At 44.2% G+C, this 288,358-nt stretch overlaps 5 protein-coding genes, 1 long non-coding RNA gene and 1 pseudogene across 16 annotated transcripts in view; 4 read left to right on the top strand and 3 right to left on the bottom strand.

Annotated features, from left to right (window-relative positions):
- The window catches only part of TLL2 (tolloid like 2), a 97,567-nt gene extending 9,592 nt beyond the window's left edge, over positions 1-87,975 (top strand). Inside the window, exons 3-21 of the mRNA XM_029920168.1 lie at positions 20,584-20,661; positions 33,757-33,912; positions 36,778-36,895; positions 41,311-41,489; positions 42,453-42,558; positions 50,246-50,370; positions 53,131-53,246; positions 58,548-58,650; positions 65,366-65,482; positions 66,466-66,611; positions 66,893-67,088; positions 74,432-74,557; positions 75,364-75,524; positions 76,108-76,288; positions 77,983-78,108; positions 80,330-80,457; positions 83,418-83,631; positions 85,881-86,131; positions 87,650-87,975. Of these exons, the coding sequence (XP_029776028.1) occupies positions 20,584-20,661; positions 33,757-33,912; positions 36,778-36,895; positions 41,311-41,489; positions 42,453-42,558; positions 50,246-50,370; positions 53,131-53,246; positions 58,548-58,650; positions 65,366-65,482; positions 66,466-66,611; positions 66,893-67,088; positions 74,432-74,557; positions 75,364-75,524; positions 76,108-76,288; positions 77,983-78,108; positions 80,330-80,457; positions 83,418-83,631; positions 85,881-86,131; positions 87,650-87,784 (2,762 nt within the window). The 3' untranslated portion in view covers positions 87,785-87,975. The remainder of the gene's footprint in view (positions 1-20,583; positions 20,662-33,756; positions 33,913-36,777; positions 36,896-41,310; positions 41,490-42,452; positions 42,559-50,245; positions 50,371-53,130; positions 53,247-58,547; positions 58,651-65,365; positions 65,483-66,465; positions 66,612-66,892; positions 67,089-74,431; positions 74,558-75,363; positions 75,525-76,107; positions 76,289-77,982; positions 78,109-80,329; positions 80,458-83,417; positions 83,632-85,880; positions 86,132-87,649) is intronic.
- Positions 87,976-93,422: 5,447 nt separating this feature from the next.
- Positions 93,423-105,657, top strand: OPALIN (oligodendrocytic myelin paranodal and inner loop protein). Its single transcript, XM_029932311.1, has 6 exons — positions 93,423-93,548; positions 96,146-96,181; positions 100,140-100,175; positions 100,911-101,030; positions 102,388-102,444; positions 105,028-105,657. Exons 1-6 carry the CDS (start codon positions 93,546-93,548, stop codon positions 105,202-105,204), a joined length of 429 nt encoding a protein of 142 aa, XP_029788171.1. The 5' UTR covers positions 93,423-93,545; the 3' UTR covers positions 105,205-105,657.
- A 3,685-nt stretch (positions 105,658-109,342) lies between these two features.
- Positions 109,343-136,428, bottom strand: DNTT (DNA nucleotidylexotransferase). The gene is made up of 11 exons (XM_029932310.1): positions 136,226-136,428; positions 125,804-125,975; positions 124,767-124,892; positions 123,380-123,550; positions 122,993-123,064; positions 121,777-121,900; positions 119,318-119,450; positions 118,153-118,261; positions 113,935-114,180; positions 109,516-109,599; positions 109,343-109,408 (listed from the first exon to the last, which is right to left on the bottom strand). Exons 1-11 carry the CDS (start codon positions 136,426-136,428, stop codon positions 109,343-109,345), a joined length of 1,506 nt encoding a protein of 501 aa, XP_029788170.1.
- A 27,983-nt stretch (positions 136,429-164,411) lies between these two features.
- On the top strand, positions 164,412-237,200 carry BLNK (B cell linker). 4 transcript variants are annotated; one of them, XM_029932308.1, is made up of 19 exons: positions 189,375-189,402; positions 193,801-193,850; positions 199,000-199,059; positions 200,571-200,611; positions 202,148-202,275; positions 204,229-204,294; positions 204,490-204,646; positions 207,322-207,482; positions 211,419-211,500; positions 212,613-212,684; positions 219,387-219,456; positions 221,272-221,299; positions 222,122-222,164; positions 224,429-224,513; positions 224,942-224,973; positions 228,460-228,527; positions 229,372-229,455; positions 231,960-232,115; positions 236,810-237,200. In XM_029932308.1, the coding sequence occupies exons 5-19, from the start codon at positions 202,180-202,182 to the stop codon at positions 236,927-236,929; spliced, it is 1,320 nt and encodes a 439-aa protein (XP_029788168.1). In that variant the 5' UTR covers positions 189,375-189,402; positions 193,801-193,850; positions 199,000-199,059; positions 200,571-200,611; positions 202,148-202,179; the 3' UTR covers positions 236,930-237,200. The 4 variants fall into 4 exon arrangements, with proteins under 4 accessions (XP_029788166.1, XP_029788167.1, XP_029788168.1 ...); XM_029932306.1 differs by lacking the exons at positions 199,000-199,059; positions 202,148-202,275 and adding an exon at positions 164,412-164,608 and having other exon boundaries at positions 189,337-189,402; XM_029932307.1 differs by lacking the exons at positions 199,000-199,059; positions 202,148-202,275; positions 204,229-204,294 and adding an exon at positions 164,412-164,608 and having other exon boundaries at positions 189,337-189,402.
- Positions 189,304-193,536, bottom strand: LOC115285736. The gene is made up of 2 exons (XR_003905672.1): positions 193,492-193,536; positions 189,304-189,688 (listed from the first exon to the last, which is right to left on the bottom strand). It is a non-coding gene; the product is annotated as an uncharacterized LOC115285736 (long non-coding RNA).
- A 9,042-nt stretch (positions 237,201-246,242) lies between the features above and the next one.
- Positions 246,243-282,762, bottom strand: ZNF518A (zinc finger protein 518A). 8 transcript variants are annotated; one of them, XR_003905671.1, is made up of 7 exons: positions 282,416-282,531; positions 279,864-279,949; positions 264,952-265,102; positions 263,517-263,566; positions 262,875-262,998; positions 247,297-247,399; positions 246,243-246,310 (listed from the first exon to the last, which is right to left on the bottom strand). XR_003905671.1 is itself a non-coding variant. In XM_029932302.1 (6 exons), the coding sequence occupies exon 6, from the start codon at positions 262,604-262,606 to the stop codon at positions 258,152-258,154; it is 4,455 nt and encodes a 1,484-aa protein (XP_029788162.1). In that variant the 5' UTR covers positions 262,607-262,728; positions 262,875-262,998; positions 263,517-263,566; positions 264,952-265,102; positions 279,864-279,949; positions 282,741-282,762; the 3' UTR covers positions 256,156-258,151. The 8 variants fall into 8 exon arrangements, 7 of the variants coding, with proteins under 7 accessions (XP_029788162.1, XP_029788163.1, XP_029788165.1 ...); XM_029932302.1 differs by lacking the exons at positions 246,243-246,310; positions 247,297-247,399; positions 282,416-282,531 and adding exons at positions 256,156-262,728; positions 282,741-282,762; XM_029932303.1 differs by lacking the exons at positions 246,243-246,310; positions 247,297-247,399; positions 282,416-282,531 and adding exons at positions 256,156-262,728; positions 282,545-282,678.
- A 507-nt stretch (positions 282,763-283,269) lies between these two features.
- Positions 283,270-283,472, top strand: LOC115286068 (annotated as a pseudogene).
- Positions 283,473-288,358: the final 4,886 nt, after the last annotated feature.

The raw sequence follows: 288,358 nt of genomic DNA, 5'->3' as shown, positions 1-288,358 counted from the left end.
AGAAGAGAGCTGATGAAGGCCCTCGCTCAAAGGGATCAGTCTCCCTGCCTCTAGTCCTTCCTTCCACAACCTGCTTTCATGTGACCTTCCTGGTTCTGGCCTTGCAACCACCGTAGCGGGTTCCATAATGGTCCCCCAAACTCATGACTACGTCGAATCTCAGAATGTGACCTTGTTTGGAAATAGAGGATTTGCAGATATAATTAGTCGAGGGTCTTGGGATGAGACCTAAGTGCAGTGACTGGTGCCTTTAAAAGTAGGGGGAGCACGCAGACACACAGAGGAGGCCGTGAGAAGAGGACCGCGGAGACCGGACGGAAGCATCTGCAACCCAGGGAGCACGACAGAGCCAGCACCCGATAGAAGGAGGCGAGGCAGGGTTCCTCCCTAGAGCTGGCGGAGGGAGCATGGCTCTGCCAGCACCTTGACTTCAGACTTCTAGCCTCCAGAGCTGGGAGCGAATGGATTTCTGCTCTTAAGCTGCACACTCTGTGGCCGTCTGTTACAGTGGTCCTAGGAAATTGACACAACTACACTCCTGAAGGCCCTTCGGTGGTTCCCTATCACTCAGCAGAAGTGTCCCTTAGTCTGACCTTCGTCTGGGCCCTCCACACCCTGTCTACCACCTGCGTATCTGGCCCCCTTCCCTCTCCTTGTCCTCCAGCCGAACATAATGACGTTGTGTCTGTACCAGTCCTGGGTTCCCTCCTTTCAGCCTTCTGTCCCAGCTACACTCTCTGCCCCAAGTCCTCATTCTGTGGAGAAAGAAACGAAAGCCCAGAGAAAGCCAGTGACTCCTACAGGACCCTCCAATGGGTGCGCTTTCACGACCCCACTTACTCAGCATGGCTGCCAGCTGGGGAGGCCACCTGGGTTGACAGTGCTGTTAAAATTAGCCTCATGTTGTGCTTGGGATGGAGAGCACTCTATTTTCTCGACATTTTCGGATGGGCCCCAGCCTCTGCCCTGGGAGCTCCGCCAGAGGAAGTGACAGCAGCATCTTGGATGTGCGTGGGGCAAGGAGGCAAGAGCGCATTCTGCAGGGAGAGAAAGTCCTTCTGTGTGCATTTTATTTGCAGAAAGAAGAATGGGAGCTCTGAGCAGGCATGGGCCAAGCTGTCCCATGAATGGGACTCTTGAATTAACATTGCAGAGTTTCCTAAAGCTGCTAATCGGATTAGCTGTGTACTGAAGGAAGTACTTAGCGGGACACACACACTCTCCAGCCCTCCTGCATCTTCTGCCAGTGATGGTGCAAGCCTGAGAGCCCCGTTTCGGAGTCCCGAGGCAACTCTTCTGCTAGCCACACAGGGTGGAGGGTGGCGTGGTTGGTGTTTTGGACTCTTATTTGTTTGTATCTTCCCAGGAAGCCAGTGTTGCATATTCTCATCTTCACAAATACCCGAGAACCTGGAGAGGAAGTCTCGCCTTGCATTATCCTCATCTGGATAATGGATCTGATTTCTTGGTCTCTGTAAGGAAGACTCAGAAAGAGGAAATGGTTGTAATGACTATTCTGAGCCACTGGGCCATGTCCAGCTCTACTTAAGAAACCATCCTTCCTCTAAATCCTTTCCTAAACCCTTGCCATCTGGGTGAGTGTCTGCATGAGCCCAGCTGTTTGAGCTCCTGACTTCAAAAAAATCAAATAGCAGGGCTGAAACACAGGTTTGGGTAACTTGCCTGCCCTCTCTGGGCCTCCTCTCTGAACCCCAAGGGCCCGCCCTCCTGGCAGAGCCTTTAGTGCCTAGACTTAGTGGTACATGTTACCATCGCCTGGTCTCAGTGTTCTCGTCTGAGTATCCAGATCCTCATTGTTTTCAAGCCAATTTGAACTGTTGATTTGAACTCTGGTGTTTCAGGTCAGAGAAAAGAGGGGGTACAAAGGCCATTGGGCATCAAGGGGCAAAATTTAGGAAGGCTAATGCATACCCATGAGATACCCACATGTAATATGATGGTTTCTGGGCTCCTAGGGTTTCTTTCTCTCCTTGCCTTCCAAGGTTTGAAGCTCTAAAAGGAGACCCAACATGTCTCTGCTCCCAACGTATTTTTAGTTTCGAGGATCTTGAGAGAGCTTGTGGGTGGGCTTGTTGTAAGCAGCCCCACCAACAGGCTGTGATTTTTCAGCCTCTATTCCTGTGGAGACATTCCCTAAACTTTGTACACGTGGCTTCACCATCTCATTAATTTTCTTTATTGGGAGTGGGAGTGTCTAGGTAAGATGTGGGGCAGTGGGTGCCTCCCTGTGACATCTTGTAGAGGAGATGATGTCCTGAGGTATGGATGAACTCTTGCTGGGGCAGGCTGTTGGATTCAAGTCTGTGTTCTAGCATCACGCAACGACAAATGCCATCTTAGCAAGATCTGGTGGCCTCTGCTGCTGGCGCTACTGATTTAGAATGCTGGAGAGGGACAAGAGGCTGTCCGGGAGCAATCTTAGTCATTGTCTCCGCCATCTGCTCCAGAACTTTGGAGGAGGGAGTGCTTGGAGAATAAGGTCTTGATGACCTCTTTCCTCTGAGTATATTGTACTTGACATTTTAGGATTCATAGACCCCTTTGAGAGTCTGATGAATATTATGAGCAGTTCTCTGAGAAAAAAGACACACACACACACACAATTTTGCTTGGAATTTCAAGAGATTTAACAACTCCATGGATCCCAAGTTATGAAACTCTTGTCCACGGTCTCCCTTTTCTGAGTGCTTCCCCACTGTTGGAAATGTTCTCCTTACGTGGACATCTGGGACCTGGCAAAACTACAGTGTAGAAAGGCTTGGATGGTGGAATCAGGCAGGCTTGGGTTTGCCTCTCTGGCTCCATATTAATTAGCTGGGGAACTTAGGGTGATTTGTTCCCTATATGTAAAATGGGATATCAATGCTTGTGTTGCAGGGTGGGGGGTGTTGAGAAGTGGGATAGGTAAAGCACTTATGCCAGGGCCTGACACCTGGTAAGCACCCAATAAATAATAGCTGCTGTGGCCACACCAGTGCTGGCTCCTCTGTCTTCTCCTCTCTCTGGACCACCTCTTTGTCTGACTCCATACCGCCAAATGCCCTAGAACTCTTTTTCATTGCTGTGTATATTCTGCAGCACCTCCCTGGGGTCTCTAGAGCTGAGCCAGTACCTCTGTGCTCTGTGATCTGAGCAGGTCCTTGGGTTTAGACCCTACCCACCCAATTCCCCAGCCTTCCCTGTTCCATCTGAGTCAAACTCTAGGATCACGAAATCCTAGATGTGAAAATGGATTAGATGCCAATTCTTCTCTAAGAACAACAGTAAAAATAATAATACTAGCTAGCATTTGCTGTTTGCTGAGTATGTCTTACATACTTTAAATACATGATCTCGGGGTGCCTGTGTGGCTCAGTCGGTTGAGCGACCGGCTTTGGCTCAGGTCATGATCTCATGGTTCATGTGTTTGAGCCCCACATCAGGCTCTGTGCTGACAGGTAGCTTAGAGCCTGGAGCCTGTCTTTGGATTCTGTGTCTCCCTTTCTCTCTGACCCTCCCCTGCTCATGCTCGCTCGCTCGCTCGCTCTCTCTCTCTCTCTCTCAAAAATAAATAAAACATTAAAAATACATACATACATACATACATGATCTCATTTAACCTTCACACAGTGCTTCTATATGGTAGGTATTGTTGCCAAAGACAAGATTAGGACTTAACTCTGATGTCAAAGGTCCTACTTTTAGCCTCTATGCTCCATTGCTTCTAGAAATAGCTGCTGGCATCAGCATTACTGCTGACACTGTCCTCTTGAGCTAGGGAGACTTGGAAGGATGTGGAAGAGTTCCATGTGCTTGTGGGGCCACACCTGTTGTCTCAGGTCACATTCAGTGTGTGCCTTGCAACATCCCCCAGCCTATCCCAGCCATGACTTGTCTTTGGTCTTGGCTCATCCACCCTCTTTCGTTGCAGCTTCAGGCTAGGCACATGAAAGATGCCGGACAAACACTTATGGTCTGTGGATGGGGCTATGAACCTCAGGAGTGCTGGGGGGCCTCTGTGCTTTCCTGCTCCTCTGCTTCCCCCAGAGGCCAGTTGGGGTTAGGACTGTTTGCTTGAATACAGGATGCTTCAGACCACAGCTGGGAGTGGGTGCTAGCAATGAAAGAAATGCTTAGAAGGTGGTAGCCTTAGGCTGGGCAAGCCGTGATCACCTTGCAGGAAGTCTCTGAAAAGGACATCCTTTAGCCAAGTGGTCAATAGCTTATCTTTACTGGGCTCTTCACATAGATTCCCAGGCGGAAAACACAGTCCTTAGGTCTTTTCCATGCCAGAGCAGGAGTGCCAGCATTCCTGCTCACTCCTCCAGAGCTCCTTTCATCCCTTCTCCCCCTAGACCTGTAGGCCCCACCCCGGCTGACTGCTCCAATCATCTCTGCCTTCTTATGAAAATTTTTCTTGGCTCCCATGGTGTAGACCTTGATCTTCACTTGCTTGAACTCCTGTTCTGGCATGTGTCTGCTCCACAGCTCTACTGACCCTCTGAAATGAACTTTCCCTCCCTCTTTCCTTCCTTCAATAACAGATGCTAATCGGGTCCTCTTCTGTGGTCAACACCAAGGCTACAGCAGCACCCACTTTCTGTCTTGCCGTTCAAGAGATGGCATTTTAATGATGGACGTGGTTATGGTCATGTTTTAGAGTGTGGGAGGAATGGGGCAGCCTGAAGGGCAGGACATGGGATCTAAAGCCCCTGCTGGTGTGGGGCGGCCATGAACCTCCCAGAGGATGTGTGGTCCAGTAGGCAGAACCCACACCTAGAGGGCAGGCCTCAGGTGACAGCTGTCATCCAGGCAGGAGTTGGTGTTAGAGGTCCAGCCTGGGGCACAGGGCCTGCTAGGAGGCAGAGCAGGGCCACTGGGTGGGTGAGGGCAGAGACCAAGCCAAATAACCTCAGAGAGACCTTTCGTAGAACTCATGGGAAGTTCTAGTTTTATGCTGTGAGCTCAAGAGAACAAGACAAGGATCCCTGATCCTTCCGGGGTGTGGGTACTAGTGAGGACCTATAAGCTGGAGACTCGGCATGAAGACTGGGGTCAGAAATTAGGCGGGAGCACACAGATCCAAACTGGGTCAAAGGTGAAGTGCTGTGGAGACCCTCCCGCATTGAGCCTAAACTCCCTCTATCCTCCCAACCTAGGACAGGGCCGGCTACAGCGTCGGGGTGGGCTCAGCCCACAGACCACGGCTGGAGCCGGGAGGGGAGGAGGACAGTGGGGCAGGAACTGGCAGTTTTTCTGCCCATAAACTCTCCAATTTAGTAAGATGATTTGAGATGATAAAGAGTCATCTTATAAAATGCACATCTGTTCTTTGGGAAGGAAAAACCAATGCAACATAAGGATTCTATCATCTCATTCCCTGGGGCCTCCTTCAGAGGTTGACTTATACCTTGGATTGAAGCCAGAATCTACTATGAACTTGAAGTGTTAGGAAAAGTAAATTCACTTTTAGGTTGACTTTTGTTGTGACTGCATTTCTCAGAATTTGGGCAAACTGGGCGGGAGTCCACTTGGAGCCACAATGGGGTGCAGAGCTGGGTGAGTGAAGGGCAGTGAGCACCCTCAGGCATTCATCCAGGGAGCTGCAATCCTGGGCCACTCATGGACCTGAAATCCGGGAGCCTGAGTCAAAATTGGGAGATTAGCTTGAGAAGCCAGAACAGACAGGACTTAGTACCTGGCGTTGTGGGCAAAGTTCTCTCTGTTTCAACATACAGAATCCTGCTGAAGATAGCTCAAGTAAAGAATTTACTTAAGAATGTATTCCCTGGGCCACCTACACACAGAAGCTAAGGAGAGCTGGCCTCTTGGGGACTGGACTAGGGATTGGAGAGAGAGGAGAAAAGCTGGCCTCTCTTCTCAGGGGCCATAAAATGCGTCATTTTTGCTTTTGCCTCTTCTTGCACCTGACCCTTCATGGCATGGCCATTGTGCTCAAGTTCCCATCATGATCCTCAACTCTAGTGTCCCCCCTGGATGCCTGCGGTACATCCCCTGCAGTAGGGGTATTGTGGAAGTCCTAAGAGTGGAAGGATTCTCCCAGGAAGAGATGATAACGTGAGCTGACACAGAACCGACACAGAGCCCCAGGGAGATAGGAGGAGGAGACATAGTTATGGTGGAGGCAGGTGGCAGGTCTGTGTCTGTGGCCCCAGAGAGCAATGGATGATGGAGAGACTTCTGGCTTGAGGAGCTGATGGGTGAGTGAGGACCGTAGGAGTGGAGGTGCTAAGGCAGTCCCTTTCGGGTTAACTTGGTCCTGGGGCCAAGCCTGGGAACCTCATACCTACTTTGCCATTTCTGTTATTTCCATGGGAAAATACTCAATGAGGTCCCATCAGCCATCTTAATACATGGAATTTGGGAACACAGTCCCATGGGAGCCAGGGACTCATGTGTCAGATGAGGACCAGTCTTGCCTCTCAGTTGTGGCCGACAGAATGATTGTGCTTTCCTCCCCAGTTCACAGTCTGATTCCACTTTCACTGCCCTTAACTGTGTATGTTTTTGTTTGTATTTATTAAGTGGAATTCTCTGTTTCCTGTTTTTAACTTAAATCGTAGTTGATCTCTAGAGCAGAATGAAATGAAATAAACCATACTGAAAGCAATCTTATCAATGCTGCCCTCCAATCAATTGTTCTAGTATCAGTGGCCTAGATATAAAAAATACTCCCCACCCTGACATAAGAGAACCCTGTGGTGAATTCTTTTTGACAAATTAAAGGATGCTTTTATCCAGTAAGTAATCACTGTCTAAATAGTTTTCTTAAAGCTATGCACCTTTGCTTTTGTATCTTTTGGTCTCTTCGAGACTTGTGCATTTTGGTACAGCTGGAGACAGACCTTTGCCACAAATTTATTTACTACTCAAGTGTTTTCTTTCTGAGTGTGATAATGAGCTCATTTGTTTTGGACAAAACCAGTGCCTCACCCCTTCAGAGTTACCCACTGCACAACAGGCAGACGTTGGCCATGTCACTTCACCTCATGGAACATCATTTTTCTTATCTGTAAAAGCTCTTTTCGTATCTATAAAAGCTCTAAGCTTCTTGAGGGCCCAGAATGAGTCTCTTGGTTCTTTTGCCAAAGATAGTCCATAAATGTGTGGAGACTACATGCACAGCTAACTAGAGAGCCACCATATCTTTGGCTTCTCCTTCGCTTGATGCCTCATGAAACTTCAGAATGTTTTGCTCAAATTGCATCTAACTTGGACCTTCCAGAGGCCCTCCAGTGGGCTCCCATACATGTTGGCAGAAATCTGGCGGTGGCCCCCTTTGCCCTATCTTAGAAAATGATGGCAAACAGCCATGGGCAGGAGAGAGAAGGTAAGGAAAACTGAGGCTGCCTCACACAGCAGAGCCACCAAGTAAGAGTGACAAGTGGGCAGCACCCTGCGAGCTGGAGATGCAGCTTGAGGGGCAGTAGGGGGTCCTGCCAGGCCAGTGTGAGTCTGGGACGACACTCCCTCCCCCCTCCCCCTTGCTAACCTGTGGCTGATGTGTGGGATGGCCGGAGCAAAGTCACTTTCTTCTGGGGCTGTTTACATCGAGGTCTGCAGGTCATTATTTCTGTGGCTTCCAAGGAGGTCCAGAGAGAGGAGGTGATGATAGTGGTGGTGTTGCCAGTGGATTCTCACCCTGCATTCTTCTGGTCATCATCTTTCTCTTTGATGTCCTTCAATGAGCTGTTTGCCCGCAAACAGTGAGAGAAAAGCGCAACTGGCCATGGCACTGAGCCTCTAACTCACTCCCACTAGTCCTTGCTTTCTGCTTCCCAGGTTCTCTGTGACCCTCCTGCACCCTGAGCCCAGGGCAGCTGTTGCCCAAGGAAGGAGACCCTGTTTTCCCTAACACTGGCACCCCCTAGAGGCGTGGCTTTCCCATCCACTCTGCAGCCCAGAGGCCCTAAGCGGTCAGCCCACCAGCCAAATCTGGTCTGCAGATGTGTTTTGTTTGTTTTGTAGTGCTCACAGTTTTAAATTTACTGCCAACATTAAAAAAAAAAATCAGATTTCTCATAAAAATCCAGAACTCTGACTTCTCTTGAAAATTTGGGAGCTCTGGCCATGCTGGTCCAGCATTTCCACATGGCAACAATCAATGACGGGTTGAACTCTGGGGGAACACATTGGCCACAAACCCCACTACCCCTATTCATCTCTCATACCCAGCCTCTTTCACTCTGATGTGTTACTTCCTGGCCCCTCAGCTCCAGGCACCTGAATTTACATATCAGGCCAATGGGGAAAGTACACCATCTTTGGGCCCTAAATCAGGTCCCGGGGCACTGACCATGCCACTTCCCTCTTCTCCATCAAGGGAGGAGAGTCAGAGCGTCAACTACTGTGGTCACCTAAAAGAAGATCCTTCTTCTGGAGGCTCTCATCTTCTCTTCCTTGAGCTTTTAGTCTCTGGCACCTCTTTGTAATAGAGCATGTCGTGTCCTGGGCTCTGCATGGCACTGGGGAAAAACACAAAAAAGGCAAACAGGTGTTCAGTGTGTTGTGGGGGTGGGGGAGGGTTTACGGCCCAGCAAACACATTGGCATCGGAACAGATTCTTTCTGGCCTAGTGATCAGTGGGGCAGGACCATTCATAGATATTAACCTCTCTGAAACAAAGGGGCCATCACACTTCACTGACGTATGCCATCACCCAGAAAAACCTTAGTCACTTTAACCTCTGTCCACCTATGTTATCTCTCCAAGGTGGAGCCCTTGCTCTGCGGTTCTCCTTGAACTGAGCTGACTTCTACCCAGAAAGGTCAAAGACAGGGCATGGAACTCCGTGACCCTCTTTGTGCTTCTCTCCTCCAGTTCCCTGGAGAGGGTTTGGGTTGATCTTCCTTTCTGTGATTTCCTGAGTTCCTTGCTACTCTTTCTGAGACCCAATTCATGGGGCTTGCCCTTGGAGATTACTGTTACAGATTACCTTCTGTAAATCTTGATTGGTCATTTGGTCACCTGTGCAAAGGCTATGTGATAAAACCCTCCTGAGATTTTCTATGAGGACACATGTGTGCCTCTTCTGAAGAACTTTTTACCATGTAGTGAGAATCCTAACCTCTGAGTCCAGGTAATCCTTCATTATCTGGGGGCTTCCCTTCAACCTCTGCTCCTGTCACACAAGGGACAGAGCCATGAGGTAAAGGCCAAGGGCTCAGGGTTAGGTCCTCCCAGCTCTGTTGCATACCAGCTGATGACCACAAATCAAGGGCTTTACCTCATCATGACTCAGTTTCCTCATCTGTAAAATGGGGACAACAATAGTACCTTGCCCCAGACAGGTGCAGTAAATATTGGCCAGGATAGTATATGCAGACATTAGCCAACCCAATTCAGTCCAACTGAGATGCACATATTTGTTAAGCATCTGTTATGAACACCACATTGTGGAAATACACAGGATATTGTCTCTGTCCTCAGGGAGTTAAGTGTCTTATTAGGAACAATAGACTTGGCTCACAAATACTATGGGCATGGTATGATCAGGCCCAGGAGCTTCTTGAAAGGAAGGACTGAATCTGGTCTGTTTTTTCTGTCTCTGGCCCCTGGTACAATGCCTGGCACAGAGAGGTTACCCATAAGAGTTTGTTGAATGAGGGAACAGATGAACGAATGAATGAGTAAAAGGCCACAAGGGAGCTATAAATGAAGCACAGAGAAGGGGGATGCCTTTGTGAAAGAAGCAGAGTTGGGCCTTGAAGGATTTTGGCTAAGGTTGTAGTTGGAAGGGCTCCACCACCCCTTCTCTGGGTCACCCCCAAATACCTAGATCTTTTCCTTTTCTCCCAGGCTGCGCTGTGAGCTCCTTCACTGAGCTACCCAGGCACCCCTCTCTCTCCCCCTAATTACTGAATAATAATATCAACACCGTCTACTTCATATTCTTTCCTGGTGGTTTGGCGATGTTTCCTCTATCACATAGTGTGTTTTTACAAGTAGTGTTAGTATTTGTGCCTTGTTCATCTATGTGTCTTCTTATGTTAGTTTCTTTATATATTTTAACATTTGGTGAGTTGCATCCTACCCCATTGCCCTTGCTCTTCATTTTTTAGCAATGTCTTGGATAACCTCACTTGTTTATTCTTCTAGGTGAATTTAAGGATCACTTTCCTACAAAAATCTAAGAGGATCCCAACAAAATCTTCTTAGAATTTGGGTCATGATTGCATTAAATTCATAACTTCCTTCAGAGAAACTGACACATTTATAATATTTACTCAATCCATCCAGGAACATGGAATGTCTCTCTTTCATTTCCTATTATTTTTATAAATGGCAATAAAATGTATAATTCTCCTATTGCAGTTATCACATTTCCTGTTAGAGTTACCCCAGATCTCTTATGTTGACTGCTCTAATGTGTTGTCTATGACGCTCCTTTCCACTGGCATATTTCAGGATGATGACTGCGAAAGGGAGTGCCTTGATCACATCTCAGAGCAGATGAAGGCTTCCTCCCAGCCCCTCCTCATACCCGGCTCCAGCCTGAACGGGAGCTGTGCAATCACCCAAACAGCTCACCGAGGCACCTCCTCTCCATCGCTGTGGTCTGTCCACTTCAGGATGCCATCACTTCTTGCTGGGAGACCAACCGCAGTGTCCAATGTGCCCTTTCCTCCCTTCTTCCCTGTCTATGAGGCCCATCCCAGGCCTGAGCTTACTTCATTGAAAAAGTTGGAGCTTGTGTTTTAGAGAGTGTCATGGATGCAGGCAGTTAACATGCAAGCACAGAAACGAGATCATTGCTTGTTCAGTGAGCCCTGAAGGGAATAAATGGGGACTGGAGAAGGTTCTTCCAGAAACTTCCTTTTATGCATTCAGTTTATAAGCCCAGATTTTGGTCCAAATTTTGGCCCTCAGCATCTTGAAGAAGGATTTAACTGGTATCCCATCATTCTCCTTGGTTTGTGCTGCTTCTCCATCATCCCTGAACACTGTGGCTCTGAATTTCTACCCCTGTGCCTCTCTAGTGTCCCACCACTGCCACACCTGACCACTCCCTGCTTTAGAAGCACACCTCTTCAGAAGCTTCTAGAAATCTACGTGTAGGAGAAGCCGTAAGTAGCCCTTTATTATAAAGGCCATCAGTGGAGGCACACCGGCCTGGGATTGCATCTGGGTTTGGCCTCTTACTATCTGGGTTTTGTGCACGAGGGTGAGTTGTTTAGAGTCAGTAGTAATAGTAACAGCAGTAATAGCTGACTCAGGGAGTGCTGATGTGGGGCCAGGCATCATTCTATGCCTCCCATGTATTACGCCTCTTCATCTTCATAACAGCCCTAAGAGGTGAATCCTTCTTCTTTTTTTTTTAATTTTTTTATTTTTATTTATTTATTTATTTATTTATTTTTTGGTGAATCCTTCTTCTATGGGTGAGGTAGCTGAAGGAGAAAGAGGTTCAGTGACGTGTTTGAAGCCCCACAGCTAGTCAGTGGCGAAGCAAAGGCTTTACCAGTAAGCACTCTGACTCTGGAGCGGGCACTGTAGGGTCCATCCTGCAAACCACCTGATTTTCCTGAACTTCAGATACTCAGGGATCAGGTAGGTGGTAGGGGGGCTGTTACATTCATGCTCCCTTGACAAACCTCACCTGGCACAGTCGGTTCGCTGGTACTACCCTCTCCCTCAGTGACTCTGGGCTCAGCCCAAAGTGACTTGCTTTGGCCAGTGGGAAACTAGAAAGCATGATGTAAGCAGAGGCTTTTACACACCACTGGCACGTTGGGACTCACTGTTTAAGAAGGCTGCCTCTTGGAAGCCTTCTGCAGTTAGGAAGCCCAACGGAGCCATGCTGTTAGGAAGCCCAAGAGGGCTGTGTGCAGAGGCCACAGGGAAGAGAGCCACGGCCCCAGACTATGGCGCCACGTGAGCCACTGCAGCCATCCCTCAGCCAGTTGAGCTGTCCCAGCTAAGACCCCAGACAATGGAGCAGGCAAGCCAGTGCCATTTGTTCTTTGCCGCCATTTCTGGGCCGCAGAATCAGAAGCAAACATAAAATAGTTTAAGCTACTCTGTTGAGAGGGATAGTTTGTCATGCAGCAATAAATGATGGAAACAGCCTTCGATGAAGCCAAGGCCAGTCTGGGTATGAAAGATGTGGGCCAAGTGACAAGAGTGCTTGGAGTCCAGGGCTCAGGCGAGCACTGGAGGTTTGAAGCTGGGTGAGCAACAGGTACTACTGCATTGAGAACACACCTAAGGAAGAGATCTGGCATAGCTGTAACAACAAGCATGGACCAGGAGAAATGCAGGTCCAGGCGTTCAGGTTAGGTGGACGGTCCAATGCCAAGCAAAATGGATGTCTGGCTGGAGGTTCTGGGAAGACAGCGCTCAAATTTGCATGAGTAAGAAGCCTCCGGTGAGTTTCTGCCTTGGGGCAGGAGCAAATTCTGAGGCTTCATCAGGCAGTGCTTGGAGGCAGGTGGCGGCCAGGTAACTGGCTGGAGAAGGGAGGGCCAGACCTCAGAATTGCCCACCCAGCACTATCTGAGGGAAGGTTCTGGTAGGCCCTCTCACCTTCTCAGCCATGAGGTTTCCTGTCTTCCATCTTGCCAAGGTGTGGACTCGTTACTTTTTCTTTCCACGGTCAGAACAGAAGAAAATGATGGGGCCACAACTTTTCCATCTGCATAAACACAGCTATGTTTCGTGCATTCCCAGTGGAGAACAATTTTCCTGGAAGCAGCCTGTGTGTGTGCGTGTGCATTACAAAGTGTGGAGCACGTGTTCATAGGCAAGTATGTGTTGTAATGGTTGTTTTTTTTTTAATCCTTTATTTCTTGATTGTAAAAGTAATCTGTTGAACACAATTTGGAAATTACCAAAAAGTATGCAAGAAAATAAAATTCACCCCAAAATTGCCAACAAGAGATCATCACAACGGGTATTGTGGGAATTTCCACCCAGCAGTTCTGCCCCCTCCCCCCTTTCCCGGCATCGTTTTTGGATCTGCTCTTTCAAAAAAGATGGGATCATATTTTGTTTTTTTTGACTTTCGATATGACCGTTTTTCCCAGTTGGTAAACTCTCTTCTAAAACAGTTTATAAGGTTACATAGTGTTGCATTTATATAATATTTTATTTTGCCACTCCCCTATTGGGGGAATGTGGTTATTACAGTCTTTATTATAAAAATGTTGAGATGAATAGTCTTTGTCTTTACGGCCAATCAGTTCCTTAGTGCCAATATCTAGAAGTCATATTATTGGGTCAAAGTCATCTTACTGCCTATTTTCATACATCTTGCTAAATTACCTCATAAAATGTTGCCAGTTTTTATTCCTCCTCCACCAGCAGTATATAAGAATTCCCTTTTTATTATACACTTGCTGATATTAAATCATTTCATTAACAAATGCTGGCAGTGATCTTTTAACTCATTTTCCCTTTCCCTTCTGTGGCATTTGAAGTTTGGCATAGATAGAAGATTTCCTTGGCACTGAGTTGCTTAGGATTACACATTGATTACCATAGTGGTTGACTAGTTCATTCCTAAATCAGCCTGTTAAGGGAGTTTGGCCTCCTTTTTTTTTCTTCTAATGAATAATTAAAATCTCAGCCGAGCAGGTGTTTCTTGCAGTGATGGAGTCGAGGTGTTCAGATATTTCATCTGCCGGCCTGGCCTGAGATGCTTGCTGATACCACACTGGCACAGGTGTGGGGTAGAGGGCAGGGTTTAGAAACATGGATTCTGCACTCAGACGGGCCAGACTTGGAATGCATATTCAGTCACTTACCAGCTGGGTGACCTCAAACAACTTACTCATGACCCTCCATTTTCTCTTCTGTAAAAGAGGAATAATATTACTTATTCATGGGATTGCTGTGCATATTACATATGACCAAAGGGCACGGCAAATTAAGACTGTGTAAGACATGGTTGTGAGGATGAGACCCCCAAGCCCTGCACAAGCTGGCTGTGCATTCCTCAGACGCTGGTGCCCACCATGTGCCCTCAGCCCTGGCTGCGGCTGCACGGATTCCCTTTCCTTCCCCAGGACATTTTCACTTACAGTGTGTTTGTTGCTTTTTTTGTTTTGCCTTTTTTTTTTTTTTTTTTTTTTTTTGCTAGAACACTGTTCCCAGATGAATGTCCCCTTTTCATCATTTAGGGTCTCAGGCCAAATGCCATTTGCTCAGAGAGGCCTCCCCTGGCCTCCCATCATCCACTCTTCTTTCATAAACCTGTTGTAATGACTCCAAAGTGCTTAATCCCGCCGTGCAATGATCTCATTGTTTATTGTTGATTTTTATCCTCGGCACCAGAGCCATGACGGAACCCTGAAGGTGGGTCCTGTGTGCCCTGTCTTCAGGAACCCGGCACAATGCTGCCCAAAGCAGGCACTCAACCAGTGTTTATTGAATAAATGGACTAGTAATGAAGTGATTTTTAGGATCTTGTGCTGGAGATTTTTTTTTTATTAGAATAAAGCAATGCAGATGCGTGATAGGTTTACCTCTGGAGGGTCAGAGCTGTCAAGTACAGGTGTATTCGAAGTGAGTCAAGGCAGAGCGGCAGAGGTATTCCAGGCCAGGTTACTGTAGTGTGCCATGTGAACTAAAGGATTTGACACCGGATCATCTGGAAACAATCTCAGTCTCTCTTCTCAATGGCTGTGTGTCTCCAGTGATATCTTACCTGCTCTAAGCCGCAGTCACCCTGTGTGGAAGAGGGGAATGGTGGCCACCTAGAGGGTTGGCTTGAGGATTAAATAGGTTAATGTATGTGTGTACCTGCAAATAATCAACACTTTGAAAATGGTAGTTATTCTTGTGTTTAAGAAAACCAAGGACTAAAACATATTAGGCTCTAGGAATGATGGATTGAAGGAATAATTAATATAAAGTTTTGTTTATAATTTGTATATTAATGAATATTCACAGTTACTATGCATAAGCATATATCCAATAGAGCAATATTGATCTATGAAACAAGACTGTCCTCTTGGGCTTTGGAAAAGCCCATTCCTTTCTGCCTAGATGTCTTTGGATGTATATAGTTAATATTTCATTAATTATGGTGGAGGAGTGTTGTGTATACATCAATGTCTCATATGATGCATATAATTAAGCTACTTTTTGTTGGGAGCGGAAGAAAATTGGGCTTTTCCAAAGAAAAGCAGCTTGCTCCCAAAGTTGCTAACAGATTGCTTCTTAATTGAACTTGGGAGGTGAATTATATGGTGAATTAGAAAAAAGAACAACTCTGAATTTAGTGAATTGTTCCATAAAGGAAACTGTGGGATTGAATTGCAAATGCTGGATAGAAACATTTCAGCCTGGCCCCATGCATCATGGGCCGTTGACCTCAGCTGTGTTTCAGCGAGAGCCTGAACGGGCCTGTAGCTCTCTTTTCAAGGCCTGGAGGGCATTCTTTCCCAGAGACCAGCTGTAAGCCTGGGTTTCTTATGCAAAGGAGACGTTTGAATAAGCCCCTGTGACTAATGAAATCTACAAGGTCTTTGCATATCCTCTCACTAAAGAGGTAATTAACCAAAGATCAAATATGGGCATTTATACGTATTTTTTTTCAAATATTTTTTTGTCTTGCAGTTACACCCAAGGAAGAATATATCCCCACACCCCGAGTGCTCCCTCCCCCATTGTCCGAAATCTTTGTCTGTGTCAGGCTCTATTTCTATTCCTTGTTCTGTGATGCCCATGGCTGCAATTCCAACCACAGTCACACCTGTCTTACTCATTTGCTAGCTTTTACTGAAAGAGAGCAACATTTCTCAGTGATTTAGATGTGAGACATGACTTTTTTAGTGTTTGATGTCTGTTTCCAGCCCCGCATCTTTCATTGCCGGTAAGCTTGGGAAGTAAGAGTTTGGTTGTAAGAAAATATCATGAGATAAGACTGCCCCTTACTTCTCTGAGTAGGGACTCTCCACTTTGGCTGTATCATCTGAGGAGCTTTTGAAAATCCCAAGGCCCAGCCCACGGCTGAGCTGATTAAATAAGAAAACCTCTGGGGGATGAGACCCAGGCATCAGTATTTTTCTACAGAGTTTCCCAGGTGATCCGAAATTGCACTGAAGGTTGAGAACCATTGTTCCGAGAGTATCTGCTTTCCTCTCCCTGTTAAAGCAGATGAAGACAGATTTTCCCTTAAGTTAGGCTGAGTTAGAAATGATGGAGTTCTCTTTTTAAACACTGCCACCATCCATCTCATATTTTATTGAGTGTCTGCTATGTGCCAGGCACAGTGCTGGGTGTACATTGTTGGACAAGACAAGATCCCTTTCATCGAGATGCTTGCTAAAAACTAGAAAGAAACCAAACTGAGGAATCAGCTGAATGGACAGGAGTTGCTGATACCTTGTGGTAAGGGATGTGAAGCTGCCCAGGCACTGTGATTGCAGAGCCGAGTGCCTGAAACTTGGGAGAAGCAGTGGGGCAGTGTCCCTGCTGACACTTGAAGCACAACTGTATTTGGCCAGGTGAAGAGGTGGGTGTGGCTGAAGAAAATAGAAATCGAGGTGCTGTAGGAGCTTGGGGTGTCTGGGAGGGTGTGGGGGAAGTAGCCTCAATGCACCAGGGGGAGAAAGTGCATCGCCTTGTCACAGGGGCCAGGCAGTCCTTTCAGGAGATTGAATTCATCCCCAAGGGCATTGGGGAGCCTCAGGGTGGGTTTCATCAGGGGGAGTGGCCAAACCACATCCACTCCAGGTGGATCCCAGGCTCAGCTGCACTTGGAAGCATGAGATTTGCTGCCCTTATGAGAAAAAAAGACAGTCTCTAGTCTCCTGCTGGTAAGGATGAGAGAGGGGGGATTTGTGTTCTTAACTGCTCAGGGCTTCAAGCTCTCATAGGCCTCCTGGGAAAATGCCCTGGGTCCCTTGGACCCTCCCCAGCCTCTCCCAGGCACTCACTTTTTTTTTCCTGGTCCTGAGGCTGAGGAGAAGCACAGTTGGGGCTCAGAGAGGGCCTACCTCCAGCTATCACCATTGCTAACTATCTCTGTACCCTCAAGATGGGCAAGTCACTTCACTTCTCGGAGCCTTGTTTCCATGTCCATAAAATGGGGATGTTTATGGCTCTTTTGTCATTGTGTCTTTTTGCGGCTAGAATTACAAAACACAGTACAAGAAATGCATTTAGCACCGCCTTTAGCGCATGGTCCGCTTCATAGCTGGCACTTAGGAAACACTGATTCTTTTCCCCTTCTGTCTACTGGGGGGGGGCACCCTCTCTCCCCTCCACTCCAGAGCTTTGGCTCCTATTATAGCTCCAGGCCCCAGGGAGCCAACAGGTCAGAAGTCCTTGACCCCCACCCTCCTCTGCCAGCTGAGAGCTGAGTAACAGTCTCTCCTGGCCTTTGTTCCCTCAAATACAGCCTACAGCTAAACTTGAACCCGGACTCTGCTCAGGTATCCTTACAGGTTATTTATTTATTTATTTTTGGCCTCCCTCCACCCTTTTCACAACAGCCAAGCACGTCTAAACCTACCATCCTCTTCATGCTGGGGAAATGCTATGTGGAATCTCCTTTCAAATGCCAGTCCCTGTGTGCCCCTCCTGACCGCTACTAATAACTCCAGTCATATTCAGAGTTGGTGCAGTTACAAAGCCCTTTCATGTCCCCTGGCTGTCCTCCCTTAGAATAAAAACCAGATCTTAAAATGCTCCCAAATGAGTTAACCCTCCAGACCCTCCACTGCCCGCTGGCCTCATTGCCTACTACTCTATCCCTCACTAATTATCCTGCCTCCCTGCCGCCAAGCACACTTCCACCCCAGGGCCTTTGCACCTATTGATTTTTCACATTGGAATGTTCTTCCCCAGATTATCTGTAGACTCTCTCCTTCACTTTCTTCTGGCTTTTGCTTTTCGACCTCACGTGAAACAGCAACCTCTTATCCCTACTGCTCACTCTTCCCCTCACCCTCATTTATTTTCTTTGTAGTGCTTATTGGCAACTGACTTAAATATTAAGTTGCCTATTTGTTTATTGTTTTCTCCTCTACTTTCCATCAGAATATAATTTCCATGAGGTCAGGGTAGAGTTTGTTCCGTGTTGTATCCTGAGCAGCAGAAACAGCATCTGGTGTGTAGCAGGTGTCGGGTAAATATTTGTTGAATGAGTTAGTGCCTAAACAAACCCATTACTTCATTTGGTCTTCAAAACAAACAACCCATTTGACAGATGAAAAATACAAACGCCCAAGGTCTTATCCTGGTTACATAGTAAAGTCTAAGCTAGTCCTAGACCTTTGGCTTCAAGCTCTTCTTCACTCCACACATGCCACATTCCTGTGCTGGCCAGCGATTTTCATACCATCAGGATTTCCCCTGACCTTTAGCCCGAGAGGAAATGATATCGCAACTGGAAGAATACCCAGAGGGCTGGGAGCTGGCAGTGAACACACCGGCAGCTGCAGGGAGTGTGTGAGTGGATTCCGAGTTGGCCAGAAAGGCTGCAGAATGAACAGGATGAAGGCACACAAAAATGTCAGCGCGCGTCTGGTCCACTGCCGGTGTCATGGTCAGGAGAGGGAAAGAGGTGGTCTGCGTGGTGGAGGTTGGGATGCGGGACCACAGGGTTGTGTCCTTTGCTTGTCCAGGGCCAGGTCATTGCTTGTATGTTTGAGACCCTCCCTTGAGCATTGTTGGAAGCCTGTGAGCTGTGGGGCACAGCAAAGATAATCAGGCTTCCGACCAGGAGATGGGTCTTGAGCCCCCAGCTTCCCTGATGGGCTGGCATTTTTCCCTGGGCTAATCATTTTGTGTCTCCGTTTTCTCCTCTGGAAAATGGGATCCCACTCTGCCACAGACTGTTCTAATCAGGGTCAAAGGAGAGATGGAGAAACTGCTTTGTAAGCTGCAAATTTCTAAACAAATGCAAGAAACAATTTTGCACAAATAGATTGTCCTGTAGTTGCTTTGATGTGGTTTCATATATATAATAGTCTCTCCTGGACATAGGCTTTGCCCTCAGATCTGCTCCCTGGTGTCATAGCACACCCAGTTGCTCAACTTCCAAACATAGGAGTCACTGGGAGCCCCTCTCAGTCCCTCGGATCTAGTCCATCAGCCGCCCTGTTTCTCTAGCTGCAACCATATCCCTGTGGATCTGGTGTCCCTCTCCGCCATGTTCCCCCTTGCCCACCATCAGACCCTTCACATGGCAAGCTCATTCCCCATCTAGATTCTTCCCTGATCCTGGCCCAGACCTCTGAGTCAGTTTCTTTGACTGCAGTGGTCAGACAAGGCCCTTTTTGAGCAGCTGCCCCAATCATCCTATGCCACATACTTGCATCTGATCTTCAGATTTTCTGAACCTGCAATGATTTTGTCCCTTTGTTTTCTTACCTTATGTTTATGGACCAGCCACCCATTTCACCTGTCTGTCTTGTTCACTGCTGGATCCTTTGGTGCCTGAACTGCACACAATTTTGGCTTACTGTGGGTCTAATAATATTTGCTGATTGACCACATTCCTGGTGGGGACAGATGTGAACCAGGTGTATATCCAGTGGCTACTAGCAAACAAGCATCACTGTCCTTGACCAAGGCAGTGTCTAATACATAATGTCAACAAAGAGATTTCTTTTTCTTATGTTTATTTTTTTGTTTTGAGAGAGAGAGCGCACACATGTGAGTGCAGAGTGAGGGGTGGAGAGAAAGAGAGGGAGAGAGAGAAAATCCTAAACAGGCTCCATGCTGTCAGCAAGAGCCCAGCTCAGGGCTCAATCTCAGGAACCACAAGATCATGACCTGAGCTGAAATTAAGAGTCAGATGCTTAACCCACTAAGCCACCAGGCTCCCTGAAAGTCAACAGAGCAATTTCTTTTCAATTAATTAATTAATTAATTAATTATTTTTGAAAGAGACAGAGCACATACATACACACATGCACATACATGTGTGTATGCATGTGTAAGCAGGGAAGGGGCAGAGAAAAAAGGGGACAGAGGACCTGAAGCGGGCTCTGTGCTGACAGCAGAGAGCCTGATATGGAGCTCAAACCCACGAACTGTGAGATCATGACCTGAGCTGAAGTCCCAACGCTTAACTGACTGAGCCACCCGGGTGTCCCAATAGAGCAATTTCTAAATGAGATTCACCCCAAAGAGAAAACCAAAATGCTTATTTAAGCCAAGGTCGTAACTGACCATCTAAAAGCAGCACTGAGGATTCCTCCCTGCAGTCCACACCAGGGGCCTCCAGAGGGCTGTGTCCTGTTTACATTTGGGCTTCCTAAAGGAGATGAGAGCAAGGAAGCTGACTTCGAGGTTGACTCTGGGATTTGCCTGTGAACTTTGTATATCTCACTCCAAGTACCCTCGAACGGGTCAAGGAGAGAAATACATTTACAATTGGAGAATTATGTGCGTGGTTATGAAAAAGCAGGTTCTTTTTTGCCTCAGCATCTAGAACAGTGCCCAGCATGTGATAGGAGTCCAATCAACCTTTGTTATCAAATCTTTCCTGATCTGCCAGGGAGTCTGGTCATTCCGCAGGTGGCCAGGTTTGCTCCCTCATTTCTTGGTGCTCCTACAAAGAAGGCTAGTGTGTCCTCACGCTTCCTTTCTTTCTCTTTCTTTTAGGTGGCCTCGAGGAGCAGCCATTTGAGAGCTGGCGGAATGCGACAGCCGTGAATACCAGCAGCGAGGAAGCCAGAAAGGGTAATCTGAGGCCCCACCAGGCCTCTGCGTCCTTGATTTTTCTGGCTGTGGTAAATTTCACATAATATAAAACTCCCACTTTAACCATTTTAATGTGTACAACCGAGTGGCATTAAGCACATTCACCATGTTGGGCAGCCATCCCTCTATCCTGTTCCAGAACAGTTTTATCATCCCAAAGGAGACTGCACACCTACGAAGCACTCACTCCTCATTCGCCCCTTCCCCCCTGCCCTTACTCCACGATTTACTTTCTGTCTTAGTGGACTAGAAGCACCGACATCTGTGGGCATGAGGGAGTGTGTCCTTCTGCTGAGGATGGACTGGCTGCCAGAGAAAGCCGTAGAAGGGTGAGGTCTGGCTGCTCAGGGACCGTATGGTCTTCAGTTAAACTCTGCCTTCTGGGCTTGACGCTTCTCACTGAACCTGGCTTGTAAGTTGCAGCCCCCAAGGGCTGACAGGCGGGACCATGAGGCTTTGGGAACTGGGTGTCTGAGGGAACAAGTGGGCATGGGAGGCACGGTGGGAAGATCAAGCTGGGGTGGGGGCTGGGGAGGAGGGTGTAGACTAGAGACCTCCTGGGTGCGCTGCTGGGGGAAGGGGAGGGTGGGGTTGTCTGTCTTGGGCAGGGCCGCCTGCCAGGTGCCTGCCTGTGTAACGCTGCTCCCGCCTGTCTGCGCACTAACGTGCACACGAGTGTGCTTTCTCGGTGCTAAGAGAGTCTGGCCTGGAGATGGTGGGTGGGGGCATCTTACTGGAAGCCGCTCCATTGGGGGAGTTTTCCCAGTTGGGAAGCCGTGCTGGAGGAGAGAGGCTGCTGGGCTTGGGTCTGGCCTGCACCCTCCAGGAGTGAGGGCTCACTGCTGGCAACGGTGTTTCTTCTGCATAGAATGAATGCCGAGCAAAAAGAATAAATTTTTTTATTGAAGTTATAGTTGACACACAGTATCAAAAGGAATGGTTTTTAGAATCTTCTGATCCGTAGTCAGATGCGTTACCCAGGGCACCCCTAGACAGCCAAAAAGAATAAATTTTTTGTTTATTTATTTATTGAGAGAGAGACAGAGAAAGCATGAGCAGGGGAAGAGCACAGAAAGGGAGAATCCCAAGCAGGCTCCACTGGCTGTCAGTGCAGAGCCCAGTGTGGGGGTTGATCCCACAAAACTGTGAAATCAGGACTTGAGCCAAAATCAAGCGTTGGAGGCTTAACCAACTAAACCACCCAGGTGCCTTCATCATACCATTTTTTAAATGTTTTTTAAAATTCTTTTCCTTTTGGGGTGCCTAGGTGGCTCAGTCAGCTCAGTGTCCGACTTTGGCTCAGGTCATGATCTCACGGTTTGTGGGTCCAAGCCCTGCGTGGAGCTCTGTGCTGACAGCTCAGAGCCTGGAGCCTGCTTTGGATTCTGTCTCCCTCTCTCTTTGCCCCTCCCATGCTCATGTTCTGTGTCTCTCTGTCTCAAAAATAAACGTTAAAAAAAATGAAAAAAGAAAAAATTATTTTCCTTTTAATTTGTCTACCTCCTTCCCTTCTTTTTTCCACATATGACCCCTCTACCCTTTCCCAAGTAATGCAAGCTGATGACTTTGTACGCATCCTTCCATACTTTTCTCCATGCACATGTATTTACATATACACTTAGGGAAAGATATAAACATATATTCAAATATAAGCTTCATCACTTTAAAAAATGGGATCATATTTGATACATGCTTTTTATGAATCAAACATTTCTGAGCAATACCTCATGAGAAACTCCTCCAATGCATTTGTGATAACTTTAATTTATTCTTTTGAATATTTTGCAAATATTCCTGATATGGATGGACTGTAATTGATCCAATCATTCCCTTATCAATTAACGTTCACTTTATTTGAAGTGTTTGCCCTCATGAGCAATGCTGCAGCAGACATTCCTGAACACAGATCCTCACACCCTTGGTATGTTTTTAACAGGTGTTGCTAGAGTGCATTTCAAAAGGTAAAACCACTCACATTTCCATAGCCACTAAGGAGTGTGCCCTTTTCACCGTATCCTCGCTAGCACTAGTATTAGCTGTGTTTTTAGTAAGGTAAACAGTAGTTTATTATTACTTAATTTTTATTTCCTTGACTGCTGGTGACTTGGAACATCTTTTCCTGCCTTTGGCAGTGATTTGGGAGCATGCTTCCATGATTTGCCTCTTCCTGTCTTTTGCTCATTTTGCTATTGGGTTGCCAATCCCCCTCTTTTCAGTTTGGCCTCTTAGAGCAAGGCAGATTCAGTAGCTCCCACACCCCCTGACCATATGGCAGATGTGCATTTGTTTCTGTCTCTCATGGTATATTTCTGGGACCATGTGCAGGGCTCCCTTTATTTATTTTTTTTAATTTTTAAAGATTATTTATTTTTGAGAGAGAGACACACAAAGGGTGAGCTGGGGATGATCAGAGAGAAAGGGAGACACAAAATCAGAAACAGGCTCTAGGCTCTGAGCAAACGGTCAGTACAGAGCCTCATCCAGGGCTCGAACCCATAAACCTTGAGATGATGACCTGAGCTGAAGTCAGACACTCAACTGACTGAGCCACCCAGGTGCCCCTCAGGGCTCCCTTTAAAATCTGTGGTTTCCTGCTTTGCTTTTTCTAAGTATTTTGACTTGTGCTTTCTTAGCCTCCGCAGACATCTAGTCATCTCAGTGGTGCTTCCGGAGTGCAGGGTGTGAGGATGAGACCAGCGGAGTTTGCTATCGCTGCAGTAATGTGGATGCCACACCTAATTTTCCTTCCTTAGTGATTTATTGTTGCATGAAACCACTCTCAAACATAGTGACTTCAAACAGTGATTTGTTATCTTTCGTGATTCTGTGGGTTGGCTGGCCTCAGTGGGCTGTTTCTTTGGCTCTCATCAGCTGGGTCATTCGACTGCATTTATCTAGCAGCTGGGCTGGGCTGGGCGGTCCAAGAAAAAGCCACAGTCACATGTGCCTCCACGTGGCTTTTCTCTACACGTGGACTTTTATTCAGTCTAACCTGATATTTATTTTTTTATAGTATGGTGGCTGGCTTCCCAGAGGGAAGAAGCAAAAGCCACTAGTCCACCTAAGGCCTGAACTCAGAATACCCAGAATACTACTTCTGGCACATTGTATTGGTCAAAACTAGCCAAAGGCCTGCCCAGCTTCAAGGAGAAGAAAAAAGATTCCACGCCTTAATGTGAAAAGTGGCATGAACGCACAGAAATGAGAGCCGTGGCCATATTTAAGAGACCAGCTCCTGCCTTCTCTCACTGCATCCTACCTGCCCACCGCAACACACATCGTCAGGGGGTTCTTAGTATTTACTATTTTGTTGGTGTAAAATGACACAGCCAAATAAACCTTGACAGTCAGACGCACTTGGGTTTGCATCCCAGCTTAGCCACTTAGTAGCTAGGACCTCAGATACATGTTCTAACTCCACATATGAGGTTTGGAGAGAATTAGAAGTCACATTTATGCAAAGTGCATAGCCAGGTGCCTGGAATTTAAGAGGTGCTCACTGAATGCAGCTCGTCTACTTTTTCCTCCCTACCTCCACCTCCAAGAATAATATTATCCAGCATTAAAGTACATCATCCACCTCTGGACTGGGATTCCACAGCTGCTCAACAGCTGCACAGAAACACAAAGGAGACCGGAAAGAATAAGGCTGCTGCAGCTCATTAAAATTCTGTTTCTAGTAGGTTGGCTTGTGGATGGTACCCACACTGCACAAGAAATCTTCTTGGGGGTTTTTAAGGCAGACGGTGACAATACTTACCCAGCCTCCGTGCAGACCCCGAAAATGGGCTAAATCCATAGTCTGCAAACCTTCCAATGACCCTGGTTTTTTTGGAAGTGGATGATGTCAAGGCTAAGCTAGTTTCTCCACTCTGTATTGCAGCAGCAGATGGGCAGGTGTTTAAACATCCAGGCAGGGCAAGCCTGATGAGGAAAGACACCCTTGTCACCCTCAAAGGTGAGCTGAAGGCAGGCTGTTCTAGCCTGTCCCTCCAGCCTTCCCTCCCCTCCGTCAGCTCCGTCCCTCCAGGGCACTGTCAGGCGCCAGCCCCGGTGCCTCTTGTTTTTGTTTGAATTAAAGATAAGTTGTGTCAATCTCAGATTCCCCTTTAATCACAACCTACTCCCCTCCCACCACCCCCAGAAAAAGAGACCGCCCAAGCAGGAGAAAGGATCTGAGGAAGCCCCCCAGTCCAGCCCCCCTGGCTGCAGCAGCAGGTTTATTTCCTGGCTTTATGTGGCTCCCCTCAGCCCTGACGACAGGGATTTGTGCTCCCAGCTCTGGGGAGGGCTGGGGGGCTCAGAGAATTGCTCACTCAGCATCCCCCTGGCAGACCATTTGGTCGGAGGAGTCTCCCTCCCCTGGCGGTGAGAGCTCAGCATGTATTTCAGAGCTGCTAATAGGATTAATGAAATGGAGTGTGTAACCGTGCCTCCAATGAAGCTGTGACTGTTTTGATAGAACCTGATTTCCAGAACCATATTCATAAAAGAGAATGGACCTTCCACTTTCAGTAATGGTTCCAAAGGGCTTTGTGTTGCAGGAAATAATAATGGAATCTTGTTTGCACTGGAGACCACAAACTTGGGTGCAAAGTACCACTCAGCGCCTGGACCCCTGAATGTCACTAATGTCAGCATATTGGGGTGTAACCACTGGACCTAACTTTAGACATTCTTTCTAGCCCGTCCCCAAATGCAGACCTTGATAGTGATTACTGAAGCTCGCACTGAGCCTTCACCGCTGCAGGCATTTGACATTCATTACCTGGTTCAATGCCCACAGCACCGCCATGTAGCAGGAAGCAAGAGTGGCTTTTCCAAGGCCACACAAGTAGCAAATGGCAGCGTTTACCTTGAGCCTATGTCTTCCGACTTTAACCCCCCTGCTCTCAACCTTCGGGCTCTATCAGTGGTTCTCAAACGTCCCTGTGCTTTTGCACTACCTGAGAGCTTTAAAAACCCACATGCCTGGACCCCCCTCTGGTGTGACTGACTTGCCATCTCAGGGCAGGGAGTGGACACCAGAAGTTTTCAAAAGCTCCCCAGTTGATTCACACGTGCAGCCAGGTTTGAAAATCATCATGCAGAATAATCCAGTCTCTGCTTTCACCGAGCGGCTACTCTTTAGTCTTCCAAGGTTCACAGGCAAGGCAAGGTATGAATTTGCCCATCACCCTGGGGTGGGGGTTATATAGATGGCTGGGCTGTCGGGATGTTTGCTTCCAGTGTGGGGGTGACCAGCTGAATGATTGAAAATACCTAGTTCCTCTCTTGAGAAGGCCGAGCCAGGCCTGGACTGGTTATGGCACCCCTGTGCCTTCTTCCGCAGATGGAACATTGAATGGCTGTGGCCGCTCTGCTTTTTCACTCCCAGAGCCAGATAATTTAAATGGATGTTATCCCCCAGCTCCCCCGCCCCCACAAGTGTGTTAAATCCTTTCAGATGCCCCTGAGCTTCTCTTCAAATGTAGGACTCTTGGCCATAATAAATAATTACATCCTTCTATGTGGGCTCCAATTCCAGATAGTAGTAATCCAAGAAAATCCAATAATGACAGTTGCATTAAGATCCTTCTTCCAGGCTGAGCAGAACATCTGTTTAGACATATTTTTAATCGGCAAATGCTTCCTGTGTTGAGTCCTCGGCAAATTAAATTTCTCACTGGACCGAGGGGGAAGCTGTCATTCAATAACCCATCTCTGGAAATTATACCCCAGCCTCTTTCCAGGTGCACTTAAGATTTTCCCAGGCTGCAGACCAGCACTCACAGTCCCAGGTCACGTGTATCGATAGCGCAGCTTGTCCGAGAAACATGGGATATCTTAGTGCTGGTCCCTCGAATAAAGAGCTATTTCTGCTCATTCTGCAAAGGAGACTTGGCGGCAGAAGAAAATTAAGAGACTTGTTGAAAACCCTATGGGAAATGAATAACAAACTTCCACTTGCTACGTCGCTGCCTGTGATTACTTAAGATGCGATGATTCTCAGGATTTAAACACTAAAGGCGTTAGGGCTGCCAACATTTTGGAGGGGTTTCCGCCGCAGAATTGTTTGGACTGTTGGGCTGTTTATTTTTAGAATAATTCATCCATTCTTTAATTAATTCATTCAAAATACAAAAGCAACGGAATGTTTACCACCAACCAGGCGCTGTGCTGGGTGGGAATAGAGGGGCGGGGGAGCCAGCCACAGTTCCTGCACCCTTGGAGCTTCCCCGCCTGGGAGCGGGGAGGGACTCACATTTGAATGCAATTGGCTGCAATTTGTAGTCTAGGGTTGGGATAGCCGATTAGAATATCTCCGGAGGTCTAGCAGGTAATGTCAGTGGGGGAAGTGGGGTAGATGCGACAAGAGGAAGTTGGGGAGAGAGTTCCACAACCAGGAAAGCAAGGGCCCTGGCTATGACGGGCGGGTACTATGGAACTCTAATGGGCTGTAAATGAGCGAACATGGACTCCGTGTTGCCACAGCCTTCTGTTTTTAATGAAAAACTAGGAAATCTGTATTCTTGTGTGAAATCCCTTGATTTTTTAAAAGTTGGCTTCTGAAGTGATATTAAAAAAAAAGGGGGGGGGCGCCTGGGTGGCTCAGTCGGTTAAGCCTCCGGCTTCGGCTCAGGTCAGATCTCACGTTCATGGGTTCGAGCCCCGCGTCAGGCTCTGTGCTGACGGCTAGCTCAGAGCCTGGAGCCTGCTTCTGGTTCTGTGTCTCCTTCTCTCTCTGCCCCTCCCCCTCTCATGCTCTGTCTCTCTCTGTATCAAAAATAAATAAAACATTTAAAAAAAAACAAACAAAAAACAGTGTCGGCCAAAAGTGTCCAAGCCAAGCAAAGCACATCTGTGGGATGGGTTTATCCCAAGAGTTGCAAGTGTATTACTGCAGATCTAGAATTCTACCAGTAGAACAATTATTTTTAGATTTAAAAATGTATTATATGTCAACCTTCTTGTTTATATGAGTAACTGAATTAGTAGGAACCCCTATACAAATAGTATGAAAATAGTATGTAACCTTTCCACCGTCCCAAATAAAAGATACACAGTTAAGATCAAAGGATCAAAAGGGAAGTTTCCATGACCAGAAGAGAATAGGGAATACGAACGCATAAAACTAAGCTTCAGATGGTGGTAAGACTGCAAAGGACAGTAAAACTGGGCTAGGATTTGGGCAACAAGAGGCTGGAGTCTTCATACCTATAAATAAAGGAGATGTGGCTTGGTCCCATGTGAAGGAGAAAGTTAATAGTGAGATCTTGCATAAAAGGAGGATCAAAGGGCTTCATACTCATTAAAAAAGAAAGAGAGAGTAGAAAAGCTCTGCCCAGTGGCTAAGAGTGGCAAGAAATCTTGCTATCTTTCCTAGGCTCTAAGTGTGGCTAAAAAAAAAAAAAAAATAGGAGAAACTGAATCTGAAAGCCTGTTCCCTATACATAAGTATAAGTTCTCAAATTACATTTCCTAAATATGGAAACCCTAAACTTAGAAATTAACTAAAAACTGTTCTAGGACCCTAGAATCCCAACAGCTCTGAAAAAAATGAAAAATAGGGTCACACTCATAATTGATGGCATAGGAGGCTCCTTCAGACAGAGTTTATCTCCCCTAAATATGAACTTGAGGTAAAAACATTAGGTACACAAAGAGGTAATCCATGAAGGAGAATCAGCAGAGACAATAAATTGATGAATTAGTACCCAATGCTAGAAATAATGGAACAATCTGAAGATTAAATAAGCATATGTAACATGTCTAAAGAACCAATGGAAGCATTTGAAACTATAGTTGAGAGAGGGGAAAAACAGGCAGATTTAGAACCTACTAGATAGGGATGTCTTAGTGTCGGTCCCAAATAGAGTATTATTTCTGCCCATTCTCCAAAGGAGAGTTGGCAGCAGAAGAAAATTAAGAGACTTGTTGAAAACCCTCTGGGAAATGAGTAACAAACTCCCACTTGCTACAGCGCTGCCTGTGATTACTTACGGCACAATGAGAGGTGACTGAATGACTGTTAAACTCTAAGGATTCCTTCTGTTGGTAACAATGAAGACCAATAGACATTGGAATACTATCTTTGAAGTGCTAAAAGCAAAATACCTGTCAACTTAGAATTCTGCACATTCCCAGCTAAACTTAGTTTCCAGAGTGCGGATAAAATAAACTGCGTGAAGATGAAATAAGCTGAGAGAGTTTATTATCATCTTGAAAAAATAATAAAAGATGCATTTCCAGGAGGAAGATTTTGAGATTAAAGAAGTATCGGTAAGCAAGGAAATGGTAAATATGAAGGCAGATATAAATCTGTATTGCAAACAAACAAATCATTGGTAATACTGACTAATTTGGGGTCTTAAAAGCAAGTAAACAATAACATGAGAAATTGGAAGGTCTCTTTCTAAATTAAAATACTTTAAGATCCTTGTATTCTCAGAATGAGAATGGAGATTCTGATTTCTTCAGATCTATCTTATAGTTCACTAATTCTTTGTACACTATGAATGTTAAAAATTAAAGTCAATACTAAAGAATAGAAAGAAGATAATAGAAATCAAAAGAAAATGTAAAAAATATCTCAATCCTATAGAAAGCAATAAAGAAAAAATGAAAAGAAACTAAGAAAAATAGCAAATAGTACACACACACACACACACACACACACACACACACACACACTCACACAGAAGGAAATAAGCCCAGGTATACCAGTTATAAAATAAATCTAAGTCACCTGTTAAAAGAGAGATTCTTAGACTGAACAATAAGAAAAATGTAGCTATTGGTTGTTTGTAACAAATAAAACTAAAATCTAATTACAGTTATATGCAAAAATCCTCAACAAAACATTAGCAAATCAAGACCATCAATGTGTAAAAAATAATTATACACCATAATCAAATGAAATTTATTCCAGGTATACAAGGTTCAATATTTGAAAATCAACCAATGTAACCTTACCATATCAAAAAGCTAAGAAAGAAAAATCCCATGATCATATCAACTAATGAGAAAAAGTATTTAACGAAATCTAACAGTTATAATAAAAACACAGCAAATTAGGAATAGAGAGAAATTACCTTAACTTGATAAAGAGCATCTGCCAAAAACCTACAGCTTATATTTTACTTAAAGTAAAAGACTAAATACTTCCCCTAAAACCAGAAACAAGGCAAGGATTCCTACTTTCACTCTCTTAGTCAACATAGTTCTGAAAGTCAGAGACACTGCAATGAGGCAAGAAAAATAATTAAAGGCATGAAAATTGGAAAGGAAGAAATAAAACTGTTTCTATTTCCAAATGACTTGTTTGTCTATATAGAAAAGCCAAAGGAATCTAAAAAAACAAATAAATCCTAAAGCTAATAACCAAATTTAGCAAGATGGCAGGTACAGGGCCAAACCCCCCAAATTGCTTACATTTCTTTTTTTTTTAATGTTTATTTTTGAGAGAGAGACAGAGTGCGAGTGGGGCAGTGGCAGAGAGAGACAGAGACACAGAATCTGAAGCAGGCTCTAGGCTCTGAGCTGTCAGCACAGAGCTCAATGTGGGGCATGAACTCACAAGTGGTGAGATCATGACCTGAGCGGAAGTTGGGTGACTAACCAACTAAGCCACTCAGGTGACCCTACATTTCTATATATTAAGAGTAATCATGCAGAAATAAAAAATTTGAAACACAATACCATTTGTAAGCACTCAAAGAAAATGAAATATGTAGATATACACTTTTTTAAAGTTTTATTTATTTATTTTGAGAGAGACAGAGACAATGCAAGTGGGGGAGGGGCAGAGAGAGGAGGGAGACATAGAATCCCAAGCAAACTTTGTGCTACCAGCACAGAGTCTGACATGGGGCTCAAGCTCATGAAACCATGAGACCATGACCTGAGCCGAAATCAAGAGTCAGATGCTCAACCAACTGAGCCACCCAGGCACCCCATCCTAGATATACACTTTCAAAAAACACGTACATTTGTATACTAAAATTACACAAGGCCAATGAAAGAAATCAAGAAAGACCTACATAAATGGAAAGACATACTATGTCCATGGATTGGAAGACTGAATATGGTAAAGATGCCAATTATCTCCAAATTGATCTATAGGTTTAATGTAATTCCTATCAAATTACATAGAGATAGACAAACTTTTTCTAAAATCTGTATGGACAGACATGAAAGTTATATGAAAACATAACTAAAACAATCATAGATTGTTCATAGAGATAGACAAACTTTTTCTAAAATCTATATGGACAGACATGAAAGTTATATGAAAACATAACTAAAACAATCATAGATTGTTCATAGAGATAGACAAACTTTTTCTAAAATCTATATGGACAGACATGAAAGTTATATAAAAACATAACTAAAACAATCATAGAAAAGCCTAAAATGAGAGTAATCATTCTACCAGATACTAAGTCTTGCTGTATAACTACACTAATCAGGACAATATATTAGCAGAGGGATAAACACATAGATCAGTGGAACAACAAAGAGAACCTAGAAATCAACTCACATCCATATAACCCCGCAATTTCACTCTTAGGTATTTATCTCAGAGAAATAAAAGCTTATCTTCACACAAACACTTGTATATGAATGTTCATAACAGCTTTATATGTAATGTCAGGAAACCACTTAGATGCCTTTTACCAGGTGCATGGGTAAACAAATGGGTACATGCATTCCATGGACTACTACTCAGCAATCAAAGGAAACTATTGATACATACCTCAGATGAATCTCCAAAGAATTGTGCTGAGTGAGAAAAGCCAATTCCCAAAGTTATATACTGTAAAATTCTATTTATATAATATTCTGAAAATGACAAAATTTTCTAAATGGAGAACAGATTCGCAGTTGAGAGTTTAGGGATGGATGATAGGAGAGGGGCAGGGAAGTGGATATGATTATACAACGTCGACATGAGGGATCCTGATGGTAATGCAGCTGTTTAATATCTTGAATGTGGTGGTGGATACACAAACCTATACATGTGATAAACTCTATAGAACTACACACACACACACACACACACACACACACAAGTGTATGTGATGCTAGAGAAATCAGAATGAGATCAGTGGATTACATTCATGTCCATATTACACTTGTGATATTGTACGATAGTTTCATAGAATGTCACTACTGGGGGAGATAGAGTGTACACAGAGTACACAAAATTTATCTGTATTATTTCTTATAACTGCATGTGAATCTACAAGTATCTCAATAAAAGTTAAATATATAGAAACTATTTCATATACAATTTAAAAAATTGAACCTCAACATTATGACTATTGCAAAATTTCTTTTATTGTTTGTTGTGGGAAGTGCAGTTTACTCACAGAATAACACCTGTTGAATGACTCAATTTTAAAAAAGCATAATTACACACATCAAAAATAAATGAGTGCAAAAAAGCTATATGAGGCAAACACTAATCAAAATAAAACTGATATAGTAATATCAATATCAGCCAAAATAATCTTTATTACGGATGAACAGTATTGCAGATAAAGAGGGTCATTAATGATGAAAGAAATAATTCACTAGGAGCCTTGAACAATCTTTTGCTTGTATTAAAAAGCATAGCCTTAGGGTGCCTGGGTGGCTCAGTCCGTTAGGCGTCCGGCTTCAGCTCAGGTCATGATCTCATGGTCCAGTCCGTGAGGTCTGTGCTGACAGCTCAGAGCCTGGAGCCTGCTTCAGATTCTGTGTCTCCCTCTCTCTCTGACCCTCCCCTGCTCGCACTGTCTCTCTCTGTCTCTCAAAAATAAATTTAAAAAAATTAAAAAAAATTTTTTTAAAGCATAGCCTTGAACAACATAAAGCAGAAGTTAAGAATAAAGGAGAAAATGACAGTTTACAATCTTAGTTGTCAGGGATGTTTAAAGCACTTTTCTCAGTAACTGATACTCCAAGGAGCCAAAATATTTGCAGATAGAATATGAGAACAACATATGTAGCACCCTTTAACTATCAATTATGGAAATTGATGCACATTATCCCAAGGACATATGGAACATTTATAAAAACCAATCACATACTGGGCTCCAAAGGAGGATTCAAAATGCCAAAGAATTGATACCTCGGAGCATGGACTCGTCATCTATGTCCAGGAGGCCACATCCAGCCTGCCATCTGTTTTTGCAAATAAACTGTTATTGGAACACAGCCATTGTCCTTCATTTACATATTGTCCATGGCTGCTCTCACACTACAGTGGCAGAACTGGATAGTTGCAACAGAGAATATATTAACCACAAAACTCAAAATATTTTCTACTATTGGCCTTTTACAGAAAATAGTTTGCTGACCTCAAGGCTTTGAAAACAAAACCTTACATTGTCTGAATGTCAGAGAAAATAAGTTAAGAATAAAGGAGAAAATGACATGTGGATTAGGTTCTTTGGTTGCCATCGGTTTGAGCGATTTTACCCCACCTGTCTATCTCTGCTCTTTCCGGGAGCCACACCTTGGACTCAGAACTTTAACAGAGCCTCCATTTCTTTTGCACATTCCTCTCTGAAAGGTCCAGCTGTGCCCAGAGACGAGGAGGAGTTGGGGGATTTTACGAGGCTCGGCTTTTCCAGGGGGTGGTCTTGCACAGAGTTTATTTTCTCAGCATCACAGCCTGGTTCACACTATTTGTCAGACTGGCCAAATCGTTTTCAAAATTTACGACATTGATGGGTATTTCATCAGGGCAGGGGACTGGCTCAATAATTTCCTTCAGATGTGCCCAGTGCTAAGAAGAAAGCACACCCCTAACTCGGCTCCTTCCCAAAGGGAGCCTTTTCCGGGCCCACTTGAGTCTGAGGATCTCAGGCTGCCCTTGAGCCCTACTGGGCCTTGTTCAAGGCTTCCAACAAGCCAAACCTGCTTCCCTCAGAAGCCTGGCACCTTTACTAACACCCAGGAGTTCAAAGTCCTAAACAGACCAAATACCCCTGCAGAACACATGTTCTTCACACCCCTTTTTGCGGATTCATGAGTAATATAGTCTTAACCATAATGTACAGAAGAATTCAAGGTGAAGTAAACGGCAGCATGCCTCTCTTGCAGATGGCCAGGAGAGTGCTATGCTTCTGCAGAGGCCCAGGACCTCGGAAGCCAGAGCTGAGACTTTCTCTCCGCGTGTCCGAAGAGCCACAACCTCGAGGCCAGAGAGGATATGGCCTGGAGGGGTCATCCCGTACGTCATCGGAGGGAACTTCACTGGTCAGTGGCCCCAGTGAGGGCCTCCTGTGAGGCTGGGTGCTTTGTGTCCCTAGGCTGACAGTGTCCTCCCAGGAAGGATTCAGGTGGGATAGGGTGACACTGGGGCCACAGCAGTCCTACCTACTAATGTTCCAGTGTGCCCTATACCTGGGGAAGCTGCAGTCTCTGTTAAGGCTGTGTCTTCAAAGGTGGTCACTTAGTCCCCAAGGCTTAGTTCAGGGGGGTGACATAGGGCCCTGGTCTTGAAATATAGGCAGGGTTTGCACAAAGGGTGTGTGAGCAAAGCCCTCCAGGCAGAAGGAAGCCGTGAGCAGCTGCACAGGGCAGCTTACCTACCTTCTGCCTGGACGGGCGCCCTGGACCACCCCCACCCCCGCAGTACTCCACCCAGTAACCAGAGTGGCCAGCTCTGGCTGGGCTGTGGGCTTGCCAGCAGTACACCCGGGGCAATTACTTAACCCCTCATGCCTCAGTCCCCTCTTCTGCAAATGGGGATGAAAACATTTTCTAATCCATAGTGTTGTTTTGAGAATTAAATGAGTTAATTTAGATAAAACACTCAGAATAGGGCCTGGCACATAGTGATATTTGCTATTGGTATTATTTTCTTTACTTATTTTTTTTAAATTTTTTATTGTTTATTTATTGTTGAGAGAGAGAGAGACAGTGTGAGCAAAGGAGGGGCGGAGAGAGAGGGAGACACAGAAGCAAACAGGCTCCAGGCTCTGAGCTGTCAGCACAGACCCCAATGGCTGGCTCGAACTCACAAGCTGTGAGATCATGACCTGAGCTAAAGTCAGACGCTTAACCGACTGAGCCACCAGGCGCCCAGGATTATTGTCTTTAAAATATGTATGTCAGCCAGTGGCTCCCCATCACTAGAAATGAAGCTGAAACTCTTGACCATGGCCTCCAAGGCACCTTTCCTTTCTGGAACATGCCCGTCTCACAGCTGCCCTAGCACACCTGCATTTGCCCTCTGTTCATCTAGAACATTCTTTCCCCAGACCTTCTTGTGGTTTCTTCTTATCACTGGCATCTCAGGTCAGATGGCATGTTCCCAAAAAGGCCTTTTTTGCCTCCTCAGTGTGCCCACTACCCCACGAGCCACTCACTCTCAACACCCCACTTTCTGGTCTTCGTAGTACTTCCCATTACCTGAAATGGTTTGACTTTTATTTTTGTTTTGCCTATTTTTTGTCTCTGCCCAATCGCTATGGGAGCAGGGATCTTTTTTTTTTTTTTCCTGTCTTGCTTTCATTCCTCTATCTGCAATACCTAGAACAGAACAGTAGCGTATGTTCAACATTTATGCCCATAGGAAGCCTGTGGCCAGTGTTAGTCAGATGCCTGAGTGGAAAGCCACACGGACTGCCTCTTCCAGGCTCTCAATTCTGGCAGCACCTACGAGGTGGCCTCCTCTCTGCGGTTCTGTGGCATCTGTGGGAGGCTGTTGATGAGACAGATGTCCCAGAGTCCCTGAAAACCACTGATGAGTAAAGGCACCAAAAAGACGTGGATGACAGGGACCTGGGAGCTGGCGGAGAGCACAGGGTGCCTCCGGGCCCCCTCCCTCCTGGCAGCACCTCTCATGCGGCAGCAACCCAGGATGCTTGCTGGATACTTAAGTAGGTGCTGGTGATAAAAAGGCCACCAAGACTTCACTTTGAGGAGCCCCCAGTGCCACTGGGAGAAAAAGAGCATGCCGAAAGGATTGAAATGTTGGCATTTTGACCCGCTACTCACTTTTGTCCTCTGGTGCTTACCTGTGTTCTTTCAGAGCCGGTGTGCTTTTCTGACTAAAGATGTATACAACCTTCATCAAAATTAATTTTATAGAGAGAAATTTTCTTTACATCATGGTTTTTGTTTTTCTGTAATTAATGGGGTTGTTATTTTGGTGAGTGATTGAGCTAGATAAACAATTTGAACTAAAAGTGTCAAGATGTAAAAAAAAAAAATGGACAGCTAGGTGACTCTTTATTCTATATGTGTGTTTTGGGGACAACAATTTGACCCCACACCCATGTCTTCCGGACTATGATGGGAGCCTCCCCAGTGCCTTGTTTGTTTGCTCTTGGCAACAAGGTGACTCTAGAACTCAGAACCCACCCCTAATCATCATTAGTACTTCCCAAACCACTATTTCTTTTTCTCGATCCTTCTCATTGTTTCTAGCAAAATCAAAATAGTCTTCTTTATCCCAGATTGATAGATTTTTTAAAAAGAGTCCTTACTGACTGTAAGTAACTATCAGCCAGCGTTTACAACCACTTTATTGTTGCTCTCAGTTTACTTCTTGTTCTATTTTTCAACACATCTCCATTCAAGGAAATATGAGGCCGTGTTCAGAGAAAGTATGAAATTCGCCTGTTTTCAAAGGCTTTGTACAAAATGAGGCTCAAGGATCCACCAGAAAACACCACATACCCGTGCAAAAGTAGCTTGAATGTACATGAAAATAACTTTTTAAAGCATATGGACATACCCTCCTGTAGATGTAAAATAAAATGAGGCTGCTCCTTCAAAAGCCTAAAATTTCCAAATCGAATAATCTGGGAAGATTTTTTTAAAGTTTAGGTTAAGTACTTTCCATTCACAGGACGAGTTGGGGAGCTTGGGGTATTCTGAGCATCTATTTTTACCTTCTTTTCCAATCCACAAGCCCTTACTGAGTTCTGGTAATTCAAGAAAGTTATATCCCTGGCAAGGGCAATCCCTATACCTAGTGCATTTCTACTCTGGGTCACCCAGACAAGCTTTTTTTGATCATTGGAAGGCGTGTTGTAAGTCAGCATGCCTTACAGCATTGAGGGAAGTCATGAACCTATCAGTGGGGTGATGAGTCTTGCCCTCTCATTTCAGGAAGCCAGAGGGCCATTTTTAAGCAGGCTATGAGACACTGGGAGAAGCACACCTGTGTGACCTTCGTAGAAAGGACTGATGAAGAGAGCTTTATTGTGTTCAGTTACAGAACGTGTGGGTAAGTAAGCAAAAGCAAGGCCGTCTCAGCGGAATCAGAGGCAGACAGATCTGATGACTTGTGAGTCTTGAATTTTCTCTGTAAAACCAGATAATTCCAAGGAGCTGTGTTAAATAGCAACCTAGGGTTTGTCAGAAACTCCCCTTGCCTTCAGTGAACTCACAACCTGGTGACAAAGTAGGTGGGTTAAGAAGAAGACTCTAGGAAGATGAGGAGTCTGCATCTCCTGTGATAGGATCAACTGAAGGAATTGGGGGTGTTTCATATGGAGAAGTGGTTCTGAACCAATCTGAGGTCAGCGACCTACTGAGAATCTGATGAAGCTCCGTGGGCTTATAGACTTCCCCCAGAAAACACAGCGCACAATAAGATGCCTGGATTTTAGTTAAACGTATCTGTTATGCCAATAAATGTAAGTGTGATATACTCTCTCACTGAAAGAAAACGTTTCCTGTACTGGTTCAAATACTTAAACCCAACTACATGGTGTATACATGCAATGCTTACTGGAAAAAATGACCCAGAAAGGATTACGGGTAAAAGAAAAGAAGGCATACAGGCAAATGCTAACAAAAAGAACACTGGGATCATAATTTTAGTTATAGACAAGGTCTTTTTTGTTTCATTCCTGTTTTGTTTTTAAAGTCAGAAAGTGATTTAAAAAAAGAGGTGAGGCACTTTATAATGAGAAAGAGTACAAGCTACAGTGAGAATATAACTATCATAAATCTTTATGCACCAAATAGCATAGCATTAAGAGTCATAAAACAAGCCCCAGGGAATTCGAGGGGAAATTGACAGAAACACCAGCAGCAGGCAACTTTATTTCATTTTTGCCAACCCAAGTAGATCAATGTCAAGTTGACCAAAAAATAAGCAGAGATCTGTTGAGGATTGGAAAAATGTAATTAAGAGTTGATCCTATGGGTCTATCAGATTCAGCAATCTGATAATACATCTTTTCTTTGTTAAGTGCATGTCGAACATTTTTAGACATTGTCCATATATTAAGCATTAAGAACACCTCAATGAATTCTCAAAGGCAGAAATAGCATTAAAAGGCTCTGATTACAAAGCAATGAAACTAGACATAATGACAAAAAGTAGAATAAACACCCCTGCATTACCTAGTAAATGAAAAGCTCCATTTTTTTCTTTGTTTACAACTCTTAGGTCATAAAGAAATCAGGATTGATATTACAAGATGTCTAGATAATAAAAGCCCTACAATTCTAAATTAAAGAGCTATGACTTAAATGTGTGTGTGTGTGTGTGTGTATGTGTCCGTGTCCCAAGAGCCCACACTTGATTAAACAATGATAATTCTAGAAGCATTTCTGTTAGAATCAGGAACATGTCAAAGGTGTTCATGATCACCACAATTATTTTACATGTTTTGGGAAATACTAGCTAATATAGTTGAAATATACATGATAAGTATTGACAGGAACAAGGCAATGTTTGCATTGTTTAAGTTAATATGACCTGTGTCTAAAAACCCAGAAAAGCAATTGAGAAACTATTAGAAACAAAAGGAGACCCTATTAAGGTGACTGATTACAAAAGTAATAAACAAAAAATTAATTACTTTTCCTTATAATGAAACAGTCCGAAACACTTCTATAATGGGAAAATATCACTTTAATAGAAACATAATAATATCTCTAAGAATAAACTTAATAAAAATTCAAGAATGTGCCAGACCTATAAGAAGAAAACGCTAAAACTCTAAGGACACTTAAAAAAAAAAAAAGTAAAAATGGAAATGCATACCACTTCCTGGTATGGGAATATTCAACATTGTAAAGATGCAGGACTCCCTAAAATAACCTCTAAAAGCATGCCTTTTGGATTCAAACATCTATATTTATGTATATGTGGGCATATGTGTATACATATTTTGACAATTTAAATAAATGACACTAGAGTTTATCTGGAAGAACGACCATGTAGAAATAAGCAGCAGAGAAGGAGAGAGACAGAGACAAAGAGAGGGAGAAAGAGGCTGAGATCAGAGAGAGAGAGGGAAAAGAGAGAGTGCAAAAGAGAAAAATGGAGAGATAGAGAGGCGTAGAAAGAGAAAGAAACACAAGGACAAAGGGACGGAGGTAGAGGGGCTTATGGGAGGTGGCCTGATGGTCTGTTCAAACACCTCGGATTTAAAATGCAAATGAAGATCGTAATAATTAAAACCATTTGGAATTGAATAGAAGAGTTTAAAATGAATATGCCTATACACGAATTTAGGTAGCATTTTAAATGAGTGAGAGAAAGCTGGATTAGTCATTTGGGATATTTTAATACTGAGATAGGTAGCTTGTTGTGAAAAAAATAAAGCTGGATTCCTACCTCACTTCTTACATCAAAATGATTCTAGCTGGATCTTTAAAGGAAACATAAAGAAATGAAAAGAAAAGGAAAGAAAGGAGATTTCAAAATTATTTTTAAATTTTTATTATTTTGTTATGAGAGAAGCAAGAGTGGATTTTACTTATAAACTTGGCAGGTAGATGGCCTTTCCCAGCAGGCTGTAAGAAACTGAAGACATTCCATACAGTGAAATTTAAAAATTATATATGGTGTAAACAAACCAAAACAATACATAAAACAAAAAAGCAAACTGAGAAACTAAGTGAGAAAAATATTTGCAATACATTTGACAATCAAAAGACTTGTTTCCTTAATTCACAAAGAGTTCTTACATATCAATCATAGAAAGTTGGACAGCCCGAAAGAACATGGGGGGAAAATGTGATCACGTAGCTCACAGGGAAAAAAAAAAATACAAATGTCCTAGAAAACATGGAAAACTACCCAATCTCAATACAGTGAAATACCATTTTTCACCTATCCAACTGACAAAAAGAATTTGGTAAAGCCAGTGTTGGCCAGGTTGTATGGAAATAGGGCTTTTAAATATACTATTAGTGGGCATTTAAGTAGACCCAACATTTGGGGATTGCACTTTGATAGTGTCTATCAAATCTCAAATGCGTGTACCCTTTTATCTCTCAATCCTAATGCTACAAACAAGATTCCAACCATTTATTTGTCTTGCTTGCTGTTGTTTGTTTTGTATTCCTCTCCCATAAGCCATTGTTTAAATAGTAAAGATTGGAATCAGCCCAAATGTACACTAATGGGAGTCTGATTAAAGAAAATTTAGTACTACGTTGCTTTGAAAAGAATGAAGGAGGTCTGTATGCGAGTTATAAAAAGATCTCTACACTAAGGAGGAAAAAAGGTACAAATTAAAGATGATGTACATAGTGCATTTTATAATAAAAAATATGTATATCTAATTTTTCTGAAGGGTATCTAAGAAACTGTTAACAATGGTTGTCTTTGGGTGAAGAGATTAGAGGTGGGGTGAGAGACTTAATACTTGAATCTTTTGAACACACACTTTTTAAAAATGTTTATTTTTTTTTTTTTAGAGAGAGCGTACACAAGCAAGGTAGGGACAGAGAGAGAGCGAGAGAGAGAATCCCAAGCAGGCCCCTTGCTGTTAGCCTAAAGACTGACGTGGGGCTCGAATCCTGAGCCTAAATCAATAGTCAGACACTTAACTGACTGAGACCCCAGGTGCCCCAGAACATGTATTTTTAAAAAATGTCTGGGGCGCCTGGGTGGCTCCGTCGGTTAAGCCTCCGGCTTCGGCTCAGGTCAGATCTCACGTTCGTGGGTTCGAGCCCCGCGTCGGGCTCTGTGCTGACCGCTAGCTCGGAGCCTGGAGCCTGCTTCCGGTTCTGTGTCTCCCTCTCTCTCTGCCCCTCCCCCTCTCATGCTCTGTCTCTCTCTCTGTACCAAACATAAATAAAACATTAAAAAAAATTTTTTTTTTAAATGTTTGACAGAGGTTAGCTGGATGATAGACGTGGTGGGGTTGTGGGCCATTTTTATTTCTTTTCTTACACCTTTCTGTATTAGGAATAATATATAATAATATGTTAGGAATAAATGTTACTTGAAAAAGCAATTTTGCCCAGAAGGGGAGTCATTTCTAAGGCTTTTCTGACAAGGGTACTGTGTTTTACAGAAACTCAGCTAACTCCTTTCCTCGTCAGCAGAGATGATTCCGGAGAGACTAGCGGGGGCAAGGCTAGCAGGGTACGGGCTTTATTCCAGGAAGAGAAGCCTTATCTTCTTTGGGTTCTCAAGTGGATCTGTGACCACCAAAAAGGAGAACAGTTTTTGGAGGGAATTTCTGTATTGGGAGGTAACTTGGACCAGGAGTGTGCTTTCAGCTCTGAAAGTCTGTTTCTTTTAGATGAGCCTGTGTGCGCGCGTGCCTGCATGCGTGCGCACACACACACACACACACACACACAATCACACAATCACACGCATGGGAGAGGGCATTTGACTCTTCCTATCCTCTGAGTGGCTGACCTGGTATTTCTGCAACTGTGCAGCTGCTGTTCCTATGTTGGACGCCGAGGAGGAGGCCCGCAGGCTATATCCATTGGGAAAAACTGTGACAAGTTTGGCATTGTGGCACACGAGTTGGGCCATGTGGTTGGGTTCTGGCATGAACACACCCGGCCCGACAGAGACCAGCATGTCACCATCATCAGAGAAAACATCCAGCCAGGTAAGGAGCCAGTGTCGAGTCTGGAAGCCACCGGCCAGGAAGGTGCCGTCCACTGGGTCAGGCAGGAGTAAAGGAGAGGGCTTTCAGGGACCCGACCAATGCTCACTTGTTAAGTAAGGAGGCAGCAACCCTACTGTGCAGACATTTGTCACCAGCACTGCCACTGTCATTTGTGGTCCTTCCTGGGAGGTCGTCTGCCATAGCTTGTAGGTTACAGCAGAAATGAAATGACTTCCCATGTTGTAAAAGGACAATGAAATCCAACCCCATTTCCTAAAGGAATGGAATGGACCAGAGTAACTTGCAGCATCAAGGCTGATGAGCCCCCCGCCTCCCAAAAAAAGTTCTCTCCTCGTTGCGTTTATGAGAGTCACTTTTGCTGACTTCAGCAGCCCATCCTTTTGAAACTCAGATACATGTAAAAGTAGTATTTTGGCCTGGAAATATTCTGCCCCTAGGCAGACAGTGTTTAGACCAAAAAAAAAAAAAAGCAAAAACAAAAACCACTTCTTATATTAAATAATTTTATATAGAAGTCTATGTTGAACATGAAACTAGCTGGTTGAATAATATGGTTGCCTTAAAATGCTTTCAAGGGTCTGAATTGTGAACTATTTGGAATTGAGCTCAACTCTTTGATTTTTTGTTTGTTCTTTAGTAGCAAGATCAGAGATTTTTTTCTAAGTTTTTAGAACAATCAGATTAACATTGAACCTGCCTACAAACTTAGTATAAGAGTTTCGAGGGGCACTTGGGGAGGGGCTGGGTGGTGGGGTTGGGAGAACAGGGCTGTTCGAAGTTTTAAATTTCCAGTCTGTTAAAAACAATGAGAACGACCACAGCCCTGTTGTTTGGGCTACCAGAGCTCTCCCAAGTTGCTATGGGCCCTCCTTCTCCCCCCTCTGCCTCCTTTCAGGTACCTGCCTTGGTTTTCAAAGGCCTTAACAGAGTGTTGTGTCACAGGTCAGGAGTATAATTTCTTAAAAATGGAAGCTGGGGAAGTGAGCTCTCTGGGGGAGACCTACGACTTTGACAGCATCATGCACTACGCCCGGAACACTTTCTCAAGGTCGGAATCTATGCTTATGCCTCATCTGTGTTTTACTGTGCCTGCCGCAGGCTTGGGTCGGATTCCTGGAGGTCTGCGGAGAGTGGGTCTCTGCATGCTCTTAGCACAGTTGGCCTGTCTGTCCTTGAAATACAGTGGCCTCTGGGCTGCAGTGAAATATAATCTAATCAGGTTCCCGCTAATAAGATTGAATCCCATTGTGAAGCTGGTGTTCCATCATGCCCTAATGTCACAGGCAGCAAACTGGAAAGGGGAAATTATCGAGAGGTTGGCCGGGATAATAACTTAGGGGCTCTGTGTAAAATTTCCAGTGGGTGGGGGAGTCTTCTAAAGCACGTCCTTGATGTAAGCCTGGTTGGTGGTGCTTACCAGGTCTCTTAAAGAGGTGTGGTTTATTGGAAGCTAGACCATATGAGAGCTGGGAGGGTTGTAAATCAGGGATTCATTTTAGAAGTGAGGAAAATGAGGCTCCAGCCAGCTCGAGGGCACAGAATGAGAACTGGGGTCAGAATGAGAACAAAGATTCAGGTTTCCTGCCTGCTTGCCACACTCAATGGTAGCTGGCATACCCAGGTATGGCCGGGCGGTGCTTTACAGCCGGCATCGGCAGGATCTGTTTTGATGAGTTATTGCTGTGGTCGACTGGGTGTTAAGTATTTCCAATATTGCCCTTGCTTCTAGACCATGTGACTGTTTTGTATATAGAAGTGTCCCCCCACGAATCCCAGTTTTGTGGGTGTTTCCACTCCTGAGTTAAAGGAGATACAAGGCAAATGTTCTCTCTTTCCACTTTTTTCCTGTTTCCTCTTAAAACCCACTTGTCTGCTTTCTACTTATCTATTTAATTTCTCAAAAAACAAAAGATTTGATGGGGTTTCCAGTATATACAGAGGACATCAAGAAACAAGTAAATGAGGAAACGAGGATGGGGGAGGGGAAAACAGCTGCCCTGAAGCTTGGAACCAACTGTCTGTTCAGAATATATGCCAGAAATTCATGCCCACTTTGGTCAGACTGGCAGCAAATCCTGCCCTGTGCCTCTTAGCAGTTATAGCAAAGAAGGAAACAATCCATTTCATAATTTGCCATGTCCATAAAGATCAAAGGAAACGATTCTTTCAGGAGACACACAGCTCTTGGGTAGGTCTGCTTGAAAGCATGCTGTTGATGAGGTCCTGGAGCTGTGGGAGAGAGCCTCCGAACCTCAACATCTCAGGTTCCCAGTTGTGGGGGGAGGGTGGTGCTGTCCTTCTGGCCACACAGCTGATTTAGTTATGATCTCCATCCTGCACCCTTGGGGCATCTCTCCAGAGCTCTAACGGGTGGAGTTTTGTCAACATCAGAATCTTTGAACAACTGACATCGGAGTGGCCCAACCTGTTTTCATTACTCTTCTCCTGGCTCCTTATCAGAGGATACGAGGTGCCCCATGTAACAAAGAGACCACTGGATTGAGAGTCAAAGACTGGATTCCAGTCCTCGGAATGTGCTCATGCAGTGTGCTATTGAGGGAGGTATAGACAGTAGTTATGGATAGCTTTGTGCTGGGTTAAATCTCCACTTCCTTGGTCATCAATTTCCTCATGGGATGGATGGTTGGACTAGATGTTCTTTGAGCCCCTTCCAGCTCGAACATTTCCTGTTGTAATTTCGTAATCTGGTGCAGAGGGCGAGGCACTAACAGATACCCTTCATTCGTTGTCATATGGACATTCGAAGCTTCCTCTTCCCACGTTGGGAAGGGAGACTTTGAAGGACCTACCCTGGGGGTTTGTTGGGGTATCTAAAAAACAATAGGGTGGGCAGGATGAGAGCCCACCATGCAAAGGTCAGAGCGGGGATGCTTGGGTGTGGGGGCTGGGTTGCCTTGAAGGTTCGGGAAATGGTGTAGGAAAATCTGACCACAGTACATCAGCCCCAGGGGTGGCAGGCCAAGTAGAGACAAAGTATTAATTTTGTAGAGAATCACTGTCAAGTTGGCCCAAGTGAGAAGGTTGTACTTTGTTTGGGTCTTGTTTTCCATAGCTGTAGTGACTCTTCATATTGCTTTATAATTTGCCTATTAATTTTTATTACAAATTCATCTAATCTTAGGTACCTGTTATATCCCCCCTCACTCACTAGACTGAGATCTTTGAGGGCATCCTCTCCTCTAGTCTCCAGCACCTACCACGGTGACTGGCACAGAGTAGGTGTTCAATATATTTCTTTTTTTTAATTTTTATTGTTCTTATTTGTTTTTGAGAGATAGAAAGACAGCATGAGCAGGAGAGGGTCAGAGAGAGAGGGAGACACAGAATCTGAAGACAGGCTCCAGGCTCTGAGCTAGCCGTCAGCACAGAGCCTGACATGGGGCTCGAACCCATGAACCGAACCCTTGAACTGTGATATCATGACCTGAGCTGAAGTTGGACGCTTACCCAACTGAGCCACCCAGGCGCCCCATCAATAAATAGTTCTTAAATGAAAAAGCTAATGGGTGAATCAAAGAAGACAGGGAGATCTGCAGTGCTAGGGAGGAGGTGAAGGAAGAAATTTCCATTATTGTCATTGTGTTTCTGTCCACATACCCACAGATGTGGTGGTCACTTCATAAGAAGAATCTACAGGCATCTCCTGTGCAGGGGGGTTGGGCTAAATTACTTCCAATGGGCCATAGGAACTGCACTGCCTCATTGGTGCCTGTATGCCGTATGCCAGTTACTAGGAAAAGCTCTGAAACCAGATGCCACAGCAAGAATGCAGAGTGTCTTCTGGGACCAGCATTTCTTTTCTTGTTTTTCTTTTAAGAAAAATAAATCTCCTTTTTTTTTTTCCTGTGATCTCTAGCTCATAGTGCCATCCCTTTCGCCCCTCAAAGTGATAACCATTAATGACACTGTTGACAATGTGGAGCAGTTTATCAGACTGAGCAGTGGAAGCCCATGGACCAAACCCATGAAATGATAGTTCCCCATCAAGAGTACCCAGAAGCCCTCAGAGGGAGATTGGCAAGGGGCAGCACACGGGTGGGTTAGGCAGCCAGGTAGGAGCTCAGCAGCTCCCATGAAGTCTTGGAAGGAAGGCAAACTTCTCCTTCTACTACCATGATGAGTCTACCCCCATGCGTAATGGCTTACAACAGCAACTTATTTTTTGTGAGTTTGTGGGTTATTCTGACTCATTCTTACCTGGTTTTGCGTGGGATCATTCCCACAGCAGTAGTCATTTGACAAAGTGACTAGGCTGGGAAGTCCAGGATGGCCAGTGCCATGTCTGGCCATTGTGTTGCCTATCCCCTGGGACCTCTGGGTTCTCCTCTCTGTGGTCTTTTCAACTTCTGACAGGCTGGACCGGGCTCCTCACCACATTGGAACTCAGGGCTCCTAAAGGACAAGCTGGGAGGCTGCAAGACTCCTAAGACCCAGGCTCTAGAACTTTCAGCACAGCACTTCTGTCACATTCCATTGGCCAGAGCCAGGTGCAAGGCGAAGGCTATGGGCATTAGGAGGGTGCTTCATCATTTTAACCTTCTACCACAGCTACCTTCTCACCCCTGCCCCAGGGATCAGGATGACTTTGGCAAAGTGGTTTTGTGGCAAGTGGATCCCTTCATCATCTTTCCTGCCAATTTTCTGCTTGGATTTTCAGGAAACAACTTTGTTCAGTGGGACATTTATCAGTGACATCCTTACTAATGGTCTTTCCTGGTCCACCTTTTGTCAAGTTTCCCAATCCTTAACTCCATGTCCTTGCTCCCGGCTGCATATCCCCGGGAGCCAGCCTGTGCTTCATCTCTGAGTCTATAAAAGAGCCGACAATGGCCTATCGAGCATTTGCTCATCCAGAGACAACTACTCTTCCTGCCGATGGGAAACCTAGACTTCGTGCGTCTTTACAATTGATCTGACTCCTTCCGACTTTATTTTCTGGTTTGTTGCAGTCCTTCCCTCTCCCCCTTGGTTGGACCTGGGCTGTGGAGAGTGATGTGTTTGGAGGTTTCGTCGGGCAAGGGTCCAGGAGCTGAGGAGTCAGATCTGTGATACAGGGGCGTCTTTGGATAGCTCAGAGCCGACAGCTTTTTTTCCCTAAAGCATCTGCCAAACCCCTTCTTAGTTTAGCAGAATGTCAGTGCTAAGAGTGGTCCTACATAAAAGGGGGATGTCACTGCTGTGGATCATTCGGGGGACGCCTCTTGTAGTAAATATCTTCCAGAGCCTGTCATCATGCTGGCAGATCAGGGACACCTCAAGGAGGGAGTCCCAGCCCCAAAGAGCTGTCCGAGTATGAGCTGATATTGCTCCTGCTGTTTCAGTTTTTAAAGTCTCCCACGTTCTGAGCTCTTTCATTTTTCTAGCACCCATTAAAGCCTATTGTTTCTTGAGCAGCCGGCACACTGGCTGGAAGGAGGAGGATGCTGGGAAATGGGCTCCAGGCCTGCCTGGGGTCCAGGGCTGGCTCTCCGTTACTAGCCCTGTGCTCTGGGAGAGTCACTTACGCTCTGCAGGCTTTTTCTCACCTGTGGGGAGGAAGCCCTAATAAGAATGGAAGTGGCCTAGGGTGTTGGGAGGATTAAATGGGATGGTGCAGGTAAGGTGCTCAGGCCTGGGCCTGGCACAGCAGGTCCGAATGCTCAGTGGGAGCTCACGTTCTCCACACAGCATCCCACTGGCGGAGTCACCTATGTGCTGTGGTCTTCAGCAGGGCTGGTTGGCCTGGGTTGCTAAGGGATGGTGGTGAGCTCTGCATTTTGGGCAGCAAAATTTCTTTCCTCAGGGGAATCAAGAAAATTATTACAAATGGGCCCATTTTATGTTAGGGTAGAAGTGCCCCCTTTTAGATTTAGTAGGTGACTGGATTTAGAATTTTATGTAGAGTCATTACTTGTGGTTAAAAATTTGGCGAAGTCAGTGAGGGAAAACAAGTGTTCCCCTAAAGTTTCTCTAGAAGGCACTGGACCCAGAGATAAGGGGATGGGAAATCAAGAAGGACAGGCCAGGTGGTTAAAGGTTGGGGATAGGGATGCTTAAAAGGGAATCGGCAGATGATCTAGGTTCTTGCTTGCTTATGTTGGAAAGAAAGTGAGATTGAAGTCTGATTTAGAAAACGTATATGCAAAACCAGAAAAATAATAAAACATGTAACCAGCAAGAAATAGGAATCATATATATTTTCCAAGGCAGTGCAGGATTTAGGGGAAAGGAAATATTTTAGAGAGAGAGGGAGAGAGGGAGGAGAAGGGACAGTGGAGCTAATAACTAGGTAATGTGCATTTTCGCATGTCCTTTAGGTATAAATTATTTCACAAAATTTTTTGAAGACACTGCCCTACCTTGGTTACATAATTTAATTCAACAAGTATTTCTTGACCTGTCGTGCTCCAGTCCCTGAGGGCATAAAGATGAAGGTCTCAGCCTCTTTGCTTGAGGAACTTACTATTTAGCAGAGACGACAAATATCCTTCACAAAAGACAATACAGTATGATAAGAAGAGACTAGACAAATAAGGCCAGAGGAAGCCCAGAGGAGGGAATGAGTAACTCAGGATAGCAGGGGTAAAAGGGGTTCCAGAAGACTTTTAGGAGGGAAAGCCATCTGATGGGGTTTTGGTGCATGAACGGGAGTTTGCTAGTGGACGAGAAGGGCAGGGGGCAGCCTCAGCAGAGGACAGCCTTCATAAGGGCATGTTTGGGGCCAACAGAAATTAGGTGTTGCCTAAGCTACCAAGTGGGGTGGAGGTGTCAGGAGAAGTAGCCGAAGAGGAAGGCAAAGGCCAGTGAGCCAAGGGCCTGGGGATCAGGTGGTGATCAGATGTCAGGGGACGCTTCTAAGTGGAGAGGACACAAGCCTGCCCTTGCATTTCTGGACAATCACGTTGCACTATTGTAGGCACATGTGGAGGTGACTGAGTCTACAGGGAGGGCGGCCGGTTAAGAAGCTACATGGAAGAATTCAGAAAGGGGGTGCTGTTTGCCTGAGCTAAGGCCATGGTCAGGAACGGGGAGGAGGGCATGGATTCAAGGCACAATAGACGGTGGCATGGCATCTTCAGATTCACTCTTGGGAGACAAGATTCATGGAATGAGCATGGATATGAGACCCATAGGACAGTGTAGTGAAGGGGTCACCAGGCATCTGGGGCTTGGTTGACGGTTCTGGGGTCAGAATCAGAGAACTCTCTGTGAATCTATTGGCAACAGGTAAAACCCAGAGTTGCAGGTGGAGCAGGAGAGGGGAGGGAGAGAGAGAGGGCAGACACCCAAAGGAAAGCATGAAGTGGGGAGCAGAAGTGGATGCTAATTGCTGCGTAGAGACAGCAGTGCCCTGGACACCAGGGTAAGAGAGTCTGAGGAAGGAAGGAGCAGAAAATTGTCAGTGCCGTAAGAGAGGGCAGGTGGGGGTCAACAGGTGTCCATCCAAGTTGTTGACCAGACAGCATCTGTCTCTAGACAGAGAATGGGATCTGTTCTTTCCAGAAGCCTGGTTGAGAAGGGAGGGAAGAAACTGGTAACTGGAGAAGGATCTGATTTGAAGGGAGGCCTTTACCTTCCAGGATGGGTCTCCCACTGGGGGTCTGGAAGCAGAGAAGGAGGCTCAGGTAGCGATCAACCACGCCCACATCATGGAGGTGTGAACAGGGCCAGTACTCAGCGAGGCATCCTGGTGTCTGCTCGTCTGTTTTTGGTCATTTTAGATTTCATTCATGTGGGAGTAGAATAGGATGTTAGAGCCGTAAGGGGCTGCTGTGTCTGTCTAGGCCACTCTCTTACTGTTAGAGAAGTCAGCTGAGGCTCAGAGAGGGGAAGGGGCTTGTCCAAGCTCACCCAGGTGGCAGAGCCAGGCCTTTCATAGAAAATTCTAGACTAGGACTCTCTCAACTTGGTTCTCTACATTCATCTCACTTTCCATCTGATTATCCCCTTTGCCAGAAAGACACCCCCAAACTCTGATTCCCATTACTCACCAACCCATCAAGGAGCACTTAAAAATTTTTTTTTAATGTTTTTAATTTATTTTTGAGAGAGAGAGAGAGACAGCACGAGCAGGGGAGGGTCAGAGAGAGAGGGAGATACAGAATCTGAAACAGGCTCCAGGCTCTGAGCTAGCTGTCAGCACAGAGCCCGATGTAGGGCTCAAACCCACAAACCATGAGATCATGACCTGAGCCGAAGCCAGAAGCTTAACCGACTGAGCCACCCCAAGCAGCACTTATTGACCAGCTCCTGAGAGCCTCACTCTGTGCTGGATCCTAGGCTCCCTCTGGAGCCTCTCTAAGACTGATCCATGCTCAGTAGTGGCTGTTGCACAACTCCGGGGGGCACCACTCACACCTCAGTCTCTCTGCATGTTGTTCCCTGAAGTCGTAGGATGTGGCAGTCCAGGGCCTGGACCTGCCAGGGGCTTTGTGGAAACACACGGTACATGTCAGTAAGGAAGCCCTTAAGCCAGTGGACTAGGGCAAACTGGCACACTTGGCAGAGTCATCTTCCCATTGGAAAGTGAGTAAGCAGCTCATGAAATGGAACACCCAAATGCCAGGATGAGTAAAGCAAGCGTTTCAGTCATACCAGCCTACGGAGAAGCTGTCGAAGGGCTGGGCATGTCGATGGGCTTATGGGCAAGGAAATGAACACTGTGAGTTCCGGAATGGCCAGCCAGACAGCCTTGACTTTTCTTTCTCATTTCTCTCTCTCTTCTCTTCCTATAGAGGAGTTTTCTTAGACACCATCCTCCCCCGTCGAGACGACAATGGCGTCAGGCCAACCATTGGTCAGCGCGTGCGGCTCAGTCAGGGAGACATAGCCCAAGCCAGGAAGCTGTACAAATGCCCAGGTAACAATCCTGGGGCGTCCCGGGGGCCTCTGTAGCACCCATGGAGCATGACTCGGCCACCCTTTGCCAACATTGCCCCTTGCTGGGAAAAACAGTGTGGGGAACGCGGAGACGTTGCTCTACTTTCTGGTATGCTGCTGTATGGAGGTTTTCAACAATGTAGAAGCCCACATGGGGAGGGGGTTGCCAGCAGTGGCACAAATGATAGGTCTTGGAGCTCACGGTTTAATTTGTGGGAATCTCTGGAATTCTTTGGCAAAGGCCTGATATTCCGAAGAGGAAAAAAGCATAGTGCGACAACAGTGAAGGGGCCCAATGCAGTGTGTACCCTGTAACTGTGAAATCTCCTCTCCTTCCTATGGGAACAGGAGGTATGGATTTGACAAAATAAAGACCAAGGGTTTTGCAGAAAGACAGTGAATGAAGGAGAGTGTTTTTAGAAGGGTGGGAGTCAGCTTCCCAAATACTCAGTGCTGGAAATGAGGTTATGTCTTAGGTCGTGGGGTTTTCCTAGCCATCTAGGGTGCTGACCATTGGCTAGAAATCTGCCATCGAAGACTGGACAGTACACTGGGGTCTGAGAAGGTGTCTGTTTCTCTGTCTATCCACAAGTGTTCCTCCTCTTGAAATTTGCCCTCTTTGCCTTCTATTCCCTTGGTTCAGTATCACCACCACCGCCACCCCACCCTGCTGCCCTAGAAGTGAGCTCACATTGACCCCTTTAAATTATTGAGCTTCGGGGCAAAGCATTAGTTATAGCAGCTAGGTTTTTGCCACTGATGGGAGAGAATTCAATTCAGCACTTTGGAAAGGAAGAAGGAAATTCATTACTAACAGGTCCAATAACATTTTCCAGCTCCCCAGACCAGACACAGTTTGATCATGGTGCAGAATGTTTGACATAGGGCCATCTTAGACAATCTAGGCTATCACATTGCCCTACTAGGCGGGATCACAGGACACACAAAGGTCTGGGTGGGGTTTGGCCCATCACAAAACACTAAGAAATATGTCCATCCAGCCATTAGTCATCTGGGGGTGTGTTAGGACTGAAATGCAGGACACACGTATCATATAACTTTGCTGAACTGAACGAGAAACCTTAAAGCATTCCCTGGGAAATGCCATAGTATTTATTTAGTTATAACATATATGCTTCTTACTTCCCAAAAGGATTGGAGGCAGCTGGTAAATACCATGGAGCCTTATAGTAAGGTATCTATTCTTGCAGAATGTTGATGATTATTCTAAAATGATTTCCATAGAACCCTTGGGGGTGTTGACTGCCGGGCATAATCCTCATGATGCCTGGCAGTTGTTCAGTAACACGATATGGAAGCCCCAACATCCAGGATTTCCTGAGGCTGACAGGCCACTCTCCGCTATTCCTTCCTGCGGCTCCAAAACTGCAGCTTCCAGTACTTTCAAGTAGTAACTGAAAGCGGGGGTAGTTGCCCAATGAAGGTTGAATTGCATGTAGGAGAAGATGCATAAGGATGCTTGTTTCCCACACTTTGGGGATGACCCCATAGGAGGAGGGGTTTGGGTTCAGAACCAAGAGGGGGAAGGAGGTAAGGAAGCCGCAGGTACTTTTTTTTTTTTAAGGACAGAGGAAATATTTTTCACATACGTAAGAACTAGGTTCTAGACTTATGACCAGACAGCCCTCCAATATTCAAGGGCAGAATGGCCTACTGTAGAGTAGCCCAGCTTCCCATACCTCTCATCATTTTTCTGTTTTCTTGACTATTTATTTGGTAGCTCATTCAGAAATAGGTAGCAGAAAAAGAAGAGGCAAGATTCAAACTAATAGCTGAAATGTGTTTCAAAGTGTTTTCTTTTTCTTGTTGCTTCACCTATTTGTACTTTAAAAATTATTTTTAATGTTTATTATTTGTTTTTGAGAGAGAGAGAGAGAGAGAGAGAGAGAGAGAGAGAGCGGGCAGGAGCAAGAGAGGGGCAGAGAGAAAGGGAGACACAGAATCAGAAGCAGGCTCCAGGCCCTGAGCTGTCAGCCTGGGGCTGATGCGGGGCTCGAACTCATAGATCATGAGATCATGACCTGAGCTGAAGTCGGATGCTTCACTGACTGAACCACCCAGATGCCCCTTCTACTTGTACTTTTATATGATCTCTGCCACAGATATTATTAGTCATAATTATTATTTTTTAATGTTAATTTTTTGAGAGAGAAAGAGAGAGAGAGAGCATGAGTGGGGTAGGGACAGAGAGAGGGAAACTGAGACTCTAAAGCAGGCTCCAGGCTCTGAGCTGTCAGCGCAGAGCCTGAGATGGGGCTTGACCTCACAAACTGTGAGATCATGACCTGAGCGGAAGTCAGATCCTTACCCGACTGAGCCACCCAGGCGCCTTTACTAGTCATAATATAATGACGCCTGCTATGTGTGGAGCACTCACTCTGTGCCAAGCACTGAGCTGATCCATTTCATTAACCTCCTGGCAGGGCCTGCCCATTTTACAGATAAGAAAACTAAGGCCCAGCAAGGCTGGGAAACTTGCCCACCATATCCTGGGAGCCTTAGGAGAAAGGCCTGGGTATTACATTTTCATGCCCAGACCCTATTTTCACTTTACTAGCCAGAAAAAAAATTGTCAATCTGCCTGACCAGTTTCTGGCCAGTGCGTTCCGAGGGCTTTGGCTGGTCAAGGGCTGTGTGTGCGCAGCGGCCTGGCGCAGGGAGCTGCTGAGGTGGGGCGGGGGGCGTGTGCTGGAATCACATTGTTGTTTTGCTTGCGCAGCGTGTGGGGAGACCCTGCAGGACTCAACAGGGAACTTTTCTGCACCTGGTTTCCCAAACGGCTACCCTTCTTATTCCCACTGTGTCTGGCGGATATCGGTCACTCCAGGGGAAAAGGTAGGTGTGAAACCTCCTCAGGAAATGACATCACTTTCTTTGAGTTGTGTGAGGTGTGGGGGATTGTACTGTTATTAATCGTAGTGACAGCAGCTGTTGTGAGCACCCACTGTGTGCCAGGTGCTGTGCTAGCTTGCTTAGCATCCTTTAGTTCTTTATTCTTAATTATTTATTTCTTGATTATTTTTTGCTTTCAACCAGGATGACCCATACAAATGGATGCCTATAACTAAATGTCCACATGCATTATAAATCAAGCTCACAGTTTGTAAAACAAAGTATACTGTATCCTTCTGGCCTGATACATACACCATCAGAACGCCTCAGAAGGCAAGGATCCAGTGTAGGATTCTTGTCACCTCAGAATGTTCCTCTGGGAGGTAGCAGTATGGGGCGAGCTAGCCCTCAACCCACAGCCGGCCCCTCCTTCTCTTCTCAGCCCCCTGTTCCATCTCAGGAGCAGCCGAGGTGCCGCTTCAGCCCACGCTCCCGAACACACTGTATTCCTACCTTGCAAACAGCTATTCCTTGGCTGCCCCCCAGTAGAAGTGGACTGGTTAGGGGTGCTGTCTACCCTCAGGAGAGTGGATTCAGGGCAGAGATGTCTGCGTGCTCTGGAAGTAGGCTCAGGGCGATTTGGGCAGAGGCCTCCAGGATCTGGGCACCTGGAGTGAGGTCTAGGGGCTATGCAAGCTCTGAGTGAGCACAAGCCTTTGGGTCCGAAGATTCCACATTCCCTCTAGATTCCCTCTAGAGCTGAGTCAGGGCAGGGGCTTCTTTCGTCCTGGTCCAAGGGTGGTATGTTCTCAACTCTACCGCAGACGCGTTTCCTGATATCCATTGTATGGATAGGGAATTTGAGGCTCAGACATTTTTCTTGTTTAAAGAAAGAGAGCATGAATGGGGGAGGGACAGAGAGAGAGAGAGAGGGAGAGAGATAGAATCTTAAGCAGGCTCCATGCCCAGCATGGAACTTGATCTCAGGACCATGAGATCGTGACCTGAGCTGAAATCAAGGGTTGGACGCTCAACTGACTGAGCCACTAAGCTGCCCCAAGGCTCAGACATTTTAAAAAATTGCCCAAATTCACAGTAAAATAGACCCGGATACTGGGATTCTGCATTCCTGAAACATGTGTTTGTATGTATGTGTGTGTGTGTTTCACTACACCTCCCTACAAATCTGAAGGTCTTTCAGATTGTCTGAGACTAAATGCAGCTGTCTTTGAGATGCCCCCTCTAGCCTTTGTTTCCAGCTCCCTACAGTCATACCTGCCATAGCTTATTTCACAATATCATGACTGCTGGCTTATTGGGCTGTCTGCCTTCTAGATCCTAAACTCATTGAGGATAGTGACTGTTCACCCCTAGATCTCCAGCCACCCAACACAGCCCCTGGCACATAGTCACACAAAAATATTTGTTGAATGGACACATGAATGGATGGGTGGCCAAGTGAGAAACCTGCAACTGTGCTGTGGGGTGATGCATTTTCAGGTGCTGGTAGCCAATCTTGAGGTATTCCTAATTCATAACTTTTAAAAATGTCCATTTAAATGTTTTCTATGGACTGGGTTCTATTATCAGCATATTATGTGGATTGTCTTTTAATCCTCACAACTTCATGTGATAGGTTCTATTTCCACATTAATTTTTCAGGTAAGGAAATGGACTTGCCTAAAGCTACTCAGTTTGTGGCAAAGTTGGAATTTGAACCCGGGTGAGAAGCTGGATGCTTGGCCATCATCCTATACTATTCCACAAAGGGGTCAGGCTAATAGGTATTTGAATGCATTCACACACATGCTCATGTGCATATGTGTTCACAGACAGGACCCCCATGTATGACTCTTTCTCTGGCTCTAAGCATTCATGCCAGTGTGGTTGTCATCTTGAGCCTGAGAGACTGCAGACTCGTCTTCCTCAGGTGCAGGCTCTGTTCCTGTGCCTGCTGGAGGCATTAACGAGAGGGAGGGGAAGGAAGGAGGAGGAGGAGGAGGAAGTGATCCAGAAAGCCCCAAACTGTTGAATTTCCCTAAATAGCAGAGGCTATGTGATATGTTTGAACAACATAAGACTCATCAAGCCTTAATTATTACTGCTAACTGGGGGGCATAGAGAATATATCTCATTGAAAATCCTGTACCAATTATTTCCATTTCTGCTTCACTCAGCCTTTCCCAAAGCTGCTAGTAATTAGCGAACTTGATCGATTCAAGTATCACCTCTTGTTTGTCACCTCTTCCCCTATGGTCTTTATGGTTCCCTGATGTATTGAAAGTAATTAACCCGAATAATTATCCCATTCATTTTGATCATGAATGTGTTACCAAGGAAGTTGTAATAACATTTTCTTTCTGAAAAATTTAAAAGGCTAAAAGAATTATATTGCAACCAGCTAGTAAATATTACTGAGTCCTCTGCCTGAATGTGAACTCTGTGGGAGATACAAAAGAATCTAATTTACAGTGCCTGTCTTGAAGAGATGTAGAATTTCGTTAAGGTCCCTCCTTACCTTGAGGGAGTCTGATTTAATTGAAGAAGGGGCATTTTCTCAGCCAGTATTGTTTTTAAACTTCTGAGGTGGTATGAATCCATAAGCAGGGTTAAGAACCAGTGGTCTAGTTTGAAAGAGCAGTGACATTGCACGTACTTATGCACGCACGCGTGGGTGTGCGTGCGCACGCACACGCACACACACACGGTACAACACAGGAGGTTAGCTGGCCTGTTATTTTCTGGTACTGCCTCCTCATTTCATAAGAGATCAGAGAGCTTTCTGAAAGAAGGTACTACTTGTCCTGAGGCCCAAACATTGGACTGGATTGGCTCAAAGGAAGAGGGGAGGGGACTTGCAAGGCTTTTTGAGACAGGCAGCCTGTGAAGGGCACTTAGTGTGTCTGGTGTGTGGCGCACTATGTGTACACTCAGTGAGGCTTGATTTTTTTTTTAAAAGCGCTTTTATGGAATGCCTATTATGTGTCAAACCTAGCATTATCCACTCCTTATAGCTTCTCATGCAGTCCCCTCAATAACCCTAGGGTGTGCATGTTGTTTTGCAGATAAGGAAACTAAAGATCAAAGTGTGCAAGGATTTTCCCAAGATCCCAGAGCCACTGAGTGGCTCTAAAAACCCGCCTGACTCTAAAAACATCTGCTGTGCAGTCCCAATGAAAGAGAGAGGAGGGAGTCCCAAGGAGGGAAAGGCCATGTCCATTCAGGCAGTCAGAGAGGGACCCAGGGAGGAGGCAGAGGGCCCTTGACCTGGACCTGGGGAAGGGTCCATGAGCATGGGTACGTCAAGGCACCCTGGGAAATAAGGTCACATAGGATGGACCCTGGGGCCTCTGGAAGGTAAGCAGAGAGTTTAATTTATGAGATGGGGGCATGGGGAGCTACAGAAGTTTTCTGGGCAAGGAGAGGCTCGATAAACATGAGATGCAAGTGCAGGACTGATGGAGAAGCCCTAGTGGGAAGAATGGCCCAGGGCACGGCAGGGAGGAGTTCAGGAATCCTCTCCGCAGGTACAAGGCAGGCCGGGTTGTTGAAGGGGCGGGGAGACTGGCTTGCAGCAGGGACACAGACAAGCTAAGGGGGAAAGTCTGTCAGCATAGGGGTAAACAATAGGGCAAAGGAGAGATAAGAGCAAAGGGTTGCACCCGGCTGACTGGCATCACTGGTGGACGGGGAGGCTGGAAAGGAGATGCTGTTTTGAGGTGCCCTCACAGTCCCTGGGGCGCGGGGACGACAGGAGCCAGCTGAGGCCAGAAAGCAGTGGGGAGAGGACAGGTGTGAAACCCAGAGAGACGAGGTTCAAAGCAGAGGGGCCATGGAGAACCTTGGCCATGGAGTCCTTTCAGTTTGACTGGGAGGACACTGGGACCTTTGACCTGCAGCCCTCTGGCCTAGGAGGTTTGCTTAGAGACAGAGGAACCAGGGGCTGTCTGCATGTAAAAGAAACTGGCCAGTGGACAGGGGAGGAGATGAAGTGGCTAAGGATGAGGGCCCCAAATGGGATAAGGCCCAGGGTCAGGGCTGCAGCGGCCAGGGAAAGGGCCCTGGTGAACAAAAAGCTGGGAAATGATGGGGCGGGGACACGATGAGCACAGCAGACATGGTGCGGGCACCCTACATGGTGGGCTTGATGGGGGTAAAGGGAGGCACGGCTGAGCTCTGCTCTGGGCCATCTGCCAGGGATGCCTCAAGCTGGAGGAGTGGCAGGTTTGTGGGAACGGCACCTGTGTGCCGAGTCCACAGGGCCACCCAGCCCCTTCCACTGTTTGTGGACAGGGGCATCCACTGAGTGGGCTCGGCATGTCCAAGAAGAGCTGTACCCTCTTTCCTAGTCCATCTGCAGCTCCAGCCCCCCAGCCTTCACTCCTCCTCACCCGCTGCCTCTTCATTCCTAACACACACCACAACCCTCCCTGACGTAAGTACCTTTCCCCAGACATCTCCTTGCCTTTATTCATGTCCGTCCCTCTCGCCAAAACGCCCTCTTGTCCTGTCTCTGTTCGCTGGACCCCTACTCCACTTAGGTTAAATGCCACCTTTTCTGAGAAGCCTTCTCTAGCATTACCGGGCCGCATTTATGTCTCCCTCCTGGGGCTACAGAATTCCCTTTCTGTCCATCCGTCTCTTTTCAGCATTTTTTCAAGAGTGTTCTAATTGGCCTGATACATCTGCACTCTCTGAGCTCCCTAAAGGCAAGAACCCTGTCTTGATGGTCTTTCTATTTCAATTGTCCAACACAGACGGGCACATAGTAGGTGGTCAGCTAACAATAGTGAGATGAATGAATGAATGAATGAATGAAGAGACTATAGGAAGGCTATTGGAAAGTGAGGTCATGGCCGAGGGGACATTGCTCACAGTGGTGCTCAGATGCACTCAGGCTAACCCCAGACCCTTTGGAATGATTGATGATGTTATAAGATCTTTCCGTATCTCTGAACTTCACTGACCCCTTACCGCCTTCTAAATCCCCAGTCTCAAGGCATCCTGGCCCATCTTTTTAATGCATCCTGTTTTCTATAAACCACCTAGTGACTTCAAAAGCTCAAGTTATTCCCCAGACAGAACCAGAGGACCCATCTCCTCAGTTTACTCCCCATCCTGCTTAAGGTTTATTATTTAATGTCACAAGGTTTCCTGTGAGCGTGTCTTTGCGAGGACACTCCTATTGTGGTCTCAGAGCTCTGTATGCTAACAGGTAATGTGAGAACACTGGCATGCAGGATGTATCTTCAAAACTCCTCAGGCTCCACGGCCAGAACTCACTTTTCCGGTAACTCTTTACAGATCGTCCTAACCTTCACCTCCATGGATTTGTTTAAAAGCCGCCTGTGCTGGTATGACTATGTGGAGGTCCGAGATGGTTACTGGAGAAAAGCGCCCCTGTTGGGTGAGTTGACTTTAGAAAGCCTTGGGAGAGGGGTGATGGGCTGCCCTGTGTGACGCTATTAATGTGTGGAGGGCCCGTCCTGACGGCAGTCACAGGAAGCTCTCAAGAGTCCGTGTCGTTGTAAAACTCCGAACATTCCATTTGGCAGCACGTGTTAAAAGCTTTTAAGACTGAGACTGTCTTTCCACCCGCAATTCTACTTCTTGGAATTTATCCTAAAGAACCAATTAAGGAAGGGTGCAAAGTTCTAGCAACAGGCGTGTTCACTGGAGCAGAAACAATGGAAAACAGTTTAAGTGTTCACCAGTAGGGGTTAGCTGAAGAAATGGGGACACATCTTTCCAGTGGAAAACTATCCAGCCGCTAAAAATAAGTCGGAGGTGACTACTTACTGATACAGAAAGGCGTTTGCTCTGCGATGTTTCACAGAAAGGTGTTCCCAACTAGAACATGCCATTGGACCCCATCTTCATAAAAAATACATTCATATGTATATTTTGCAGGCATTATAAACTCAGAGGCCCTCGGAAATCAGGCACACCTGAGTTTGATGGGGTTGGTATAATAAAATAGGGGGTGGTGGGGAGTGTGGCAAAGTGAACAGTGAATATCCTGACCCAGGTATTCAAACAAATTTACTTAAAACATGGGCAGGTTGTATTCAACTGGAAGAAGCCATTTTGTGATCTACAGTATATATATCCAGTAGAATTATAGGTATAAATAAGTAACACAGTGGTTATTTCAGGGTGATGGAGTATATTTTTAAACACGTATTTTGTCTTCCTGGTTTAGCTATATTTTCTAATTTTTCTACAACAAGCATGTATCCTTGCCGGAAACTCATACGTGGAAAGGCAGCTTAGACTTTTCAGTGGGAGGCAGCGGGCAGGTGGCATAAGAAGAAAGGTCAGTTCATTCAGAAGAGCCATGTCCCACCGGTGACCCAAAAAGATGAATGTATAGAGCGCCTATAATATCAGTGTCCTGGGAATGGACACAGGGACTCATCTTGCTCAGGAATGACTGCCGTGGTGGAGCTAAGAGAGAAGCAGATTTACAAGGAGCCAGATGGAAGGGTTTTGGCTGACAGTGGGCTGTTCTCATTTTTAGAGCAGTAGTAGGGTGGGCTTCCGGGTTGCCAAGGCTAAGCCTCCGTGAGATCTGTGTGCCTGGCATATCCTCACGCGGGCGGAGCAGCCACCCTGGTTATGCAGTGAATGGCTGGCCTGGGAGTGAGGCACTTTGGGGACAGCAGACTAGGGGTGGAAACAGGAAGAAAGGGGGAGAGCTAAGCTGGGGAGTTAAACGGCCATACAGAGCCCCACTTCCCATCAGATTCCGGGTAGGTCAGAAAAGCTGGGGCCAGAGGGTCTGGCTGGACCCAAGGGGGCCTGGCAGATATTAGGCTTTGTATGGCCACAGGGTCTCGGTCAGGTCAGCTTTCACCGGGAATAGCACACGCGCCACTTCTATCCAGAGGACCATGAGTTTAAATTTCTAGAGGTACAGACAGTAATTTGTGTCCACATGTGCTGAAGAAAGCAGACTCTGAGTAGGCGGGCCGGTTACCCCCATTAGGAGGGATCAGTCGGGTAGTGTGCAGTCTAGGGAGGCAAGCCAAGCACGGACAGGAGCGTGTACACTGTAGGACAAATGGGTCTTGTCACCCGATGGCAGGTGGAGGCTGCCTGCCCTGCATTCTTGCTTCCTCTCTAATGTGAGCAGACGTGAGGCGCCAGCAACTGGAAGGAGGCGTGGCTTTGCAGGTAGCTATGATGGGGGGGTGGGGCTGAAAGACAGAGCAGGGCATTCTGGGTAGCAGAGGTTCCGAACCTGGCGGAACACCAGTCTCTGCTGGGCAGATGTCTATGAATACAGGTCCCTTGGAGACTACTGAGTCAGAATCCCCATGTGTTGGGTCAGGAAATGCTCCTGCTTCCCTGGAAATGCACGTGCAAGCGTATGTGCTTGTGCGCATGTTTAGTACCACATACACAGGGGATCGCAAGGGGGAGGGTGGTTACCTCTGAGAAGGGAAGCGTGGAAATGGTTTGGTTTGTATACTTCTGGATTGTTCCGCATTTTTTACAAGAATGCATCCCGGTAGAATTTTATAAATAAGATAATTAAAGGGGCTGTCTGGGAGGATTTTCAATGACAGCATTCAATCACAGACCTCTCAACCTGGCAGGGATCTTGGAGCCCCTTATCCCACACCCTCACCAGGAAAGCACGTGCTTCGTGAGTGTGGACCAACTCACCAAGTCCACACAGCCGGCTAGGGGCTGAGATCAGACCAGAGCTCAGATGCCTTGGTCATGGGGAGTAGGGATGGCTGAATCTGAGAAGGGTATCCCCAGAGGATTGTCAGATAAAATGCATGATTCATTGTTTATCTGAAATTCAAATTTAACTGGCCTTCCTGTATTTTTGTTTGTGAAATCTGGCAACCCTAAACCCCACCAGGAATGCAGTAGACTCAGAGGGCTCAGGAGAAGGAAGCTCTCGGTTACTGAAGTTGCCTAGAGAGGCCTGCAGCCCCCTCCTGAGAGTGGGCACTCACAGACGCCTTTCCAGTGATTCCTTTTTTTTGAACTTGAAACAAGTTCAAAGAACAAATTTTCTCACTACAGATCCTGGCTACACTTTCGTTGATTAGATGGAGCTTTTGCCATTCTTTGTTGTCGGTGATGATTTGTTTTGTTTGGGTTTGGGGCGGGGCTCATATTTTACACACTTTTGCAGTGTGTGTGGGGGCGGGGGGGGGGGGGTGTGCGCGCGCGCGCCCGCGAGCACTCGCGCCAGAGCCAAGGCATGGCCCGGTGCCTGTAACCATCATTCTTCGTCTGCGGGAATTCTCCTTTGCCAACTATTTGGCCTGCTCTGATGTTTCCCAATGCAGCTGTTAGTGCACTTTTGTGTTTGGAACAAGTGCATTGTGTGGGCCGAGCTGGTCCCTGGGAGGGGTCAGTGCCATGAAATCTGCTGGGAGGAGGCAGGTCAATGCCCCTTTGGCAGGAGGGAGAGCGGATTAGGGTGGATTGTGAAAGTATGCATCTTGCTCTGAAAAACTGTGCCTTGCATATTTTCCCAGGGCAGTGTGTGAAAACCGGGGCATAATGGATGCATAACTTTTTATGAATGAACCCTTTATGACTCCCCGTGGAGCCCACTTGTAGTGTCCTCATCTGCATTTCCTCTTCTTGATATCCTTATTAAACTCCTCCTCCAAGGCCGGGAACCAGATTCTGTTCAGGAATTTGACACCTTTTCTGGGTCCAGTTTCTCCTCAGCCTGTTAGTTTTCTTGGACGGGCTTTGCTTGGGTCCCACTTTTTCACAAAGCCATTAAAGAGAGATGTAAGTAGAATGAGAGCATGTCACGGCCGGTTAAAGCTATCAAATTGAGTTTTCAGTTTCAGGGGTTACTTATGAGATTGCACCTCAAGTGGGGAGGAATGTGGCTGCAGAGAGAATTTACCCAGTAATTTTAAACACGGTCCTGCTAATTGGATCCCCCTGCCTGATTCCTGCTGGAGGAAGTACTCTGACAATGCACTTTTGTATGCAGAACTGTCTTCGAGCATTCTGTACCACCGCAATGCACATAGAAGTTCTTTTCTCCCTTTCCCTGAAGTGAGGAGGGAAGTTCAGAAGGGCCAGGCTGGCCAATCAGTGTCGCAAGGCCCCACCACTGGGGCTCCCTGGGCAGGGGCGGCCTCTCAAGTGAGCAGAAATGATAGCGTGAGTCCAACAGCCAAGCCTGGCATCACCACAGACTTGCTTTATGGTTGGAGGCTTTGATCTTCAGTTCTACGTGTCCATGTCCAAACTGGGAATGACGTTTGCATTCCCAGAGAGCAGACTTCATGTCTGTTTATCCAACAGTGTACAGTGTTCAGAATCACACCTTAACAGAGAAGTTCCTCTTGATGTGGTGGCAGGGGTGATAAAGAAGGTGCAATTGATGATGAAGGTCAAGGGCCAGACTGCCAAGGTTCAAATCCTGCTTCACTTACAATTTTGAGTATAACTCCAGTCGAATGTAACCCACCTCCAATTCTTCAATCCTCAGTTTGCTCATATATGCTTAATAATAGTACCTAATTCAGAGGGTAGGGGAAGCAGTTAGCTAATCCGTGTGAAGGGCTAAAGAAAGTGTCATGCTCAGTAAAAAGGGGCTTTCATTAGAACCTTTATGGCAAAGATAAGACTATTAATGAAACAATCAGGGGACAAAGTAGGTTCTAGGTAAGAATTACAAGGTGATTTGGGGAGAGAAGTTCCTTAGGAGTAATTTGTAATCTCTCCCATCAGGCCTGGCTTCACCCAACCAGTGATCCCTACCTCCTCCAGAGCAGTGAGTGAGTGGACTGGGTTCCAGCCGTGGCTGGTTCATCTCCTCCACTTGGGTTCTTAGGCAGCAAGGCAGACATGGGAAGTTCTTTTTTGGAAACAGTCCCCAGTGGCTGTGACAGCTGGGGTTTTAAAAGGAGGAACTTGGACTTGAAACTCAGTTTGGCTAAAAAGGAATTCCTTTTGTGATCTCATATTGTTCAACTGCTGGTCAGCAGCTCTGTCTCCTCACTGAGAAGCACTACTTGCCCATGCTTATGTGTTGTTTTCCAAGAATTAATTGACACTAATTGGCCATGCCAGAGTAGCCATTACTGAACATTTATAGGCTTCTGGTGGAGTTTTCCTTGCCAAATTCTTGGCAGCTCATCTCACTTAATATTAAGCTCATCAGATCCCAAAAGCTGCAGGTGGCCAGAATAGGAAGGAAGCAGAGGAGATGAGAAGTTTCTACCCCGTGTCTCCCCAAAGGATGTGTCCACAGTTGGACATCAGGAAATGTCTGTCGTAGCCTTTATTCCTCCCCCAGCGTCACTCCCCCAGTTCTCAGAGGGGCAAAGCAGAATTATAACTTCAAGTGGTTGATACAGGGCTTAATACAGTGCTGGCAAGAAGGGAGCACCCACTAAATATTTGCTGAATAGACATAAAAAATATTGAGATATAAATCACATACTATACGACTCACCATTTGAAGTGTACAAGTCAATGATTTTTAGTATGCTCCCAGAATTGTGCACCCAACCATCACCATAATCGAGTGTAGAACATCTTTATCACCCAAAAGAAAACTCATACTCATTAACAGGCATGACCTCCCATTTCCCCAATCTCAAATGATTTTTGAGTGACTCACTCAGTCAGTGCTTGAGAAAATCATGACTTCCAGTCCAAATAGACCTTGCCTGGTCTGTATTGTGAGCTGAGCAGTACAACCCAGCCCATGTCACATCCTATTCCCATCCCTAACCTTGCTGTGGCTGCCATCTTTACACGGCGTGGGGAATTATAGGGTTAAAGGCTGCCATACATTGGGAAGTCACGGCCTTCAGCCTCTTTCTCCTCTTCCTCCATAAAGGATCCATGTATCAGATTCATACCCACGTGTCAGAGAAACACACATGTCTTTGTATTTTTCAATAGCAGAATTTCAACAGCAATTATGAGCCCCTTTCTATCGGGTAGGGGTAATTAATTTCAGTCAGTTTGTATTTTCTTCCCCAGGGGTGGGGGTGCTAGTCAGGGGTGTACTTTGTGCCAAGGCGTGGTGGCGGAGGAGGCAATGTTGCCATCCCAGCTGGCGTTGCTGGGTGTCCTCATGCCTGCCTGGTCTCTAGCCCTCCATCTGAGCAAAGAATCCTAAGTGGCTGCTGTGCTTCCCTCTCATCTCAACTCCAGGCCAGTTCAGATTGGTGCTAGGTCCATATCTCCCTGAAAGACATTCAGTGGGTGATGTCCTCTGGCTCCCCACAGTCTCTGGACTATGGGAAGGTCACTTCCATATCCCTTTGCCTGAAGAACGCTGCATGCCTGTCTCCTGGCCTAATGTCTGGATGAGCCATGCACACACTCCTGTGCTGACCCGAGTGGGACATGGGGATCAAAGGTCTTGTCACCCTACCAGGCTCTGCCCAGGGACTGGGGGCACAGTCCCATCCTTCTCTCAGACCCTTAAACCCACCTGGGGTCTCTATCATCCTTTTCCGTCAAGGGTCTTAGCTCAGGGTGAGATGCGGCACAGGGTCCTTCTAGAGCATCCTCTCCAATCCTCTCTGCCCCTGGTTCCCTCACTCATCACTCCAGGAATCTTTCTAAGACTATGAGGATGGAAATACGGGCTCTTACACATTGTGTGTTCTTCCAAGTCTTTGTAATTGTGACCAGGCTTGGGAAAGCTCAAAAGCCAAGAGGATGGGAATTTTTTTGTCATACGTTTTCTGGCGTCCGTTCTCTGAGGCAATGAAAGCAGACTGTCTTGCCGAAGTCATGCTGCCCCCAAGAAGGGCGGATGCGTAGTGGGAGACGTCTGGGAAGAGAGGCTTGGACCCCTACCCGCCACACCTCCAGCTCCTGGGCACGCCCCGTTCGGCAGAGGCGGGGTGCTGGAGCTACACTCCGGCTACTTGGGTTGATCAGGGTCTGGCATCCCCTCGACGTCACCCTGAAGGACACACACAGGCCGGTGACACGCAGCTTCCTTCCAGCTGTTATTCCTGTATGTGCTTCAGGCTGAATCGACACAGCCAAGGTTACTGCTCACCTTGAGCCACATTTGGAGAAACGTGGCTTCCCCTCAGTCTGTGAGGAGCTTCTTCTTGCCGTGTGCTCAGGGCCTGACCGTCTCCTCCACTTCCCAGGCAGGTTTTGTGGTGACAAAGTCCCGGAGCCCCTCACGTCCTCGGACAGCCGGCTCTGGGTGGAGTTCCGGAGCAGCAGCAGCATCTTGGGCAAGGGCTTCTTCGCAGTTTACGAAGGTTTGTGCAGGAGGACAAGCGCCCCCTGGGTGGCTCTCATACGCCTCTGACCCTCCCATGCAGCCCGCTGTCCCTCTTGCACCCAGGCACGGGCCGCAGCTGCCAGAGCCGGGAGGGTAGGGACAACCACCCCAGGGGCTGGGCCGAGCATTCCCCATGGCTCCCTTCCCCCACACTCTGGAAGCTGAGACCAGCTGTGCTCACTTCAGGACAGGTGTCATCCACCTGTCATCACCCGCTGCAGTCCATTCCAGTGCAGCTGGGGGGCGTGTCCCGGGTGCGAGGGGGGGGCCTGAGGAAAGGAAAGCAGCCTCCAGCTAGCTGTGTGAGCCCAAGCAGAGAACCTGACCTCTCTGCGCCTCTTTTTGTTTCATTCATGAAAAGAAGACTTTGTACAATATCAGGATATTTACAACTACATTTCTTGAAAGGGCTTCTGAGACCACCCTGGTGGCTGAGTTGGGGAACACATTGATCTGGGCTCTAGCCAGCTGCCACCAGGGCCTTTCTGCTTCAGTTTGTCCCACATATTGGGTAAATTGTAATTTCGCAGATGCTCCAATTTTGTTTTTATAAAAGAAATAATGTGTGTGTGTACACATGTGTGCATATGCGGGTCCCTCTGCACCAGCAGTCCCCTCCGCCTTATGTTAGAATCCCTTGGAGAATCCAAACATCACACCCCCAATATACTTGTATCAGAACTTCTGAGAATATGGCTCCTGCTTGCGTAGCTCAAAAAATGTCCTAGTTGATTTTGATGCACAGAAAAAGGTGGAGAGCCTCTGCCTTGCATGGTTATTTTCTTTATATGAAAAAAATTCAGAGTTGCAAACAAATGAAATTGTGCCTTCCTGGAGGCACAGTCTTGGCTGGATGAAAATGAAAATGCTGCTAAGTGGAGCCACCTAGCGGTGATAAGTGGCCATGAATTTCCTTCTAAAGGTCTGACCTAGGACCCCATTCCATTTCTCTTCCGTAAGCTACGTGCGGGGGAGACATTAACAAAGATGCTGGTCAGATTCAATCGCCCAACTACCCAGATGACTACAGACCTTCCAAGGAATGTGTTTGGAGGATTACGGTTTCGGAAGGGTTTCACGTGGGGCTTACCTTCCAAGCTTTTGAGGTGAGTACTGCTCAGGTTTTCTTCCCCAAGATGAAGTAAATCCAGGCAGCGTTCAGAAGGGACGTGGAGACAATTTCAAAGCCTGGGTAGATGGAGGGGAGTAAAAGTCTAAGGAGGGGATCCCAGTACGCTTTGTAGGATCGCTCTTCCCTGTTCATCATCTCTTGGTTCACCTTGGACTAGATAGATTGTTGGGAGTGTTATTTCGGTTCCCTTCTTACATAAAAAAGCCTTAAAGCCAGACCGTCCGTCACCATCCACATCACCTCTGTTCTGTTTAGATCGAAAGGCACGACAGCTGTGCATATGACTACCTGGAAATCCGCGACGGCCCTACGGAAGAGAGTGCCCTGATTGGCCATTTTTGTGGCTACGAGAAGCCAGAAGACGTGAAATCGAGCTCCAACAGAATGTGGATGAAGTTTGTGTCCGATGGCTCTATCAATAAAGCGGGCTTTGCAGCCAATTTTTTCAAGGGTATGAATTAGCAGTTTGTTTCCATTTTTAGTCACAGGAAGAGGTATTGCCCCCTGGCTTAGGAATCACAAAACCCATATGGAATCTTAGCATCAAACAGGGCTCCCTGCAGGGAGAAGGCAGTGACCCATATTGGAGCTGCCTCTAACCAAGTCCGCCATGGACTCAGGAGCAGGCGCAGCCTTGGTGTGGAAATTAGATTTAGTATGTTTACAAGGTCATCTTAGTGAACCTTGGAGAAACTGAGCATTGATAAGAGTACATATTTGTGTAGTCACTCTCATTAACTGAGCACCTACTGTGTGTCAGGAACTGTGCAAGGCACTTGGCTTACATGATGTCATTGAACAACCCTTTGGGTTGGGTTTGGATCACATTCAGTTAGAGTCAAGAAGGGCTGCTCGGGGTCACTCAGATGGTTAAGTGGCAGATCACGAGTCCAAGTGCAGTCTGACCCCTAAGCCCAAACCCTTTCTACAGCGTTGTTTTTACATTCCCTGGTGTGGGCCAGAGAGGCAGCCGGAGGCCACCCCCAGCCTACACGTCTACCCTCCAGTGGAGGGGGTGGGGAGGAGAGTGAGGGAACAAACAAATGTCCATGTCATCTTAGGGATCTGCTGCGTTGCGGCGTCTTCATGAAAGCAGACCCGGAATGGCATGGCCAGACCAGCACTCCTGGCCCCAGCAGAAGGGGCTTCTCGGGACTCCTCTGTGTGGGCAGGCCTTCCTTCTCTGCTCTCAGGGCCCTGGAAGCCCCTCAGACCACACTCTCAAAGGGAAGCATGGGTTCTCGCCAGCACATTGTGATGGGCGCCCAGTAGCAGCACACCAGCAGCCCCTGACCGGTGTCATCTAAACCACACCTGCGGTCCCTTGACTAGTGGCACCATGCACGTCCAGGAGGAAGCTGCTTCCCTCTCTTGCCCTCTCCAAGCACTCCTCCTGGCTGAACCCATCCAGAAATGCTGCCTCCTCTCTTACGCCCCCTCGCCCCATCCGTCCCCTCTTTAACCCTTTCTCCCTGATTCTGTGTAAGTGGATGGGTGTCAGAAGAAGCCATTTCAAGCTGTGCACCCCTGGGCAGGCAGCTCTTTGTCCTTTACTGAGAGTTTAGTTTTGTTCTCTGTAAAACAAGGGGAAGAAATCTGCCCCTTTTACCAGAAGCCCCAACAAAACCATGGCTGCCGAGCCCCTCCATGTGCTGGAAAGTGCCACACAGATTTGTGGGATTTTTCTCCTTTTGTCTTGAGGCATCTGCAGGAGCAAAACCCCAAGAGGAAACAGAACGAGAACCGTAATGCTTTGAATAATTGGAGGGAAAATTTAATCAGTTCTTTCCCAAGCAAAAAACCCAGGCCACAGCAAGTGTCATTCAAATGCAGGTCAAGCTTGTGGTTGAGATGCATGGAAATTCACAGTCAGTGACCAACCTGGCCCAGACTGCCTGAGGCTTAGCAGCAGCGGCCCTCGCTGGGTGGCCTTAAACAAGTTACACCACCTCTCTGAACCCCAGACCTTTCTTGCAGAGCTGACAGGAGAAAATGAAACAGTGTAGGCAAATGCACATGGTGTAATGTTTAGTTCCATGAACTGTCTTTGCTAAAGAAGGAATTTTCAAGGTGGTTATTTTTGTCTCTGGCATAAATGACCTGACAGTGTCTTCTTGCTGTGGTCAGGTATCATTCATTCTCCTGTTGCTGTAACAAATTACCGCACCTGGTGTCCTAAAACAAAACAAATTTGTCATCTTGTAGCTCTGGAGGTTAGATTTCTTTGCCTTTTCCAGATTCTAGAGGAGGCCCCTGCATTTCTTGGTCCAGGTGCCCCTCCTTTGAGCCAGCACTGGCCAGTTGGGTCTTTCTCCTGCTGTCAGACCTCTACTTTCACTGTCACATCTCTTCTCCTGACCCTGACTCTCCTCCTCCCTCTTTCAGTAATAAGGACCCCGTGTGGCTTCCCTGGGTCCACTCAGATAATCCAGGAAAACCTCCTATTTCAAGAACATTAATTTAATCACGTTCCCAAAGTCCTTTTTGCCAAGGAAGATAACAGATTCACAGGTTCCAGGGACTGGGGCGTGGACAGCTTCGGGAGGCCTTATTTTGCTTACTCCATGTCACGAGTGATTACGAGGATTTCTTCTACTCTGTCCTTCTCCTCCTCTGACTTCCACCCCGAGCTCTGTAAATCAGGTGTTGGGGAGTCGGTAACCCATGACCCACTCACACCTCATTCCTGTCACTGCTGCTAATCGGTGAGGCATGTTTTTGAGAGGACCAGCTAAAGCTGGAGATTAGGGTTACCAGATTTACCAAAAAAGAAAAAAAAAAAAAAGGAGAGGCTGCCCAGTTAAATCTGAATATAAGATAAAGAATGGTCCTTTAGTATAAGCAGATCCCAAATGCTGCATGCCTTGCTGAGAGGTGGTAAGAGATGTTCATCTTAAATTCAAAGGTAGTTGAGCGTCCTGCGTTTTTTGTGGCAACCCTCCAGAGATGCCAAGTCAGCGCAGTGGAAAGGAGTCCTTCCTTCTGTGATGCTGGCGGCTTTGTAGGGGACCCAGCTGGCTCGTCCTCAGTACCAACGCTCACCAGCTCCGCTTGCTGGTTAGGAGATACCGTCTTCTCCCTCTTCCACGGCTAGCCATCATTCAGCAGACATCAGGCCATGTGTCAGGCTGGGGGCTGGGGACACAGCGGGAAGCAGAGTCGTTCTCAGGAGCTCAAGGTGGTGAAAGAGAACTTCAGGCAAATGGGTGACAGGTGACTACACGCCGTGGTGGCCATGTAGGTGCAGACCTTGGAGGCCTGTAGCCTGGGGGCGGGACCACATGGCTTGCAAACATCTTTTTAGATGCCCAGAAAGGTGTTAACTGAGGCCCATCCACACTGACTCAATGCACAGGCCGGGCTGGACATCTTCTTGATGTCAGTAAGCTTGACCCTGAACCCGAAAACGGGCAGCGGGACTGGTGGAAACCTCAGAGCGCCTCTTGGAGGGGAAAGAAAAGGCGTCTGCTGAGTGTGCCAGAAACCACATGAGATAGCTCACTTTATCTTTGGAACAGCCCCTTGGTAGGCATTATTTTTGCTCCCATTTTAAAATTGAGGAAACTGAAATTCCAGACTGGCAGATCCAGAACAGACCCTGGGTCTGTGGGTCCCCAGCGCGTTCTTCCCACTACAGAGACCGCTAGTGCAGGCAAGGCAAGTGAGGGGCTTGAATTTCTCATTCGTGATTCTGACCTCTGTCGCCTTTCTGCTCCCCTTGATACCACGGGAATATGGGAAAGAGGGCCTTGGAGTTAGCGTCCAAGGTTCGGCTTTTCATCCCGCCTTCATTCCTTACTAGGTAGGTGTCTGCTCTCAGGCAGGTCAGTTTTCCTTTCTGCGACTGGATCGCACCTGCTTTGTTCTCCACTGTAGTCCCAGTGCCTGGCCCACACTCGGCTCAATAAATGCTCACCGGGCAGGGAATGAATAGATGAAAGAATAATGAGGCTCAGATTCCTTAGTTGTGAGTTGAGCTTCCTGCTGCTTTCCCTGCCTGCTTTTTGGGGTTCCCAGGAGAAAGAATGAGGCGAGACCACAGTCTGCAGCGGTGCCGTCCAACAGAAATATGAGGCAAGTCATGAAAGTGAGCCACACATGTTGTCTTAAAGTGTCTAGCAGCAACCTTGTCCCCCATTTCACCCTCCAAAAAAAGAAACAGGTGGAATTATCTGAATATATTTTATTTAACCCAATATATCAGTTACCATCATTTACCATCACATGCAATACTATCATTTTAATATGTAACTTATATAAACAAAATTAATGAAATATTTTGGGGTTTCCCCCCCACACACTAAGTCTTGGAAATCCAGTGTCTTTTTACACTCACAGCACACCCGAATTCGGACTAGCTGCATTTTAGGTGTCAGATAGCCACACAGGCTGGTGGCGACCACATCAGTCAGTGCAGGTCTGGAGACTGGACACAGCTGGCCTTTTCTGCCCGGCCTTTTTCTAGAGAAGCCATCCGTAGGATGTCCTGGGAATGCACAGTGCCCAGTGCGTGTGTTGGGACTCCTCCAGTGAAAGAAACTGGAAGGTTAACTACAAAGTCCGCGCAGAGGAGTTGGACCAAGCCAAAGAAGCTCTTGCCGTGGCGCTAGTTGGCAGGAGACTCTGCCCAGAGCCGAGTTGGCACATGGCGCTGACCAGGGTGCCAATTGGCCTCTGCATCCTTCTCCTGGTGCCAAATGGCAGTCCCTCTCTGAGCCTGCTGGCCTGGCAGCAGGCCGAGCTCATCTCCACTTACTTTGGGAGATGGCAGCAGCATTTGAAGGTTGGCAGAGCCATTTTGGTCCCACGCTCCTCACAGAAAGAATATGATTCCCACCTTGATCCCCACCCACACTCCTCTGTCCCGGGGCCATTGGACCACCATGGGGTGTTGATGAAGGGGACTGGCTTCCTTCAGGTGCTTTTTCAGAAGCTTAGCGATGTGCCCTGCCTTCTCTGCTCTTGACTCTCTGAAACTACTGTTGGCACCCTACCTGAACCATCTCACTATCTAAGCATAGAATGGTCCCTTCTTTCACTACTACCACTTGAAGAAGGCAAAGAAGACAGAGCTACCACTCTGTAGGGCTGAGCCCTGCCTAGTTCAGCTTTTTTTCCCCCTACCCACCTCACACCCTCCCAGATTTTTGTGGGAGGCTTGGCTCTTGACCACGGTAGCCCAGAGCAAGCATGAACTTGTGGGCTTGGAGGAGATGCTACTTCATCACAGTGTGGAGGTAGTCTCAAGGACACCCAGGCTCCCACTGAGAACAGGGCCCCTGGTACATTGCACTCCATCCACCCAAGTTGGAGTAAGGTTGAAAATGGCCAAACAGCCCACTGCTTTTGCTGGAGGTAGCTCAGATAGAACCCTATATCTTTCACCTGCCTTCCTGGGTCCAACCAATATCCTACACTTCTAGTCCTGGGAGGAACTATATTCCTGTTGCCTCAGGCCAAATCCACTCTACCAGCCTCTCTCCCTCCACATGGATAAGATGGCACTAGGAGACTTGTTCATCTGTGGTCTTCCCTTTCTTGCCGGTTCCAAACGTGTGTCCTGCCCATAGCCATAGCGTCTTCCGGCATCAGAATCTCCCCATCACCCCCCAACTTGGTCCTGTGTTTCTCTTGGTCTATTTTGATGGGCTTTTCCCATCATTCTTTTCTGCCCTCCCCCTGAGCCCACCTGCCAGTATCTTGATTCTGCTGTGCTGCCTTTCCTGCCCATCTCTTCATCCATCACCGGCCCGTCTTTCTGTTCCTGCTTTTCTCACTCCCCTCCTCAGGCTTGCACTGTGCTCTCACCCGACTCAGTGCCCAAGTAACCTTATCCTTTCCAGTGACCTCATCACTGTGTCTGTCCAGCCACCGGGATTTCAAAAGCAGTCTTGCCATTGTCTGTAGGGAGCGACTCTATACTGGATGTCTGTGTTCTGGGTGCTTCACATGCTTCATTTTCAACCCCCCAACCCTAAAAGCAGGCACTAGTCTCATTTTAAAAGAGGAGGAACACTCAGAGAGGTTAAATCACCCCATTTGTTGGGGTAAGACTCATGGTGGATCCAGTCGAGGTCTCACTCTAGAGCACTGAACTCTTTCCATTTCTCCTCATCCTTGATTCTCCTCCTATACTTTCTAGCAAATGTCAAAGAACGTACTTTGCCTTGTGTAAAGGAATAAGTAGCTGCCAGATGGTTACTATTTTAGCATACCTAATGCTTACGTTTATTCGAGCCCATGGACAACTTCAAACCCTGTTAGAGCATGTCTCCGAAACCCGGTTCCCCTACTGACCAGCTTACTTAAGCTTGGCTGAGCCCAACAACGCATGACTCTCAGAATTACCGGTTTATTGCCCACTCTGCAGAATGATTGGATAGTCACACGCTGCTCTTTACCCAGGGAAGAGGGAGCAGATGGGTGAGTGCTTCGTGCATCGTGGACAAGGAAGATGGAAGGAAATGGGTCTATTTGAGTCAGAAAAGGGCAGCGCAGAGGGACACATGGCTGAAGGCTTTGCGTGTTCTGCAGGAGCAATGGGTTGAAGTGGCCCGGAGCCAGAATTTTGACGATTCAAGTTCCAAAGGCTAAGACATACGTTAGAAAAGCAGTGAGAGCCCTATCTCTGGGTGATTTCAACAGGCCCTGCAAAGCCGGCTGTAAGAAATATTATTGGAAGAATTGCTGCCTGAAGGCAGGACTTGGGGGGCAGGTGCCTTTTCAGGACTTTACCAACTCTCAGATGTCCTGGTTTCTCTCATTTATGTATAATGCGGTCTTTGAAGGTTTTGTGGACGACCCTGTACTTACTCTATTCCCACCTTCCGTGTCTTATGAGCCGACACACCGCCAGCCACTCTCCCTCCTACACTGGGCTTGTTCAGCTTTGTTTTGTTTTGGAAGATGCCTCAGTGTCTCGCTGCACTTTCTCTGGGCTCTCTGCTTCAGGCCACAGTCTCCCCTCTCCAGGATATCTGCACCACAGCTTGGCAACGGAAAATCAGGAGTTTTTCCTTTTGCTTCTGATCCTTTTCTTGGCGGTGCCCATCGCCTGAGTGATACACAGGCTGACATTTCCGGGCAGATTCTCCACTGGCTCCTGCGCTCCTGCTCGGGACGGCTCTCTTGGCATCCGAACTGCTGTCGTTTGATTGCCCCGGACATATCTCTAGACACTTGTCAGTGCTGACTCCCATCTGACTCCCCTGTAACTAGTCTCACTGTGGCCTTGCCTGCAGTGTCTCCGGGGAGCGTTGGCTAACCTAAGAGCTCAGTGTTTTCTGTAACTTTGAAGATCTCACTGTGCACACCTCTTCCGATTATTGGTAACATGCTCAACCACAGGTTCTGGTTCTGTCTCTAGAAAATACTTCTATATCTTCATCTAGAAATGTATCCCTTTGTACTTACCTTTCACTTAGTGTCCCTGAGAAGTTCCATATTTGGGGGGAACCCCAATTCCATGGCATTAAAACTGCTTAAATCTTTGGTGTGGAAACTTTGAGATTTTTTAAACAATCACCCTGTATTCCCTGATTGAACCCTTCGAAGAGTAAAATCATCCGGGCTTGATCTCCTCCCGAGGAGCCCTCCTTCTGGCTAACAAGTGACTCTTAGATTCTCAAGCCCTCCCCCTTGGTTATGGCTGCTGCGCTTTCTGAGCTGTGGACATGAGCTTCCCTGGGAGGTGGTCACCAACCATTCCTGTTCTTAGGGGGACGTGGGAAGGGACAGGGAACCAAGCAGGCAGCTTTGTGGTGATTCAGTCGGGGCCCCCTTCCTCCCTAACAGAGGTGGATGAGTGTTCCCAGCCAGATCTCGGAGGGTGTGAGCAGCGCTGCGTGAACACTCTGGGCAGCTACAGGTGCGCGTGTGACCCCGGCTACGAGCTGGCTGCTGATAAGAAGACGTGTGAAGGTTGGTGTTGGACCCGCTACGCTAGGATGGCACGGGAGAAGGGACAAGTCTTAGGAGACGTGGGGAGGAGATGGGGCAGCAGCTGGCTGTGAGGCCACATGACCTGTGGTGGATGATGTCCCTGGCTCTCTGAGAGGGAAAAATAACGCCACAAAGTCGCACGCGGGCAAAGGCTGTCCAAATGACAAGAACTCCGCCCTAGACACGGAACAGTTTATTTTCTTCTGTGACCGTGAAACCTTCACATGATTATTCAGAAAAAAAATAAAGAAACCCATGAGCACTTAGGTGGGACTCAGCTAATAGCTCATTTCATTCATTCCATTTCTACCTGCCTGGTGTTGCATTTCCCTTGCCCAGCTGCCTGTTCTGCTTGTAAGCCAGGTAAAGTGCGTAGCTCGGTACAAACATTCTGGAGTCTCCTTTGGTCCAAGTTATGCGTGGTCCCAGCTGTGCCTCTGAGTGACAGGTGAGCACACATGCATTGGCATCATCTTACAGAGCAGTAAAGGCTTGTCTGCAGCTTCCTCCCTCCAAAACCTCAGTTGAAGCAGACTAGAAGAAAGGCCGCTGGATTAATCAGTTCAGATTGTCAAACTTTTTCTTTTCCTTCCTTCCTTCCTTCCTTCCTTCCTTCCTTCCTTCCTTCCTCCCTCCCTCCCTCCCTCCCTCCCTCCCTCACTCCCTTCCTTCCTTCCTTCCTTCCTTTCCTTATTAAGGAACAGCAGGCTCATTGCTGCTTGGGGGAAATCGCAGTCACTTGGAACTAAAACCAAATGAATCTTGCTTCTGTCTCTCCCGTGCAGTGGCCTGTGGCGGTTTCATTACCAAGCTGAACGGAACCATCACCAGCCCTGGGTGGCCGAAGGAGTACCCCACAAACAAAAACTGCGTCTGGCAGGTGGTGGCCCCTGCTGAGTACCGGATCTCCCTACAGTTTGAAGTGTTTGAGCTGGAAGGCAATGACGTATGCTTCTGCCCTCTAACTGATTGCATGGGGACGTGGCCGGGGGCACAGCGGCCAGGGAGGTGGCTTCCTACCGTCACGTGAACTTGGCAGGGCAGAATCGGGCGAGTGTTTGGTGTAGCGGTTGCTGCTGTGCATCCTCCACAGACACGATGCCTTGATCCTCTTGTCACTGACAAACCCCAGGAGAATCAGGACAGGTCTTGGAGTGGGAGGCGGTCAAGACGAGTATGTCCCCTGGGGTAGGAGTCTGGGGGTTGGGGTCCTGCCGAGGGGAACAGAGGGGGTGAGATTCAGCTGGGGACCAGGATGGCATGAACTACCTGTCCCCTCCCTTGAGTGGTGGTCATGGGATGACCAGGTCAGCCAAGGCCCAGGTGGAGCCCTCCAGCCAGAGAGCGAGTCATGAGAGCCCCATGTCTAAACCTTGGGCCAGAGGGACCCCAGTCAGAGTGGAGAGGACCCTCCCACTGGACAGGTCTGTCCCCGAGGCAGGGTGCGGCTGTCAGGGAGGGGGTCCTGCTTTAAGGCTGGGGTGGGGCCTCGGGCAGACCGGGTGGCTCCCCGTGGTGCTCCCTTGCAGGTCTGTAAGTATGACTTCGTGGAGGTGCGCAGCGGCCTGTCCCCCGATGCCAGGCTGCACGGCAAGTTCTGCGGCTCCGAGATGCCCGAGGTCATCACCTCCCAGAGCAACAACATGCGTGTGGAGTTCAAGTCAGACAACACGGTCTCCAAACGCGGCTTCAGGGCCCACTTCTTCTCAGGTGTGCAGGCTTGGATGCCGGGTCCCAGGCTGAGGGGGACATGCCTGGGTAGGCTGTCAGCCTCTGGGCACCTGCCCACCCCCTCTCTGCCCACTCATGCCTCACAATGGCATGCCTGGATCTAGATGGGTTTTTTGGTTTTGTTTTGTTTTGTTTTGGTGGTTATATTATTACAGGGCTGTCCTAACAAACTGCCACAAAGTGGGTGGCTTGAGGCCACAGCGATCTCTCCCAGTCCCAGAGGCCAGAAATCTGCAGTCAAGGTGTGGGCAGGGCTGTGCCTCCTCTAAAAGGCTCCGGGGGAGACTCCCTCCTGGCCTCTTCCTAGCTTGTAGTTCCAGCGCGTAAGGGTTCGGTGGGCTTCACCTCTCTATTCTTTAAGGATTGTTAGTTGTCCTCAGGAAACGAAAACACAAAGTGTTGGGTGACACAATGCGGCAGGGTATGAGGAAGGCAGGGAGACTGCGCTGACCCCTGGAGGAAACTCGGTGCTGGGGGCCGGGGTGGAGGCCGGTCCTCGGTTACCAGAGGAAGAAGCTGGGCGGCGGGGAGCTGGTGCAGCCTGGGCCTGAGCTACACGAACCTCCTCGAGAACAACAGCTAGTACTTGAGTTCATGCATACTAACAAGGAAAGCTGACACTCAGCTGGGCTGGACGCTGTTCTAAAGTGCTTTCGCTGTACTCATTCATTTCCTTTTCCCAACAACCCTATGAGGTGAGGACACCAGTCCTGGCTCCCCTTTACAGGTGAGGCAACTGAGGCACCGAGGTCAAGGACTGCCCAAGGTCACACAGCTGGGAGCTGTGGTGCAGGATGAGCACTGAGCTGTCTGGTCTGTGGCCGCACACGTACCTGCTCTGCAGGCAGAAGGTGGTGAGGGGTGGGGGAGGAGGAGCCCAGGCCTCTGGGTCACACAGGCTGCTTGCTCACTGAGTGACCTTGGGCATGTAAGCATTCTCAGCCTCAGTTTCCTTACCTGTAAAATTGGGGCATAGGCACCTGCTTGACTCCTAAGGTTATATGAGAACAAACTTAGACACTGTATGGAAAGTGCTTTGGAGGAGCGCCTGGGTGGCTTAGTCGGTTAAGCATCCGACTTTGGCTCAGGTCATGATCTTGCAGTTCATGAGTTCAAGTCCCGTGTCAGGCTCTGTGCTGACAGATTGGAGTCTGGAATCTGCTTCAGAGTCTGTGTCTCCCTCTCTCTCTTTGCCCTTCCCCTGCTGTGCTCTGTCTCTCTCTCTCTCTCTCTCAAAAATAAATAAACATTAGAAAGTGCTTTGGGAAGTGCCCATCAAATAAATATTCAACACACGGTAGTTATTTTATTATTGTTACTATTATTAATATTAGTCTATCCACTAAGGAGTTCCTTGTTTTGGCAGAAGGCAGGGGTAAAGAACATATATATATATACACACACATATATACATATATATACACATGTGTATATACATGCACATTACACATATATATCATTAAAGTGTTTAAGAGCACCGAGAATTCAGCATATACCAGGACCAGGTGTTATCTAATAGATGCTTCCCCTTCCCACCCAAGGAAGGGGATAACCAAAATCAGGGCAATCTTGGAAGGCTTCCTGATGGAGGCTACTTTTGAGCAGAGTTCTGAGGCGGGAGCGACATTCCCAAGTTGGCATTACCCCTTAGGAGAGTCTGTTGATCTCCTCAGACAAAGACGAGTGCGCCAAGGACAACGGCGGGTGCCAGCACGAGTGCGTCAACACGTCCGGGAGCTATTTGTGCCGGTGCAGAAACGGTTACCGGCTCCACGAGAATGGGCACGACTGTAAAGAAGGTAAGGCTAGACCGCAGCTGGACTGCACGGCTGACCTTGGCCACCAGGGTGCGCACATGTCTAAGAGTGAGAGCTTCCGGTCTGCCACGCCCTCAGGGCCTGCCTTCCCTCCTCCTTGACCTCCTGCTGAGGGAGGTTTTATCCAGGGCAGCTCCCTCCTTCACAAGGCTCCCAGGGGCCCCCTGGGGGCCCTCCTGGAGTTATTATTGCAAAGTGGTTACACCCCCAGGCTCCAGAATCAGACTATCTAGGTTTAAATCCCGACTCTGCTATTTACTGGCTGTGTGACTTTGGGCAAGTCTCTGAGCTTCAGTTTCTTCTTCTGTTTAAAAGAAACTAAACATACCCCCTTCTTAAAGGTATATGGGGATTAAATGAAAGGATGCCTAGAAAGCATTTCAGACCATCTGGCACCTACGAAGCACTTGAAATGTCAGTGAATATCAATCATCTATGTTATGAGAGCAGTTGGCCACAGGCAGACCTAATAACACAATGGATTGGAAAATGATTGCTCCCTGCTCCATTTACTGCTCGGAGCTTAGAGCCAGGTGCCTTTGAATGTCCAGTCATTCTGGAAAGAGCCTCCTTCTGTTTATCACCTTGCCTGTGGAGCGAGTTTAAACATCTCTGATAAACACTCAGGCCTCGAAGCCTTTGGCCCCAGCACAGGGCCCCGCAGAGGGGTCAGAGGGAGGAAGATGTGAAGACTGTCCCAGAGGGGAGGCTGAGAGATTTGGCTGGGGCCCACTGAGTCCCATCAGGCCTGCCTGGCACGTTACAGGACAGGCTAAGACAGTGTCACAAACAGGGTCCAGGTCCTGTGATATAGACCTGGGCTGGTTGGGAGCAGGTTGGAAGAACTTGGAAGGACCCATCATTCTGGAACTTAAAAGGCTTTGTCCTGTGAGGTGGGTGGGCCTGGGTCAGACCAAAGCTTCCCTCCTGCGGTGTGGGGGAGGCCAGGAGGGGTTGAACCCCACTCAGGCCACACCAACTGAACAGTGGCCTCCTTCCTGTGGGTTCCCCCAGGGCGTGTGGGGAGATGTGTGGCAGCAGATGACCCAGAAGCTGAGCCCCAGTCCCTACTGGATTTGTGCTGTGTGTGGCTGCAGAGTGGAGGCGGCAATAAGCAGAAACCCCCTCACAGAGGCTACCTGCCCCCCACCCCCTCCCTCTGCCCCTTCCCCTCAGCTGTCCCCTCAGGACTTCGTGCTGCAGCTGTGGGGCGGCATTGGTTGGCTATGCAGGTGGTGCATGCCCCCTCTATTTCCTAACCATTTACAGCACAGGCAGGCCTGGGTTCAAGTCCTGGCCCCACCCCTCCCCAGCAAGTCACTCACCCTCTCCCAAGTTATTTTCTCATTTGGAAAGTGAGAAGGATCAGATGAGAGAATGCATTCAAAGTGCTTGGCGGAGTGTCCAGCACAGAGCAGACATTCCCAGTGTTGACCGAAATGCTCCGCACTGAGCATGTTGTGGGATCCGTCTTTGCTAACAGCACCCTAGCCAGGGTAACATCTGTAGTCTCCAGATGAAGCTACTTCCAAAATCTGAAACACGTACAGGCTGAAGGCATCGACCTCGGCTCAGGCCATGATCTCACGGTTTGTGGATTCGAGCCTCGCATTGGGCTCTGTGCTGACAGCTCAGAGCCTGGAGCCTGCTTTGGATTCTGTGTCTCCCCCTCTCTCTCTACCCCTACTCCATTTGTGCTCTGTCCCTCTCTCAAAAACATAAACATTAAAAAATTTTTAAGAAACCACAGAAGGCATAGTGATGAAGACCTCTGCTCCCACTTGCTAAACCTTTTACATGTATCATCTCATTTAATCCACATATCCCCCTACGAAACTGGCACCCCTTTTATAAATAAGGACACCAAAGATTAAGTAAGCACCCAAAGTCCCACAGCTTGAAGGCGGTGGGACTGAGTCTTTTTGACCCCAGCCCCACCAACTACCGTATTTCCAGTGATAACCACGATCTGAATGGGGATAGTGTGAAAGATGAGCTCTCTGAGCCCACAGGAAGATGGCAAAGCCAAATAAGTCATCAGATCTCTAGCCAGTGGACATTTGATTCCGGCTGACCCTGTCCCCCTTTTTTGATAATGACCCCTTGACAAATAAGAACTAGAGATGAGACTCCCCCAGAGGGCCTCCAGGGCTGCCCACAAGTGAACTACTTCTCTCTGCTTGTGTCCCCCCATCGCCCCCAGCTGGCTGTGCGCACAAGATCAGCAGCGCAGAGGGGACCCTGGCGAGCCCCAACTGGCCTGACAAATACCCCAGTCGGAGGGAGTGTACCTGGAACATCACGTCAACCGCCGGCCACAGGGTGAAACTCGTGAGTCATTTTCATAGTTATGGACAACACGGACTTTGGTTTCAGATGCACATGGCTGTGAGTTTCTGCGCTGCCACTTCCCAGCTCTGAGGCTTGGGGAAGTCACTCGACATTTCCAGAACCCAGTTTTGTTATCTGGAAAATGGGGATGCTAATGAAACCCCCCTGGTGGGCTGCTGTGCAGATTAAGAGAGGACACCACACGGCTCTCAGCACAGGGCAGCGGTGACAAAGGCCCTCTCAAGGGCCCCTGTTCCCAGCAGTGCCAGTATGAAGTGACATTCACGGACGGCACAGATCAGCAGAGCTGTTTGAGATTCAGTTGTTTCCAGTTATAATGTTTTGACAAAACAATACATTCTCAAGGTTTAAAAAAAGTAGCCAGTACAGAGGGTTGGAAAGTAGAAATCGAAAGCTTCTAGATCCCCCATGTCTACTCCAGAAACGATCTCTCTGGGCATTTTTTGGGAAATCCTTCTGGAAATTTCCTATGCACATACAGTAATGTGTGCACATGCATGGGAAAAACATATATCCTTTTTCTTGCTCAAACTTCTCCAGTGGATGCTTATTGTTATTTGTATTTCTCTAAAGCTTATATTTTTAAAAATTAACAATAAGAGATTAAGTTATTTATGCTAATTCTCTCTTGAGTTAAAAAGAATAAGTGTCTTCTGGACACTTCCTGAAAGTGTTTCAGGCTATGATTATAAGTGTGCACATACCATGCTTGGTTATTTCAAAGGAGAGCCGAGTCCCTGGAAGAAGCCTCGTTTCTCAGCCCCCGAGTGTCCCACATCCTGGGGCGTAGAACTCTCTGGCTGGCTAGAGAAGGGATATTTTTTAAAACAGGTCTTTCTGACTCTGGAAGTTTGTGAACTCTTCAGAAGGCACGTGGATGTTCCTCTGAAGAATGGGCCCATAATGCAGGGGGAATGGGAGAGAACAAAGGAGGTTGTGAAGATAAGCAGACATGGCCCGGGGACTTTGAAGGGTGTTTGCCGGCAGGTGAGAGAGGTGAGGAGGGCAGGTATCTGAGCTGACACCTGTCTGTGCCAGGCCCAGGGCAGCGAGGGGCAGCGAAAGCAGAGCCCATGACCACAGTCTGCCCACAGCAGGCCCCCCACGTGCATGGCTGCCCATGGGGGAAGGGCAGCGGCCTTCCTGGGTGTCAGAACAGCCGTGAATCTGGGTGAGGGTGAACTAGAGTGCATTAGAGAAAGGCACTCCTTCCCCAGGGCTGCCTTCTGCTGGAGAAGGTTCCGAGCAATAGTATTCTCCACCGCGGGCGGGGGAATGGCGCCCCCTGGGGGTGGGACCGTGCAGCCTGCACAACTGGAAGCCACACTTCTAAGGGCCACAAGATTTTAGCAGTTGCTAAACGTCCTGCCCTTCTTTACAGTGCTAGGGAACTAAAGCAACTGATCACAGTGGCCAGAGTTAGGCCAGATTCCAAATTTACAAGACGTTTATATGTGCATGTGCTAGTTAAAAAAAGAAAAAAGAAACGTCCTTGGGAAGCGCATGGCGGATATATAGCTCATGCTCTTTTTGCTACCAGAAAACGTGAGTGGAATGCTTCCCACAAAGCTGGTGTTTCACTGTATGGGGGCTGCAACAAGGAGGCCCCTGAGTGTCCCTCCCACTGCATCAGCCACCCCGATGCCGCTGGTCCCACCTCCTGCTCTTGCCCATGGCCCCTACACCACCCTCCACCCAGCTTCCTTTCTATGAGGCGTGAAGGGTTTCGCCCATTTCTGTTGTGTTTGTCATTCCTATGAAAGCCCACGCTGCTAACGAGCTCTCTCCATCTCCCTCCCTGTCCTGTCTTTCCAGCAGCTTTCTTAGGAGTTCAGACCCGCCTTACCTCCCACTAACGTCCTCTCTTCCTGCTCTGTCATTTTGTTCAAGCCCTCATTTAACACTGTTCCCTCTCACCTCATTCCATCTCCCTGGAAGCCATGGCAGCCCATAAGTCATTCAGCTGCCCAGTCCCTGGGGCACAGCCTAGGAATGAGGGGCTCCCCGGCCAGCTTTGGGGGACAGTCTTCAGGGAGCAGGAAGGAGGTGGGCAGTACAGCCTGCTGATGGTTAGGAGTGTGGGCTGGAGTCAGGCTGGCTGGGGCTCAAGCCCGCTCCATCTTCCTCTGGGTCTGTGAGTCTGGGCAAGATACTTTTCTAAGACTCAGTTTCCCCTTTTGCATATTAGGTATAATACTAGCTCTTCCCTTGCAGTATCATCAGGATCAGGTGAGAAAATGTTCGTGAACATTTGGCAAGGGATTCTGCATGGGGAAACCCTCCTTGAATGCCAGCCCCTCGGAGGGTGCAGGCGGTGCGCACTTCATCCAGCCTCATCCGTGTCGTTCCTACTCAAGGATCGTACAGCATAGTGCAGAGGTTAAAGGCAGGGGCTCTGCCGCTAGACCTCCTGGTCTTGGCCCAGCTCCACCACTGGGGGACCTTGGGCAAGTCACCTGACTTCTCTGTGCCTCAGTTTCCTCATCTGTAAAGTGGGGATTGTAGTTGTAGACACAGCACAGGTGCGTGAGAATTATATGAGGGTATATTTGTAAAGCGCTTAAAACAGCTCCTGGCCCCGAGTGAGCCCTTGGCCATTGCTGCTGTCCTCATTAAGTGAGGAGCAGATTTGTGATGTGACAGAGGGAGCAGGGGTGACATCTCTGCCCTCACGGCCCAGCCGTCTCCCTGACAAAATGCTCATTAAAGCGGTCACTCACGTAACTGCCTCGTGGGGTTGCTTGGGGACCAGCAGGGGCCTGAGCTGAGACTCTCACTATAGATGTGCTGTCACCACCTGGGCGCCATGCCCCTCCCAAGGCTGGTGGGGGCAGACGAGTGTCCTGCCACGCCCTTCCTCTCCCAGCCCCCAAAGCGCCGGCCCCCTCCCCAGCAGAGTGCCAGGCCCCGGCCTCACTCTCTGCTCTTCCGTTCCCCAGACATTTAATGAGTTTGAGATCGAGCAGCACCAAGAATGTGCCTACGATCACCTGGAGCTGTACGACGGCCCCGACAGCCTGGCGCCCATCCTGGGCCGTTTCTGCGGCAGCGAGAAACCGGGCCCCGTGGTGGCCTCGGGCAGCAGCCTGTTCCTCAGGTTTTACTCGGACGCCTCTGTGCAGAGAAGAGGCTTCCAGGCGGTGCACAGCACAGGTAGGCGAGCGCGGTGCCCGCCCGCTGCAGCCCGCGTGCGCGGGAGACAGGTGGGCCGTGGCGGCGAAGGAGCGCCTTTCATGAGGACTCCTGGGGGCAGGGGGCGTGTGATCAAATGTCCCTTCAAAAACGAAACGTGGGCACCCATGAGGGGAAGGGCAGTTTTCTTTAAATGTCCTTAACTGACAGCATTGGCAGCGGGCAGCCCCTTTGTTGCTCCACGTTTCCTCCCTTCTTCCCTCACTCCCATCCTCTTTTCAAAATGTATGTGTAACTTGGCTGGTCTGTGAAATCCGGAAGTCTGGGAGCGAGCTCGGGGGTGGGGAGTAGCCCTTTCCCCCTCTAAGGACCAGTTCTGGAAAATGGAAAATGGTTCTATTACCCACTATTGTTCCTCCATGTAAAATGTAAATAGCTTTATTTGGTCCTTTGGAGGAAAACGTATCTGTGTATAACTACCACATCTATGTTGTTAAATAGAAGAATGTCAGTAAAAAAATGGGCTCTGCTCTTTAGCCATTAAAGTATTACTCACAGAAATAACTCTGACTCTCTGATCACAGTGTTAGACCGTGGCCCTTTGGCAGGGTGGTGGCTGCCCACTGCCCACTTGGAGTCTAAGCTCATGATCCTGGGACCCTGTGAGCGGAATCAGCCCCCCACCCCACCCAGCTTATTTTCAGAGCCAGAAAATATGTATCAGGTAAAACAAAATGACACCCAGCACCCTTAGGTGGTTTAGCTTGCCCACCTAGAAAACACTTTGGCATCTGCAGACCCTCTTTGAGGGTCCTAGCTTCCCCTAGGGAAGGTTAAAAGCTATTGGCCTCCCCTTAGGGAAGGTTAAAAGCCACCCTCTTGTCCCTACAGACAAAGTAGGTCAGGGTCTCAGCAGGAAATGAATCATTATTTGTGGAGAATTTAAAAACGGACTGATTACCAAGGGGCAGGCAGGGTGTGGGGACACCACAAGGAGGAGTGCAGCAGCCAGGACTGGGGACTCCATGGCGGCCGGGGGTGCTCCCCCCCCCCCCGCCCCGACCCGGATGCTGGAGGAGGGAGCATGCAAGCAGAGTACCCCCCACCCCCACTTGGAGCTGTGTCCTTTAACTGAACAACACAACTTGTGGTGAGCAGGGAGGGAGCCTGGGAATTAGCCCCCTGACCTCTCTCCTCCCTCCTCGCATCTGCTGGTATCCCCATAGCTGAACCCAACCCATAAGGCAGAGAGCAAGGGGGCCAGTCCACGTGGACCTAGAGGTCAGTCTCCGGGGCCTGAAACAGGTGGGAAAGAATGGAGAGGGGATTTGGTGAGGTGGATAGAAGGCATCCTGCCCTGCCCTGCGCCCACTTCACTGCCTCCCATGTCAGCGTCTCAGGGACTTGAAATTTCCCATGACAGTTCAGATCTGGAGGAAATTCTAAACAAGAGCACATGGAGGGTTAAGACTTGGCTGTCTGGCAGGACTGGGGCCAGCTGGGCCTGGGAGTGTCACCAGACAGTACGGCAGCCGACCACAGGGAGCTGGTGCTTTCTAGTCTCATGCATCCATTTATATTGTGTGGTCTCCAGTGGCCTAGACAAGATAGTGGGGACCCGGCCAACCAGAGTTACCATCCTAGTCAAAAACTCACAAGCCAATGCTACAGAATACAAGCCCAAAGTATGCAGCCCAGCTCACCTGTGACCCCCCCCACCCCCACCCCAGCGTCGAAGTCAGCCTGTAGTCAGCGCCTTCGGATGCACAAGCAAGTCAGTCCAGAGCTGAGGTTTCTAGGTTTGCGAGCTTACCTGCAGTTCTGATGTGCTTTTGGTGCCCTCTGTTGGCAACAGTTACAAATTACAGTAAGTATGCGGGGCTCGCGAGCCCTTCTCCAGCACTTCCTGGTGACGAAGTGGTAAAGATCCAGCCAGCTTTATTTCAGTAGCATGCTCAGGTATTCCCAGACGCCTTATGTGGCCCAACTGGGAACACAGGACCTTGGCTGGGTAAGGACCATTTTGCCCCCCCCGCCCCCCCCCGGCGTAAGCCCTGAAACTCAGACCTTTCAGCCTCTATTTACTCCTCTGTAAAATGGGATGATGAAAATTTGCCAGACTCTCCTAATGGGCTCAGGCAAGGCGTCCTAGAGAAAGCTGGCCAGCAGGCATGCGGGTATGAAGGGAGAGAGCCCAGACTGGGAAGGGGTGGGGGGTGCCGCGCGGGTCTCTGTGCCACGGAGGCGTGGCGGCTCTCTCTCCGCTCCAGAGTGCGGGGGCAGGCTGAAGGCCGAAGTGCACACCAAAGAGCTGTATTCCCACGCCCAGTTCGGGGACAACAACTATCCGAGCCAGGCCCGCTGTGACTGGGTGATCGTGGCGGAGGACGGCTACGGCGTGGAGCTGATCTTCCGCACCTTCGAGGTGGAGGAGGAGGCCGACTGCGGCTACGACTACATGGAGGCCTACGACGGCTACGACAGCACGGCGCCCAGGCTTGGCCGCTTCTGCGGCTCGGGGGTGAGCGCGGGGGTGGGGGGGCAGGGGGGGAGCGCGGGACGGTCAGGGAGCCGGGGCGGGTCCCCGCTACCCCTGCCCCCGCTCAGCACCAGCCAGCGGGGTACAGAGGGGAGAGCTGACGGAGAGGAGGTGGCGAGGTGGCCTGGGACCGGATCAGGAGCGCCTCACACCGGTGACAGCTGTGTCCTGGAGGATTTTCCTAGTATGTTTGCAAACGGTTCCCTTTCCCCAAATTCTCATTTTTATTTGGCCTTCAGGCTTAAGAAAAAAATATTTTAATCGTGCTTTTGTATATCCCGTATTTTCACAATTTTCTCCCCACTCACCTCCAAACACCTCCGGATATTCCAAATCACTCTTACGGTAAGCACAGTTGTGCTCCAGGTTATCAGCATTTTCCCCATTACCTCCTCTTTCCTCAGCTTCCTAGTCCCCACAGGGCATGCCTGTTTTGTTCGCTATTTACCCAGTACCTGACAAAGAGCCTGGCACACAGTTGGCGCTCAGTGCAAGTGTGTGGATGGGCCAGTATAGAGTCCAGGTCGCACTCTGGCTGCGCCACACTGGGCCCCGCTCACACACGGCCCCTGCCCTTAGAGACAGGGCTGGTGGTACAAGCTTCTTTGCTATTGGCTGAACTTGCAGCACATCATTTTGGAGTCACCAGCCCTACTTTTGCTCATCCGAACCTAAAAACGGCATTTATATTGGTCTCTGAATAATTTCCCGTCATCTTCCCTCACCCTCTCCCCAAAAAGAAAGGATGGCAAAGCGTGACGCAACGATGCCACGCCTTTGATAAAGTCTTTCAAAGTCTGGGGTCCACTGCAGAGGAAAACCTTGGAGGATGCTGAGCAGTGAGATGTGCAGGCAGCCCAGCTCGGTCCCACTGTGGCCTGGCAGGGAGCGGCCTCAGAACCGTTCGTGGGCCCCTCGGCGAAACCTTCCTAACAAATGTACAGCCTCCTTCCCGTGTTTTGTCCTGGGACGGGACATAGGCTGAATCCATGGGCTTTGGTGTTTGGTCTTCTGGGAGACACATCATCATGTGACCTTAGAGCTGGCCGATTAGTGGTACCTACTTCACAGTCAGACCTGAGCTTGGGCCCTGTCCAGCTATAGGACCTTGAGTGTCAGTTTCCTTAAGTGTAAAGTGGAGAGAACACCACCTTATAAAGTTGTTGTAAGGTTTACATACGCGGAAAGACCCAGAAGTGCTTTGAGCAGTCTGTGGCCCGCATGTACTCCTAATAACCAATAGAGTCCATATGAGCCATGCGTCTAGGGTTGTCTTTGAAAAAGTAGGGCCTAGGGAGCTCTCGGGAGCAGAATTGGCCATATTCTTCTTTGAAACGGAACTTGTTTTGATGCCCTTCAGAGTCGCTAGTGTCAGGAATGCCTCGTGGCACCATTTGCCTTCCTGTGTTCTCATGTAGCTTCCATCTCATCCTCTGTGTTTAAAACTCCGGCCGCAGCCAACTGACCTGTCTCCCTGGTTTTCTGTTGCCCTGCCCTCAGCCACTGGAAGAGATCTACTCTGCAGGAGACTCTCTCATGATTCAGTTCCACACGGACGACACCATCAACAAGAAAGGCTTTCACGCCCGATACACTAGCACCAAGTTCCAGGATGCCCTGCACATGAAGAAATAATGCCGGTGTTCTTGAAAGACTGGCGCTGAGAATGTTGTTTGTGACAATAGCACCTTGTGAATCTGCCCTAAACCGGTGTATAGTATTTTTCTCAAAAACTCAAAATCTAGTTTTGGGGGGTATCTATCTGATGAAGTTTGGCCAACAAGGAGGAGGGATGTTTTTTTGATTCTGGCTACAACGTTATCCGTCATGGGCTCTTCAAGAAGATTAAGGTTTTGAAGTCACTTACCATTCGAGCTATGCCTGGTCATGCTCATTCTCCTTGTCCCATGCTCCTCTGGGGCAAGAGGCCGGCCTTTGGGTTGGTCATCCCTCTATTTCTGGATGTGTTTCTGTAGGTGCCAGGCAGCGTGACTGTGTCCTGAAGACTCAGGCTGTCTTCTGTCTACACTGAGCAGCGGGGATAAAAGCTTGGCCATGGCTGAGTTGTTACTCACAGTCTTGGCTCAGACTCTGGCTTTCTGTCTGCCAGGGACATGTCAACCAGGAAACCTGAGAATATGGATGTCGGACTAAACAAAGGATCACAGTAAGCAGTGCACACAGAGAGCCTGAGTACACGAATCATTGTCACAGAGCTAGTAGACCTCAAGTCTTCGGTCTGTGTCATCGGCACTCCTCGCCACTTTCGGATTCCCTCATCCCTCGTTGCACAAGGAGGCTAAGGCACACATGATTAATTCCAGCAGCACGTTTGCAGTGAGAGTCCTCAGTTTGCCTAGAAGAGAACATCCTGGCTCCTCCTGACACTCCTTTCCTGGCCGACTTTGAGAAGACTCCCCCAGTGCTTGGGATTCCGTGGGTCTGGAAGGCCATTTCCTCCTCCAGCTTTGAAGGCACTTCCTGTGGTTGACCTTGACTTCTTGACAACAGATTCAAACTGCATTTGCAAGATGTGCAAAGACAGCCTATGAAGGACCTGTTCAGGTCCCTCGTGGGGTGAACGCTGTTGAAACTGGTTAATTAAAAGTTATGTTGGAATCATCACCTGTGGGACAAGTTAGTTTGTGCCTAACTTCCTGTCAGCGGTCACGTTAAAGAGTGCGTTGGTAACTTCACTCAGGCTAACTAGTATTTAATCACCAACTTGCAATCAGAATTCACCACACTGGCACTTGTTCTAGAGAAGTGTAGCGAATGTTGTTTACATAATTTTAGAACCTCCGGAGGACTTTAAACAGTGAAGTAGTTTTGAATGGCATTTCATTAAGGCATCTATGGGCATTATGAGCTAAAAGCTGTGGTATGTTAGCTTTAAAGAGTATTTATGTTGGAGTAATTTTTTAAATGATGTTTACATAACTGTAGTCCTGTTTGGTCGATGCTGAACCCAGGACCGCACACGAGAGTGTTTTCCATGACACCTGAGATCGCTCCCAGGCGCCAGAATTCCGTTGGGACGAAGCGATGTCATTTTAAACAGTGTTTGTAAACGCTTAAAAGTTATATTTTTTAAAGATCAGGATATGTCCCCAGAGGACTATGTCTAACTTAAATGACTGCTGGGAGTAAAACAAACAAAGGATAATACAAAGAAAGGTAGAAGAAATGCATGGAAATATTTTTTTCCTTAAAGCAGAAGAAAATTCAGAGTATTCTTATTAATAATAATATATGTCTGTATATATGTATGTATGTAAAGGATCAGCTGTCAGAGCCTTAATCAACGCAGTGTGACTGATCGTAGCTTTACTGAGCGCACCCTCCTGGACCAGCCCTGCATGTTTGGTCTCCTTGGCCACGCCCTCTCTTGGCCCCGGATGGAGATGCGGCCTGCGTTCTCCTGGCCTGGGACTTACCCAGACCCTGCCCGGGGTGGGGCGGAATTTGACTCAGCAAACAAGCCTCTTGTTTCGTGGTTCAACCTGCCTGTTGGGGTGGATCCCATCGCTCAGATTTTTGTGTTTTCTGGGGGTCACCGTATCTCATCTCGTCTGTCAACGCTGAAACAGAAATCGGGATACATAAGGTGGCCGTCATAGAGGTCGCTTTCCAACGCTTTCTGTAGAGTCGATCTTTTGAAGCCTAAATGAGATCAACGAATTCCAACGAAGAGTGGGAGCGAGTGGGAAAGAGTTGGCTGTGCCTCAGCATTTGCCTCGTGAAACAATGGTACTTATTTTTATCTCTTTAGTATGAATATTTTCAAAAACACACCACTTGGCCAACTTGAAACAATGGGACTCTTATGAAAACCTTTATTTAGGCCTTCTGTGAGTGACGTCATTTCAGACAAGACAAGCCCCGATTCAGCCGGGGCCGCCAGACCGCCGCTCTGGAAGCTCACAAGGGGATTGACGCACTAGTTTCGAGAGAAGGTCCACTCACGGGCAGACCCAGGGCTCCTGCTGAAGGGGGACGTTGCTCACAGGGGACATGTTACAGCCTGCTTTGTCCTTCAGTTGGGTTCTTGGCCTCGGGGATGACTCAGAGCTCCGGGACTAGCTTCCTTCTGTTCACAGAATTCCCTTGATGACCTGATGAAATGTGCGGGGTCTGGGTCATCAGCCTGGTCCAATTCTAGTGTGATCTGGTCTGGCAGAAGCTAGAACCTGAATCCCAGGGCAGGAGAAAGGTCTAGAATTCACGTTAGCCTGTGGAGTTTCTCCAAACAGAGAAAATAAGGCTGTGCATTGATTCACCGTAAGACCGTTTCCCTCTAAAGTGAAGTTTCATATTACTCATGAAACGCTCGGCCTGTTTAAATCATTTGTGAAACCCTGTTACCTAGCAGATTCACACTGGGATTTGCCGTTGATCTGGTCTATTTGATAAGTCTCAAATAATTCGTGGTATTGTTCAGTTTGTGAACAAATGTTCCCGTGGCTTCTGCTCCCCTGTTTTCCAAGTTTCCTTGGTAGACAGAACCTCTGAAAAATAATCCCAAACGCCGAAAAGGTTTCTTTTTAAAAAAGAAAAACTGTGTAGAGTGCTATCTATAAGTATATTGTATTTTTTATTTTGTGTAATTTTACATTTCATGAAATGTAAGTTTCAAAGAGAAAAGTGGAGGGGAGCTAACGTGTCTGTCTAGGAAGAATTGTTTCATTAAAGAATGTGGCTATATTGATGTGTCCTGGGTTTGTATTACCAGTTCAGACAAGCGTGGTCCTCTTGATGACATTTTCTCCAATATCACAGGACTTGAATATATGAAAAGGGGGATCATCTTAGCGGCTTTCTATTCTCAGGTGAGTACCCATTACCTGGTCAAGAACAGAGCTCCCTATTGGACCCAGAAAGTCACAAGCGAAGCTTAAGGTGGCTTCAAAGTTGCCACCTTTCTTGAACCCAAACAGGCTGGAAATGTGACACCATACTTGTCATGGAGCCGGGTGCTGCGATGACCATGCTAGATGTGGAGACAGACGCCTTCTCTTTGTCTCTCAGCACCTTCCTCTACTTTGTTTGTGTGCCTGAGGACCACATCCGGCATCTAAAACTAAAGGCCGCAGCTCCTATATGGTGGCTCTCTCTGGGCTCTGGTAGCTGTCCTCCCTTCAGGCCCAGGGGTGATGATGACACTCTCTGGGTGTAATCCTGGGGCACTGTGTTATCCCCCAAGGGGGACCTTTATAAATGGTCCTTTGAATAAGCCCACTTCAAATAGGGCAAAGTGAGGATCTCATTTCCTGTGATACAGGGTCATTTTTCACCCGAGGACAGAGGTTCCATGCGGTGGAGGACAGTCTTCACAGGATGACCAGAGGAGGAGACTTTGGGGTATATTTGGAATTTTGTGGGTAATATCAGGGAAGGTTCATGTTTTTTTTTTAAACACTCAGATTGGTCTTAATGCAAAATGGCTTAAGTGCCAAACTACTTACGCAACTGTCTTGTGCTGCATGTGGAGTGTCAGGGATTTAGGACGTGTCTGTCCTCTGCAGTCACCAACACAAAAAGGTGCTCATGGCTCACTCTGCCAGTCTCTGGGTTCATACTCTTCCACTGTGATCCAGGCTTCCCGGAGAAGATGGCCGTTGTCAACATCACTTAGCTCCTACTCCCTCCCACTTAAACTCTTGAAAGACTTCCCCTGCTCTAGGATGGGAATTTCCCTGTGCCCTGACATTTTCACCCCATCTATACCCCTTACTCTTTTATTGTTGTTAATACATCTTATTAATTAATTAATTAATTCATTCATTCATTCATTCCCGGCATGGTTACCACACAGTGTTATGTTCTTTTGAAGAGTAACTATAGTGATTCAACAATTCTATACATTATTCAATGCCCATCGTGATAAATGTACTCTTAGTCTCCTTCACCTGTATTACCCGTTCCCCAGTTTCTTCTCTATATTTAAGAGTCGGGATTTTTTGTTTGTCTCTTTTTTTCTTTGTTTGTTTTTGTTTCTTAAACTCCACCTAGGTAACTCACTGTGTCTCACCTCTGCTGAGGTCACTCGCCTGATTTATGTTGCTTCAGGCACACAGACCTCCTTCCGGGCTGTGCCTGCTTCAGCCCCGGAACCTTGCATATGCTGTTCCCTCTGCCAGGGACCGTCATCTCCTCTTTCGCATGCATCCTAAGTGTCACCTCTCAGGGACATCTAAAGCAACTGTTTAGTCACACTGATCATTTGTCTGCTCCTCTCCTAACGGGTCTCACTTGTTCTGGTTGGAGTCCACCTGCTCTTGCTGGAACATATATTCTTCAGGAGTTGGGGACTCATTTGTCTTTATCACCAAGGCCCAAAGCTGTACCTAGAAAACTATTTGACATACATAAGCTGTCAAAAAGATTTATTGAATAGCGATGAATGCATTCGTTTAAGTAACCAAATGTATTGGTCATAATTCTGTTGTTTCGTTGGCAGGGGACTCCAATTCCCTCAATGGCTTTTTTTTTAATTTTTTAATGTTTTTTATTTATTTTTGAGAGACAGAGAAGCAGCGTAAACAGAGGAGGGTCAGAGAGAGAGGGAGATTCAGAATCTGTAGCAGGCTCCAGGCTCTGAGCTAGCTGTCAGCACAGAGCCCAATGAGGGGCTCAAACCCATGAACCGTGAGATCATGACCCGAGCCGAAGCCAGACGCTTAACCGACTGAGCCACCCAGGTGCCCCTCCCTCAGTGTTTTAAAGAAGCAAACTCTTAACAAAGAACTCATAAAAAAATATAAAGCAGTCCATGTCAGTGCCTTCCTCCAGCTCTAGGAGGGTCCCCACTCAAATGTGAGAGCACAAGGGGGTAGAGGCCAAACTCCCCACCAGGCAGCTCACTGGCCAGGGAGCGTGCTCGCTGCGGCAGCTCCTGTGGTCCCTTGAACACAGAGCACGCTCCAACGCCATCCCGCGGGCATCCTCTGTGCTGACCCCATGGCTGCGGGGACAGCGGTCTACAAGGCCTGCAGTGAGGGAGCGTGCGGCCAGCCTCAGCCTGTGTAACCCGTTGCTTCTAAAGAGCCCCTGTCCATGAAGCCACCAAGCTCTCGAGCCAGCTGTGGGTTCTTTGCTGAGCTGGAGGTGTAGCTGAGGAACGAGCCTGGAAAGAAAATGAAAACAAAGAGGGTGGGTGACCTGGGCCATACACAGTGACCATGGAGCAGGACGCCATCTCCCCGAGGGATGGGCAGAGGACTTGGCTACTCCCCTGACCATACAAGGCTTGGCCAGAGCTCCACAGGCCACCCCTTGTGTCACCCACGCTTGCCCAGCTGGACGCTCCTGCAGATGTGAGACACAGGCCAGTACACCAGCAAGAAAGGAGCTGGCGGCGGGCGGCGTCTGCGGAAGGTTCTTCGAGGCCTCAGAAATGGTGAGTAAGGCCAGCAGCTTCTCCCATCCTCCTTCCTCCCTCACTGTAAAACACAGCTCCCAGGCATTTAAAGCTCCTAATGCAAACGTGACTGTTCTCTGGGTACTGTGACTTCAAGTGACCTGGAGCAAAATACTAATCATCAAATCAATTCTCCTCTAATATTTGCTGATCTCATCTTTCATTTTAATGTTAACACTCTGGTTTCAAAACCCCACACATAACAAGGGCACAAAGTAGATGCTTCAGCTAAATTCATTTCCCGGTTGAAGAAGTGGGTGTGATCCACACCTTTGTCCCCACTTGCTCAGTCTGCCTTCCGTTATGCGATCGGCGACGTAGATACTCGTGAGTTGCTTTGGAAACGTTCCGATTTTCTGACTGACTTGTGACACATATTTGGATGTGACTCAATCAAAAGAAGGTTGTTAAGGTAGAAGAGGCTGCTGTGGTTCTGTTATTAAAGAGATTATTAAAAGGAGTTGAATTCTGGCTTTGGAGTTAGCAAGATCCGTGGTCTACCCAGACTCAGGCCACTTCCCAGCAGCCTGTCTTGGTCTCGGTCCCCACACTCACGACGTAGGGATGACAGCCTTCCCCTTACGGGGCGCTTACGCGTGCGGTGTCTGACACGCAGCATCCCCTCAGTAACAGTGAGTTGGTATCCTGTCTCTCCCTCCTTCCCCTCACAAATGCAAACTCATAATGAGTGAGTCTTGGGCAGTGAGCTCCTAATGTGCCTTCATCTGAAGATTTTGTATAGTGTTCAGACCAGCAATAAGTGGGTTGTGGCAAATTCCAGTACTTGGAATGTTGCTACTCTGTGCATGTCATTCCATCCAGTAAGAGCTTCCCCAGTGGCTTCCCTGGGCCTTGCTCGGTGCTGGCCAGGCCTTAAAGAACGTGACACCGTGTGACTCCCCCACCCGGTACACCTACAGTATTTTACAGTTTGGAAGGAGCTGTTACAGGTGTTGTTTCCTTTGGGCTTATCCTGTGAGATGTGCAGGGCGGGTTAACATTATCCCTCTTTTAAGGATGGAAAAACTGAGCCTGGGAGAATAGAGTTGCTGGGAGGAAGTAGAGACCAGAGAGTTTGAGTCACTTTTCCAAGGTCACACAGTTCCTAAGTGGCTGAGTCTCCACTGAATCCAGATCAGGTGACTTGAAGCCTCAGCCCGCCCAGCTGCCTCTCTGAAGGATACCGTGTCAGATTCTCCCCACCCACGCTTGTGCGATGTTTTCCTCTCCATAGAGCACTGTGCCGTGTCTCTATAAAATATGACTGTCTTTCTGAAATTGGCCAAAATCTTCGTCATCCAGATATTGATAAACAGCACATGCAATGGCCCACTTGTTGCTGCTCCCCCCCTTCTGCTGTCCCCCTAAAGGAAGCTTTGTCTTAGGCCTTCTGACATCAGTACCCAGTATTCACTGATGAGATAAGGCTCTGGGCAGCTGTGTTCAATACTGTGACCACCGAGTGTCCTTACAGCATCTCTGGGCTTGGCTGGTGTTGGCCTCAAGGGCAGTGGTTAGGAACCTTGAGCAAGAAGACTCTGACCTAAGGTGGCCCAGATATCCATCTGGCTCTAACATTGTCCTAAGAGAATGTCTGTCTCAGCCTCAGTAAAGAGCAGCCTGGAAAGAGTGGCATTGGCTAGCCCAAACTGTGGGGACAGGGAGGAGGAAGGAGCCACTGGAGGCTCTGGGCAGGCTCACAGTTTGGTGCCCCATGGAGCTCACGGTTTTTCAGTATTGACTCCGTATTTGGGGAAGAGGTGAGGCTGGGTGCGGGGTGAGGGGAGGGTGCGGAGGGTTACCCTCTCCTCTGTTGTCCTGAGCAGCTGCACTCCAACTGGGAACCTGTGCCTCAGACTCAGCACAAACTAAAGCCTTGTCTTTCTCAGGTTCTGTCTTCTGCAAAGGCGGCTAAGGAGCAGGTGTTCTTGTTGGAGCATGACCCTTGTGGGTCTTACATCCTACCCCCAGCAGGAAGTACCAAATACTTTTAAACTCACACAGTTGCCTTGGGGCGCCTGGGTGGCTCAGTCAGCTGAGCATCTGACTCTTGATTTCAGCTCAGGTCATGATCCCAGGGTCGTGGGATCAAGCCCCATTTTGGGGTTTGCGCTGGGCATGGAACCTGCTTGAGATTCTCTCTCTCTGTCTCTGTCTCTTTCTGTCTCTGTCTCTCAAATAAAAAAATAAAAACTCACACAATTCCCTCCCTAAAAGGAGTCCTGGTGAAAAACAACTTTCAGCACTTTGCCGCATTTGAGTACCGTCTTTGCTGCCCCTGGGTTGGGATCATTGGCAATCACCGGCCGGCCCCTTAATCTGGCTGCGGCTGGGGTCTGAGGAGGGGCGAGGGGGGTGGTGTTGACTGAATACTGAGGGAGGAACTCCTGATCCCAACCTCCTCGGCTCCCTTTCCCTCTTTGGGGGCTGAGATTGGGAATGGAAATTGGGAGATGGCTGAGCCTGCAGAATTAGTAAGTTTTCTTGCGACCCAGCGGGGTGGGTGACAGCTGGTGGAGGGGCCAGGTGCCTGACTGACCCTTCCTAGAGCGTGAATGTCTCCTTCTCTCCTCCAGAGTTTCTCACTGAACTTCACACTGCCGGCCAACACGGTGAGTGCAACAGGCCCCGGGCACCAGGCCACCAGGCGGGGCGGCAGCCTGACTGGCGGTGGGGAGGGGGCGCGGAGCTCCTGCCAGGGGCCGAGTTGCAGGTTGTCAGAGGCATTTATGAATAGTTGGGGGGGGGGGGTGCTGCAGAGACAAATGTTTTCAATTATAGAAATTATAAATAAACACCTTTTTTAGAGAGAGAAAGTGTCTGAGCAGGAGAGGGGTCAGAAAGGGAGAGAGAGAGAGAGAGAGAGAGAGAGAGAGAGAATCTTAAGCAGTCTCCACACTTAGCACAGAGCCTGATGCAGGATTCGTCCCATGGCTCTGGGATCAGGACCTGAGCTCGGATCAAGAATTGGACACTCAATCGACTGAGCCACCCAGGTGCCCTTAAATAAACATTTTAAAAGGAAAATAGAAAAAAAATCAAAATACACAAATTCCCATCAGCAGAAAACATTGGTGTTGCTCCTTCCAGTCCTGTTTGACTTTATATATATTTTGACTTTTGTTGTCTCTGTACCCCTGTGTTCCTACTCTATGATTTTGTATAGATTTTGTGCTAAAAAAAAAGTTTCCATTAGGCTTTATAACCATAACTGAGGATAGTCACATGGTATTGCTTTAAGTGAATTATTTCTTTAATTGATTAACCACAGTGAAGAATAATTTTGTAATAAAAATTGTTATAGGGGCACCTGGGTGGCTCAGTTGGTTAAGCATCTGACTTCAGCTCATGTCATGATCTCACGTTTGTGGGTTCGAGCCCCGCTTCACGCTCTGTGCTGACAGCCTGGAGCCTGCTTCAGATTCTGTGTCTCCCTCTCTCTCTCTGCCCCTCCACCACTCACTCTCTCTCTCTGTCTCTCAAAAATCAAATAAAGATATAAAAAAATTTTTTTGTAATTGTTCTAGCTAAGTCCTTGTCTGCATTGAAGGTGATTTCCTTAGTGTATGTTCTAGAAGGGGCATTGTTGGGGGGACAAGAATGAACAGTTGATGGCTCTCGTGTATGGTGTGTAGTTGCAAGTCAAATGGAGATTGTCGGTTGGTGGCGGCATACAGTCTCAGTCCGTAACCGCTCTTCTGTCTTCTGCCCTCCTGCTGTGTAGCGATAACACAGCGCCAGCTGTTTTCTGACCAGTAGAGCGCTGCTATGATTGAGCTAAGCACGGTCTTGGCCCAGATTTTCAGTGCGTTTGACTGCACCAAATTTTTCTGATATGTTACATGGTGATTCAAAGAGAATAAACTGAATCTACTGGTAGGAAGATGCCTAAGCCAGTGTTCATTTAAAAAAATGTTTAATGTTTATTTATTTTCGAGAGAGACAGACAGACAGAGTGTGAGCAGAGGATGGGAGACAGAGAGAGGGAGACACAGAATCTGAAGCAGGATCCAGGCTCCGAGCTGTCAGCACAGAACCCGACATGGGGCTTGAACTCACAAACTCTGAGATTATGACCTGAGCCGAAGTTGGACGTGTAACCGACTGAGCCACCAGGGCCCCAGCCAGTGTTCGTTTTTACTGTAACTTGGGGCCTAGCTCAGGAGAGCAGCCTTGTGACTCATGGCCCACCTTCTGCTGCCCGCTCCCGGCCGCCCTGGGTCTCTCAGTCCGTCACCTCCGCAGGCACCCAGCCTACCCTCCCGGCAGAGCCCTGGCTTGCTCTGCTCCCTGCTTCAGCCTCTGCGGGTTGACCTCACACAAACTACCCTGTCTCTCTCTTCACCTGTCAAAACCTTATAATATGGTCACTGCTGGAACATGCCACCCAGCTGCTTGAACTCAGCGGGTGTATAGAGACCTCAGGTTCTGTCTAATCCTGGCTTGGCTTAGCCCATGAAGATGACTCAGGGAAGCAAGCAATGGGTGACTGCCCATTGCTCGGGGCAGTGGAGGTGAGTGGGGGTGAGGGGGAGGCCTTTATGATGCTGGTCATCACCTTTTGTAGTACTTTCTTGTTAGTAGCCCATTGCCCTGAGGACTGTCCCCTCCTCCTATGTAGGGCAAACAACCATCCCAGCTAGTCTGGGGCCTTCTGGTTTTTGTACTGGTGGCCTACATCTGGGTGGTTGGTCATCCGGCAGTTACATGCTCCTGCATGACCCCCTCCTCGTGGTGCAGCTGAATGACCCTCAGTGCCAGTGCCCGGGGAGGTAGGGGAGAGGTGAGCACCGGACTCAGCAGAGCCTGTCTGTAACGGGAGCACACGTGCGACTCGGTCTCTGCTGAGCCCTACTGAACTGTCAAGTACAAGCACTGGGTTGGGGTGCTGCATTTGGTCATGGAAGGCAGTGTAGCGCAGTGGTTAAGGACATGGATCTGGAGCCAGGCCACTTGGCACCCACCAGTTAGGGCTGTGTGATCTCACACAAGTTACTTCACTTCTCTGTGCATCACTCTCCTTCTCATCTGTAAACCAGAAGTCACTATTGTCCATCTTCATGAGCTGTTGTGAAGAATAAATGAGCCAGCACAGGTAAAGTTCTTGATCAGGCGGTTAGTAAGTTCTCCCTAATTGTTAGCTGGCACAATTAGCAGGGCAGAATAATCCACCTGGAGAGAGAAAGAAGGAAGCAAATAGGCAGAGAAGAGCACATGTGCCCAGGAGAGATGGACAGATGGACAGGTCCCAAGAGGGACGCTCCAGTCCCTGGAGAAGCCAGGCTCCTGCTGGCCTTTGGCTCCACGTGGCATCCCCGCATCTTTAGAGTTAACTCCTCCCCCCGCCCAAAGCCAGCCCAAGTGAATTCTAAAATCTAAAGATAGAACATCTCACCTGAAATAATATTGGATTCTTCCCCCACTCTGAGAAACGGAACACTTTAGGCAGACAGCAGCATAAAAGTGGTACTGAGGGTGGGGGTGAGTCTGCGTTTAGGTAAAAGTGTAACCATTTAAGTATAACTCCCTCCTCTGATAGGAGCTCTTTGGGAAAGAGACCTGGGCTTGGAATTCAGACATTCAAGTGCAGATTGGGTTCATGGTCACCCCCGGAACCTTGGGAAAGACCCATAACTTCTCTAAGATCGATTATTTCATTTTCTGCAAGCTAGAGACAGTAAGTAAAAGCCCAGGCCGCAGGGATGCCAGGGTGCTCGCTGAGGTTGATGATGAAGAAAGTAACAGGTCTCATCAGAACTTTGCCAAGTTCAAGGGAAAGACAAAAGCATGTACTTCTGGTGCTCACTGGACCCTCATAACAGCCCTAGAGGTAGGTGCTAACATCCTCATTTTATAGGCGAAGAAATGAGGTCCCTTTTTGAGTTGAGAAATCACCATTTAACTCTGGGCAAGTGTGAGCCAGGGACATATGCTTCTAACCTCACAGAGCACAACTCAGTGTAGTTTATGCTGGTTAGTGGCTAACGTGGAGCTCTGTCCCTTGAGATTTATTGATCTGGGCAAGACTCTCACCTGAAATATGTTGTAAATGGGTGAAATCTCGTTCTCCCACTTGAGCAGAGATATGAACTGGACACATGTATTCATAGGTATTCACAACCTCAGAAATCTCCCAAAGCCATTTACTTCATTGCATATTTGAAAACAAGTAAGGCTTCCTTAGAGAAACTTGCGTCCACCAGTATTAATATTGGTTTCCTTTCTGGCAATGTGAACAAGTGGTCCAAAGCGTGCTGGGAAGGGTGTGGGGACCAGGGCCAGAAAAAAAGCCTTTGTGAGTTGCAACGTGTTTTATTGCAAATCCACAGGGTGAATAACAAAGGCGGACTTGAATTTCTGAATTCTCTCTCCTTGTAGTCAGAGTTCATACCTTCTTACCCAGAAAGCAATCAAGAAAGGTTCTTATTGGCAGTTATTGCCATGTGTTGCTTTCAACAGAAAGTTTAGCAAATGGGTAAACTTTGGGCATGATCGCTTAACCTTTGATGGACTGTCTTGTATGATGTGCAGATTTTGTTTCTTTAAGATGCATGCTCTTTTTTCACACAGACTTCCTCCCCAGTTGTTACAGGTGGGAAAGAAACAGTAAGTATATCCCTAAATTATGGAGCCTTGGTTTGGTCACTTATAAAACGGGAATGATAATGCCCTAGCCATTTCCTACCTTTTAAAGATTAAAGTTTGATACATGAACAGTCACCGAGCACAGAGTGCGGCTCAAAATTATTGTTACGACCAACTCAGCTTAAAAATGAAGGAGAGCATGCAAAAATCACAGACAGATTTCACAGTGTTAAGCAGGAAAAGCTGGACACGGATGAGTACACATGTTTCGTGTGCGTCTAGATGGTGTAGGCAAACAGAAACAAGGCTAGTGTGTGGTGACAGATTTCAGGATACATCCTGTTACAGGAAGGGAGTACGGGGCAGCTTTGGGGCTTCCAGCAATGTTTTGTGTTTTCATCTGCCTGCTGGTCACCTGTGTGAATTCATCTTGTGAAAAGTCATCCAGCTATATATTTATGATTTATATAGTTTTTCAACTGATTCTCAGCATTTGCTGTGTTGATGAGATGTCTGTACCTCTGTTCATAGAAATGGCCTGTTCATATCCTTTTTAAACCAGGTAAATTAAGTCCTAAGACACGAGTCATTTGTTGTGGATATTGCAAACATTTTTTTCCATAGTATTTTATTACCTTTTGATTTTGCATATGACCCTTAGAGGCCATGTGGGGTTTTGCTTTGTTTTATTTGTAATCGGTGGAACTTTCCTGTATTCTTGGAGGCCCTGACTCTGCCCTTCTCTCTCTGTGCCAGGACTGCGGGCCCTCTCTCGGAGTAGCAGCAGGCATCCCATCCCTGGCGGCCACAGCTCTGCTGGTGGCTTTACTTTTTATACTAATTCGCCGAAGAAGCAGCAGCAAGGAGTCCGCTGAGGTGATTAGAAGCTTCTTTGGTTCTAGATGTATCAGCAGGAATCAGTACTTCAGTGAACTGGCTTTGGGCTGAGGGTGTCAGAATCCGGATCTTTTCTGGAGACACGATGGTGGACATTCCTGACCCTCAGTTTCTATCTCAGACTTAAGAGGTAGAATCTATTATTCCAGGCAGAGCTGATCTGTCACAAAACCTTTGCTGCGGAAATCTGTGGCAACAAGGATGGTATTTGGGGTGGCAAAAAGTGGCAGTGGAGAGGGACACGTGTTGCCATGGCAAACGCATGTCTATACTGTGGGTGTGTTCTCTAACGTCAAGAAACAAGAGGGCATAGTCTCATAAAGAGAGTGGAGATAATCTCAGGAAAGATAGGAGATGAACAGGTGCCGAGGTGTCCCTGGGGAGGACATGCCCACAAGTAGGTGGCTCTGTTGCTCTTTGCCCTTTTTCTACATCTGAGCTCACATCAGTCACAGAGACTCTACCAGCCCCACCCCTGCAAATGCCGGATTGCTCTGGAGACCATGCTCAGAATTCAAAGGCCACCCAGACCAATATTCTGCGGTTGTAATACAGTGTTGTATGGACGCTGGGTTCTAATGCCGTCCTCTATTTATGAACAATCCTGCTTGTTCTCATATTGATAAGCGCTAACGTCAGATAGACACCAAGGCTCTACCCCGGATTCTGCCATTTTATGAGTTATAGGATCCTGAATAAGTGACTCTACATTTTCTGGACCTTGGTTCACTCTACTCCAAAACAGGAGCCATACAAACGGCCCTCCCTACTTTAGAGGCAGGCAAAGTTGTCAAGATGGACTGAGATTATGGTTGTAAAGATATATTGACAAGCTGTAAACTTTAAACATATTAAGACATATTATGGTTGTTGGTGGTGTTGTTAATATTTAAGTCATAGTTACTTGACCTTCAATGCACTTTGAAATCATCTAGGTGGCTACAAAAATACCAACCACCAAAACCAATTAAATTAGCACCTCTGGACAAAGAGCTACAGCATGGAGAATTTTAAATATATACTAAAGTAAAGAGAATAGTGTAATGAACTCAATTATCAAAATATGGCCAATCTTGTTTGATCTCTATTTCCATCCACTTCTCCCCACTGTCAACCCTGGATTATTTTTGAAGTAACTTACAATGATATTTCTCATTTATGGAATTTTTGAGGGGGTAGTTATTATCTGTTTGCTTCCTTTGTTTTGTTTTTAAAGCTTTCTGATGATTGTTATGTGCATGCAGGTTTGCGAACCATTGACTTTAATCATGGTCATGGGCAAATGCTGGGATCCTTCATTTATTCTTTCCCTTTAAATGTATTTTTATCAACTTAGGAAAGTGAGAGGCCATGTGAAATTTCAGAACTCTACGACAATCCCAAGATTGCTGAGGTAAGAACTCTTGTTTAAAATCACTGCAGATCATTGATACAGTAAGCAAGCTAAGGGTTTTTAAGCCTTCCATGTACAGAGGTACAGGGTGAGCACGTGTGGAAAAGAGGTGGCCCAGGAAAGCTCAGCACAAAGGAGGTTCTCACTGTATTTTTATTGGCTGGACAGGAACTCAGGGTTGATTTAATATTAGAAAGTCAATTTAGGGGCACCCTGGGTGGCTCAGTTACTTAAGCGTTTGACTCTTGATCATGGTCATGATCTTATGGTTTGTGAGACCAAATCCTGTGGTGGGCACCGTGCTGACAGCAAGGAGTCTGCGTGGAATTCTTTCTCCCTCTCTCTCTTAGCTCCTCCCCCATTCATACTCATGCTCTCTCGCAAAACAAATAAGTAAACTTTAAGAAAATAAAATCAGGGGCATTTGGGTGGCTCAGTTGGTTAAGCAACCGACTTCTTTGGCTCAGGTCATGATCCATGGTTCATGACTTTGAGCCCCGCACCTGGCTCTGTGCTGACAGCTCAGAGCCTGGAGCCTGCTTCGGATTCTGTGTCTCCCTCTCTCTTTGCCCCCTCCCCCACTCACACTCTGTCTCTCTCTCCCTCTCTCAAAAAATGACTAAACATTAAAAAGTTAAAAAAATAAAAAAATCAATGTTATTTATTTCACTGACAAATTAAAAAAGAAAATTGTGTGACCATCTCAATAGAAGACAGTCCAAGAAAATTAAACAGCCATTTGTGATGTGGACTCTTAGCAAACTGAAAATAAAACAGGAACTCCCTTAACCTATAAGAAGACATCTTTTTACAAATCTACAGCAAACATCCTATCTAAAGGTAAAATGTTAATGGATTCTCTTTAAGATCAGAAACAAAACAAGGATTCTCTGATACTGAATTCTATTCAATACTTTACTTTAGGTCCTAGTCAATGCGGTAGGATAAGAAAAAGAAGTAGGAATTAATTTGATGGGAAGAAATTCTTTCACTATATATATATATGTATATATATATATAATAATTACATCATATTCCTTAAACATCTTATAATTTTGTTTGTCAGTTATATCTCAATAAAGATTAAAAAAGAAATAGAATAAAGAAGAAAAAAAGTAGAAAGTATAAGACTGGAAAAGAAAAAGAGAATGTCATTATTTCCAGATGATATGATTATCTACATAGAAAAACCAAATTATCTACAGATAAATTATTAGAGTTAAGGAAAGACTTTAACAGTTGCCTGGATATGAAATCAATATACAAAAGTCATTTGCATTTTTAAAAATCATTAGCCATCAATTAGAAAAAGTAAGTTTTAAAAATTCCATTTTGTAGTGGTATTAAAAATATGTAGAATGCTAAGAAAGAAATCTAACAAAAACAGTAACCCCTTTATGGAGACTAATGAAACTTCAGTAAAATATATTAAATAGGACCTGAATAATGGGAGTTATGTCAAGCTTCTGGATAGGAAGATTCAAGAGCTAAAGATGTCAAACAACCTGAAATCAATCTATATGGTAAATATAGATTCCAGTATAATTCCAACAGAATTTTTTCATGGAACTCAATAAGAGGCTCCTAAAATCTGTATGGAAGAAGGCAGGAAAAATTTTTTTAAATAGCAAAGAACAGACAGAACAGAGAAAAAACAAACAGGAAGATGGTGCATTTAAACTCAACCACATCAGTGACTTCATTAAATGTAAATGGTCTAGGGACACCTGGGTGGCTCAGTTGGTTGACTCTTGATTTTGGCCCAGGTCATGATCCCAGGGTCTTCGGATCAAGCCCTGCATTGGGCTCCATACTGAGCATGGATCCTGTCTGAGATTCTCTCTCTCTCTCTCTCTCTCTCTCTCTCCCTCTCCCTCTACACATCTCCCCTGCTTGCACCCTCTCTTTCTCTCTCTAAAAAAAATCTGCAAAATGTTTTTTTAAATGTAAATGTCCTACATATCTCAATTGAAAGGCAGAGACATAAAAATCAAAATTTATATCTGATTGGATATAAAAACAAGATCCAACGATATACTGCCTACAAAATCTCACTTTAAATATAAAGACACTGATAAATTAAAGGTAAAAGAAATGAAAAAGAAATACCATATTCACATTAAACAAAAAAGAGTCGAGTGGCCGGAAAAAACCTGCCAAGGCACTAAATGTGGCCATTATAGGCCTCTCCTCATTTGTTTTGTCTTTCAAGGATCACATCCTTTTTTGCCTGATGTCCAGTGTCTTGAAAACTATTGTTTTTTAAATGTTTTATTTATTTTTGATACATAGACAGACAGAGCATGAGAGGGGGAGGGGCAGAGAGAGAAGGAGACACAGAACCAGAAGCAGGCTCCAGGCTCTGAGCTAGCTGTCAGCACAGAGCCCGACGCGGGGCTCGAACCCACGAATGTGAGATCTGACCTGAGCCGAAGTCAGAAGCTTAACCAACTGAGCCACCCAGGCGCCCGGAAAACTATTGTTTTAAATGTGTTTTTGGACTTAGGTTTGTCTCAGGTGGGAGGGTAAATCTGGTTGCTATTACTTTGCTCTATTTTTGAAAGACTTGTTTGTTTTCTCAAGCATCCTAGGCGGTCACCCACACAGGAGAAGGGTATCATGGGAGCGGAAGAAGCCCACATATATGTGAGGACTGTAGCCGGAAGTGAGGAGCCCGCGCATGACACCTACCGTCCTACTGTTGAAATGGAGAGAAGAAGGGGACTGTGGTGGCTTGTGCCCAGACTGAGTCTGGAATGAGCCGTTCAGTCAAGAAGCAGGTACAGAGCTGGAACAGAGCTGAACACCACGGCTCTTTGCTCTGCGTGAGGAGAGGTGCCAAGCTGCTTCTTAACCGATCTAAATTTCACGTGTGGATCTGGAAAACTTTCGGGTTGGTTTGTCTCTGTAGGTGACAGAGCTAAAGGTTCACTCCAACACTCAGATCTTGTTAAATAAGCAGTGAAGCACCAAGTGAGGTCTGGAAGGAGCCCTTTGAGCTTCTTCTTGACCTTCACCTTTCTTTTCCTTATGATTTTGGGAAAGAGACTTGATTTCTGAGTGTTTTGCCTTATCATTTTTTTCACATCTCTTTTCTCCAAAAAAAAAAAAATCCCCCCCAAACGAAAAATCTTCAGACCTGACTTCCGTGGGAAGGTTGGCCAAGGCTCACATGGTGCAAGTTAAGATATAAATAAAACTTAAAGAGGATTATGAAGGGGAAGAAATTTCTTATTTCTGAACATCTCAAGGTAGAAATCCTGAGGAATCATATGGTCCCTGACTACAGGGTCATATTTCCGCACAGAGCAGAATCATTCACTGCTCCCATTTGTGTCTGTGCTCAGAGTATTTAAGGAAGGCAATTCTGCAGTGGACTGTGTGTGTGTGTGTGTGTGTGTGTGTGTGTGTGTGTGTGTTGAGGGTAAATAGGGTGAAGTGAAGGCAAAGGTTGTTCCAAGAAAGTATTAGAAATGAGAGCTATATCCGTTTTGTGGGAATGGAAAGAAAGGCCCTCGTCCTTGGACTACCATGGGGGGGAAAACTCACTGGCAGGAGGAGAGGGCAAGAGGACTCTGAGTGGACGAACACAGGACCAAAGGGCTGGGCTAAGTAGCAGTTTGCCTGCCATCTGAGGAAAGCCTGCGGACACATCAGCTGGCTCGGGCCAGGCCTCTGGCATTGCTTCTGTGACGGGGCTCCTCGGAGTCCTGGTTCGGCCACGCAGGGCCACTGCTGGGGAACAGGCAGGGTCTCCTAGTGGGAGAGCCTGGGTCTGTGGCATCTCAGATCCTTCCACCAGCTCCACTTTGATACATTGTGGAGACATTCCTTTCTCACCCAAAGACCTCTGATTGCTCAGAAACATGCGCCCCTTCTTCGAATAACTAAGAACAGGTTCTACAAACCCAGTGACTGCCAATGCCAACATGTGTTTCAAAGCCGCCTCCTTTACCTGGGGGGGGGTGCCCCAAGATGAAAAGACCAAGAGAGAGTGTCTTGCTGAAAGGAAAAGGGCCACCAAGATCCAGAGAGAGAAGCAGAGACCGCTGGGCACCCAGGGAAGCAGCTCCAGTTAGCGAAGGAGCTGACAATGGCCTGAGCAAGTGGGTCAAGAGTTAGTACCCCTTCCCCAAAACCTCCAGAAGGGACCCAGAACCCCCTCCAGAATCTCTGATCTCCGAGTCAAACGTGTTTCTCTTCTCAAGATAAATCTTACACTCTTCATTCTTTCATTTTGTCACATTTCTGTGTAGAGTATTTTGTAGTATTTGAGTGAAAAAGAAGACCCCACCAACTTGTTTCCTTCTATTTTTATTGCAAATGTTTGGTATTTCAGCTACACTCTGGGCAAAGTGGGCTTTGATGAGCTCCCATGGAAATGAGCCGCCAATTACAACATTTCTCTGGAAAAATGCGTTGTGAAGTCTAAGCGACCAAGTCATACAAACGGCCTATTAGCGCAAAACCCATTACCAGGGGCGGTGCCTCATCACGTTTCCAAAACGATTTCTAAAAGCAGTCTGCATTTCAATAGGCTTAAAGAATCTCGTATTTTCCTAAGGCATCTTTACTATAATATGAAGCAAATTTATTTAACCTGAAAAAGAAAAACTGAAAAAAAGTTGACAACTTTTTCTAGGCATTTCTTTCCCATGGTTCGATGTAATCCAATCCCAGATGTGCAAAAATCTCTTCTTCGCTTTCTGCTCTGAGAAATATTTTCTGAAAGCATAAAAAGAAATATGTGCATTCAGATACTTTTAAACATCTCCATGTTGACACAGTGAAAGTTTTACTTTGTGAATTGTCTTGGCAGAATGGATTATTACCAAAACATAATTCCCTGCTTCTGAGTATAAAAAGTCATCTTAGGGGTGCCTGGGTGGCTCAGTCGGTTAAACCTCCGACTTCGGCTCAGGTCAGATCTCACCTTCGTGGGTTCGAGCCCCGCATCAGGCTCTGTGCTGACAGCTCAGAGCCTGGAGCCTGCTTCCGATTCTGTGTCTCCCTCTCTCTCTGCCCCTCCCCCTCTCATGCTCTGTCTCTCTCTGTATCAAAACTAAATAAAACATTAAAAATTTTATATAAAAGTCATCTTAATTGACTTCTTTTTTTAGCATTAACTGACTTGTGTAATTTTAATATTTTCCCACCCCAAAATATGGTATTTTATAAACTAAGGTAAAATTATGACAGCCTTACATGTTTAGCTACAGGCATTTGGTATTTTTCCGAAGGGTCTGTAGTTCTTAACCATAGTTGTTTATTAGAATCACTTAAAGGAACTTTTAAAAAACACTGACACCTGAGCTACACTCCAGTTCAATGGAATCAGAATCTCAGGAGAGGGCCTGTTGCCAGTCTGTGTAAAGGCTCTGGGTAAATCTCACGTGCAGCCAGAATTATGTACTCCTGCTCCAGGGAATGAGGAGTGGCAATTACAGGATACTTTTTAAAATATAAATTATTTTTAATGTTTATTTATTTTTGAGAGAGAAAGAGAGATAGAGCGCAAGCAGGAAGGGAGCAGAGAGAGAGGGAGACACAGAATTCAAAGCAGGCTGGTCCAGGCTCTGAGCTGTCAGCACAGAGCCTGCTGTGGGGCTCGAACTCACAGACCGCGAGATCATGACCTGAGCCGAAGTCGGTCGCTTAACCGACTGAGCCACCCAGGCGCCCCAATTATACGATACTTGCATATGTCGGATTCCCACTGGCCTTCCTCATCTGCCCGCCACCCCCATCCACCCCAGGCTCCCACCCCGTGATGACTTTTAGACGAAGCACCACATCTCCCTCTCCCTTCTTGCCTAAGATGCACTCAGTTATGTTAAAGTACTTAGTGTGTGTTAATTTGCGAGTATTCCTGCCCTGTTACGTGAATCTGCCTCCACTCACGTGTTTGACATCTAAGGCTTTCCTGCCAACGTCTGCGGCCCTTTTGTCTGACAGCAGCACCTCGATTTTTCTTTGAGAAACCACCCTTCCCTTACTCGCAGTCCTTGAGGATCAAGTGGGGCTAATTCCATCTCGACGGACAGCCCATGATCAAAGCCTGGCCAATCAGAGCCATGGCAAAGGGTTAAGGGATGGGCACATGACCCAGGCCTAGCCAATGAATATCAACTAAGACTTTGCCAGAACTATTAGGAAAGAGCCTCTTCTCTGTTAAGTTGGAAGGATGGGAGTCATAGGAAAACCATGCCTGAGATTGAAACCAACACTGAGGAAAACTGCATCAGCACCTGGATACAGCCATTCCTGATGTGTCACCCCCAGATGCTGCAGTATATAAGCCAAGTGTACTTTTTTTTGCTATGCCACCTTGGACCAGGTTTCTGACACTTGTAACTGAGACAGCTCTAACTAAATAGAGGCTCATGTAGGCTGTGAGCTCCTAGAGGGTAAAGACATACTTCTGGTTATTTTGTGTCTTATTCCCCCCAGAGCTTAGTTTAGTGCCCTTGACCATTGTAAGAACAGTAGACCTTGGCATGTAGATTTAACAGATGAATATTTAAGTCTTTGTAGTTCACTCAGTAATTTGTCATTTTGCCGAGCCCTGGGTTTGGATCCTGCCCAGTGCAAGTCCAGCACAGCGAGTTTCTCAGCCGGGGAGGGACTCACTGACTGCTCACCTGCATCTCAGGGCAGCTCTGGGGCTCCCCCTCTTGCAGTTTGCTCTCATTAATGGCCCAGTGGTCACTCAAAACGCCACTGGCCGCTGCATTTAAGGGGTGCTTGAGTGGTATTTGTGATTTTGGGGAAACCCTTGGTTTTCTTTGGAATTCTTCATTGCAAACACCAAAGATATATCAAACACAATTAACGTTCACTGCTGGGCTGGTTCTAAGGGCCAAACAAGCTCATCATCTTTGAGCCCGAAGCCCTGGGGCTATATTCTGGCCCAGATGGGGACCATGCTCCCATCAGGGTCTTTCCAGCTGTCCTCAACTGTGACCTGTGGGAACAGGACACTCAGGGCAAACATCAGTTCAGGAAGAGTGTTCAGGGAGCCAGCCGTAGGGATGAGGATCAAAGCAGCCCATCTTGGGGAGACAACGCTACCTTGGTCTTGTCATATAAAGCATGGTTGTCCAGGATCATCTTGCGCTCATGCGTGGCATACCGCCGGAGGTCTCTCTCAAACTGCTGGATGAGATATAAGTAAAATAAATTACTATTAAGTTTAGAATGTCTTCAGTATTATGTGTTTAGAGATATCGAAATCCCTATAATGACATACCTATGTATCTCCAGGGAACATTCTGAAAGCAGTTTTCTTTCCGAGGGCAAAGCTCTGTGACGGCACACTAGAATGTAAGCTCCTTGGAAATAGGAGCCTGACTAGCTTTGTTCGTAACCATACTCCCTTCTCTGATAGTGCCTGGCCCACAGAAGATGGACAGCAAGTGTTTGCTGAATGAATAAATAAATGCTGTGAGGATTGTGTTCAGTATAATACCTGGTCCCAAGCAAATGCTGCATAAATAATAGTTGTGATTTTTATTTGGAATATCGCTATGGTAAAAGAGGATGAGGAGTCAAGAGACCCAAATTCCGACCTGGATTTTGTCCCTATTTGGCTCTTCCACTTTTGACGTCACCCAGCTTCTCGGAATCTTGACTGGTCGGCAGGAGGATGAAGAAAGTACATTAGTAAGGTCCCTTCTGCTCTAATGGCCTCTTGGATGAGATTCTGTAAAACTGGTGGTTTGGACCACCTGTCCCAGAATAGCATGTCCTATCATCAAGGGAGGGCTCTGAGGCTGCAGGGAGTGAAAACTGAAGCCTAAGATAGAGGACAGTGAATAAAGATGCAGCTGAGGTTAAGCACACAGATCTAGAAACGTTGATCTTTCCTTACGAGATTCGGAGGAAAGCATGGGATAATTGCGCCCTCTAGTGGCGAGAAACCGTGTCCTAGTTTAAGAAGTAGGCGGAGGCTGGGACCTCTCCCCACCACGGCTGGTGTGTAAGAAAACAAGCCCTCCAAACACAAGTGTTTTATAAATGTGGCAGAGGGGGAGCCAGGTTTGTGGACAAATCAGGGTGCAGCAGCTTCTGGGTGCAGTAGTTGCTGGACTGAAAATATGGGAGCACTGTGCCTCCTTCCAGCCCTGGGGCATTCTCTTCCTGTCCCACTCCCCGGCACTTAGAGCAATGGCTCCTCACACGGTGGTGGGAAAGGTTGGAGAGGATGGGGAGGAGAGGGGGCAGTGAGAGACTGCCCGTGGCTCCCCAGTTCTATGTGGTGAAAGATATATTCCTGGATGCCTCTGCCAAAACCTCAGAATGTTTCCCTGTAGACTGCAAGAAATGATAATGATGTCTTTTATTTGGTGAGTAACCATTTTACTCAACGAGTATTTCTTGAGCACCTACTATGTGCCAGGTGTGTCCTGTGGGCTTGGAATACAACAGTGAACATGACTGCCCCGGTGGGGCTTGCATTTGAGCAGGGGACACAGACAGGACACAATAACGGAAGAAATAAATCATATGATATGTTGAAACATAACTGCTGTGTACAGAGCAGGCCTCGCTAAGAAGGCGGGGATCTGAGCTAGGAATCGGAGCAGGTGTTGGCCAAGTGGACTCTGTCGGGAGAGCTCTCCAGGCAGACGGACAGCCAGAACCCAGCCCTCGCGTGGAACGAGCCTGCCTGTTCAGGGAGAGAGCAGTAGGAGAGGAGTTCAGAGGGATGAGGGGGTGGGAAGATCATGCAGGGTCTCATGAGCCCCTGAAGGACCTTCCACGTTCAGCCTGAGCTAAATGGGGGGGGGGTGTCTGCAAGGTTCTGAGCGGGGGCAGGGCCTGGTCTGACTTCTGTGACAGGGGACCGCTCAGCTGTGCCAGGCCAGGCCAGAAACAGGCAGCGGCATCCTTCTTAATAGTTACGGAGGGCTCACCTTATGCCAGGCACTGGGCTCAGGTTTTGCTTTATATTAATTTTCTGATCTGCTCCATTACCACTAATATTTACAGCTTCTAAAAGAGTATAAAAGACTCTTTAATTACCTCAAAGGGAACAGGTGTTTTTCATAGACTTTTTAAAATGTTTATTATTTTTTAATTTTTAAAATATTTATTTATTTATGAGAGAGAGAAACAGCATGAGTGTGGGAAGAGGGGCAGAGAGAGAGAGAAAGAGGCACAATCCAAAGTAGGCTCCAGGCTCTGAGCTGTCAGCACAGAGGCCAAGGTGGGGCTCAAACCCACAAACTGTGAGATCATTACCTGAGCCGAAGTCAGATGCTTAACTGAGCCACCCAGGTGCCCCTAATGTGTATTTATTTTTGAGAGAGAGAGAGAGAGAGAGAGAGAGAGAGAGAGAGAGCAGGGGAAGGGCAGAGAGAGAGAGGGAGACAGAGAATCCAAAATGGACTCTGTGCTGACAGCTGAGAGCCTGATATGGAGCTCGAACTCACAAACTGTGAAATCAGGACCTGAAGCAAAGTCGAATGACTGGCCACCCCGGTGCCCTTCAAAGAGAACAGTTTTAGGTACGCAGTTGGACTCAAAATTGTGCTGAGATGAGGGCATTGTCTCATTTAATGCTCATTACAACCCTGTGAGGTGGGGCTGCTCTTAGTCCACTTTTCAGACGAAGAAAGGATGCTCAGAGAGCCAAAGTCATTTACCTGAGGCCACACAGCCTATGGTAGAGCTGGGCCCTGGACTCCTGAATCCCAAAGCTCAGGTACTTTACCCAACACGGTTTAAAAGCTTCCGCTTTAAAACTTCTTTAGTTTCTCACAACGACCCTGTGAAGTAGGCAGGGCGCTGACGAGGTCTTATGTTTCAGATGAAGGAAGCTGCACATTGAGCAGTGGCATTGGTGCTACAGTCTGACTGCATCATTGGTCACATAGACCTCAGATTAGCCAAGGGCTGCTGCATACAGTTGGGCAAGTTGTGCACTGCAGAACTCTAGAGGGCACCATTCACATTTGTAAGCCCCAAATTGAGGTGAGATTTCATAGATGACTTGAATTGTCTTGAGAACACTTCCCAGGCCCTGAAATCTTTGGATAAAAAAGGTGATGTTGAATTTCCCACCTACAGAATTTTAGACTAAACCTAATTCTGGTCACCCACCAACAGGTACCCATCTGGAGACAAAACACGCCACCTGCAGTGGTTGCACAAGCCGGGCATAAAGATAAAAACACAAGTAGCTACCATATGCTGGGCACGCACCACATTTGAACACACACAGCCCCTCATTTAACCCAAATGGTGGCGGTAAGAGGTGGGCACCACTATTATCCACGACAGCGATGGGGCGACAGGGCCTCAAAGAGGTTGAATCATGTAAAGCCACCTGGCAAATGCTTAGTGTCTGTCAGCGCCTGCAGAACCAATAGCAGTAATTTCCAAGAACTGAGAGAAGAGACTAAAATGTGCTGAAAACATGCCTGTCTTCAAACAAAATGAACAAAAGGCAGCTGTTTCTGCTGGTGATGTCTAGCTGGCCTGACCTTGTATAACTTTGGGCTTGTTTTTGGAACTCTCCTGTTTCAACAGACTCTGCCCTCCCAAAGATTCACATCTGTCGAACGAGCTGCATTTACGATATACTATTTATCAGGTTTCCCAACTTTTATGCATGAAAAACGTCCGCCGACATTTTTGATGAGGGTGAGGAATTCTAGGGCCAAGGCCCTCTGCTGAAATGACTGCAGCCTCCAGCAAGACACCAGATGTGTAACACAAAGTTGAGGACAATTAATTTGTGTTACACCATTCATCCACATAAAACCCTCTAAAGACTCACGTCACTCAGGTAACAGCTGGTTTCCTGGGGACACTGATGAAAGTGGGCAGTGCTTACATCAGAGGGGGGAAGCTCACGCTAATCAGATTCACGTCTGGGCACCATGGCTGTAAATGTAACAGAATGGGAGTGAGCTGCCGCTTGGCCAGCACCGATCACGTGCCCGGCGTGGCACTGGGGACTTTGACAGCTTCGTCTCACCCATCCCAGCAGCCCAGGGAGGTGACCGAGGTCCTTGCCCTCACTTCCCCGGTGGGAAAGATAAGTCTTCAAGGACGCAGGGATCACCCAGCTGGTGAGAGGCGGAGCAGGGGCTCATGACAGGTCTGGGAAAAGCCACGCCTGTGTCCTCAGTCACAGAGATGCTTTCTCTGGTCCTCGCTCTCCAGCTACATCCAAAATACCTGCCGGGCTTTTTTCAAATGCTGGGCTTCACCCCCAGAGTTTCTGATTCAGGAGGTCTTCGGGGGTGGTAGTGGAGAATTTACATGTCCAACCTGTTCCCAGGTGATCTTATGCTGCCAGCCTGGGACCACAGTGAGAATAACTGTTCTAAATCAATCTGTCACACTTGACCGCGTGCAGGGACAATGCCCAGATTTGGAAGTTTCTGGGCACTCCTCTCCGCCTCCCCGGTCCCGCTGTCATTATCTCTCCTGGGCCTGGAGGGACCCAGCCTACTTCTTTGGGATCCGTGCAGCACTTACCCGCGAGCCAGTCCAGCCCAGCAGAGCAAAGGCACGGCGCTCATAAGGGCACATGACCAGGTCCACACGGATGGCCTTCCAGGTCTTCCCCTCCTGCTGGCTGCACCTGCCACTGTCCACTGTCTGATGGTGCAATTTTAAGATCAGAAAGCATTTTTGAAAATGATCTAAAGCATCCACATTCTTGCTGGGCACCTTCAGCTTTTCAAATGTCGACTCCACAAGGTCATAGTATAAAACTAATCCCTGAAAGCAAACAAAGACATCAGGAAGAGCCCCCGAGTGGACAGGGTCTGTAATCTGATACTGGGCTGTTAATGAGTGCTCTTAGCAGAAGCTTTACGGATTTGAGCAGAACGTGGGCATGTTGTGCCCTCACCATGTGAGCCTACCTAGTACCGCCAGGAAGTGCGTGTATTATGCTGTGTAGCAGAGAAGCTTAGCAATTAGAGAGCCAAAGCCACTTTATGGCAAAGCTGCCTGAGAATCCCTCTCCCTGCTTCTGAATTGCAAGTCAGGGCTCAGAAACTTCCCTCACCACTTTGAGAACAAGCCCATTATGAACTGAGTCAGTGTCCGTCTATATTACATGGATGACCCGGTTTACTTGGCCCAAAGGGTTGCGGCCAGAGGCTCAGCCTCACTTTTGAGCAGGACGACTCACGACTTGTAGGTTGCATTTGAAGATTGTCACTCTGTCCGCCTCGGAGACTGGGATAAAGTTAGTGGCGGATATCTCCCCAGGGTTGCTGAGTCAGACCGATAGAAAGAGATTCTGAGAGGCGCTCAGCAATCCTCCAATCTGTCTGCTCCCCGGGAAGCCTCCATGGGCAGGTGTGGGGCAGGGAGAGGCAGGAAGGTGTAATCAACTGCTGAATCTTGAGTGCCAGCTGACAAAGCAAATAACCTCATAATCATTCCATCATAGCTCTGAGGGTACGCGATCTGTTACCATGCATTCCTCAGGTCAGAAGTTCTCCAGTTTTATCAGCAGCAGCTTTTGGAAGGTTTGTCACCACACGGTTTGTTGGTTTGTCGGGGCCTCTCCTCAGAGTGACTCGGTGGAAGGAGGAAGGGTGAGGATTTGCATTTCTCACGAGTTCCCAGGAGATGCTGATGCTTCTGGTTTGGGGACCACACTTTGAGCTTCACACTGGCTGAGTTAATTGTGTTATTAGGAACGCTTTGCATTTCTTCTGTAGCCTTCTGGGAGACATCATTCAATTCAGCCAGACTTTGAGGGGATACTTTTCCTTTAGCTGATCTCAAAAGAGAGAACTCTAGCCCTTTAGTGCCTCCCCCAGGAAAGGTGTTAGAAAAAACACACACCATTTACTTGAAGGGTAGGAGGGGAGCACTGATGTCAGGACGACTCTTTGAGGGAGACGCCAGATGTTGCTCTAGAATAATCTAATAACCAGCTCGAGAAAACACAATTCTGCTTGTTAATGCAACTTTCGAAAGTGAGTACAGTGTAGCAGCCTTTCTTGAAAACCTGCATTATGCACATTTGAAAAGTGAGCTATTAAAATAAGTCCTTCTCTGAAGTTAAATTTGCAATAACACCCACCTTCCCCCCAAATCCACAAAGCTGTCTTCCTAAGAATCATAAACTGTGTTTGCACTATCGCCACACGGTAGTGACATTGGCTGGTCATAGACATCGGGCCATCCTCTGTAAGGGTTTGCTTGGACTTTTGCAAGGTGTCTGGGAATGCACGCCTTGAATAAAGAGCTCTTGTCTGCATATTCAGACACTTTCATCTGCAGCAGAGCACGGCTGTTCAACACACACACAACTCCCAACATGGCCTCCTGTTCTCTGGCCTGGGCTGTTTATGGGATGTCTCTACTTTCTACTGTTTCCTTCCTTGTTGCTCCCCATTTCCTCTTAGGTGACTTCTCTTCTTTGAAAACTCCTTTAGTTTTGGGCTCTGGTGGCCCATCAATAGGCACAGGCTAACTACCTTTCCTATCTGCATGTTAATTTCTTCCTACCGGAAATTAAGGGTCTCCTCTTAACCAGGAGGGAGGCCTTTCCCTGTTCCTTTCTCCCTTCAGGCTTGCAACCCTCCTTGCTGGGTTGGGGATGCCAGGGTCCCCACCAGGGGTGAGCCCCACCCCAGTGAGCCCTCCCCGCTTTGGGTTGAGCTGTGGTGGCAGGAAGAATTCGGGCTGAAGGAGTCTTTGGGATGGGGACCTCCGCCAGGGATCAGTATTTCCAAGCTCCTTGTCCTCCTTTTCTTCCCACCGACCAAGGGATCTTCTCCAAGGCGTGCATTTCGTTCATCAGAGAGGCAGCCCAAACTGATGCCTGCTGGCTGTTCATCACGCTCACTAACACGTGCGTGCTGTGTGAGTGTGCTAATGCCTGTGCCTGCGTGGGATATTGTCTGTATAATCTGGAAAATGTGAGTGCTGAAAAGAAGGTCAGGGCTGAGGAGTGAGGTAGAAATGGAAATTCCCCATGAGGACTTCAGCCAAGGTGGTGGGGGCAGGCCCGGGGCTGCAGGGGTGCAGCCGGAGCTGGGACAACCCACCGCTACTCCGTGTCTCCTCCCTGAGGTCCTGTTTGTCCAGAAGCAAAGAGGAGCAGGTGCACCTGCTGGCTCCCGAGTGCCCTCACCTGGCACAGGGCCGGGCTCTTTGGCGGAGCTCAGTAAGTGCTTGTGCAGCAGCGATCACACTGACGGCCACTGGTTATTAGGTATTTACCATTACCAGGCATGGCATCAAGTGCTTTATCTAATTCTCTCGGTTAATCCTCTCCATTAACGAAGCGAGAGGGCCTTGCTGTCCCTGTTTTATAGATGAGGAAAGATTAAGCAAAGTGGCCCAGGTCACGCAGCCAGTAAGCTGCAGGGTTGTGCTTGTAAAGTCCCAAATAAAACCCACGGCGTAATGTCAGCCTCCGCCTGCACCTGCCCACCACTTTGCTTGGAGGCCAGAGGTCTGGTTGCCTCAAACTGAGAAAAGACAAAAAGAAAAAAGGCTCCTTGTCTTCATGTCCCCACATCACCATCTCCATCTTAGTCTGGAACAGTCTCAGAGCATGGAGAGTGCCGTGCATAAACACCACGGTCAAATAGGCCCACCCTCATAGGGGCCGCAGGCCTTGCTGCCCCCACCCAGGCCTTGGCGAGCAGGCCCATGAACTGCACTGGGTATCCATGAGAAACGTCCACCTTTCCCGAGGGAGCCCAGCAAGGGGCCTGTGTAGGTGGGGCTGACTCTTCGGGGGCCTGCCTTCCCCTAGCTTGGCCACTGAGGTTCACTCTCAAGGTCCCTGGCAGCCCCCGTGTCCACTCTCCTGAGGACAGAGGGGGCTTGGGATGGCTTCACAGGTGAATTTGGATCTGGTTCCAATGCCAGGTCCTCACTTCTGGTGCTCCTGGCTCCAAGGTGGTGTGTTTCTCGCTCTTATTTTCACTTTATCTGAGGTTTCTCTCCCTCTGGCACAGCAGGGAGGCTGGCCCACACCGAGCAGGCAGACGCCAGGTCAGTCAGGAGGGAGGAAGCTGGGCCAGGAATGCACGAGCGCCAGCATCCTCGGCGCCAGGGTGGGGCCCTCTGGGCTCTGCGAAGGGGAGCTCGCCCTGGAGTGGGGCGCAGGCCAGGCCCTTCGGGCAGCTCCGGCTGCTGGCCATCCTTCGCTTCCCCTGCCGGGCAACAGGTCCCCCGGGGCAAGTCTGATCGCCTCAGTGCGTGGGGGCTTCTGAGCCAGCTGGTCCCCTTTGGTCTCCTTCTTCCTATCTCAGCACAAAGTCTACGTGGTGGTCATTGACCTGCAGAGAGGTCAAGGCAGCAGCTACACCTCCTGGCTGATTGTATCCCAGACCCGGTGGGTCCCGCCCCACCCCAAGCCTGTGGCTGCCCATCTCATGCCCGGGTCTGTACGGCGCATGCGCCCCATTCATTTAGGTGCTGTGCCGCTTCCTCTGGTCAGACCCAGAGACGTGCGGCCCTCGGCCCCTTTGGACACAGGACAGGTGTGTATAAACAAGATAGATATCCCCAACATGGACTCTAAGACCCCAGGCGGGTAAGTCTCACTGTGTGTCATGTGGCATTGTGCAAGCTCTCGCAGATCGCTGAGAGTCAAGTATATGGTCATGAGACAAACACCAGGTAAACAGTGTGCAGAGAAACAGTGTTTAGAGTTCAGTGGTATTCATGGAATGCTTGAGTGTCCACACATCGACCTGTGATCCTCCTTACCTTCCTTTGCCATAAGTTCATCACTTTAGGTAGAAGTTGTTCCTCTTCTTCGTCTGTTGATCCAGGGCTGGTGATTAAAAAATCTACATCATGCCCAATATTCTTACCCCTGACCAAAAAAAAAAAAAAAAAGGTATAAAATGGAAATGGATTAGGTTTTTAGCTCTCAAATTTTCAAACTCGCCTTTGTTTCTATGCCCTATGCTCAAGGTTTACAACACAATGAGCTCATGACATTTTGTTTTAAACAAAATATCCTGGATTGTCAAACTCTGCTCCTTGGAAGATAAATTTGTAACATAGAAAAATGTCACTCTAAGTACATATATAATTATATATGTGTGGGTAAAAAGTAACACAGGAAGCGATTTCCTTTGCACACTCACATGTGCACATCCACCCCCACACATACACACGGAGACAAGCATGGGGACCAGCAAACCAAGAACTGTAGGCACATGATGCCAGCAAGGGGTCTCCGGACCATGGCGTTGACTGAAGGCATTTTCTTAGATTTGATCTTCCCCTCCCACTTGCTCCCTTACTTCAAACTTGGCTTGCCAGGGTGGCCAACAGCTAACAGGTAACAAGGCCACGGGAGAGCTGGAGGAGGAGGTGGGAAGGAAGGAATTTCTTTCCGACAAGGAGGCCTCAACATCCAACAACTGCACACAGCTCTGTGAAGAGTTCATCCATTTGTTCATTCAGTGACTCAGCCAGTATTTCTTGAGCACTTATTTTGTGCCAGACTGGGTTCTCACAAAGCACTAATTTCTACAAACTGTGTGAGGAAAGCATGCATACAAACAAATTACTTGGCAGTAGCACCTAGGAGGGGTGCCCGGCTCAGCGTAGTACCTGAACTGAGTCTTAAAAGTTGAGGAAAAGTCAGCCAGCTGACAATTTGAGGAAAGCAAGTCCAAACACAGAAGGGTCTGACTGAGCAAGTCACAGAGGCATGAAATAGCTTCATGTGTGCAAAGAGAGACAAGCCATTTGGGGTTGCTGGAGTGGAAACATGAGTGGCAGGAGATGAGGCCGAAGAGAGAGGCTGGCACCAGATCACCAAAGGCCTTTGTGCCATCTTAAAAGCCTGAACTTCTGAACATGGGGAGCCACTGAAGGTGTTAGAGCGGGGGAGGCAAAAGCAGCCCCGATTACCTACCTCCGGAATCCTCCTGTCATGGTGACGAAGGCATCAGGCAGAAACGCCCAGACGGCCTCTTGAACCAGTGCACAGACCGCCTCTGCTTCTGCCCTGCTCACACAGCTGACGAGGTCTTCATAATAGAGGAATCCTGAGGGGCCATTGGATAGGTCAACGGAGAGAGTGACACGTGAGATGACCAGCCTTCTGTGGGAGGGGACTCCACCCCCAACTAGAGTGGACATGACCACAGGCATCAACAGACTGATTCCACAGAGACGAGTAATCGCTACTCTCTTGGTTGTCAATTTTTCATGGCAATGATGACTCTTCGCTTTCTGACTTGTAAGAGTCTTACAATTTCCTGACTAAGAAAGACACTATATTTCATATCCCTCTAGAAACCAAGCTGTTCAAATCTGGCTTCTTATTGAAGAACCAGCCTTCTTAATCAATAAACTGCACCCTGTAATTATTTAAAGATAATGCCTAAAGATGTAGGATGAAAGCTCAGATCTACTTGTTATAATGACTTGCTTATTCCCACAGACCCATGGAGGGAACTCCCTCCAAAAATTACAAACAGAACTACTGTGTGATCCGGCAAGCCTGCTTCTGGGAATATATCTGAAGGAAATGAAAACACCATCAAAGGAATATACACACCACCATGTTCATAGCAGCATTATTCACAGTAGCCAAGGCATGGAAACTACCTAAACATCCATCGATGGATAAAGGAGCTGTAGTGTGTGTGTGTGTGTGTGTGTGTGTGTGTGTGTGTGGCTACTTGTTAACAGGAGTGTTATTCAGCCACTAGAATGAGGAAATCCTGCCATTGCAACAACATGAATGGACCTTGAGGGCATTATGTTAAGTGAAATAAGTCTAAGAAAGACAAATACTATGTGACCTCACTTGTATGTGATATCTAAAAGCAAAAACTCATAGAAGAGAAATCAGATTTGTGGTTATCAAAGGCCAGTGTGGGTGGAGGGGAATTGGAAGAAAGCGATCAGAAACAGGCACCAGCTTCCAGTTACAAGATACAGGTGCACCAGGGATGTAATGTACAACGAGGTGGCAGTAGTCCACGCCGCTGCATGTGTCTTGCTCTTTTGAATCCCAGTCATATTGTATTTCTATTGCATGTTAAAAATAAAGTCTAAAACATGTACAATTTTTGACCCTTAATTGGCATTTCTTCCCTAAAAAGACATTTTACCAGAGACTCCCATGAATGGAAGTATCCAGGCCACCACCTTCAACCTGCGGGGGGTCCTGCCAGGCCTCCAGCTGCCTGTCTCAACACAGTCTTCTCTTCTCAGACTAGTGGGTCGTGAGCGGGTAGGTCAGCCCTGTGTCTAGATTTTCATACTTTCGCTTCTATTTCCTGGTATCTTACTGTTTCTAAACCAGATCCACATTTATGCCAGCAATGACTCTAGTTCATTCAAATAGTTTTTACTCCTCAATCTTCATGTCCATTTTCTGCCCTTGACTCCTCACCCATGCCTTTCGCCCATGGGAGACAGCCAGGACCCAACCGTCTAGAGCCAGTTCAGTAAGAACCAGATCAGTGGTGCAACCCAGTTTGAACTCTGGATGCAAGAACGACAATGGCCACCATGCAAAGCATGTTTGCTGATAGGTTTGGCGGGCTAGGGGAAAGGAACATCAAGATGGCTGACAGACCACCATCCCAGGACTTTCCCGCCAAACGACACCAAGATGGCCCACAGACCATCCCACTGAACAACACCAAGATGGCTGCCGGACCACCATATTGGAACTTTCCACCCGTGGCCGGCTTCTCGGAAAATAGCCATCTGCCCTTGGACACACACCCGGAACTAGGGCCCTATATAAGGCCCCACTCTTTGTCCCCCTGGTGTGACTTCCCTGGCCCATCCTGTCCAAACCAGGGAACCTCGCCCAAGAACGCTCCCAATAAAGGCCTTTTACATTTATTTCTGACCTTGGTTTTCTGTACTGTCTCTGTGATTTCCCTGGCTCCTTCCCTCTGAGCCACAGAACCTCAGCAGAGAGCTCTTTAATAAAGGGTGCTGTGATCTCTTTTCCCAGTCTCTCTGTTTTGTGACTTTCTCACTCTGCTGATTTTAACCTTACATTTGCTTTATGCCATGCACAGTGCTAAAGACTTTTCCTGCATTATTTGATTTATTCCTGATTAGCTACCAATGTTATTACCCCTCTTTCATAGATGAAGTAACTTAGGCTCAAAGACTTGAAGAAGCTTGCTCAAGATCACACAGCCACAGTGTTTGGAGCCAGGATTTGGATCCAGGTCTGTCTGATTCCAAAAGCTTGTGCTTTTAACCATGGTACAAAAAAGAGGACAAACAAGGCACCCAGCCAGCTCCCGAGACTGGAGTTGAAGTTCAGCTCACTCAGAGCCCCGCCACAGCCTGGATAGCCCGTGGCAACAACGGGGGTCTGTAGGAGAGACAACTTACCTGCTTTTTGCATTTGTGTGAATTTCAGGGTTTTGTCTGACTTTATTTTACTCAGAGTTCTGAAGCCCATCCTGAACCATTTCTCAGATGTCTTCAATCCCACTCCAAACACAGAAGTAAAGAGCTGAAATGGGGAAAGTCATGTCTTTAGTTTCTGAAATGATCATTATGATGATGAAGTGACACTTTTCAAGGTCAAGGGATTAGGAAAACAGTGTAAACAAACTTCTGACCCAGTTTCTCCTGAATATGACAAGTGGGTAGGTGACAGTACACAGCTTTTTATTTCAGGGTGTCCTTTCCTGACCTATGGTGTTAGAGGCAAGGGCTAGCATCTGTACAGGCTTCTGTGTAATCTCACCGCCGATTGCCTGTGCCATCCATGTGTGACAACAGCTTTCCCTACCGGGCATTTCCCTTGGCCAAGGGTCCCTTACGCACACCATGCCCTGCAGTTTTAAGAGGGATGCTCATGTAGGTTGTAGGAATTCTCTACCAGCACGCAGCTGGTAGGTGGCACAGCCCAAATTCAAATCCAGGCCGTCTGTCCTCCAAGCCTGGGCTCCTGCCCACAACCACATTTTAGGCCTGTGCATCACTCCAGAACCAAAGGGATGGGTGAAATCTCTGCCACCCACAACTCTAAGGCGGGAACATTGGGAGGTACCAAGTGTCAAAGTAGAGAAGGACACAGTGGGGAGCTTTCAACACAGGTTTGCTCTTTAACAGCAGGTTTGTTTTATCCATGGTCCCAGTGCCACCATAATATTTGTGCCCATGTGTGACATCCTAGGAGGTAAGGTAATTTGTACCTCACCATAGCATGGCAATATGCTCCCACACCCATATTTATTTTGGCATCTGCTTCCTACACCACTATTATGGACTGATTGTGCCCCCTTCCCTTCATATCTTGAAGCCCTAACCCCCATTGTGATGGTGTTTGGAGATGAGGCTTCAGAGGGGATTCGGTTTAGATGAGGTCATGACTATAGAACCCTCGTGGTGGGGTTTGTGCCTCACTGAGAAGAGGCACCTCGGCAGTTATTCTGTGTGTCATGTGAAGGCACATTGAAAAGGTGTAAGAAAATATTTTTGTTTAACCCACCCAGTCTGTGGCATTTTGTTACTGCAGCCCAAGCTGATAAACCACTTAGAATAAGTAATAGGATTGACTAAAAAACTATCTTCAATAAATACATGTAAAAGTGCTTACTTTGAAGGACTGATATCGTTCATCATTTAACACAGCTTTAACTTCAGAACTTTCTCCATCTTCAATAATTTCCTGCGTGGACAGTTGAAAAAATTATTAGGGGCACCTGGCGTGGCTCTGTCGGTTAAGCATCTGACTCTTGGTTTCCGCTCAGGTCATGATCTCACGGTCTGTGGGACAGAGCCCTGCATTGGGCTCTGCACTGGTAGTGTGGGGCCTGCTTGAGATCCTCTCTCCCTGTCTCCCTGACCCTTCCATATATATATTTACATATATGATTTATCTATCTACCTGTTTATATATCTGTCCCACTCTGCATATGAACTGCATTCCCTTCCCCCTCCTACCTCCTATTAGGAAGTAGGACAAATCACAGTTCCTCCTTACCTCTATGACACACTTCACTTTGTCCTCCAGGCAGGGAATCCCTTCTGTGTCCTTCATACTGATGATTGTGAATGGCAGAGATTTAAGCACAGAAGCTGCTCTCATAAATGCCAGACAGTAGACTTCATTTTCTCTAAACTCATAGTTTTCAGCCAGCACCTCAAAGGCATCCTAAAAAATGAAACCAGTTGAGCAAAACATGGTCCGTTCTGAGCCCCTGAGCTAGCCGTCAGCTGCAAACATCCCTTGCTTTTCTTGAGTGTTGAAACACCTCCTGACAGTTTCCTGGAAGGGTGGCATTGGGTCTCCCATATCTTTGCACCCCTCCCTTGTTATGAGAGGAGCTGACTGAAAAGACGGGTCACAGAGTGCTTCGTAAAGAAACTTTGAGTTTGCTGCCATTAGATATTCAGGAGTGATTTAACCAACACCTGATCTCATGTCCACTGCATCCTACTCGTCATTACTCAGCACGACCCTGCCCCCGTTCCTGGCGGCCTTCCCCAACAGCTCGCGTCCAGGATTCCACCTTGATCACTGGGCACCTTCAGCTCTCAGCTTGTATGTAAAACACAGTCAGAACTCAACATAGGCTTTTCGAATGAACAAATGGGTGTGAACACGGTGACCCAGACCCAAGGCGGGTTGTTTAAGGTGGGGTACGTTTGCATTTCTAGCAGAGGAGGAGGGCGCGACAGCTGGGTGGCCTCACACTTCTGTGCCCAGAACTGCAGTTTCCGGTTCCTCCTTGCGCATGTGGGGCTGGAAGTCTAGAAATGAGAAGTTTTGTATTTGATATACACTTTTTAACAATTAACAACCTGACTACTTTCTCCAGGCTGGAGAACAGGCCCTGTGGACTTGTTACCGTCGTTTGAAACACAGTTGCCAAACGTCAGGCCTGGGTGGGGGCTTTAGAGACAATCTAACTAATTTCTAGTTGAAGGGGGAGGAAACACAGGCTCAGAGAGAGGAACTGACTTGCCCAAGCGAGGTTAAGGTCAGAGGGTGAGAACCCAGGTCTGCCGTCTCTCAGTTGTCTGGTTACCCAGCAAAGGCTGTTTATGCATTATTCTTTGTACCTTGCTCTTGCTATGTTTTGGACTAATTATAGTATTTGGTTTTTCCAAGCATTTGCCTTTGACAAGTGTTGTGCTTCAAAGTGACAATGCTCATGGAATAGTAATTCATCATCTCTAAAGACTATAAATACATTTCCAGCTGTATTTGTCCATTTCTACAACAGAAGTAGATCCATTCTTGACCAAAATAAGAACCAGCGATCAGGCTAGGGGGATGCATGAGGGTGGGAAATTTTTCCTAGATTTTCAGAAAATTTCATAATTGAATTTTCACTTGCTCTGGGGAGTGTTGTAAAGCCCCTTACCGTGAATATGTGGTTAAAGTTGTTTAAAGTGGTTCTTCTCTGGCATGCGTACTGAGAGATCTTTTTTACAAGTGGTGAGGTCTTCTGGAGCTCTGGATTCGGGCTAGCTGAACAGTCTCTTCTCACCTAAACAAATGCAGGAGCATCCGTTTTTAATAGCAACCAAAAGTAATAACAACAGATATTATGAAGAAAAAAATTGGAGGCAGTTTGATGGCAATTGTCCCTGGAGAGGATAGGATTATTGGAGAGTCAAATTTTATGTTATATGCATCCCTAACATTTGAATTGGCTATAGTTAACATGTATTGTATTATTTTTTATTTACTTATTTTGAGCTGGGGAGGGGCAGAGAGAGGGAGAGAGAGAGTCCCAAGCAAGCTCTACGCTGTCAGTGCAGAGCCTGACATGGGGCCCCATCCCACAAACTGTGAGATCGTGACCTGAGCTGAAATCGAGAGTTGGAGGCTTAACCGACTGAGCCACCCGGGCGCCCCAACATGTATTATTTTTGCAATGAGAAAAAAAAATGTGCAAAAGAGCCATCAATTAAGTAGTTTTCCTTTTCCACGAACTTATGTACTCATGGTCTGAACCCTCTTCCTGAAGGTCCTAGCATTAATGGTGAAGGACTCAGAATTAAGAGTTTAATTTTCTTTAGTTTTTCTTTATGAATGATCATAGTCAGAAAAAAAATAGGAAGCCTCTACTTTTCTGGCTACCAGAACATCAAGGCTTCCACATTTTGAAAGATTTGTGCATAGTGCTGTCCATGAAAATAGCTACATTTATGAGGTGCCTACTATAGATCAGGGTAAGTGCTTTACACATATGTTACTCTGATTCTCTAACCATCTTGTGAGGTAGTTTCTATTTCTATCTTACATTGTAGAGGAGGAAAAAAACTCAGGAAAGCTGAGTGACTTGCCCAAGGTCACACAGGGCGTAAGCGGAACCCTGGGGTTTAGGCTCAGGTCTGTTGATTCTATAGCCTAATCACCAAGCAAAGAGCAAAGAAGATCAACCACAACACTTACAAGCTGGTGTTTTTCTGTCATCTCCACTGGTTTTCCTGCTCCCATGGATTCTATCAGCCAGGAGATGTCAAGGAGTTCTAGCTGTGAGCCGGCTTTGATATTCTGTACCTGCAGCCACTCTAGGACATCTGAGCCAGAGTTGTTTTCTGCTACAATGTGGGTAACAGAATCACTGCAGAAGGCAAGACAAAGTTACCAGCTGAAGGGGATTTCAAAATAAGAAGGGCTCCTCTTTCCTTTAGGTGTTCAGAACATTCCATCTGATGAAGAAAGATGCATACTAGACCTGACCGTAGGCACAGATAATTTAGGCCTCCATGAAAGGGAAATCTATATTAATTAGTGTAACCATAGTGGTCCATGTTACATGTCAGACACAAGAAAAATTAAGAAAACATTAGCAGGATTGTGGTGTCAATGGAAAACCAAAGTCCAGAGATGACAGAAGGTGAAATTGTTCTTAAAGTATCACCAAGCGCTCTGCATGATTTTGGTGTGCCGTTTCATTTTTATTTGTAGAGGACTTTAGTCCAGTGTCTTTCAAACTGTCTATGACCCACAGTTAGGAATACATTTTATATCATGACCTAAAATAAAAACAGAGATACATGTAGATATGCTTCTAACATCCCATTAAATTGATCTCACAGCCCATTAACAGATGGTGATCAGCTTTGGGGAAGTGTTACTTTGCATGTTTTTCAGAGCCATAGGCAAGAAGCTTTCCCCTTATAACCACTGAGCCCTTCCCATGTTTCAGCACCATCCAAACCTGGCAGCCATCATCTCATTTCATACTCACAAAACTCCTCAGGTAACTGTTATGTTATTCACAATTCAAAAACAAGGAAACTGAAGAACAGAGTTTAAGTGACATTCTGAAAGTGACACAGCTAGTAAGTGGTGTTCATCCTTTCTGATGATCTCTTTTTTGGGGGGTCAGGTGGGTTATTGCTAGTTTTTAATAAGTCTTCACAGTCAGCGTCATATCATTGGAACCAATGTGTTTTCAAGTTCGTTCAGTTCAAATAATCTATGAGTCTCGGAGATAGCAACATGAGTATTTAGGCATCCAAGAGAAAAAGTGAATTCTTTTCTCTTTCTTACTGTTCTTCCTTGACTTCCTCTTGCTCCTTCTCCTTTTTTGATTGACTCTTGGATTCACTGGGCGATTCGGGTTGACTGTTATATTCACAGCCCAGGTTCCTTGTGGTGGTAGTGGTAGGAAGTCGGGTGCCAAAGAAGAAAAGGGAAGTTTGTGGATATTAGTACCTTACGTGAAACAGATGGCTAATGATGTGTCATGACAAGACACGAGGCATGCACAGGATCTGTAAGTGGTGTGCAGAGAAGGAAAAGAGCTGGTAGGAGCTGGGAGAGGCTGGGCGGCTTTGTGGAAGGAAGGTTTTGTGTGCAATCTTGATGGATGGGGAAGAATAGGAACCTTTCTAGAAAGCAGAACTTTGGGTTTTCCCAGAAGAAAAGGTTCAGAGGCCAGAAGAAAAGTAGGAAAATGGCTCGGATCAGAGTGAAGAGTTTGTGTTGGGAAGTAGTTGTAGACATGGCTGCATTGGTTGGGGCAAGCATGTTATACAACCATGTTATCTATGACCGTGTTATAGAAGGTCTTAGAAGCCTGGTTGAGGAGGTTGGGTCCTATTTTCTGGGTGTGGAACCAGTGGAGGCTTTTGTGAGCAGGACACAGCGATAGCATCATTGTGATATTTAAAAAGACAAATCTGGTCCATGCAATAACTTAGAAGGGGAATAATGGGCGAGAGAGTTGGAAGCTGGATAATTCTGAGTTCGGCTCTTGTAGCACCAGGGAAGGAAGGCAAAGGGTACATAAGAGGGGCCTCTGGCTTTAGTTCACCTGCAAAAGCTGAAGTGGAGAACAGAGTCAACTACTACTCTCCCATATCTATCACAACAAAGTAAGAGTGCTTTGGGTAGATACAGTGATTTTGGAAGTTGTGTCTCTTTGGGGGACAGTGGAAATGAAATTTATTTCCAGCATGCTGCATTTGAAGGATGGCAAGAGGTCCAAGTGAAAATGTCTGGTTGACAGTTGAGATCTGAGTCTGGCGCAGGGAGAGAGTTGAGGGCTGGAGGCCAGAGCTGAGACCATCTGGATGGCAAGATGTGCAGCAGGCCAAGCAGAAGTCCATCGTGGTGAACCCACATCTGACCAGAGTTGGGCAAAGGCGGCTCTCCGCATCCCTAGTTTAGGTCCACATCATTCCAAAAATTCTTTATAACAAGCTTCTTGAAAGATTGTTTATGTGACAACTTTAAGAAGACAACAAAAAGATTAATAGAGCTACAAAGGAAGTGTTATTCCATCCAGATTACTGCTTTTTGGAAGGAAACTGGAAATTTTATTATCAAATTATTATTAATTGTAATATAATATTTATCATTATTAAGGCTCTGTCTAAACTTCAGGGAGAGAAGCATATGCTGAGGAGGAGCCGTGGGGCTCAACTTCCAAATTCAAGCCCCTCTCCATCCACCCTCCTATCGTCCCCACTGCCACTATTGCTTTACTTGGGGGCACGTGGTACTGTCTGAGCTCACACTATTGGATGAGAACCACATGCATTTCTCAGAGTTAATGTAAGCATATTTACCAGTGACAGGCCAGACATCCCAAGGAAGAAGACTCTGATTTAAACTTCCAACCCCTGTTCATTAAGCAATTAGCAAACAAAACGACAGCAACAACGATAGAGCACACATACAAGAACCAAACACGACCTCTTCAGCCACTCACACAGAGCTACTCAGGGTTCCGAAATGCTTGTCACTGGTTCCCACAGGTAAGCACGGAAACTGAAAGTCAGTATTGAGGAACTTTAATGATAATTTGGCACCATCACAGTAGCTTATTATTTGGAGGTTTTTTTTTTTTTTGATCTTTTGATAAAAGCATTGAAATGCAGTGAAATTTTTGAGAACCGGTCCTTCACCACAACTCACTTAAGAAACACTGTCTAGAGAATACGATCTGGTCTAGCCCGGTCTACAGTCCCCATCTTGTGTGTCACCTGAGTTTGGCCAATAGACTCCTCGTGGCCACCAGGCTCTGGACTACAAAGTGCTTCCTGTGTTGGGCTTGTCCCGTGACCTTCACAGCCGTTCTCCGTCTCTGACTGCATTTGTTCACTCTCAGTTCTGAGCCTCTAGCCTCAGTGCTGCTGGGAGAGCCACTGCGTCCCACCCCATGCGTCCTGCTGACAGTCTCTCCAGCTGTGCTGTGGCAGCTCTTTGTCTGTTTGCTGGGAGAGTAATTTTCTCTCTGCTCTGAGTGTGTCTATGTTGGAAATAAAAATAATATGGGAATATTACTGTGTGCCAGACACTATGGCAGGCACAGTGCATGCATTCCCTCGTTTAATTGTCAATAATGCTATGAGATAGGTAATGTCACCCCCCTCTAAAATGAGAAGAGACCTTGGAGGCATTAAAAAAATTTACCCAGCTGATAATTGGTGGAGCAGGATTAGATCCTTGTTCTATTTTAATCCAAAGCCTGTGTGCAGGACTAAACTGAACTACCCTCTGTGACTTTGTGCTTGCCTCATGGCTGTCGAGAGTGGTGCTCCTTTTCACAGACGGACTAACATCTGGAAGGGTGTCATCATAATAGTAAACCCCGATCCCCTCTGAAGGGCAGAAACGGAGATGCAATAGCACTTTCTATAGGCCACTCCTATTGGCCACACTGTCCCTGCTGCTGCATAGAGTTTGTGTTTGGTATTTTATGTCCAATAGCATGTGGACCACAATAAGACTCCAAGATGTGCAGAACTGCCCCAGAAACTCTGAAAGAGCAGTTGCCACAGCTCCACACCAAGATGTAGATGCCACGGGGAGGCTGTCAAGCTCTCTGAGCTCTGAGTTTTTCCTAAATCTCACAGGGAGGAGGATGTGCTGAGGCGGAGCCCTGGGGCTCATCTTCCATCCACCCCTCGCCGTCCACCCCTCCCATCCCTGCTCCACCACCACCAGAATGTCTCTGGACAGGGCCCTGCCTTTAGCAGTGACAACCAGCATGCCTGGGGGCGCCGGGGAGGGGTGCGGTACAAGGATCCACAAACAATGTACTGTACAGGCATACACACAAGAAGAGGCCAGAGAGAAATCCTCCAGGCTATTAGAAAAAATAAACACACACACACACACGTACATTCTTACTTAATCCTCACAAGAGTCTTACAAGGTGGGCGATAGATCATTTCAGAGGAGAAAACCAAGACTTGTGGAGGTTCTGTGAAACCAGGATTGAAACCCAGCTGTGCTTGACCCAAGCAATCTCTTAATGTTCCACTAGACTGTGGTTAGACCCCTGAGTGAGGTGCTGCTTAGGGTTTTTTCTCCCCTATATGTTCCCATTTTCTGTCCTGATGCCTCTATCATCGCATTCTATTTAGGGGAAAAAACACACATGAATGTCACTTTCAAGGGCAAAACCTGGCACTGGGGCTGAGGGGTACCTGCCTTGGCCCCAGAGCCCTGGGCTTTCTCCTTCTACTAAAAGGTGACAGAAGGAGGTGCGGGGTGGCTCAGTCGGTTAAGCAACTAACTCTTGGTTTCGGCTCAGGTCATGATCTTGTGGTTCGTGAGTTCTAGCCGCACATCAGGCTCTGTGCTGACAATGCAGAGGCTGCTTGGGATCCTCTCTCTCCCTCTTTCTGCCCCTCCCCTGCTTGTGGTCTCTCTGTCAAAATAAACTTAAAATAAAGAAATAAAAATCAATAAGTAAAGGTGACAGACACCCCAGGCACCGACCCTCAGCCTCTTCCAAAGACTCCAAGGCTCTGCTGAGATGGCTGTTCCTGAAAAGTCGGTGAATTCAGTTCTTTAAGTACACCTACTTCCTTAGCCAGGGCCAGTCACTCGTTGTGTCTTGGACTAGGTTTGGGAGGGCATGGACCAATTATAACAATTTCTGAATGAGGATTGGTCCCTCAGCTTCCCACAGGGAAGAAGATTCAGGGACTTCTCCTTCAACTGGTGCTGAACTGAAATGTGCTTGGCTTGGTCCCTGACATCCTTGACGGTAGGGACAGTGTTATCACCTGCCTGATTATAATCTGGGTGATAAACAAGCCTGGTGCCCAGCCCATGGCCGGATTCAGAGCAAGAGACAATAGATAGACCATGGATAGAATGAATAAATGAATGAGTTAATCAACAGCTCTAAAGGAACTGAACACTAGTGTCCACCAGACACATCCAAGAAGGGGGGTTAAAATTCAGATGCCTAGGCCCTACGAGCAGAGATTCAGATTCAGTAAATCTTAGCTAGAGCCCAGGACTATGCGGCCTTGGTAATTCTGGCATAGTCGGCTCTGGTTATTCATCGGCACATAACCAACTGTCCCAAAGTGTAAGGCTTTTAAAAAAGCAACAATTTTATTATAATTCACAATGTGTGGGGTCAAGAATTCAGAATTCAGGCAGCTGTTGGGTTTGGTGCCAGTGGAGGTGTGGCGCTCCATATGGCTCGGCACACCTGGCACGTTGGTGAGGACGGCAGGAGGATGGGCTCCGCCACAGCTACCGACCTGAGTGCCCTCCTTGGCCCCTCTTGGCAGGGACTCCAGCTTCTTCCTTGAGATCCTGTAGCAGATCCAGGGGGCAGCAGAGCCTCAGGGCCCTTTATGACCCAGCACCAAAAGTCATATGGTGTCACCATATTGAAGCAGTCACAAGCCCTCCCAGATGCAAGCAAAGGGAAAATCGTCCCTGCCTCTCCTTGGGGGAACTGTATTTTAAGACCACCCCACAGCCCAAGAACCGCCTTTTGAGACATGGTGCTGTAGAGAAAAGTCTCTTTGTCTTTAAAATTGTTTTCTTTGCCCAGAGAGGTCATTCCCGATTCTTCCCATCTGATGTAGGACTTATCTTATACATTATGATTTGAAGTAGTAGTTTACAGTTAAACTGAGCTGAATACCATTTAAAAACCCTCCTGCCAATTTCCCTTAGCAACTGATCTGTTTCAGAATCCCTGAAACAGAAAAATCAAAGCATTTTACTTGGTTTTAACCCACACTCATACTATCACCGGTAGGTAAGTTTCTATTTCCAGCCCTGATACACTTAAGACTGAAGGGGTCTTGCTCTGAGTTTTTTTGGTTTTTGTTTTTTGGTCCTACCTTACATGCAATTATGAACATGGATTTAAAATCCACAGATTTTGAAACATGAGATAACCTGGATCAGAAAGGACTGAAGCTTACAATGCATGTCCTTGAATTTATAAAGTTTTTATTATTTTGCTGATTGCAAAAGTAATACTGGTACATCATTGAAAAAAATTTAATTACAAAAATTAAACTTGGTAATCACAAGTTCCTTTGGCTGGTTATATATTCATCAGATAAATTATTCTTTGAGCGAATATTTATTTTTTTAATGTTTTTGTTCTTTATCTTTGAGAGAGAGAGAGAGACAGGGCATAAGCAGGGGAGGGGCAGAAGGAGAGGTAGACACAGAATCAGAAACAGGCTCCAGGCTACAAGCTCAGAGTGCAGAGCTGGACACGGGGCTCAGACTCACGATCTGTGAGATCATACTTGAGCCAAAGACAGACGCTTAACCCACTGAGCCACCCAGGTGCCCCTGAAGGGCAAATATTTCTTGAAGCTACTGTGTATAAGAAAAATGTCAAAGTCCTAAGAATGAGGTCTACAGGATGGCCCCCAAGATGCCCTTGCCCTTGTGGAGATAAGGAGGAGTAATTGGATGAGATAAGATGTAAAGCCAAGTGGCAGAGCTGGCACCATCCCTACCCCATGGATTCCACCCATGTTCTGGAAAGTTCTGTCCTCTAAGAGGGCTTCCAGGGGTGTTTGGTCTTGGGTTGCAGAGAGATGTAGGGAGGAGGAATTTAAGATCAGGGTTCATCTTGCTTTCATCAGACAATACTTCCCAAAGATAACCTTGTGGACAAATTAAGGATGTTTAAGCAGGACAAAAGTGCCATCCGGTGGGTTTCTGCTGCTCGAATAGCAGAAGTCAGCAAGTGTTAGACTGCAGGGTGGTGTCACCCTGGAGAGCGACCTTTCCTAGCCACAGCGCTTTCTTCTTCAACATCAGTGATTTAGGTCAAGACATAGAAAGCTTAACTAACAAGTTCATAGAGGATGGTTGAAAACAGAGTTTTAAAATAGCTCAAAGTATTAGAACCAGGGGATGAAATAAGAACACGTCAGGCACTGGATTCTCATTCTTCTCTGGCTCATCCTAGTTAATTTGAGGATTATGAAGTTGCTCTAAAATTTAGGATATTGGCCATGGAATAAAACTCAGTTATCTTTTTCATGAATGTGCGAAATGTGTCAAGTGACTTGACATCTCCCCTGATTTCTATTTTAAGACCCAGCTTCCTACTGTTGTTGAATAGCATGTCTTCTGAAATATAACATTAATCTAATGTATAATATTAGCAAAACTCATTCCGAATATAAGGATACAGTGCACATATCCTGGGGAATGAAATAGCTCTAGATAGTTCAATGGATCGAGACACACCATTTCTAAGCTACATGTTCAGGTCCAGGTAAAGTAGGAATCAGATGTTTCTCCAAATGTAATCCTCCTAGAAGCCAAAGAATGTGCTAGAAACTATGGAGATTGCTCCTTATTTTCAGAATACACACACATGCACGCGCGCACACACACACACAGACATATTCTCTTTCTTTGAATCTTATATGCTAGAAAGGAAGGGATAGTCTTCATTAATGAGAGGTATCCTTTCCTATAGAAACTAACTGTATTTTTAAAATATATGCTTATCATAAAAAAATTTGGAAAACACAGAAAATAAAGGTGACCATAATCCCTTCCTACTACCCCTTTCCTCACAAAATAATCACTTACAGCATTTCAATGGTTTTCCTCCCTGTCTTTGTTCTGTTTGTTTATATTGTTTGACCTAGTTCATATTGTGGAGAGAGAATTCCTCTCCTTAAGGTTTTACTGTCAATGGATCCAGCTAACTAACAAGAAAACAATCACACTTTACATCTGTATAACTGTTTTGTTTCACCAAAGCACATTGACATCCATTATCACATTTGGTGCTTACCTCTGATAGAACAAACTATTTTGCAGGAAACCAAGGTCAGAGAAGAGAAACAGTCTTGCCTCCCACCACAGAGCTGGAAAGGGTCAGAGACAGAATTGGAGGTCTCTGGATTTCTTATCTAGAAATTTTCTTCTACAGTAATTTCTGTTGTTTCTCCCAATTAAACTCTATGTATCTCTGTACAGAAATTCGTTTGAAAGCTAGGACTTCTACTTCCTGTGGTTTATTTTTGTGCCATAGAACACGCTTGTGTTTAGTGTGTCTTCTGGGCTGGCAGCTGGGAGCTTCGCCACCATCACACGCCTGGCAACAGTTAGCCCACCATGCACGGTTTCCTCTGTTGCCTGAACAGCCGGGCTTGGTCCTTGGCAGCAAGCATCGGGGACACAGAACTGCCTCTCTGGCTCTGTTGCCCAAAGAAGAAACTTGCTTCCTGTGTCTTCCCAAGTACCTGCCTGAGCCACCATGTCTGTGTGGTAAGCTGTGCCTGTGACTAGTCAGCCCTTGCTGGAAGTATGGCTGTATCAACCGAGAGAGCTTTCTATGTAAGTGGTACCTTGACCATCTGGCTGTCGCCTTCCTGCCTGGCTCTTGCCAGATTTCTTTACCACAAAAAGCAGTTCTAGATTTGCTAAAGCTTTTCATTTCTGCTTTTTCAATTTCGTTTTTTTAAATTTCTGGTTTTTGACCTCTTTACCTATTTCATCTTTTCTTCCCCTTATTTGAACATATTATGTAAGTCCGTAAGGTTAGGTACACTTAACAATTAGGTGAAATCTACAATTTCATGGAAGGGATATTGAGATTTGGGGCTTAACATCCCAAATGAATAGGGGGCTAAAGAGAAAAGAAAAGAGGCAGAGAGGGGGAAAGGAGAAGATGTAAAGAGAAATTAGATGGGAGAGAGACCACGGGAGAATTGGGAATTTCTGAATAGGGCATTTTAGTAAAAAAATAAAATAAAATATAATGTTTCTGTGACATTAACTCTTCATATGAATTATGAGTATTTTGGAAATTATCATATCTTATTATTGACTTTTGACATGTGTTTCTCTAGCAATATGAAGCTGGCATTTCTTCAGCAGGATCTGCTTGTCAGTTTTATTTTTAAATATCAAAGATATTTATTTTTAAAATAAAACATTTATTTTCACTTAGAATTCTTAAAGTTTTTCCTGAGAAAGTTGTGGTCAATCTATTCCTTGGACAAACAAGGACAAGAAATTGGTCAATTCTTTACCCACTGCAAGCCCCTGGCTGTTCTGTTTGGAGCAACTTATGTCAAGGTTTTAGTGCCATTTGTTTCTGGATTTTGTTTTGTCTTCTCTTCCATCCAGTGGAGACCAGTTAAAAGAACCCCACAGCTAATTGCTGGGATGAGTGGGTTCGTGGGCAAACAAGTGTAGGTGACGCAGAGAGTTGCCCTTTTGTCTGGGTTCTCACCGCATCACTCAGCACCGTGTCTAGCAGCCTGGACAGAGCTGTCCTTGGACCTTCAATCAGAGCCCCTAGCTCTATGAACCCCCCTGGGACTGCTCTTCAGAAAAGCATGATCAAGGCCACATTTGGTGCCTATGGAGAGCCAGATGCAGCCACACATCCTAGCCCGTCACAGACACTGGTCACCTCACCATAGCCAGGTAGTTAGCTTAATTGTCAAAGAACCAAACCATTCTTTCTGCCACAGAGTAGCTGAAAAGAAATTTTAAAGTTTATTTATTTTGAGAGAGAGAGAGAGCACAAGCAGAGGCAGAGAGAGAGAGAGAGAGAGAGAGAGAGAGAGAGAGAGAGAGAGAGAGAATCCTGCTCTGCACTGTCAGTGCAGAGCCCAATGTGGGTCTCAAACTCTTGAACCAAGAGATCAGGACCCGAGCTGAATGCAAGAGACAGATGCTCAACTGACTGAGCCACCCAGGTTCCCTGAGTAGCTGAAATGTTTTGATTGAGCTCAGTAGTGTTTTGTTCAATTTGGTCAGGAACAAAACTGAGTAGTTTCTGCATTAAATTTTCCAATTAGGTTTCTGTTTTCATCCCAGGATATCTCATTTCATAATGGTGAAAACAAAAACAAAGAACAGAAAAATAAAAAACCACCTTATCTTTTGGTGCCAACTAGTTTCAATATAATTGTATCAATCCCCACTCATCTTATTTTCTTTAATTAGTTGGCTTGAATGTGTTCTTTGATTTCAAACCTATTTTCCCAGTAGAAATATCACTTCTTGTGTAAGTGCAAGAAGACACAGGTTTGTTGGGTACCAAAAAAGCTGTTCATGAAAGCCCTGCTTATTCACAAAATGAAATCAGTGATGTCCTACCTGAGCTCATTTTCAACCCTGAATCCTTTCCTTCGGGCCAGCTCCATGAGGAAGGCTCTGCGGGTGGTTCCCATTTTCTTCTCCAAAATATAGAGAACCAAATCCTGAAACTTGATGTCATGCAGAGGAGAACCCATTGAGGCACCCATCTGCCTGGGCCTCTTCTTCCGAGGGCCTGAGTGGGCTGTTTGCAAAGGATCCATGGGAAGAGGCTTGTGATACTTCTGCCTGTGCCATCAATCGGTGTCTCCAGAAGTGAGGGAGAGCCTGCCCGCCTTCATGAAGAGCTCTGATGTCATCTTACTGACGGACTCTGATGTCAGGGAAGGGTTTCCTGGGCCCTGCCCTGGTGATGGCCTCCTGCTGAAGAGCAACGTAGGATTTTTATCTCCGTTCAGCTCAGTTGTTCCATGTGGAGATCATAATGAAAACAGTAAATTAGCTTTGCCTATGTATAATCTTACCAGATCCTCAAAATGACCTTGTGAGGAAGCGTCATTATTCTCATATTAGCATCTATCTGTGTGTCTATTCATCTATCTATCTATCTATCTATCTATCTATCTATCATCTATCTATTTGATTGTTCATCTATTCATTCAGGCCCCTCTTGTCTTTGTTTTTTATTCCTTTTTAACCTTCCAACTAGCTTGCATTCTCTTCCACTCTCAGGCAATCATGATAACACATTGGAATTTTACAGGTAGTATGGGTGTTATACGTTGTGTGCAGTTGTTTTGATTTTACATAAATGGCATTGCTAAACTTCTCATTCTGCTGATCACTTTTTCATTCAAAACTGTGTTTTCAGATCCCTCCATGTTGCTCTATGTGCTAATCTGTTCATGATGGGCATTTTAGCTATGTTGGTACATTTTGTAAGTGAGGAAACCAAGTCTCAGACCATTTACTCAACATCGCAGAGTAAGGGGCAGAACCAGGTCTTGAATTCAGGTCTTCAGACTCCAAATGTTATATGTCTTGGCTTTTTCGGTGGATTAAGTTTGCCTGGAGAATAGTTTATTATGTAACTCTAAACTTGATCTTTTGAGATGGAATGGAATGATCTTTAGGTGAGAATTACTGCCATAAAAAGACATTTTCATAACTTTATGAGCAAAATAAAAGTATCACTCATCAATATACTTTATAAATCTCATTTCTTGACCATCTACCAAGTGGCCAAGGCAAGCACCTATAAGCCTTAGCTAATCAAATCCTCATAATACCACTCACTGTCTGGTAGGTGCCAACATCTCCGTTGATGTAAACAACTTGCTCAAGGTTACTAAGCTAATAAATGGTTCTAGATAGGAAATGATCAAGCTGGGACTTGAACTCATCTTTTCTGCTTGGTGCAGAGGAAGCACTTCAAATAAATGTCATTTGATAGTAATTTGGTGTTTTGTTTTTAGAGAAGAACCAGTTCGATCTGAAATCAGATCTATATGTTTTATAAAACTCTTACATCAACAAAATATGATGGTAACCAATGTCTTATTTAATCTGCTTTGAACCACTGGTATCGAAAAGATTACCAAGAAAAAATTTTAATGTGAAAATGGCTGTCTGGTTATCAGGCTATTTTCTCTCAGCCCCAAATCTGCCTTTCTATGATGGGCTTTATAAGGTTGGGGCTGGGACCGTGTAAATGCCGTTTCTCAAGGTTAGCTGGCTCTCTGCTAGGCTTTACCAGAAGGGGGAACAAGAGGGACTAAGTCCAGGGCTGGACCCTAACTGATACACTGTCCAATTAAATGAGGCAGAGGAAATGAAGCCCCCACCTACACTGCTGGAGTTCTAACAACAACAACAACAACAACAACAAAAATCTTTAAGACGTTTCAAATCCCCTGAACCAGCATTTCCATTTTTTTTAAGAAAAAGAGATGCATAAATATGAATGCACTGAGATGCTCATCACAACATTTTGCAGAGAAGACTTGAAAAAAATGAATGTCCAATAACAGCAGGAGGTGATAATGACAGGACACTCTGCAGCCACTGAAGCCATGTCATAAGGAAATATTGTAAAATATGAGCAAATGTTCACAATCTAATCATTGTATAATCAGTGTACAAAATAGTAGTTACTGTGTGACATCAATTTTGACAGAGATGATGGAAATATACAGCAAGCCTAATATAATAGTAGGTATCGCTGGTAGTAGGGTTTATGCATGATTTCTGTTTTTATCTTTGTGCCTTTCCATATTTTACAAATTCTCTATAATAGATATGAATCATGTTTGCCACCTCAAACACAGGCAACTTACAAAAATTACCTCGAGTGGACACCATGTGGCCTTAGTGACAGCTATGATTCAAATGTAGGAGGTTGCTCAGAGTTAGCTAAATGGCAGTGGATTGTGTTTTCTGATCATTACACACAGGGCTGAGGGACAAACACTTTTATATTTTGGGTAAAATCCTATCTTGCTACCAGGCACGTCTCTGCTGGGGAATGTACGGGGCTGTGTAATTCTGCTTGGTTTAGATAATTTACCGAGGCTGATTCTGAGGAGGGAACCTGTGGCTTCTACATCCTTTTTCCTGTCTCTGAGGGTCCTTTCCAGTGGTGTCATCTGTCCTGTGCTAGGATGACAGCTGTGAGAGCGGAGGCCATTGTCATGGCTTGGAGAAGGGAGGTGTGAACCCTCTTAGCCTCACCTTAAAACAGGTCTGAGCATACCAAAGTCTCATTTCATTTCAAGAATTAAATTAAATCATGCTCATGAAAGTGCCTGGAAAATCATGAACCACCGTACTAGGGTCAATTGTTATTGTTGTCCTCTCTGGCATTGCTGCTAATGGCAGGAATTAATGGATTTCTTCTTACTGAACCATCATTTTCTGGAGTTATTTGCACCAGGTGTTGAGCACACCCTTGGTCCAGTATAGGGGTCAGTCAGCTCCACATTTCAGTGGCTTAACACAACAAAGGTTTATTTTCTCTCATGATACTTTTTGGTAGAGGGTTCTCCTTTACTCAAAACTCAGACTGATGGAAGCTTCACATTTTTGTCCCTGGACTACCTGGACTACGAGGTTGTCTTGGTGACTGTGGCAGAGGAGAGGGCACTGGGGGTCTTGCATTAGCATTTAAATGGTCTGTCTCAAAAATGATACACATGACTGCTTGTCATAGCCCTGTTCAGAACTAGTCACATGGCCCCACCTAAGCGCATCAGGGCTTGGAAATGCAGGGGTGCACAGCGGAATTGGGGGGAACTTTCTTGTTCCTGCTATGCCCAGGATCAAGCTGTTGATTGGTTTTGGAGCCTCCCTGTCAAGGGGATGTTACTGCATTTGGACTACAGCTGCAGCAGAGTTTATGGAGGACTAGAGCCCTGCACTTCCTAGACGAGAAGCTCAAGAGAAGGACCACACTGTACAGTGGTCAGGCCATTCTAGGGCCTTCCTTGAATCCAAGCCATTGGTGTGGTCCTGGGGACAAGATCTGATCTCTCTAAAACACCTCCATACCAACTGTTCGTCCTTTCAAGTGGCATACAGGGGGGAAAGTCCCTTATAAAACATCGAAGGCTGTCCTACATTTGGGTCAAGTGCCTCCCTGCTGGCACAGTCTCGTGGGCCTTTTGTCCATATGAGCATGTGTCACTCTGTATTGTAACGCTCTAATCCCCTGTGTGTACCTCCCACTGGACTTTAAGTTCAGCGGGGACAGGAGTCATGGAGGTTGCATTCAGGTCTGAGTCCCCAACACCTAACACAACACCTTGTAGGCCCCAATTAATGTAGAATAAGCTAGAAACCAAATGTAAGTTGATATTGTTATTATTATTAAGCTTCTGTGTTGTTTGGGTACCTAAGATATGGACCCTCGGCCATGACCGCCATTCTCCACCCAACTAAACGTCTCTCCAAAATGAGCAACTATAATATAGTTGTTAGGGAGCCGCACTACCTGAATTGAACAGTCAGATGTTTATGAGCTGTGTGGCTTCAGGCAAGTTGCCTCATTTCCCTCATCTGTGCAATGGGGATTATAATGATTTGTGTCTTACCGGTGGTTGTGAGGACTAAATAAGCACTTCCAAGAGTACTGGCATGCAACACGTCCTCAGAAGTGTTCACTGTGACTAGAACAGCTCAGCCTTCCTGTTCCCCTTCCCTCCGCTGTCCTTCCCTTCCTTCCCTGGGTCCCCATACACTTGAGAGGTATTTCCTCAGGGTACTTCCCACGGGCCTTTGGATTTCCCTAGGTTCTTTCAAAAGCGGTGTCAGGCGCACTCGACAACAGACTCAAACAGGATCTCAAAGAGACCAAAGAAGTGCCCTGCAATGATTACCCCTGAGGGTGCCCAGGAACACTAGTCTCATGAAGCGTTCTGGGCAAAGCAAAAAGTTCTGTAGTGAATTAGAGGCACCTGGGTGGATCAGTCGGTTGAGCGTTTGACTTCAGCTCAGGTCACAATCTCACAGTTGGTGAGTTCGAGCCGCACGTCAAGCTGACTGCTGTCACACTGTCGGGGCTCTGCTGCTGTCTTTTGTCAGCACAGAACCCACTTTGGATCTTCCGTTCCCCTCCCACTTGCGCGCTCCCAAGTATAAGTAAATATTAAGAAAAAGTTCTGTAGTGAACTGAGTTTAGGAAAGCCAGACAAACGTTATGCAATTTGTTTAGAACATTAAGATTTTCAAAAAGACTTGCAGTAAAGAAACCTCTTAAATTTTGTTTAGCCCAGTATATTCCCAACTTGCCTGTATCTTTGTGTGTTTGTTCTCCAGAACACCTGTGGCACCTTGTCGAAACAAGTGTTGATGGCTACACACACACTAAGCCTGGGGACCTGGAGTTTGGCCTGGTAACACCTGCCACTCACCAGGTATGCGACCTTGGGTAAGTCACTTAACCCGTGCAATTAATTGTGAAATGGCAATTGTGGTGCAAACTTCACCACATTGTAATGAAGGAACAAGAGAACATAAACATACCCATCTGGCCCACAGGGTGCTTGGCCCTGTTCTACGTTCACCTTCACCTTGCCCCTCCCAGGTACTGGTGGATACACCCGGGGCTCTGGGCTTGGGTAGGTGATGCCCGCCGGCCTGAAGGAGCACATTTGGTCACTGACTGCCACTGTCACACTCCTATGCAATGGCTGCCCTTCCTAGCTCACTGTTGATTTGTTCTTCCATTTTGGGTAGTACTTGGTATCCTTATGATCATTCTTAGACACCTTTCTGAGTGGAGGGTGGGGGAGAGCGTTGCCAATTTTCCCTGGCTTGGTGGAGAAGTGAGTCTCTTTCCATTAACAACATTATTTTTATCCCTAGGAGTCCTGTTGCTCTGTTTTTGTGCTTTAGAAGAATTCCGTTTGAGAGAGAACACTTCTGCTTCCGGTAGTTTTATTTTCTTTTATATATCAAATATCTTGTATCATGTACTCATTTCAAGCTGTGGATCTGGGAACCCTGCCATCCCCAAATGTGCGGGCAGGGTTTTGTTTTGGTTTGGTTTTTTACCGAGCACCGGCTTCCTCTGCTGCCTCAACAGCTGTGTTTGGTTTTGGGGCAGCAAATGTTTTCTGGAGCCTAGAAGTGCCTCCTCGGGAAAACCTCTAGAGTTTCTTGCACGACAAAAATCTTGGAAAAGTTGCTTCTTGCCACTGAGAAGCAACCTGTAGCTATGGATCCTTTGTGCTAATAAGTACAAGAAAACTCTACGTTTCAGTTATGACAGGGTTTCACCTTTCTCCACAAGTGAGAAAGGGTGGCAGGAACAAGGAAATTGATGGAAACAGCAGCTTATCTGTAACTTTATTTGTGACTAGTCTTTATTCAAAACTACTTCTTAAACTCCAACTGTGCACAAAATGGTGGCAGAAAGCATGTGTATCAGACAGGGAGGGGAGAAAGCACAGGTATTTGCCTCAATGGAGAGTTTGAAAAGAGAGTTGGGATTTTATCTTCAAAGAATCGGGAGCTGTTTGAGCAAAGGCAGAATGTGATAAACCAGTGCTTTGGGAAAATTAGTCAGGCAGTCATGAATGGGATGAGTGGAAGGGAAGAAATTAGGAGACAATGGTGATAATCGAGGTGGAGGTAATCGAAGACTGAACTGGCCAAAGGAAGCCTGAATGAAATGAGAGTGACAGGAGCTGATGACTGTGCTGGTGGCCATTGGGTGGGGCCCCGAGGTCAGTTATGGCCCCCGGACACCTGGTGGGAAGTCCTCCAGTACTGCTGGTACCCAGATGATCTCCAGATCTTTATCTCCAGCCCATTCCTCTCTCTTGGGTGCCAGGTCCATTCAGCTTCCTCTTACCGGTCTTAAACAAAATGCCTAACACAGAAAGTACTGGCCCACACTCCCCTACCCCCTCCTTCATCTCTCTCCCCAGACTCTTAGTTGTGTCTTTGTCATTTGATGGTGTTTGTGAGGTAACTAGTAGCCTCACCGTCCCATCTAGATGACCCACTACAAATGAGCCCTGACGTCAGACAGGCAGCCGGGAGCATGTGAACGTTAGACTCTGGATGACGAGATTCCAGAACATTTAGACTTTGGTTTTTGTCAGCGGGCACTAGTGGGCTCCACCATACCACGTGATCTGAGTCACTAGATGAGCTTCATCTCTAGTAAGCAGGAAAATTTAGCTTAATTCTTTCACTCCTACCTTCAGGACACCTAGAATTAATTAACTAAGTAACTAACTAATTTTTAATATAGTTTATTGTCAAGCTGGTTTCCATATAACACCCAGCGCTCATCCCAACAAGTGCCCTCCTCCATGCCCACCACCCATTTTCCCTTCTCCCCCTCCCCCCATCAACCCTCAGTTTGTTCTCGGTATTTAAGAGTCTCTTATAGTTTGTCTCCCTCCCTCTCCTTAACTACTTTTTTCCCCTTCCCTTCCCCTATGGTCCTCTGTTAAGTTTCTCCTGTTCCACATATGAGTGAAAACATATGGTATCCGTCTTTCTCTGCCTGACTTATTTCACTTAGCATGACACCCTTGAGGTCCATCCACTTTGCTACAAATGGCCAGATTTCATTCTTCCTCATTGCCATGTAGTTCCCATTGTATATATAAACCACATCTTCTTGATCCATTCATCGGTTGATGGACATTTGGGTCTTTCCATAATCTGGTTATTGTTGAGAGTGCTGCTATAAACATTGGGGTACATGTGCCCCTATGCATCAGCACTCCTGTATCCCTTGGACACCTAGAATTTAAAACTGAGAAGTTTATAATATGATCACAGTATGCTGATGGAATGCAGACATGGTCATGTGTAAGGGTGTCAGGCTTTATGAAGTCCTCAACAGCTGTCCTCACTCTTTGGAGCACCTGGAGGGCATTCAACCTACACCTCTTAGGATCTCCTGCTGGCAGAATTAGAAGGAGAAAGAGGAGAGGAGAGGTAGGAATGATGCTCCCAGAGGACCGAGCCCACAGCTTCAGGGTGAGGAGGGAGGGAGGGATGGGCCAGATCTCTGAGAGTGCCCAGCGCCTGAGCTGGCACTGGGTTGGCACCGGGAAGCTGGGAGAACTTCTGAACAGGACAGTGGCAGGATCAAGTCAGCCTGGTGGGGAGGGACAGAGTGAGTGGTCAGAGAGGGGGCACCTCGCACACATGCAGATCCAAAGCCACGACTCCAGCTGGGAGACCATTGCAATTGGCTGGGGAAAAGCCGACAAAAGTTTAAACTGGAGCCATTCATTCATTCATTCATTCATTCACCAGCATTTATCATGTGGCTAGGGTGTTCCAGGCACTCTTGTACTCAGTAAGAAAACAGAGTGTGGGGTGCCTGCCAGGGTGGCTCAGTCGGCTGAGTGTCTGACTTTGACTCAGGTCATGATCTCATGGTTTGAGGTTCCGAGGTTCGTGATTTCAAGCCCCATGTTCACTGCTGTCAGGGCAGACCTGTTTCCAACCTTTTGTTCTCTTCTCTCTCTGCCCCTCCCCCACTTCCATGCTCTCTCTGAAAAACAAACAAACATTTAAGAAAACAGAGTGAATAAAACAGACCATCCCTGCTCTCATGGAATTTACACTGTATTAAAGGGAAACCGACGATAAATACAATTAATAATGAACTAGAGTATGCCAGCTGATGGAAAGTGCTATGGAAAGAAAGTGAATGGACGGGGTGGGTGGAGGTGACAGTTTTAACGGAGGTGATCAGAAGTCCTCACTGAGGAAGTGACATTTGGGCAAAGGCCTGAAAGAAGCTACTGGCCATGGGGATGGAGACTGGGGGTAAGTGGGACACGGCAAAGAGGCAAATCATGAAGAAACAATGTTGAAAAGAAAGAATCTCACAATTATTTAGACAGTGAATCAGAGAACAATAAGATCACAACCAAAACTGTAAAAATATAGGATTAAACCAAATTTGAAATGTGTTTGATCTTTATGATTTGAAAAGAGACGGTTGAATTGTTCAGTTATTTTTTTATGTTTATTTTACCTTTTTTTTTTGAGAGAGAGAGAGAGAGAGCTAGTGTGGGAGGGCCGGAGAGAGGGAGACAGAGGATCCAAAGTGGGCTCTGTGCTGATAGCAGAGAGCCCAATGTGGGGCATGAACTCATGAGCAATGAGATCATGACCTGAGCTGAAGTCAGATATTCAACCAACTGAGCCACCCAGGTGCCCCACAGTTATTGTTTACCAGACTTTTGGGGGGCAATTCTATGCTATTGTAGTATTTGTGACTCTAAGGGTTTGAGATGGGCTGAGGTTAGAGGGATAGGAACAACGGAGGCTGATGACACAACTTGCTTCATCTTCCCTGATGCTCCTTGTCCCTTAGGAATAGACTGTTGCCCCCTCCTGCTACCGGCATTACCACAGGCGCAGATGTACCCCCTGTCATGGCTGCCGGCTGTGCTGCCTACAGCCCCCTTATTCAGAGGCACACATTTCCTCTGCTGCAGGGAGTGCTATGAGCTGATGGCTCACTGCCAAAGGGAGCCACCTGGCCTGCGGGCAGGACCCTCCCTGGAGACAGCCACATGGGGGGTGGTTATGAAAGCCAGACCTCTTGTTTCAAGGGGTGACAGTGCTGAATCTCCCCCCTGCCCCAGCTTCGGCGCATCCTGTGGGATGGGCTGAGGCCTGTGCTGTGTCTGTACTGGGGTCCAGCTGGCTTTCTGCACACATTTCAGGATCAGCTTCCCAGGGAACTCGTCCTAAGAACACATCTTAGATACTTAACTATGTTGATGGACTTCTAACTACCTAACTGCCTACATAGGTCATAAACTTCTTCTTTTTTTTAAATGTTTTTTATTTATTTTTGAGACACAGCATGAGCAGGTGAGGGCCATAGAGAGAGAGGGAAGTACAGAATCCAAAGCAGGCTCCAGGCTCTGAGCTGTCAGCACAGAGCCCGATGAAGGGCTCAAACCCACGAACCGTGAGATCATGACCTGAGCTGAAGCCAGACACTTAACTGACTGAGCCACCCAGGAGCCCCGGTCATAACCTTCTGACGATAGATAAAGGAGACCATCCTCGACCTCTTTGTGTACCCTCGGGGGTGTAGAACCCATCCTTGAACACAGGTGACTGTCCTTAACTACAGGCTTACGAAGCTTTCTTCCTCCATCCGGAGGGGCCAGTAGGCCTCCTGAGGACGGCACCCCCTCGCGCACGGAAGGGAACCGCTCAGGCCCACAAGTGGTTGTGCCAAGCCATTTCTCTAAAGCTGGTTTTGCTAGCGATGCAGCCACAGCCCTTTAATTCCCTGCCAGGAAGTGAAAGTCTTTTATCACCACCTGGGAGGAAAAAGGGGTTCAACCGCTCAGGCTCAGTAGAAACAATCTCGCATTGGTGGATATGGCATGAAACTGAGTTCTGAGATGGATGCAACAACTCTGAGAAATTTATATTGAATGTGTGCTTCTCAAAGAGGATAACTTAAGTGGAGGGAAGCAGGCCCTCACTCTCGACACAGTAATCTTTTTTCAGAAGGGTTTCTGAGCAATTGTTTACTTTCTAAAAATAACAAAATTTCATATTCACTGTTTTAAAATTACAGAGGCAATTGTTTAGTTTCTCTTTATCTGCTAAATGATGCGATTACATTTCACCAAGATGTTTTAACTTGTACAAACTTTATGCTGTTGTGGTGGTTTCTTTCAAAAGTTTTCTGAGGTAGTGGGTTACTTAGTCTCAGAGGAAATAAACCTATGTCTAGGCTCTATTAGAAATGGCAGAAAAGGGTTCAGCATAAAGAATTACAGCTGGAGTTTGCTTCAGAAAGCTTGGGGAGGGGTGGAGGAAACATGAGCAGAGAAGAGGGAGAATTCCAGAAAAATCCAAGAAGAGTCCAACAGCTCTGGGCGAAAACTTCACTAAATTCTAGATGTTAGAGTCTCCTGGGCTACAGTGGGTCTTTTAGTCAGTTGGGCTGCTTACAAGAAAAATACCATAGACTGGGCAGCTTAAAGAACAGGAATTAATTTCTCACAGTTCGGAAGCTAGAAAGTCCAAGATCAAGGTGCTGGCCAATATGGTTCCTGGTGGAAACCCGCTCCTTGTTTTGTAGATGGCTGCTGCTCACTATGTCTTCCTGTGACAGAGAGATGGTGTGTTTCTGATGTCTCTCTTATAGGGGTACTAATCCCGTTCGTGAGGGCTCCATCTTCATGTCCTAATGGCCTCCCAAACACCTCACTTCCAAATACCACCACACTGGGGGTTAGGGCTTCAGCATGTGAATTTTGGAGTGATGCAACAATGGGTAAAAAACAAAGCAAAACCAAAAAACACTATTTACTTATTACATGCAAACGTTGCTATGTAAATTTGTTCTCTACTGAGAACTTTGGTTCACATCCCTGGCTACACAGCACAACTACCTGAGGTTTTGAAATATCAGGGACCTGCCTCTGTCCAGGCAAACAGATGCTGATGCAACTACTAGTTTAGGATTTCACTGTGGGTGGTCATTATGGATGGTCAGTGTGGATGGTCAGTGTGGATGGTCAGTGTGGATGATCAGTGTGGATGGTCAGTGTGGATGGCCACTGTAGATGATGACTGTGGATGATCAATGTAGGTGGTCACTGTGGATGGTCAGTGTGGATGGTCACTCTGGAAGGTCACTCTCGAAGGTCACTTTGAATGGCATGGCTGTCATCACTAACTCTAGTTTGTCTTCCTTCATATAAGGTCAAAAGATATGGAACTATAGATTCCTTTCTTACTCCCCTTTGATATTTGGACTTGTTAAATGAAATCACTACTTTTAATTTGTATAAAATGTTCTTCAACATTCTGGACAACTCAAATGCATGCCAGCCAACACTTACCAGGTGGTATCAAGCAGGGCTTCGGGAAAAGGCACTGTCACCTTTTAGGTAATAGTTCCACTTTGTCACCACCAGGTGAGACAGTGCTCCCCAATGCCACTAGGGCACATCACTGCATGCTTCTCTCCTATACCCAGGAGCCACTTTGGGAGTAGTACATTTCCTCAAGTTACCCGAGCAGAAAGTAGGTTACCTAATGGCACAATTTCAATTGGGCTGAAATGGCTAGATGGGACTACACTTAGTTCTTGTCTCACCTTCCAACAAGAAGAAAGAAAATCAGCTCTTCTATAGACAAAATAACAAAGCTTGCATTTTCTCTGTGCACATAAGGTAAGCGATGTTGCATCCTGATATGCGAACCTAGACCTGTGTATGTATACATGTCCTGACGTAGGGCAAGGTAAGACAAGGCGGTGTAAGCAAGAGACCAGAAAGGGCAGCCCCTGGCATGGTGTGGGATTCGGGCTTCAGAAGAGGAATACCAGCTTCTTGGGGGCAAATCCTGACACACACATATGTGAAATGCTGCAAAATCAAGCCCATCAGTGGTGTGGTTAACAGTCCAGTTTGCCTGGGAACCACTGTGGTTCAGTGAGCTGGCCGGGGTTGGGGGGGGCTTTATTTCCGATGACAGTTGCCCTGTGCGTGGAAGTTCTACTTGTCACCATTTGGTGTCAGTATTTTCTATCTTAAAAGGCCTCTGGGTAAAAACTAAGCAAAGTTCCTGTTGAAGAAATTCTGGAGCATTTGGTTGTGAATAAATTACTTTATGGAAAAAAATGGAATATGGAATATGGAAATGGAAATGGAAATGCAATATAGAAATATTCTTCCTGTGGTTTTTCAATCTTGGCAACACAGGAGGGGAAGGGCGGTGCTGGGGGGTGGGGAATGGGGTTGGGGGAGAAGTGTGGGTGCTTAGCCCCGCCACTGCCAGCCTCCTTTTGCCCAGAATGGAGACTGCTCCCTCATATTTTAAAAACTCAGGTTAGTTGTACTATGTAGCAGCTAGGGATGTGAGCCAGAGTTCTCAGCGGAGAACAAATATTTATGTATTTATTTTTTTAATTTGTTAATGTTTATTTATTTTGAGAGAGAGAGAGAGAGCATGAGCAGAGGAGGGGCAGAGAGACAGAGAATCTGAAACAGGCTCTAGGCTCTGAGCTGTCAGCACAGAGTCCAACACGGGGCTCAAACTCATAAGCTGTGAGACTGTGACCTGAGCCGAAGTCAGATGTTAACTGAATGAGCCACCCAGGAGCCACGGGAACAAACATTTATGTAGCAATGTTTACACGTACCAAGTAAACAATGTTTTTGGTTTTACTTTTGTTTTTTGCCCATTGGTATGGACTGCATGTTTGTATTTTCCTGAAATTCACCCCTTCATTTCCAGCTTTATATTTTTGTTCCTCTGTGCACAGAAAGGGCAGCATCTTTATCTGCAAAGGCCAGCATAGGATTACACCATTCATTCATTGGATCAATAGATTTTTAAGGATCAGCATTGTGTAACATGGGTGCCTCCTTTTCCAGAGCTTAGGGATTCTCCATGGCAGCATAAAGAGGAGAGGAGGCTGCTGGAGGCAGTCCTGTAAGGAAAGAGGCAGGTTCTGGCTTTGAGCCTGGCTTTGCCACTTAGCAGCTGTGTGCCCTTTGTCAAGAAACTTAACTTCTCTGAGCTACAGTCTACTCATACATAAAACAGGCATATTATACAATTTCTTCCAGTTTACCATGGAAGTTAAGTGTTACTTGTAGTCATGGGTATTAACTGAATGTTTAGCATGTAGACAAGGGCTGCTCTGGCCTTGACCTCCTCCAGCTCCAAGGCTGTGCAACAGCAGGGGGTTTGCAGCCAGCTCTAGGCTCACTCTCCACCCATGGTGACAAATAATTGGCTGAAACCCTCCATATGTGCATTTAAATTTGTATAAATGTTGCCCAACTGCAAATTGCTCTCCATTGAGGATATGCTAATTCACACGTAGATTATACAACAGAGAGGTGGGAAGGAACCCGTTTCCTCGCCCTCTTAACACCCAGTACCTTATCAGACTTTGGCATCTTTGCCAATCTGACTTGTGGAAAAAGGTATCTCAGTGAAGTTTTCATTTGCATTTCCCTTCATCCGAGTGAGTCTGGGCATCTTTTCCATCTCTTTAAGTGCTCTAGTTCTGCACACCAGCCATTTACATCTTTTGCCTATTTTCCCACTGGGTCTGTTGTGTTTTTCTTAGTGGTTTCTGGGATTTGGTTACCTATTACGAAATTAGCCCTTTTTCTGCATATAGGGTGTAAGTAATTGCCCTAATTTGTCCTCTGGCTTTTGATTTGGTAAATGGTGGTGATGGTGGTGTGTATTAAACATACAACTCGTGTGTGTGTGTGTGTGTGTGTGTGTGTGTGTGTTTTCATGTAGCCAATAGAGCCATCATCTCTTTTATGACTTCCATGCTTTGTATCAGACTTATAAAGCCCCTTCCCATTCTGAGACTCTGAAATGAAAACAAAATCTGTGTCCTCCTTTAGTTTTCCTTAATGATTTTATTTTGATGGTTACATCTTTAATCTGCTTGGAATTTATTTTTGTGTACAAAGTGAGGTATTGGATCCAAGTTTCTTTCCCCACAAGTAGCTTCCTAGTTGTCCTAGATTCTTTTATTAAATAATCCATCTTTTCTCCACTGATTTCAAACCTACTTAAGTTTTGAAAGAAGGTCAGAGACTTCTAAATTTGGCAACAGGAGGATATCCAAGCTGCAAAACTTTAGACTAGGCTTCTAGATCTTTCTGAGTTGTGCTCTTGTCATTCGGAAAAAGAAGAAATGCAGGTGCATTGTTCTGAAAACGTAGTTCAACAACCAACTGTGTGGGAGAATGGAAAGAACATGGGCTCCCAGGTCAGAAAACCTGACTTGATTTCTTCAGTTGACTAATTGTGTGCCAGTCACTTAACTGCTCTGTGCCTCAGTTTTCTCCTCTGTAAAATGAACCTAATAATAGCATCTATGCCATATTGTATTGTGACGTTCAAGTGCACAAATATATGTGAAAGAGCTTTATAAAGGTCTGTGGGCACATTTTTAAAGTTTTGCAAGTTGGTACAGCTTTGCTAGTCAACTTAGGCAACACGATTCTAGATTTTTAAATTTATTAACTTTCTGGAAACCCTTCCAACTTCTTTGGAGGAGGTTAGCTTCTTGCTCCTTGCTGGTGAGTATTCTGGGTTTGCTTATTTTTTGCTGATATGTCTGTTTTCTGACAGCGTCTGAGTGGAGGAAGGAAGAGGAGACTAGGAAGTTAGATCATCCATTGGGTTTTAAGGGAGAAGGAGGTGAAACAGCAAGTGGGGGGCGGAGAGGGATTTGGCAGAGGGAGGGGAAACCAGAGTGGGAGTGAATGAGTTTATTTACAATCTTGTAAATAGAATTATTTCCTAGAAATGTTAAAATTTGCTGGGTTTTACTTTGCAGCCTAGCTTTGTGGCCGGTACAGAATAGAGGCTGAATGTGAGGCAGTGGAACGCTGGGTCAGAGTCTCTTGTCTTCTTGACGTCCGTAGCTTCCTGTCTCCGAAGCAGCGACGCTCATAAATGCAGGGGACTGGAGTAGGCAGCTGAGGAAAAGCGTATGTCTCGCCATGGTAACTGGTGTGTCCCCAGGGAATGCAGCCTGCCTACTCTGCACGCAGTCCTGCTGGAGACAGGTGCACCTGGAGTCCCAGCAATCAACTTCCCTGTTCCCTTTCCCCACTGTGAAGCCAGCACAAGTCTGGGCAGAGGAAGATGCCACTGCTATCCTGCCAAGTTTGCAAGAAAGGACGTGGGACAATGACTTCATTGTCACAGGGGAAGAGAGATTGCCCAGGACGACAAGGGGTGGGGACACTGATTGGGGACTTGGCGGGGGTTTCAGGGGGATTGTCCATGAGACCGGTGACAGAAGGACCAGGAGAGAATGAAACCACCATTTGGGCTGCAGGTGCGGAGCACTTCCGTGGAGAGCGATGTGGCTGTGATTTGATTTGTTAGAACCCGAGAAACCTGTTCCACAGAGTTCTCTCAGCTGGAAGCCTGGCTGGACCTGCTCTGATGATCAGCTCCCGTGGCTAAGGTGGCTCACAGTCCCCAGCTCTCCCACGTACCTTGTTACAAACGCTTCCAGCCCCAGGAGCAAGGCGACTTCAAAATTCCTTCCATGTTTAGCACATTTTAACTGTATTTTGTTAGTTCTAAAAATTTGAAAACAGGTCCCCCAACACACCCCCTTCATCAGTTGGCCCAGGTGCTGTAAGGAAATACAGTGTTTCCTCTGTGTCCCTCGTAAACGAGTGAATTCTCAGGAAGTATATTGGAAACCACCACAGGAGGTTTGCACTTTTTTTGTGAGGTCACATTATTGAATTTTCACCTTAAGTTTCTAGTTAATTCTATGCCGGCCTATCGGATGTGTCTATGTGTGAGTGCTCTCATTAATAAAAACCCTCCAGCAGGGCCGGGTCCATGGGCATGCACGTGGCCGGTGCAGTCACCCAGGGCCCCACCCTCAGAAGAGCCCTATCCTTGGTTCAATATTCCAACACCAGTGTCTTGAAATTCTTTTTTCTTTTTTAATATTTATTTATTTTTGAGAGAGACGGTGACAGAGAGGCAGAGCATGAGCAGGGGAGGGGCAGAGGGAGAGGGGGACACAGAATTCAAAGCAGGCTCCAGGCTCTGAGCTGTCAGCACAGAGCCCAACATAGGGCTTGAATTCACGAACAGTGAGATCATGATCTGAGCCAAAGTCAGACGCTTAACTGACTGAGCCACCCAGGCACCCCAGTGTCTTGAAAATCTGAATAAGTTTTGAACAAGGAGCCTCATGTTTTCATTTTGGATTGGATCCCACAAAATATATAGCCAGTCCTGCTCACTAGGAAATAATTGGACTTTGTTCAAAAGGGCAAGGAAGTTTTTTTTTTTTTTTTTATGTTTACTTTGGTAGTTGTCAGCATTTTATTGTGTGTGTGTTTTTTAGTGCCTGCCATTCAGGTATGTAGAAGATTACATGTCAATGTTTCTAGGGAAAAATACTTCCTCATGCCAATGTATAGACAAAGGTATGACTCTCAAATAAACAGCAGTAAATAAATAGTTATGAAAGGGAAAAAGAGCTATAGTTGAATTAATTTCTTTGGTTCAGGAGTATTAATTCTCACCACGTCATCCCCTCTACTTGGAGGAAGTGAGAGAGAAATAAAGAGGTTGAACAGAAAAGGTCAAAGATGTAGCAAAGATAGCGGAAGCAAGGGTGGGAGAGTGAAGCGAATCAAGTATTGAGCCCAAGAGTCTTCTTTCGATGCAAAAAAGCAATTTGCATGGTCACCCCTTCCAACGTGTGCGTTATCTGATGATACTGGCTTCTCAGGGACACAGACTGGTGCCCTCTTCACTGTGTAGTTTTAAAATTTTGGCGTGTCTGGATTTGCTTTGCAGCAGATGAGCAAGCTCATCCTGGCGATCTCTGAACCCAAAGTAAACCAGCTGTTCAGTGGTTTTGACACTTATCTGTGTGCCTGGAGGTGCACTACTGTTTTGCCTGAACCTGTGATCATAAAGTTAAAAAATAAGTTAGCCTCTTTTCTTATACTCTGCAAATGCATACATTTCTCCCTCAATTCTCAGCATTGCCGTATTATTTTCTTGGTCCTAGCCATTTCTTTCACCAAGTTTCCTCTTAAATGAGTATGTGTTCACCCAAGAAATGATTCTGTTGCTTTAAGAGAGAAAAAAAATGTCACACTTGGTTGGTCTGAAAATGTAACACCTGGCACCCATAATTAGAAATGTTAAGACACACACACACACACACACACACACACACACACTCATCAGCCTTTAGCACTGAAGTGTGCAAAACATCACAGGAAGCTCATTGAGTTCAGTCGTTTATTTGTAAGTTGGTTGTTTGGAACTTGAAAGCATTTTTTCCATAGAAGCGAAGCTATAAATGGGGCTTTGGTCCCCAGGCTCAAAAGACTGTTGCAGAAATGTCTGCTGTGGCGATGAAAACAGAAAACGGTTTTGTGGCAATACAGAAATTGAGCCTGAGAGAAAAGCTAAAGAAATTTTTTTCCTTTGAGTGCTCACACTTGAAGAGGACTGGCTTTCCTCTAAGGAGGCGGTAGGGGCAGCCAGAGGTTTCCGAGGAGGCTGTGGGGCATTCTGATGGCCCACTTGAAAGCCTGGGTGTTCTTCATCCCCCAGCAAAGGTGTACCACACAGTGATTTGGCGTGACTCCCATGTCTGAGTTCTATTTTGGGCTCAGAACAGAAAGGAAAGCGAGAGAGGAGGGAACATTTTCTTCAGGTATCTGGAGTTTTGGAAAAGGGGGACAGATGAAACTGGGTGACCTTGTGTGCCACAGCTCATGCTGTTCCCTTGGGGGAGAAAGTCCCTCTGTGCTCTCCTCACAAGCTCCTGTGTGTATGGAAAGCTCCAGCTCACAGGTCCCCTTCCCTAGGGAGCTGCCCCTGTTTTCCTAACTCCCCACTAGTGCAGCTTTCCCCTCTGTCTGTCTCTCTGTCTCTGTCTCTGTCTCTCTCTGTGAAAGCACACTTCACATCGTTTGTAATTATTTGTCTGTGTGTCTTACCCACTTGATTAGGAACACTTCAAAGAAAAAATATTTAAATTCCTTTAAGAAAATCTCAGGAACCTACGCAAGAATGTATGTTTCATTCGTATATGTTGGAAGCAAGCTGTGAACAGTGAAAACTGGGACTAGGGAAAGAGTAGGGACATGATGCCACCAAAGGGGAAGATTAAGACTGTGGGGAACAGGTGTCAGGTAGAACCTACCCACCTCTCCCCACCTCCCAGGAGTTTCACTCGTCTAGAACCACTTGTCCAAGATGAATGGAAGAAGGAGACCTTGAGGTGAGTTAGGGGACGTAGATACTAAGAGTAAGCTGCTGCCTTTCAAGCTATGGTGGCTGTATTTTGAGGGTTCTCTGGTAGCCCATCTCCCTTCTTCCAATGTCAGCCCCCACCTTTCATGTGGGAACCAGGGGTAGGTCTTTGAGCCAACTCCAAGATAGAGGGCAGGGTATCACTTCCCCCTGGCCTTGGTGTTGGCTCCAAGGATGGAGATGTGACCAAAATATCCAATCAGGATGGATCTCACATTTCTGAGGGTGTTGTACCACCCTGTTGTACTTGAACATGAGATTGGGGCAGCCAGAGTGATGGTGTGTTGGTGAATATTTAATAATTAGGTTCCAAACAAAAGCTCAACCAGCCCTGATTTGTAGTATTTGCCAACTCCTCTGGTGTAAGTATTTCCACCAAGGCTGATTTCAAACTCCAACATAGTGTCACTGAACATGGACCTGGAAATGGATGTATAGTAACAAAAATAAATAAATAAAGATAGATACCACAGATGTGAATAAACTCAAAAGCATAGATATTAGCAAAATGTAGTAAAATAACCAGGCAAAGATGAGTTTTGAATATCTAGTATCTTGGTTTTATATATAACTTATTGAATTATAGGCTTATATAATTTGTTTTTCCAATAATGGCTGTGTTAACAATAGATTCACAACATTTCTGAAAATTTAATGGTCTCCAAGGGCTGGTACAAGCTAGATCCAGCAACCTACTGAGCCAGAGCCACCTGGCCACCTTGGAAGTAGGAATTAGGCAAGAGAGTCATAGAATGTGACAGCCAGTCCTAACCAGAGTGTTTGGGCCTTCAGCTCTGTAACTTGCTTAGGCCAGGACAGTGGGTAAATCAACAATTTCTTTTCTCACTTAATCCAGCCTGAGTTGGGTTTTCTGTTACTTATAATTGAAATAGTCCTAAGTGAGACACAAATATTTTTTTCGTATTTGTGTACTTAACATTTATAATTTGAGTAAGACTGACTTACAGCATGTAGTGGGTTGAATGGTAGCCCTCTATAAGATACGTATGTCTATGTCCTAACCCTTGGAATCTGTGAACCTTTTCCCAAAAAGGTCTTTGCAGTTAAGATTAAATTACAGATCTTGACATAAGATCATCTTGGGTTAACTAGATGGACCCTGAACCCGATGACAAGTGTTTTTATAAGGGACACACAGAGGAGAGACCCGGCAAGAAGAAAGAAGGCCATGTGAAGACAGAGACAGAGATTTGAGTTATGCAACCACAAGCCAGAGAATGTCTGGAGCCATGAGGAGCTGGAAGAAGCAAAGAAGGATACACCCCTAGAGACGTCAGAGGAAGCACGGCCCTGCTCACACCTTGGTTTTGAACTTTGGCCTCCAGAATGCGAAAGAATAAATTTCTGTTGTTTTAAGCCACCAAATGTGTGACCATTTGTTACGGCAGCTCTGGGAAACTAATACAAGGTAGCGGTATTTTATCTGTTCAACAAACATCTTTTCCATCTTTACCCTAATTCTAAGTCGAACAAAAGATCCACTGTAGAAGTTAGGGACATTTTTGAAGTGGAGATGGGCACCTGGGTGGCTCAGTCAGTTAAGTGTCTGACTTTGGCTCAGGTCATGATCTCATGGCTCGTGGGTCCGAGCCCGGCCCCGGGCTCTGTGCTGACAACTAGCTCAGGGCCTGTCTTTGGATTCTGTGCCTCCTTCTCTCTCTGACCCTCCCCTGCTCACGCTGTTTCTCTTTCTCTCAAAAATGAATAAAACATTAAAAAAAATTGAAGTGGCCATGACAATCACCAGAGATAACCATTCTTTATATGCCAGTCTGTTCTCTGGTATGTGTGTAATTATAAAACCTGAATCATGCTCTATGGACAGTTTCAGGTCATACTTTTTTTTTATTTGCCAATGCATTATGAAGATTTTTTTGTATCATTGTAACTTTCTTGAAAATGCTGCTTTTAGTGACCCCAGAGCATCCTTTTTTTATGGATATATCATAATTCATGATGTGACTACATTATTGTTAGATGACTATACAGTTTCTAGTCCTGCACTATTATAAATAACTCTCCACTTGGGAAAATGTTCTGAAATTTTATTTTATTCTGTTGAGCATGTTAACATCTTATGAATTCTGATGCATGTGACCAAATTGTCTTCTGGGAGGTTTCTTTCCATTTGGAGCCTTGTCAGCCACAGGACTACCCACTTAACAATGCCTTTGACAAACTTGAAGCTGATCGCTTCTTTTTTTTTTTTTTTTAATGTTTATCTATTTTTGAGAGATAGAGACAGAGCATGAGCAGGGGAGGGGCAGAGAAAGAGACAGACACAGAATCTGAACAGGCTCCAGGCTCCAAGCTGTCAGCACAGAGCCCGACAGGGGTGAATCATGAGATCATGACCTGAGCCGAAGTTGGAAGCTCAACTGACTGAGCCCAAAGCTGATCACTTCTTAAAAGCTGAACCAATCTGATAGGTTTTAAAAAACCGTACTTATACTTACTTTGTTTCTTTGCTTTAGTGAGATGGCGAGCGTCCTCACCAGCCATTTACACCCTTTCCTTTATGAGTTAACTTTTTGTGCTCTCTGCTCTCTTTTCTATTGGGGGATTAGCCATTTACTTATTGATTTGAAAGATCTCTTTAGATAGTGCTGTTCTAGAACATTTAGAAAGATTTCTTTATAGAACATGGCTTTCTATAAATATTTGTTACATTTTACACGAGGGTCCTCTGACTTACCAAAGAGCAAAATGTTGAAATCACACGAGACAGGAAGTCACGCTCTGGAAGGGTGATGGTGATCTCCTGCACTTTCTCATAATGGCTCTCAGGCGGCCACGTGCATGCTTGGAGGTTTTCAGTCAGTGAGTCCTTGGTATTCCATTTCTTAAGAGGGAATTTGAATTCTTCCATTCAGGTAACCTGAGGTTGGAGTTTTAAGCCATTTCTCTCTGAAGACAAAGTTATTAGGTTAATTAAATAGAATAAATAGAAAAGCATGTACATTTTTTCCACAAACAATCTGATTCCTTGCTCTGATTCAACATGTCTTGACCACAGACTTTGTTGACTTTGCAAAACAGAACATACATCACTGGGAGTAAGGAGATCTTAGTTCTTTCTGCTATTGCTTCTTTTCTGGTTTGGGGTCTTTCTCTAAAATGGACTTTTGAAAGTCATTTTACCCTTTGGCCCTTGATTTCCTCATCTTAAGGTTGCTAGATAAAATATTGGACATGATGCAGTATTTGGGCCATGCTTTTCCTAAGAAAATATTTGTTGGTTATCTAAAATTTATCTGGGAATTCTATATTTTTATTTGCTAAATATGGTAGCTTACTGCATAAGGCCTATTCCAGACCTGACAAATTATGGTTGAATGTAAGGTCATGAAATGTAATCCAATTTCAAGGCACTTGGCAGCCTGGGTAATTTGGGCCTCACCCTGTAGTGGGATATGGTTGTCCAGAGGAACTGTTCCAGAGATAGCAGTAAAGGAAATGTTGGTTAGACATGGGGAAGCCAGGGATCTATTTGGAGACAGATAAGACTTGAAACTGGGATCAGAGAAACAGAATGGAAGAGACTGTAGAGCTGGCAACCACTGATCTTTTTTACGCTCTCCATCAATTTGCCTTCCCCAGAACATTATATAGTTGCAATCATACAGGGTGGAGCTTTTTAGATTGGCTTCTTTCAGTTAGTAATCTAAAGTGTATTTCAGGTCCTCCCATGTCTTTTCATAGATTAATACCATTTCAAAATTCATAATACATGTTTTATTACTAAAAGTAAAAGCAGTGACTGGAATTTGAGATTTCTTTGCTGTTATTTCCACAGAATATATTTGATTGAGGATATACAGAGGACTTCATTCAAAAGTCAAGATAATCCTCTTCTCTGTGACGTTACCTCTCATTCATTCCATTTATTTTCATATGTAAGGTTTGTCTTTTTTTTTTAATTTTTGCCTTAATTTTGTTTTTAAGATATGTCAAGCCTAGTTTAAAAGTTAAAACTCCAGGGGTGTCTGGATGGCTCAGTCGGTTAAGCTTCCAACTTTGGCTCAGGTTATGGTTCATGAGTTTGAGCCCTCCATGAGGCTCAGTGCTGACAGCTCAGAGCCTGGAGCCTGCTTCAGATTCTGAGTCTCCCTCTCTCTCTGACTCTCCCCTGCTCATGCTATCTCTCAAAAATAAGTAAACATTAAAAAATATATCAAAACTCCATAAAAAGATCTAGAGAATCTATATCCATCTTTATCACTTCTGCTCTGTTTTTAGCTCCCGTTTGCCTCCTGTTGGTAGCTATTTTCATTAGCTGCTGGTTTGTCCTTCTCATGTTTATGTTTATATTTGCAGTAAGCATGTGTGCATAAACTTCCTCTGTCTGCTTGTTAAAAAAAAAAAGTAGTTTACACTGTCCAGACCTATCACTCTATTACCAAATCCTGGAATCCACACCTTTTTGTAAGGCTACACTGAACTCCTCTATAAAGATGGGCCAATATTTATTTAACCAGAACCCATTGATAACCATTTAGGTTTTTCAGAAGGTAAATTCATGCTATTTTGTAAGAGACTATAATGTGTTGTAAGCAAAGGATGCCCGTGTCCTCAGAGCTCTGTGTCATCAGACTTCTGGATTTTTGCCAATCTGATATGTGAGATATTTCTTCATCGTGATGATAGTCTTTCTTTTAATAGGAGTGTGATTGAGCATCTTTTCATGCTCTTATCTCTTACTTTTCATGGTCATGGTTTTTGGCCACTTTTAGTATTGGCTTTTATTGTTTTTGTCTCAATATTTAGGACCTTTTTTCCATTAGAGATACATATCTTTAGTATCTCTGTACATAGTACTAATATTATCTTTAGACATCTCTGTATTTGTTATCTGTGATACATTATACTACACTTTACTCCCATTTGTCCTTTGTCTTTTGATGCTGCTTATGATGTTTTTTATGCTGTGAAAAATTTCTTTGTGTTTCTCTGATCAAATTTATCAATCTTTTCTTACATCTCGATTTTAAGTCCTAGAGAAGGTTGTCAAATTTAACTATGTTTTATTTCTTTTTACACTTAATTCTCTCATCCACTGGGAGTTGTTTTTGGTAAATGGCTTGAGGTTTGGATCTAGTTTTATCTTTTGGCATCATATTAAATTTATGTATTAAATTGAAGATAACAGAAACATTCATGATAGCGAGTCATTCTATCCATGAATATGGAATGCCTCCCCATTTGCTCAAGTCTGCTTTTGTTTTGCAGCCCTTTAAATCCAGGTGGACTACCTGGGTAGGAAGACTAGGAACTAGTTAAGCTTCACTTAACAAAAGAACAGAACATTGTAATCAATCAGAGCATCTGCTACCAAGGACTTCTAGCTTTAAGGACCTCAACTCCTAGAGGAAGTGAACCTCACCTTGGCTCTCCACATTCCCAGTTCTTGGACAGAGCACCCTGTGCCCCTTGCCCTTGCATATTATCTGGCTTCATCGTGACCCTGACTGATGGGAACAATCTGGTCTCCTAGTTGCCTCCAATTTCACGTATCTTCCTCCCACCCTGCTCCTGACTGGTGGTTGGGCTGTGTGACTGAGGTAGAGAAAAGAGTTTGAAAACACCTGCTCATAAGCAGTGAGGAATAAGATGGATCCTAAGGGGAGACTCAGTTGCAGAGGGGCATGAATTACATTCATACTTGGTTCTCAAAGAAAGGAAAAGTCTCAGAAATCCTTAAGAAGAGCTGGGAACATGGGCTGGGATGAGAATGAGGGTGGATCTGGCAACCAAGAAGTAGTAGGAGGCTGAGTGGTGACCCAGCTGAGGGCCCAGGCCGGCATGAGAGCAGGGTGACAGTGCACATGCTACAAAGGAGAATCTGGTCAGGAGATTGGCTTGGAGAGCTGGAGGCAAGAGAGGAGGTGACGGCACATTGGCCAAGAGTTGTCCATCCTGACGATAGGCTACTGTAATGTTCCTTCCAGTCAGAGACTTGGACTGATACCAAAGTAAAGGCTGTTATTATCTAAGCTATTCTCCTAGTAATAAAGATGTTGCATTCCAGGCCAATCTGACATAGAGAATATTGAGTTTACTGAATAAGTAAAATAGAGAGCAGATTGGTCTCACCAAAAGTGAGCCTTGGGCTGAAAAGAGCCTTTGCCCATTTGCTCAAGTCACAGATGTGTTCTCTTCTTCCTTCCTGACCCTGCTTCCCACAAAGGCGAAGAGATTGTCAGCATCTGCCAAACTTCCTTTTCTCCCTCTGCCTTTTCTGGCCTCTTTTGCTATTTTCCTCCACTTGCTTTCTGTGTTCCAAGCTTCCTCCCTTAGCTTCCTCTCAAACCTTCTTCCATCTGGGCCCTTAACTAACAATGACAAGTTAATGCATAAGCCTGACCAATAGCTACTTAGGCCTGCAGTGTCAGAAAGCTGCCAGGGCTGCTTGTTCCTACAAGACACACACCCTACTCCAGCCCAAGAAAGAGGGCCAGCACAAGAGGAAAAAAAGACTGAATAGTTTGGGTGTTAAGGGGCTTGGCTTAGTGGGTAGGAAGAGCAGATGGTCCTAGGTAAGTTATGTCACCTTTCTGAGGCTCAGACTTCACATCATAAATGGGAATGATCAATGGTAACCCCTCATAGTTGCATTGAGGCGACCGTCATGGGAGTAGGTTATGGCTAGAACCACAGAACCATACTGCATAGTGCCTATCACCCCTTGTCTACTTTGGCAGTGTGTCTAAACCAGCCCTGGTGGGGGAAAAGCCAACAGCAGGTGGGTGGCAGAGCAGAGGGGCTTAACTTTCAGTTCCAGTGAAGATTTGGACTACTTCCAAGGTTCTGCAAACTGCCACAACGCAACTATCTAGTCCATCACTGGGAAGCAATCTAGTAAAGACCACTAGAAGCTTCTCTTCTGGAAACCGTGAGGGTATCGCCACTGATGTAATCTAATTTCTGTGCACATGGGCCAGTGTTCAGATACCAAGTCAGAAGGAGCCTGTGCTCTCCTTGAATCCTCTTTCTGTCCTCTGGAGATGAGTTGAGGTCAGAGAGACTGAGTTATCACTCAGGGTCAAGGATAAATTGGTGCCTCTATGTCAGAGCAGGCCCTGTGAATCACAGATCTCTCTTGCGATGGCAAAGCCCTGTGATTCTCAGCTTAGAGTATGGAAACAGGCTTGGGTTTGAGTCCCAGCTCTTCCATGAGTGAGTGGTGGAACTTTGAGCCAGGTACTTAACCTCTTTTCAAAAATCAGTTTATTCACATATGAAATAAATGTCATAATATGAAAATATGGAAAACTTTCAATAGCATGTTGTTGTTTTTTGTCATTAGTAGATGCAAAGAAAGACCCAAGAGAAACCAAGGTTGGTTGGGTCTCATCCGCAAGCTCCAATATAATCTGTCTTTTTGTTCTCAAGCCCCAACATTTCACAAAGCTAACTGAATTTAGGCAGGCTGTCCTGGCTTTGCCCTATAATTCTAGACCGTATCCTCTTTTATTTATTTTTGTTAAATATTTAATACCTACAGTAGGTACTCGTATACCTCCCAGACCCCAGAAGTAAGACACCACCATAGCTTTTGAACCCCTGTAGGCCCTTCACTGTGACCCCACTCCCTGGTCACCATTCACCTGAATTTTACGTTTATCATTCCCTCCCTCTGTTTGGCCATATAGGTATGTGTTTTAAATAATATATTAGTTTTATAGGTCTTTAACATTAATATAACTGGAATCATGATGTGTGATCTTCTTTAACTTGCCTTTCTTGCCTAAATTATTTTGTTATTTATCCATACTTATGCAATTGTACTTGACTCATTTTTATTGTTGATTAGTACTCATTTGCATCAATAGGCCACAATTAATTTATTAATTCTCCTGTTGATCAGCAATTGTGTTATTTCCAGTGGTTTTGAATATTCTATTAGAAATGGTGCTTCTGTAACAATTCTTGCACATGGCTTTGATGTACATGGTATATTCATACTATTTTATCATGTCTATGACACAAATTATTTGGTGATCCCAGAATGTTTCCAGAGTGACTGCACCTACTTGTATTTTTATCAACAGTGTATGGAGTTCCAAATTTTCTTTAAGGTTGTTTGGGGTTACCCATTTTTTCATCTGTTCACCTAATGATCAATGTTTATGTCCACTGTGCTGTGCAAATTGAGACTGTTTATTATGCTATGTTGTTCTCCATGTGCTGTGGAAACCACATGAGGCCTCATTCTTTTTACAAGTCATCAGCTAAGATGTTTGCACTGATTTCCATGTTTGTACTGATCTTCTGGGTAAGCCAGTTACAACAGACCAGTCATGGCAGCCTGGGACAATATGGCTGTCACACGACACACCACATGGGGCAAAATGTCCAGTCTGGAAAAGCAGACTCTCATTTTTATTATGTCAGACTAAATACAGTAAAAAAAGAAGAAAGACGAGTGACTGTAAAAAGAAAAAGCAGAAGTGTAACTCTTGCCCCTGCTTTTTTTCTCTGGGGAAATAAGAAGTTGCTAGTCCAGGTGCTAAACAGAGTTGTTGGTTGAGAGAAAAGTTAAGTGGCAGATGGGGTGAACTTTACAGTAATTTAGAAGAATCAGGCTGACTCTCATCATCCCATTCAGTGAAGCTTGATTTTCTTAATCCTTGATGACGTTGTAATAGCCTTCACCATCCTGATCTATTAGTTTCAGTTAAGAACTTCAGAGGGAGGCTGGCGGGGGTCTAGAGCTCCTTCAGGATACACTGCAAGCAAATTGAGCTCCTTGTTTGGGGAAAACAAACCATTGGAAGATGCAAGTGCTTGCATTTTTCTTGTGAGAGATTGTCTGCCCCCTTGCTAGCCTGGCCAATTCAGTGGCTTAGCCAAGCAGAAGGGCCCCACCCTTTAATAGCTCTGAGGACTTTGCTCCTAATCATCTGGTCGAACTAGAAAATCAGAGGTAGTACAGGAATAATCAAGATTTATCTAGAGAAATACAGAACCTCTGTCTGTACAAAGAAGAAGTAGAGAAGGAAGAAATACTTCTATGACTTCCACCTCTGCCAGTGCCACTGCTGCCTCTCCTCCTTCTCCTCCTCCTCTCCTCCTCTGTCCTCCTCCCTCCCTACTCCTGCTTCTCTATCTCCTCCTCTTTCTTCCTTCTTCCTCCTCCTCTTCCTCCTCTTCCTCCCCTCTTCCTCCTTCTCTTTCCCCTTCTCCTCTTCACTCCCCCATCCTACCTCCTTCAGTTCCTTCTTTTTGTCTTTTCCTCCCCTTCCCCCTCTGTCTTCAGCCAGACCTGGGGTCTGTAACAGAAGAGGTAACTTGGAACCTCTATTCTGTCCTTTCTCTGTATTCTTCAGATACAGGAAACAACTGGTCACCTGGGTAAATGTGGTAAATGTGCACCTTCCTCACCAAGGTGAGCAGGGTGCTCTTGCTGGCTGCAGGGAAGTGTGTCAGGCATAAAGGGAACTGTCCCTCTCATTTTCTTCCTTTCTGAGCTTAAACTGCCTTCTCCTCTCTAAATGACAGTATAGAAATGCTATTTTCATATCATGGTTCTTTAAGTGGAAAAGTTTATCCATGAATTTATGCAAACGAGCAGAAAGTCCCAAAAGGCCTTTGAATTGATTATTCTGATTTTCCTTGAGCCCAGGAAGCTACTGGGAACAGAATGACACCTGCTGAAAACAGGGACTATATGTGTTTGGGACAACAGGAAGTAGTGACCAGCCAGAAGCCCGTCCTGACCTGATTACAAATCTGGTTATAAAAGAAAGCAGCTGGAAAGAAATTTGCATGTCCAATAGGTTTCACTATTAAAGTTTACACAACGTGGAGTAATCAGCCAAGCTGGCTGGCTACCCAGATCACATGATTATGTAGAAACATGAAACTTGACTATGTGCTCAAGCAAGTTTTACTTCTCCCTAGTGTAGGGTGTTTGCCAGCAGCCTGCACTCTCAGAAACCAGACTCAAGTGACTGAGACCCTTGAGATCAAAGGCTTACCATGCTTCTCTGTAGGAGGGACAGGCGCTGCTGACCTTACTGCTGACGGTTATTCGTGGCTCTCATAATTAACAAACAGAATGGACAAGCTTAATAAAATAACTGTCCCTGCCAGTCAGAAGTTAAGGTAAGATTTTCCCCATCTAATACTTCTCCTCCTCCTCTTCCTTCTTCTTCTTTTAATGATCTACTGCATTTGAGAAATACTGAAATCCTGGAATACTTTGCTAGTTGTAAGGCAGTGAGTGCCAACTGCTATAGGGATGTACCACGAGTTTTTAGAGAAATATGTAGGAACAAGTGAGCTTATTCCAGCTGGCTTTTGCCATTGAAAGATGAAGGTAGAAACCTCTGGAAAGATAGTAAAAAAGAAAAGCCAAAGGCTTAGATTTGACCAAAGGTCAGTTTCAGAGCCTGAATACAACAAACTATTCTAAGGAAGGGTTTGTCTGCTCTGAATCCTCAGCCACTTTGTTGTGGATTGCTATTTAATGTCTAATGTTAAAGATGGTTGTAATCATTTGTATTCATTGTAGTTATCTCTTATTCATTTTGTGGGTGTTTATCACAAGTGTTTGGGGACAAGAGATCCGTTTTTCCAGTGTTCTTATGTCAGCATAATGATTATCTAATAAAATGCCACTTAGAAATTAAAAAACAGAAGTGCCCCAAGGGGCAAGAATCAAAAAACTCTTCTGAGCTGTGGAAAAGACAATATCCCAACTTTTTATTTTGAAGATCTTTTTATCTCATTGTAACAGCATCATGGTTTTTGGAGATTGGAACTTTTAAATGTTCAGTGAGTGTTTTATATTCCAACTACCACTTGACCTTCAGTTTTTCATAGGTGATGTGACACGTGCAGCAAGTAAGGTATCACAAATAATAAAGAGCTAGAGAATTAGAGCTTTTGAGACAAAATTTAAGAGAAATGAGTTTGGAATTTGCAGAGTGACTGCCCTTCACAGTGATAATTTGGATCTTATACCTGGTAGGTGTTTGGTAAACGGTGGTTTGAAATGAACTGCTGATCTGGGACCAGTAGGCTCTATCGCGCAGTCAGCCATTTCAAGGAGGTGGTTTTGGGTGCTGTGGTATGGCCTGCACTGACAGGGATCAAGAAGGTACCTGTCTTTCCCTTGGTCTTGAGTCTCTACACTCTCATGGGAAGGGGGCAGATGAATCAATGAAAGTACTAAGAGACTAATGAGCACAAGAAGAGAATTGGAGTAATGGAAAAGGTCTCATGGAGAAGATGCTTCAAGAGCTAGGTTTGAGAGGCGAGTAAGACAAAAGTAGTGTGAGAATTGGAGGAAGAGTAATGAGCTGGGAGGGAGGAAAAAGAGAAACTGATGCTTGGAGCTTGATTTGAACACAATCCATTGGTGGGATGATGAGGAGAGTGCTCTGTCCAACAGAGAGTATAGAGTAGGGTGTGTAGGACCAGAAGGTTCTGATAAATTGGGATATGTAGGGTGAGACCAGCTCACAAAGAACAGTGAGGGCTCTAACCACAGCAGGTTAGAGAATCCTTTACAGGGATAGAAATGTCATGCCAGCAAGCATGTAATAGGGGGCAGGGATACTCTGTAATGGGGCCAGTTAAGGAGCCCAAGCATCTAGTGCCATAAGCCTAGACTTGAGGCACAGCAGTAAGAAATGAAAGGAAAAGAGTGGTAGGAAAACATGCCAAAGAAATTAACAAGGCATGGATATTAGGGCTTCTCTCAAATGAGCAAGAGGGTTTTAAAAAGTTTTTTCCAGACATTCCATAACCTGGAGCTATGTTAAAACTTAGAACCTTTTTTAGGAAATCCAGATGGGAATTTAAGTAAGGAAAGGGAATAGGACTTGAATCATCATATGATCTCCACCCTCTATTCCCTGGGACAAAGTCCAACTTAATCACAGAGTGAGTGGTCAATAGGCAATATACAACCATAGATTATAGGGTAAGAAATCAAAATTATATTGTGGATAATCATACACTGCACTCATCCTCTTAGGCAGAAGTAAATTTTTTTTCCACTTGGTTATTCAGTTGTCTTTACAGAATTGGCCTGTTTTGGTAAAATGTGCACCATTGACGTGGAACTTTTCAAAGACAGGAAACTGTAAACATGATGGACTTGAAGCACCATCTTAAATTTTTTCTGTAATTAGGTGGGATGTCAAGGAATAGGGAAACGAAGTACTTGATCCCTAGGATTTGTGTCTTCTGTCCTAACACCAATTCAGAAGTTTGCCTAACTGCAATCATTTGGTACCAGGTGACAGTATAAGTGAAGAGCTGTGTTTATATTCTTAGGTTTATCAAAATTTACATGAGGCTTTGCCTAAATTCTTAGCCACAAGAGTAAAGAGATAGTGAGTGTCCATCAAGGGCATATAGTGATCATGGAACATAATAACGGTGAGATTAAAACTGACAGTCATTAATATCCTTGTTATTCTTTCTTCTTAATTCCCTAGTTGTGTTGCCAATTTCCTGAACATAAATGCAGAATTTTGCATTGATCCTTGGTAAAGTTTAGTTCATTTCAGTTCTTCTTTTTGTCCCTTTTTATTATTTTACCTATTGATTGTGACACGTGTGGCATTTAGTTTAGCAAGGACTGTAGATGTGACAAACACCGTCTTCTGCCTTAACCTAAGTGGCTAAAAATCTGTCAAGCAGAGCAGAACCCTGTCTTGGGTGTCTGCTTCTTACTGACAGGACTCTCACTTGAAGACCTAATTTCACAGGTTCTTAGACATGACTCTTCTCCTCAGGTCTTCAGTTGGAATTTTCGGTTACTTGACTTTTCAAGTTCGATTCTTCAGAAACAAATTCACCAGGGCATCCTGTTGGCTCAGGAAGTAGAACATGTGACTCATCATCTTGGGGCCATGAGTTCAAGTCCTACATTTAGGTGTAGAAATTACTTTTTTTTTAAATTTTTTTTAATGTTTTATTTATTTTTAATACAGAGAGAGAGCATGAGAGGGGGAGGGGCAGAGAGAGAAGGAGACACAGAACTGGAAGCAGGCTCCAGGCTCTGAGATAGCTGTCAGCACAGAGCCCGACACGGGGCTCTAACCCACGAACGTGAGATCTGACCTGAGCCGAAGTCGGAGGCTTAACCGACTGAGCCACCCAGGCGCCCCTAGAAATTACTTTAAAAAAAAAAAAAAGAAAGAAAGAAATTCACCTTATTTTCACCTTTCTGCCATTACCTCCATCTCTGAGCCTCCCTATTTCTGTCAATGGCATCATCATCAACCCCAACTCTACTTCAGCCCTCTCTGCACCTCCATTCACCTACCACACCCTGTAGTCTTTCTTTTATGATGCTTTTATATGTTCCACGTATATCTTTTCTACCATGCCACCCTGGATAAGTCCTTTCCTCCCCTGTGTCCCCATCTACAAATGCAGAGTTTAGACAAGCCAATTCCCAAAGCCCCTCTCTGCTCGGATCCTGTGTGATCCGTTAGGCATGGAGACTATTCTCTGACCTACTATTTAAAGATAGGCAGATTTCAAAGATTTTTATCCCAAAGCCCTCAGGAGATGTTTCCTGACTGAATCATCTATCTTTGAAAGCTGCCCATCCCTAAACAGTGGGGTCAGAAGACACAACTACACAACATCCAACGACGTCACCTAGAAGGTTGCTATGACGTATTTAGAAGGACGATGCACTTGGAGCCCGAAAGGCTCAATTGCTAATTACTAACATATGGATCCTAAGGAAATCATTCAACTTCTGTAAGCTTCAGTTTCCTCGATTGTCAAATAAAACTGTGCCTTCCCCACAGCCTCTTTGTGAAGACAAAGTAAGACAACATGGGCTGATGTGCCAAGAATGGTATTTGAGTCATGGTCAGTATAACAAGTAAATAAAAAAGTAAACACAATAGCCACCCACACATCATGAGTGACCATTTGCTGTCTCTCTTCCTCCTCATGGTAATGGACCCGGGCCTTTTAATTAGAATGGCAAGCAGAGCAGGAAGCTGCCCAGGGCCTCATGATGGATAGAACAACTCTTGAATGTGACTGGGAGGGTCTCTCCTCTCATTTTTTATAAGCCTAGGGCAGAGGCCTGTGCTGATGTGGGAAGGCAAAAAGAAGGCACAGCATCTAACGGTAGAGTCAAAAGAGACTTCCCAGGAAGTATTTCTCTTCACACAGCCCACCTGCATTATGTCAGCTGAGAAGCTGCTCAGTGGAGCGTCTTGTGTCGCACCACTGGATGGAATCCTCACACAAGGCCTCTTTCTTCTCGTGGGCAAACTACACTGGTGCCACATTACTAGAATTTGCTTAGCGTTTGTAGCTTTCAGGATTATCGCCTAAGGAAACTCAAGACACCCCTTCTCACCCACTCTGGGCATGGTTGTGCCAGGAAAACCCTAAACCAGAGTCCATATACCCAAGGCACCCTCTGTCCTGGATTCAGTGATGGCCACAGCTGAACAGCTCCCTTCTCCTCATGCAGCTGGTCTCCAAGTGGGCTGTGATACACTTAATTAGCTTTGCAAGAATGGAGCCACAGCTACATTCCAGCCAGGACTCCTACACCACCAGACTGGAGGAGACTGGGCTGGTATCAGACACTTCGGGCACACATTTACAGATAGTCTCTTGATTTCCCCCCACAGATGACTAACCTCATCTGTTCAGTAGAGAATTTAGTGTTTGGTTCATTTTCCAAGATCCAAGGATCTTACTATTGCCCTCATGCAGTGGTATCAAGGAATCCAGGCTGGTTAAAGAATGAATAAGAGGGGGTGCCTGGGGGGCTCAGTCGGTTGAATGTAGACTCTTGATTTTGGCTCACGGTCTCACAGTTTGTGAGATGGGGTCCCGTGTCAGGCTTTGCACTGACAGCACAGAGTCTGCTAGGGACTCTCTCCCTTTTTCTCTGTCCCTTGCTCCGCTCATGCTTGCTCCTCTCTCTCTCTCAAAATAAATAAATAAACTTAAAAAACAGAATATGAATAAGAAAAAAAATGAATGATAGCTGTAGCAGGTAAATGGAGAGATCTCTCTGGATTTTTAGAGACTCCATAGAAGCCTCCTTCTGCTGCCCTCCACGAAGGCCTGGCTGCATCATTTAGCTAGTGCTTCTTGACCAGGGACACTTTCGTCCCCCAGGGGACATTTGATCATCACAAATGTGGAGGGGGGGTGCTGCTGGCACCGAATAGGTAGATGCTGGTAAACACCCTGCATTTACAGAGCAGTACTCACAGCCAAGAATTACCTGGCTCCAAATTTCAATAGTGTTGTTGTTGAGAAACTGATTTAGGTCAAGTAAATGAATTCTGTCTGGAACAGGAAGCCCCTCCTCATTTGTATACTCTTATAGCGATGGTATGTATTTAAAATTTAGAATACATATCTTTGCAATTGATGGGCCTCTGCTCACTGGGCTGATATTCCTCTATCTGTGATGGTTTGGGTGACGGGTTGCCAAAGAGGATGGCTAGAGGTGCTTGGGCCTATATTTCAATGAGTTATTTAAAAAAAAATAGGGTCAAATAAAACTAGATTCCACAAACTATATGCACCAATGGGGTATATGTTGTTGTCTGCTGGGTAGAGAAATGAGAGTAGGAAAGATCTCCAGGCATAAGATCGTCTTGGCATAGTCTCTGTTTCTACCTCTGTAAGCAGACCAGGTAAACCATGAGTGGAAACCCTTAGAGTCGGCATAAAAAGCAAATTAAGTGGTAACATAGCTGTTAGGAGGCCCAAGGGCTTATAGATCTGATCCTATGACTAACTCCGGACCGAGGTGGATAGCTGTGTCTGTCCTAGGGCAGAATGTGCTGCCCTGAGGTCCGTGGGCAGAATGTTATGGGATAGAAGACGGTGGCGGGGTGGAGGGGAGATGATAGGCATCCGTCCACCCTTCAGTGTCTTCTCGGTCCCTGTGAAGATGCTGCAGCACTGACTGTGAGGCACGGATCCCAGTGACCTCACCTCAGATAGTTTCTGCAGCACAGGTCACCCTGTCTTGCCTGGTCTCCCTGTGGCCACTGGTGTATATTTTGTGAAACTGATGGATGGGTTTTGAGGATGTAACTTTATTATAAAGGAGTCCTCTACTCAGCCTCCCATGACTCTTTAAGTATTGGGTATTAATCTTATTCAGAGCTGAGCAGTTGGTGTGATCTTCCTACGCTATTGGGAACGGTGAAAGGGTGTGCAAGGGGTCCAGGCCGGTGTGGGTTGCTGTGTGTTGTAGTGTCAGACGCTCCGGGTGACCCCAGATCCTGCTTCCAAGCCAAAGGGCTGTAATGCTGTTGCCCGTATGGATATGACCTTGCCGAGGAAACCATCTGAGCCCATTTAACCAGACTCTGTCTCTGTTGGATAGTGGCGGGGGGCTGCCACTCTCTCCCTGTCAGACACATTGTATTTCTTGCTTTGGGATTCTCCTCTGTCAGCCCCCTTAAATCTCACTGACCTGGGGCCTTTCTGCTTCTTTAAGACGACCCCGTGTCTCTCTATTTGCTCAGCGTTGTTGATGTCTCAGCCTCAGGGACAGCTTTGGTGTTCTCCCTGCACACCCTTGCTGGACTTTCTGGGCCCCAGAAATGATGGAGTCAGTGCTGGCCACAGGTTCCCTGAGCCACGCCGGCTGAGCCTGCTCCCCCTGCTCTGTGGAAGGACACCCAGCTCACACAGGTCTCCCAGCGAGGACCCGAGAGGCCAGCTCTTTAGCAACTTTATTTCTGAGGCACAAAACCTAAGGCCCAGAGGGGCGAAGTCACTGTCCAAGCCCACGCTAGCAGAGCCTGCCCAGGACCACATCTCCCTGCCTGTCTGTGAGGTGAAGGGAGAACGCAGGCCACTCCCCTCTTTTTGTTTTTATTTAACCCTGTGTCATATACTGGCTAACAGAGCTTAGTCCAGCTTAGTCTGTATTCTGAATTTGCCCTAGACATTTTTTTTTAAACTAAGGAACTAATTTACTAGTGAGAAACCCCAGCAAAGCCCTACAGAACCACACTCGTCAGGACTTCAGGCTCTTACAGGTTTCCTGGTCTGCACTTGAATTCTGTGCTGACCCAGCACGTTTGATATCTACGGATACATATTTTTCCAAGAACGTTCCCACAATCGTTTGTGTAGTCTGAGAATGAGCTGTAATTGTCGAGAGAAGAGTTGGTGTCATGCACAGACCGAGCGTACAGGACCAGCGTGGTATAATTTAAGAAGTGCTCAGAAAGGTGTTTTTGCTGTACAGGAAAGAATAGGATCTTTGAAATCAGGCAGGTCTGGATTTGAATACTTCTGCGTACTAACTAGCTCTTGGTCATTGAGAAGGTCACGTAATCCCTTTTCGCCTCAGCTTTTTCATCTGGAAAGTAATATCATATATTATTATGATAATATATAACATAATAGGGGTGTTGTAGCCGTGAATACGTTCAACAGAGAGGAAGGGGTCAGTAGATGCTTCCCCCAAATCCCTCCTGGCCGGGGCTTTCCCAAATTGTGTCATTAAAAAGGCATCCGTGTGGGTAAGGCGGTGTCTCAGAGTCTGGTTTGAAATGAAAGGTCACAGAAGGTAATAGGTTAAGGCAGTAAGACGCTATCCACCACCAGCACCCCTGCCACTGGAGGGCAGAGAGCTGGGCCCTTCTGTCAGGCACAGTGGTGGCTCAGTCCACAGCTGTTAGCTGAAAGAAAGGAACATTGTTCAGGGAAGAACAAGTGATAAAAAGGAGGGAAAGAGGGGAGGAGGGATACCACACCTAAGCAAAGGGAGTTGGGGTCGGGGGCTGTGGCTGAGGGTGCTCCCTAGAGGGTTAGAGACTGCCCCCCCCCCATTCAATTTGTTGTTGTTACTGTTGTTTACTTTATAACTTCACTGAGCTCAAAGTGTAAAGTGCTACAGGATGAAGGTCATGATCTCACGGGTTGTGGGTTCAAGTCCTGCGTCGGGCTCTGTGCTGACAGCTAGCTCAGAGCCTGGAGCCTGCTTCAGATTCTGTACTTCCCTCTCTCTCTGACCCTCCCCTGCTTGCACTGTCTCTCTGTCTCTCAAAAATAAATTAAAAACAGTAAAAAAAATAAAAAAGAGAAGAAGAATCTGTTGAGCACACGAAGCCCTGACTGGAAGGAAAGTCATTTTACTTTAATGCAAATAACTATGGTGGGATAAAATACAAACCTGGGGAGTGTATTTTTAACAAGAAAACGGCAAATGAAATACCAAATTCTTGGAAAACCAGATCCTCACCTTTATCTGTGACTATTTTGCCTTTTAAGTGGCCTTTACAGCTTGCTCAAGGTCAAAGTCCTTTTTTTTTTATAATAGAAGGACTTTTCATTTCATATCATTCTTCACATTCAAAAATTATCACATTTGCAAACCAGTCACAGATGATTGGCCTAATATACCTGATGCATGCCAAAAACAACCTCTTAAAACGATTAAAACAAAAGCGATTTGTGTAAGTACCTCCAAATAAAATGGGGGGAAATCTGCTTTAAAATTGCTCATGACCTATTTGTGGGTATGAGGTTTCCCTTTGCGGCGGTGTGAAACCTCTGCAACTAGAGAGTGGCGGTGGCCGCACCGCACCGTGAGGTTCCTGACCGGGGCTCAGCTGGGCACTTTGAAACGGTTGAAACGGTGAATTTTACATGATGTGTGTTTCACCACAATAAAAAGTATTTTCCGTACTTAAAATATTATATTTTGGGGACCTGTGCTATTTTTTTTGACCAATTAGATGTTGTCTCAAAGTGTTTTTTCATGTATTATTAATAAGTATTTCTGGATGGTTTTTAAGAAATTACACTTTAATCCCTACATGTGATATTCCCCAATAGCGGTTTTATTCATACCCCAGTGAAATGAGCTTAACTGAGTCTAATTTTTCAGCATACTGGAAATATTCCTCAAAATCACTCTTCACTCTGAAAATATATTTGCTTTTCGCTATTGAAATGGATGCCCAGATAAGTGGGTGATGATATTATATTGTGCTGTGTAGACATAGGCAAGATTCCTTTCTTTCCCATCAAGGTTAATCTTTAAAAGAACATGCTCGGGTCACCCGGTAGCTCGGTTGGTTAGGCTTCCAACTCTTGGTTTTGGCTCAGGTGATGATCTCATACCTCATGGGTTCGTGACCTGCATCAGGCTTTGTGCTGACAGCGTGGAACCTGCTTGGGATTCTTTCTCTCTCCCTCTTTCCCTCTGCTCTCCCCTGCTCGCTATCTTTCTCAAAATAAATAAATTAATTAAAAACAATTTTTTTTTAATTTAAAAGAACATGCCTGGGTTGCCTGGGTGACTCAGTCAGTTAAGCATCCAACTCTTGATTCCAGCTCAGGTCATGATCTCGTGGTCATGAGATCAAGCCCTGTGTCAGCCACCCCCCACCCCGCCCGGGTGCTGAGCACAGAGCCTGCTTGGGATTCTCATTCTCTTCACCCTTCCCTAACTCACGCTCTCTCTCTTTCTTAAAATAAATATATAAACGTTAAAATAAATAAATAAAAGAACACGTTAAATTCTTAAAAACACACTCTTTTCCCAGAATTACACAGAATTACATGTTTGGAAGTTTCTGAAATGTGATTAGAATTATGCGTCACATCATCTTACAGATTTGCTCTTTGAGAATCATCAGTTCCTCAGGGCAATTTCCATGCCAGTAGAGGAGGGGCCGTGAGCATAGCAGAATGTTAGCCGTCTGCACCTTGTTAGAACAAAGAGCACGTCAAAGCTGAGCACAGTGACAGGATTAAATAACATGACCTCTGGGGACTCTTCCAAACCAACAGTCTGTGTCATCTGTGGGTACAGGAGCCTCCTATAACTTTTTTGCATTTTGCAACCTGCTTATGTATGGTTTTTTGGGAGAGATTTCCCTCCCCCATCCCAGCCCTCCCTTTTGTGTGAGTGGCTGAGGTCGGGGACCAGCGAGGCCGCCCTGTGCTGGGAGGAAGGAAAGTGCGTCCCTGTAGGCCCCGCAAAGCTGTAGAAACCATCACAGCAAGTGACAACTCATCTACGAACTTGAATCTCGTGTAGCCCCTTCTCTTTGTCACCTCATCAGCCTCAGGGTGCTGTGTTCCAGGCCTACCTTCCTCTGTCAGGGTAAAGCGTGCCAGGATTCTTAAAAAGGATTCAGAGTAATTCATAGGATCATCCCTACTCCTGCTTGTGCAAGTTGGCCCAGTTTTATAACCCAGATCAGCACTTGAGACACGCCAAAGACGATCACACAGTATTTGCAGATTGTGGTAGGAAAAAAAAAAAGAAAGAAATGGTGGGGTGTCTGGAGAAACTTGCAAGTTACTTTCTCTGGTTAACGGGTGGTTAAGAACCGCAGAAGCGAGTTGCTCACAGGTAAGCTGCATGCGTCCCTCCACGCCCGGACTCCTGGGCCATCTTTCTCACTAGGGTGCTGAGACAGGATGCGTGGGCACATGGTGCTCTTGTCTCTCTCCGTGAGGCCAGCCACCCTGCTCGTCCGCAGGTCCTAAACCCCGCTGTGTCCTGACAGCATTCCTACCGGCTCCCCACCTGCCAGCACTACCCTCTCTTCCTGCCATCTGTCCCTTCCTCTTTGTTCTCTGCTCCTCCTTAAAGACAGAGACAGGCCCCTAGGAGCCTGCGCTTCCCTCTGGCAGCAAGTCAGCTCTTGGGGACCAGCAGCAGGGCGGTGGTGGGGGCACATGTGGCCCCAGTAAAAACTGCTTGCTTGGTAGAAGGATCGGATGCCTTCTCCAGGGACAGAGATGGAGGTGTCCAAAGAGGTCCCCTCCTGTCCGGGAGAGGAGTCAGGCTGAAACAAGTCAGCACAGGTTATCCAGGTGGTTGGGAGCGTGGGTTCTAGGGTCATAAGGCCTGGCTTTGAATCTCAGCTCTCCTTGCCTGCGTGTAGGACGTGGGGCGAACTACTGCACTTCTCTGACCAAATGTTTTCTCATCTATTAAAACTGGGGTGATCACAACAATGTGAATATACGATGTATGCGTGAATACACCACTGATCCAGACACGGAGAGGTAGTTAAGATGATCGATCTGATGTTGTGTGGTTATCTTTAATCACAGTGAAAAATGAGGATAATAGGACCTACCTCAGAGGATCATGAGGGTCAAAAAAAAGATTGGTTAGCTAAAGATTCTCCTAGCTCTTTCCATCACACCCTGTTCTTCCTTTTCCACACATGGCTCAGGTCTCCTGCCAGAGGCTCAGCTTTTCCATGGCAGCGACTGTGTCTTCCACCTTCTTGTGCCACAGCCCAGAGCCATGGTTGCAGTCCAAGCCCAGGAAGCCAGGCCAGCGGTCTTTTTAAAATTTATTTTGGGAGAGAAAGAGTGAGTGAGCAGAGGAGAAGGAGCGAGAGGGGAAGAGAGAAAGGAAGAGAGAGAATTCCAAGTGGGCTCCGCACTGTCAGTGCACAGCCCAATACAGGGCCAGAACTCACGAACCTTGAGATTATGACCTGAGCCGAAGTCAGATGCTCAACCGACCAAGCCAGCCAGGAGCCCCTTTAGCTGATCAACCCTGGGGCAATGGCAATATTTCTCTAGAACTTAGTTTCCTCCCTTACAGCAATTGGATTGACCCAGGACATTCCTAAAGTCTCTCTCACGGTGATACATAAATGAGAGGCAAACCTAGGAGTCAGGGTTTCTTAGCTGTGTGGTCCAAGACAAGACATGATCTCTCTGGGCCTCAGTATCTGCATCCGTGAAATGGGGCAGGGGTGCTAACTCAGCCTTGGGGGGCTTCCTCCACCAAGGAAGGGGCTGTCAAAACATCTGGGCCATCTCCAGTGTGGACTCACTTTCTAGAAGGAAGAAGCCCCCTCTACTGCTGAATTTGCAAATCTAAATATAGCACCAGTGAAACCACAGGAAGGAGGGACATGAGGAAGCTGGGCCAGGACTAACAGGGGACTAGCTAGGCAGAGGAGGGAAGCCCTCCAGCCAATGGGATGACACAGGCTCTGTCGCATGCAAATATGTCGCTAAAAAGTGGCCTTCTGTTTCAAGATGATGGTTCCTAACCAGAGACTTTAGCTTTGAGACAGAAATTATCCAAAAGGAAGATATTTTGTGCGAATCAGAGACTCCCCCAGTCTCTGTCTGTGTCTGTCCTCTGGTTTCACAGAAGCCAGAAGGTTTTTGTCATGTGATTAAGGGTCTGAAGGACCTCTTTGCTACACTCGGGAGGGAAGGATATGTGCTCAGCCTAGTGAGCTCCGTGTCTGGCATTGACCTTCTCCGCGGGCACTCATCCAGTGTTTGTAGACGAAAGAAGACAAATACCTGTTTCATGTAAAAAGTAATATTAACATTTATCTTTAAGGGAAACCCCTTCCCATCAGTAAGTTAAATAGTATTTCAAGATAATACTTAAGAATCAAAAATAAGGCCAAGAAATTCATGATGAACAAAAAGTCGAAATTTTATTGTTTATTTACTTATTTATTTTGGTTCTTTTTTAAGTTTATTTATTTTGAAAGAGAGAGTGGGGAGAGAGGGAATCCTAAATAGGTTCAGCACTGATGCAGGTCTGGAACTCACAAACCATGATCTGAACTCAGATCATGATCTGAGCCCAAGTCAGATGCTTAATTGAATGAACCACCCAGATGCCCCCAAATACTGACATTTTAAATGAAGATAGGATGGATACTGTGCATTTATTTTGCCTGAGACCCCAGCATGGTCCACCGTGCAGCCATCAGTTCTTCCTCCTGCCCGCCTGATGCCCTAAAGGGCATCTTGATGTTACCCCTCTGGTATCTGGGGGCTGGGGCTGGGGCCTGAGAGGGTTGCTTTCATACCCATCTCCCCACCATCGGTGTCTCCACGCTGAAGCCCTTCCCCTTCTTCCACCCGAATCAGGGCACACCTCTGAGGAAAGGTTTGCAGGGGCTTCCTGCTGCCTACAACCCATCTCCTTGGCCTGACTGACAAGGCCCTTGGTCCCCTGACCCCACCCTCCAGCCTCATCTTTGACTACACCCTTCCCTCAACACCCCGTATCCTGCTGCTCTCAGCTTCTCACCAGACCCCCAACACCCCAGCCAGTCTCACCTCCCAGCCTCCGCACTTGCTGTCCCTGCCACCTGGCTCTTGTTCCTCACTCCTGTGCCTGCTGAATTTCTATTTCCCCATCAGGATCCAGCTCCCAGGACACTTCATCTTAAAACCTCGAGTCAGCCAACCCTTCGCAGGGGCCCTCCCAGCCCTCTGATGCTTCCTGTGCCCAGCAAAGAGGAGTGTTCCCTTTTACATGCCTGTATCCTATGAATTTTTAGGGATTAGCATGCATTACTTTCATAACATGAAGAAACAAAACTGCTTTGAGTTTAGGGAAGGAAGTTTAAGATACAGCATACCAAAGATGTCACATGAACCAAATAATAGTTCAAAAATTGCTATTAGCAATGGAGATTAAATGACCAATCAGGAGTCCTGTCTGAAGTGCTTTAAATCCAGGATAGACAGAAAGAAAATGTAGAGCTGCAAAAGGCCTGAGCACCCCCGTAACCCAGTCTTCTCAGTTTACAAGAGAAAACGAGGCACTGAGTGGTGACGGAAATTGCTCAGATTGGCGCGGCCAGGAAGCAGCAGAGATAAGAGCAGAATCCACCGCTCTGGACTGCAGTGCTCTTTCCCTAAGTGACCTCCTTCCTGTGCCTGAGAATAATCTGGAAGGGGAAAGGAACCACTTAAGCTGGGCCTTGGACTGAAGGAATGGAGTGGGAACAATTGAGGGTTCGTAACAGTGGGCATCACAATTATGTCTAAAATGTTTGGTTGGGTCCAGATTGTGAAGGCCTTCGAATGCCAAGCAGATGAGTTTGTATCTTATCGTGCACGAAGCAGGGAGATATTGAAGACAATTCGTGTGTGGGGTGATATAAATCAGGGCAATTTAAGAAAGCGAATTGGGGGGAAGGGAGGGACTGAAGTAGGGAGACCAAGGTGTGAGGGTATTGGTGTAGTCCGTTGTCCATGAGATCATAATGGCTGTGGCGGAAGGAGTGGGCATGAGGAAACAGAGTCAGGAAGGATTGTCTGGAGGTGAATTGACTGAACTGGTGGTAGGAGATGAAGAGTCAAAGAGAAAGAGAGGGCCAGAAGTTTCAAGCCTGAGTATTCATGGGTACCAGATTATAAATTCCATTGTCTTCTTTTTCTCTTTCTTATCAGAAGCTTTCAACTTTCTATCATACAATTCTTGTATTGAAATTTAACAACAAAAATAAAATATACTATAAAAATGATAAGTAGCATCTTAAAAAGAAACCCAGAGTCAATACTTGAAGATCATTTCAGAAAGGAGGAAGTCAGATAAAGGATAGGCAGACCGGGTGATGATCGTTATATTTTTAAAACTCCATTCATGGTGGAAGGAAGTAAGAGAATAGATGTCTTCTTCACTTCTCTATATATACCGAGGAAAATGTTAGAGAGATTGCTACTCCAGAATGATCTTAGGAACGTATATGTTGGAGGAAACAGCCGGATGTGAGGAGAGCACAGCGGTTCTAAGGTACCCAGCCAAGCAGACGTAGATATTTCACCGGTCTAGGCCGGCTGTCAGCAGGGTTCCAGGAGCTCAGTACAAGAGTGAATAACTCTCAGCCAAGAGAAAAAAATCAGGATTATTCAGGAGACACGAGTTGCTGCTGCAGGCTGTTAAGGGGGGCGTGGCCTGGCGAAAGCTGGGGTTTAGGAACAGTAGCTGAGAAGGGCCCTGACTAAACCCCTCACACGTAGAGGACCAGCCCCATGGATACTGACAAAATAAAGCTCCAGACCTGGATCCGACTGTGTTTAACATGTGGGGGGAAGAAGAAGGAAGCATTTATCTGCTCGGTTTGTTTGCAAAGAGTCCTTTTCATCCGAGACCCTCTTTAATCCGTTCCTAAATCCAAATTAAACAGGGATTTTCACTGATTAACTTGCTTTGCATTCCACCTTTTCTGGAAAAGGCCGAAATGCAAAAGCTGGCTAAAACCTGCCTTTCATGGTCTTCTGTGAGTGCATTAAAGAGCTGAAAGGAAAGTGAGATGTTTTCTGATCCTTTTGTTTCTACTAAAAAGAATACCAGATAATACCATCTTTGAAATCATCTCCTATATTTGGCAAAATTATTGGAAAGATATTTTGTAAAAGATACAAAGTATCTTGGACTACTTTTTGACAATGGGACCAAACTATCCATGTGCGGTGCCTTCCCAGTGCTCTGTTGGCCCCGGTGGAGCCCTGTGTCCACCAGTCCACCCTTCTGGATTTGTTATGTCCCTCCACCTGCTCTCAGCCAGTAGACCCTTTTCTGAAAGGTGGCCAGCATCTAAGGATTCCTCTCCCGTGTTCTCTTAGGCCGTGGGTCTTTCCTACAAGTGATAATGTGGCCAGTGGTCCTCAACCTTGGCCACACATTAGAATCACCTGGAGCCAATGGTCTGTTGGGGAGCCTTGGATATGAGGACTATTAAAAGCACCCTGGGGGTCCCTAGGGGGTGGCTCAGTCTTTAAGCCTCTGACTTCAGCTCAGGTCCTGATCTCATGGTCCCCCATCCTTGAGTTCAAGCCCTGAGTGGGGCTCTGTGCTGACAGCTCAGAGCCTGGAGCCTGCTTCAGATTCTGTGTCTCCCCCTCTCTCCATCCCTCCCCCACTCACTCTGGCTCTCAAAAATGAATAAATGTGAAAAATATTTTAAAGCACCCTAAGTGACTCTAATGTGGAGCCAAAACCAAGACTACCTCCTCTAAGAAGATGTATAGAGACTGCCCATTGAGGTAAGCTCTTAACGTCAATTAAAAAAAAAAAAATACTGCCTGAATAAGGCTGGGCTGTTTGGGTTCAGCTCCTGGAGTGGGGAGCCCTGCTCTGGTGCCAGGTTGCCAGGGAACAGAGAGCAGACAGATGAAAAGTATCTCTGTGTCAAATTTGTATTGATCTGAGCAGAGGTGAAGGCCAAAGCCCGTCACTGGCACCCACAGCTGATTCTCTCTGCTCTTTTCCCCTATTGAGAGCAGACATCACACTACTGGCTAAAAGTCCTTTGTTCCTTTCCCGGGAAGAGAGAGTGCCTGGGCGAGCCTTCAGCATCCCATTATGGAGTAAGGCTTTCTGTTCAAGATATTTCAGGCAATGGAGGCAGGTGGGAAAATACTTTGGAAGCCGGGGGTCCTTTCTTGTGCTCTGTACAGTTAAGCCGGGACTAGAAGCAGATAAACTTGCCTTGCTTCTTTTAATAAAGGTCACTGGCTTTCTGTGTGCATAAGAGTCACTGGTCCCAAGAAGTTTATTAAAATGCAGATTTCTGAGCCCTAACTGGGATTTTTATTCCACTGGGATGGTTGCAAGCCCAGCAATCTGAATTTTTGTTTTTAATTGAATTCCATGTTTTGGCAAGCACATTATTTTGACTTGTACTAAACTTAGTGTTGATCAAAATGCTCTCTTCTTACACTTGGACACAGCTGACTCTACAGAAGCATTTGTTGGGGCTCAAGGCAGCCTAAGAACCCAAAATAATTCATCTTTTTGCAAAGGTATTACTGTAGGCTAGCAATCAAAATGCCACTCAGGTCAGGGCACAGAATGCCGTTTTATGCAGAACTGTGGTTAGTGGATGATTCCCCCACATGTTGGTACCAATCAGCCATGCCAGGCTGGGGGCGTTCTCCCTGCAACCACCCATCACCCCCTCCCAGAAAAAACACTAACAAAACAACAACACCCCACAGCCAAACCCAGTTCTGGAGCACCTCCTGGCCTGGAGGAAATCAACCCAGGTGGGAAAGCGCTCCTACCTCTCCTTCCTGTCTCTAGCAGCGGACACTGATTTTGAGCTTTGTTCCTGGTCTAAACCAGTCCCCGGGGTCTTCCGCAAGAAGAGCCATTATGGTGGATTAAAAGTTCCTGTGTGGACAAGCACTTTACATCCATTGTCTATTATCTTCACAGCAACCCTGCAAGGTAGCTATCTTCATTTCACAGATGCTAGCATTGGAAAACATTGTTTTAGAGTGATGTGGATTTGAACCTGAGATGGACTCTTTCCTGCCCCTTGGGCCCCACCCCCTGATCCAAAGCCCCCAGAAACAAGGCATCCAGGACTTCTCAACAGCTCGTGCTCCTGCTCCGCTGGGGTCTGGTCTGGTCTTCTCTCTCCACTCCCTCAAGCACAGGGGTCCTGACATTTCACTGCTCCCTGTCACACCCAGGGAGCGTTTCAAAAACCCAGGTCAGAGTGTCAACTAATTAAAAGCCTTTTCAGTTTGCAGGAAGAGAAAAGGTACAGACAAAAACTGGCTGGCTAAGCAGACAAAGCCTAAGGATTCTACCCAATTGTGAAAATGTTTGAAATATAAGTGGAAAATGCAGACTACAAAATGTCAAGCATTATCTTAATTATGTAAAACCTATACATACCATACAAGTGTAGTAAAACATTAGAAGGCTGTTTAAAAATTTTTTAATGTTTATTCATCTTTGAGGGGGAGACACAGAGCTTGAGTGGGGGAAGAGCTGAGAGAGAGGGAGACACAGAATCTGAAGCAGGCTCCAGGCTCTGAGGTGTCAGTGCAGAGCCTGATGCAGGGCTCGAACCCATGAACCACAAGATTATGACCTGAGCTGAAGTCAGACACTTAACTGACTGAGCCACCTAGGAACCCCTAGAAGCCTGTTTAATTAAATGTTAATAGTGGGAGTTGGAATTAAGAGTGACATTTTAAGTATTATTTGAAATTTTGATACAATGAACATGTTACATGTGGCCACCATTACAGTTACATACAAAAATACTTTCACTGCCCTAAAAATCCCGTTCCACACATTCATCCTTCCCTTCCTCCTCCTGAAATCACGACAACCACTGATCATTTTACTGTTTCCATAGTTTTGCCTTTTCCAAATTCTAGTTGAAATCATACAGTATGTAGCCTTTTCAGGCTTTCAGTGATGGTTTTGCTTAGCATAGATTACATTTTAAAAAATCAGAAATGAAGTTATAAAATTAAAAAGTGTATAACCTACGTGACCACCCACTATTGACCTGTGACTCCAAAGAGAAAAAGTCACGTTATTTTTTGCCATTCAAATGACAGTACCCCCATCCCACTTTCACCAGCTTTCCGCCCTGGCATCCTGGGAGCCTCAGGGCGGCTTACACCTCCCACACTGCCCCACACTGGCTCTTGCTGGTCTCCAGATCCATGAGCCCATCTTCTTGGAGCTGTTTCTACCCCCGCCCCCCACTGTGGAGCAGATGGCACCCTCCAGGCACCTTGTGAATTTCTTAGACTCTTTCACCTTTAGCCACAGATCCTTTCCTCATTTGCCCACAATCCTAACAGACTTATTAATACATAACACTTTGCTGAAATCTGGGGAATAATAGAAGGAAGCACAACACAGAGAACAATTTATATTTGCTAAGACAAGGTTTCGTTTGGTGTCCTGGATCCTTCCTCAGGTCGTCCATGCTTTGCTCCCAGCAGTAGACTATTTCAAGTGCCAGCTCACCTCTGCCCTATAAAATCCTTGGAGAGGTCAACCTGTAGAGGGACCAATAACCAGGAGGCCCCAGAAGACAGGAGACATCCAGTTGCAAAGCCCAAGGCCTGTTTACCGTATCCTCATTTTCCTCACTTCCTGGACTAGAGTCTTTGCAGGCTGAGGAGCAGCAAGGACAGCCCGTTTTCCAGGGACAGGGATATGATCGTGTCCCAACGTCACCAAGTGGTCCTGGCCATGTGGCTCTGTGCCAGGGAGATCCAGTCCTTTTTACGTTGTTGCAAATGTGAGGGGCATGTTCCTCCTGCCCCCCCTTCACTGACACTCTGCTGCTTTAGCAAACTATGGGTTGAGGAGAAAGCACATGGGGGTCACCTGGGGCGCTCAGTCAGTTAAGTGTCTGACTTCGGCACAGGTCATGATCTTGCAGTCCGTGAGTTCAAGCCCCACATCGGGCTCTGTGCTGACAGCTGAAAGCCTGGGTCCTGTTTCAGATTCTGTGTCTCCCCCTACAATCTCTGCCCCTCCCCTGTTTGTGCTCTGTCTCTCTTGCTCTCAAAAATAAATAAAACATAAAAAAATTAAAAGAAGAAAGCACATGACTATGAAACAAAAATACACCAGTCTAAATCCACACAGAGAAAAGTCCAGAGTCCCACAAAGGAAGGACAGTTTATAAAACCCACACCCAGATTAGGTTATTGAACGGACCACTCAGTTTATTTGTCTGAAACTTCACCCATGGATTCTTGAGAACTTTTCCCAAGAATCTGCTTCCTTAACTTAGGCACAACTAAAAGGTTCAAGGAAGGGGAAGGGATGTGTGCAGAGAGTGGTCTCCTGACCAGTAGAATCAGCACCAAGGAAATTGTTAGAGATGCAAGTTATCTTTCTTTTAATGTTTATTTATTTTTGAGAGGGGGGAGGGGCAGAGAGAGAAGGAGACACAGAATCCCAAGCAGGCTCCAGGCTCTGAACTGTCAGCACAGAGCCCAACTTGGGGCTCAAACTCACAGAATGTGAGATCATAACTTGAGCCGAAGCTGGACACTCAACCAACTGAACCACCTAGGCACCCCATAAATGCAAATTATCTTGACCCACTACAGACCTACCCAATCAGAAGCTCTGGAGGTGGGGTCCACAGTTTCCAGAGCCCACCGGGTGATTCAGGTACAGTTTACAGTGGGAACTACTGGTCTATCAGATTCTACATGAAACTACTTCTTTGAAGGCAAAAAAAGTGCTGCTAACTTTCATACAATTTTTTTCCAACTCAGTGCATTGTGGGATCTAAATCTTTTGAGATCCAGGCTCAGCCTGGGTCACACTACTTCAGGGTGTTGTTAAATAACTAACGTTGTTGACATTAATTCAAAAGCTTGGAAAAAAATGTTAAATCAATGACAAAGGAAAGAATGTAGAATTGGGTTTGGCTTATAGGAGTAATAATAATTATAATCATTTATACAGTCTACTCACCATTGTAAAATGCTGAAATACCATGCTACTTTAAAAATACATTATTGGGTACCTGAGTGGCTCAGTCAGTTGAACACCCAACTTCAACTCAGGTCAGGACCTCCGCCATGGTGAATTCAAGGCCTGCGCTGGGGCACCCTTCAGATCTTCTGTCCCCCTCCCTCTGCCCATCCCCCCTCACTCTCTCTGTCTCTCTCAAAATAAATACACTTAAAAATACATTATTGACTTCTTTTAAAAATATATTAGATGAGCTTTATTCTTCATTCATTTTGTTGCTGTACATGGCTGTCTCTTCACAATTTTAAAGGTTAGAATATTGTGGTCCTTCCGCCATCGGTGGAAGGATCTCTGAAAGGGCTGATCAAAGAGATGCCTTTTTTTTTCTTTTTTCTTTTTCTTTTTCTTTTTTTTTTCCTATTTTCACCTACTCGCGACTTATCACAGTGAGACAGCTGGTATTTAAATCTGGGAACAGTGCAGCTGCACATTCCTTTGCATGGGCTCTATGCTGTAGTAGAGGGGAAAATAAAGTGCTCCAAAGTGGAGCAGACCGATACCAGAGAGCAGGAAGACTGGGCATCACGCAGTGTGTGGATAATTGATAAAATGAGCTGAGTGCATTGCCACGTTGTGGTTTGGCTGGCAGTGTGTTTTTCCAGGTAACAGAAACTTGGCTGCCGGAAGCTGAGCAGTTTGTGAGCATCAAGATTTGTGCAAACGAGAGGCAGAGCGAGAGGAACTTTTGAGCACAAAGTGTATAGTTAATGAGGCAATTCAGCAATGTATTCTAATTATATATTAAGTTATAATTATTTTAATAATCTATAATGAAAATAAATTAGGAAAGGTGGAGAAGCATCCAAACCCAAGTTGAGCAAATGACAGAATTACATGAAACTCTATTGCGACAATGTACACCTGTTTGTCGACACACCTGCTGCGAAGTTGCTTATACAAATCAGCCCCTGGCTCCCTCTTACTCTGTGTCTCACTGCTGACAAACTTCAGAGAGCATCCTTCACTCTGGCTCATTTTGTCTTTGAACCTGGTTAAGATTTAATTTAGTCTGAAGGCATTCCATTCAGTTACATCAGCTTCAGCGGGAATTGCCCTCTGCTCTGCACTGGAAGTTATCACATTGCTTCCCAATCAAACCAACTTCTCTCTCTCAGTGTCTCCTTCTCTCGTGTCCAGACGTCTTATCTCCCATTTCCCCTCATTCCTCTGTCTTGGAGAGTCCCTATACGTTCTGCAGGAAAAGGAGATGGGGCGGTGGTGGTTGGCTCCTACTACATGTGAACAAACTCTAGAATCCCGCCGAGTTCTGAGGCAGCTCAAAGGTCGAGCTTTAGGGAGCCCCTGTGTGTCTCGGTTGGGGGGTGGTCCCCCTTCACCCTCATCCATTCTCTCCTCTCTGCTGCTGAGCCTGGTGCTTTGCTGAGTTCTCGTATGAGTGGACTCTGTGAGCACAGCCTCCCTAACTGGGGATATAAAATGTGATCTCATTTCCTTTTTACCAACCTACTGCTTGGCTCCGACCCGTCCCCACATCCCCACATGGGCCCCTCAGTGGGTCCCCCAGTTCTAAAGACAATTCCCCAAGATGCAGCCTGAAGGGTGGCCTACAAGAAGTTTCCCTTACTCTGCTCCACCGCTCTCCAGCGTGTGCCCCCTGTGTCCTCTGCTCCTCAGGCATGGGGCCCACCCTTCCCCGTGGCCCAACGGAGGCCAGAGGCCCAGCTGTGACAGGAAACCACTGGACATTCAGGAGCAATGCGAATGGCTGGGGAGCCTCAGGTGCCAGCCAGCACTCCACCCCTGTATCCCTCCCCCCCCACCCCCTCCATCGCATACCCCTCAGGTTTGTCTGAGCTCTTCAGTGTTAGCTCCTAACAATCCTTAGACCTAGAAGGGGAGAGAACTCTCTAAGATCCCCAGGGCGAGTTCCCATTCCTTGTCTGAGAACTTTCCTTTTCCCAGGATGGTTATGGGTAGGAGGGTCTACCCCTGCCCAGTAAATCTCACCCACCCCTTAGTGCCAAGGGCCCCTCAGTAAACAACTACAGCAGAACAGCAGTCAAGATGGGTCAGTTAGCCTTAAATTAACACTTAGCGGCAGACGCCAACGGGCTGGGCCAGGCAGAGCCCCTCCGCCAAGCCTCCTTCCTGCTCCAAACTCCTCCACCCACGCTGAAGCGCTTTGCAACCTGTGGGTCCTAAATCTATGCAGAGCCAGAGAATATTTCTCCGGATTCCCGCCCAGTCAAGAGGGTTTCGGGCGCCTCTGCCGAGCTTAGTTGCGCACCACCGTTCTTAGTGTCTGATGCAAGGCCTGGCTCCCAGAACAAGAGAACTGTGCATGCAGGTTTGCGGGAAATCAGTTCTCTCCAACAATGAGGGCTGTGGATAAGATTTGCATTTTGTTAACTATAGGGCCCAATCAGATGGTTTCCTCAGAACAAAGGAAAGCCTTGCCTGAAGGGTGAATTCAACCATCCTACTCTTTCAGACCAGAGCCGTGTGAAATTTTATACATATAATTTACATTTATACATATATAGAAATAATAATATATATTTTATATATTTATGCACACCACTACTTATGTGTATTACACATAACATGTGAACATATTTATAGATATATTTACATGTAAATATCAATATATGTAAGTAACATATTTACATATATATTTTTAAATCAGAGAGTTACTATACTAAATATATATTATACTAAATAATAATATATATTTTATATATTTATGCACACCATTACTTATGTGTATTACACATAACATGTGAACATATTTATAGATATATTTACATATAAATATCAATATATGTAAGTAACATATTTACATATATATTTTTAAGTCAGAGAGTTACTATGAAGAAACAAAACATGGCCCAGGATTCCAACTTTTAACATTTTTCTCTATATATGTATATAAACAGGGTATAAAAATGATATATGCACAAGCTGTGAACATTTAAATAATATAGAAAAACCTTCACTGTACCATGAAAGTCTCCTTTTTATAAAGCAGAAGCCCTAACCCCACTCAAGCCCCCAACCCTCACTCTGCCATCGGCACCAGGGCACCCAGCTATGAGGACAAGTACAGGTTGAGATCTGTCCTTCACTATTTGCCAAGCTGTGTGGCAAGCCACTGAGCAGGGTCCGCTCAGGAAAGGGTACCTTTTCCTAACTTGTATGAGGACACTGTATTGACTTTGAAAACCTTCTTTGAAAGGCGCCTGGGTGGCTCAGTCAGTTAAGTGTCTGACTTCGGCTCAAGTCATGATCTCACAGTTCATGGGTTCGAGCCCCGTGTCAGGCTTTGTGCTGACAGCTAGCTCAGAGCCTGGAGCCTGTCTTTAGATTCTGTGTCTCCCTCTCTCTCTGACCCTCCCCTGCTTGTGCAGTCTCTCTTTGTCCCTCAAAAATAAATAAAAAGCGGAAGAAAACTTAAAAAAAATAAAGAAAACCTTCTTTGAATAACTCTTTCCCTATCTTTCTAAAAAGTTAGGCACCTATCAGCACATATGAACGTACATATCTTTTGTAATCAATCTCACACACACACACACAAACACAATACACATTATTCTGAACTTCCTTTCCTTTCTTCCTTTTTTTCTTTCTCTCCTTCACCGTATTTTTTAACTTAATTTGTATTAAGGATTTTTATATATCAGCAATATAGATGTGTGCTTCTTTTTTTTTCTTTTTTCTAAGGCTCTGTCGTATTCATTCTATGGCTTTATCAAAGTTTATTTAACTAGTTCCCTTTTAATGATTGATGAGCATTTAGGTTGTTTCCAGGTTTTATTTAGTGGGGAAGCCGGAAAGATTAGGGTTATTAAACACAATGCTTGTGTGTATGCAGTGGTATAGTTTTATGACCATGTTCAGGACAGCAAATCCCTAGCAGTAGAATTTCTGGGTCAAAAGGCATGGAGGTTTTAATATTTAACAGATATTGATCGTCACAATTTGCATTCCCAAGAATATCCGTATTCTGGTGCCCCTCCCCAGGGTATTATCACATTAAGTTTTGCCAATTTAATAAGCAGAACATATCTCATCATTGTTTAGATGAAAATTCCTTTAAAAATAAGTCATGTTGTCCATTAGCCACTCGTCCTTTTCTGTTAGCTGTATGTTCACACCTTTTGCCCATTTCTTATTGAGTTATTAATCTTTTTTTTTTTTTACTGAGTCATAAGACTTCTTTGTAAATCAAAACACATAGTCCTTATTATTCTTGTGTTGCAAAAACTTCTTCCAGCATGTCGTTCTTTTTTTTTTTTATGTTGTGCCTATTCCTTTTTGTTCTACAGAATTTCCAAATGTCTAGGCAGTCAGATTTATTAATCATTTTCTTTATGGCTTCCATATATGTACAACTTTCTAGTGACAGTTTTTCCAGATTCAACCTGGTAAAGTTAACCAAAAAATTCTTGGGCCTGATCTCAGCCCACTGTCCTTCAGGGCAGCTCGGTCCCGGCAATGTGAATGCTCTAAGGACAGTGAGCTGACGAACTGTGAGATTTACCAGAGGCTTTGCCTACCAGGTCTCCTAAGAATGAATTACCAGGAAACCAGAATTTCTCTTTAGAGCCCAGACATCCAGGGGACAGGTACACACATGGCCCAATGACCATGCTCCTTACATTATCAGTCATGCTTTGCCTTTACTCAAGTAGCTGATGGTCAATTAAATATGACACAATTCTCACCAGGGGTTTATTAAAGGGGTTTTTTCCTCCCTTTTTGTATTCCCCTTTGACTTTAAAAAAAATCAACCTAGTTATTAATATTTTATGTTTGATTTTATTTCTTGCAGGCAACTTCAAAAGATGGTCCATGACATCAAGAACAATGAAGGTGGAATAATGAACAAGATCAAAAAGTAAGTGAAACTCCAGAGCACTATATAAGAGCTCATTTATATAATTAACACGTTATTCCAGCCGTACTAAGTGGAAGGAGACAAAGTTCCCTGTTACCTGAGGGAGAAGCTGCAACCTCTTTAGCATGGAACCCTTTCTAACTGGTGGCCCGAGTCCATGGTGGTAGGAGCTATGTTCAGGAAATGTGGCAAATGAATGGGGTGATACTCAGGCCACTTTGCTTTTCCTTCTTGCTGCAGTGAAAGTGAAGCTGTGCCACTTGAGGTGGAAAATGTCAACAAAGACCTGTATAGAAATAGGAAAATCAGCTTCTATAACTATTTAGTTGGGGGCCACTAGGACACACTTGGAGAAATCCAAAAGAAAAGTTACAAGGACACATCTGTAGCAGCTTTAGGATGCCATACTTATTTTCCATATTTCAATTTTTGCTTTTTCAGTTATAGCCTTAAAATGGAGTTTAAAATTTTTTTAATGTTTATTTATTTTTGAAAGAGAGGGAGAGAGAGAGAGAAAAAGAACATGAGCAGGGGAGGGGTAGAGAGAGAAGGAGACAGAGAATCCTAAGCAGGCTCTGAACTTTAAGTGCAAAGTCTGATGTGGGGCTCGAACCCATGAACTGTGAGATCATGACCTGAGCCAAAGTCACTCAACTGACTGAGCCACCCAGGCGCCCCAAAATAGCATTTCAGTTGGCATTTGGAGAAGGAAATTAGAATTCCAAATCTTCCTGCACATCAGAAACTCTCAAGCTTTTTATAAAAGATAATAAAAATTGCACATATCTATATTTGCCACTCAAAATCTAAGTTAAGAGGAAAGGGGAAATGGTGTTCCATTAAGTTTTTAAGTTCTTTTTTTCAGAAATTGAAAGTAGTAGTGATTCACCAGGAAAGAAAAAATTCAAAGAATCGAGAATCACATAAAGTCAAAATCTCCTACTTCCCGATATCCCCACATCAGTCTATTCCCAGGAAATGGACACTGTCATGAGTGAGTTTGGTATAAATATCTATATGTGTGTGTTTTCACATGCACAAACACATATTGACATAGATGTAACACTTCTCTATACACACATACATACATTTTCATCATGAATGGTGCTGTACTTCATAAACCATTCTACCAACTTGACTTTGCTTAGTGGTTTCACTTAATATTGTATCATGGACATCTCTGTTTGTTGATATGTAAAAATAAACCATATTCATTTTTGAATAGCTGATAAATAGTCTCCTATAAATCTATTATCATTCATTTAACCAGCTATGTATTGGTGAACACTTTTTTTTTTAAGTTTTATTTATTTATTTTGTGAGAGAGAGAGTGTGTGCACACATGTGAGCAGAGGAGGGGCAGAGAGAGAGGGACAGAGAGAATCCCAAGCAGGCTCTGGGCTGTTAGCACAGAGCCAGACACGTGGCTCAGTCTCACAAACTGTGAGATCGTGACCTGAGCCAAGATCAAGAGTTTGTGGATTAACTGACTGAGCCACCCAGGCGCCCCTGGTGAACACTTTTTAAAGACAGGGAGATGTGGGAGTTTAAACAGGCATATTCTTGGAGGGCAATTTGATAAGATCAATCAAAAATTTTGTGACCATTTCTTTCAGTTTAACTGCCATAAATAACATTTCAATAAATAATTTTTGTAGACTTTGAGTATGGCATAAAACTAAATTCCTGAAATGAAATTTCTAGATCAAAGAATTTATATCTTTGACATTTTTGTTGATATTACCAAATTGCTTTCCAAAAATTTTGTACCATTGACAGTGTATAAAAGTTCATTTACCTATACTTTCAGAACATAGTATGTACAGGGCCATCTGGGTGGCTCACTTCGTTATGTGACTGACTCTTGATTTCAGCTTCACAGGTCGTGATCTGAGTTCAAGTTTAAGTTCCTGTGTTCAAGCCCCACACTGGGCTCTGTGCTGACAGTGGCGAGCCTGCTTGGGGTTCTCTGTCTCCCTCTCTCTCTCTGCCCCTGCCCTGTTTGTACTCTCTCTCAAAATAAATAAATAAACATTAAAGAATATACACATATAAAAAGGACAGAACATCTTCATTCTTTTTGGTCTTTGCTAAACTTGAAAGAAATCATGTTTTATGGTGTTTTTAGACAATGAAATGTAAATGAGTCTCAATACGTATACGTGATTATCATAAAATAGTTAAAATGGTCTGCTTGTGGGGAACTGGTCACAAGTTCCCAGAGGAGGAGACTTTGTCTCCATGTTTTGTCCTGTGGAAGGGAGAGGCATGTGATTATTTTCATTTAATATTTCGGACACATACAGAATCCTATTGAAATGAGAGAACCCTGCGAATCATTGTTTTAATCACTAGCAATTCTAGATTAGTTATCCCACAGCTGCTGGTTTTATAATACACCACTTTTCTCAATAGTATGAAGCCTTTGTATAATGTCTCTCTAGCCTATGGTCGGTCATAGGTACAGTAGCCATGGAGCTCACGTTTTTTCAGACAGTTTCTTTCTTTCTTTCTTTTTAATGCCCATTGTTCCCAAAATGCACTTGTACTTGGCAAACTATGTTTCTTCTCAGCTTGGAAAATCTGGCTGCCATAGTCGTTACCCTGGGTGAAGTCGGTGGCCCTTTGGTTGTAAGGGACCTGCAGTTAAGCCCTTACTCGTTGCCAGGCAACAAGTGCTACCTTGAAAGGAGGAAGCACGGTTGAACACGCTGGTTTCCTAACACAAGACCGTGACAGAGTCGTCACTGGTTCATGGCCAAACGAGAAAATAAGGGCCTTGAAGCGTTGGGGGTTGGCATGCAGCTGCCAGCTGCTCAGGGAGGCTCAAACCACAGCTTTTATTCCTGGTCGGTGTTCAGTGACCAACAGCCCTTTCCTGAGTCTGTCCTTTATTCAGAGATGATAACCTTCATAAATTTGGGGATTATTAAAATACCCTTCCTTTTCTTTTATGGAATGACGGCAATAATGGGGAATGGTTGCTTTTCAAAATTTTCCTCGTCCAAGAATAGACCTGGTCCTATTCCTTGTTTGTTTTCAACGGTTTCTTTCCCCTATAACATCGTGGATAATCTCTGTTTCTGGACCTCATCATACGTCTAATGATAATGACTTCCCAGCACAGCCTGTCTTGCTATGAGAATTGAATGAAATAATTGATCTGAGAGCATTGGGGCAAACAAAAAGCACAATTTCTATGCAAATATAAATATTTTTATTTTTGAAACATTACAATTCTGGTTTTTCAGGGCTTATTTTTTGTAGTCAAACATGAATTCTGTACTGCTTTTTTTCCCTCCAAGAAATAAAATATGTTTTGCATTTGATGGTTACCTTATATCCTGCCTCTATAAAAGGATGTGATGTTTTAGTAAATAAAGGCTACTGGATATAGGTTCTATATATATTTTTTAAACTTCCTTAAGCAAATCATTCTTACATAAAATGGGCAACTACTATTAAGACTAATAATTTACTAGAAAACTTGCCCATTTCAAATAATAGAATGGGAGGTGTTGTCAGAACTTATAAAAAGCCTAAACATTGGAATACACTTTTAAAATGTAATTTTAAGTTTCTTCTTGTAATGAGTAGGAAAGGATTGTGAATATTCAAACATTCTATATTTGCCTAAAGATACTAAGGCAGTTTTGAGAGTGCTTGAAACAGTTCAATTTCTAAATAAGTGAAATATCACAATCCCCAACCTGGAGACAATTACTGCTCTCTTATTTGGCATTTTTTTTTAATAGTGCAAAACCAGTCTCAGTCCAACCTACAACCAAAGTGCTAATTATAACTAATATTTTTCTTGTTGTTTAAAGCATCGAGGTATTTATTTATTTATTTTACGTTTAATTTTGAGAAAGACAGAGGCAGCAAGAGTCGGGGAGGGGCCGAGAGAGACAGAGAGAGAGAATCTCAAGCAGGCCCCGCATTGCCAGCACAGAGCCCTGTGGCAGCGCTTGAACTCACAAAACCATGAGATCATGACCGGACGGAAACCAAGAGTCAGATGCTTAACTGACTGAGCCGCCGGGCGCCCGCATTGGGTCATTACCTCAAACCGAGTTCATCTTCTCTTACCATCTTATCAACCAATCGACAGTCTTCTTCTTTGAAGCTCTGAACTCTGTGCTTGTGAACATTCCATTGCTTGGCTTCACCTTTGCCAGGTCACAGTGCCATTGTACACTGGGGAGATGCAGGAGGCAGGAGACTCTGAGGAATGGCTTCACTACATCTACAGTACACTAGTCTTTCTCTGTGATGGCGCCAAAAGAAGCCATTATTCTATTAGTTATCTGTCCGTTATCTCTATGTCTGCTTATATTATGGGCCTTGACAACAGCTGTCCTACCCACTGACCATTTGTCTGATGGTTGTTATCTATAGGCTCAAAGTCAAAGCACCTCCAAGTGTTCCTCAAAGGGACTATGCCTCAGGTAAGAGCATTTCTAAAATATTTGGACTCTTGACTAATTTCATGTTCATATTTAATTTTTGAAAAGGGAACTATGGTCTACCCATTTGAAAATAAAAGGTGCCCATCCTAGTGCCCAAATCTATTAAACATTTGACTATAGTGGAGATGTAGTACTCCATCCATCCATCCATCCATCATCTACTCATCTATGTATCAGACATTTATAAGTATTGTCCATGTGCCAGGTACATACAGGGTTTTAGGTAGAGATACAGTGCTAAACAAGAAAGATCAAGTCTCCACACTCACAGAACTCATAGTGAAGAAGAGTAAATACATGATGTAAAATCAATTCGAGTTCAGGGTGAGGGGAAAGCACAAATTTTTATAAATGTCCTTACAGCAATATCTAATCTAATCTGAGGTAGAGGGTGTGTAGGACCCAAGTCACCCAAGTCCGATGAATGACATGTTGGACCACTTTCCAAAATTCACGGGGTCACAGAGTGATACATACATACATATACACACATATCCTATCCTGTCCTTTAAAATCTACCTGATCAAAAGCCAAGGGAGCTGCTTAGTTAACAAATGAGAACAAATTCATTCTTCTCTCCCAAGTTCTAAACAAGAAAAGAAAACAAAGCAGACTACACCTGCTAAGTTACCCAAGTTTTGTTGGGAAAGTTATGGAATCATGGAGACTCAGTTTTGAAAGGAACCCCAGAGGTCCTACAGCTTGCATTAAATCTAGTGCTTACACCTGCCCCGCCACCATGCACCACAAGTGAGGTCCACTTTCTGCTTCTGTTTCCTGTGATGACCTCCTACACCTATCTGGTCCTGTCAAGGGCAGACAGCCCTGTTAGGACACAAATGCAATCCATTTCCTAGTGGCTTCCTAAGTGCGTCCTAATGGCCACACAGCACAAATCTTTAAACATTAAAAGAAAAGAGAAATAAAGTGGTTCTGTGCAGCATCAAGGATAGAATTAGGAAATTAGGTCATTTAAAGGGTTTCTTCTCCGGACTCAGCATCTCCGGGTGCTTCAATGTTGCACACATTCTTTGACTCATTCAACGAACATTGCACAAGTGTGCCCCATGTGATGCTCACGCGAGTAGATATGGAGTGGGGAACAAAATATAGCTCCTGACCTTGAGGTGCTTAATGACTTGTGGGGCACAGATAATAACTAAGAAAGGTAACAGGCAGATATTTGCCTAAGGTCACACTGCTAGCGGAGTACAGCTCCCCCGGCCACTCCACCAACCCCGAGTGGTCAGAACTGAACCTGGCCTCCTTCCCCCTCCCCTTCGGCCCTAATACCCAGGGACTGTTGTAATCATTCTCCTCCCACCACTGAGGTCATTCAGGGAGGAGATCCAAGCAACTGCAAAAGGGAGAGACCTCAGGAAAAAGGAAGGTCATCAGACAGAGATTCTTGGGTAAATGCCCGCCATAGAAGCACAGGGTGTGCATAACACCCCTCTGTCTACCAAAGAAGGGAAATGAACACTGCTTTGCCCTTGCCCTGCTGTCCTTCCTGAAGCCAACATTCACTGGATTGTTCATCTTCCTGGCTACACTCTGACTGGTGGAAACCGCAAGACTGACACGGGGAGAACTGTGTGCACCATCAGTGCCTGGAAAGTCCTGAAAGACCACCCAACCTTAGCTTCTCGTGTTAGGGATAACTGGAGCCCAGACAGGCCAATTGGCTGCCCAGGATCCTACAGCCGGGTGATGGCTAAGCTGGGAATGTCCTCCATTTCCACACACGCACCCCCTGTTAACAGGGCTCTGGGAAGGGGTGAAGAGATATTCAGACAAAGGGACTTTCTATGATGTTAAGTATTTAGATGCAAATCACCTCTTAGCCAGCCCAACTCCATTCCCCACATGGTCACATCGCTTTCTCCCGTTGGGTGTACCCAGTGAGACTGGACTGTCCACCAGCCACCTCCCCCGCAGCTCATGTAGTTCTGCTTTCTGTTCCTTCCCTGCGTCCGCCTCCACCACCACATCTAGTCCAGCCTCCTTCCCTCTTTCCTTCTTGCATGCCACTGTGGTCTTCCCACTGGTTCCCTGCATCTTACCACCAGCTCTGCAGGAGGAGAAGCTGGCAGGCCCCGTGGCCCACAGCATGGCCTCCAGAGCTGAATCAGGGCCACAACTGAGCATGTGTTAGACACACAGCTTGGAGTGGGCATCTCTCAATGCCCAGGGTTTCTGGTGCTGCTGAGCAGAAAGGCCCAATTAACAGAAGGCCCCTGCCGTCACCCTCTTCACTCAAGCACTTGCCACAGAGTCCTTCACTGTCCTTCCAGCCATCCCTTCCCATTCCCAAGATCCCCCCTAGTCTGGTTCAGCCTTCTCTTCACATCCGAGCTGCACAAATACCATCCTTGTCAGCCTCCTGCCTCCAGCTTGTCACTAGGTCTTACAGTGACCTCTGTGGTTGAAGCATCCCCTTGGCTGCCAATGAATCTGCTTTTGTTTTTTCCCCTGACTCCAGTGTAGCTCATTCATTCCAGGCACCTCTGTGCCTTATGGATGCCCCTTCCAGCCATCAGCTAAGCCCTGCTTCTGGGGCTGATACGCAGGCCCAGCCTTACGGGATGGCAGGAGGGTGACCTCCTCCACCTTCATTCTCTCACTCAAGTCCTGCTTGTCCTTCAAGGCCCAGTTCAGTCCCACCACCACCTCACAGCCTCATGCAACCTCTCGGCCCTTGTGGAGTGTACCCTTCTTGGAACTTTCCCAGCACCTGGCCACGATCCCAGGTATTGAGACATTTGTCAGGAAAGTTTACAGTCCCCAGGTTGTCAACAGTGTGATACATGGCTGTTCTTCTAGATTCTAGGTCTATTATCTCTATGGCTTGGTGAGAAGATTTTGGCCTTTGGGGTCCTTTAGCTCTGGATTAGAATCCTGGCTTTGGCCCCTAAACACTGTAAACCTAGAACAGCTTAAAACTTCTCTGAGCCTCAACTTCCTCCTTGGAGATGCGAGTGCCGACCCATTTTTCAAGTTCATTACAGTAGACGGATGGTAACACACAGCACCTGTTGAGCCCTTACTGCTATCAGGCACCCTTCTGTGCACTTTCCCTGGACTACTGCGTTCTCTCAAAGCCCCATGATGTAGGCACTTCCAATCACGTCCATTTCAGTGATGAGAAAACCAATACCCAGAGGCTAAGCAACTTGCCTGTTCACACTGCTAGCAAAGGCAGAATCAGGATTTTAATCAAGACAGCCTGACCCTAGAGCCCAAGCTCAAAACCCCAGAGTGCACACTGAGGTGGGGTCATCATGGCATTCTCACATGTCACATAGTGCAGTGCCCACAGGCTTGTGGGGTGGGGCACGTGAATCACAGAGCCTGGGCCAGGCAAGGGGAGGAGTCCCTCTGTTGTGTGGCATGGGATGGTGACACCGGAGCATAAGCCCGGAACCAGCCCACAACACAAAAGAAAGGGCTTTTCCTTATAAGGAGGCCCAGTCAGCATCTCAGCCTCCTGCCGGGGGCGTGCACACTTACATCTCAAGACAAACCGCCCAGCCCATATTATACTTGAACTTACCCTCCTGAAAACATCACCCTCTATATTTGAGGCTTTCTGGAGTCCATTTCTTAATGGTAGCCATACTATGTGGTTGCCATCAGAGTGAAATAGAATGGTATTGTTTCAAGGGTTTATTAAGACATTATCAATACCAGAGAAAATAATAAGTAACATGAATACAGCATTTACTGTTAGCCAGGCTTTGTGAAGATATTATATTACTTGATTCTCATAAAAACATGAGGTAGGCGTGATTCCTACCCTAGTTACACTCGCGAGAAATTGAGCTTTAAACAAAGTACTGGTCCACTGCCAAGCAGGTAGTAAAGAGCAGATCCAGGATTTGAACCCAGGGAGCCTGGTTCTACAACCACATCCAACCACATTAGGAGGCTCGCTGAGATTGTGGACAACCACCAGCTATTTTGGACCTAGTTCTTTGGACTCTCATGCTTTTTCGTCCGGGAAACAGCCTGGAAGGCTGTGATTTTGTGAGTAGGATGTTACCAGCTGCCTTGTGGGACCAGAAGATGGGCGGAGCTGGGCGAGAGCAGGGCACCGTCAGGTAATGCTTTTCTCGCACATGATGATGCTTTTCTCTCTTTTCTGCCTCAATGCCCCATGATACCAGCATTGGCCATTCCTGTTTCTCCTGGGTTTTATCTGAAGCCTCAGTAGAGGGCCAGCCAGTATACATGAGATTTCAGCTCCAGGAGCCAACACACAGACCCCGGCCTCCAGTCCGTTGCCCAAACTCACCAGCCATGTGGCCTCAAAGAGGTTTTGCGGCCTCCCTTAGCCCCAGTTTCCTCAACTGCAAAAGTGAGATCGTAATGCACCTCCCACAAAGCACTATTTTGAGGATAATTGAGAAAGTACACTTATCCCAGCACTGGGCACACAGGAAGTGTTCCATAAATGGAATCTATTATTATTATCCTGATTTTCATTCATTCAACTCATTTATTGGTTCTTACTTTTATTACTGCATAGGATTTTAAATGCCAGATGTCATCCAGATACAAAGATGAATTAAATAGTCCTTGCTTTTCAGTAGAGAGACAAGAGCAAATCCTAGCTCAGGGCAGAAGGCTGTACCTGTGTTGTAAAGGTGCTAGCAGCATCTAAGAGGGCCCAGAGGAAGGAGTGGTAGGTTGTAACCTGAGGGCCTGGAGGAGATTGTATGGCAGGGATTTCCCAGGAAGAGGTGCTGGGGGACTAGCAGGAGCTGCGAGGAACATGCTTCCAGCATCGCTGTGAGTGAATGTGGAAGGCTGTGCAAGAGAAGTCCAGGGAGGAGCAGGAGACGGAAGCATGTGTTGACACAGAGCCTTGACTTCACTCCATAGGGAGCCACTGATGATTCTTGAGGAAAGGAGCAGCATGATTCAAACTTTATTTTAGGAAAATAACCAGAAACAGTACGAAGTATGTGTTGGAGAGGAAAGATAATGGGACAGGAAAAGGAGTTTTGAGCAGTGTCTGACCACGCAGGGAACCTTGGCTCCTGGAGAAAAGGTTCAGCAAACACAGCTGATCAAAGCAGGGAAGTGTGCTTGATAAAGTTGTTTTATAAAGTTTTCTATTTTAAAGGTTGAAACAAAAACATCGCGCCCCATTAAGTGCTGAGCTTCAATTATCCCCAAACTTAAGGTATTAGAAACTTACTCCCTCTCAGCGCCAGGTATTGGCATATTGGGAAGAGGACTTATTCATCTATTCTTCTTGAGTTTCTTGGAAAACCCCAGTGGTTTCAGTATACTCTAATTTGGTATGCATTAGCCCAAGTCGTAATTTAATTTAAAAAAATTTCTGTTAATATCAAAGTTTGACATGTTATTTGGCTCCTAGAATAAAGCTCTGCCTTAGTGCCTATCATGTTTTTCCCAGGAGAGGGCGCTGTTGCTGCCATAAGTTAAAATCTGGCCACTGTGATCTAAACACCTCCTTCAGGGCCCCCATGTTAATGTGCAATCCCCTTCCTTGTGCCTCTTTGGAGTCTGCCTAGAGCTGGAGTCAGTGGCCTGACATAGCAGGGGCTAGAAATGGCAAGAAAAATTTCTATAGAGGCTCTGGGGGGATCCAGGGACCACCCACTGCAGCTGCTCTGTGGGATGAGAGGAGACTTGGAGCCTCTATAGGAGAGTCACTGGGGCCACTCTGCCATCTGGCCCTGGCCTGGTTGATCTCCCACGTAGCTGAGTAAATTGTATTTAACCTCTCCTGTCGGCTTATGTGATGGGATGAACGCTAAGCTTCTCATACTCTAAATGTGTTTTGGAGAAAAGGGGTCAAATATTCTCCTTGGCTGTCATAATTCAGATCAATTTTATTCTTCAAATCCTCAGCTGCTTGAGACCAGTGATATCCATTTTTATACTACCTGTGGCACCAAGGACAGTGCTTGAACCCTGGAGCTCAAAGAGACAGCGAGGCAGTGTGACATTGGAGTTCAGAGCATGCACTTGGAAGTCCACCTACGGGGTTCAACTCCTGGCTCTATTATTTACTACCTGGACTTGGGCAAATGACTTATTTTCTCTAGGACTCAGTTCCTCATAAGGTTTTGAGAGAGCTAAGTGCAAAACTCTGATGATATTGCTTGGCATGTAGTGAAGCACTGGGTGAATGCTTTTCAATAGGAAAGTCAAGGTCAGAGTTACAGAGAATCACAGACCTGAGCCCATAGATCTTAAAGCTGAGGCCCAGAGATGTCAGTTGTCTTGCCCAGCCTCCAGCTAGTTAGGGACAGAGCCTGCATGAGAGTTTTGGTCTGCCTGACTCCCTGTCCAGTGCTCTTTCTACTGGAACATCCATATATTGACTCAAAGAAATCCTTAGAAGCAGCATGGTATGGATTGCAGGTGCCTCCTGGGTTCTTCTAAAGTCCCCCAAATGTTCCTTAACAAAACCAGACACGGTTCAGATGTACCATTTCTCTGCCTCAGTGGAATGTCCCTTTATGCTTTGAGGATCCATCTTTTCAAAAAAGAGGAGTTGAAAGTGGATTAACACGAGATATGTGTACTAACTGTTCACGGCCAAGTAAACTGGACCAGGAAGTCCAAGGGCAAGGAAGGGGGGCCCAGGGTGCTTGGGGACAGGGTGGAGCCGGCCAGCTCAGATTTACGCTTGTGCCTTCTGCTTCCCACATGCCTTTGCAGAGAACCTTGCTGACGAAGAGGCGCAGTGGTCAGATGACTTTGTAAGTATTTGCTCCTGGGACCAGAAGACTATCCTTTCTAGCAGGGTCCGTGGGAGGCCTTTTGAAGGGCTTGTTTCTGAATGACAGGCTTGTGGGCAGCTGCACATGCCAGCAGGGAGATGGCTGGGCGGGAGAGGCCACCTACAGACAAGGCAGCACGAACCTCATGATGGGTGACTTGACCAGCACACCCATGAGCCACGCTAAGTGCTTCATCGGCATCACCTCGTGCAACCCTCCACTCGGCCCTGTGTGCAGGCATTCTTACCCCTGTCTTCAGTGTTGGTATTCAGAGTACTTACCAGCCCACCCAAAACAAATGTTAAAATGTTTTTAAGTATTTCCATATCAGCTGACAAATGCCTCCGTCCTGAATCCCTCAGTGTCCCTTCGCTGCCTGGCCCTTATCCAGGAGCCCCAAAAAGCCAGCATCAAAGAGTGAGTGCCTGGCACACCAGGAAGCCTCTGGGACACTCTTTAGGGCCAAGTCAGGACCTGAGCCATGCTAGCTGTCAAACACTGGGAAGGTCAGCCCTGCTCGTTGTACAGGTAAAGAAACCAAGGCACGGAGAGTTTAAGTAACTTGCAGTTCCAAAATTCAAACCCAAGCCCTCAGATCTCAAAACCTGGCTTTTAAACTCTAAGGTGCTTGCCGTGACCAAGAAGATAGTAGCAGATGTTAGGGGCACAGACTGAGAAAGGAACCTGGCCATGGTGACATGGAAGGTGATGTGTCACAATTAATGGTCAGCTTCTCCAAGGTGGCTCTGGCCCACAGGGCTGCAGTAGTCACTGCTCTCTTGGGTGAAGTCCTGTAGGGACAAGACATCCTGAAGACTTTTTTTGTAACAATTATTCTTCATTTGCATCAAATTCATCCAGAATATTAGCCTGCTCCACTCTATGTGCGTTTTATCTGGACGGGATCCAAGATGGCCTCCACACAACCACGTACCCCATTTTACAGATAAGGAAGACAAGGCTAAGAGAAGGAAAAGGACTTGCACCGAAATTCAGTCACTTAGTGGCCCAGTGGAATGAAAGCCCAGGACTCCAATCCAGTGCCCGGAACTGAGCCTGAGCCCAGCTCCACACCGTGTACACCACCTGCGGTATATTCAACGCATCATGAGACAGGAGTATCCCCCTTCTCAACTGCAGAGAGAAGCTTTGTGAAGGAGGAGCTGACATGGGCTCTCTGCCCTTCAGCTGGGTGTGGAGTTCCTCCCGGAGCCCCGCAGCCCCTGGTCCCTCAGAAGCGCTGCAGCTGCGCCCCCTGCTGGCCCCACGCTCCCAGCCCCGTCGGAAGCAAAGTTGAGAGCTGGTCCAAAACCACAACCAAGAAAATTGAGCTCGAAGGCTGGATAAAAATAGGGCATGGTAGGGACTTAGAAAATACAAATAAAGTCAGCCTGCAGAGGAGGGCATGACTTGTGTCCCAAAGCCAAACATTAAGATACCGGCTGTAATAAGGATTGAGTAAACATTCATTCACTCACAATTATTTTGACTTTATCGGATGCCCATTGTTCACAGAATGAAATCCAGGCTTGTAGCCTCCAGGCCAGATGAAATCCAGCCCCTGCGGACCTGTCCAGCCTTCCTCGAACACTCACCTCCACCCCGCCCAGCAAGGCCTTGTCCGTTATGGCCCAGGAGCACAGGTCTGCCCTCAGTCCTACAACAGGTCACCATGCTTGCTCAGCAATTTCAGACTCATGGACCTTGGGCAGGTGAAGGAAGAAGGGAAGAGAGGAGAAACCAAAGAGCATCATCCTTCCTCACTTGCTCTGCTCCATCTTGTCCTTCAGGCTTGGCTTAAGTGTCTCCTTCTCAGGAAGGAGGTAGACCCCTCCTTCTATTGCTCTCAGTCTCAGGACCCTGAGGTTGCAGCCCAGTCCTCCTGGGGGTTACAGTCTGATGGGCAGCCAGGAGCAGCTGACGTTGGGGGCTCCCTTCCTCTACCCTTTCTGCCTGTTCAGCCAGCCTGGTGCTCTCTCTCTGTCAGGCTGCTCTGCCCAACGAGCTGTGAAGACCCCTGGGTCCCCCCAGGATGCACACTGCCCCCCAGCCTCCAGGTGATCCAGTCTGGGAAGCCTCGTGTCTGCTCTGTGGGCCACCCAAACTGTCTCCCACTCCCAGACACAGGCGTCTGGGCGCCTACTGATTCTTTCACTTTCCAGATGGTTGTTAAAGCACCCGTTTCTCAGCACGTTCACTGCTGTCTCCCAGGGATGCTGCAACATTCTGTTGGCCAGGATGCAGAGGGTCCCAACCCCTCCAGGCTGGTTAGATGAGACCTTCAGAGACAGGCTCTGGCCCCGGGGCTGCCCTTTTGCTCCCACGCCACCTCCCGGGCCGCCTGTTTGATAACAGCCATCACTTCTTTGGAACACAGATCACAGCCCCCAAATTACTTAACTCCTCATGCCTCAGTTTCTCCACTGTAAAATGGGATTTAAAAATTCTCATATGATAGGGGTGAGGGGTACCTGGGGTATGCAGTGCATAGAAATGTTAAAATAATCATTGTCACTCCTATTATTCTATTCAGCCTAAGTTCACATTCACGGTGAGGAAGGCTTATTGAACATCCCGGTCTGCTGTTACAGAAACAGGGGTTTGGGGGAATCCCCTACAAGACTTCTCTTACCTTGCCCCTCCCTCTCCCTTCCCCACTCCTCCGCGTTAGGACAAGGACAAGGTCAAGGACATGGACATTCCTTGAGCTCCTCCTTCCTTCTGTTCTCTCCCAATTCTCCTCCACCAGCTCAGGAAAAGCTCTCTTTTCAGCTGCCTTTCTCTCTCCCTCTCCTGCTCTTCCTCTCCCGTCCTCTCCCCATCTCCTTACAGACCGAGGAGGAGAGCAGTCCTCACTCTCTCACTCATCCACTCGTTGCAAACGGACTGTGCTTCTGCCCCATGCTGGCCTCTGCTACAGGCGCTGAGGAGACAGCAAGGAAGGAACCACTGTGTTGGCGTCTCACTGCACCTGCGCCAGTGTTGCACGATCGCAGGTGCAAAGAGATGGGCCGAAAGGCAGGTGCATCGTGCATCCATTGGAAGCTCATGGATGAATCATGCAGTCTGTCAGGTGGAGTGGGCAGGGGGGGACCTCTTAAATATTTCCTGCATGGGAATACACTTACGTGTGGAGCATCCCTAAGTGATCTCTGAACAAAATGCACAGAAAACTAGGAACTGCCCCTGTGGGGAGAAGAACCGAGAGCCTGGGAAGGAGACTTAACATCCTTTTGAACTATTACTGTGTCAATGTATTTTCCACACACATTGAATATTCAATATTCGATCGTTTCAATATAGACTTAACTGAAATTTATCTTCACAAGAAAAACAAAAAGGAAGAGAGTGGACTCTGGGTCAGGTCCAAGCCTAGCCCCTGTAGCTTGTCAGCTCTGTTAAAAAGCAAACAACCAAACCTCACCTCCTCAAAGATATCTGTATATTCTGTGCCACCCCATTACCCTCTCCATATGAATCTTTTTCCTCAACCGTCAGCATTCATGATAAACAAAACCTATTGGGTATTCTATTTTATTGCATCCTTTTTCTGTCTTCTAAAAATGTATTTTATCTCCGACTGTTCTTCTTTGCAGACACACAGAGTTTCAGCCACCCTTCCTGTTAAATGGTCCACATGCTCCCCCAGGATAGTGGCTCAGGTGATAAATTCTGGAGGCAGAAAGGCCCGGCCTCAACCCCAGCTTTGCCTCTGACGGCTGCCCAACCTTGCTTAGCCAACCCTTTCAAGCCTTGCTCTCTGGTCCCTACGCTGGGGGAGCACTCCCGCTCCTAACCCGGAGCCCCCTGATGGCCGAGCACAGACAGAGCACTGAGCATGCCCTCTGCACTTGCAGGAGAGTGACTATGAGCACCCCGACGAGCACTCGGACTCAGAGATGTACGTGCTCCCGGCAGAAGAGGCGGGGGACGACAGTTACGAGCCGCCGCCCACCGAGCAGGAGCCGAGAATCGTTCACCCAGCTCTGCCCTTCGCCAGGGGCGAGTACATAGGTGAGGCAGCCCCCCTCAGACCCTGGGCCCCAGCCTGCCGGGCAGGGGGCGGGGGCGGAGGCGGCAGGAGAGCGGGACTGTCGCCACCTCCACGTGGGTCATCTGCATGCCACGGAGCCTCAGATGGAAAGCTTGTCCGGGGGAGGGGAAAGGGGTCCTTCCTAAATCTCGAAGGTTGAAACCAGGTAAAAGTTAAAGGCTCACATCCTGATGGTTGCCCCACCCTTCCCACCCCACCCCTCCTCAACTCCGGACAATCCCATGAGAAATCAGCCCTGAGATTAGTCCCTGCTTCTTTTGGGGTTTCCTGCACACAGAGTTCTGGAATTTCTCTTGAGATGCCTGTGCAGGACAAGGGGCATCTTCAAGGATCCCAGTATCTGCTAGTGCGCCCCTCCCTTCCTTCAGCCCCGCCCCTACGCCGCCAGCTTACACTCTGAGTCTAGACTGGATTTTCAGAGGGGAGTGGAGGTGGGGGCGAGGAGCTCTAAGCCTGGAATTAGCAGTGGGTTAAATGGGCACAGCTCAGCTGTAGTCTCCAGACCTGAGTGTGTCCCCGAGAAGAAGCCTGTGTTGCAGGAGACTCAATTCAGCAGCGGCAAGGAGGGGAGTGTGTCTGTGATGATCACAGTGACGCTAGCATTTGTGCAGAGTGCTCTTACATGGAAAGGGCTCTGGCATTATCACTGCCATTAACTGCCTCCTCACAGGGCACCGAGCATTGCCCCTTGCTCCATGCCACAGCTAACCTGCTGAGCACCTACTATGTGCCACAGCTATGCTGAGCACGGAGCTTTCAACAGCAAGCAAGACAGACATCTTCCCAGAGTGTTTGTAGCTCACAGTGTAGTGCTTCATAGTCACCGCCTACTTCACCCTTCGAGAATCGTATGGAAGATGTATCCATCCGCACTTCACAAAGGAAGAAAATGAGGTTCAAGGAGCGAACCAACTGTGCCCAGCTTTTGGGAGTGGCAGAGCTGGCACACATGCTGGGCTTCTCAGCACCCAAAGCCCAGCTCACCAGCTCTGTGACCTTCTTCAAGCAGCAGAACCCTGGGAAGGAAGGGGCTGCGTTAGGCTCGTGTTAAAGGCCTGCAAAGCTGAAGTTCAGGGGAGGGGACGCAGCGGCTCACTCATGACGACGCTCTTCGAAGCTTGTCTTGTGTATTTTGCTACTTCTGATGGGCTTCCATCTTACATGAAGAAACCCCAGTAAACTCTAAGAGCTGCAAATAAAACTAGAAAAGCTGACAGTGTTGTAGGCACAGCAAAGTGGCTGCCCTGGAACCCGAGCACAGCTCCACCACCCAGAAGGGGGCTTCTGAGGAGGTGTGCAGAGTGAAGTTGTGAAGTGAACCTCACACCTTCAGGAGGAGGCACGGGGGGCCAGGGGGAGACACAGGCATCGGGGTTGATGGTGGGGGCGGGGCAGGGGAAGCCACATGAAACTAAAGGTGCAGCAGAAGCCAGTGTGAGTGCCTGGGATGCTCTCAGCATGGGGACTCACCAGGTTCCCTCGATGCTAAGCTTTTCCTACAATGTATCAGTCTGCAACAGCTTCCACTGGGCAGACTCCCTGCTGCCTAATGCCTCAGTCGTGTCATGTCGTCAGCATATTCGCCCTATTGATTAGACACCTACTCTGCCAGACACTGTCCCACTGCTTGCACTGAGCTCTTCCCAGTCCCTACGGTAGCCCTCTCAACTCTCAACTGGATGTTATGAGCCTCACTTTCCAAATGAGAAATGTGGAGGCGCCTGGGTGGCTCAGTCTTTTAAGCAGCCAGTGAGAGGCAGAGTAGGGCACCCAGCTCAGGGTCATTTGGCTTTGGGCTTGTGTTCCTTCCCTGACACATGCGGAGGACAGTCCCCGACAAGGGGTAACTCAGGGGCCCTCTGTGATTGAAGAAAAATCATTGAGAGGAAGAATGTGTGGGTTCATTCAGAATAGTAGTCACAACCCTGAATACACCTTAGAATAACTTGGGAGAGGGGCGCCCGGGTGGCTCAGTGGGTTAAGCATCCAACTTCGGCTCAGGTCATGATCTCCTGGTTTGTGAACTGGAGCCCCACATCGGGCTTTATGCTGACAGCTCAGAGCCTGGAGCCTGCTTCAGATTCTGTGTCCCCCTCTCTCTCTGCCCCTCCTCCATTCACTGTCTCTCTGTCTCAAAAATAAATAAACATCCAAAAAAATTTTAATAGAAGAAAAAAAGAACAACCTTGGAGACTTCCGAAACCTGTTAATGCCAGGACCTTCCTCACAAGTTCTAGCCAGTATGTCTGGGGTGCGGCCTGGGCCTTAGCATTTTCTTGAATTTCCCCAGGTGGTTCTTACAGGTAAGGGGATTGAGAGTCACTGCCCTTAAGGGTTTGTAGAGCTAAGTGAACCTTTGAGAAGCACACCCCTCTCAGGCCTCCCTGCTGCCAAGGTCATCCATCGGCGGAGTGCTGGGCCTTTGGCTCTCCTGAGTCCTGTCTCTGTTTCTCGGGGGAGAGTGTACTGTAAGGAACAGGCAGTTGAAACTTTTGCCTAACATATCATTCTATGCTTTTAAGGACTGCCCGGATTCATCGTTTGTGACTACACAGATGCCAGCGGTTTTACCCCTGGGCCCAGGGAAGGTTCCAGAGCCCTTCTCATCTTATGCTTTTGTTGTTGTTCTTTCAAGACAATCGGTCAAGCCAGAGGCAGTCTCCGCCCTTCAGCAAGACACTTCCCAGTAAGCCCGACTGGCCCTCGGCGAAGGCAAGGCTGACCGCCACTCTGCCGGCCCTGTCTTCTCTTCAGAAACCTCAAGTCCCACCCAAGCCCAAAGACCTTGAGGATGAGGTAACCTAAACCCTGCAGGCTTCCCAGTCCAAGTGGACCCCAGGAGGCAGAGGGAAGGGGGACAGACCGGGACGGCGTGGCCTCTGGCACGCCTTCCTCCTCCGAGCCCCGTTCTCCAGCGGCTCCAACCTCCCACCCCTCAACTCTCCCCTCCCCTATTAAACCCAAAGCTTTTCCTCTCTAAAAAGGGCATGAAAGCCCTTTTCTAACCATGATCTTACTGCAGCTTTTGAAGAAATGACTTGTTTCTAAATGCCTAGAGGGAGGAGTGCCTGGGTGGCTCAGGTCATGATCTCACAGTTTGTGGGTTCGAGCCCCGCGTCGGGCTCTGTGCTGACAGCTAGCTCAGAGCCTGGAGCCTACTTCAGATTCTGTGTCTCCCTCTCTCTCTGACCCTCCCCTGCTCGTGCTGACTCTCAAAAATAAATAAGAAACATAAAAAAAAATGAAATGCCTAGAGGTGATAAAACCTATAGTGTATAAACATGTTGTAAAACCACCTGCATTTCTACCTTGATATCATTTGTAGCCCAGCAGGAGAGGGGAAAAAAGAAACTGTCTTTTTTTTTTTACTTTCTATTTATTTATTTTTTAAATATAATTTATTGTCAAGTTGGTTTCCATATATCACCCAGTGCTCATCCCAACAAGTGCCCTCCTCCATGCCCACCACCCACTTTCCCCTCTCCCCCTCCCCCCATCAACCCTCAGTTTGTTCTCAGTATTTGAGTCTCTTATGATTTGCCTCCCTCCCTCTCCTTAACTATTTTCCCCCTTCCCCTCCCCTATGGTCCTCTGTTAGGTTTCTCCTGATTCACGAGAAGAGAAACTTTTAAGTAAAATAGTGGCAGCATGTAGGCCCAACTTCCTGCCTTGACCCTGACTAGCTGTGTGAGTTTGGGCGAGTCCGATAACTTCCCTGAGCTTCAGCTTTTAATCTCTTCAGGATATTTTAAGGATTTAGTCAGAGAACATATATGCAGCACTAACTACAGTGCCTCACCCATCGAAGGATTCCATGTATCGTATGCTCCTTTCTAGCACATTCTAGATTCTTTACAAAATCCAATTTTCTAGTTTCTCCTGAAAACTGAGAGCCTGGCAACACGGGCCAGTCATGGCCCCAAAGCCGCGGAGCCTCATGGCAGCCCTTGCGCTCAGCTGCGAATCCCTGACCTTGTTTCATTGGTCATAGTCCCCAGCACTCGTGGGAGGCATGAACATGCCCGCCGCCCTCCGCACACATCCCCATGTCTCCCGCCTGCCGCTGGAAGTGTTTTACTTTATGACTTTGCTCTAGGGACAGTTTAAGTCAGAAAGTCAGCTGACAGAGAGAGAAAAGATGGTGTGCCAGTCCTCTGTCTGTCTGTCTGTCTGTCTGAGAGGTGATGCTGACCTTGTGGGTTGAGAAGAGGGTGTCAGGAAGAAGCCGAGCAGGGGACAGGATGCAGACACCAGCTGTGAGGGGCTCACTGCGAATTCTTTCAGCGCTTGGCAAATCTATATGAAGATATAAATTCAGACACAGAATACAAATGAATACCATGTGTTATATAAGGCTCTCCATTTCTGTGAATAGCAGACCCCCTGGGGAGAGGCAGAGCTTTGCTAATAGTAGCCTTGTGGAGGTGGCTCAGACAAGTCTGCACCGGTGGGAAAGGAGAAGTGTGGAGGCGGCTGCATTCTGGAATGGGCAGATGGACAGTCAAGATAAGAAAGAGGTTAAAAAAGAAAAAAATAGGCCAACATTAAGATCTGGCTGAACCATTAGATAGGAAAAGAAGAAGTCAAGTACAAGGATAAATAACTAAAAATATTTAGTTCTGCTGTACAGGTTGTGGGGAAAGTATGGGCTGTAGGCTAACCAGAGAGCTGGGGAGGGAGCAAAACATAAGAGAAAGAAGCATGTGTGCCTAATGACAAGAGTGGCCATTACTTGATGAGTGCTAGGTGGCAACTGGTGTTCTGAGCACTTTGTATTTATCCCATTAAACCCTCTCAGGAACGCTATGGAATGTGTACTATTCATCATCCCCATTTTACAGATCAGGAAATGGTACAGATGAAGTGCAAAGGGGTTGAAGAACTTGTCTGAGGTCACAGAGGCCAGGTTTAGAGGTGAAGAAAGAGATGCCAAATAGCAATTATGAAGAGAGGGTAGAAATAAGACAGAACAAGAAGAGGAAGACAGGAAGGTCCTAGAACGTAGCGGATGAGAGTATGGACTCGATCTTCGCACGGATACTTGAACCCTAGCTCTCCTACTTTTTACCCTATGAGGACGAGAGCCAGCTACTTCCCTTCTCTGTGCCTCAGTTTCTTCAAGTTTCTTCATCTTGAAATGGAGCTGATGGTACCACTTGTATTATTGGGTTATTCTAAGAACTGAGTGAAATAACACATGAAAAGGACTCAGATGAGCTTCTGGCAGTTAAGTGCTCAGTAAATGCTTGGTTTTTGTTTCTCCTAGAATCCTCCTTAGTACCCACTAAGACAGGTTGTAAAAACCACATTTGAGATCTGATTATCTCATTTGCTTCATATCAGTATAAAATCACTTCCTCCCCTCATTTCTGATCAATTGATCATGGACAAAGTTGCCAAGACCATTCAGTGGGGAAAAAATTGTTTTTTAAAAAAATTGTGCTAGGAAAGCAGTATATCCACATACGAAAACATAAGAGTGGACCTCTATCACATGATAGACAAAAACTAAAAAAAATAGATCATAGACCTAACACTAAGAGCTAAAACTATAACATTCTTAGAAGAGAACAAGGCTACGACCTTGCATTAGGTAGCGGTATCTTAGATATCGGCACCAAAGGCACAGGCAACAACAGAAAACGTAGCTAAAATGGGCTTCAAAATGTAAAGCTTTTGTGCTGCAAGTGATACCACCAGGAGAGTAAAAAGACAACCTGCAAAATGGGAGAACAATTTTGCAAATTATATATCTGATAGGAGGCTTCTATCTAGAGCAATTAAAGAACTCTTACAACCCAATAATAAGAAAGACAAACAACCCAATTTAAAAAAGGTGAAGGTGTTGAGTAGACTTTTGCCTAAAGAAGCTATAAAAAGGGCCAGTAAGCATTCAAAAAGCGGCTCCACATCATTAAGCATCAGGGAAATGCAAATCAAAACCATAATTAGATACCACTTCGCATCTCAGGATAGTTCTGTTCCAAAAGGCAGACAGTAGCCAGTGTCAGTGAGGGTGTGGAGAAGTTGGAGCCCTCGCACACTGCTGGTGGGAATGAACAGGGTACCGGCACTTTGGAAAACGGTCTGGCAGTTCCTCAAACTTGAACACAGAGCTACTGTATGACCCAGCAATTACACCACTAGGTATATTCCCAGGAGAAATGTACATCAACACAAAGACATGTGCGCCAATGTCCACAGCACCTTTATTCATAAAAGCCATAAAGTGAAAACAACCCAACAGTCCACCACCTGAACAGATAAACAAAGCGTGTAATACTCATATAACGGACTATTACTTGCCCACAGAAGCGAGTGAAGTACTGACACATGATACGTGGTTGAAACTGGAAATTATTATACTGTATGAAAGAAATCACAAATGACTATATATCGTGTGACTCCATTTCTAGACAATGCCCAGAATGGGCAGCTCTGAGAGACAGAAGGTAGATTAGTGGTTGACTAGGTAGGGGAAGGAGTAGATGAGAACTGACTGATGAGTACAGGGCTCCTTGTAGGGGTGATGAAAATGTTCTAAAATTAGATTACAGCGATGCTTGCATACTCTGTGAATATACTAAAAACCACCCAATTATACACTTTACAAAGGGGAATTTAATGGTGTATGAATTCTATCTCAGCAAAGGCATTTAAAAACCCCTCCTCCCCAGACTGTGAACCCTGGATGTAGAGCATCCTTCTCACTCATTTCCTCACTTCTTCCAGGCTGATTATGTGGTGCCTCTGGAGGATGAAGACGAAAACTACATTCATGCCACAGAAAGCGCTTCCCCTCCAGCTGAAAAAGGCAAGTGTTTGTAGTGTTAGGCCCCGAACACTTTTCCCAGTGGATGGGGGCCTGCAAGCCTGCCTGCTAACCAGCGCCAAGGAGCGGGGGTGGGGGCAGGCCTCTGTCCTCCGTGGTCCCGGCGTCTGCCTTCCGTGCCGGCGGATCAGAGGCACCAGGGGAGACCCATCTCCGAGGCAGCCTTCTTCCCCAGCCCCTTCCACGCTGCCATCTCCAGCTATGAAGGCAGCCAGGGGCTTACTGTCCTCACGTAGAATGGATTTCTCATAACACTGAGCCCTCACAAAGCCGCAGGCCACCGTGTTGGCCTTAGGAATGTGGCACCGGAACTGTTTCTGTAGAGAACAGAAGAAACGGAAGGGCGAAATATGCTCTGCGTGCTGGCCTTTAAACGCAGCGCTTTCTCAGGCGATCAGAAACATTTCGTTTGTCATCCTTTCCTGGCTTAACAAACACAATTACAAAGGATCTTTAGAAGCCAGTGCCGCACACCCTCAGACCAGGAGCCAAGCCGGGCGTGTGGACTCTGGGTCTAGTCGCCGTGGAGGACATGATCCTGTAGAAATGACGCCTCAAGTAACATTACTCACCTAATAAACTCAAATCCAAAGTCGTCATTCCCCATTTTTACTCTGCCATTCTGTAGCAACCTCCTCCTGCCCTCCCCAAATATCACCAGCGGCTTCAAGCCCTCCTGAATTCCTGAGCCACCCATCACCATGAAACCAGAAATAGATATTAAATTGCCCCCCCTCCCCGAAAACCCCACAGAATCCAAGAGAAATGTGGAAGAGGAGTTGGAGGGGGCTATTAATTTGGTCCCTAGACCACCAGTTTGGCAAATAAAAGTCCAAGCCAGAATTCACGCTAACAAAATCCCTATCATAAAATAATAGCTTGATTGTCCCCTTAATCATTAATACATTTCTTCTGAAGATGTTTCTTCTGAGAAGACTTCTTTTCATGGCCTCTGTGTTTAACAATTGTGTTTCCCATTCTTTACAAATTCCCTGGTCAGACCCCTCATTTTTACGATGCCTTTTTCCATAAGTGTGCATCTCCCTCAACAAATCTATAATTGTTATATGTACGTATGTATTTGTGTGTTTAAGCCCCTACGGTGAATAGATCCACCAAGCCAAATAACTCCTCGAAGCCAGCGTCTCCTCCTGGGACAGCTTCAGGTAAGTATATGCGTGATTTGATGTTTTCATGTGTGTGTAATGTGATATGATTGCCTTTGCGGGGCTGGGTTTTAAGTCTCTTCCAAATAAGACAAACAACTGAGATCAAATATTAAGAAATAATCACTTGTATTTCCAGATCTCTTAATAAATTGTGACAGAAGGCCTTGTCCTCATCCTTATCCACCATCTGGTAGCACCCATGTTGAGGGGCCCCTCCCCCTAGACCCCGAGGTCTCGGTTAGGCAGTCCGGTGTTCATCCTACCTCTAGGGCACATTGCAGGTTCCTCCTTTCTCCTCCCCTGACTGAGGGTGTCTGTACTGTTCGGTCCTCAGCCCTCCACTCTTCTTTCCAAATATCGTGGGAGTTAAAAGCATGGATTTTGGACTAGACAGATGTGGGTTGGAATCCCAGTGCTCCCAGTTGCCAGATGTGCCACTATGGGCCCGTCCTTTGTGTCTCCGATCTTCAGATTTTCTCCTCTGTAAGCGGAAATAATAGCCCCTGCCCTATGACAGGAGAATTCTGGAACTGTGCACAGGAAAGCTTTAATGCGGTGCCTGGCACATGGCAAATGCTTGGGAAAGAATATTCTCTTTCACTTCTTTGGGGTCCATCCATTCTTCTGGCTTCAGTTCTCCTGTCTAAGCCAATAATTCTCTGGTGTGCAACTTTTTAACTATAAAAAACTTTTTTTTTTTAATTTATTTTTGAGAGAAAGGGAAAGAGAGAGAGAGGAAAGGAGGGAAGGACAGAGAGAGGGAGACAGAGGATCCAAAGCAGGCTCTGTGCTGACAGCAGAGAGCCTGATACAGGACTTGAACCCACAAACTGAGATCATGACCTGAGCCAAAGTCAGATGCTTAACCAACTCAGCCACCAGGTGACCCAATAGGTGCAACTTTGAACCAAATTTCTCTTCTGAACAACTTGACATACCCAGGGCCTTGAGCTCAAAGCATTCATCACCTCCCTACCCTTAGGGCGGCCCTATTCCTCGTGCCTGTGAGCCTCTGGGTCACATGTCTGAAGGCCTGTGTTCTTTCCAAAGTCTGCTATTTCTTTTTCCTGAATTTACTCTTCCATTTAGTTGCCTCGGCTTCCTTTACTTTGTGACCTGTGTTCCAGAGTCCACTTAGCCATACCCCTGCCTCTTGGCTCTCTCCTTAGTCACTGAGATGGGTTTCTTAATGCCTCCAAATGTTGCCAGTTGTATTCATTTGTCTTCTATTAATCTAGTAGAACTATATTTTAATACTAGAGGCATCAGAAGAAACCAAACCTGAACAAGAAAATAATTTCCCGGTTATGTGATTGTTGGACATGAACAGGAGAAAATACAGGCAGAGGAAGGAAGTGAGATAATTTTGGAGGGACAAACCTGAACAGTTAGAATGAGTCTCTGGGTGTGCAAACTGCAGAGTTTTCAGAGATGATTTTTATAAAAGCGATGTTCAGACTATTTGCCTGTGTCTTTGTGTAACTGTGCACTAGCCTTTAAAGACTACAGATCGTGACTAGAGAGGCATCATGGGAGTGCTCAGGCACTTGGTGTTTCTGTCCACACCAGGATAGTTACCTCTGGTTAATGGATGTTGTTTTTGGCTCTTTGATGGCTAAGAAGGTACTTGGCGAGGATGACACAGTGAATTAGTGCAGGGGCAATCTGTCGTTCTGCTCCATGCTCCATACAGACAGGCACAGATTCAGGACAGCACAGACTCCAAAGCCAGAGGACTCGGATCTTGACTCTGACTTGTGCTAGGTGCCAGACTTCACCTAGCTAAGCAATCTGTATGTTTCTTAGTTTCCTCCTCTGAAAACATGGAGGAGAAAACGGCACCTATGCCTAGGGGGGTGTGAAGATTAAGTTGAGTAAACGTGTATGAATTCCACTCATAAAGTGATAGTTCTTTATTACTATTATTACCATTATTTGGACTCCTTTGTCTAGCATGCCTTGATTCGTGACCAGTCCAGCAGAGTGCCCTGTATACACAGTTGTTTCTTCCTTTCTGCATAAAGTTTTACCCTAAATCAGGGTGTCTCAACCTCCACACAGTTGGCATTTGGGGCTAGATCATTCTTTGTTGTCCTAGCCGCCCTGTGCATGTGAGATGTTTAGCGGCATCCTTGGCTGCCTCTGCCCAAAATAGGTGCCCACAGCCGCCTCTCCCCAGTAGTGAAAAGCAAAGACGCCTCCAGACATCACCAAATGTCCCAGAGGCGGTGGGGGTTAGGTGGGGTGGGGTGAAAGTATTCCCAGTGAAGAACCACTGGCCTGAGCAAACTTGAAAGACTGACATTTTTTAGTGGTTTATTTCTAAATGTGATTTACAAGAAAGGCATGCACTCCCTGGCTGATTTGCAGCTTTTGTCAGAAGAGGGTAGACAGGGAGTGCACTTCTGAACTGCCTCTAAATAAGTTGCATTTCAAAAGAGATCTATCCTCATGGTCTGTGAGTTCGAGCCCCGCATCGGGCTCTGTACTGACAGCTCAGAGCCTGCTTCAGATTCTGTGTCTCCCTCTCTCTGCCCCTCCCACACTTCATGCCTCTGTCTCTTTCTCTCAAAAGTAAATAAACATTAAAATTAAAAAAAAAAAAGAGAGAGAGAGATCTATCTGCCAATTTCCTAAAACAGGAGAGAAGTTTGGGAATTTACAATCCCCTACGAATATGCAAGTTTATTCTGTTCTGAAATTGTTAGCTTAGATCTCTTTATTCGGTAAGAGCTCATGCAGCGCCTAAGAGTAAGCGGTGCTCCAGCTGGTGTGCAAGCCCCGCTAATAATTCCAGGGTTTCTAGAGCAGCTAGAAGAGAGCGAAATTCCAAGGGCTTACCATGCCAACATTGGGATTGTTAAGGATAAGGAAACTTACCAACCTTGTGCGTAGAACCGAAGAGAGGATGATACGTAAAATATATGTGCTAGAAGGAAAAACTGAGAGGAACTCATTTTCCTAGCCGAGAAACTTTGGTAAGCACCAGCCATGCAAACATTAACATCATTTTTTGCTCAATATAATTAAAACAAAGCTGGGTTTTTTTTCTCTTATTATTATATTTTTGGACACATCTCCCTCTATCGCATTTCCAATTTCTCCTTTAGAGTATTCCAGCCAAGAATTTGGCTTCACCAGAAAGCAAGGATTCTGGTCCCAAAGAGGGGACCAGGTTGTCCCACCCCAGCAGGCCCCTAGGTCTGACTCCAGGCCCAGAGCAGCAGAGAGGGTCACCGACCTATGAAATAGGCGTCATTCTCCATCTTCCCCTGGGCATCCACAAAAGCACCCCTCTGTGTCACTAGTCTTTCCCCAAGTAAGGGAGAAACAGCAAGGAAATCTGACCTGCAAATCACAGCCCACAGTAACATGAGGAGGCATTGGCTGGAGAAGAAAAGTGCCCACCTGGTTTTAAACTCAGGCAGTCTTGCTTTTCAAGCCCAGCCCTGCCACTTAACCTCTCCGAGCCTCCGTTTGCTCCATGCGATGTTAGATGTTATGTAACCCTTAGAGATGATACATTGAAAGTAGACACTGTGGCGATTGATAACAAGATGCTAAAACAAAAATGGCAGTAATCATATTTACAGAGATCCTTTATGAGTTATAATTTATATATTATAAAACTCTTCTTTTACATGTATACCCCAGTATTTTTTTTCTATTTTCAGCCACTTTGTTATTATTTTTAATATAATTTATTGTCAAATTGTCTAACATACAGTGTATACAGTGTGCTTTTGGTCTCGGGGGTAGATTCCCATGATTCATCACTTACATACAACACCCAGTGCTTGTCCCAACAAGTGCCCTCCTCAGTGCCCATCCCCCAATTCCCTCTCTCCCTTCCCCCTCATCAACCCTGAGTTTGTTCTCTGTATTTAAGAGTCTCTTATGGTTTGCCTCCCTCTCTGTTTGAAACTATTTTTTCCCTCCCCTTCCCCTTAACTTCTGTTAAGTTTCTCAAGTTCCCCGTATGAGTGAAAATATATGTCTGTCTTTCTCTGATTTATTTCACTTAGCATAATACCCTCCAGTTCCATCCACATTGCTGCAAATGGCAGGATTCCATTCTTTCTCAATTCTTTCTCATCGTATATGTAAACCACATCTTCTTTATCCATTCCTCAGGCAATGGACATTTGGGTTCTTTCCATAATTTGGCTATTGTTGATAGCACTACTATAGACATTGGGGTACATGTGTCCCTATGATCAGCACTCTTTTATCCTTTGGATAAATGCCTAGCAGTGCTATTGCTGGGTCATAGGGTAGTCCTATTTTTAATTTTTTGAGGAACCACTTTACCAGAGTGGCTGCACCAGTTTGCATTCCCACCAACAGTGTACTGCAGTATTTTTTATAAATCATTACATTTACCAAGTTTTTTAACCATCACTACAAGCCAGTTGTAGAAAATTTCCATGCACACACCAACTCCAAAAGACCCTTTATGCCCATTTTTGGTGAGTGTTCTTCCCATCTCCAGCCCTAGGCAACCACTGATCTGCTTCCTGTTGCTATAGAGTGGCCTTTTCTTGACATCTCATATAGCTGGAGTCATACAGTAGAAAGCCTTTTCCATCTGGCCCTTTTCACGTAGCATGTTTTTAACCTCAAATACTTTCAGTCCCTTTCCAGCAATATTAGTTTATATTTGCCATTTATTTACATTTTCAAAATTTCCCTCTGGTCTCACCACAGTAACTGTGAGATAGGTATGGTAGTGGTTGTGTCCCCATTTCACAGTGAGGGAGACTGAAACACAGTGACTTGCAAGAGGTCACCCAGCCCATTGGGTGGCAAAAGATAAGTAGAACCTTTTCCTCCGGGTGTGAGAGCATGGGCTTCCCACCGGCACTGATGGTACCACCACAGGGGAAGGCGGCTGACCCCTCCCTCTCTGATCGCGAAAGTTATTTATGAGCAAGGACGGGGGAAGGAACATGTTGGCATACTGAAGATATGAAAGGAAGGGAAGCTTAGTAGAGAAGCCGGGCTATAAAAATATGACAACCATGTACCCCAGGCCAGATGAGCTCTTGGCATTTAAAAAGAGGGAACACCTCAGGGAGGAAATTCTGACTTAGACCTTCTTTCTATTTCCTTATTTTTCAGACAAGCATTTTTTTTCTCTCCTTCCCTGAAATCCTCCATCAAAATCTGACGAGTAGCCAAGGGTATTTTCACAGGATCAATGAGGCATTAAGAATTTGAAGAACAGCATCCATTTGGTAAACCAGCCAATGAAACACAGTTGGACTCACACTTCATATTCAGATGACATTTCAGTTTATTGTCACATGAAATGTTAAAAATTCTGAATGTAGTCTTTTGCAAATGTTTTTAAAAGTCACATCAAGATCAGATTAGCATCTAAGTGAGAGTCTTGTGCGGGGGCCATTCCCTTGGCTGTTCTTCTCATTTGTGGGCACGCATGGAAAGTAGACTGCAAGAGGTGTGTATAGAAGAGGAGAGGATGGGCTCTGAATGAAAGTCCGAAGGCCTTCCTCTCATTAAGTACATGAGAAAGAGCTTTGGGATCTCTGTTTTTAAAACTTTGAGGCCTTTTTCTTTTTTGTGTTTGGCAGAAGTGGTCCTGTGAGATGAAGTGCCATGGCGTGTGTTTATAACTTGTGTTATAAATTCCAAGGGGTCCGAGACTTATCTCTGGGCCTTCACCCCTTTTCACCCCCCAACACAGTGCTCACTTACACATGCTTTGTCTCCCAAACTAAAATACTACATATTGAGGGCAGGTCCGGCCTATATTTCCAGAGTATCCCCTGTGGGTCCGATAGGAATTGTGGGCTTAGAAATGCAGTCATTTCTTAATAAAATACTTACTCAGTAAAGAGCTTTTGTCTCTCTGAGCCATACGCCCCAGCACGAGCCTGAGAGAAGGCAGGAGAAGCTAAGGGCAGCTGGCGTGGTGTCCAGCTCTCTCCTTCCAGACCTGCTCTGTCCTGATGGTGAAGCTTTGGCTGTCTCGTTTCCTCCCTCGTGACTCTCTGCTCTCCATCTTAGGTAGCAGGAGGGCAGTGTGGTGCAGTAGACAGGGCCCTCTGGGTCCCTTCTGTGACTTTGGAAGATGAAAGTTGGGCAGTAGTTTGTTACTTGTCTCAATCTGTCTGTCTGTGCAACGGGCAAAGGCCTGAGAATTCAGAGATGAATGAACAGCCTCTGAATGTGAGGTTAGGTGTGTATAGTATATGTCAGCGTGATTGCGAATGAACAGTGTGCACGGGCAGGTAGAGGAGTGGCGGGTCTGAGTCTCTCTGTCTCTAGGCATTGCTGGTGTGCGCGTCTGTGCAGTGTTTATAGACGCAGGTATGAGCTCTTGGCTCCTTCCTGTAGGAATCCTGTGGGGGCTTTCACTGAGCCCACAGAATCAGGTGGCTCTGTACCTGGCCCATGGAGGAAAAGAGAAGGTCATTTAGAAATATTAAGATGGAGTCCCTAATTCTCATTCTGGTTCTGAGCTTATAAATTGCCATCATGTAAATATTTCATCACTTTTGCCCGTAGGCAATAGCAAATGCCCTAGTAGCTTCTATGTAACCACCTATGCATGCTTAACTGAAAGAAACCAAAAAGTTGCCTCTATTTCTGAACCTACCAGAAAAGCCAGCCTCACCGTGACCATCAGCATTAGATTCAGGACCTGGAGACTAACCTGTGTGTGTGTTTGTGCAGGTCGTAACAGTGGGGCCTGGGATGCTAAGTCACCTTCTCCGGTTGCGCCGTCCCCAATGCCCCGGGCCGGGTGAGTACGTGCTGGGAAGAACCAGCTCCGTGAGACGTGAGTGAACGTGAGTGGCCGGTCTCCACCACTGCTGTGGGCAGGGCCTCCTGGAATCCACAGAGGGGTCGTGCCTGAGAATCTGGGGGGACGAGGGCGCTTTCCCTGCTGTTTGCATCCAGGAGAGCGCACCGGCCCAGGCTCACATACAGGCGCACCTCGCCCCACAGTAGGTGGGCTCCTAAGGGGCGTGGAAATGAAGCCCACTGCCCTGTTCTCCTCCGTCCCGGGGCGTTGCTTCCAGCCAGACCATTTCCTGCTGAAATGAAGAACTAGCAGTCTTTCCTCCCCTAAATTCTTAGTTAAATCTTGAGTTCATTGACTTATATTCTGAAAGACAGAAGCTCCAGCACCTGAATAATTTTGAGACTCACCTGCAGATTTCATCTTCACTTTCTACTCCTCCGGCTCTCTTTCAAGTACTTCACAATAGGTAGACAAACACATGTACACCCAACAGCACACACTGGCCGAAGGCCACACTGTCGAGGTTCCTTTCAAAGGTGAGATAAGAGAGTCATGCTTTCTTGCTGAATGTAAAAGAGCTTTGTAAACAGTGACCCCACAATTTTATATTGATTCAATAGGTTATTTTAAAGGTCCTCTTAAATATGTGCACAGCTAGCTCGCATGATTATAATCTTGATTCTGCCTCTGTGGAAAGCAAAGAAATTCTTAGGTTCAAAGGTTTATTGACTAAAATTTTTCCCTTGCCTGAGTTTTATCACTTCGGGCAAGTTACTTAATCTCTCTGAGCCTCAGCTTCCTAATCCCTAAAACGCAACAGTAATATCCATTTTAAAAAGTCACTGAGAGGTTTAAGTAACATGAAAAGCCTAACTCAGTGACAGGCACTTGGGAATTGTTAGTGTTCTTTCCCCCATCTTCCAGCTCTCAGCCAAGAACAAAGAGAGAGAGAGAGAGAGAGAGAGAGAGAGAGAGAGAGAGAGAGAGAGAGGGTGTGTGTGTGTGTGTGTGTGTGTGTGTGTGTGTGTGTGTGTGTGAGAGAGAGAGAGAGACTGAGAGAGACACACACACACACAGAGACAGAGACAGAAGGAGGGAGGCAGGGAGAGAGAGGAGGTGAGAGAGAGTCTTTAAACACCGAAAAGAGCCACACACCCTTACATTATTCTATTATAATCTCTACCGGAGCCAAGCTCGGGCACCACAAGTCAGTGTCTTTCACACTTGTGTTGGTTTTGGATTTCTCAGTTTGGGATGAAATCCTAGGCAGGTGTCTAGAAGAGAACTGTCACCTGAGGCAGGACAGCAGTAGGCAGGGGGCCTCCTGGCTGCAGCCCCACCTCCTGGGCCATCCTCCTATCTCCACTGTGGCCCAAGGTTACCCCTGGAGGATGGAAGGTCTCTGTGTACTTTGAAAATTCTGATTCTAGTCCTCATCTTACGGACAAGGAAACTAAAGCTCCCACCAGCCTCACAGGTGAGGGAGAGAGGCCTGAGGCCACAGAGCGACCAGCACCAGAACTGGAACAAGAACTCCGTTATCCTGGCTCCCTGGCAACTGGCGCTCCTGTTTATCCCCAGTTAACTCTTAGCCATCTGTCGGTGGACCCTATCTGAAGCTGGGAGGATCAGGACTAAATCCTCATTCCATCCCCCACCCCCACCCCCTGTCTGCCCTTCAAGGACAGTCTTCCAACACACTCCTATCACGTTCATTATTCTAGTTTAAATTTGAGAGTGAAATGATAAGCAGTCAGCTCCACTTTATCTTTGTTATGTTTTAACAAAGCCCCATCTCGTTTTATCCTCCAGGAAAAAGCCAGCTACACCACTGAAGACAGTAAGTTAATTTTGCATTTAAATGTGTTTCATAAGTGTGTGCTTATTCTTATTCCCTTATTTAAAGTTGACAATGTCTCCAGCTAAGGTGAACACAGCAATTTTAGCAACTGAAGTTGCCGCCCAGACGCTCCAAGAGAAATTTAGCATCTTCAGTTAGCCGGGGAAGATGCTGCACCGGGGGGGGGGGGGGTCATCCTCGTTTGGCCCCTCACTGAGTGTGAGCAGCAGACCCAAAGTGGAAGCCAGGCTCCCTTCCTCCCCTGACAGCTGCCTTCTCCGTGGGGAGCCCCTGTGTCTGCTTCCCATCTGCTGGCCTGGGAGCTAACGGTGACTCAGGCACACACAGACCTGACTAATCTCAGACTCTGGCCAGCATGCGGGGATCCTGGGCCGGCCCGCTGTCTGAGGAAGCCCCCCTTGACCTAGTGCCTACTCTGTAGCCTGGCATTTACAGTCAGCTTAGCAAACACTGAGGTGGGGCGCTGAGACCAAAGCCAGTTGCCACATTCCCTCTGTGCAAGAGCTCCTGGCCAGCAGCTACTGGGGGTCATGCATGGCATCCGTGAGCCTTCCTGACAGAGCAGGGAAGCCCCTACACCAGGATGCCACTGCACCTTCTGTGATAGACTTCTGGTCCATTGCTGCTTAATGTAGATGTTGGGCTGGGAACTGTGTGTTTTTTATTATTGTTCTTGTAATTGAAAGAAGAGCTATGCATCAAAGAAGTGTCCTCCCCAAAAACTTATTTTAATAATGTTGCTTTGACATTTATGTCCACATTCCACTGTAGTGAATGTCCTTGCCTATTTTTTTTTAATAGACTCCACTTGCCCCTCAACAGAAAGCTTCAGCTGTTTGTGAAGGTAAACCTGTATTATTCTGAAGGATGAGTATGTCCTCAAAGTTATTTTAATTAAGGATTTGTATGCAAGTGTATTTCTAAACTGCTTTAACTACTTATAAGGCAATTGTAAATATGAAACTCGGTTTTCTAAATAAAATGGCCTTGGCTTTGCAACGAGTAGTAAGGACCTGAGCTTTTGAGCCAGTGTCTTTGGGACAAGGCTGTAATCGACATGCCCCTGCCTGGTTAAAGCATCTGACTTGCCAGACATGGTGCTGTGGCTTTACGTAGCCATTAGGACTTATTTAGAGGCATTCATGTATCTTAGAAAAAATAGCGTAGTTAAGGTAATGAAATTTATAAAAATCTGTTTATTTGAACAAGTTCTTTTGCTAAGTGTTCAAAGTAATGTTCTCTGAATGCAAATGTCTGTTTTAGTACATCTTCAAATGCTTCTCTTCATTTTATCATATCCTAAAAGCCTCACAAATACTTTTAATGGGAATTTTCCATTTAAAAACCAATTCATATTTGAAAAACATTGGAGGAAATTGCAAAAAAGAGAGAAGTAAGAATTATCCATAATTTCAACACTGAAAACACTATAGAGTTAAAGCCCCAAACCGGTCTAATTCCACAACCGAAGCTACCCGATGTTAAGGCTAAGTATTCTCACCATTTTCTGAGTTAACGTGGACACATCCATATAACATGCTCCAGTGTCTTTGACAATGGATGGTGGACATTTTCTGAATGTGCCCTACAACTTACCTGTCTGCTTCAACTGCTCCATTGGTTTTCTGTGGGTTTTGTGTTAGTTTTTTACATCTGTTTCCCACATCTTTTTTCTCCAGGCTATTTCTGAAATAGCACTCCCTTTCTGCTGTCTTGCTTTCATCTGCCTTTTCTTTGATACTTTTACCTCGTTGTCCTTCCATATGTTAGAGTCTTCCATTGCCTGTTGAGCAGGGAGCTCAAATTATAGTGGAGCCCTAGCGTGAGCCTCTGCAGGAAGCAAGCTCAACCCTGTGCAAATTCCATTGACTTCAGCAGCCTTTGAAAACCAGCCAAGAAGGAGCTCTTGGCATGCGCCACGCAGCTCAGGTGTCCTCATACCCAGAGGGCTCCTCGTACAAGAGCTCGGCACGCTGTCTCTTTTGTGACTTATCTCAAGAACAGAGGCAATGATCTTCCAAACCCAGTGCAGGCGAACAGCCTCTTCTCGCCTAGCAAGGAAACCTCCAGGACTGCAGAGACAAAGCAGGTGCTCAAAGCTCATCAGGCTGTGGGAACTGAGTGTGTTCACTGTCTCTCCTTCTGAAATTATCGAGTTGCAAAGTCATGAACAAAACATCTCACACGGCAGCTCAAAGAAGCTTGCCACAGACTTAAAACATTTTTCAGGGGTTCAAGACTTCTGAATTTTGCTGCATTACATGAAACCCTGAAGTCTATTTTATCATTTACTTGAATCTTTGAGTTCACACTACTTTAATTTCTTTGGGTTCCTGTACTAGAAGACCAATAGTTCACCTTCTTCCACATGGGACACACACCGATAGACATACCCAGATTCTAGCACACCCCAGACCAAACTTGAGGGAGAATAAAGCATTAAAATAATTTATAATCACATTTATCGATGGTTCATCCATAAATTTCAACATAAATTCAACAAAAATTTCTTACATTTCAGGTTTACCCCATTTCCCTGTGTACCAGTTATAACTCCACCCTTTCTTTCCCCACTCAGGAAACACAATGAAATGCAAATGAGATTAAGATTATTCTAGGAATGACCTTGAATTTGCTCAATTTTTCAAAAGAGTAGATTATTTGCAAACTGATATTTTACCTCTTCTCGGTAAGAAATTAGTTATACCACCTCTTACAACTAATGAAGATACGTGAAGGGTGTTGTTCTTATGACTAATGAAGACACACGAAGGGTGTGCGAAGGATACAGGAGTGGGTCAAACTCGTTCGTCTCTGGCTCCCACCTGTACTCACACATTTAAAGGTCCAGACCCTGTGGCTCAGTCCCACGTGTACTGCCACAGAGCGGTAAGGTGTGCCGGTACCACTGCTGGGTAGCATGCCTGGTCCTAACAGTGCAAACACATCACCAGACTGACAGGTGCATAAACAGGTGACATCCTGGTAAAAGACATGCTCATGGGAAGACATCAGACCGAATCCGGTTCTTCTCAGTTGATGTTGCTCGGTTCGGACATGGGAACAGACGTTTCACTCTAGTCTGATATGAGAACTTTCTTAATGCAGCAAAACCCATACCTGCTGAACGCCACCGAGCATCTAGTCACAGACAAGAAAATATGCAGTCATCGGTGTTTCCTCCTGCCCAGAAGTAAGATTCCTTTCCTTTAAAATAAGTTTCCCTGACACCTGTATTGTCACACTGCATAGTGACCCTGGCTTATAGTGCTTGGTAAAGATCTGACATTCATTGTATTGCAATTAAATTTTAAAAGGTGTTAAGTAGGGAAAAACTTCAAAAGAGCTTGTTAGAATCACAAAGACCTAATAGTTGGGTGTATTGGTCTTCAATAAAATCTAACACTTTAGTCGAGGCCCTTCCTTTTTAAGAACTAAAGGGGACAGTTTTACTTACCTTGAAGATTTTGGTGCCTTTTCTGTCCTTAGATATGTTTTATTGGTCATTTGTGTTGACTCTTTTGTGATCCCCCTGCTCAGAGCATCTTCAGTGGAAGCAAAACGTCAAACTTGTTCATCTTGTGCTTTGCCCTTTAATTAATCTGAAATTCTTCCTTGCAGACAAATCCATCACAAACCTGTACCTCTGCCAAGTAAGTTCAGTGAAACATGAAAAGCAATATCAGGTTGTGGGTAAGGCTGGATCTTCATGTCTGAGCAATGCTACCAGCTGGACGATCTTAGTACCCTCTCTGGCTTGTTTCCTTTTCTGTTAAATGGAGCCAACAATATTTATTTCAGGGAAGCCAAGGTGGCTCCGCTGGTTAAGCATCCAACTATTGATTTCGGCTCAGGTCGTGGTCATAGTTTGTGAGATCAAGCCCCGCATAGGGCTCTGTGCTGACAGCATGGAGCCTGCTTGAGATTCTCTGTCCCTCTCTGTCTGCCCCTCCCCCACTCACACTCGCACATGCGCACTCTCTCAAAACAAACATTTAAAAAATATTTATTTCATGGAGTAATTTTCCAAAGTAAATAAATCTGAGATAATTTTTACTTTTCTTTTTTTTAGTACTGATTGAATATTTCACTGATCATGCTGATCTTTTATATTTAAATTTTTTAATAAAAATAGTACAACTGTTTTCAAAATAAGATTAAGTGCCTGGTATAGTGATTTCTATATACAAGGTCTTCAATAAATGATAGCTATTGAAATTAAATCTAAAATACATCTTGATGCTCAAAAAATATATCCATAAAAGCTACCCTAAAAAGATTTGGCAGATCACTAGATGGTTTTCCCATGGCAAACAGTATATCACCCTAAGAATATGTGAAGTCAGGCCCGTAGAACAGAACGGCCCAAACTTTGATTTGCCCTCTACTCAATGTAGGAAAAATGAAAACACAAAACAAAACCCTACAGCGCATGGGTAATTTGGAAAATATTCCAAAATAAGCAAGATTTGGTCAATTTAAATAAAGAAAATAATTGTTATAAATGAAAATTTTATGTGCATATATTAATCAGTTTTTAGGTTTTAATTAGGTTTTTGATTTATCGTAAATAAATTAAATTTAAACATACGTATATAAAATATATATGTATTTTTAAATTCTGAACACAAAGTGCAAATGGTTTGGCTATCGAAATTTTATTTTTCACTATGTAAAGCTTTATTACACTTCTTATTATTTTTCAACCTAAGTCATTCTTTCAATTGACAAATCCTTATTAACCCTGTGCCACACACCAGGCACTGTTCTAGACACAGGGTATACAGCACTGAATAAAACAAATGAATCCCTCACCTTATGGAGCTTCTATTCTGCTGGGGGAGATAGACAAAAAACAGAATCAACTCGATAAATCGTATGCTATCAGGTAAATGCTAAAGTGCTGTAAAGAAAAATAAAGCAAGTTGGCAGGCGTGGGGTCACAGAGTAACAGAGACAGTGGAGTCCGCTGTTTTGGATGGGGCAGTCAGGCAAGGCCTCATCTGGAAAATGGGTCTAATAGCTCCTCCCACCATGGGTCCATATCAGGACAAATGAACTAAAATGTGGAAAATAGAACCGGATTGGCACTTATCTGAAGATCAGAAAATATCAGCCTTGGACTCCCCCAGCTGCCCACCTGGTACTGGGGGCCTGGGTGGCCTGACCTCCCACGCTGTTGCTGCGCCCACCCCGGAGTACTATCCCGACCCATTAGAATGCACCCTTCCTTCACGCCCAGCCTCGCTGGGCCTGCCAAGCCCTCACTGCCCAGTCCTGTTACAATGGGTGGCTGTCACAATGGAACATCAGGACAAAACATCTAAGCCCGTTTCTCCTGCACACTTCCCTTCCAAATAAAGGACAATTCTGGTTGCTCTGGCCAAAAACTTAGAGTTCCTCAGGATTGCTTGCTTGCTTTTTAAAAATTTTTGAATGTTTATTTTTGAGAGAGAGAGAGACAGACAGAAAGTGTGAGTGAGAGAGGGGCAGAGAGAGAGGGAGACACAGAATCTGAAGCAGGCTCCAGGCTTTGAGCTGTCAGCACAGAGCCCGACACGGGGCTCAAACTCAAACTGTGAGACCATGACTTGAGCCGAAGTCGGATGCTTAACCTACTGAGCCACCCAGGCGTCCCTCGCTTGCTTACTTCACACACTTCCCAGCCATTCTTTCAAAACATAATTGATATCCAATCATCCACTGGCAGCATCTTTTCTGGGCCACCATCGTATCCCACCTGAGCTTGCAAACTGGCCTCTTCTCTCTGCCCTTGCTTTCTTGGATCTATTTCCAGCCCACAGCCAGAGTGACCTTGCTGAAAGACAGGCAGACTACCTTACTACTCTCCAAACCCTTCCAAAGCTTCCTGTCCCACAGTTGTTCAGGCTCAAGCCATGCTAAGGGGTCCACCAGGTCCTCCACCGTCGGTCCCTTCATTAGCTGGTGTCTGACTTCATCCCTTATTCTTCTCCCCTTTTCCCTCCTCACTCAGGCACAGTGACCCCCTCTCTGTCCCTCAAACATGCCAGGCCCTTGCAGACCCTACTCCCCTTACCTGGAACATTCTTTCCTGAGATATCCACAAGTCTCCTCCCTCTCTTACTGCAGATCTTACCTAAGTGTCACCTCAGTGAGGCCTCCCTGACTAGCCTATTTATACATACTCCTCGTCCAAAGCTAGCCCCCAACCCCTTTCCCTGCTTATTTTTCTCCTTGCACTTATGAATCTGTAATATTGTGTGTATATATATAAATATATAAATATATATATATATATTTCTTATGTCTTTATTGCCTGTCTCAATAACTCCATTAAAACTAAGCTCCGTGAAGGAAGGACATTTTGCTGTTTTGTTCAACTGCTACATGTATCTATCCCCAAAGCCTTGATCCATGGCAGGCACACTATAATGAATGAATGAATGAATGAATGCAGCACTTTTTCTCTTTCATATGTCTCCACACTTAGATTATAAACTCCTTGAGGAAGTTTGCGCCTTGAGGCAGCAATTCTCACACGTCTTGGTCTCAGGACCATTGTAACACTCTTCAAGTCATTGCACACCCAAAGACCTTTGGTTCACATGCCTTTTCTATTCATCATGTATTAATTAAAACAGACCTCTAAAATATATTTATTAATCCATTTTTCATTAAAACTTTTATTTTTCCTTTAAAAATATTACACCCATTACATGCTAACATAAATAAAATATTTTTATGAAAAACCACTATAGTTTCCAAACAGAAACAATTCAGTGAAAAGAGCGGCATTGCTTTGCAGTGTTAAAATCTCTTTAATGCCCAGACCAACAGGGACAGCTGGATTCTCATATCTGCCTCTACTTTCAATCTGCTGTAATGTTTTTCTGGCTGACGTGTATGAAGAACTTTGGGCCTCACAGAGATATGGATTTGGAAAAGACCTCACAGCCTCCCTGAAGGAATCCTGAAGGCTCTTGAGGTCCTCAGACCATGCTTTGAGAACTACTGCAATTAAGGATTTGTGTGTGTGTGTGTGTGTGTGTGTGTGAATGATTCTCCAGTGTGTGTTCCCTGTAGCACCTGGCACAGTGTAGGCATAGTAACTGCTCAAGAGACGATGAGGACCCATTGATTTTTCAAATCCCTTCCAGGATTTCCAGAAGGGGGAAGCCCAGCTATGGATGGCCAGTTTTCATCTAACCCCCATTTGTCAGAACAGGTACGAACGAACTTTTATTATTAATCATTAAAATGCAGGAAAGGGCATGTCTTCTGCAAGGAGTTTGGGGTAAAGCTTGAGGACAGACTATATTTTAAGTCAGCTTGTGAGTTATCACTTGCTGTTGGGTACAGACTACATTTTTCCCCCAGGGGTTAAGTCCTTGCTCCATGTATTCCGATTTGTATTTTAGATGCCCTAAATAACAATCATGTTTCTTCAAAACTAGCAAAGAAGCATGTTGTTTTTATTGTTCTTCCTCTCACATAGATTCTATTTGAACTGTGTGATTTTCTCAGAATAGATCTGTGGAGGCATATGGATATTAAAACATATAAAGCAGCAGTTTTTAAAAAGACAGAGGAAGGACTCTGTGTGGCCTCGGGCAAGTCTCCCTAAGCTTTCTCAGATGTAAAATCAGGATGATATTATGTATCCTTCTTGCCTTCAAAGTAGTTTACAGAATCAAATAAGATACTATTTGGTAAACACACTTTGGAAAGTAAGAAGCACTCCACAAAGCAACAATAATAAGATCATAATAGAAAGGGAGAGTATAACTTATTTAGGAGGAAGGAATAAATGGCTGGGGAATCTAGCAGGATTGATTGATTGATTGATTGACTGATTGACTGATAATGCTGAAGCGCTAAGGCCAAGTGAGAAAAAAAGTTAATTACATAATCCTGTGATTGATCAAAGGAAGCAGAAAACTTATTTTTGAATTACTGGTCCAAACCTAGATCTGTCTTGGTAATGCAGAGGGGACTTTGCTTTCAGTGCACAGAAGGTGCCGTGTAATTGAAGGGCCACCCCACACTCATCGATGCCCTCCGTTTCACAGGAAGCTGACATTCACGGCAAGCCGTGGTACGCTGGTGCCTGTGATCGGAAGTCTGCTGAAGAGGCTTTATACAGATCAAGCAAGGTTTGACCATTAAAATTTTTTTTTAATGTTTCTTTAGTTTTGAGAGAGAGACAGAGACAGAGCATGAGGGGAGGGGCAGAGAGAGAGGAAGACAGAAATCTGAAGCAGGCTCCAGGCTCCGAGCTGTCAGCACAGAGCCTGACGCGGGGCCTCAACTCACAAACCATGAGACCATGACCTGAGCCGAAGTCAGACACTCACCAGACTAAGCCACCCAGGTGCCCCAGGTTTGACCATTTTTAAATCCCATATCCTGTTCTCAGTCTACTATAGGCAGAGCTGTCATCCCAATAATTTGCTGACTAAATAATTGCAGCAATAATTATGGATGCAGGGATCTTTTTTATTTACTTATTCAAGAGCAATTGCCATCCCCTCCTGTCTTCCAAGCCTCTCCCTCTTTGCTCCTACATCTCACTTCTATTTGTTCTTCCTTTGCAAGGACCCAGAGGCCCCACTGCTCTCCAGACAGTGGGAGAGAAAGCTGCAGGGGCGGATCTCTGTAAGCTTGCTGCTCCATGAGATTTACTCAGGAGTGGGAAGTAACAGGCAATTTTGGACCGATGTATGGGCTAAAAGATCAAGGTCAAAATGGCAAAAAGTACCTAATTCAAGCCAAATTATGTAGGAAACACTAGGAGCAGTTAGTTTAGAAAATCCAAAATTAAACTGCCATGTTGCCCTTTCTTCCTCTTCCCTCCTTCCATTTTTTTCTCACTTGCACCTTACTTTCTCAGAATATATAACATTTACATACTGGTTTCTGCTACCTTTGCTTTAGTCCTAGCTCTACAATTAAGTATATTAAGTGCTTTCCATTAATCCTTTTGCTGGCTGGCTTTCTGGTTATCTCTTTTTGTTTGACAAACCTTACCTTGTAGTAGATTCTCAGGAAGGACCATGTTTACATTATTCCCTGAGCTCTTGTACATTCAAAGCTGTTTTTCATAACCTGATAACCTGGAGGATATCTTGGCTGCTTATAAAACCCTTGTCTTGGTTTTAAAAGTGTTGCTCCACTGTATTGCCTTGTTTTTGTTTTTTTTTTTTAGGTTTAGTTAGTTAGTTAGTTAGTTAGTTAGTTATTGAGAGAGAAAGTACACACACACACACACACACACAGGGGAGGAGCGGATAAAAGGAGAGACAAAATCCCAAATAGGTTCTGTACCATCAGCACAGGGCCCAATGTGGAGCTCGAACTCATGAACTGTGAGATCATGACCTGAACTGAGACCAAAAGTCTGACACTTAACCAACAGAGCCACCTAGGTGCCCCACCTTGTTTTAAAGGGTGCTTTTAAGAAGTCCAATGCTGTTATTTTCTTGCCCTTATGTGTAATTTCATATGTTAGTCTGAAGGCTCTACAGATCTTTTGTGTTTAAAGTCTAATAGTTTTCTAGAATATGTCTCTGAGTTGATTTTCAGGTCAATATTTTCAGATAGATGGAACCTCTTTCTATATGTAGATTTAAGTTTTCTCTTATTTCCAGTAAATTCATTTCCAATAAATTTATTTTTCCAATAAAATTCCCCCCCCCAGATAGTAGTTCTTTTCTATTGTTTTATTTTTCTTCTTTAAGGACTCAAATTACATGCATTTTGGACCTTTTTTGTCTTTCTTCCATTTTAACCACTCTGACCCTATGGTATTTCCTTTTTTTTTAAATCTCCTTTTTTGTTTTTTTTCTGCCTTGGTTGCTTCCATGCCCTCCTTTGGTCATTTATCATATCTTCATTTAAAGATTTTCTCCCTTGGGCTTCTTGTAATTTTTCATTTCTGACATAGGTGTGCCTCTCTTTTCAGTTTCCTTCCTGAGTTTGATCAACTCTTGTTGCATTTCTTCTTTCTGCTTTTTTCCATTTTTTGTTCATAAATTTTGGATTTATTATTTAGAATAATTTTTAAGGTTTTAAATTATTTATTCATTTTAAGTAATCTCTATACCCAACATGGGGCTCAAACTCACAACCCCAGGATCAAAAGTCTCAAGCTCTATTGCCAGTCAGCCAATATTTTATAAAATATTTAATTAATTTGGTATCTTGTATTACAGTTTTTTCTGCTCCAATATAAATTTTGGGGAAGAGAATTCTCATCACATGAAATGTTTTGATTCCCAAACTCTGCTTTCTTCTCATAGTACTTTTGAATGGAATTTGTTTCATATTTATTTTAATTGTAGGTAACTTGTGGACATGGTTCATCATTCAAGAAGGCTCTTTTTATTTAATCTTAATGTGTCCCTTCTTACATTTCTAAATCTATAAATATAATATTATATTTCATGCATTAAAAAGCTGGCATTGACCTCACCCCAGATTTTCTATAAGTATATATTTTACAGAAGTATCTTCTTATAAAATAATAAAGTATAATCAATGATAAAAATCACATAGCTCAATAATTACCTTTTGAATATAATATAGGTATAAAGTGATTAATAACCTATGAAAACATAAGTAATACTCACCATAATTATGTTTTTCTTTTAATAAACAGGATGGATCATTTCTTATTCGGAAAAGCTCTGGCCATGATTCCAAACAACCATATACACTAGTTGTATTCTTTAATAAGCGAGTATATAATATCCCTGTGCGATTTATTGAAGCAACAAAGCAGTATGCTTTGGGCAGGAAGAAAACTGGTGAAGAGGTCAGTAACTTCTCTTTTAATCTAACTCTATAACTATGTATTGAGCACAATGATATCAGTGTATTAGGTGCTAAAAATGAGGAGAAAAGACATAAGAGTACTTGGTGCAAGGCTTGCATACATGTCATAAAAAGAGTACAAGATAAAATACTGTGTTCAGGCAGCATAATCTAGAGAAAAGAGAAAGGAGGATAGACTTGCATGATGTAAAGATTGCACTTAGCCACTTTATCCTGTTAGTGGACTTAGTCTGATTCAGTTTTTTGTTTTCTGTTGTTTTTTGGGGGGTTTTTTTGGGTTTTTTTTTTTTTTTTTTTTGGTTCACAGAAACGTAGAAATCAAAGTTGAAATGTCAAGTAGAATTAATGTTGTAAGGATGAAGGTCAGTGTCCAGAGCTCCTAAGTCAAGAACTAGGATCTCAACTCAAGTACCAAAGTAGATGACCAAAGGAGGATCAGAAGAGATGCAGAAACTTCTGTTGAAACATTAGACTGTAGCCAATGCACCAGAATGAGCTTTTGGGCTACAGCAAGAGAAAAGCATGACAGTAGGTCTTGAATACTAACCACAATTAAAATCCAACTCCTTTATAATCTGGACCAAACTCAGTGTTTATCATATCTCTGTTTAGCCAGTTTGTTTTTATAAGTGAGCCCTGAAATATGGGCTGGAATAATCCATAAATGGTCAGAAAAAAAGTGAAACCTGTACTGGCCTTGAGTGATGGGTTCAATTTGAGTAGGTAGAATGAAGGTTAAAGATGAGAAGGAGAAAAGTGGAAAGAACAATATAAGCAGAGAAAATAGCATTTAAAAATTCAAGTTAAGAAATCTTTATTTTTCAATACTCTTGAGAAAGAACTACACCCATTCCAAACCCAGCATGTGTTCCAGCACGTGTTATAAAGTGTCTGAATTGTTACAAAAGTCATAATTGCTGAAGTGTTTGTCTTCTCCCCTGGATGAGGCCATGGACTAAACTAGGTCTTGGTCAGCTCTGTATTTCCAGAACTTCTGTATAGCAGAAGTGTTGACTTTAGTTGATATCTGATAAATATTTATTAAATGAATGAATTTCTTTGTTGATTGATTACAGGCAGGGGAGTAGCATTTGTAAAAAAAAAAAAAACTGATAAGGTCTTCTGTAAATGAATGTTCTTTATTTTACTTTTTTAAAATTGTGGTAAAAAATTCATATCTTAAAATTTACCATATTAGCCATTTTTAAGTGTATAGTTTGGTATTGCTAAATATATTTATAATGTTGTAAAACAGACTTCCAGAACTTTTCATCTTGCATATCTGAAATTCTATGTTCATTGAAAACAATTTCCCTTTTCTACTCTTCCCCAGTCCCTGGTAATCACCAATATACTTTCTATTTCTATGAATTTAACTACTTTAGATGCCTAATATAAGCAGGATCATACAATATTTGTCTTTTTGTGACAGGATTATTCCATGTAGAATTATATCCTCAAGCTTTATCCATGCTATGTAGTAAGTGACAAGATTTCTTTTCTTTTTGAGGCTGCATAGTATTTCATTATATTATATACCACATTCTGTTTATTCATTCATCTGTTGATGAACATTTGGCTATTGTTGATGGCTATTGTAAATAGTGCTTCTATGAACATGAGTGTTGAAATCTCTATGAGACCCTGATTTCAGTTCTTCTGAGTATATATCCAGAAGTGGGATTGCTGGAGCATATGGTAGTTCTATTTTAGAATTTTTGAGGAGCCTCCATATTGTTTTCTGTAATGATTACCTCATTTTACAATCCTACCAACAGTGCATAAGGGCTCCAACCTTTCCACATGTCCCCAAACATGTGACATTTTCTGGGATTTTTAAATAGTAGCTATCCTAATGGGTGAGAGGTGATATCTCATTGTGGTTTTGATTTGAATTTCTCTGATGATTAGTGATTTTGAGCATCTTTTCATATGCTTGTTGGCCATTTGTATATCATCTCTAGAGAAATGCCTATTCAAGTCTTTTGTCCATTTTTAAATTGGGTTATTTAATCTTTTGGTTTTGTGTTGTAGGAGTTCTTTATATATATCCTAAGTATTAAACCATTATCAGATAGGTGACTTGCAAATATTTCCCCCCATTTTTTGGACTGCCATTTCACTCTGTTGATTGTGACCATTGATGAACAGAAGTTTTAAAACTTAATGTAGTCATATTTGTCATTTTTGGTTTTGTTGCCTGTGTTCTTTTGGTGTCATATCCAAGAAATCATTGCCAAATACAATCTCATGAAAAATTTCCCCTGTTTTCTTCTAGGAGTTTTATAGTTTGGGGATTTATTTTGCTTTTAATAAAGTCCCAGATAATTAGAAAATACAAAAACTCTTGAATCTGAAAACACAAAGCATAGATCAAGATCAAACTTGGGTTTTAAAATATAGATTGCATTATTATTTAAAAATAGTTTAATTTTAACAGAACTGTCTGCTTTTCCTTACTCAGAAAAAAACTTCATTCTCACTGAAACCTTTATCTGACAAATCTTTCAAAATAGATACTCTTCAGTAGTAATCAGTGTTAGCAGATGTTGGTGATCCTAGTAGGACAGAGTGACATTGGATGGATGGTTTCATTCCAAAGCCTCCACAGGCCATGGTCCAATACTTCTATAGGAAGGTTAAGGGTAGATGAGGGAGCTGTCCTGCTTAGAGGTCCTGAAATTCTCTCATAAATTTTGAGCTCTCAGAGGGACTCTGAACTCTCTTCTGCTACAGAAACTTTGGTAAATAGTGATTCCTCTTGGCCTAAAAAGTCTTTATCACTATCACTACCTTCATATCCACCCTATAGATACCAAAAAGAAAAGCATATTATTATAAGGGTATCTGGAAGTGCTGAAAGAGTCCTTCAAAACTCTTAAGTTATCTAAAATAAAAAAGTTATTTCTCCCATATACTGAACATTTTAATGGAATATTAAAACTTTGGTTAAGTGATGTCAACCATATGGATATTGTGAAAAGTGTGTTTGCCTTGGATGTATATGAGTAGAAAAAGAAACCAATTGATTAACTATTCAACTATTTTATGCAGTTGCTTTGGCATTATGTAGATACAGTATTGGGTAATTTTATAGTTTGATATCTATTTGTTTTATTTTATGGACATGGGATTTTGAGTTATCAAACAGGTTGTTTTTCTGTCCATGTATGAATATCTCAAATACAATGAATTATTGTAGATTTTTTTAAAAAAGCACTGAAGGGAAATTGCAACTAAGTTATGCCCAATTCTACATCCAATATGCTTCAACTCTCAACCTGCTCCCTACTTCACACATTTCAACTCAACTCCATATTTCAAACATTTCAATGCCCAAACATTCCAACAAAGAAATACTCAAAGATATCCAGGGACTAGGATGACAGACTGAGATGTCTGTGTAGGTATAGCAACTCTCTCCTGTGTTTACTGGGTTCAGAACACACTTTTTTGTTTGGAATCCACTTCAAAGAGATTGTGCTATTCCGTTTCCTGGTTCTTTAATCCATCAACTTAACTTCCAACTGCATTCAGTTTAACAACATGCTTTGGCAAGCAAACAGAATGAATGTCTTTATGAATGTCATTGAATTTCATTGGCAGTTGCAAAATTGAAGAGAAAGCTAAGAAATAAAAACTGAAAATACTTGAAGGTCCTGTCTCTTACCTCTTCTCCCTGAGCTAATATTCAGAGAGCCAATTATCTAAAAGACAACTGGTATTTCATTTGAAAAAAACTGACCAGTATTCTGAATACTTTATTGAATACATAGATACTTAGAAGGTATTCAGATAATTAAATTTTTTAAAATTCTGAATGTCTTTATATGAAAAATTAAAATACAATAAAATCAATTAGTAATAATTGCTAAATTTATGGCAGTGTGACAAAACAATAACTACTTTTTTAAATGACTCTATATGCATTTATTTATGATTGTGAGCTCATAGCACTTTTGTATAATCAATGCATTTCATTTCATGTTCTGTTATATTTATTTTATGTTCCTTTAAACTATTGATAATTTTTCAGAGGAATATTTTAAAATCCATAAGTAATAGGATTAATATTTGGGAAAATAAATATATATGGTAAGAGCCTGGCATGGATTATATTAGTAATTACCTCTAATTATTAATTAGCTCTAGGAACTAGAGCAAAACTGTAAATATGAGAATTTATAAAGCTTTCTTTATTCAAAAGGAAAACAAAAACAAAACAAGCATGAATTAGTCTGGGAAATAACTCTTCTGACACCAAATTCTAGGGTTAATTTATTACATCAGTCCTTGTATCTAAGATTTATGCAACATAACAGATAATCTATGATTTGTAATGAATGTAGAGAAATTCAGTGTGTGACAGTTTTACACTTGTTACTAAATAAAAAAAACTATTAAAATATTGCATCATAACTCAATGAAGTAATTTCTCTAAGGGGTTACACTAATTTAGGCTGCCAGTGTTTTTAGTGTTACCGAATGTAAGAGAGGGCAGAGTCTGCCACCTCAAGGGTTACACCCTTTGTTAAATTAGACTTTTTGGGGTAGAATGTCAGCTGAGACCTAGTAACTTTGACTAACTTGAGAAAGTGAAAGAAGTTGGGAGGAGCAGAGCTCGAAGTTAACATAAAGTCCAATGTTTAATTCATCTATGTTTTCTTGTTCTAGTACTTTGGAAGTGTTGCTGAAATTATCAAGAATCATCAACATAGCCCCCTAGTTCTTATCGACAGTCAGAATAATACAAAAGATTCAACAAGACTGAAATATGCAGTTAAAGTTTCATAGATTTCTTGAAAAAAGTCAACATCATTGCTTCAGACATTTTCCTTATTTCTACTTTTGAAAAAAAAGCCCCCAAACTTCATATTTTGGATTCTGAATCATCCAGTAATAAGACAGAAGACTGGAGGCAGCTATTGAGGTGGTCATCCATTTCCTTATAAGAAGCTCACACGGACTTGTTCTATTGTCTGACCCAATGAACTGTGAATATTTGGTGAGGTTGCGTTATCATGCTACTAAAATTCTCCAAATAAATGTCTTAATTTAAAAGAAACATGTGTAAAGTCTTTTTAGTCACATAAGAAAATAACACTCTATTTTCAAAATAAGAAAATAATACTCTCAAATTAAAGCAAAGCTGCTGGAAATTTGGGCCACCACACAGTCACTGGTACAGTACTGTAATGTTTACTGCCAATGCTTGACGACTATGTCTTGGTTGAACTTTTAATGTGTAGAAAATACAATATAGATAATGTATGATATTGATTTATAAGTACAGATGAAGGGGGATGTAATATTCCTTTTTGTGAGTGCTCCCAACCATAGGAGATGTATACAGATATGAACTTTCTAGAAGTTCTTGTCCATGATTAGGTTGTTTGCTTTGCTATACTGTCTTTGACTGTACTCTCTTTGATCTGCATGTCTATTAAATGGACCCTAAGCTTCATTTGAGGCTCAAAGTAGGATGAGAGCAAAACTAGACTAAAAGCCTAGGGAAACAGCCAACAGAACAAGGGCAGAAAAGCAAATATTGATGAACACTAAGGAATAAAATAATTACCATTATGAACAGTCACCTCCAAGGCCTTAGATCATCCCAGAAATGTAATATATCTTGTCATATCAAAGCTTTTTAGTCTACTGTGTACTTTTTAGACAGCACTTAAATGATAAGGCAGCTAATTAAGGTAAATCTAATAATTAAGTGAGGAATACACTGATCACTGAATAAGATAGCAATCTCTGAAAAGATTTTGGGAGGCTAGAAGGCAATATTTCAGAGTAACACACAGATATACTTAAAGATAATTGTATTTTTTAAATGTCATATGCTTTCATACAATCGCATTTTTAGCTGTCATAATGGGTTGAATTGTGTCTCCCCCAAAAGATATGTTGAAATCCTAACCCTAAATGTACCTCAAAATGTGACCTAATGGAGTATTTACAGATGTAGTCAAATCAAGATGAGACTATTAGGGTGGGCCCCAATCCACCTGCCCTTCCTTATACAAAGGTGAAATTCACAGACACAGACATGCACGGAGAGGGCTATGTGAAGAGATGCCCAGAGAGAATGCCGTGTGAAGACAGAGTACTGGAGTGATACTTCTACAAACCTAGGCGTGCTGAAGATTGCCAGTAAGCCCTCAGAAGCTGGAAAGAGACAAGGAAAGATTCCCCTACAGGTTTCAGAGGGAACATGGCCAAGATGACACCTTGATTTCAGATTTCTAGCCTCCAGAACTGGGAGACAATGAATTTCTGGCTGTTGGTTTTTAAGCCACCCAATTTATAGTAGCCCTAGGTAAGCCTATGGTAGCCCTAGGAAAGAATCTATATACATTTTGACAATAAAATAAAATATAAATTGGCTTTGGAAATTTCATTTGGAAGGGGTTTTTCCCCTTTTAAGAAAACAATGGAATCATTTAGAATGTTAGAAGAGATAATTCACAATGTAAGGAAAACTGGATTTATCTTTTGTAAAGCAAAGCATCCATTTGTAGTGTGAAGTCTGAGGTTTCTGTTTCAGTTTTTCTCAGTGTTATGTGGAATGATTTTCTACTTAAGTAAATCCTCACTAATTCCTTCTGCTCCCACAGTGATCCTGGCTCCAAACATCCGCTTCTGATCCATCCCCACTCTCTTCCCCCAAGCAGCCTGTTCCAGCTAGGTGAAGGAGAATAGCCATGAGATCATCCTAGTCCAGTCAACTGATATTCAGCACTGCGAGGGTAGGTTTCTTGGAGCAGAGGCTGGGAAAATTTCTGGGAGTTAAGCCAGTCTCTACTGAGGATCCACTTCTCCCCAAAGCTGGAGAAACACTCAATCTAAGCCAGCAATCTTCTCCCCCAACCTGTTACAAGAGTGCACTGGAGGATGGCCGTACCTAATTCACAACCCTCCTGCACAGGTGGTATAGGCTACTCCGTGAGGCCAGAAACACTTTCAAGGGATCTCAAAGGCCCTGTCTGTGATTTGCAGTGCTTGACCGACAAGTGGTTTTGCACAAGGAGATTTTCAGGCAAGCTAGGTGGTGAAATAAAAGTCACCAGTCAGGGAGAAGAACATTGCATAGCAGCTCAAGGAAACAAACCACTGGAGTTTTTGTTTTGTGTTTTAAGGCTGTTGCAAACTCCATTACAGTTGCAGTAGGAGGAGGACTGTTCATTTATTCAGATGGACAACAGAGATGGGGAGAGGAGCTGTGTGGCCACCAGAAGCCTGAAGTCTGCTATAACCAGTCAGCCAAGGCAGTGGTTCAGAATCCTGCACTCTGGGAGCTAAACCACTCCCACTGCAGCTGTGACGGACTTGCCTACACGGGAGTCCCAGAGAACAGAATGTAGGCATGTGAGTGAGATGTGGGACCACATGAGACCTGATCTTAAAGCCAGACTGAACTCCTGTCCTTCAAAATGGACTTAAGATACCATATAACAGTCTATTTCTAGGCAGGAAACCACTAAAAGACCTGCCTCCCAGCAAGGTTAGTTGTACCAAATGCCCTTGGCATTGAGCAGCTGTGTCTAACCACAAAGTGAGGTGGCTTCAGAGTTAGGTCTGGGTGCCCCAGTCCTACCACTTATCAGTATGTTATCAGGCATGTGTCTTACCATTCTAAGCCTTAGTTTCTACATTTGTAAAATAATATCTTTTCAGTAATGGTACAAGAATTAAGATAAGTTAGTACATTTTAATTCCTGGCATTTAGTTGTGCCTAATATTAATTTCTAGTCCCCTAACAAAAATCTCCTTTGCAGAGATAAAATGTAGACAATTCTTCAAATAAAGTGACCTATAAGTATCTTTGAGCATTTGATCATCTTAATTTTGTCTGAAGAAAATCCCAAATATTTCTTTATGTCCATGGTTATTAATCTTTTAGTCATTACAAAATTCTTCAAGAATTTTATGAGAGATATGGGCCTTTGCCCCAGGGAAATATGCATTTATCGGGACACACATGAAATACATGGGCCCCTAAGGCCTGTCCATGGACCACGGGTCCAAAGATCCGAGGCAAAGGACCCTTGTCCTACATCTTAAAATGTGAAGCATCAAGATGGATATACTATTCCACTAACAACCTGAATAATGTAACTTCCATGAGCCAAGAAGTGGGAAACTGCTATGATTTAATGCAGGGACTTGAGTGTGAGTTGCCTCGGTCTCTCCTTGTAATCCATGCTCTACCAATAATAGTGTGTGAACTTGGGCAATTTACGTGTCTTGGTGTCCTCACTTGTAAAATGGGCATGATAATGCAACCTACTTTATGAGTTGGTTAAATGAGTGCACTAACTATTGTAAAAGTTGAAAGTGTTCATTATTATTCTACCACTCAACCAGCCAACATTTACGGAGTCTGCTGTATGTCTGTCACTATGTACGTCAGGCACATGAAATGAACAAATAATCTTCAAGACTTTGAAGGCAACGAAGTAGCCACTCAAGTATCTTTTAAAATTGGAGTCATCATTTTATAAAAATATCAAACAGAACTTTAATCCAAGATGATAAATGTACTTAAAATAATGACAATTAGAATAGCCCTTGAAAGAAAATAATGTAAATATAATAAAAGTCCTTACTTAAAAGCATTTGCCTGTTATCTCAAATGTAATGTCCCCCTCTTTTTCCCCCAAGACAAATGCAGAACTTTAAAATTTTATTTAGTTTGGGGCACCTGGATGGCCCAGTCAGTTAAGCAACCTACTTTAGCTCAGCTATGATCTCACAGTTTGTGAGTTTGAGCCTCATGTCAGGCTCTGTGCTGACAGCTCAGAGCCTGGAGCCTGCTTCAGATTCTGGGTCTCCCTCTCTCTCTCTCTCTCTCTCTCTCTCTCTCTCTCTCTCTGCCCCTCCTCAACTCACTCTCTGTCTCTCAAAAATGAATAAATATGAAAAAAATTAAATTTTATCTGTTATTTTTTTCTTACCTATAAATGGACCACTTAGGCTTTGGTCTTAATCTTGCTAGTTCTGTCCTTTGCTAGCTGTATAATCTTGAACAGAGTACTCAGTGAACTTATTTTTTTTATTTCCCTTGTAGGGTTTTTTATGAGAATAATATATACAAATATCTAGGACATAGTAGGTCTCAGCAAATGCTATCACTACAGCTGAAGCCTCAAATACCCTACTTGTAAGTCTAAAGGCAAAAGACACAATTTGAAGATTACGGTAGTAAAGCCATTGCAAGAAGACATGGGCCTAAAGTCTGGTAGGGACCAGGGCCCTGAAAGGAAACAGATATAAGAGAATTGTCTAAGGATTAATTAGCACAGGAACGTTAACTGACTGCATAGAGGGAAGAGGGTGAAATATGAGTCCCCACTGACTCCACTGTTTCAAGCCTGGATAGCTGGAAGGCTGGAACTGCCTCTGACCAAGAGACAAAAGTCTGGAGGGAGAGCTGACCTGTGTTACGTTCTTGACCACATAGCTCTAAGATAAGAGTCTCACAGGCAATTCATCGCATGGAATATCAGAACAAGTCAGAAGACTTACATTCACATATGGACTCAAATTTAGGAAAATTCATTGTATCTGTCTGGTAAGAAGTCTTAGAAAGTATTCTGTAGGCTGGGGTATTAGAAGAACTGTCTTTAAATGTTAACACAACACTAGTTGTTTTACATTTTTGTTTGGTTTTCATGACGACATTAGGAAGTGGTGTTTTATGAAGACTGTTCTGACAAGGTGCAGTTAAAAATTGAAAGGCTGGCGGCAGACAAGGTGGCCATTGGACAAACCTAGGCCTTGAAGTGCTAAGGTTCCAGCCCAGTATGAACGGACCAAGAAGGAAAAGGGAGGAAAATCCAGAAAAAGATACTCCAGGACTTGGAAGTCAGCACAATGTTTTTGAGATTCATCCATATTGTTCTGTGTATCACCAGTTGTTTCTTTCTATGGCTGAGTAGTATGCCAATATGTGGATATACATCCGTTTGCTTTTCTATTCATTCATTGATGGAATTTGATTGTTTCTGGTTTTGAAATGATTGAAGGTGCTATTAACATTTGTGTGGAAGACTTTATGTGACCATGTTTCGTTCCTCTTAGGTAAATGCCTAGGAATAGTAATCCCAAGTCACATGGAAAGTGCATGTTTAACTGTAAGAAACTGCCCAAATGCTTTCCAAAGTGATGTACCATTTTATACTGACATCAACAATATATAAGAGTTCTGTTGCTCCACACTCTAAACAGCACTTAACATTATAGGTATTTTAATTTTAATCATTCTAGTAGGTATATAATAGTGTTTCACTATGGCTTTAATTTGAATTTTCTTGATGACTGGTGATACTGAACATCTTTTCATGTGTATATATTTTCCTTTTTTAAATGTCTGTTCAAATATTTTGCCCATTTAAAACACTGAGTTGTCAAAAAAATAAACAAACAAAAGGGGTGCCTGGTGGCTCAGTTAGTTAAGCATCCAACTCTTGCTTTTGGCTCAGGTCACGTTCCTAGGATCATGGGATCAAGCCCCACATCAGGCTCCATGCTTGGCATAGAGCCTGTTTAAAATCCTTCCTCCCTCTTTCTCTGCCCCTCCCCTACTCACACACACACTGTCTCTTAAATAAATAATAAATACATAAATAATTGGGGTGTCTTCTTTTTATTAAATTATATGAATACATGATATATTTTAGATGTAAGTCCCTTGGCAAATACACATATTGTGAATATATTATTTTGCTTCCCTGGAGTAAACCCTACTTAATCATGATATATTGTACATTTTATATATTTTTGGATTTGATTTGCTAATACCATGCAAAGTAGTTTTGCATATACATTAATAAAGGACATTGGTCTGTAGTGTTCTTTTTTTATAATGTCTTTGTCAGGTTTTAGTATTAGGGGAATGATTGCCTCATAACATGATATAAAAAATGTTCTCTTTTCTACTTTCTGAAAGAATTTGTATGATACTGATATTATTGCTTCCTAATATGTTTGACAGAATTCACCAACAAGGTACCTGGGCTGGTGTTCTCTTTGTGCAAAGGTTTTTAATTATTTTTTAAAATTGTTTCATTTTATTTATTGATTTTGAGAGAAAGAACATTGAGCAGGGAGGGGCAGAGAGAGGGAGAGAGAGAATTCCCAGGCAGGCTTCACGCTGTCAGCACAGAGCCCAAAGTGGGGCCCAAACCCATGAACTGCAAGATCATGACTCAAGCAGAAATCCACAGCCAGATGCTTAACCAACTGAGCCACCCAAGTACCCATGAAAGTTTTTAATTATGAATGCAATTTCTTGAATAGATACAGGCTATTGAGATTTTCTATTTATTCTATGTGTTTTGTTAATTCATGTCTTCAAGACTTTATCTAATTCAAATAGAATGCCAAATTTACATAAAGTTGATACTAATATTCTCATATAATCCTTTTAAAGTCTGTGGGGTCTGTAATAATATCCCCTCTTTCAGTCCTGATGTTGGAAATATATATCTTCTTATTTTCTTCAGTCCAACTAAAGGTTTATCATTTTTATATTCTTTCCAAAGAACCAAGTTTTGTTTTCATTAATATTCTCTATTTGTCTGTTTTCTATTCACTGATTTCCACAGATACCTTTATTATTTCCTTCCTTCTACTTATTTTAGGTTTAACTTGCTCTTCTTTTTTTTTTAATTTTTTTAAGTTTTTAATATTTATTTTTGAGAGATAGAGAGAGACAGTGTGAGGAGGGAAGGGTCAGAGAGAAAGGGAGATATAGACTCTGAAGCAGGCTCCAGGCTCTGAGCCCGATGCGGGGCTTGAACCCACGAACCGAGAGATCATGACCTGAGCCAAAGCCAGATGCTTAACCAACTGAGCCACCCAGGTGAACCCTAACTTCCTCTTCTTTACATGCTTTCTTAAGATGGAAGCTTACATAATTGAGTTTAAACCTTTATTATTTCCTATTATTTAAAGCTGAAAATTTCCCTCCAAGCACAGCTTCAGAACAAATTTTAATACAGTTTTATCAGTTTCAGTCACTTTAAAACATTTTCAAATTTCCATTGTGATTTTTTTCTTTAAATTATTGGTTGATCAGGGAAGTGTTAATTTCTGAATATCTGATGACTTTCCAAATCTTCTTCTGAGATAGATTTCTGATTTAATTCTGTTGCAGACAGAAAATACAATCTGCATGAATTGAATTCTTTAAATTTATTGAAAATAAGAATTATCTAGTGTCCCATGCAGTCCCCCAGCAGTATTCTCCTGCACAGTCTCAAGCAACCATATATTATCAAGGACAGACCTGTCCAACTGTCTATGGTGTGACATCACCCTTTTCACAGACAACTCCACCAATTGTACAGAGCTATGCCCAACCAAGTCTTCAGTATATCCAGGGACAGCAGATTTTCACAGCTCACCCACAAGGCGTGGTGGTACAGCCAGCCGCAGCTGTGACCACGATAGTCACACCAGGACAGCCTCAGGCCCTACAGCCGCCTGAAATGGTAGTGACAAATAATCTTCTGGATCTGCCACCCCCATCTCCTCCCAAACCAAAAACCATTGTCTTACCTCCCAACTGGAAGACAGCACGAGATCCAGAAGGGAAGATTTATTACTACCATGTGATCACAAGACAGACTCAGTGGGATCCTCCTACTTGGGAAAGCCCAGGAGATGATGCCAGCCTTGAGCATGAAGCTGAGATGGACCTGGGGACCCCAACATATGATGAAAACCCCATGAAGACATCAAAAAAACCTAAGACCGCAGAAGCAGACACCTCCAGTGAGCTGGCTAAGAAAAGCAAAGAAGTATTCAGGAAAGAGATGTCCCAGTTCATTGTCCAGTGCCTGAACCCTTACCGGACACCTGACTGCAAAGTGGGAAGAATCACCACAACTGAAGACTTCAAACACCTAGCTCGCAAGCTGACACATGGCGTTATGAATAAGGAGCTGAAGTACTGTAAGAACCCTGAGGACCTGGAGTGCAATGAGAATGTGAAACACAAAACCAAGGAGTATATTAAGAAGTACATGCAGAAGTTTGGGGCTGTTTACAAACCCAAAGAGGACACTGAATTAGAGTGACTGGTGGGGCTAGGGTGGGAGGACAGGCGAGCAGGTAGGACAGACTCGGGAGAAGAAACCCTGTGGCCCGCCGCCCCACCCCTCTGTCAGGGCCTTGCTACTGGTGACGCACGGCCCTGGGGAATTCAGACCTGCAGGTTTCAACTGAAAGCCACGAAAACGAGCTCCATCTACAAGTGATCCCTGGTCACTAGCTGCTGGGGTGTGTCTGGAGCCCAGACACAAGGTACTGCTGTACCTTGTAAAAAAGGTACAGGATAGAGTGTTCTATAAATGTCATTTAGCTCAAGTTGATTGGTGTTGTTGCTTTTATGTTCTTAGTGATCTGATTTTTTTTTTTTTTTTGCCTAATTGTTCTATCAGGTACTAAGACAGAGAGTTGAAATATCTAACTATAATTGTGGATTTGTAGATTTCTCTTAGTAATTCTGTCCGTTTGGGTTCATATATTTTGAAGCTTTTTTATTATGTGCATAGGCCTTTAGAACTATTGTGTCTTCTTAATGAACAGATCTTTTTATCCCTAGGTGTTGTTTTTTGTTTTGTTTTGTTTTGCTTTCAAGTCTATACATTTTTTCCTAATAATTTCTGACTTTAAATGGGAATGCTTATATCATTTATATGTAATGTAATTTGTGTTATGATGGGGCTTCAATCTACTATCTCTATTTGTTTTTCATATTATCTCACCTATTTTTCCTCTCTCATTTTCCTTGCCTTCTGGTGGGTTGAGCTTCTTTTTAAATCCATTCTTTCTATCTTGATCATTGACTTATTATCTATATTTCTTTGTTCTTTTCAATGGTTGTTCTAGTGTTAACAATATACATTTTTTACTTATAATTTATCTTCAAGTACAATAGTGTATCTCCACTTCCCCTTCCCTGCCTTTGTGCTACCGTTATACATTTTACTTCTACATATTATAAACACAATGTTTTTTGCCTTAAATATTTAATTCTCCTTAAAAGAACCTAAACAAAGAAGGGAAAGGCTTTTATATTTATTCATTTACTCACCATTTCCAGTGCTCCTAATTCCTTTGTATAGATCAAATATTCATCTGGTGTCATTTTCCTTTCACCTAAAGAGTTTGTAACATTTAAGATAGTGCAATTTTGCTGGTGATGACTTAGTTTAGATTCCTCTCATGTGAAATTGTCTGTTTTGTCTTCATTTCTGAAGAATAATTTTGCTACAGAATTCAAGGATGACTTCTTTTTTCTCTTCAGTACCTTGTATATATCATTCCACTGTCCTCTGGCTTATGTAGCTTCTGATAATAAGTCTGCAGTAATTCTTATCTTTGACTCAGTGTGTAAGGTGTGTTTTTTCTTCTCTGGCCACTCTTAACATTTTCTTTTTGTCACTTGTGATTATGAGAATGTGATTATGATGTGTCTTGGCATGGTTTTCTTTGCTCTTTTCCTGCTTGAGCTTCATGTTACTTCTTCATGTATGTTGGGATTTACAATTTTCATCAAATTTAGGGAAAATTTTTCAATCATTACTCCTTTAAATATTTTGTCTGTCCTTCTCCTTCCCTTCTAGGACTCCAGGGACATGAATGTCACACTTCTTGACTTTACCCCAGTGTGGCAGTCTGAAGATGTACTGCTTATATCTCCCATTAAGAAAAAACTTGGCATTCAGTTGTGAGGAATGCAATTTGTTGACAACCTTCAGCTGTTAATTCCTTTAAACTCTGCCTTGGGTTTTGAGCCAAGTCTTTGCTCTCCCTAGACATCTTCAATCTGGCCATTTCTGCCCAACATGGAACTCCTGTAATAGAAAGTCTTTGACCTAATACACTCACTGAGTTGGCTGACTTTATCAGCAACGCATGGCAGTCTGAGGTTTTCTATACCAATCCTGCTTCCACTCACAAACCCTTTTCTTTCACCAGAGTCTGTACTATAGTTTCAAGGCTTTTCTTACCCAGTCTTGCTCTTTCCCCTTTAATTTTTCCCAAGCATTACTGCTCATAAACCTCTTGCCCTCCAAACTCAGCATCTGACCCAACTGACAGAATTGGTACTAGGAGTCCAAGAAAGTAGTAAGATTACTCACCACTAGATTACTCACCACCCAGCTGGCAGTGAGGACCCCATCTTGTGGATATTTGAGGCATGGACTATGCCTGGTACAAAGTAGCAACTTGATTGCCAATCTCCTGCAGTAAGAGAGAAGAAAAAGCTGAAAACTAAACTCAAGATTTAATAAAGTTGCTGAAATTCAAAGATAATTTAATTCCAAACCAAGACAGATCTGTTATGCCAGTGTCAGAGACCTAGCTCAGAAAACCTGGGACCCTGACAGATGGGGTGAGTATATCTGGTGATGAATGGTAGTGAATTCATTGTTGGTTTTGAATGCCAGCAACTATTTGGCTTTTCAGAATCCTCTAAACCTTCAGAGTCCGCAGAGGTGCACCTCTCATTAAGAACTATGACTCTGTCTGTGTAGGAAGGCGCTGCAAAGACCGCTCCCCTGTAAGACAACAGAAATTTCCTTTAGGATATGCCCCATCTTCTGCTCTGGCTGCTAGACCAATAACTAAAGTTATTTTGCAGCATGAACCAGCTATGGATGGACGAGGCCTGCTGAGGGAAGAAAAGAATAAACTCTGGAGGAGATTAAAGATTAGGCACCACGTTCTGGCAGGAGCTGAAGGGAGTACCATAGAACCAGATTTTGAGAATTCTTGAGCAAAGGAACCAGAATATAAGATAAGAAATCATTTATTAACTTAAGGACACTTCTCAGGGTACAGAATTTAACACCCTGGCAAGACACCTAAGGGTGCAAATTCGCTGGGTGGCTCCTGCAAGACTAGAGAAAGTGATGGCCTTTACTGACTGAGGTTGAAATGTCTGAATTGCTATGAACGATAGTGGAGACAAAAGTTAAGACTCAGGAAAGTAAGCATGCCAGAGTGGATATACAGAGGGCAGAAAACCCACCAGAAAATTATGTTCCAGGGAATAAGTATGTTCACCAAGGTCATGAGAAATGCACTGGTAAGGGGGTGCCTGGGTGGCTCAGTCAGTTAAGCGTCCAACTGGTTCAGGTCATCACCTTTTGGTTTATGAGTTTGAGTCCCATGCTGGGCTCTGTGCTGACAGCTCAGAGTCTGGAGCCTGTTTTGGATTCTGTGTCTCCCTCTCTCTCTGCCCCTCTCCTGCTTATGCTCACGCGCACGCTCGCTCTCTCTGTCTCTCTCTCTCTTTCCCCCCACTTCAAAAATAAATAAACATTAAAATAGAAAGGAAAGAAAAGAAGAGAATAGAAAAGTAAGAAAGGAAAAGGAATGCACTGGTAAGAGGGATCAAACCCCATGTCAGGCTCTGTGCTGAGGTTAGAGCCTGCTTGGGATTCTCTCTCCCCCTCCTCGCCCCTCTTGCACTTGCTCTTCTCTAAAAACCAAACCAAACCAAACAAAAAAATAAACCTCTATACCCATAAGCAGACACTCTCTGTTCTCCATAAATCCCCATCATACTTCACTTCTAATCTATTATGTCTCTATAAACTGGCATACTCTTAATGTTTCATAGGAATGGAAATCATATAATATGTGGTCCTTTGTGACTGCCTTCTTTCATGTAGCATGTTCTCAAGGTTCATCCATGCTATAGTATGTGCCAGTACATTTCTTTTTATCTCTAAATAATATATAATACAGATATACCATATTTTGTTTTTCATACATCAGTTGAGAACATTTGAGTTGTTTTCCACTTTTTGACTCTTGTGGATTATACCACTCTAAACACTTATGTAAGTTTTTGAATGAATGTCATCATTTCCTTTGGGTACATATCTAGAAATGGAATTGCTACATCATGTGGTAAGATATTTAACAGTTTCAGGAATGCCCAACTATTTTCCAAAGCACCACTTTCAGTTCTGACCAAAATGTATGAGAGTTTCAGTTTTGCTACATAGTCCCCAGCACTGGTTATTGTCTTTTTGATTATCCCCATTTTAAAGAGTGTGAAGTACTATCTTATTGTGGTTTTGATTTGCGTTTCCTTAATGACTAAAGAGGTTAAGCATATATTCATGTGGTTATTAGTTGTGTATCTTCTTGGAAGAAATACCTATTCAAATGCTTTGACCATTTTTAAATGTTGTCTTTTTATTGAATTACAATCATTTTAACATATTTTGGGTACATTTCCCACATTAGATATGTGATTTGAAAATATTTTCTTCCATTCTGTGAGTTTTCTTTTCACTTTCTTGAGTTCTTTGAAACTCAATTTTTTCATTTTAATGAATCCCAATTTATCTACTTTTTCTTTACTGTGTTCTTGGTGTCTTATTTAAGAAACTATAACCCAAGGTCACAGAGATTTATAGCTACGTTTCTAATTATTTTTATAGTTTTATTTCTAACATGTAGGTCTTGGATCCATTTTGAGTTAACTTTTATGTATGATAGGAGGTAGGTTTACAAATGCATTCTTTTGCACATAGATATCCAGTTGTTTCAGGAACATTTGTTAAAGGATTATTCTTCCCACATTGAAATGTCTTGGCTTTCTTGTCAAAAATCAATTGACCGTAAATATATGGGGTTTATTTCTGGACTCTCAATTCTATTCCATTGACCTGTATGTTTATTATGTCAGCACTAAAGAGTCTTGATTACGGTAGCTTTGTAGAAGTTTTGAAATGGAAAAGTACGTTTTCCAACTTTATTCTTCTCTTCACAATTGTTTTAGCTATTGGTTATTCTGAATGCCCTGCATTTTCACATGAATTTTAGAATCAGTTTGTCAATTTCTGTAGCCTGGCAGCTGGAATTGTGGCAGGAATTGCATTGAATCTGTGTATCAATTTGGGGAATCTTCCCATCTTAACAATATTAAGTCTTCCAGTTCATGAACATAGGATGGCTGTACATTTATTTAGATCTTCTTTAATTTTTTTCAACAATGACTTACAGTTTCAGTGTAAAAGTCTTTCATTTCTTTTGCCAAATCTATTTTTATTCCTTTAGATGACACTATAAATGGGATTTCCCCCCCTCAATTTCTTTTAGAGTTGTTAACTGCTAACATATGGAAGTAGAATTAATTTTTTATAGATCTTGTATTCTGCACCCTTGCTGATCTCATATATATTGATTATAAAATTTTTAGTGGATTCCTTAGGATTTCTCACATATAAGACCATGTCATTTAAAATTATAGATATTTTTAATTCTTCCTTTCCTATCTGGATGTTTTTTTTTTATTTGCCTAATTGCCCTGACTAGAACAACCAGTACAATGTTTAATAGAAACTGTGAGAGAGGACATCCTTCCTTGTTCCTGATTTTAAGGGGGAACTTTTCAGTCTTTCACATTTAAATGTGATGTTAGCCGTTGCCCTGAAGATAAAAGTCTGATGTCTGACAATAGACAGAACAGATGTCAATCACAAAGAATTACAATCATTTGTTTTGACTAGTCTGGTGGTTTCCTGGAAGACTGGTTTTTGTCTGACTTGAAGCTTGCCTGGAGCTAAAGCTGCTACCTAGGGCCGAAGTTGAAACATTAACAGGCCAATGTTTCCGTTACTACTGCCTGAGGTGATAGATAACATTTGAGGCAATCAACAGACTCATCAAAAAGCTAGGGAGGATGAGCTGGAAAATGAGATGTCCATAAGGCATCCGTAAAGTTACAACATATTCCCAAGAATCTAGAAGACAAACATGCATGGTCAGGGCTGTGTGTGTGCTAACAAAGGCCCCGAGAAGGCCCAAAACTGTCATCTCTGACTAACCTGGAAGCTCTGTCAAAGCAGCGGAGGCTAAAGCAGAGTTGAAAACTGTCTGGCTCAGTGTTGGAGACGCACCACAAAAACCGAGTCCCTGACAAACACTCGGGGTGCTTTTCCATTTTCTGTGTTTAAGGAAATCTCTGTCCAATCATTAGCTGACCATTAAGCTAACATAACAGATACTTCAGTGGCCACACATGACAAAGAATACAGAATTTACAAAACTAATTCTGAAAAATTACAAGACAACAACTATAACAAGCAGCAACAAAAACAAACCCTGGGATGGAAGAGGGGGCAGACAATCTGATTTTCAGAGTTGCCACATTATAATATTTTAAATGTTATGTTTTCAACAAAAAATTACAAGGTTATGCAAAGAAAGAAAAAAATACGGCCCATACACAGGGGGAAAAGCAGTCAATATAAATTCTGAGAAAGCCCAGTCATTGGATTTTCTAAGCAAAGACTTTAATGAAACCATATTTAAAGAATAAAAGGAAAGTAAGTATGTCTCAACCAAATAGAGAATATGACCAGACAGAAATTGTAAAAAGAACTTTTAATTCTATAACTTTCGATTGTAGAGTTGAGAAGTAATAACTGAAATGAAAATGTCACTTGAGAGGCTCAGCAACAAATTCAGGCTGGCAAAAGAGAGAATCTATAAACTTAAAGATAGATCAATTGACACTGTTCAGTTTGAGGAATAGCAAAAAAAGATGAAGAAAAATGGAGAGAGCCTAAGAAACAGAGCCAACAAGCAAAATGTATATACATAATGTGAGTCTCAGGAGAAGAAAAAGAAAGCATCGAAAAGAATATTTGAAGAAAACTCCCCAGATCTGTTGGAAAATATTAATCTACAAACCCATGAAACTCCAGGAACTCCAAGTTCTCAAACATATGTATACCAAGACATACTATAATCAAATTATTAAAAAAAAAAGGGAGGGAGTATCTTGAAAGCAGCAAGAGAGAAGTGACTCCTCACATAAAACGTCCTCAGTAAGATTAACGGCTGACTTCTCTACAGAAACCATGGAGGCAGAAGCAGTGAGATGACATAGTCAAGGTGCTGAATGGAAAACTGCAAACCAGTTCCACAGTCAGCAGAACTATCCTTCAAAGGGGGAGGGAAAAACTTAAGACATTCCCAGATAAACATTGCCAGCAGACCTGTCCTACAAAAAAATACCAAAGGCTGAAAGGACATCAGAGAGTAACTCAAACCCATACAAAGACATGCAGAACTGATCATGGTAATTATAAAACACAGTAAATGTAGTTTTTAACTTCTTTTCCTCTCAAATTCTGCAGTGTAAGGAGAATCAGGGCAGGCCACGACGCTTACTGTGCAAGTCATCCTTTCCTACACAGCTGTATTGCAAGAGATCTGCTCTGGTGGGCTTGGCATCCAAATGGCAGCTCCTATCTCTCCTAGCTTTCTGGGGTCAGAAGAGCTTTTCTGTGTACATTCAGCGGTTGATGAACATTAGCAGATCCCATCCTCCCTGGTTCTGGGCTACAGAAGGTCCATACTGAGAGGTGATAGAAGATGGTCTTCCATGCCCTTCGCTAGCCCCTGACACAGCCACTCTGCAGGGAGGAACTAGGAGACATTGAAAAAAGAGCCAGTTTCCCATACTCCACCCCACCCCACCCCAACATGCTCCATAGCACAAAGGCACAGGGGTTCTGTTCAGGGGAAGGTTTGAGTGAAATACTTCCCATTACCAGGGGCCTGACTACCTGGAACAGATCTGAGCAGGTACTAACTGCTAATGTTAAAAAATAAGTGTTGAAAACAATAGAACAATCAGCTAGCAATAAATGGAGGCTAAGAGTTGCTAGAGTTTATGTTCAAGGCTGCAGCCACTTAGGAGCAACCAGAGGGAGACTATCTGGGCTACAGGTCCCTGACAGAATGTAGGGCAAAACTTGTTAACTCCCGAGATAGTCAAGGCAGACTCCAAGCCCCACACGGATCCAGTGGTGATGGGTGTAAATCTCCCTAAGTCAAGGGGCTTAAGCACAACCTCTTATTAATTAGTGGCTGATCATAAAATGATACTGACTCAGAAGCAACCCCTGGGAAGTCAATCTTAAAAATGAGGGAGAAACAAGTTGAGCAGTAACATCAGAGACTGCACACTGTGAAGGGATATAACCTTCATGATTAGTCCAGCCAGCTCACTAAGTAAAACTAAGCCCAGATGGAGAGGAGACTTACTATCCAGAGAACCTTCAATATGTGACCTAAAATGTCCTGTTTTCAACACATTATGAGACATTTAAAGAGACAGGAAAGTATGACACACGGGCAAAAGCAGGCAATAGAAACTTCCTTTGAGGGATACCAGATGTAGGGTGTTAGGCAGCAATTATAAACCACCAACTAACTGGCTGTCATCTCCACTGGGTATAAGCCTTTTGTGGGACACCGTGTGGAAAATGGGACCTACCAAACAGGAATATATTTAAGCTTATACCAGAGACACTGTGTATCTCTCAGGTTTTGTGGATCCTTCAGCAGCTTCACACAACTGTTAAATTTATTATTTTGTGGCTCTTACTATAAATGGGTCTTCTTTTATTATTTTGCACTTGATTACTATTAAGAGTCCAGAAAAGCTAATTTTCAGTGTACTCCTTAGGATTTTCAAAATATTGAAATGAAGTCACTTGTAAAAAGTATTTTGGACTCTATCCAAGTTTTTCATTTTGCTTTCCTGTCTTTTGACATTAGCAATAACTCATGAAATAATTGATAACAGGCACCTTAACTAAAAAAAGCAATTTTGGTCACAAACTGAACATTACCTTCACTTTTGGTTATAGGACTCTGAAGTATTTTAAGGAAAAATTCTAAAATACTAAAAATGACTTAACTAGGAATGAGTATTTTTACGTAACTACATTCTTGGCATTGACTGAAATAAAATCATGATTTTTGAAATTGATGTACATATTAACATTCTTTCTATACTTTTCACTCAAGCATTTACAATGTCACGATAATAATATGTATTTTTTAAAGAAAGAAGATTCTTAAATTGGGGGCACTTATTAACAGAAGCTGAAAAGACAGAACTAAAAACAAATAATTCAAAGAAGAGTTTATCAAACACCTCTTCCAAGATATTGATTACTTCTCAACTGTACAATTAAGAGTACACCTAAACCAATGAACACTAAAATCAACCAAGCTGATCCTATTTCAACTCTGCATTATAGGGAAATTTTGCTGCTAATGCACATTCTTAACTAGCAACAAATAATGCCGTGCAAATTCCCCCAGCAAGTTTCATCAGATAAGATCCTGAATGGAGTCAAGGTACTTTGCGGAAAATAAGAATGCTAGCAAACTGCTAAAGTAAGGAACAGAGCCAATACCCCAGTAGAAATGGGACATATCCCAAGCTAAATAAGCAGATGTCGATGGTGAAAACTAAAAACAAAAACAAAAAATACAACGGAAAAAATCAGTAAATTAGCTGTATGGAATTAATACTGTTTGCACCCCACGTCCATTCTCCCCCATCCCAAGAATCGTATTACTTAACAGTAATACTCAAATCACTTAAAGAACTGGTATTTCTCACCTAACCTGCACATAAATTCTCACAGAAACTGTTTGATCTCATTTTTAAACACTCCATAAGTTACATTACCCTTTGCACATAGATGACCTGTCTATTTTACCCACTAATCCTTTTCATTATTTACATTCCCTTCATTTAAAATTTTTTTAATGTTTATTTCTTTTTGAGACAAAGAGAGACAGAGTGCGAACAAGAGAGGAGCAGAGAGAGAGGGAGACAGAGTCTGATACAGGCTCCAGGCTCTGAGCTGTCAGCACAGAACTCGATACTGGGCTCAAATCCACAAACTGCCAGACCATGACCTGAGCTGAAGTGGACGTTTAACCGACCAAGCCACCCAGGTGCCCCTCCCTTCACTTTTAAACACATCTACATTGGTAACTTTAAATGCACATTTTAGTTTTTATATTTTGTAACTTTTATACAGCTTGTGTACATCACAAAAAGACTGCACCAAGTTTGTTTCTAACTTTAAAACTCCACTCTAAGAGCAGACTTTTGAGAGAACTAAAGCACAGGTTAGTGAATGGTTTGGTGGGCCAAATTTAGCTCATGGCTCATTTAAGAAGTTATGACAGAGACTAAATGGACTACAAAGCCTAAGTTATTTACTACCTTAACTTACCCTTTACTGATAAACTTTGCTGGCCCCGTAACAAAATCACAATTTTTCATTAAAAAAATACATATGTATGTATATGTATCACATTTCAATACACTGAGTGCTTAGTAATATAGAAAGGTAGGTATACTCTTTGAAAGTTAAACTATTTTTTCAATCGAATGCCAGATAGAGAGGCCCATTTCCATGGAGGTGGACAAGTAGGAAAAACTGAAACAAATTCCTGACCAAGAAGTTGGATTGCAAAAATAAAACCCTTCCACAGTTGCAGTCACAACCTCAAACTACTGGATGTTCCTATTTTAGGGAACAATCTTTAGTTCAGTTTCAACTAGGAGAAAAGAAAGAATGGAGGGTTTTGATTTGCATTTTCCACTCTGGCAACAGAGAGATTCCGAGGAAGTATGTCTTCTTCAGAATAACCTAACAAATCAGAAAAGCGGCTAACTAGAGTATCTGGAACATGAAGCTTTTTAAAATTACTTTTAAAACGTTTAGGCAAAAAGTATGTATCACAACATTAGATAGATTTTTACTGGCATGGCTATTCCAAAATGTATTTTTATAATCCTGGAAAGATTGGCATGATAGTTGCTGCTCTCTTCTGTATTCATGGAAGGCAATGAGTTAGAATGTATCTACCCAAAACAGCAGAATATTTCAATTTTATTGCTGTTAGGGTACTGAAGAGCATAAGTCTCTCTGATTTTCCTCATCAGCATAATTATAGTAACTTTATGGTAAATGTTACCCTTCTCAAACAAAATTTCAAAATTTCATCTATGATTCTGGGGGGAAAAATCCACACTTTATTTGACATAGTTCCCTAGCATAAAAGAAAACAAACTTTTTTGAAATAGAAGTATTTCCCATTAGAATGAAATTCTCACTTGACTTCAGTACAGTAAAAAAAAAAAAATTACTGTGTAAACACAAACTTAAGATAAATTTAATTGAAGAAAATGTTCATTACAGAAATTAACAATGCTTATCATTCTTTAAACACCATATACATTATTAATATATACCGTATATTTCCAATCAACTCCATTCTGAGGCTCAATTTAAGAAACACAATTGTAACAGGTTTATACAAAAAATACTTCACTAGGAAAGTAGACAAACTGCACAAAAAAAGTACATGTATAATGTGCATAGCAAGATAGCTTGAAGCATCTATGTATGGCTTTCTTTAAAATAAAACTTTTGGGGAAATGGGCCCATTTGGGACCTGCTGTTACAGTTGACATATGTAAACTGTTTCACATCTTTTAGGCACTTGCTAACAATAGTGTTCAATCCCTGAAAAATGAATTTACCCAAAAAAAATTACATCTAAAATAAAAACCAAGAAAATAACATGGGTAAAGTCTTACATATTCCTTTTAAATTAAACAACCAGTTTTATTAGTGCATGCACAGAACTAAATGGAAAGAAAATAAACTTTTTATGTCAAAAATTTTCTGTGCAAAATTTACATAACAAACTGAAAGGTACAAAAATATGTACAGGTTTAAATTCTTTCTTATATACAGAAAAGAAGCCCTGAAGTTTTCAGTCAATGAAAATGTTGTAACACTTGTAGTAACAATATAACAAAAATTATACAGTAATTTAATACAAGAAGCTCCATTATCCAATGATCCAACAAAACTTGATCCAAACTTACATGGTGAAGTTTCAGTCAATTATTCTTTTGTTGTCATGAAAATATTCATTTTAACACTCTACATGCTGGGCACATCCCCTAGGAATCTGTCCTGAAATTTTATGCACTGTCACTGAATCCACTATTAATGCTTCTTCTTTTCAACTGCCAACAAGCAGTAAATAATCTGCTTTGGGTTGTCAATCATACTGAAAAGGTGCTAACAAAAATGGTTTGTCCCAAAGTGTACATGTTCAGACACCTAATAGTAATTTAACAGCAAAAATCTGATATGCTTTGCTAATCTTGTTTCAAAACATAGTTTGTGTAGAATAATTTTTAATTTTCGAGAAAATCCATTTCCTTGGAATTGCTTCTATGGTCCACTTTTTAAACAGATGGCAACCAAGTCAAAAATGGGCCATTTGGTTTATGAGGGACAAACAACTTAAATCAAATAAGCATAGTTCTGTGCAAGAGAATCACTGGAGATTATCATCAAATTCAGAAAAATGTTCAAGCTTTTTCACTAGACTTCAAACTAGGCCAAGAGAGTTTAATTCTTCTTTTGAGGCTTCCCATCTACTGCAGTGCTTGACACAGCCATTTAGAAAAAGAAAATCACCTTTGGGAGGGTATTTCAATCCTTGATGTGGGACACAGAGTGAGAGAAGAAGATTTACTTGTCAAAAACTCTTTTCAAGCATCAAGAGGTATAACTGTAATTAGTTACTCAAAGGAACCTAATACCCTTCCAATCAGCTCTATTTAGCAGATGTAAAGTTAAATTCTTGACTCAAGTTCTCTTACTAGATCTTCACAAATGATGAGGAACTCCGGCAGCTCCCTGGTGAAAGAGCCCGGCCCATCTTCAGAGGAGCTACACCCACCAGACTCCTAAGGCTGGTGGAGAAGGGAGGGAAGGGAGTTGTCAGCCGTTACCCTCTACTCAGAGTCCGTAAATAACTAAACTGGGAAAACTGCTTTATCAAAAATTTTCTTTAGCCCTAACTTCCCAGGAACACACACACAAAAAAACTAAATCAAGGTACATTTGTGTTGTGATTAGTTTCCTTCAAAACTTCTGTGTGCAGTGACAGTATTTGCAAATATCACACCTAAAACGTTTTAGTCTCCCATGGAAAGACAGCCTACTTTCCGATGTTCAATTTTAGGTATACACTGAAGTAGGAGATGTCTGCCTTAAGGTAATTTAACCCACTGTTGTCTTCTAAGATGATTTTACTTCTCTTTTCATTGGTAACTACAGTAAATTATTCTAACATATTCCAATCACGAGTAGCTTCCATTAAATGTCTCTGCCCATGACCAGCCCAAGCATCCTGATTGTCAAATACTCTACCACAAAACCAACAGTTAAATTTAGCTTTTGGAACATTTTCAGAGGTAGTTTTCACAATCTGGTAATTGTTTTTGCTGGTCTTTTTGAGGGTTAATTTTAGCACAAATCTTTCTTTCACAGAACTAACAGGTTTAAATGTTTTATGCCTCTTGGAAAAATCATCATAAATTGTTTGTGAAGCATTACCACAAACTGGTTTCAGTAAAGCATCGATAGTTCTATTTGACAATGAAACCTTAAGTACACGGCCATTAAATTTAGCAATAGTTTTCATTACACTTACTACTTCTGGGGCATCTGCATCAGGATGATTCAAAACTACAACTGGCTGGTTCCTCCTAGGACATTTCACAAGTTGTTTGGAACTAAACGGGAAAAGCCGCAAAGTTCTGACTGCATCTTTCGGAAGCCTCGGTCTGCTAAATCCAAACGATTCACGGAGAGCTTCAGGTTTTGCCTTTTCTTTACACTTTCTATGTAATGTTGCTTTTTTTCTTGGAGGTTCCTGGTAACTATTCCTACACTTTCGTTTACAGTTCCTGTTTCTAGGTACAAAAGCAGTTTCAGAATCCTTACTTCCTACATGGGTTTTTATTTTGGAAGTCTTTTTTCTATTGAAGCTTCTTTCAATTGTACAATTCGTTTTACACCTTAATACCCTGGTGTTTGAACGGTCAGTGAAACACACGGGTTCCTCGGAAGATTCTGGGCCTGTTGCAGTAGAAGTTATCACAATTTCATTTGCTGGCATCATATCATCTAGTAAGAAGGGTAAAGCATCTCTAGAAGATTCTGGCTCTCTCTGCTCTCCTCCTGTAGTCTGATTAGGTGGTACCTTGTCTTTCTGCAATGAGGATGCAGAATTGTTTACAGACAGATTGTTAGCAGCAGTCATATTTAAAACAGGGTTAAAAATTTTCAGCAATATTTTCTGTGGTGTTCCTTCAGGTTTCTTTGGCTGCATGGTTTGATAATACATACTATTTTGGACTAATTTAGGCTTAAGCAGCTCAGTCTTATTTGGCATCACACATTTTAAAAAAACAGCTTGTTTGCCATCAGGCAAGAGGGTATAAAGAGGTGATTTGGGAAAAATCTCGTTCTGCTGTTTTACTGATTCCAAGATATTCAGCTTGGTGCCCTGGTGCTCAGAAGCTACATTAGGAGTAGGAACAGCTTTCACTGAAGAACTTGCTGATGTTTTAATAATGTAAGGGCCTTTTAATGGCAAAGTATTTTCGGAGCTACTTTTCATGCTCAAACAACTGCCAATGCTGGAACAAAGTGCAGGTGTCAGACAATTACTGTTTGGTTCCACCTTTAAAAAGGGTGTTCTGCAAGGCTCCTTAGCTGTAGTTCCACAAGCTTGAGCACTCTCAGTTTTGACAGTGGAAACACCTTCAAGTTTCCTATGATTAAAAGTTAAAATCATCCCAGGTTTCTTGTTTAAAAGAAGAGAAGTGGGTACACCTTGTGTATTAACCAACGGAAGCGGTCTTCCTGAAACAACATGTAATCCAGGCTTGTTAGCAATGTGCAGTGGTACAAAAAAGCCTTTTGGAGTCTGAACAAATATAGCTTTTTTGGGTTCTGAATTGAGAAGGGGGCTCTGCCTGTATAAAGAACCTAAATTTTGTGTAGTGGCTCGCATTTTATCTTTTACAAGCTGCTGTGTTATTATTGCATCTGACTGAGTCTTAAGTAATGTGCCAATACCTGAAATTCTAGGTGTCTTTTCTGAATCTCTTACATCTTGTGATATTGACAGATTTTGTTTTTCTTTTCCACTACACTTTAAATTCAGATCATTTGCAGGCATATTAATCCCTATATTACCAGATGAAATTGGGAAGAGGCCTTGTACTTTGAAGTCTGCTGAAGATTCAACTATTTTACCTTCTCCCTCAGGTCTCTGAAATGACTGGTCACAATGAAGTGGCAGGCCTTTTTCTGGAGTCTTACTAGAGTCCTGTTTTACTTCAGATTTTGTTTTTAATCCATCCTGAAGTAACTGATTTACTTCAGGTGGCAAAAATTCTGATGCCTGTTGGCTGTGGAGAGAGAAAACAGATGTGATCCTAGGCATCATAGGTGATTCAACATTAGAAATGTCATCCCACTTAGATTTTTCAGTCATGTTCTCCAAATTTTCATTTTCATTAGTGAATAAGTTCTGTCCATCAATGCTTTGTCCTTTTTCTAACACACATTGTTCTTCCATTTCAGTTTTCATTTTTAAAGTTCCATCTTTACTGTTTAAAAGGCTTATGGATGTTAACATGCTATCTGGATTTGAGCTCTCCTTCCTCACCAGTGATAAAACTGATTCACTTATTGGTTGTTGAACAATAGTCTTGCTTGACGCAGGTTCCTTCTGAGGGTTTTCACACATTGCTGTTCCTGAAAACCTACAACGTTTATTAGAATTATTTACTTTTGAATAATTATGAAAGGGTAACGACCCTTGGTTGGAAGATTCCACAGGTAACTCAGAGCTGACATAATTAATGCAATAGTTATGCATATCTCCACTGCCGTACGCATTTTGTTTGGGAGTAGAGCTGACTGCATCTGGACTTTTAATGGTAGCACCTGGTATCTCAGGGTGACTCTGGGGAATGTAACTTCCCCATAAGTCAACATTATCTTTTGTTTCAACTTTTGTAGTCAAATTCATTGATGCTGTAACCAATTCTGATTCTGACAAAGGCGGCACACTTTTTTCATCATCTGCCATTTGAAGCATATTACCTGTTTGAGACAGCAAAACCATTTCTTTTCCTGATGTTACTTTCCCTGAAAGTATAGGAGATGAGCACGAAAATGGAGTAGCTGCTTTCATGTAAATGGTATCATTTAACTCAGTTGTTATTCCTGCTAAAAATCCAGTAGTGTCCAGAGTCTGGGGTTGCAAATCAGCAGTACCATCCTTTGCAGCATCTGACTGTGAGCCTGCTGAGTATAAATTTTGTTTACTGGTAGGCAACAATTTTATTACAATATGTTGCTTCCCGTCCACCATCTTAAAACCCATAAAATCAGCACTGTAGTTAGCAGGAATTGTTATTCTATTATTTTTCACCATTAACACTGTAGGTCCTTGTACAGCAGTCCTCAAGAAACCTAGAGTAGAATTTGATCCCTCGTCAGCTCTACTACATTGCCCAGTGGAGAGAAGAGTCGGCTTCTCTGACTCTAACTCAGGTTTACCATTATTCTCACAGTGTCGTCTTTCACCCTTTTCTTCATTTAAATGCTCTTGAATAAGATGGCCCTGGTCTTCAGATTTAGCCTGTGTTTTGTTCAGGATTTTTAGGACTTGAGTGTTTTTTTCTATACTTCTGTCACTTCCATTGTTGACCTTCTTGCGTTTCCAGAATGTCTTCCTTGATGCATCTATTCTGTATCTTTTCAGTATCAGCTTAAGTCCTGCTGAAGTCTTTGCCATCCTTTTATCATATTTGTCTTTTTCCAGTTTTTCTTTCGCATATAAGTGTTCTTTGTGCAAAGTTATAACATGTCTCACGAGGTGCTCTCTCTTGGTGGCCCCATAGCTACAATATTGACAAGTGAAGGGAAATGTACTCGAATGAATGTGAAGGTGCTTCTGAAGCTCTCCTTTGGTAAAACATATATGATGGCATTTACCACATTTATAATGGATTTCATTATGTCTATGAATGTGCTGAACAAATGTGCCAACATCCTGGGTGGAGAATTTGCACTTTTCACATTGAAAATTACCATTTACACAATGTGTGGATGTAAAATGCTTTGTCAAGTCTAGTAAAGTATAGACACTCTCATTGTTACAAATGTCACATTTTACTAAAGTGCTTCTGTGTGTCCGTCTGTGTTGTTTAAATATCTGGAAGTCATTTGCTGAAAAACTGCACATTTCACAAGGATATGAAGGTAATTCACCATGGTGCCACATCTGAAAGTGTTTCTGCAAATCATTTGGGCTATATCGAGTGCTATCTTGGCATTTTAAACAGTTGAAATTCAGTATTTTTGCTGACATTTTTAAACCCTCTTCTTCAACTCTCTCAGACTTATGGAGCAGCATACACTCTTCTACACAGCTTACAGTCTTTATACTGATAGATTTTCTTGCAGTCTGTGGTTGACGCTGAAATAACTTTCTGTATTTGTCAATTTCACGTTTCAAAAAGACTTCATTTGGAATACTTATCTTCGGCAAATCAATTTTCACATTTTTTAGTTCATAATGAAAACTACTTTCTGGAATTTTTGGCCTAAGCACTGATCTAATAGTATCAACTATCTCATTTTTCACATCATAATCTTTTTTTAAAATAGTTTGTTTTTCATCAAAAAATAACTGTTTCTGTTCAGATGGCATGATTTAACAAAAATCTCAATTTCTTTTATCTCTAAAAATTGAAGTTACTTATAATTCAAACAGGAAACAATACTGTGGCGAGACATCTTCAAAATACGAGGATTCTTCCCACATTAACTCACCTGAAATCAAACAAAGAATTGAATTTTCATCACATAAGCATCAGTAAATTTCATTAATTTTAAAGTTCATTTTGATACAAAATAGCAGTGTTGATCAAACACATAAAAGAGATAATAGACTGTGGAGTATTATCAGGACAGCTTACCAAGAAGTGAGAGGTGGAAGCAGAGACGGCGCTGATCAGGAAGTCAGCAGCTACTTGCTACACCTGCAGCTGCTCGCTGGGACGCCAGGCAAGCTTCAACTTCTCTGCACCTCAGGTTCATCATCTAAAGAAAACCACAACTGGATAAGCACCCTTAAGCTCTAAGATTGTTATATAAAACTGATATTACAATCTTTAAACAGGATTTTGAAAATTTTAACAGAGCCATAAAAACTTAAGTTCCGATTACACACATGTACTACTAACTTTCTCACTTCCTTAGCTGACCCTATAGCTACTACTCTGTGAGGCATCCAACAGACTTCCCTCCATATTTTCTATTTCCTTAGTGCCTCAGGGATAACTTATGTTAAAAATAAGTTTCATTTATCTAACAACAACAAAAGGACATTATGTGCTCTTTCAAGTTATCACTACTAAATGGTAAAAACAAAACAAAACAAAACCCGAAAAGGAGTAGCACATTTTGCTGGGGTATGACTAAAGTCTACCTACTACCTTTTTGGTTTCTGACCACCTTGGCTCTTTGTCCCTAGAAGCAAGGTAGATGGGAGCAAGGAAAGCCCCTGACATAGAACAATGCACTCATTACTACCTGCCTCCATTAATTCCAACACTTACTGGTTTGTGTTAATCTAGACAAGTCTCAATCTTTGTCTTCGTTTCTTCATCTATAAAGTGAAAAAAAAATGAGTACTTCCCCTTTCACAGTGTTGTTGTAAAGATTAAATAAGAAAATATATGTAACAGTATCCTGTAAAGTGCAATATAAATTGTAGCTATCATTACTGTGACTACCATGATTGACACATTATGAGTCAAACTGCAAAGGAATAAAAAATAGTAAAGTAATAAAACATGATAATGTATTGCTGAGATTGGATGGAATCTGAATACCGAAGGTTCAGTAAAATATCAAAATGTATATTAGAAAAATTATATTTTCTTACTTTTGTGATCTTATAACTATGAATAATAGAGAAAATTAAATAAGCTAAAGAAAATACAGTTTAGTTGGAAGAGCATTCAACTCTTGATCTTAAGTCTGTGAATTCAAGCCTCACATTAAGCAAAGAGATCAAATAAAGTCACAAAAAATAAGAAATAATTAAGTGGTATACATAGCAGCCAAAACAGAGTTTATAAAATCCACCCATTAAAGTGCATGTCCTTTCCTCATAGGCAAAACAGTGTTAATAAAAGGGACCACCTTATTAAGAAATCCACTTAGCTTTTACTTAAATTTAGTAACTGCTAAATAATTAATACTGAATATCAGTACTTTTTATATTTAACATACGGCATATATAACACAGTATTAGGGGAGTTTGTGTATCTTAGGTAGCTTGGGGTTTTTTACCCTCAAATTGAAATGCAGAAAATCGATTTGTATTTAACTACGTTCAACCTAAGTATGTGGAAGCAATCAAAGACAACACCTGGTAGCAAATGACAATACAGTTACCACCTATGGGCACAAATGTATTGTGTGTTGGGAAGACATCAGATAACATAAAAAAAGGGATGAGGAATTTTATTATCATTTCAACCTTCCAACTTACAAGTTAATGCTCTTTTCACTACAGTTCAAGCTTTACCTTACCAACAAAGATTACTGATTTTAAATCTCCCATTTAAACTACTGTCCTCTCTCTACATATTATTACCTCATAAGACTTAGCCAACATCTCATTTGCATAAAGTATGCCTGGCCCTTTCAAGTAACCTGGAGAGTTTCTTGGATAAAGGTGGCAACATAAGCCATTTGACTTCCTTCTTCCAACTGCTCACTAAAACACAGACCAAAAAAATATAAGAAAGTCCTACAAAATGACAAGAAACTAGAAAAACCATTCCATACACATACTGTAAGGTGTTTGCTAAGATAGAGTCCAGAGAGAGGAGAATAAAAACAAACGTTAATTCACTGCCAAGTACAGTGTCAAGGAGGAATTTCACTAGGGGACATGTATTTAACTAACATACAATAAGCGTCTACTATGTCCTAAGTAGGAAAGTGAAAAAACATAATTCAGTCTACTTCTTCCCTACATACCTTGGGCTTCGAAGAAGTGAGAACTTGAGAGGAAGATCATGTGGTACCCTTTGGGGAGACAGAAAGCTCAGGCTGAGGTATGGGAAGGAAGAGAATGAATCCAGAGTTTTGAGCAGGGTCCCAGGGCCGAGTTGGGAGTTGCTAGCACCAGCTGTGGGGAAAGATATAAAGAGAAAATTACTTTTGAATGAAGATAAATCTTCCTCTATCCATGCCTATCTTGCTCTGTTTAACAGTTATGTCCTTTAATCACATAAGTAAATTATCTCTAAGCTGTCAGGAAAAAATTACATTAACTTTCCACCTCCTTTTAACTAAATGAACTGAAAAAACTTGGTTCATTCCCAAAGATTTCATCTCTGGGCACCTGGGTGCTTAAGTAGAATGAGCATCTGATTCTTGATTTCGGCTCAGGTCATGATCTCAGGGTTGTGGGATCAAGCCCTGCGTCAGGCTCTGCATTGAGTGTGGAGCCTGCTTAAGGTTCTCTCTCAATCTCTCTCTCTCAAAAAAAAGGAGGGGGGAGAGTAGGCAGAAACATCACTAGCTGCAGCAGCTCAAAAAAGAGAAAATAATCTGAACACTGAGAAACCCTTCTGCATTCTCCCATTTAGCAGTGAAAAATAGTAATGAAATGAAAGCCACTACTGTAGGAAAAAGGAGAAGGTTTAGAGGGGAAGAATCAAGTGGTAACTGGCAATTTCAATAAGATCTGAAATATACTCAGAAAGGAAAACTATGAACATACTGTTATGAAAGAGAGAACAAAGTCATGGATAAGAGAGAAATAATGATTTTGAAAATAAGAAAAAAATTTTTTTGAGTTTTTGGGTTTATTTTTAAAGACCTGAATTTTCAAAATCAAAGTTTCCTCAAATACCAAGCAAGATTATTAGTGACAAGAGAATATAAAACAGTGTTTACAACTTATCCTAGTCAAATTTTTCAGTTTAAAAAATAAAAATGAAATACTAAAAAAAAAAAGGTGGAGAGGGAGAATTACCTAAAAGGGTATCTGATTTTTCATCAGTAATGCCAACTTTAATCAGAAATTAATATTAATTGGATATTTTAGTCAGAATTCTAAATGTTAGAATTTATAGAGTTCTGAGGAAAACTGATTAACCCAAGAATTAATTCTATACCTAGGAAAATTCATAAGAGGAGAAATGCACAATTTTAGATGTGCATATGAATATACTACATATGTACTCTTTCTGGAACAAACTTTCAAGTAAATACTTGAGCAAACTCAAATTTCAATCAGAAAAAAAGGACTTAAAAAAAGAAATAATGTGTTACAGAAGAAATGTCTGTCAACAACAAAATCTACAAAATAGAAATAGAAGTAAATATTTTTTTAATACAGTTAAGAAAAGCCAAAAAAAACTGGAGGAGGGGAACATTTACAACATGACAAATATTTAAGGAGTCCTTAAAGAAAAATTAATAGGAAACAGGAGACATGATGATAGCAACAAATTCCTAGATGCTGGAAAACAGAAAAATTAGTAAATGACCCTGCAGACCCAAGAAAACTGAATTCCAGACAGTGAGGAAAGCTAAGAACTAACCTATTTTACACTCTGAATCTTTGAAAGGCTTAGGAACTGGCAGTACCAAGTAACTATGAAATGTGAAGTAGGGAGGAGAAAGCTAAAATGAAGAGAAATTTGGAGAAAGCTGCTTGAGTCCTGGTTAGACGCCAAGATTCCCTTTCTCACCCCAGGCTAGGTAACCGCTATCACCCCTGTCCCCCCCCCCCCCCCCCCCCCCCCCCCCCCCCCCCCCCCCCCCCCCCCCGCTCCGCAGCAGCACTTTATTCTCTGCAAAACATAAATACAATCTCTTAAATAAGGGATACCAGACACAAGTGAGAGAGTGGGTACCATACCAAAAGGAAGAGGATTAAATGGCCATATATAGATGAGATGCAAACCCCACCCCATACAAACCCCAGCACCCTTTTCCCCCTTCTCCATTGGCTCCTAGGCTAAAATAAAATAGTGCTACTAAAAATATGGTCCCACTGATGGTCTATGAAACACCTGTCACTAGTCCATGATGACATATATATGGAAACTGAGAGTAAGCATTTAGAAACTACTGTAGCAACCTTATAGAGTTAGGTTCATATCTGTTGAATCTAACATTAAAATCTGGACTTGTATTTTGTAGGTCTTCATTTTTAAAATTTTATTTTCTAGTAACAGAGTCACTATGATATACTAATGATACAATCTTTACAAAGAACAGTTTGCTATGTATATATTAATTTACAATTATTATAAACATAATAATTCATAGTTATATTACATATAAGGTTATATATAAAATAGTACATTATTTTTTAATAGACAAGAAAATATAAATCTATACACAACTGGAAAGGAAGTACAGAACTACTGATTCACTTCTAGAAATGTACCTTTAAAGGTAAAATCATGTTCACTGCAGCATCGCTTACAAAATCACAAAATCAAAAATAACAAAATGCCCACCAATAAATAAATTATGGTATTTACACAGGTGGCTCAGTCATTTAAGTGTCCAATTCTTGATTTCAGCTCAGATCATGATCTCATGGTCTTTGAGATCAAACCCCGCATCAGGCTCTGTGCTGACAGCATGGAACCTGCTTGGGATTCTCTCTCCCTCTCTCTTTCTAAACCCCTGCCCCAATTGTGTGTGTGTGTGCACACACTCTCTCAAAATAAATACGCTTAAAAAATATTAAAAATATAATAAAATATAGTATTTTCATTCAGTGGAATATTATGCAATTTTAAAAACAATATTGTAAACCTACAGTTATTAATAGGAAGAGATCAAAAATGCATTCAATGAAAAAAACCTGAAAACAATCGACATACTAGGATTTAGTCTGTTCAAAAACTGATAGGTGAATAGAGAATAGATATGGACCCATACAAACTCACAATAAAAAAGTCAAGAATACACACATAAAAATGTTTATAGTGATTACCAGTTATCCTTAAGTCACTGTTTCTTAAAATGCTGTCCTTGGATCACTACAGCCTCCACACTGGCACAAGCAAACAGCTTACATTTAGATATAAGGAGAATGACAATGACCTCTTTGCCTCTAGACCACACTGCTATGAAACTTTATCAAAAAGTGGCATGAAGCCACAAATATTTTGAAATTCTCATACAAAGCAAGAGGATTCTGTGGTAAACCAACTGAGTTTTTTAACAAATCTGATGCCAGCACAAAATTGAGGAATGTGGCCACTAAAGGGTGGTAATCAAAACAAAATATGTATCATTCAACACCACGCTCCTCACATCAGCACACAAGTGCCCACCCATACTCCTGCAGAAAAGACCGTAGAATAGCCATAAAGTTAGAGGCGAATATAATGCTCAAGGAATAAAAAATTATGCTATTAGAGGTCACTCATGGTATATAAATTCATGCTATTGAGAAGTAATTTTTTGCTTACTTAACAGTTAATTTGTGAGCCACAATGTTACCTAAAAAATTAAGTAAAAAAGCTGGCACTACTAGAGTAGTGCCATAACAAGTTATGAATATAGTATTGTTATACAAATAAAAAGTTTTATGTATTTTATTTACAAAAGAATGGTAATCAATAATATGCTTCCTGATCTCAATACACTGTTAAAAGAAAAAGACACTAAAAAAAAATAAATTAAAGCTTTTTAAAAAGAAAAAAATAAGAAAAATTGTAATGATCTAAATTTGACTTTTTTCTATACAGGTATCCCCTGCTTTTTGAAAGTTGACTTTTCAAAAGTCTGCCTTATGCCACTTCACTTACAAGACCTACATTAGTATGTTTTTGCTAACCAAAAGACATTCAAAGAGGATTTCTCGTTTTACCATAAATGGTGACGAGCAGAAACCGCGTTCGGCCTTAGTCTTGCAGCAATCTCTTACGGAGGCAGCGCACACCCAAGCCGTGAGTGGACCGCCAAGCTCCTTCCCCAGGAACTACATGTCAGCATCAAGTGGCCACAGCTTTGAACTGTGTCCGTGAGCATCTGTGCTTTTATCTCAATTATTCTGTGTCTCCACCAACAAGATATGCCCTAAAATCTCAGAAAAGCCTAAGACTAACGTTATTTTTTGGGTCTGAGAATACTCAAAACTTCTCCACATAAATGAATGGTAATTGTTTCTTCACTTTATACCATTTTCAGCCTAAAAAAGGTTTCACAGAAACACACTTTTTTCAGATAGTGAAGGAAACCTGTATACTATACAATGAAATGAACAGCCTGTATAACGTTGAACAGTTTTTACAAGTTAAGCAGATTATTCTTTAATAAAGTGCTGGCTTTAATCTGACAAAATTTTATTCAGAATTTTCTTTTCTGCTATCTCTTATAGTTTTGAAGCTGGCATTATGGAAAATACGTAAAATCTCCTGTGGGATTAGTTCATTAAACGTGAATATTGCCTACTCCTTAAAATTATACAACTGCACCAAAAATACCATACAGGTCTGGTACCTCTTTAGATTTTAGGCCTTCTAACCTTTGCAAGCTCTTCTACAGTTTCTGGGCTCTTCAGGGTTTCTGCTGCTTGCATCACTTTAGGCAATTTATATTTTCATGTCAGGAGGAAAGATAGTATGAGAGTATGTATGTATAAGCATAGACAAATCTATAGAGAGATACCTCCCAAACTACCGACCACAGGTTAGCTTCTTTTAGGGAATGACAGCATGGCATAGCAAAAGACAGATGTACCCAAACAGCAAGGAGAGAATCATCAGCTTTCTTAAGTACTATGGAGTGAAACCAAGAGGGCAATCCTACTACAAGTCTTTACTGTGGCCTGTGTCTGTTCCTGCCCTTGAATTCTAGGAAATCTTGTATCCTTCAGATAATTCCTCCTTTTCAGCTTACCCTAACTTAAACTAGCTTAAGCTAGTTTTATTACTTGTAAACAAGGACTCTTAAGGCATTAAGTTGATAGATCACTGCTGACTGCATTTAATTCACAAAAAGGTTGGTTTTGTGATGATCCTTTAAAGAGGAAAGGACTTAAACTTGCAAGAAAGGAGCAAAGGCTATCCAGACCAGAAAAATGGAGTAAAACACTGGAAAAAAAGCATTTTTCTCTCAGGGCACTGCAGGATCTAGATCACAGAGAAAATGTATAATAGGGAGGTTAAGTGAGAACCGACTACAGAGGACAGATCTGAACTTGAAATGAAAGGTAACCAAGAGCCATGGCTAGCCCATGAGCAGAAGAGAAGTTATAAAAGCACTATTTTAGAAATATTGTTAGAATGCTACTAGAAAGCAATATATATCGGAGGCAGTAAAAATAGAAGTTGGAAAATTAGAGGACTAAGTGACAATCCACATAAAGAGTAAGGACCCAGAGAACTGGCAATGTTAGCATAGGTTAAGAATCACACAGAAAAATTTTTAAAAAGATGATTCCCAAAGTAAAACGCCAAAGATGAAAAACATCGGAACAGAGTAAATCAAAAAGCATCATTCTTAGAGCTTTATTTGCTGTCTACAACAGATTAAAAAGCAAAAACATGGTACAGTTATTAACTTTACTGAAATGGTATAAAAACGAAGAATCTACGTGCCCTTCATTACATTCAAGTTGCTTAAACAGCAAACAAAGAACTAAAAAATTCTGATTTTAGCTTTGCCCCATTTGCAACTTAGCCTATAGCTCTGTAACTAGCTTGTCATATTACACAGATAGAAAAACTAACATAATCAGTCATTATTTTGCATAACAATTTCATACCTTGAGTCATCAAATTTTTCCTACAGACATAACTGAATTCAAAACAGTCATATGAATATATAAGTACAAGTAGAATGCATCAGTAGACCTTACTAAAAAAAATATAAAATTCAGCCTAAAAGGGATCTAGAGGAAAATACAAAAAACCCTAAAACTTATTTTCAAAGCAGAACCATATAGTGCCTTCAAATAATAATCTTTTCATACTTGAAACATACATTTTGGGCTTACTTTTTTTGTAGCTGTATTAAGTTTTTAAAAAGTTTACCGACAGGGCTAATACCTATCATATTTTAAACGAGTGAAAGAATAAATTTTGTAGACTATATATATATAATACATATACACACATAATTAAAGCCAGCTCCCTCCAAATCATTGTGGCCTAATAAACAACTTAAACAGAAAAGAAAAATGAAGAGTTAAATATGCAAATGTAATGAAGTACAGATTTAGAAATGTTCAAAATGCTGGTGTACATGTGAGCCATTTACCACTCAGGCGGGCTAGTGACACTAATACAATTATGAAGGAGTACAAAATGGAAAAATTAAAAATTATGCAGTCCAGGTTAATCTTTTTTTTTAAGCCTATTTATTTATTTTGAGAGAGAGAGACAGACAGACAAAGAGCATGAGCAGGGGAGGGGCAGAGAGTGAGGGGAGAGGGAATCCCAAGCAGGCTCCACACTGTCAGTGCAGAGCCCGACGTGAGGCTCAATTCCACAAACCTCGGGTTTATGACCTGAGCTGAAATCAAGAGTGGACACTTAACTGACTGAGTCACCAAGCACCCCTTACTCTTATTTCTTAAAACTGGCAAGATGACTGCTTGTTCTGTATGATGTACAGTGCCAAATATTTAAGATGCTATCTACTCCCTACACATACACTCTCTGTTCATCCTGCTTCCTCGCACCATATTTCATTCCATACTAGTCAAACTTGCTTCCTGATTCTACCTCCAATAGGCACATGAAACCTGCAATACACACTAATCTCCCTTCTCTGAATATCCATTTAAAGTACAGCCATTGCTCACCACTTCATTTATAGTGGTGAGCTTTATAGTTACATCATTTCATTTTTTAAGTTGTACCTCCCTTAAAGAGAAGTTCTATTTTATATTTTTCATTTATCCCTCACAAAAATCAAGATGACTGGTACACAGGGTCCTAACACACTACTGACTCATTTATTCTTTTATTTGCAACCCAAATATCTGACTTCCTGTGATTTCAGATTAAATTACTTTATAGCAAATAGCAAATGCTATAGATCATGTAAACTTTTTTTGCTGCAATGGAATTTGATTTAAAACACACACACACACGTGCACTCTCTTTCTCTCACATGGTCAGAAATCACATTTTCAATATGTAGGAATTGGTAGAAAAATCAGAAGTAATGTATCAAAAGTGGAATAAAGACCACTGAATTTAATATGGAAAGGAGAAAGATTATCTCATGTCTCATGCTTTTCTTCACTATCATTTTGTTGTGGCAGTGATTTAGAGTAGGCAGATTTTACATAAGATTTTGGAACACATGGTGGGGGGGAATCAAAAGATTTACGGCTATTTGATTGGGGGAACATGTATCAACATGTAATCCACTTCCCTTCGCCTTCCCCAAATAATATAAACTACCTAATTTTTCTCTGCTCTATAAAGCACCTGTCTCGAGGACGGAAACAAATTCCCCTGCCCAGGCTTCCCCACCACAGTAACATAGCACGGCAACCCCTCCATCCCGTTACTCATCAGCCCAGAAATGAAGGAGTCATTCTGCGCCTTCTTTCCCTTACTCCCACACTAATCCATAAGCAAGGCCTGTCAATTCTATCTCCAAAATACATCTTGAATTCTCGCCACCTCCACCACCATCTTCTCAGTCCACTGCCATCTATAACTTGGATTAAAATAACCTAACTGGCATTCATGCTTCTCTCTTGCCCACCACCTTCCTCTGAATCCATTCTCCACACAGGAGCAAACGTGATCTTAATATAAAATAGATTACAATGCTCCCTGCTTTAAAATCTACAGTGGTTTCCCAAAGCACTTAAAATAAAATCTAATCTCTGCCAAGGCTTACAAAAAGCAGGGACATCTGGTCCTGGACCTCTCTCCTAACCTTCACCTCACACCAATCTCATCTGTAAATGTACACCAGCACGCTACCACAGATAGCCTCTCAGTTCCTCAAACGCCCCTTTCCTGTCTCAGGCCTTTGCACCTGCTGGTCCCTGCTTGAACTGGTCTTTTTCCTATTCTTCAAATGGCCAGATCTTTCCCATCTTTTAGGTCTCGGCTCAGATGTCATCATCTCAGAAAGGTCTCTCCAACGGATAAAGCACTGCTTCTCAACCAGAAAAAATTGTTCTCTATTTAAACTCCTTATATTTCTTTCTTGTAACACTGTTTTTCTCTGGCAATATTTTATATATTTGACAACCCATTTTTTTTATGTCTCTACCACTGAAATAAAAACTGCATATAAGCATAAAGAACACATCTGTCATGCTTTTTGCTATACCACCAGCATCTGGCATACTGCTGGGCATGTAGCTAGCACCAAATCTGTGCCGGCCTTTGTTCTAAGTATTGAGAATACAGCAGTGAATAAAACAGACAAAAATCCCTCCCCTCATGGACATAAACTCTACTAGCTATTTAGATAATAAACAAGATAAGTAAATTATCTGACATATTCAAAGGTGACAAATATTGTAGAGAAAAATAAAGCGGAGAAAAATAGGCAGAACCAGAGTTACAATTTTATTTTATTTTATTTTTTTATTTTTATGTTTATTTTTGAGAGCGAGACAGAGTGTGAACAGGGAAGGGGCAGATAGAGAGGGAGACACAGAATGCGAAGCAGGCTCCAGGCTCTGAGCTGTCAGCACAAAGCCCAACGCAGGGCTCGAACTCACGAACTGTGAGATCATGACCTGAGCTGAAGTTGGACACTTTAACTGACTGAGCCACCCAGGCGCCCCAAGAGTTACAATTTTAAATATGAAGTCAAGTATCCCTCATTTGAAAAAGTCTTATTTAAGCCAAGATCTTAAGAAGCTGAGGCAGAAAGCATTCCAAAAAAAGAAATAGTAAGTGCTAACACTCTGAGTATGGATTATGCCTAACATGTTCAGAGAAGAGCAAGGTCAGTAGGCCTGGAACAAGAAAACAGCACATGGAAAGAGAGCAGTAGGAGATGAGGTCAAAGTAATAAGAGACTGAAACAAGGCCTCAGGGAACACTACAAGGACTTTGGTTTTACTATAAACAAGATGAGAAGCTACTGGAACATTTTGGGTAAAGAAGTAACATAAGCTGAATTATTTTTTAAAGATCACTTTGGCTACAATGTTAAGAACAAAGTATTTGGGGAGGAAATAAGAATGAAAGCAAGCAGACCAGTTTGGAGATAGCCATATTACAACTGCCAGGTGAGAGATGATGGCGGCTTGGTTAGACCGTGGATATGCTGTGAAGACAGAGCCAAAGGATATGCTGGCAGATTCCGTGTAGTCTGTGAGAGAAAGAGACGTGTCAAGAGTAACTCTAAAACTTCCAACCTCAGCAAATGAAGAAATAAACTGAGAGAAGTCCAAGGCCTGAGCCTTGAAGAGGCTACAACATTTACAGGAAAAAAGAGGAGAAAGAACCAGCTGGTCAGGTGAAAGGAATGACCAGTGAAGTAAGTTAGGAGAGTGGTGTCCTGAAAGCAAAATGAAGTGTTTCCAGGATTAGGTATTGATCAACTCCCTCAAGTAAGATGAGGACTGAGAATTGACCACTAACGTCAAGACCACTAGTGACAATGATATAAGTTTCAGTATATAGAAGGACTGACTAGCATGGACTTAGGAGAAAATGGGAGGAAGAAAAGTGGAGATATAGATGTAGCACAGGCAACTCTTTTTTTTTTTTAATGTTTATTTATTTTGACAGAAAGAGAGCATGCTCAAGCAGGGGAGGCGCAGAGAGGGAGAGAGACAATCCCCAGCAGGTTCTGCATCACCAGCAGAGACATGCCAAGGAGAATTCAGGGGTTCAATCCCATAAACTGTGAGATTGTGATTTGAGCTGAAATCAAGAGTCAGACGCCCAACCAGCTGAGCCACCCATGTGCCCCCAGACAACTCTTTTAGGAGTTTTACTATAGAGGACCAAAAGACAAAGGAATTAAAATGGAGTTATTTTTTGTTTGTTTTGTTTTTTAAAACTGGGAGAAATTATAGTATGATTACATGCTTGTGAAAATGATCTAACAGAAAGAGAAAAAGTGATGATGAAGGAGAAAAAAAGATAGATACAGTAGCAATGTCCTTCACTGGGTGAGAAGAGATGGGATCCAGTGAACAACTGGAGGAGGTAAGCTTAGAAAATAATAAAGAAAATTGATCCATGGTTACTTGAGAGGAGGAAAATGGGAAGATGTGATTACAAGAAGCTGTGGCATAAAATGTCTCATTAAATCTATGATAGGTGGTCCACATCAGCAACCTGTGGACCAAATGTGGCCTGCTACTTTTTGTAAATTGTTTCATTAGAACACAGCCATACTTGTTCATTTATATATTGTCTATGGCTGCTATCATGTTCGAACAGCAGCAGATAGGTGTAAAGAAATCATACTGCCAACAAAGCCTAAATGCTACCTGGCCATTGACGGCAAAAGTTTGCCAAGCCTGGTTTATAGGATTGTTCCAAATGTTAATTCTCTTGAATTGAATATCAGCTAATTGGTTATTTAAAAAGGTTAAGTTAACAAGCATTTAATAAAAGAATGACACATTAACCTATATGTCATTCCTAGTACCTGGAGCTAAAAACAATTATTATGTGAGTAATTAAACATTAATTTTATTCTTTATCTCGTTCAGAATGCTTTTGCATCTATTGCAACATAAGTTTGGAACTGGCTGTATCTCTAGAGGAAGGGTATGGTTATGCCACTGTTACCATGGGATCTCTCAAAAAGGGGGTGGTAAGAAGAAAGGACACATATTATATGTGTATAATATGTATAAAACAGAACGGCACTGCAAATTAATGACTGTTTTTAAAAACTTTCCAAGGCAGGGGCACCTGGGTGGCTCAGTCAGTTAAGCCTCCAACTTCGGCTCCAACCGTGATCTCACGGTTTGTGGGTTCAAGCCCCACATCAGGCTCTGTGCTGACAGCTCAGAGCCTGGAGCCTCATTCAGATTCTGTTTCTTCCTCTCTCTCTGCCTCTCCCCCACTCTCTCTCTCTCTCAAAAATGAATGCTAAAAAACTTTTTTTAAATAAAAACTGTCCAAGGCAGAGAATATAACAAGATCTTTTCCATAACAAGTAAATTTACATCACTTGATTACACTTATTTTGCATCTTAGGTATCACAAAAGTGGCATCACACTGAAAGAAATATAAACATTTTATCCAAAGCAATCTACACCTTAGCAGACAATAAAAATTGTTTGGCTTTCCAAATGCCTCACACATGGATTTACACCACTACCTCTCATTTCTCCAAAATACAAACTGTTACTGTTAAACCAATCTCCTATCTTGGATCAGTCCTTGGTCATTTTCAACTCCATCCTTTCCTCAATTTTCTGTGCCTATCAAAACGACAAAACGACTCATAAGTTAAAACCTACTAGCAGTCATACCTCCTTCAAGAAACCTTCTAACTCTCACTAATTTCCTTTCTATCAGATCTCAGACATAAAATCCACACTATACAAATGTAGTTTCATTTATCTGTTGTTGTTTCATACACATTAATCTGGATTCCTTAATTAAACTATAAGCACTGTGGAGGCAAACAATTCCTTTAATTCTTCATATTACTAAAATGCTGAGCACAGCACCGATTATTCTCAACACACTCTTGTTGACCTGTGTAATCTAAGTATATAAAAATGTGCTACATTCAAGGAAGTCTATAATCCTCAGCAAGTAGGTATAATCCTTGACTATCCAGGCAGCTGCACATACTTGTACATGGTAGACACTCAACAAATGTGTGCAGGTTGAATGAAGGACTAAATGTATACATGAACGATGAATAAATAATGGGCATCCCTCATAAGGTGGAAGAAAAGGGCAATTGTAGATGGATGTGATCAACTTGAAGCTGCAGACCTTAAATTCACATGGGCCAAATATTCATCAGAACATTTTCTGCTGCAATCCAATTCAAAGTAATTTATATGCAAAATTTTGGCTCATGGGACTGGGAAGGACATCAGGGTAGGTGACAGAATCAAAAGAAAATCAAATACCTCATACCATGGTCCCTGGGACTGAAACTGGCATGCTACCTCAACCCATCTCCCATTTATTTATGGCTTTGCTTTCTTCTACTACAGATGGGGTTCTCATACATGTGAGAAAGAATATACTAACACCCTACCAGATCATTAACTTTAGAAAACAGGGAGCATCGGGGTGCCTGGGTGGCATCGTCAGTTAGCGTCTAACTTCAGCTCAGGTCATGATCTCACAGTTTTTGAGTTTGAGCCCTGCGTTGAGCTCTGTGCTGACAGCTCGGAGCCTGGAGCCTGCTTTACATTTTGTGTCTCCCACCCTCTCTGACCTGCCCCCACTCATGCTCTGTCTCTCTCTCTCTCTCTCTCTCTCTCTCTCAAAAACATAAAATAAAATAAACATTAAAAAAAAAAAAGAAAAAAGGGCGCATCTTTCTCCTAGCATTCATACACCAATGTCAAAGAAGGATTCTAATTGGCTCTGCTAGATCAATAGGCAATCACTGTTGCAGCAATAGGGATAACAAGGCTTGGGTTATAAGACTATGTAACAGACAGACAGCCCACCAACCTCACATAATAGGTGAGAGATGATTCCCCAAACGAGGAAATACTCAGATGACAAAATTAGCAGACAGCTGACCCTTGAACAGCACTTTGAATTGCACAGGTCCACTTATACACAGATATTTTTCAATAGAGTATAGTACTACAAATGTATTTTTTTCTTCCTTATGATGTTCTTAATAACACTTTCTGCTCTCTAGCTTACTTTATTCTCATTTATTTTAAGAACATGAGCTCTAATACATATAACACACAAAGTATGTGTTAATCAACTGTTCATGCTATCAGTAAGGCTTCCAATCAACAGAAGGCTTATAGTTGTTAAGTGTTAAGGGAGTCAAAAGAATACACACAGATTTCCAATTGCATAGGGAGGTGGTCAGTGTCCCTACCCCCACGTTGTTCAAGGTCAACAAAAACATATATATGTATAATTTTTTCTATCAGCTCTAACCTATAACAGCCCAATTTTAATTAGGAATTGTTGATGATTTTACCACATTTTGCACTTACTTGACTTTCCATAAAGCCAATATTTGTTTTCGGCCATTACCATTTCTTGAAATAAGACCCATGTGAGACCTACTTAATTATCCTAAGTTTCAAGTCATGCAACTTAATTCTGATACATGTTTTATGCAGTTATACCAATCATGAGCTTAAAATTTAGTGAGAGACACATGGATGGCTGTTAAATCCCAGACTCTTGGTTTCAGCTGAGGTCATGATCTCATGGTTTGTAGATTCGAGCCCCACATCAGGCTCCTTGCTGATGGTGCAGAGTCTGCTTGGGATTCTCTCTCTCTCCCTCTCTGTCTGCCCCTCTCCTGTTCGCTCTCCCCCCTCCCCCCAAAAAAAATAACCTTAAAAATTTTTTTTTAATTTTTAAAATTTAGTCAGACTTTGCTCACAACTTTTCAAGACGGCATTGGTAAATCATCATACAGCAACCTCTTGTTTACTTCATTGCATTTCAAGTTTTCACACTTCATCGTGTAAGTTTTTCTGAGTTTTTGGATCAAACACAGTAAAGAAAATTCTTAGCACTTAGCATTTACTTTATTCAGAAACAACACAATACCCATGCAAACCAAATTCGGTAAGAGGTCAAACAATTGTTATGTAGAAAGAAATTACACATGTAAATGAACATAAATAATAACCTGATATCTAAGCTTAGTTGCTCTGTACTCATTGTAGTTGTTAGACATTAACTTCTAATAAAACATAACATTCCTGCCTTTGTGAAAAATGACCCTGAAAAGAAAACCATCTGGCAAAACATGGTTTTGATTACTAATCATTTAAGTTGGTATAGTCTACTTCTTCTTTTTTAGTAGTTATATACCTAATCTTATTTCTTTTTTTTTTAATGTTTGTTTATTTTTAGGAGAGAGAGCATGGGGAGTGCAGGAGCAGGGAGGGGCAGTGAGAGAGGAAGACACAGAAATTGAAGCAGGCTCCAGGCTCTGCACTGTCAGCACAGAGCCCGATGCGGGGCTCAAACTCATGAACCATGAGATCATGACCTGAGCTGAAGTAAAGCACTCAACCACGCCACCCGGGTGCCCCATACATAATCTTATTTCTAACTGAAGGTTATATTTATGGGTATACTTACTGCATTGGGTGAGGGGAGTTATGATACTGTGATATCCCAGTACCTAACCCAAAACAAATAGCAAGAGAAACTTTTCTTTCAACGACAGATAAACTGTATTTTTATACAAGGGTACAGTATTTCCTACTGAGTTTGCAAAGCTTTCCTTAGAATACCATGGATTCGGTGGCAGATTTTTTTCCCCTTCTTTTTGTTCACACCAGGATATTCATATAATTGCCTTCAGGAAAAAAGTTAAAACTCCACAGTGATTCCCAAGTACCTTTCCCAACTCATAGTGTAGATGCCATTAATCATGATATAAACACCTACCAGTTTTTCTTTAGGAGCATTACTTTACACTTACCACAGCAAAACACAAACACTCTTCTGGTCATTTATACAACTTCAAAACATCTTCCTACCATATATAACTCCATCATTCACTACCCAGAGGCCCTTAATGTTGTCATTATGTTTAGAAAACTACAGCTTAAATTACCTTTAGACCTCTAATGAAATGTTAAATAATAAGCTATGAAACCAAAACTACCTTTTCTGCCAAAATTAAAAGAAACCTGTATTTTTTATTTAAACCAAATATAAACTATAACTTATGAAAACTTTTAAGTATTTTATTTCTTTGTCCAATATCAAAACATATTAACTTACTGCTTAATAGACTACATGTTGTAATACTTCAATCTTTACCATACCTCCTTCTTCAAGGAACAAAAGGCACGCAATTTAATGCTTGGACAAAGCCACAATCAGGAACAGTGATCAAAAGAAGAGACGATATCTGGAAATGAAGACCAAGAGTTTAAAACTGACTGCATAAACTTTTTTTATACTCTTGATTCAATTATATTTCGTATTCAACTTACGTGTTTAAATTTAAAAGGAACAACAAAAAAACCTCTCTGCATTTAGGCAAATAACCCATCATCGCTACTCCATGATAACGTCATAAACTTATAAAAATCAGAAATCTCAAAGCTTAGTAGGAAGCTTAGATGCAATCCAATTCAGTTTGTTTATTGCAAGATCAGGAAAATGAATCTTGCCCAAATCACAATCTTAGAACAATCTAGATCTGACTCCACCCCAGGTATCCTACTACCACAATGCTACCTCTTAATACTCACTTGTGCTAATACCCCATGAAAACTGCTGACCATGTGAAGCCAACACCCCATACAGAACTGAGATATTCATAGCCTATACACCTGGGATCAGATGATTAATAAAAACTTCAACTTCGTTACAATTCCTTTCTTCTGCTTATAATGCTTTTATCACAGAACTTAGTAGAGTACCCAAAGGAACTGAGCAAAACTCAAGGCTTTTATCACAAATTTTTTTAAAAAGGTTGTATTAAGTGATCTAAAGCAAATGAAGCTTCAGTAAGAACAATTCCAAACAGAAAAGTAAACAATAAAAGTACATTAAATAACATGTTTAAAGTCTATTTTAAAGTCAAATTGTATATTTATGCTAAAATATATCCTCTGGAATTCTTCAAGATATAAAAACTTGGGACAAGAGAATAGGACAGGATTTGAAGTGTGATGATAAAAAAATTTCAAGCATTTCAAAGCTCATACATTATCAATGCACAAGTAGGTATATTCATCACTGTTGTTAATCCTTTTACCCTTCCATAAAACCAGACCTAAAATGTTTCAAATTGGTATTTATACTTACTTTCACTGCAAAAATAAGGAAAATTTTGGATGGGCAAAATAGGCTAGATACCTTTATCCCTCCCTTCCCTTCTGTTAACAATTTTCTAAACATGGGGATCATCTTATTTATGAGAATTCTAACAAAAATCAACGGGGTCTACTATGCTTACCATCCTTATTAAATGCTAACGCCGTGAAAAGATCTTAATACAATGCAATGCCTTTCTTCATGAATAACAAACACAGTTTTGCTCAAAGATAATGAATCCATTTCTATGGATTTGCAGTTAAAACTTTGAAACACGTCAGGGTATTCCACTGCATCAATTTAAATGGTTTCTAACTCTTCAACTTGAGGATACTAATTTTAGAGTACACTCAAATCAGATCCCTTGCTACATTAAGAAAAAGAAAAAGAAAAAAAACAGTAAACTAGGCCTAACACACAGACGCTCTAGTTAATGAAATTCCTACCCTGATGTACAGTTTGATGACTGGTCTCACCATTGCTACAACCACGCAAAGTTCAAGCATTCTTACGAATTCCTCAAAGATTGACTTTTTTTTTTCTGGTGTTTTTTTTAGACTTTTGATATCCAAACATACTGAAAGAATGTTTTCGCTAAAATAGCTCACAAACACTAAAATGCCCCCAAATTTAAACCCAAAAAGAAAACTGAACCTAAACTTTTGTATTCTGAACCTTAAAGCTACCACATTTGTTTGGTGGACCGACTTGAGTTACAACATTTCACCTCACATACATTCACCCTACATATATATTCCATTACCCATATCCATCTAGGAAGAGACTGTCTACTTGACAATGAGGACACCATGTTAAGAATAGACTCAAAATGGGCCCTACAAGTGAGAAAGCCAGTTACAAAGAAATCCATCTGCCACTGGGTGTGGTTGGGGTCTGCAAGGAAGGGCGCCTTAGGCCAACTCTGGAGGAGGGAGCGCGCGCCAGAGAGCGGTGCGTATCTGCAAGAAAAGACTTCCAATGACCACAAACTGGACCCACAATGGGGACGCCGTCGAGTCGGGCTGCCGTGGGCCTGCGAATCTACAGCTCGAGGAGTGCGGCGGCAGGACTGCCCATGCTGTCTCCACCAGCCCCGGAACGCGCCGAGTGGGTGCTTCGAGCGCGGCGCTCCCCGCTCCGTCCCAAACCCCGCGCCCGATCCGCCCCTTCCTCCGGGGTTCAGCTCCCCTCGGGCGCGCGGAGGCACACGGTCGCCGCGCTCCCGCTCCAGCTCCTAAGCTGTGGGAGAGTGTGGAGTTCAAAGAGCCCGAACGTAGTGCAAACCCAGCTAAGAAACAGAAGGTTAGCTCTAGCAGCCTGCGGAAGCGCCGAGTAAAAGACCCCACTTCTCTAGAAAAACTTTGCGGCAAGTTAGGCGGAAGCGCTGAATAGCCGGGACTATTTACCAGGCGCTTCCTATCACGAGAGGCGGATCCCTGAGCCGGTTCAGGGGACCCTGACACCCCCATAAACTCCCACTTTGCCCCCTGGCTGGCTATCTCGAAGTCCCGGCATCCTATCAAGACTGGGCGGCCCCATTCATAAGGAATACCTGTCGTGGTCCCCATTGCCTGCGAGTCCCCGATGGCGGCCATTACGCTTCCATCCGGGTATTGCTGAAAAGCCGATCGCGGCGCTACCGGGAGCGCACGCTGCGGCGGAGGGATCCGCCGGGCAGTACCTGAGGAGAGCGGAAGAGGACGGAGGCCGGCAGGGTTCGCGCCTTAGCCTGACGGGACTAGGCCATTGAGCTGGACTCGCCGCTGACCTCTCAGATTAGCGCGCTCCCCCGATGTGTGCCACGTTAGTGACTCCCCCTCTCCTTGTGTTCTCCAGCAGCTGCAGAGAGCCTACTGCCAATGTTGTGGTAGACAAACCTCTACTCTGTGCTCTTCAGAGTAGACACCAGAAGCAGGAACTATGGTCTTGGCAAGCCTTTACTGACTGGGAATGGTCTCAACCCTGAGATTTTAATCATTTCCGGCTTTGCAAATGGCGTCTCCCCCTCGTTGCTTTTGACGCTTAGGTTTTAGCAGCCATTGCAGCCCACATCAATGAAGGAAGCTGCCCAAGACCCTCAGGAAGACATACTGAACTCCAAACGTGCACATTTATAATAACTGATCTGAAAACTGTCGTTACAACAAGAGAGCTTTCATTCCCATCAAAGGAATCCTTCTGAAACATCACACAACTTAATATTATGATTAGGACTCTCCCAAAGACCAAAATGGCTCCCCTTGTCTCCTGTCGAGCATTTCTGAAAGCCAAACTTTTAATTTCACTTTTTACATATTATAGACTTATACATATATATATGCTTTCATGTATGTATGTAGCAAAAACTATTTTTAAAATCCTGAGTGGGGTGGAAGGATACATCAAAATATTAAAAATGTAACTGCAAAGACTATCCTTTCAGGGATCATTTCTATAGTTGGTTACTAGAGAAGTTTCTCTGAATGTGTAGAGTACCCGAAGCCACGAGGAGGTGCAGTGTCCCTGAGCGTGAAGCTGACTTTGGGCGTTGTTTCAGGCAGCTGCCTTTTGTCATTGATCTTTCTTCTCTTCCTAGGGGAGGAAGAGGGAAGGGATACCGTCTGAGTGGTTTCCAGAAAGAAAAAATAAAATGAAAATAAAATAAAAAACGTAACTGCAATCGAGTTGTTGGCTTCAGTTTTTTTACGGCTCCATATTTTCTTAGGAAGCATATGTGGTGTTTGTAATTGAAAAAGAAATTTTAATGTTTATCATAAACATTTTATATTGTCTTGGAGTATGCTTTTGAAAATGTCAACCTGTAGACATACATAAGATTTTCTGCATCCTTTAATAAAAAGCACACTGAGAAATCTTCCTTGTCCTTAAGGAACTTTATTATCACTGTGTCTGTTGATCTGTGTGATGCCCCCCAGAGAAGGCAAATGAGCAGTAATCCACTTTAGATGTACTTATATATCTTGTAGTCATATGTCTGTATAAAATACATCAGGAGAAATCTTCCTTGAATACCGAAGGGAGGCCATTATCAGGGGTAAAGAACATGTTTACAAAATGAATTTTATTTTGCATTAAACATCATCCCCATTCTCTCTGGTCTTCGTTTGCATGCAAGTCACACAGGCACACACCACAGATTAAAGAAAGGATCAGAATTTTTTATTTTTAATGGCAAAAAAGATGATAGATGGGAATGTGACAGAGTTGTTTATTTTGTGTTTTAATGTAATTGTTTTTTTGTTTTTCAAATTACGAAATTACACCCCTCTCCTCCAAGGTACTTGCATTATAACTTCATTTTTAATTATACATATATGTTCACCTAAAAACATTGCAAACCTGTATATATGTTATGGAAGAATTGGAATATCTGTGGGTTTTTTTTTTAAGTAAATAAGGTATTATTCAGCCACAAACTTCTCTCTTCTTCTTTTTCTTTCTCCATCCATATCATACAGCCTCCACCCACTTTCTTGGCCCCTTTTTGGATTTGGAACATTGGGTTAATACAGAAAAAAGGAGTAAAACAGAAAGGAAGGAAAGAAGATGTTAAAAGAAAGAGAAAGAAAGAATACAAAGCAGAGAAAATGGAATCATAGCTAAAAAAAAATTTGTACTTGAAAAAGATAGTTATTGGGGAATGGGTACCTATTTTAATGCTGTAAATTGTTGATTCCTCTGAACTGAAACTGCTATTTACTAGCTGAGAGCATTTAATCTATGAGTTTCACAGAATTACGAAATACATAACAGTTGGTAGATTGAAGAGAGAAATCAACTCCATGGCACCCAAGTAAACATGGTAGAAATGACATTGGAGGTGATTGTCACAAAGTTTCCATCTTGATTACAAACCTCCTTCCCCTTTTCAATATATAAATAATGGTCATTTTGTCAGGAAACAGATCACTTCAAGGTAGTGAAATTTTCTTCTAAAAATAATGTATAAGTGGGAACTATATTTCACTTTAAGGATTCACACCTCTGAATGAATCATAGGTAGCACCATATCATAATAAAATTACAACAAACCTATATGTATATACATATATCTATATAAATATATACAGTATATTTACAGTATATGTAGTCATAGATAGCTTGATATGTCATAAGTATTACATAATATTATATAAAGGATAGCTATTACAATTGTAATTAAAGAATTAAATGATATTTAAAGAGTAAGAGTCTCTGGAAAAGACTCTCTCCTTTTTGCTGATCTCTCAACTCAAGTCCAGGCTCCCTACTTCCAATAGTATAATCAAGTACAATCAGAATTGGTAAAATAAAGATACCAAGAACCTGGTAATCTAGCTTAAGATGGTCCCACTCTTTGGTCAAGAATACCATAGGTTGATTATTTTCTTTAAGCCATCAAACAAGTGTTAGTTGAGCATGAGCTTCAAGTATTATCCTTCCCAAAGTCCTCTGCATGGTTGTTATTTAATATTCATTCAGCAGATATGTTCTTGAACCCCTTACCATGTGTTAGAAACTGTGCTACTAGTAAATTAGATATGGCCCCTCAAGGAGTAACTCATTCAATAGGAGATTCTTAATATCTAAGAGATTTAATGATTCAAGAGAGCAATTCCAAAAACGGGATTTCAAATATAACAGGTGATGAATTTTTTAATGTTTTTTAATGTTTTATTTACTTTTGATACAGAGAGAGACAGAGCATGAGAGGGGGAGGGGCAGAGAGAGAAGGGGACACACAGTCAGAAGCAGGCTTCAGGCTCTGAGCTAGCTGTCAGCACAGAACCTGATGTGGGGCTCGAACTCACGAACGTGAGATCTGACCTGAGCCAAAGTTGGAGGCTTAACGGACTGAGCCACCCAGGCACCCCCAGGTGATGATTTTTTAGAATAGGTATCCCTGCCAGTTTCCTCTCAACTTACACTTCTTAGATGATTTAGACTTTAGATATGCTGCTATTTTTATTAAATTGTTACTAAAGTGCTTGTTCGGCAGTACATATATTAAATTGTTACTAAAGACATAGTCACTCTTTCTTAGCTCTTTCAGTGGATACTATATTCACCAATGAAGAACATTAAACTATATAAACTGGCCTTACCTAAACATTTTAGGGTATTTCTCTTTATCCCCAATCACATCAAATCTTTCTAAGAATCCCTGTATCCTGTGGGCAAGAGAACAGGTGGCACAGATAATTCAAGTCCTTAAAGGAATAAAAACAGAAAATGTAATACTTATAAATTATATTTCTTTTAAGAACAAATATGGTACACACTTTTGTTATATATGCTATTTTGAATACAGTTTCATATGTATAGTACATTTCAATATTTGATGTTTTAAAAGAATAAAAAAGTATAAGGCTTTTTTTGAAGTGTGTGTGTATGTGTGTGTGTGTGCGTGCTGTTTGGTAGAGATTACTATGTAAGTTAATTTGATTGTTTTGGAAAGTTTTTTAAGGGTGACTCTAATTTCTGTGAGGCCTGTGACCCTGGACACTGGACCATGTTAATATCAATAAATTACACTTAAGAACCTGTAAGTGTAAATCATATGACTCATTACTCTAAAATTTCCAAGTTGCATCCACCTGCAAATTTTTCTAACTTCTCCCTTCAAACAAAAACAAAAACCCAGATTCTCTTGTTTTAAATAAATATACTCCTTAATACTGCTACATATAGCATCTCAGTGGTCCTGAAGTTGCATGAATGTTGATGTTTATGTTTTGTTAATGTTGTTTGTTAGGGGAGTGGGAGGTCAGGGGACAGATAAATCCTTGCAATATATCCTAGAATGCCTGATGGAGTAAATAAGAAACAATTATAAAATGGAAAGGAACCAATAACTCATTTAAATTAGTTTTACATACCTTGTTCCTGTTGATATCAGGACACTCCATGGCAGTGAGGCAATCCTGGAGAGCCAGAATAGAGTAGGACTTAAGACTATAAAGCAGCAATAGAAAGAGCATAACTTGTTTAAGAGGAAAGTATTAAATGCAAGGAAGAAGGAAAAGCTCTATTTTAAAACTTTATAGATACAGATGGAACGGTATCATTTGGAAGTGGAAAAGAGAAGACAGCATGTAGGTGAATATACAGGTACACAAGAAGAGAGCCAGGATTGATATGAGAATAGATTCAGAATGCCTCCCAACAGACGGAGGAGATAGATGATACTATCACAATATAATTACAAAAGTGGCCCAGAGTTCAATAAATATTTCAGAATGTCTTCCTAGTGCCAGAGGATACAAATACCTGTCTCTGTCCTCAGGCATGAGGTTGAATAGATCACCCCCCCCCCAAAAAAAACCCTGATTTTGATTTTCCCTAGGTCTTACTTTCCTGGTCAAAAAGATCTCAATTTAGGGATAATTGAATTATCACTTTAATGATAAAGGAAAACTGATAGAAATCTTACCTGTTAAGAGCAAATCATCTCAGAAATGTTTGCCTGCCTTGCTGTTGCTCAGAGAAACCAAATAATTCTTTCATAGTAAGAAAGAAAGGCAGTAGTAAGAATTATTGTGGTGAACTGAAGACTAATCAACAAAAAGGAAAAAGTTGCTCATGATGTAATGGGCTGAGTGGGTTGGCATGAGTGCTCGGCAGCGGCTTTGGGCATGTGGTCTCTCAGCTCCAGGATTCCTTCTTTCCTCTCACATCAATTCACACACCAAGGGACACACGCTAATGGGCACAACGTAACTAGGGCTTGTTTTCAATCTGGCCCAAATACACATCAACTGAAAGACGAACACAAGCTCCCAAGACTCATAAGAAAAATTAGCAGAAAGGTATCAAACCAAATAACATATACCATCGCAAAAAAATAACTAAAACAGACTCAACTTTAAAATAAGCATGGTAATTATATTTAAAGCTATGAGGAAAGATAGAATATAAAGCAAGAACAAGAAATCATTGAAAAATGTAGAAATATTAAAAGACAGAAGCAAAAAATTCTGTTTTCTCTTATCAGGAGAAAAATCTCTTCCAAAAATCTTCTTAGGTTTCATTGGCCAAGACTGAGTCACATAATCTCCTTTAGAAAAAAAGGAATTGCAAAGCAAGTTAGGGTGGTTGTGATTGATTTAAACCAATTATGATTTATACTCTGGGATTAAGTAAATTACCGCCTGGGGAATAACAGTAGAATTCTATAAATTTAATACTCACAATATTTATATATTTAAAATTGCTTATAGTGTTACATTTCTACATTTTCCAGCGTAAAGTATTTTTAAAGTTGGCATAAAGTGAAGAGAGAAGCTGAAGGAGACCCGATAACAAGCTATTTTTTATTTCATAAATTTCCTAACAGGAGAGGAAACCTGGACCACAATAGAAAAGGAAGACAGTTTTGCATTTACCAAATAAGTCACCTGAGAGTAACAAATGTGTCAGATAGAGCATAGGTCTTCCCTTCAACTACTATCACCAAGGTGGACAATGTTTCTCAAACTCAAGAAACTGGGGATATGCAAATTGGCTCTCAGAACAA

This window comes from Suricata suricatta, chromosome 2 (genome assembly GCF_006229205.1).
Source record: "Suricata suricatta isolate VVHF042 chromosome 2, meerkat_22Aug2017_6uvM2_HiC, whole genome shotgun sequence".
Lineage (NCBI taxonomy): Eukaryota > Metazoa > Chordata > Mammalia > Carnivora > Herpestidae > Suricata > Suricata suricatta.
The sequence above is the reverse complement of the archived record's forward strand: the minus strand, read 5'-3'. Positions and strand labels throughout refer to the sequence as shown.

What these genes read in the sequence shown, in the direction of transcription:
- DNTT (XM_029932310.1), bottom strand. Translation starts at nt 136,428, where the DNA reads ATGGATCCTTTGCAAACAGCCCACTCAGGCCCTCGGAAGAAGAGGCCC. An exon ending in ACTTTAACCACATATTCACG is followed by an intron (nt 123,551 to 124,766) that starts GTAAGGGGCTTT and finishes TTCATTTTTTAG; the next exon opens with GATGCCTTTGAGGTGCTGGC. An exon ending in CTTTATATGACAAGACCAAG is followed by an intron (nt 109,409 to 109,515) that starts GTAGCGTTGTCT and finishes CTGTTCCCACAG; the next exon opens with GTCACAGTTGAGGACAGCTG.
- ZNF518A (XM_029932302.1), bottom strand. Translation starts at nt 262,606, where the DNA reads ATGCCATCTGAACAGAAACAGTTATTTTTTGATGAAAAACAAACTATT.
- BLNK (XM_029932306.1), top strand. Translation starts at nt 164,562, where the DNA reads ATGGACAAGCTTAATAAAATAACTGTCCCTGCCAGTCAGAAGTTAAG. An exon ending in CCCCCAGGATAGTGGCTCAG is followed by an intron (nt 204,295 to 204,489) that starts GTGATAAATTCT and finishes CTGCACTTGCAG; the next exon opens with GAGAGTGACTATGAGCACCC. An exon ending in GGAAGAAAACTGGTGAAGAG is followed by an intron (nt 232,116 to 236,809) that starts GTCAGTAACTTC and finishes TTCTTGTTCTAG; the next exon opens with TACTTTGGAAGTGTTGCTGA.
- OPALIN (XM_029932311.1), top strand. An exon ending in TCACACTGCCGGCCAACACG is followed by an intron (nt 96,182 to 100,139) that starts GTGAGTGCAACA and finishes TTTTTCACACAG; the next exon opens with ACTTCCTCCCCAGTTGTTAC. An exon ending in ACAATCCCAAGATTGCTGAG is followed by an intron (nt 102,445 to 105,027) that starts GTAAGAACTCTT and finishes TGTTTTCTCAAG; the next exon opens with CATCCTAGGCGGTCACCCAC.